Consider the following 285,111-nt stretch of genomic DNA (forward strand, 5'->3'; position numbering starts at 1 on the left):
CTTTGGTACTTATGTAGCTTAATTTAGAATTTGTTCCAAATGGACACTTTTCTTAATAGATTTGAAGTAAAAACAAATTACAAATCTTTTAATGAACAACATGCAAAAGTCATTATCCCTGAGAAACTCAACATTGACAGAAGTTAAAAGAAAGTGTTTAACTCTTAACTTTATTGATCCTCCACTAAGAGCATATAGAATCTTATTTGTTGTGTGGGAATAGCAGGCTTACCTAAAGTAATGAGTCTACAATTGATTGTAATTAAAGGTAGGTCAGATGCACATTGATTATTCAAGTTGAAGCTAAACTACAATAGCCATAATGTAGCCATATAGTCATTCAGTTTGTCAATTTTGTTTATTTTTTGACTTCATATATTCCCGATGTTTTCAACTGTTCACTGATCAGAACTGGATTATTCTTAACAAAACATTGTATTCTTTCTGTGCAATAAACAAGAAATTATTCCCTAGTTTTGAAATAATTCTAAAGTGGATTTTTAGATGAATTTTCCATCACTACAATTAACACTGCAATTTCATGAATGAAAATAACACCAGGTTTAGGAATTTGCAGTTATCAGTCTGGCAAGGAGCATGTCTCTAAATTCCTTTTGGCAGTTCTGTTCTTTTAGCATCTAACAAACCATGTTATTATTCTGGGAGCTATCAATAATCATTATTGATTATTTGGAGAACATTGGAGGAACAATACCTTATTTTCCATCTGAACACTCTTCAGCCAGATGGTCTTAACATCATCCCTTTTCACACTGACATCCCAGTAAATAGGCCATTCAGTTAAAGAAGATGTTTTTGCTGTTCATACTGGGCCACTTTTAACCTAGACACTGCCTGCTTTCACATTGACCACAAGTCATCTCTGGGGATAGTAGAGTCTACCTTCAACATTTTTGTCCTGCGATATAACTTGTCCTTTTCACACTGGATTAATCAGCATGACAGCGTCAACTGATGCCAGGAATGTGAAAAGGGGTTGAGGCCATTAATCCCTGATGTGATTTGACAATTGGTTCGCTTTCACACTGGACCCTTAACCAGTAAATTGGCTGTCAATTCCTGGGACAAGGTGCCAGTGTGAAAAGGGCTTCTCTATTTCTACTAAACTTGCTCACCTTCTTTCCCCTTCCCCTTTCCAGTCTTTCCAGTTCTCACCTCCCTTACCCTTTACTTACCCAGCCATCCCTCTTTCCCCCCCCGGATCACTGCTGTTCCCTCCCTCCCTTCGCCACCTATCATCTCCTGCCTTTACCACCCCTTTCCCCTTATCTTTTGTTTGGATGCCTGCCGGCATTCTCTCATACCTTGATGAAGGGTTCAAGCCTGAAATGTTGCTTATGCACTTTTATCTTTCCTCCATAAAGGACACTGATTGGTCTGCTGAGTTTCTCCAGAGTTTTGTGTTTTTACTATATGAACAGCAGTGTTCAGTTGACATAGGCAAATGTCTTTTCTCGTTTCTTAATCTTATTTGTTTTAACAGGTTTTGTTTTAAGGTGGAATTTCCCTTTGTGTGTTTCTCCTTCATTTTAAACAATAAATATGTAAATGTAGACTAGTTCTGCAAATCCTTGAAGTTCTGCACTTAGCAAAACTGCAAAGGCAACTGAATCTTATGTATTCACCAAGCCACATTCTGTCCTTCAATAACAGACTGAAATAATGAGTTTGGTCTAGAAATAATCTCAAGGCATTTATTTAGATACACATGCAATTAAAGCCCCACACTACATTAAAATTATTTGCTGGGAAGTAAATGAATAGAGCTGTCAAAATACAATGAGGACCCCTATTAACTAACCTTTCATTGGGAAACAGAAAGGTTCAGTATGACTACCCGTTGAAATTAATGAGGAGCCAAGCCAGAATAGGATATCAAAGAAGATGGTTGAACTGACCCTCTCATATTTGTGTCAAGCCATTTAGGATCAAATAACCCACAATGGTTCCACTCTGGGAACAAGACAACATTGCAGCACAAAAATAACCTCTTCAGCCTATCTAGTCCATGGCTCATTATTTTTCCACCTAATGCTATTGACTGGCACCCAGACCATAGTCCTCAATGACCCTCCCATCCATATATCTATCCAAATTTCTCTTAAATGTTGTAATCAAATCCACATGCATCACCTCCACACCCTCAAAACCTTCTGAAGAAGTTTCCCCACTATTCCCTTTCAACATTTCACATTTACCCTAAATTCATGTCCTCCAGTTCTTGTCCTACCTAATCTCTGTGGGAATAGCCTGCTTGCATTTATCCTATAATTTTTCACAACTCTATCCCCAGTGCGCCAGTGAATAAAGTTTGAACTGATTCAGCATTTCCCTCTGATTTAGATTTCAGATTTATTGTCAGAGTACATACATGACATCACATTCAACCCCGAGATTCTTTTTTACCTGCGGCGAGGCAGAATCTCCACTTAGTGGTAATGCAAAAAAAAAACTGTACACAATTATATGTAAAGAAATAAAGGAATGTAAATAAACTGTGCAATACATAGACAATTAAAATAAACATTAAAATTAAGAGTTCTTAAAATGAGTCCCTGATTGAGTTAATTGTTGCGGGTCTGGTTGTGGAGGGGTAGCAGCTATTTCTGAACCTGGTGATGCAAGTCATGTGGCATCTATACCTTCTCTCTTATGGTAGCAATGAGATCAAAGCGTCTGCTGGGTGGTGTGGATCCTTGATGATTGCTGATGCTCTCCAACAGCAGTATTCCCTGTAGATGTTCTCGATGGTGGGGAGGGTTTTGACTGTGATGTTCTGGGCTGTGTCCACTACCTTTTGCAGGGCTTTATGCTCAGAGGTATTGATATCCCCATACTAGACTGTGAATCAGCCAGTTAGCACACTTTCCCACACATATCTGTAGAAATTTGCCAGGGTTTCTAATGTCATACCAAACCTTCGCAAATTCCTGAGGAAGTAGAGGCGCTGATGTGCTTTCTTCACAATGTTATTGGTGTGTCGGCTCCAAAAAAGATCCTCCAAGATGGCGACTCCCAAGAACTTAAATTTGCTCACTCTCTCCACCTCTGATTCCCCCCAATGATCACTGGATTGCATATCTCCGGCTTTCCATTCCTGAAGTCAGCAATCAGCTCCTTAGTTTTGGTGGCATTGAGTGCAAGGTGTTGTTGGTGCACCATTCACCACTTAGCTCTAAACTTCAAATTTAATCAAACTTCCAAAGTGAAGCATGTGATTTCCTGTCATATTTTAATTCTACTTCAAGCAGACAAAATGCATCATGTCATTGAAAACTCATTGTCTTCATTCTCACTTGGACTTCTTTCCTGCTGATCTTGGTGCAGTCAGTGACGAACACGCTGGCCGACTATTTTTTCTCACTGACACGAGAGGTGTCAGATGCTGAGTACAAAAGTAAATCTGCAGCAAAGCATTTATAGGTCCAATGAATGAATACAATGTGTCGGTATCATTATGTGACTGAATATGCTAAAAATTTAATAAAGTTAATTTAATGTTTCTCCAACTTCCTAAGTGATACAGCAAATCTGAAATTATCTTTGTGTTCGGCTTGAAGTTGTCTATCATAATCCCATCCCCAAATTTTTTTCAGGAAGCAAACCTTTTTTAAAAAATTGTCCAGTCGTTTTGTCTGCCAACCTGTGCTCTTCCCCCTGCCCTTCTTCCCTCTTCCCCCTGCCCTTCTTCCCTCTTCCCCCAGCCTTTCTATTAAGGTACCTGGCTGCATTTTGGTCATAAGTAAAACACTGAAAGTCTGCTGACACTGTGGTCCAAGTAAAAAAACGCAATGCTTTAGAAACTCAGCAGGTCAAACAATGTCCTTTATATAGCAAAGATAAGAATACATAACCTTTGTTTCAGGATTGAGTCCTTCATCAAGGTATGGAAAAATGTCAGCAGGTGTCCGAACAAAAGGGTGGGGGAGGGCATGGTCACAATGGCAGGGAGGGCACTGCAGCAAGGGGAGGAAGGATGGCTGGGTGAATAGAGAGGGAAGGAGGTTGAGAGCTGACAGGAGAAAGGGAAGGGAAGGGAACTTTTTCTCTTATGTTGGTTATATATTTTTACCTCCTATGGACACTGGGAGACCAGTATTTTAACATTTATTAATGATAATATTATTTATGAAATACATAACATTGACAGGGTCATGAAAGGAGGTATTGGAAGAAATAGATAATGTTTCCAAAAAAGTGCATTTTAACATGGCTAAAAAAATGTCTTCTTGAGAAAAATTGTCTATGACATTTAACATCTTCAATCTAAAGAGGTTGGAACATCTCTGTAGTCCACATATACTGCTTCTTAGAACATCTGGTCTCTGCTGGATTAGCAAATGATGAACATGCGAGCAAGTCGGTGTCAGTTATTGCTTTTAATTTACTTTGTATATGCAATTATTCATAACGTTAACAGTGTCTAGTGAAGTAGTAGAGAACCATAGAATCATCTTATTAGATTTAGTGGAATTTAGGTCAAAGAGTTTGAGGCTTGCTGCTTCATGACTCTACAACATCAAAGTAGAATGGCTGTCATTCTCCATAAGTCTATTTTAGTTACTTCATATGATATAGATACTGATGGCAAGGGCAGTATTTATTAAACATTCATAGTTGCTTTTTAAGATGTGAGGAGCTGTTGTTTTGAACCATAGCGGTGCTTCTGTTGTGTTGCCAGATCTGGAATGCAAGGATTTAGTCCCAGCAATAATGAAGGAACAATTTTGGAGGAGAACACGTACAGTTCTTGACTTGTTTCCTTAGCGTTTTTGCCGGTAAGTGAGGTGCTGTCACAGTAGTGTGGGCAAGTAAGTGCTGTTCACTATTTGGATAACATGTAATGAAGAGATACAATTCTCATGAAAGAGAATCAAGTTGCTGATTTGTTCTGCATTGTGTGACGTTTCTTGAGCATTATTAGAACTGCCCTCATCCAAGAAACTATCCAGTATCAGAAGATGAGTCACTTGCCACAGGATATCCACCTCTGACTTGTTCTTGTAACCTCAGTTTCTAAATGGATGATCTTCCTGAATTTCGATCATCTCTGTGATGTCAAAGGTGGGGCATTTGTTGGTGGGATAAGAGACATGGCTTGATTTAGAGTGGATGTCTTCAGTTCTATAACCAGACAGTTGTCTAGCCTCACAGCCATTACTCTATTTAATGCTCTCAGCCCTGTCTTGATATCACATGGGTGGAATTAAATTGGTTTCCGAGATAATAGAAACATCACATGGAAGCTGAGATGGATCATCTGTTAGGCACTTCTGGCTGTGAAAGATTGTAAATGTTTCAATCATGTCTTATTTGAACAATACCATCAGCAACTGTATTTTAAACAATGGAAATGGCATTGAATGAAAAAAATGAGAAAGGGATGTGCTTAGGTTCTATCATTATCTTGTGTTTGTGCTGTGCAAACATTACTTGTCATTTATCAATCTATGCTTGAAAGTTAATTAAATCTTGTTAAAAAATGTTGCTTTGTTTTCTGAAGGGAATTAACCATTGTTTGACCATTAGCCAATATTCCCCCTTTTGAGTTTATGATGATCACAGATCAAGCAAATGTAGGGCTCAGAACACCACATAGAGGAACTCCTGTAGAGATGTTTTGGTTTGGGAATATTCATCCCTGACATCCACAACCATCTGCTATTGTTCCTTGATTGCTCACCATTGTCAACTGCTGGCTTAATGTCAAAGGTCATCACCAATGTTCAGCTATCTCATCTCCAATGTTCAGCTATCGTCAAGTAATCCTGGCAAAATAAAAAAGAAAAAATAATCTGAGCATTACTGTGCAGGTTATTGAAGAGTAAGTGCTGCTTGATGGCACTGTCAACAACTGCGGCATCACTTTGCCAGTGCATGAGAGTAGACTGATGGTGCAGTAATTAGGTGGATAGGACATAGCTGGAAGGTGTCAGTGTTGTAATTGTACTGAAACACCATGGAGAACAACTCTGCCAGTTTCAAGTCTTCAGTTCTACAACCAAGTGGTTGCCTAGTCCTGTAACTTTTGCTATATCCAATGCTGCCAGCAACTCTTGGAATCACATGCAATAAATCAAATTGGCAGAAAGAGTTTCAGAGATAGGAGAGGAGTTGAGTAAAAGCTGAGATGGATCATATACTCAGCATTCTAAATGAAGGCGATTATTTTAACCTCATCTTACTTGAATAGCACTGAGAGAGTAATAGGAGCCAGAGACAGGAAATCCTTTTTAACATATTTATCACAAGGAACATAAACACACTTTGAATGCATCTTAAATTGATGGGAATAAAATTGGTCAAGTGGAAGTGGGTTCTTGAATGTTGGTGTGGACCAGAGAGCCTCTTTCTTTGCTGTCTGATTCTAAGACTTTGATTTTATATCACTTTAGCATTTCTATGATTATATCAACATCGCACATCTTTTAACCTGCCAATAGCATTTTCTTAAATCTTTATCAATGTCCACAGAATTTCAAATATGAGCCATGTCTTGCCAAACCATCTTAGATTATAGAAATTTGATGACTTGAATTAGATTTCAGGTTTTGGATTTATTTCAGATTTCAAATTTATTGTCACAGAGTACATACATGGCATCACATTGCGAGGCAGATTTACCACTTACTGGCTGTGCAAAAAAAAACTGTACTTAACGTACATATGATGTAAAAAAAATGTAAACAATCTGACTGTGCAATAGAGAGAGAAAAGAACTCATGAAGTTCAAAAGTAAGTGACCTTAAATGAGTCCTTGATTGAGTTTGTTGTTGAGGAATCTGATGGTGGAGGGGAAGCAGTTGTTCCTGAACCTGGTGGTGCACAATATTAGAACATAATATAAATAATGTCTTCATTTTTTAATGCTAGCTACTTTAGTAATGTTAAGTCATGGGCACATGCCAATTACATATTTACATCATAAATTATATCAAATAGTAAGCTTTACTACTCAAAAAGCTGAATACAGAAATAAACCCCTGGTATCCAGCAACTATGGAGATTGGTAAATGCTGGGTAAGTGTGTTTTCAGGTTGCTTGACTCTTTCTATGTCTAACAAATACACCTGCATTGAGAATAAACAGTTCAAAACACAAAGGACAAAAATACTTACCAAGATTACTTCATTTGCATGAATTTATAAAACTTAAAGAGTATTACTTTATTTTCAGTCACTTTCTTTGAAAATATTTAACCATCATTGCATCTGTGGGTTCCTCCCCTCCACGGAGCTGCCCGAAAAACCAACAATGGCATTAATTAACACTTCCTTCCCCAAGTTTACAGATAAAGCCTCCGACTGGAGTGATTCTTACTAAGCAGGAATAAAGAGACACATTAAGAGAGTCACCCCAATGGCGAGCGGCATCAACCAGTTCTTCATCCTGGGAGATGCCATTACTGTTTCACACAACTTTATTCAAACAGCTGCTACAAACTAAGCATGACTAAAGCACTCTGCTAGCTGAATATCTGCTTCCATTTTCAGCAAATATTTGTGTTACTTCAGAGAACATTTACTTTTCCAATTTAAACTCACATATTTTACCTGTTAATTTATTCTTATATATTTTAATTTTTAAATTTGTTTTCCAGACTTTTTTTTGCTGGTTTTTGAGGCTGAAGGTTAGTTGACTTCCGGATACCAGTGCTTTTACTGTATTCAGAATACCTGATAGAGGATGAAAGAAATATTTAATTGGATTTACCTTGAAAGGTAAGATTTGGCAAGAGTGCTCAATAGACATTTTGAATCACCAATTAAGTGACCTTCCTAAATATCAGAAAAATCAAGGCTAATTTCAACCATTATAGAACAAGCTGATATTATTATTTTAATTAATTAATAATAATTTTTATTACACTGTGAAAATAAAGGTAGAATTCCTGCAGTGCAGTCAGCTCAATTAAATAATTCAAAAATATATGGGTAATTCCTAGTCTTATGGTTGCCCATTCAATGCTAAGTAATTGGAAGACATTTAATTGGACTCTTCCATTTAAATTGTCAAGAAAAACAACTTAAGTTCACCCATCATCTCACACTATCATGGCAACTCTTTCCACTAATATCTTCCTCTGGGCAAGGGCAGAAAGTTCCTTTCATTGGTCGCTATGACCATTCTCAATAATTGAAGTTTGTACAAAAGTCTGAATATGAAGGTCATGTAGCAACACTTTTACTCATGATGCCAACCTACTCACGAACATATTTAATTATCATTAACCAGAGAAAAAAACCACAATATTTCTAAATAAAGTAGTGTTGATTTTCACATGGTAAGCAGATGGCATTTTTCTGGACATTTCAACTATATTGAGAACATTGTTGCATGTATTTTTTCATATTAATGATTTCCACATGGTTACAAACATGTGGCCAGCTTTCAACACTAACATAAGGCATTGCTTAGCTATGAAGTAGAAACACATATTTACAGATTAAAAAGTGATTTGCCAGTTGGTGAGTATTTTCTGACCTGCCCTCCTTTCAACATTAATGCCCCTTGTCTCTTCCTATATTATGTCCATTAAAGATATCTATGTGATGTGTCACCTCAGAAAGGCAACCAACATCATAAATGGCCTTCATCACCCTGGTCACAATCTTTTCTTGTTGTTGTCTTCAGTCAGAAGGCACAGAAACAAAGTCCAATGTGTTCAACAATGTTCAAGAACATTTTTTTTCCAAATATTACCAGGTTATTTAACATCTCTGATCTACCCTATGTTATGAGCCCAAAGGACCCCAAAACCCAGCAGCAATAGACATTCACCAAGACAAGAAGTTACTTAAACAAAAATGGTTTTTATTTACCTTTAAACATGAAAACAGAATCAAACTAACTTATCTCTATTTACTTAACTAACCCAAATTAACCCCCTTCTAATTCTAAGTGCATGTGTATGATATGTGTGTAAATTTAAGAAAAGTGATTTGGTTCACAGTTCAATCTCACTTCTCCTTCTTCCAAGTTCACTGGTTGCAGGACATTCTTATACTGTGCACAAAATTTAACATGTATAAAGTTCACCAGGCTTTGGTGCTTGAAAGGTAAATGTTTACCGCTCAGTAAGGTTCTTGTAGGATTTCCAGAGAGAGATTTGTTGTTTCAGGATTTCCACAACTGATGTACCACCATTAGTCACCTCAATGTCTTGCTGGTGAAACTTCCCCCATCAGGGTTTTCCAGATGGTAACCTCTTTCTTTCAGGTTACGACAGAATTCCTTTCTGTTTCACTTATTCCAAGAGAAACATCAGACAGATAGCACTTCCAGCCATCCACTGCTCTGGAGCTTTCTGTTTTCAACAAGCTTCGTCTGCTTGTTTTAGCCGTCTTTCAGTGTCTCACACACACTGGCTGAGAGAGCTTGTTTCACCCCTCTCTCTCTCTCCAACTGAGTCCATGTGACTCTCTCACTTTCAAAAATCCCCACCTTCTGCAGCAAACCGCAGGAGTTATCCTTCTTGGTCAAGCTGTTGCCTTTAGGTAAACAAAACACAGGAGTAACCTTTCTGTGAGCACTTTGTAGAAAGGTCAGAAGCCTTGTAATCAGCCAAAGTGTCTCCAGTCCAAACAATAGTCTATTCATTTTATGACATCATTTCAATTAGTACCTACTTGTGAAATGTGCATAGCATTCTCCATAGTTTCTGTAAAGTCCACTGAATATGAATTCTTCAGTATTTCAAATAAGATCTGTTTTAAAATGTGTGTATGTATGTAACCTACCCTAATTTTACCAAATTCTCCCAATATTTATTACACCTAATATTTATTACACCTAACCCTAATATAAACTACCCCCCTGGTAAAAGATCTGTCTGCACTATTGATACATAACATTTTATTAAACTGTGACTGTATATGTATTTATACGTCTTATCATTTTTTCTGTGTCATGGTGGGTTCTGGTAATTTACTTTACACTATTGTTCATACATCTTATAGACCCATGAGGCTGCACCAGGTAAGAATTTGCTTGCACCCGAACACCATACTTACATTAATAACATAACATCCCATAACTTGCAACTCTTTACCACCTGCATTGGAATTCTATCTGATTGCTTGAATGGGTTCAGTTCCAACAACACTCAGACACTTAACACAATAGAGGACAAAGCAGTCTAGGCCATCAGTAACCTTAGTTATGGTTTATTTTTGTTTGTCTTCCATGTACCTGCTGGCTATGTTCTCTCTACAGAGAGAAATTTCTTCAGCCAGAGGGCGGTGAATCTGTGAAATTCATTGCCACAATGACTGTGAAGGCCAAGTCACTGGGTATATCTAGAGTGGAGGTTGAGAGATTCTCCATTAATATGTGTGTCAAAGGTTATGAGAAGAAGGCAGGAGAATAGGGATGAGAGGGAAAAAAAAACATTGGCCGTGATTGGCTTAGGCACATTCAAAGGCGTTATTTCCCTATCCAGTAGCATTACAGGAAAACTGCCACCATAAATAGTGCAGCAGTTTAAGAGAAAGGCCATTATCCCAAGGATAACCAGGGACTGGCAAAATGCTGGTGATGCTAGCGACTTGACTTAAAATTGGAAAATGCTGGCATTATTCAGCAACTTGGTGCCATACATGGAGAGAGAAAGTGATTTAACATTTCAGGTCAATATAAAAAAAATTGGGATTTTTCTCCCTCTGCAAATGCTGTCAGAAATATTTCTATATTTTCTACTTTTACTTCCAATGGGCAATAAATGTCGGTCTTGCCACATTATTTTACAGCAATTTACTTTGCAATTTGAGTCACTAAAGTGTTAACTTTGAAGTGCATTTTCATTAAGCCCAGTCACCTCAACTGAATGCAAGGTAAAAAGTAAAGCTGTTCGGTGGATATCTGAAGAAAGGTTCACGCATTTTTTTTTCTGTAAAGGTCAATATTTAGTGATAGGAAAAGGAGATGCTGGTTGATATTTTCCTACCAAACGCAGGGGCACTGAGCCAATTTACTAATCCCCACTGCCTGGTGAATGACACCAATAAATTCATTTTCCAGACAGGGAGTAAATGTGGTAGCCTGTGTGCTAGAGCAGTATCTCTCCAAGAAGTATTGTTCATTCACTCATTTGTGCATGTAGTGACTGGGGGATATTTAATTCAAAACTATTTTAAATAATCTGGACTGAGAGAACACTCTAATATCTCAATCCCAAAACGGCCTTCAAATGCCTTCCTGCCATTTTACGCGTTATGGTGCATTCTTGCTGGTTGGAAAGGTCTGCAATGAAATGGTTTGGGTTCTCCCCTGTGTCTGTCGGAAAGCATGTCAAACTTCCACAAGCGATAAACGGAGATTAGTTCCGTACTTTAACGTACATGAATGTGAATGAACGATGGGAAAGCACCAACCACAGGGGCCTTCATAATCTTACAGTGTGCACAACATTTCGGGAAATGAAGGATCATCTTTAACACAAATGGAGCACGGAGAAAAGCGTTGGGAAGGAAAGAGGAATGCCATCGAAACTGAGAGAAGCCGAAAGATTGGAAAGCTCCCGTGCTGAGTCTGATGTCAGTTCTGCAGTGGTTGACAGGCGCTGTCGATCTTCGTGCCTCTTCCCTGTCACATGAGCCTGGGCACGGCTGGACAGTACAGATCGGGGCCACTGTTGGTCCCAGCCTGCTAACGAGTGCCTCGTTGAGGGGAGCCGGTACTGTCTGTGGCCGTGCCCGACCCACAGACTCCAGGACCCGCCGCGCTGCCCCTTTGCGGGGTTTCAGCTGGTCTGCTCACAGAAATAAACAAGAGCATGCGGGGCAAAAGTCGTTAAATAAAGCAAAGAGTTCATTTAAGGGGCAAATAAAACAGTTTGTCCTCAGTTTACTGCACCATTTATCGTTGCTTTTAAAAAAAACTTAGTGAGTGAGGGTGCGACAACCGTGCCTTGAAGCGAGTGGATGGGGGTGGATGTTCATTCTCAGCCCAACTCCCACGCTTTGCTTTCGCTTTCCCCTTCGAGTCCCCCCCAACCCCGAACTTGCCTGAGTGTGCGAGAACGGTCATAGAATTCGAAAACTAAACTCCATGTGCGCGGATCTTTGAGAAGTATCCCCACACAGTGCTGTCCTCCGTCCGTTAGCGTGCACAGTAATACTTGAAGGGATAAAGGACGCGGAGCTACAATGTATGGCTGCTTGTGCAACATGTGTTGAGTAACACGGTGGGGTTGAATTGTACCCATTTTCTTTACTGAGGGTGTGTGCTAATTCTATTCAGTAATAAGGTGTCAAATGTTCACAGCACTTGCGGGTAAAAATGCCAACCGTGTGTCTGAACATGAAGTAAGTGTGTGTGGAAAGACACCAATTCGTCATTTTTGGGGGTAAGAAATACATTCTCATGCCTTGAAACGGAAAAGTACAAGTGAAGCTTTCAAAAATGCCTCCGCACGCCAGAAAATTAAAACAAAGGCGGGAAGGGTGTAACCTTCCCGACTGCTTTCTCCTTCAGAGTGTAGTTACCGGGACCGGTGCACCGGCGCTGGACGCCCGAGTCTGGCTGTGTCAGGGGCACCCTGCCCGTGTTCAATCTCTGAACTCTGAGAGCTTGCTGGACTGCCGGTCCCTGGGTGGATCTCCCAGATTCAGTGCGCTGGACGGCCGAATAGTCTTCAACACAAATGCTGCTGCGGGAACTAAACCTTCACTATTTTCTCAGCTGGGTCTGTTGGCGAAAGACGCAGGAGCTCTTTGAGTGATTTGCGCCGTCATCATTTGGAGCGATTCCCCACCCCTCTCCCTCCCTCTCTCTCTCTCTCACACACACACACACACACACACATCCTATGTACATTTCCAACCATGCTCCATCATACTGAAAGAGTTACGCCAACCTTCCTTCCCCTGTGAGAATACACTTAATAGTGAACCTCAGCCATCCAGAGTCAATTCATATCCATTTCTGAGAGTGGATGTGGAGAGTGAAGGAGCGCCGAATATCATAGAGACCCGAATGCAACCAACCTTGCTGAGGTTATTGAAATGTTACGCTTTATCTTTATCCAGTGTTGCATTATTTATACTTTTTTTTAATACGAGCGTGAACAAAATGTGGCTTTGCTGTCCCGGTCTTGAGGGGCAGTGGTTTAACTTGCACATTTGGCTCATCTCTCTTCTATAATTTAATGGAGATCTCTTAACTGTCTTATCTTTTCTTTCCCCCCGGCAGAGGCTCGTGGTGTGTCTGCGGCTTTGTGATCGCCTGTTGTCCGTGAGGAGTTTCCCTCTCCCTTTCTCTGTGGAGTCTGTGCGAAGCTGTTATTGGCTCGGGATTTTAGGAAATGGCAACGCCAGACATTGGAACAGGAACCGTGTTGTCCGTAAGCAGCGAGAGGAAATCGGAGCTAAATGATTAGGAAGCAAGTCACTCAGATCTCCCAAAGTAACCAATTCCGCTCAGCGCAGGACACCCTCCTGTCCTTTTCCTATCCCTCCTCTCCCTGCACGCAGTTTTTGTAGAACCTCCGGGTGACATGAGGAAGCACCGGGTCGTTCTCCTGCATTTGCTGGCCGCGTTCATCGGGCTGTCCAAGGCACACAGGAATGGTGAGTAACGCCCGTGTATTCTTTCTGCTCAGTGCGATGTCAGCAGGTGTGACTCCCTCCCTGGGACTTCAGTGAGACCCGAGCCATGATCCGGCCCATCGCCGAGGTCAGAGGAGATAGAGACCTTGCGACATGGTCTGAGATGAGTCTTTGAGGACAGCGAAAAACGGACAAACCCAGGAACACACTCACACTGGGCGTGAAGCGGGGGAGCATTAATGAAGTTGGCCATTCGTTGGTCGAGGATAATCAGGGCTGGAGTTCGTTCTGAAGTCTCGCTACAACTCACTAAGAATGGGTGAAACAAAAAAGTGAATCGGGGGCCCCTAAGAAACGTTTAATTTGTTCACAGATCAAACCACCAGCGCGGGGCGAACGCACCCCTTCGCGCTCCAGCCTCAAGGGCGACGGAGTTGCATTTCACCCCAGTATCTGTCTGTTTTGGGAAGACCCAGGGTATCACTCTGGCGGGGATTCGGGTCCACGCCAAGCGAGCTAGACCCTGTCTCCCCGTACTGTGTGTGGACGCGCTGGTCTCGGAGCCAGCCAGCCTTTCCCTATGCCACTAGTTGCTGCGGACGGCGGGGACACACCAGCGAGTGGTTCCTTAAACACGGCGTAAACGTTCTTCTCGGCAAAAGTGAGTGGGGGGCGGAGGGCTCCATAATGATGGGCAAAGCTGGTTTTACAACGGGAAGGGCGAAATCTGTATCCCCCCCCCCACCCCGGTATGTGATGCCTCTTTTGATCTTAGAAGGATAGATGTGAAGGTCCACTGCGGATGAAGACACGCTCCGTCTTATCTTCGCAGTAACCCAGACATTCTTGCCCTGGTCCATAAAAACAACTCGGCTCTACTTTTAAAGTCCTGCCGCCTAACATATTAACCCCGTCTGGAGGTCAACACCCTGTATCTCAGGCTGATTTTATTGATGAAGCTTAACTCGACCATTTGGAGGTGCCTTGGATTTCGCTCTCTCCCCAGCTCCTGACCGGGTTCGCTTGAGATCCGCTTCCTTCCCTGGCACTCCCGCATTGCTCTGATGTTATGAAAAGCCACTGGCATCTCCAGCCTTACCTGTCACTTCACCTCCCTGTCCTAAAAACAAAGGGGAAGGGGGTGGTAACAGCCTATACTGGTGAGAAGATGTAATAGTCGTGTCTTAAAACAATGGACGCGGGGAAGAGACTGTACAGCGATTATATAAATCACCAAATAGCAATTTGAAACTCCTCCCCCTCCCAAAATAAGTTTATTGCGAAGTATTCACTCTTGTACTAGTTTAATGCCAAGTCTAACTCGAGCGTGAGAAAGTAAGAACCTTTTAGAAATCGGTCACATTTATAGACAGGGCCTCGGTCATTTAAAAAAAGGAATCAGAAGACTGGAATATTAATGCAGGGAAAGGAAGTTCTGGCTTCAGGTGGGGCAAGTGGCGCTGCACAGGTCACCCAAAGGGTCGAGACGGGTCCGAAGGGGAAGAGCTCCTGGAAAGGGTTAATACAAGGCAAACTCGTTCAATCTGCGCTTCGTGCCCGAGTGATTGAACTTAATTTAGCAGGGAATTATTGGTCTCTTTTACCTGCCATGACCTCTGCTCTTAAAGATAAGTGAGCATGACCTACTCTCCTTTTGAAACTGGGGGGGGGGGGGGGGGTGGCTGGGGGAATGAGGAAAGATGACCTTACATCGAGCAGCGTTTGACGAGGGAGACCACTTTCCCAGTGCGGCTTGAACCTCCACAAGCCGAGCACGCAAGGGCCATGTAACAAAAGGCTAATTCGTGAAGGTAAAGTTCAGATTTATGGTCAGAGCACATACAGGACAGAATGGCCACACAGAATGGTCGTGCAAACAAACTGTACTCAAGAAGTTCTGTACACATATAAACAAACAAAGAAATGTAAACAGATGTTTTATTTAGCATCAAAAAGGGAGCGATGTTCAATAAATTCTGCCCAAGTCCTTCATAGAAGTAGAATTTGCACAACATTGGTTTTGTTTGGTTAAATATGATCTTCTTTTGTAGATCGATGTGGGGATATTATACAAATCAAAAGTCCCGGGTACTTGAATTCGCCTGGATATCCAAACTCTTACTATCCGCGAGAGAGTTGCTCCTGGTTGATCCAAGCGCCTGAAATTTATCAGAGGATAATGATTAATTTCAATCCCCACTTTGATCTGGAGGACAGAGACTGCAAGTAAGTCACATACTGTAGATTGGTTCAAATTTATGTACACTGACCTCTAGTGGTAACAAAATACTGACCGGAGCTTGCGAAGTTGGAGAAGTTGACTGTATGTAAAAAGGTCAATAGTCCACTTTACAAATACTAAGGTCACCTAGCTTCAACTCTATTTTTTTTTACCGTTCGCATTTACCTCAAATTTCTGTTAATAACAGCTATTGGAGTACCAGTGAAGAATGTTATCATTTTAGGAAGGGTTAAAAGCAATTGGACAATGAGGGGAAATGATTGCTTCCCAAGACAAATAGATATGAATATTGTGTCATTGTGCTTGTAACTCAAGTAATGAGACAATTCTGGTAAATCCTCTTGCAACAATCAATAGTCATACTCTTTGCATATTACCCATGCTATATCAAGTGAATAGTTTTTCTCGCTTTGAAATTTAGATACAGTTAAAAGCCATAAGCAAAAAATGCATATCATTAATATACATGATCATCTGTGAAAATTCAGAATCTATTTTCCGACACTTAAAATTAAAAAAAAGGAAAATGCCATTGCATCCTTTAACTGTGTTGCATTGTGAATAAGTGGCATTCAAGCAGTTATGAAATCTTGTCACGTACAGTTACCAGGTAATATGCAGTGCCAACTGAGGATCTCGTGAGTTGTGACTGGTGCTGCTTTATGTAGTACCTTGGTGCAGGTTATAAGTAGCATTTTGACAGCTTTAGCTTTTACATTTGAATACTATTTAATGCATTTTTTTTATTTTCAATCTATAGAGAAGCACTTCAAAGCAAGGAACATAGAGATGTGCTTTTTGTTTTACTGTCATTTTCTATCAAAATGATAGTTCAATGAGATGTTTTGAATGTAGTCATTTTGTTATTCATTCTTTATTTTGGTATTTTATTGCTTATTGATATAATCCACACTGTTATTTCCATAAACCTTTCTGCTCCCATTGAGGGTTGTGATTTGTGCTAAGTCCTACTGTATTTCAAAATACAGACTCATTAACTAAAATTTCTTCACCTCATAATTTTAATTAAATTCAAAGTTAAGGCTGTTAATTTTGTGTTGCAAAGACACATATTTACTGCAATATTTATTCTAAAACTAAATTTTTCTAAATTATTTGAATCAAACATCAAGATAAAACTGGACATCTGACTAATTCATATTATTTCCCACACGTCTATATCAATTTTCAATTTAACTAAAGAGCCTTAATTTTAACTTGCTTCGATTGATTTTTATACACTTGATTATGTAAATTATATTGCTGATAGAAAGAATTGTATTACCTTTCATAAAATATACTGCAAAGTTGCAAGGCAAATTGGAAAATTATTACTCGATTACTGTTCATAGCCAAAGGAACTGATAGGAATGAGAAATACTGGCTCTGATAAAGATTAAAGTGATATCCTGCTGTTGATGTTTTTTTACCTAATTAAAACCAGTGTAGTATTTAATTTGAGCATAGGCAGATTGCTAGAGTTGAAGCCACATGAAATTTCTTTGTTTCACTTAATTTGAAAGCAGTTGAGTCGATACCCATACTGTAATGACATTCATTGTGTGCTTGTTTATGGAAAATATCTTTACCATGTAAATGGCAGCAAAAAAAGGAACTGAAATTCATGGGGATGGGGAGTTAGTTCTTTATTTAATTTGCATTTGGTAAGTTTATCAAAATTTGAAAAAATACCTGTGGTGAATCTATTCTGAATATACCAACTGGAACATCAGCTGATGCATTGATATCGTGATTCATGTTTAAGAGTTTTAAAATGGTCCTAACCAGAAATGCATAAATATTGAACATCAATAAGGCTCAAAATGGTGGGAAGATTTTGCAACATGCGAAAAGTTAAGGTACAGGTTAGCACCAGTATGGGATGTGGAAGTCTTGAGTATGCTGATAAGCCTCATATGGAGCACTGATAAGCTTCCTGTTGCTTATCTAGCTACAGTTGTGCAGTCCATTAGGGCATTTATTTTGCCTCCTGGGAAATTAAGACAAATGAGAAAAATCTTCCACAACCCACCACTCCAGGGCCTTCTGCCCCTTGAAGTGCCAGAAATAATCTAAGATGACTGGTCAATTATCAGGTGTATTATAAATCTCTGTGACTCAGCTCTCTCTACTGGTATAGAACATTGACACCATTGCATTCCTTTGTCAGGCAGTAGGCAGTTTAATACAAAAGCTCCACAGGAAGATTCACTTCTGGTGGGCCATAAAACAATTAACAAGATGGGTTCCCAGCCTTGCTCTACTGAGAATATAGAAATTCAAGTTTTAACACCAAACCTTGTATGCAAAGCAAATGTCCTTTGGAGCATTTGTACCAACCACGAAATATGGAAAGATGTCATACCACATGTTAAATATACTGAGATCCTGCAGCAATTATTTGTGTTTTTGCAACCCAATTATGATAACCACTGAACTCTCTGTATCTTTTCATACCTAATATCCACCTTCCAGATATTTATCAATAGCGATTTTTTAAATCAAATATTTTATGTTGATGATGCAACAACTGCTTTCAGTACCACTAAAGATCATGAGCGAAATTGCTTCCCATGTGCCATCCATTCTTTTATGCCATCAATATACCAAACTTATTCAGCTTAACTGGAAACAGAGCTCCACTTATGAGTTTTTTCAAATGATGTTCTTACCTTGTGGCTGATCGTCTATCTAAATTGCTGAATGACAGGAAAATAAAGGGCACAGCCTTCAGTTTTCCTTCTTTGTGAATTGATCTTGAAACCCATAAATAGGCTAAAAATGTACTTAAACAACTTGGCTTAAATAATTAACCTAGGATATTTTGAAACTACAAGTGCACTGCTGGGCTGTTTTATCCATTTATTTGACCCCTTTGTCTCCAGTCTAGGATGTGCAGGCACTGTACTGAATTCACTTAAATTAATCTATTATCTTGACCGGATTATTATTCCATGAATTGACAACATTTTGGCAAAAGGAACCACTTAAAGAAAAGTAAAAGAAACCTCACAAATATTATCTAATGGCGAGTACTTAAATTAACTTTTTTTAAACTTTCTGTTGTCTTTCAATTCTGATAGAGTTTTGACAAAGCATTGGGTAACTTGAGCCATTGACATTGTTGCTGAATCTGCTTTGATTCATACACCATGGAATGAAATGTGATGCTTCAGATGTTCCATTAATTTTTGGACTTTGATGTGCAGTGTAAAGGTATATTTATAGATGTAATTTTTCAGTTTCTAGGAACTTTGTTCTATATTTAATAATTTGCTTTATGGATAGATATGGAAGCCAGTGGAGTACCTGTTTCAGAGATTCTGCTTAAAACTCTGTGTCAATGTCATAATACTGGGATCTTAAGCTTTGTTCATAAAGTAACACAGCATGGAAATAGGCCCTTTGGCCCACTGTGTGTGCTGCATGTTGAGCATGCATTTACACTTATTCTATTTTGTTTTCCCCATGTTCCCATCAACTCCAGTGAGTAGAGGCCTAAAGCCATCAAACTCTCCACATACATTAACCTTCTCATCCCCACAAACATTCTTATAAACCTCCTCAGGACCCTCTCCAACATTTTAAAGCCCCAGCATTACATCCTTGCTTTTATATTCTAGTCCTCTTGAAATGAATGCTTACATTGCATTAGCCTTCCTTACTATGGACTCGACCCGCAAGTTAACCTTTGGAGAAGCCCTCCTTATTCCTGTTCTTTGACCTGCCGGTATTCTATCCCTGCTAGTATTTTTCCTGAAATACCATGGGCTCCTATCATATTTAGCCGCATTATGTATGGCACTTTGTCAAAGGTCTTCTGAACATCCAAGCAAACAAAATCTACTGAATCCTTTTCAGCCAGATGGCGGTAAATCCGTGGAATTCACTGCCACGATAGCCAAGTCATTGGGCGTATTTGAAACAGAGGATGATAGGCTCAGAATTACTAGAGGAGTCAAGGGATTCAGGAAAAGCAGAGGAATATGGGATTGAGCAGGAAACGTACATCAGCCGTGATTTGAATGACAGCTAATTCAAAGGGCTGAATGGTATAATTCTGCTCTTGTGGTCTTGGTTTCACCAGGATTCTACCATCATCTACACACAAGGGACAACTTACAGTGGCCAATTCATGTATTGTAGTCCATGAAAATATGCCACGGCTGTCACTGACTTCATCAGGACCTATGCGGATCAACGTATGCCTCTGCATACCTACCGGGAGTACCCCAATCAAAACCCTTGGATAACCAAAGGATTCATAGTCTAGTGAGGACTAGATCGATGGTGGTTGAGACCAGTGATGTTGGTCTCTGCAAGAAGTCCGGGTACAACCTATGGAAGGCTATCTTAACTGCAAAGAAGTGATTCTGAGTGGTTAAAAAAACAGAATCAGATTTTCACTGGTCATGGCAGGGCTTGTAGGCCATTACATCATAAATAGCTATGATGCTTCCCCCCACCCTGATGAGCTGAACAAGGTTTACACTCACTTTCAAAAGGAGAATTCAGCTGTGCCAGTGAGAATCCCTACAGAAGCTGGCGACCATGTGATATCTGTTTCACAGGCCAACATCAGGACATCCTTCAAGAGGGTGAACCCTCGCAAGACGTCAGACCCTGATGCATACCTGGAAGGGTACTGATACTGTGCCAACCAAATAGCTGGAGTGTTCACAGATATTTTCAATCTCTCATTGCTGAGGTCAGAGGTTCGAACCTGCTTCAAAAGGGCATCAATCATACCTGTGTCCAAAGAAGAGCATTGTGTGCTGCCTCAATGTCTAGCACCCAGTAGCACTCACATCTACTGGAATCTGGAATGAAATGCGTTGAGTGGTTGGTCATGACCAGGATGAACTCATACCTAAGAAAAGACCTGGACCCTCTGCAATTTGCCTCTCGCTACAATCATTCCACAGCAGATGCAATCTCACTGGCTCTCCATTCAGCCCTGGATCACCTAGACAAACTAAGGAATTGATTGTGGACTTCAGGAAGGGAAACAAGGAGAACACAAACCTATCCTCATTGAGGGGGTCAATGAAGAGGCGAAAGGACATCAAATTCCTGAGTGTCTACATCTCTGAAGACCTATCCTTGGACCATTTTGTCAAAGCAGTTGACAAGAACATAAGGAATAGGAGCAGGAGTAGGCCATCGGCCCGTTGAGCCTGATCCGCCATTAAAAAAAAATTATAGTTGATCTGATCATTGACTCAACGTCACGTACCTGCTTTTTCCCCAAATCCCTTAATTCCTTTTTTATGTAAAATATATCTAACTGAACTTTAAATATGTTTAATGAAGTAGCCTCAACTGCTTCCCTGGGCAGAGAATCCCACAGATTCACTTCTCACTGGGAAAAACAATCTTTCCTCATCTCTTTCTTAAATCTACTTCCCTGTTCTGGTCTCACCTACCAGTGAAAACAATTTTTCTGCCTCTATCTTATCTATCCCTTTCATAATTTTATATGTTTCTATAAGATCTCCTCTTAGGCTTCTGAATTTGAGTGAGTATAATCCCAGACAATTTAGTCTCTCCTCATGGCTCAACCCCCTCATCTCCGGGATCAACCTAGTGGACCTCCTCTGGACCACCTCCAAGGCCACTTATATCCTTGCACACAGTACTCCAGGTGCGGCCTCACTAATACCTTGTATAGTTACAGCATGACCTCCCTCCTCTTGAATTCATTTTTCTAGTGATGAAGGCCAACATTCCATTTGCCTTCTTAATAACCTGCTGTACTTGCAACCCAACTTTTTGTGATTCATGCACCAGCTCTCCCAAATCCTTCTACACTACCGCATTCTGTAGTTTTTCACCATTTAAATAATAATCTGCTCTTCTATTTTCCCTACCAAAGTGGATGACCTCGCATGTTGTAGTCCATCTACCAGTACCTCGCCCACTCACCTAACAACTATATCCTTCTGCAGTCTCTCCTCATTTTCTGTACAATTTACTTTTCCACTCAATTTAGTATCATCTTAAAACTTGGCTACACTACACTCTGTCCCCTCTTCCATATCATCAACGTAACTGGTGAACAGCTGAGAGCCCAGCACCGACCCCTGCGGCACCCCACTTACCACTGTCTGCTAATCAGAAACACACCCATTTATCCCGACTCTCTGCCTTCTGTCAGTTAACCAATCCTCAATTCATGCCAATATACTTTCACCGACTTCAATCATCTGTATCTTATTGATAAGTCTCTTGTGTGGCACCTTATCAAATGCCTCCTGGAAATCCAAATATACATCAACCTGTTCCCCTCTATTTACCGCACCCATAATATACTCAAAGAACTCCAACAACTTGGTCAAACAAGACCTGTCCTTTCTGAATCCATGCTGTGTCTGCCTGATGGAACCCCTGCATTCAAAATGTCTCGTTATTTAATCCTTAATTACAGCTTCAAGAATTTTCACGACTGCTGATGTTAAACTAACTGGCCAATAGTTACCCGTCTTCTGTCTATATCCCATCTTAAAAAGTGGTGTGATACTTGCTGTCTTCCAATCTGCTGGAACCTACCCAGAATCCAGACTATAACTCTCACCATTTCCTTCAGTACCCTGGGATGCATCCCATCAAGACCAGGGGATTTGTCAGCTTTCAGTCCCCATTAGTTTGCTCATCACTACATCTTTTGTAACAATTATTTTATCGAGGCCCTCACCTCCCTTTGCATCCCTGACACCACTTTTTGGCCTTCTGGAGGTGTGAAGACTGACACAAAATATCTGTCAATGTCTTGGCCATTTCCTCATTACCAAATATCAATTTCCTTTTCTCATCTTCCAAGGGACCCACGTTGACTCCAGCCACCCTTTTCCATTTTATGTATTTATAATTTTTTTTGCTGTTTTTCTATTTTGTACTAATTTACCTTCATAATCCTTTTTCCCTTTTTTTTATTTCCCATTTAGTTGTCTTTTGTTGCCTTTTAAAGTTTTCCCAAACCTTCAGTTTCCCACTATCCTTGGCTACTTTGTACACATGAGCTTTTAACTTTATACTTTCCTTTATTTCCTTAGGTAACCAAGGCTGGCTCTTCCCTCTCTTACTGCCCTTATTTTTAATAGGAATATATTTTTGTTGTGCACTGTGAAAAATCTCTTTGAAAGTCTTCCACTGTTCCTCAACTGTTCTGCCAACTAGCCTGTGCTCCCAGTCCATGCTGACCAATTCCTCCCTCATCATGATGGAGTCTCCTCTGTTCAAGCATAATACGCCCTCCATCTGTATGAGAAATTCAATTATTCTATGTTCGCTTTTTCCAAGAAGGACCCTAACTGCTAGACTGTTAATTTTACCTATTTCATTGTACAATACTAGATCTAAAATAGCATTCTCCCTCGTTTGTTCCTCAACATGCTGCTCAAGAAAGCCATCACGGATGCATTCTATGAAGTCATCCTCCAGACTCCCTCGACCAACTTGATTTTCCCAATCTACGTGGAAGTTATAATCCTCCACGACAACTGCTGTTCCATTCTTACATGCCTCAGCTTTCTCTCAGTTAATTACCTGTCCCACTGTGCTATTGTTATTTGGTGGGTGATAGACAACTCCAACCAATGATATTTTTCCGTTTACTATTCCTAGTCTCTATCCAGATGGACTCAATATTTTGCTCCTTCAATCTTATATTGTCTCTCTCTACTGCCCTGATCTCATCCCAAATTAAGCGCGCCACCCACCACCTTTACCTTCCTGTCTATCTTTTCGTATTACCTGATACCCTTGAATATTTAATTCCTAATCATGCCCACCTTGCAACCATGTTTCTGTGATTGCCACTATATCATATGCCTGGGTACTGATTTGCACCTCAAGTTCACTAACCTTGTTTCTAATACTACGGGCATTCCGATAAAGTGCTCTTATGCTCAATTGTCCTGTTAGAATCTAGTGACCTCTGCACCTTTTCGTTTTGACTTTTCTGCCCTCTATTTTTCTTTATCTCTTTCCTAACTTTAGCTTTTTTCTCTGTACCACCTTCCTCATTCTTTCTTTGTAGGTTGCCATCCCCCGCCCGTTGTGTTTAAACCTTCCCCAACAGCACCAGCAAACAATCTCCCTAAGACATTGATCCTGGCCCTGCCCAGGTGTAGACTGTCCGGTTTGTACTTGTCCCACCTGCCCCAGAACTGGTTCCAATGCCCAAAGAAACTGAAACCCTGCCTCTTGCACCACCATTCAAGCCACATATTCATTCTAACTATTCACCTATTTCTACTCTGGCTTGCTCGTGGCACTGGCAATAATCCTGAGATTATTACTTTGGAGGTCTTACTCCTCAATTTATCTCCCATCTCCCTAAATTTAGCTTGTAGAACATCATCCCACTTTCTTCTTATATCATTGGTACCAATATGGACCATGACAATGAAGAATGCACACCAGTGGCTCTATTTCTTTGGGAGTTTGAGGAGATGTGATATGTCATCAAAGACTTACATCCCTGTCTGGCATGGAGGTGCCAATGCACAGGACATGCAAAGGCTATAGAGCATTGTAAACTCGGCCAGTGCCATCATGGACATTAGTCTTCCTCCATTAAGGACATTTTTAAGAGACAGTCCCTCAAGAAAGCAGCTTTATTAAGGACCCTCACCACTTTTTCTTTGCTACCATTGAGGAACAGGTAGAGGAATCTGAAGACGCGCACCCCATGTTACAAAGACAACTTCTTCCCCTCCGCCATCAAATTTCTGAATGGACAATGAACCAATGGACAGTACCTCGCTTTTCTCTTTTTTTGCACGAATTGTAATTTATAACGATTTTGCACCTGAAATGCATATACTGCTGCAGCAAAACAATAAATTTCATGACACATGTTCATGTCAATACACCTAATTCTGATTCTGAGAAGCAAGCCTGCAATGAGGGCACACATGGAATAATTTGTGGTTTTACAGACATTGGCCTGGAACCAATCTTCAGGCAATGTCAATTCAGATGTGTGGAGATATATTCCCCCTGCCTAAACTAAGACTCTCTTCCCCGATCCATTTGTTGAATCTTGAATTTCCAATGTTGGCTTCATTTCTGGTTCCCACTGATTAGTTCAAAACAAAAATCAGTTTTGATTTTAGGAAGTAGTGCATGTCATCCATTTGGTGATCACTAATGACACCACACCACAGAGCTTGGTTCAACCCACCCTCTCGCATTAAAAACACTGAGCATTGGACTTGCAGGGGTCTTGCCATTTTTTGCAATTCTCCCTTGACTTTGTAATGAATGCGTCTTGTGTCACATTGGTGGTGATTTGAGGCTGCACCACTTTAAGGGTTGCTTTCTGGGTTGCAAACCTGAGTAAGAAAATGTGCACTGATACTATCAGGGTCCCTTATATTTACTAACTTGCAGAAGGACTGTATTATTATTTTCTCAAATCTTGTAGAAAAATGAAGTCATAGTGTCAGAAATGCTGAAACTACAAAATGTATTCTCGGTGTGAATCTGAATATGAAATCCCAAGTGTGATCCCTGCCAATTGAGATAACACATGATTATAGGCCAGGAGGTATGAAACTGTGTGATTTAGTGAAATTGTACAGATGGAATAAGTAAAATCACCTAAGCCAGTGAAATTGCAGGCAAGTAATTTGTCTAAAGAGCAGAGGCAGTGGAGGGAAGAGTTTCTAGTATACGTGGAGCTGTATACAGCAGATAAATGAGAGCAGATTTTATTGTTTCTCATTGGATACAAAGGAAGAGAATTATACAGTGTCATAAAACCCCCAAATGAGACCCCAGAGAATGTAGTTAGCTGAATTACAAACACACTGTATGTGAAATTGTTGATGGTTAACAGTAAATAAATGTATTTTGTGCTTTCTTAAAGCAGAGGTTGATAGCTTCTTGATTATTAAGGGTCACAGGGAGAAGACAGGAGAATGGGGTTGAGAGAAAAACTATATCAGCCATGATTCAAATAGCAGAGCAGACTCAATGGGCCGAATGGTTTAATTCTGCTCCTATATCTTATGGTAAGTCTATAAGCTAACTTGTTAGTTTTCACTAATTTGAAGGGCATGTCCATCAAAGATTAAGATGCTTGTGGGATCTAGGAACCGAAGGGAATGACAGGGTTAACTGAAAAAATGTGTACACAGACATCCAAAACTTTGGTGCTGTCCAAAGTCAGGCTGGAATTGTTGAAAAGCCAACAGCAGGAAGTACATAAAGTGTGAAAAAAGAGAAAGTACTGCCAAGATCATTAAAGTGTTGCAAGCATTGTGAATGACAATATGACTAGCTGGAAAGAAAAGATTTTTTTTGTGTGTGGGATTAAATAGGTGTGATGTGGATTGGAAAATTGCTAAAATCACTCATGAGGCCATCAGGCATCCATGAAGTGGATGAGCTGAACGCTGTAGGGTCAGAGACAGGACAGATTTGAATGACCAGGAATCTGGTGTCACACTAGGTGAATGCAGTAGGAGGAACACCCACTAGATTAGGCCAAGCCAAGATCTTGGTGCCAGGGTAACCAGCAACATTTCAACCTGGAACATCCCCCTAAAAATATGCCCTCAATGTTGAGACAAAACAATGCTGACACTTCACCAGAATGTTTTCTGGGTAAGAGGATATTAACCATGAGGCGAGGTTGGGCAGAATCGAATTGTTTTCTCTGGAGTGTCGGAGCCTGGTGGTAATCTGATGGAAGTATATAAAATAATAAGAGGCCAAGATAGAATGGAAATGTCAAATATTAGGGAGTATAGGTTTAAGATGAGAAGGGGAAGTGTCTAGAATATGTGACAGAGAAAGTGATGGAAGCAGAAATAATAGCAACATTTAAGAAGTTTTTAGTCAAACAGTTGAACAGTCAATGGAGAGATATAGGATAGAGAGTGGGCAGATGTGCATTTTAAATTGGCATCCTTGTTGGTGCAGATGTTGTGGGCTGAAGGGCTGCTTCTTGAGCTATTCAAAGGATGCTTTGCCAAATGACATCCCTGTGGCGCTGATAAATGATAATAATCCTTGGTTCACAGTAGAAAACTTGCCGATGTTCTGAAAATTTGAAATCAAAGTTCAGATTTATTTTTAGAATCTATACATACAACCCTAAGATTATTTTTCCTGCAGGTAAGGCTGAATTATTGCTTAATGATAATGCAAAAAACTGTACTCAAGAAGATGTGTATACATGTAAACAATTAAAGAAATGTAAACAAACTATGCAATACAGGGAGAGAAAAAAATCAATGAAGTGCAAAAGGAAGAGTCCTTAAATGAGTCCCTGATTGAGTTTGTTGTTGAGGAGTCTGATGGTGGAGGGGTAGCAGCGGAACCTGGTGGTGCGAGTCTCTTTCCTGAAGGTAGCAGTGAAAACAGAGCGTGTGCTGGGTGGTGTGGATCCTTGATTGCTGCTGCTCTCTGACAGCAGTGTTCCCGCTCCCTGTAGATGTTCTTGATGGTGGGCAGGGTTTTGCCTATGATGTCCTGGGCTGTGTTCACTACCTTTTGCAGGGCTTTACACTCAGAGGTTTTGGTGACCCTGTATTGGACCATGATGCAGCCAGTCAGCACACCTTCCACCACACATCTGTAGAAGTTTGCCAGGGTTTCCGATGTCATGCCAAACCTCTGCCTGAGACTCCAATCGTCATAACCAACCTTTTGGGCTGAAGCCCGAAAGGTTGGTTATGTATCTTTATCTTTGTTACACTGCTTGACCAGCTGAGGTTCTCCAGCGTTGTGTTTTTTACCAGATTAGGAAAGCTGGTCTGTCATTTGCAAGTATCCAATCCACTTTCTGTCAAAGCACAGCACATAGAAATTGAACAGTGGATATTTGTGATTTTGTTTTGGTATTCTTTATTGAAGGAGTGATTATAATTTGTGTGTCCTATGTAATATTCAGTGTTAACAATCACATCCATCTATGACCTTTTGCCTGTTAGTTGGTGTTCCTGCAACTTCTTCCCTCCTCTCCCCTCTTCCTCCACCTTTTTATTCAGGTGCTTGCCTGCTTTTTGCTCATACATTGATGAAGTGCTCAGGCCTAATTTTTTAGATTTATTTAGATTTGGACATACTGCACCACCACAGGCCCTTTCAACCCATGAGCCCTGTGCTGCCCAATGACACCCAATTGACCTACACCCCAACCGCTGGTACGTTTTGAACAGTAGGAGGAAACTGAACCCCCTGGGAAAAACACATGCAGACATGGGGAGAACATACAAGCTCCTTGCTGAGAGAACAGGATTCAAACCTTGGTCATGATCGCTGGTGTTGTAACAGGATTGTGCTACGCTAACCGTGCTGCCCGTTGGTTATATCCCTTTGCTTCTGATAGACACTGCATAACCTGTTGAGTTTCTCCAGCACTTTTGCATGTTGCACTGAATGCTGAAAGCAATTTCATTTTGTGAATCGTATGGTATGAGTGGTTGCTCTTTTAGACAGTCAGGTGGGGAAATTTCCAGAATCTGTCTTTTTGTGGAAGAAAATACTGTTCTGACTCCAAGCTTATCTTGCATTTGATTACATTCCCTGTTGTTCACTTGAATTACCAATAAATTGCAAAGAAGTTACCATGCAGATGCTGCAAGTAGCTAGGGTTGGTGGTCGTGAAGAGGTGCCAGATGTTTAGGATATGGCTTTAGGATATGGCTTTAGAAATTAGCTCCATAGGAACAGAAAGCTATGATACTGGCGTGGTTCAGCCTGGTAAGTGTAATGGGGCAGGAGGGAATCAGTTTTAAATGAGCAGAACTTGTGGCAGGGAATAAAAGTGGTGGCTTCAAAATTTCAACTATTCAATGGGAATTTCTTTAGTTGATAGCACAGATTCTGCAATAGATCTGTGGAACTGGCAAGTTCGAGTCTAAATCTGGAGGGCAGTTTTACCTAAAGAGGTAGTGTTGCCCTGCTGGAGCTTGATTACTCTGTCAAGCATTGCTTTGTGAGTTCATGTGAACATGTGATGCTCCCTCGTGTTAATGCAGGATGTATTTTGGTATAACAGTATAAATTTGATTCTGCAACTTACAAATCACTTTTCTTTCAGTTACCAGAGAGTAATGTGATTTAGCCTCAATGTCAGAAGTACAAATAGAGCTACTAAAATTAATTTACTCGACTGACATTGGACTCAGTAGCAATAAAGTGCGAATCTAATGTAGATATAGAATACAACATGGGGTAATAGTTATTAATTAACCTATAATGTTTTACTTGAAAGTGAGTATGTTAAATCAGCTTCTTTGGTAGTAAGTTTTAGAGGATTCTCCATGCCAGTTCCTTCAACAATGTTAGTAATTACTCAATGCTATTCCAATGGGTATCTAAAATCAATTGTTCTTTACAAATAACACAACCTTGAAATTGTGCAATTTAATCTTGGCCCTCAATAATTATTTTGTTGGTCTCCTTGTGTTTCAAACTAAAGAGTGAAGATGGCCAATGAACTAAAAGCAACAAAAATTGTCTGCTAGCATCAAACAAAATGACTGATCAATAATGTCTATTTATTTTAAAGTTGGTTTGGTATTGTTGATATTTAAATAGTTGTGTTTTATTTCCCAAAATACGTCATGGTAATGAATCATTTCTTGCTGAATGTTTCTATAATATTTCATTCATCAGAATAACAATTGAATTTAAAACAAAAGCCTCTACAGAAATGAGTAAACATACGGGAGGGAGATCAATCAGCTCATTGAATGGTTTAACGACAACCATCTTGCGCTCAATGTCAGAAAAACCAAGGAGATGATTGTGGACTTTAGGAGAAAGTCAGGGGAGTACGACCCAGTCCTCATCGAGGGCTCAGTAGTGGAGATGGTCGAGAACTTCAAATTCCTGGGTGTCATCATCTCCGAGGATCTGTCCTGGAGCCTCCACATTGATGCAATCGCAAAGAAGGCTTGCCAGCAGCTATACTTTGTGAGGGGTCTGAGGCGGTTCAGTATGTCACCAAAGACTCTCGTAAACTTCTGCAGGTGTACCATGGAGAGCATTCTGCCTGGTTGCATCACTGCCTGGTATGGAGGCCTCAACTCTCAGGACAAGAATAAACTCCAGAGGGTTGTGAACTCAGCCTGTGACATCACAGGCACCAGACTTCACTCCATCAAGGACATCGACATGAGGTGGTGTCTTAAAAAAGAAGCCTCTATCCTCAAAGACCCCCACCACCCAGGTCATGCCCTCTTCATTCTGCTACCATCAGGGAAAAGGTACAGGAGCCTAAAGACGAGCTCTCAGCGGCACAAGGACAACTTCTTCCCCGCTGTCATCAGATTCCTGAATAATCAATGAACCAAAACACTGCCTTATTTTTCGAGCCCTCTTATTGTAATTTTTATTTTATTTTTATAGTAATGTCGTGAGATGCTTATAATAAGAACGTTTGCAGTATGATGCTCCACAAATTTCATGGCTTGTTCATGACAATAAATCCTGATTCTGATGTTACTATATGTACAATAACTCAAGTAAAACATTAATATATTGGCTATAAAGATTTTCTGAGGACTGGATTCTTTCAGCAACACCAAACCTAGCTTTATAGGTTTTGCTAATTGGGTTCAGCTCTAAATCATATCTAAGTGTTACAGTTAGCATTTTGCACGGTTTGTTGGGCAGGTTGGCCTCTTGAAAGCAACAAATACATGACATCCTTTCTTCAAGGGGATCGGCCTTGTACATGTGAATTTAACAAGTCTAGATATTCTATTTAGAAACTGACACTGTTAATTCCTGGAACAAAATTGGGCAAAACTAATGCTCAGAGCTGACTTTGAGGATCTATGAGATTCATTGGATAAGGTAAATAATGTTACTGTGTTAGTTTACCACATTGAATAAATAATAGAAGGTTACCTTGACAAAAATCTATTTAACCTTGACAAAAACTATTTAACCAAATGTATCTCCAAAGCAACTTTGAGGGTTCTCTTTTTAAAATTTAGACATACAGCATGGTAACAGATCATTTTGGCCCACAAGTCCATGCTGCCCAATTTACACTCAACTAACCTACACCCTGATGCATTTTGAATGGTGGGAGGAAACCGAAGTCCCGAGGGAAAACTCACACAGACACTGGGAAAACATACAAACTCCTTACGGACAGCATAGGATATGAACACTGGTGCCAATCACTGGGGCTGCACAGACATGGCACTAACCGCTATGTCAACCTCAAAAGTTACACTGATAATAGCTTTGCAAGTTACATCCTCCACTCCTTTTTTAATCATAATTGTCAATATGAAGGGATCCTTTAACGAAAAGTGCTGGAAATGCTCATGTCAGGCAGTATCTACAGGGAGCAACAGAGTTTGCACTTCATCACGAAGATCAGTTTTTGAATGAAAAGTCATCAAAGAGAAATATTACCACAGTTTCTCTCCCTCTCCTTCTCTCTCTCCCCCTCTCCCTTTCTCCCTCCCTCCCCCTATCCATCCCCATAAATACTGCTTGATTTGGTGAGTACTGCAGTATTTTAGTTATTAATTTAGATTTTCAGCACCCGCAGATTGTTCGGTTATTCATTCACATGGACATTTTCTTTATTCACTCCATTCTCTCAAAGCAAAGAAACCTGATACAGGATTTCAGCAAACTAAACAATTCAACAACATTGCAAGTTGAATTTCCATTTAGCTTTAACAAATTCAGGACAGACATCAATTTGCAGGTCTGTTATCAAAATGTATTATGAGCTATATTAGGCCACATTAAGGCAGAAGAAGTGGCTTAAATGAAAACAACACGTTTGCAGTTTTACAGAGTGAATTTCATCAAGTGGAAAATTAGCAACTGATGGTATAACCACCAATGTTAGAGTGATTTTTTAAAAGCAAAGAATAATGGAATAGGCAAATGGAATGTTGGATTGAATTGAAGAGCAGGGAGGATCTGCTGCAACTTTACAGAGTACTGGTGAGACCACATCTGGAGTACAATGCACAGTTCTGGACTCCTCACTTGAGAAAAGATGTACAGGCTTTGGAGAAAGTGAAGAAGAGGTTGATCAGGTTCATTTTGGAAATAATGAGGGTGGGAGCGATAGCCTGTGAGGAGAGATTCTGTTGCCTGCAACTGTACTAGTTGGAATTCAGAAGAATGAGAGCAGGTCTTATGGAAGCAACATTATGAATAGGATAGGTAAGGTAAGACAGAGATTGGAACAATGTTTCCACTGGTTGGATGGACTAGAACTAGGGGACATAGCCTCAAGATCTGGGGAATAGGTTAGGACAGAGATGAGGAGGAAATGGTTTCCCAGAGAGTGGGTGAATCTGTAGAATTATCTGCCCAAGGAAGTATTTAAAACAGATTTTTGAAAAGTTAGGGGTATTAATTGTTGTGGGGAAAAGCAGGAAGATGGAGCTGATCCTGGCCAGATCAGCCATCATCTTATTGAATGGCAGAACAGGCTCAACAGGGCGAAAGGCCTTCTCCTATTGTGTTCAAGGAGGCTGGAATAATGATGATGAGTTTGTCATATACATTATACATATGCACCAATATTCTTACTTGCTGTTGACAAGCACTTTTACTTTTAAAAAAAACCCACTATAATAGCATACATTAAATTTAAAAATAGTTAATATTTACAGTTATTACCAGTGCAATAAATAATAGTACAGATGGGCATTTTTTATGGTATCGAAGTAGTTAAGTGTTTTAAGGGGAAGTTCAAGAGCCTGATGGTTGTTGTAAGTCAATAGTTTTGAACTTAGAGGTGCTGGTATTCTGTGTTTTTGTATCTTCTGCCCAAAGGAGGCAGTGGGAAGAGGTTGGGACCAGGGTGGTGGGGGTTCTTTTATGATATTGTCTGCCTTCTTGAGGCAGGGCCTCGCATACCTGTCGATGTCTTCAGTGGATGGATAGTTGGAACCTGTGATGGAACTAGTTACCTTTGCTACTTTGGGAATTGATTATAGAAAATAATGAGGCAGTGCGGGGAAGCCGTGGAGGATTTTGAGAACAGAATGTTGGAATTGGGGAGTTGATCTGTAGATTAGAATCACAGGTCGATGTAAATTGGGCTATGCACTGTAGAGTTTTTAATTAGCTCAGGTTGAGGCATAGTTGAGAAATGTGCTTAGCAAGGGTATGGTTGTTGATATTTTGACTGATTTGAATGACTCTATTCAGAATTTATTCAACATTGAGGAAAAAGCAATGTACCAGATAACTAATGTTTATATTGCTTGAATTGTCAGAGAGATTAATGGAAATTACCATTTTAAGTAGATTACGTGGTCAAATTATAATTGGGGAAAATGCATTAATAAATCCTTCTCGAGTTGCAAATTAATTTAACCATTTGTAATAAGCCCAATGATTAGCCTCATGAGGTCGAAGCATCAAATTCTAGTGAAATGTGGAATTAATCGTAATACAAAAAAGATTATGGGATGGTGAGTAATGTGACAAGCTATTCACTTCCAAAGAAGCAGAGGTCTCACATAACAAAACACTGGAGGAGCTTGAACGACAAAACACTGGAGGAACTTGAACGAGAAAGATAATAAATAGCAGAGTTTTCTCTGGTTATTGAGCATGTCACTACAGATCATCGGATCAATCACTTCAGCAATCTTATCAAGGTGTGAGCTTCAAGGCCTTCCAGAGGCATTGTCCAATGCAGTGGAGAAACCCCGCATGAACAGAACAGCATAACTCTCACAAGAAATCAAAATATACATTATTTAAAAAGTAATTCAAGCCCTCCATTTGCAAATGGTCTTGCTAGCTATTTCTTAGTAAATCTTTTGAGTTTTGGTCCATTTTTTGTATTGGTTTCTTAATTTTAAAATGGCTAACAATATCAAATTATTGTGTGTCCTCTAAGTAAGTGTCCATACTGTTGGTCAACATATACAGCAGCTTTCGAGAATGTGTTCGATCTTTGTAGGAAAACGTTAGAAATGTAAAGCGCACTATCGGAGATACTCCCTTACATTGTAGAACATGGCACAATTGGAAGAAGAGGTCAATTTGCTTCATTATTATATATATATAATATAGATACACATATCGGAGTTTCTTGAACTTGAGCAACCAGTTATCAGCCATGTAACATTATCTGCTATATCATTATATTTCGACTCATTGATAATCTAATTTGAGAAAATATTCATGAAACCCTTGCCATTTGGGTGGTCCAGATGAGTAAATCGTTTATGCCACAATTCTGGGAAGACTAATGGAGGAGCACCTCTTACTAAACACCTGGAAGAGAGTGATTTTTGAATGGTCTCTTGAACTTCCTGTACTTAACTTGGCATTAAATTATAATTTTTTTAAAATTCAGGCATACACAACACTAACAGGCCCACAAGCCCATGCTACCCAAATGCATACAAGGCCCAAACATTTTTTTCTTGAAGGGCGGGAGAAAACCCACGCAGTCATAGAGAGAGCATACAGACAGTGCCATATACTAAACTGGGTCGCTGGCACTGTAATAGCATTACATTAACTGTTCAGCCCAAGGATATGTTAATACTTACAAAGATCTAATTGTTCAAAAGAGGTGATGGCTACTTGCTATCATTAATGTAGCAACGGTAGTTATACATTGGAGTTTATAATTTCAAAGTTCAGATTTATTGACAGAATGCATAAGAACATAAGAAATAGAAGCAGGAGGTAGGTCATCCGACCCATCGAGCCTGCTCCTCCATTCAATAAAATCATGGTTGATCTGACCATTGACACAACGCCACTTACCTGCTTTTTCCCTAAATCCCTTTTTTATGTAAAAATCCATCTAACTGAACATTAAATATGTTTAATGAAGTAGCCTCAACTGCTTCCCTGGGCAGAGAATTGCACAGATTCACTTCTCTCCGGGAAAAATAGTTTTTCCTTATCTCCGTCTTAAATCTACTTGCCTGAACCTTGAGGCTGTGTCCTCTAGTTCTGGTCTCACCAAATAGTGAATTTTTTTTTCCTGCCTCTATCTTGTCTACCTCTTTCATAATTTTATATGTTTCTATAAGATCTCTTATTCTTCTGAATTTGAGTGAGTATAATCCCAGACAATTTAGTCTCTCCTCATGGGTCAACCCCCTCATCTCCGGGATCAACCTGGTGAACCTCCTCTGGACTGCCTCCAAGGCCAGTATATCCTTCCTCAAGTTTGGAGACCAGAACTGCACACAGTACTCCAGATGTGGCCTCACCAGTACCTTGTATAGTTGCAGCACGATTTCCCTGCTCTTGAATTCATTTTCTCTAGTGATGAAGGCTAATTTTCTATTTGCCTTCTTAATAACCTGTTGTACCTGCAACCCAACTTTTTGTGATTCATGCACCAGCTCTCCCAAGTCCTTCTGCACTACAGCATGCTGCAGTTTTTCACCATTTAGATAATAATCTGCTCTTCTATTTTTCCTACTAAAGTGGATGACCTCGCATGTTGTACTCCATCTACCAGACCTTTGCCCACTCACCTAACTTAACTATATCCTTCTGCAGTCTCTCCACATCCTCTGTACAATATGCTTTTCCACTCAATTTAGTATCATCCCTAAACTTGGCTACACTGCTCTCTGTCCCCACTTCCAAATCATCAACGTAACTGGGGAACAGCTGCAAGCTCAGCTCCGATCCCTGCAGCACCCCACTTACCACTGTCTGCCAATAAGAAAAACACCCATTTATCCCAACTCTGCCTTCTGTCAGTTAACCAATCCTCAATTCATGCCAATAAACTTCATTCATCTGTATCTTATTGATAAACCTCTTGTGCAGCACATTATCAAATGCCTTCTGGAAATATAAATATACAACATCAACCTGTTCCCCTCTATCTACTGCACCCATAATATACTCAAAGCACTCCAACAACTTGGTCAAACAAGACCTGTCCTTTCTGAATTCATGCTGCATCTGCCTTATGAAACCCCTTCCTAGCAAATGTCTCACTATTTCATCCTTGATGACAGCTTCAAGCATTTTCCTGACTGCAGACATTAAACTAACTGGCCGATAGTTACCTGTCTTCTGCCTACATCCCTTCTTTAAAAGTGGCATAACATTTGCTGTCCTCCAATCTTCCGGGATTTGTCCAGAGTTCAGAGAATTTTGGTAAATGACTACCAATGCATCGACTATAACTCCTGCCATTTCATTCAGTTCCCTGGGATATATCCCATCAGGATCAGGAGATTTGTCCACTTTCAGTCCCATCAGTTTTTTCATCATTTTCTCTTTTGTAACAATTATTTTATCGAGGCCCTCACCTCCCTTCACATCCCTATCACCACTTTTTGGCCTTCTGGATGTTTCTTCCACTGTGAAGACTCACACAAAATATCTGTCAATGTCTTGGCCATTTCCTCATTACCCAATATCAATTTCCTTTCCTCATCTTCCAAGGGATCCATGTTGACTCCAGCCACCCTCTTCTGTTTTATATATTTATAAAATTTTTTGCTATCTGTTTTTCTATTTTGTACTAATTTACCTTCATAATCCTTCTTCTCTTTTTTTATTTCCCATTTAGTTGTCTTTTGTTGCCTTTTAAAGTTTTCCCAAACCTTCAGTTTCCCACTATCCTTGGCTACTTTGTACACATGAGCTTTTAACTTTATACTTTCCTTTATTTCCTTAGGTAACCAAGGCTGGCTCTTCCCTCTCTTACTGCCCTTATTTTTAATAGGAATATATTTTTGTTGTGCACTGTGAAAAATCTCTTTGAAAGTCTTCCACTGTTCCTCAACTGTTCTGCCAACTAGCCTGTGCTCCCAGTCCATGCTGACCAATTCCTCCCTCATCATGATGGAGTCTCCTCTGTTCAAGCATAATACGCCCTCCATCTGTATGAGAAATTCAATTATTCTATGTTCGCTTTTTCCAAGAAGGACCCTAACTGCTAGACTGTTAATTTTACCTATCTCATTGTACAATACTAGATCTAAAATAGCATTCTCCCTCATTTGTTCCTCAACATGCTGCTCAAGAAAGCCATCACGGATGCATTCTATGAAGTCATCCTCCAGACTCCCTCGACCAACTTGATTTTCCCAATCTACGTGGAAGTTATAATCCTCCACGACAACTGCTGTTCCATTCTTACATGCCTCAGCTTTCTCTCAGTTAATTACCTGTCCCACTGTGCTATTGTTATTTGGTGGGTGATAGACAACTCCAACCAATGATTTTTTTCCGTTTACTATTCCTAGTCTCTACCCAGATGGACTCAATATTTTGCTCCTTCAATTGTCTCTCTCTACTGCCCTGATCTCATCCCAAATTAAGCGCGCCACCCACCACCTTTACCTTCCTGTCTATCTTTTCGTATTACCTGATACCGTTGAATATTTAATTCCTAATCATGCCCACCTTGCAACCATGTTTCTGTGATTGCCACTATATCATATGCCTGGGTACTGATTTGCACCTCAAGTTCACTAACCTTGTTTCTAATACTACGGGCATTCCGATAAAGTGCTCTTATGCTCAATTGTCCTATTAGAATCTAGTGCTCTCTGCACCTTTTCGTTTTGACTTTTCTGCACTCTATTTTCTTTATCTCTTTCCTAACTTTAGCTTTGGTCTCTGTACCACCTTCCTCATTCTTTCTCTGTAGGTTCCCATCCCCCACCCCATTTTTTTTAAAACAGTGTTGCTCAACCTTTTTCTTTCCACTCACTCTCAGTAATCCCTATGCCATAAGTGCTCTGTGATTAGTAAGGGATTGCTTAAGGTGGTATGTGAATGGAAAAGGAAGGTTGAGAATCACTGCTCTTGACCCAATTGTTACTGAAATACTTTGCTTGAGAAAAATTGTCATTGGTCTATATCCTTTAGAGTTATGAAACTGTGCACATAATGAGTCAATTAGGTACGATTAAAACAGCGGTTTTAAAACTTTTTGTTCCATATCTTTTGGAGTTATGAAACTGTGCACATAATGAGTCAATTAGGTATGATTACAGCAGGGATTTTAAAACTTTTTTTTCCATGTGGTCGGGGTCGGGGCCAATGAGTTTGTTCTCGAGCATGCAGTCAAGTATGGCTAGCCGTGCTGTCCCGACGCACATTTATTCTTTTTATTCATGTATTTTTTCTGCCTGGAGGAAATTATGGAGGTTCACATCATGATCCTGTAGGTTATAGCTGCAGATAGTAATGCTATCTAGATTCGGGAAGGTGGCCTGTAGATCGTAGGTCTACCATGTGATCCATCTCCTGCTGGAAGTCAGAGACACCATTTGTGATTCCAAAAGGGACAAGAAGGAAGTGGTAGAGGTGGCCATCTGCCTCGAATGCCATATACCTGTGGTCCTCTGGGAAAATTGGGAGCTGGTGATACACCAACTTCAGGTTAATCATGGAGAATACCCAATATTGTGCATCTGTTTGACCATATCGGATATAACATAACATAACATAACATATAACATAACATAACAATTACAGCACGGAAACAGGCCATTAGGCCCTTCTAGTCCGCACCAAACCAAACACCCCTTTCTAGTCCCACCTCCCTGCACAATGCCCATAACCCTCCATCTTCTTCTCATCCATAGACCTGTCCAACCTTTTCTTAAATAATACAATTGACTCCGCCGCCACTATTTCTCCCGGAAGCTCATTCCACACGGCTACCACTCTCTGAGTAAAGAAGTTCCCCCTCATGTTACCTCTAAACCTCTGCCCCTTAATTCTTAACTCATGTCCTCTTGTTTTAATCTTTCCTCCTCTTAACGGAAATAGTCTATCCACATCCACTCTGTCTATCCCTTTCATAATCTTAAATACTTCTATCAAATCCCCTCTCAACCTTCTACGCTCCAAAGAATAAAGACCCAATCTGTCCAATCTCTCCCCATACTCCAGATGCTTAAACCCAGGCAACATTCTGGTAAACCTTCTCTGCACTCTGTCCACTCTGTTTATATCCTTCCTATAATTAGGCGACCAGAACTGCACACAGAACTCCAAATTAGGCCGCACCAACGTCTTATACAATCTCAACATCACCTCCCAACTCCTATATTCCATGCAATGATTGATAAAGGCCAGCATACTAAAAGCCTTCTTCACCACCCTATTCACGTGAGTTTCTACCTTCAGGGAACGATGTACCGTTACTCCTAAATCTTTCTGCTCTTCTGTATTCCTCAATGCCCTCCCATTTACCACATATGTCCTATTCTGATTCTTCTTACCAAAATGCGGTGAAGGGGGTAAGCATCGAGCTGTGTATACCGGTTGATGGTCTGGCTGTAGTCCATGACCATCCTATTCTTCAACACGACCACCTGGGCCCTCCATGTGCTATTACAGGCCTTGATGATGACCAACCCAATAAGTGTTGAACCTCTGCCTTAATTAAATCCCTGTCAGCCATACAATATTGTCTACTCCTGGTGGCCACCAGCTTGCAATCAGTGGTGAAGTTGGTGAACAGCAGAGGGAGGTTGTCTTTGAGGGTTGAGAGACTACACGACATCTGCAGGGGGCTCGTCTGTGAACTGTTCATTGCAGACAGTGAGGGTGAGGGAAACGAGCCCATCGAAGAGCAGAGTGACTTTCTGAAGTTGGCACTAGAAATCCAGTCCCAGAAGCAAGGGGGCACAGAGTTGTGGCATAACGAGCTATCTGAAGCGTTTGTACACTGCACCTCCAACAGTGAGGGTCACTACATAGGACCCCAGGGTGGCTGCCATGTATTATTTGAATGCAAGTGATATCCTGTGTTTGGAGGGTCGAACATTAAAAGACAGTCATTTTCTGGTAATGGGTTGGATAAATTTTTCTGCACTCTTGGTATCGAATAAACAGTTGTTATCACTCCCATTTACCTAGACGTCTGTCATGGACCTGGCAAGTTTGTGCAGTGTCTCCTGGCTCAGGGTGATGGAGGTCAGTATGGATTAATTGTCCAAGGCTGACAGGTGCTCCCATGGCCAAGATGGCTGGCCTCGACCCCTTATAGTATCGTATACCTGGGATGATGGCATTTGGTGCGCAGTCCAAAATGGTGGCCTGCATGATTTGCACATGGCATTGCTGGAGTGCAGGGAAGATGGCGCCAATCAAGCTGCCTGGAGTGGCAACTGTCCGCACGTGGCGCTGCTAAATTTCATGGTGGTTTGGGCAGGTAAACTTTAGTGTAGTGCTCCTTTTTCTGGCACTTGCAATGGTGGCTGAGCTCAGATCACTAGAGTAGTGGGATGATGTAGGGGACCAGTCACTCACGGGGCGTGACTATGCCCCAACCCAGGATAGTGATGTCCGCAGCGAGCAAACTGTTGAGTAGTCATCTGAGTTCTGGTGGGCCACCTGCAGTGGCTCTACAAGTTCAACTGCCCTTTGCAGATCGAGAACATTTTACTCCAATAACCATTGCCGTATGTACCCGGAGCAGATACCGGCCACGTACGCGTCTCTGATGAAGTACTCTGCATTCTAGGTGGCTGACATGGCCTTACAGTCTTATGCTCTACACAGGATCCGGAAGGCCTGCAGGTAACTCACCACTCGACTCACCCGGTTGCTGCTTTCTGGTGGCCAGGAGATGCCTGGTGTAGACTCATTAACCTTCCTGCGATACTGGGCCATGAGGATCTCCATAGCTGCTTTGTACGAGCTGGCATCTCTGATCAGAGGAAACACTTGGGACCCGATACGCGAGAGGAGTAGTATCAGTTGGTTAGCATCCATGGTAATGGCATCCGCGGCCTCTGCAAGGAAGTTCTTGAAGCAGCTTAGCCAAAGTTTGAACGTATTTTGGGCATCCAATGTCTGAGAGTCAATATGAAGCTTCTCAGGTTTCATGTTATTTTTGAAATTTTTAGTTAATAAGATTGATGTACCATCAATAATCACAAAAGACTGATGCTGTGAAACTATCAGGCTTTTATTAACTAAAGACAGGAACTACCATCAACCGCATTGATCAAAGCAAAGAGAAAGGGGAACATGCAAGGGGCTATGGGTAGGATTGGTTTCGGGAGGCATGTCCAGCTGGCAGCAGCCAATCATGGCATAACAGTAGTTTACTACAGAGTCCTTAACTGAGATTCTGAGTTTGTTCTTTAGACCTGTCTGCCTTGTTAATTCCCATGTGGTTGTAGGGGTATTTGGAAAGATGGCACTGTAGTCAACTCAAGTCAAGTTTATTGTCATCTGATTTCACAAGTACAACCCAACAAAAGAACGTTCTCCAGTCTTCGGTGCAAAACATGTAGATGCACAATCAGACATAACACACATTCAGACAAACAATGCATATGCAGGTCAAGTATTCATATGTACAAATAAATAAATATTGTTTCGTAAATATGAGAGTCTCAAGTGGTTAGTGTGAGCAGTTTCTTTGGTCATTCAGGATTCTCGCTGCCTGTGGGAAGAAGTTGTTCTTCAGCCTGGTGGTACTGACTCTGATACTACTGTGTCTCTTCCCCAATGGGAGTAGCTGAAAGATGCTATGTGTAGGATGGAAGGGGTCCTCAATGATTTTTGTGTGCCCTCTTCAGACAGTGATCTCAGTAGATCACATCGATGGGGTGGGGGAGGGAAGGAAGACTTCAGTGATCCTTTCTGCCACTCTTATGGTCCTGTGGATTGACCTCCTATCCATTTCTATGCAGCAACCAGGCCTGGGGATTGTGATGCAGCCGAGCAAGATGCTCTCAAGAGAGCTCCTGTTGAAGGATGACATAATGGTGGCCAGTAGCCTTGCCCACTTCAGTCTTCGCAGGAAGTGCAGAATCTGTGGTGCCTTCCTGACAAGAGAGATAATGTTGTGTTTCCACGACAGGTCACTAGTTAAAATGAACTTCAAAAAAACTAGAATATATGGGAACCATTGGTCTCATGACCAATGGAAACAGTGCTAATTACCTACTAATCACGTAATGCAAGACATTTTGAGCATTGGCCTCCTGTTCGAGGAACACACTGGTTCTCTCTGGTTTATATTTAATTTCTCCGCATGGATGGCAGTCTCTTCAATCTGAGGTGCCTGCAAGCTCACACCAAGACACAAGAGCAACTTGTCCGTGAACTACTCTCTGCAGACGATGCCGCTTTAGTTGCCCATTCAGAGCCAGCTCTTCAGTGCTTGACGTCCTGTTTTGCGGAAACTGCCAAAATGTTTGGCCTGGAAGTCAGCCTGAAGAAAACGGAGGTCCTCTATCAGCCAGCTCCCCACCATGACTACCAGCCCCCCCACATCTCCATCGGGCACACAAAACTCAAAACGGTCAACCAGTTTACCTATCTCGGCTGCACCATTTCATCGGATGCAAGGATCGACAACGAGATAGACAACAGACTCGCCAAGGCAAATAGCACCTTTGGAAGACTATACAAAAGAGTCTGGAAAAACAACCAACTGAAAAACCTCACAAAGATTAGCGTATACAGAGCCGTTGTCATATCCACACTCCTGTTCGGCTCCGAATCATGGGTCCTCTACCGGCACCACCTACGGCTCCTAGAACGCTTCCACCAGCGTTGTCTCCGCTCCATCCTCAACATCCATTGGAGCGCTTTCATCCCTAATGTCGAAGTACTCGAGATGGCAGAGGTCGACAGCATCGAGTCCACGCTGCTGAAGATCCAGCTGTGCTGGATGGGTCACGTCTCCAGAATGGAGGACCATCGCCTTCCCAAGATCGTGTTATATGGCGAGCTCTCCACTGGCCACCGTGACAGAGGTGCACCAAAGAAAAGGTACAAGGACTGCCTAAAGAAATCTCTTGGTGCCTGCCACATTGACCACCGCCAGTGGGCTGATATCGCCTCCAACCGTGTATCTTGGCGCCTCACAGTTTGGCAGATAGCAACCTCCTCTGAATAAGACCGCAGAGCCCACCTCACTGACAAAAGACAAAGGAGGAAAAACCCAACACCCAACCCCAACCCACCAATTTTCCCTTGCAACCGCTGCAACCGTGCCTGCCTGTCACGCATCGGACTTGTCAGTCACCAACGAGCCTGCAGCAGATGTGGACATACCCCTCCATAAATCTTCGTCCGGGAAGCCAAGCCAAAGAAGAAAAAAAAAATTTAATGTCTATGCAAATGGTAACCTTCAGTTATTTAGTGTTGCATTTTGAAACCTGTTTTCAATGTAGTTGATCGCACTTCAGTGAACATTTCAACAAACAAAAAACTTTTCTTGTAAATACTGGCATCAAGCTATCCTGTTCATTTATTTCCATTCTCAGTGCTGGAACTTGGCTGATTTTCAAAGTTCTCCAGACTTTAATGATCAGTTGGACTATCTCTTAATGATTATGTTGATAATCTGTACTGCAAGCTATCAACCTGCATAGCAAATGCAAACAGCTGGAAATTCGATCCAAACACTACCACACAAAAGAAAATTCAACGCTAAACATTTCCATGTTTTTGTGTAACAAAGTCTGTCAAAGTATTTGTCTGATTCTCCAGTTTCATTTCCTGCTTTAAGATTCTGGTGAAAAGCTTAATTATTGAAGAGAAGGGAAAAAGACTTCAGAGCCCAGAGATAGGTGGCTGTGGAAAGATTAAAGTAAATGAAGTTCATGAATGTTTGAAATTCACTGACTTTAGTGACTGTGTGCCAAACAATGTTTAAACTTGTCACTTGAAGCATGAGCAATTCCATGGTTTGTTTTTTTTTGTAAGAGGCAGGCATTCAATGGTGCTACCATGACTGGAATTCTCCACCACTAGCATCCTGCTTATGCAGTGACTAGTCTCTTAAATACCATGGCTTTGGCAGCAGGTCAGATCTTGGGCATGCTGCAGTAAGTGATTCATGTCTCAGCTGCCCAAAGACCGTGTGTAGGCTGTGACTGATCAGGATGGACAGTGTAGATGTAATACTTCGGTTTTGCCTGATTTGCTTTGTATTAATGGATTTCACAATTGTCTTTTCCACTACCTAAAAGGTAAAAGTGGTTTGCTGAAGTACTTTCCACTTGACTGCATGAATGCAGCGAAAACAGACACCAAGAAGCTCGCGGTCATTCCAGCCACAGAATCTGTTTGATGACCATTCCACCGCCACAATAAAGATTCTGCCCTTCTTCCATTGTGCACTGCAGCTGCAACGTGCAGTTTTATTGTCATACACTTCGTGAACTCACCAAACCTTCTTTAATAGCACCTCTCAAATTTACCAACTGTGGTGGTACACCGCCGGCCTACTGCAGGGGGAAACCTCTGTACCTGCAGGAGTGTACCGCCTGCCCATTGCAGGGGGCAACTTCTGTACCTGCAGGAGTGTAAGGGTACAGGACAACACCTGGCCAGCTGTCAATCAGTCGGCCTGAATGGATCAAGCCCCTCCCGGTTGGGTGTCAATCGCCCTCCAGGATCTAAGCCTGCGCCGGCCTCCCGAAGCCTCGCTCAGAGTTGCTGCAGCCACAGCCAGCCTGGCTCTGTGGAAGTCTTTGTGGATTAAAGCCTGCTGTACAGTCTTTATCTTTGTGTGTGTCTGATTCTGGCTAACAGCGCACCACACCAACCTAGTACAAAGTCAGCAAACCTGTCTGGCCATCAGCTTTACACTCGCCATATCTGATGCATCCAGCATAGCTTCATTCCTTTCAATAGAGTAATAAAAAGGTAAGCTAATATGAGATTCAATCCAACTGTCTTTAATTATAAATAAAATTAATTTAAACTTTTTAAAAAAGTTTTATTTAAATAGTTTCCAACTACCTGAAAGTTAAGAATGTTGAGGGGGGGGGGTTGCTCAGAAGTGAGAGTAGTCATATGCTTTCAGATGGCCAGAATACCCAAATGTAAAGCCACCTAAAATTCCCGAATGAGGCTGTTGGGAGGCCATCTGAAAGCGGAGAACCCTAACCCTAACCCTACCTAACCTCAGGTAGGTGTATTCTCTGCTTCCGAGCTCTCCCTCTAGGCACCTGAAAGCAGGTGGGACTACGACCACAGTCAACAGGAGCTAGCGTTTGCTCCGCAGTGCCTCTCCCTGCTGCGGACCTTTCAGGTGCCAGAACAGTGCCTTCAGCGCTGCCACCTGAATGTCGCTTCACACACACCTGCAGACAGCTCTGGAACCACGTTCTCCCAACTATTCCACCTGAAAGTGGCTTTTATCACTCAAGAGAAGGTGGGCTGAAGGTGGATCAGTCATCTGGACTGGATGGACAAAACAGAAAGACATACCTGAAGAGAATGTGAATACATGAGTAGTGATCTTTCATGAATCGCCAGTTAAGACTTGGTTCCAGAGGCCTGAAAAATTGTAAATGTCAATCCACTGTTTAAGGCAGAGAGAGGCAAAAGACAGGAAATTTACAGGCTGGTTAACTTCAGTGGTTGGCAAGATTCCAGAGTCCATTATTAAGGATGAGGTTTCAGAGTATTTGAAAATGCATGTTAAGAAAGGCTGAAGTCAGCATAATTTCCTTCAGGGGCGATCTTGCCTAACTAGTTCGGTTCTTTGAGAAAGTAACAAGCAGGATAGATGAAGGGGAGTCGGTGGATGTTGTTTACTTGAATTTTCAGAAGGCCTTTGACAAGGCACTGCACAGGAGGCTGCTAAACAAGATAGAAGGCCATGATTTAGAGGTGAGGTACCTCCATGGATAGAAGATTGACTACCTGGCAGAAGGACAAGAGAGGGAATCAAGAGGGCCTTTTCTGGTTGGCTACTGGTGAGTAATGGTGTACATATGCTTCAAGATACAGTATGGTTTCTGCCCTTCTGGCCCAATTACACCCATGTGACCAATTAACCTTCTAACCCATACATCTTTGGAATGTGGAAGGAAGCTAGAGCACCCAAGGGAATCTCATGCAGTCATGAGAATGTACAATGCTCTCTCAGACTCTAGTGGATTTAAACCCAGGTTACTGATGCTGCAGCTGTGATGTTACTGTGCCAACACCTGGTCTGCAGTGGTCAATTTTGGGTCTGTTACTTTTCACATTATATGTAAATGATTTAGAGGACATTATTAATGGCTTTGTGGTCAGGTTTTTGGATGATAAAAATATAAACAGAGCCGCGTGCATTGTTGAAGAAGCTGGGAATCTCCAGATGGACTTGGACAGGTTGGGAGAATGGGCAAAAAAAGTGGCAAATGTAATAGAGTAGGGAAGTGTGTGGTCATCTACTTTGGTCAAAGGAATTTTTAAAAATGGACTATTTTCTAAAGGCAGAGAGAGTTTAGAAAGTAGAGGTGCAAAGGGACCTGCGAGTCCTTTTGCAGGATTCCCCAAAGGTTAACTTGCACGTTGAGTTCACAGTAAGGAAAGTAAATTCTATGTCAGCATTCATTTCGAGAGGACTAAGATAAGATCAGAATCAGGATTTATGGTGATGAACAAGGCATGAAATTCGGTGTTTTGCTGCAGAATAATGGTGTAAACATACATATTAGAACCATCTTATGACATTATTGTAAAAAACAAAATAAAATAAAAAAATTTAAAAACAAAATAATAGTGCACGAAAAGTTCATTGATTATTCAAAAATCTGATGGCAGAAGGGAAGAAGCTCTCTTTAGTCTCCTGTACCATTTCCCTGATGATAGCAGAGTGAAGAGGGCATGGCCTGGGTTGTGGGGTCTTTGAGGATGAAGGCTGCTTTTTTAAGACACCGCCTCATGTAAACGTCCTCGATAGAGTGAAGTCTGGAGCCTGTGAAGTCATAGGCTGAGTTAACAATCTTCTGGAGTTTATTCTTGTCATGAGATTTGGTGCCTCCATACCAGGTAGTGATGCAACCAGGCAGAATGCTCTCCATGGTACACCTGTAGAAATTTACAAGAGTGTTCTCTGATATACTGAACCTCCCCAAACACTTCACAAAGTATAGCCATTGGCGAGCCTTCTTTGTGATTGCATCAAAGTGGAGGCTTCAGGACAAATCCTTGGAGATGTTGACACCAAGGAATTTGAAGTTTTTGACCCTCTCCATTACTGAGCCCTCAATGAAGACTGGATTGTGTTCCCCTGACTTCCTCCTGAAGTCCACAATCATCTCCTTGGTTTTGCTAACGTCAAGCACAAAGTTGTTGTCATTACACCACTCAAAGAGCAGATCTCTCTCCCTCCTGTATATTTCCTCATTGCCGTTTGAGATTCTGCCAACAACTATGGTGTCATTGGCAAACTTTTAGAAGGCATTGGAATTGTGCCTGGTCACACAGTCATGGGTGTATAATGAGTAGAGCAGTGGGCTAAGCACACATCCTTGGGGTGCGCCTGTGTTGATGATCAGTAAGAGGTAGACGTTGTTTCCAATTCGTACTGACTGGTCTTCCAATGAGAAAGGCAAAGTTGCAGTTGCAGAGTGGGGTACAGAGGCCAAGAGTTTGTAGCTTCTTGACCAGCACTGAGGGAATAATGGTGTTGAAGGCTGAGCTGTAGGCAATGAAGAGCAGAAATATGAATGAATTGTTGTTTTTGAGGCGATACAGAGCTGAGTGGAGAGCCAGGGATATTGCATCTGCTGTGAAGCAATTGTGACAATAGGTGAATTTCAGTGGGTCCAGATCTTTGCTTAGATAGATGTTAATTCTGGCCATGACCAGCCTCTCAAAGCACTGCATCACAGTAGATGTTTGTCCGACTGGGTGATAGTTATTGAGGCAGCTCACACTACTCTTCTTGGGTACCAGGATGATTGATGCCCTTTTGAATCTGGTGGGAACCTCTGACTGCCACAATGAGAGATTGAAAATGTCCGTGAACACTCTGGCTAGTTTGTTGGCACAGATTTTCTGTACCCTGCCAGGAATGTCGTCAGGGCCTGACACCTTGTGAGATGGGGGGGGGCTCACCCTCTTGAATGACATTCTGATGTTGCCCTCAGAGACAGATATCACAGGGTCCTCAGCCTTTTCAGGGATTCTAGTAAGCACTGTTTGGTTCTTCTTCTCAAAGCGGGTATAGAAAGTGTTCAGCTCATTGGGTAGTGAAGCATCAGAGCCATCAATAGTGTTCACCTTTGCTTTGTAGGCAGTAATGGCTGCATTCCCTACCATAGCTTCCTCCAGAATTGACCGTTTGCTTTGGAGATGGCCTTCTGCAGGTCGTACCTCGACTTCTTGTGAAGATCTCAATCCCCGGCCCTAAACGCCCTTGTTCTTGCCCTCAGCAGGTTGTGGATTCTCTGATTCATCCAGGGCTTCTGATTGGGGAACACCCAGTATTTGCATGTAGCCACGCACTCATCCATGCAGGTCTTGATTAAAGTCAGTGACGCCTGTTGCATATTAATTCAAATCTATGGATGAGTTCTTGAATATGTTCCAGTCCACCGATTCAATGCAGCCTCCAGACGCTCCTCTGCCTCCCTCGACCACGTTACACTAATCTTGCCGCAGAAGCAGAAGAGAGAGGCTGGAAAGTGAGGGTGCACTTGGCTGAAGTCAGTTGTAGAGGATTTGTTGCCAAATCCATGACCAAGCTTCTAAGGGAAGTATTAATCACAGGGCAGGCCCTGAGAAAGGCAATTATATCCCTCAGCGACTCAGCTGAACTGAGTGTCACTTGCTCTGCCTGTAAAGGAGGGATCCTATCTGGAGTCCAAATGACTTCTAGGAGAAACGGATATGGGACACACACCCAGGACTGATTAGCCTGTGGTAGGCCTGCCCTGGCAGAGGGGGTCTTGTGTTTAAAAAATTGAAACACCCAATGATACCAGAAAATACGCCTGAAGATGTGTCCGATACCGGTTAATATTCCCTATTGTAATTGATACAACCAACTGTATTAACTCTATGAGAGAGGATCATCTAACCAATACTGAAACATCACGGATTGTAACACCCAGTCCTATAAATCAACCAGAGCAGTTATTAAAAAAAAATCTTTTTGATGCTGACCCATATAAAATCCTGGCCCACCAACATCTTAAATGTAAAATTCTCTTCCTTTATGTTCTTATCACTCTACGACCAAATCCCTTCATGCTACCATACCTTTTTCTAACCCCACAATTTTCTAAGGACCCTTGACTTCCTTCAGTTTCTGATCTCTTGCATATGTCTAAGTATCTGTGCTAATAGCCATTTAGACCCTGATCTAAGAATGTTGTACCTAACAGACAATGTTTGATCATTATATCTCTGTACGTAGCTTGTTGACAAAATATTGCATGATAATGATAGGACATTGTATATATTAAAACTACTATATTAATTTAAATTGTTTTTGTTGATACCAAAAGTAACACACGTAAGTAAAGTGTAAGAAGTTCTATCATTCCCAGGTGAAGATGTATTTAAATTAGATGAACTTTGATGTTATGCATTGAAATGAATAATTGAATAAGAACTAAGAGCATTCAAAGCTGAGGTGTGAGCTCCAGTGGATCTGCTAAGCTCTGTGTGGCAAAGATAGGGTTGGAACAATGGGTCCTGCAGACAACAGCAGAGCAGGCAGGCCCTAGTGCTAAGCTTTTGCCTAATTCTCTTTAGGGTCTTTCAGGTGGCCAGAATACCCCAATGTAAAGCCACATATTCTACTCCTATATGGCTCTCGGGGTAGAGAGAAAGAGCAGGAGGTGCCTCTGAGGCGCACTTTCTAACCCTCCTCCGGGAGGGATAATCGCCAGGGCACTGAAGTCCCCCTAGGCACCTGAATGCAGCTGCCTGAAAGTGGCTGCTAAGGGGTGGGCTGATGATGTAGCAGTAACATCGTCAGCCCGAGATGCTTGGTGTGAATTTGGAAACACAGTGTGCAGGCAGGGTATCTTGTTCTGAACACTGAGAAAGGCTGAAACCATCAACAGTATTTCTCTTGCCTGCTCCGGGTCTGCCATAATCCCGTGTTCCTTCTGCTTCTCTTTCGTCGCACTTCAAATGACGTTCCATTAGTGCGCGGGGGTACAGCTACAGTGGTCAGGAGCTGGAGTGAGCTCCGAGGCACCTCCTGAGCAGCTGTCCCTTTCAGGTGGACAGCACAGTGCTTTCAGGGCTGCCAAATGAACAACAATTCCAAAGCTCTGCATCCGCTTCTGCAGGCGCAATCTTGTTGGAGAATGCACCTGAAAGCGGCTTTTGTTTTAATGAATTTCACAACCGCCTCTTTCACAAGGGCTGTTCATTAAATCTGTTCATCTATAACACAGTATAAGGTAGAGAAGTTTGTGCAAGTTTGCGCTTGGTCTGAAAAATGGAATGAGCTCCCAGGTTGACTGACCTTCTTTTCTAACAGTCTCATGCACTGACATAAAATAACATCTTTCAGCATTTTTAAAGCATACAGGGAGATATAATACTCTACAGGCACTTTTTATTACCTTATCAAAATTCATTAAAGCAGTAATTGATTAAGAGCCCAGGTCTTGGTCTATAACAACGATGGCTTTCTTACACGACCTAATTCTGTTGGGCCCCAGAAGTCTTTCATTTTTTTTTCCTAAAAGATAAAAGGTTTCTGATTATGTATATTCAGTTTTGTGTTTGTAACTTTGCGGCTGACATTTTGCATAAATAAATAATTCAAAGCAGCAGATTGTTGCAGATGTTGAAGAACTGAAATAAAAGATGAAATTTGAGAAACATGCAGGAGTTTAGGTGGGCATTATGGGAAGGGAAACAAAGGTAATGTTTTGGGTTGTTGCAAGGTGACTAATCTGAAGTGTTTGCTCTGTTCCCATCTCCGTAGATGCTGTCCTGCCCACTGAATATTTCCTACATTTTCTATTCTTAATTGAGAAAGAGCTTGTGTCCAGGTTAAATTGGAATGGATAAAGGTGTAGCTGATTAATTTTTATGTTTGCAATTGTTTTCTTTATATCTTTTGCACTTCAATAAACATCTATGAAAAATTATGTCTTCCCTTAGTCACATCTTAGACAATCAGTTGTTATAACTAACTTTCCATGGGCATCAATCTTGCACCAAGAAACGCATCTGCTTTTTTTAACTGTGATAATTGCGACTTATTATTGCTGTTACTTATTTAGTTGTCCCTATTTATATTACTGCTGAAGACTGGGAGGGATTCCTAACAGTGTTGTGTTATCTTGTGCTAATCTTAAGTTTTCATCATCAGGAATAATTAGATAATGTGAGACTGAATGATAATTCTTCCATGACTTTATTTTTTTTTAATTTGTGAAGTGCCTCTCCCATCACAGCTCTTCATTTGCATCCCCTCCCCCCAAGCTAATTAACGAGTTCATTCCAAATAAATGTTGGGAAGCTACAATTTATTTCACCGTTCATTGAACTAGTCCATCTGGGGCAGTGATTGTTGAATTCCAATATTGTTAAGTATTATGTTAAAAGTGGCTGTGAATTAGTCTGTTTCTTGGCTATTCAGTGGATAAAAAATATTTGGAAAAAAAATTGCACTAGAATGTTACTTCACTGATATAAACACGTCGGGGGAAAATAAATGGCCATTATGGGGCAGTGTCATTTCAATGCCATTATTTGCCATGGCTACACCTTAAATTATTGCCGGAATTAACTGTCTGGTTAGGGGTGCATTTTCAAATGGAGGATTTCCCTATTTTTGGTAACCATAGAAGTCTGTTGACTGCAGGATTTCAAGTCGAACACAGAAATATGTGGTGGCTTCACATAACATCCTAAAATACAAACAACTAAGTCGTCAGTTGCTTACAGTTCTAAACTGTCCACATGATTACTGCTGCTTTACAGTAATGTAACAGAAAGAAGTCCCCATTCGGTGCTCAGAGCCTTTGACTTCCTGGTCTGGCTTTGTGTGTTTGACTGGATCAATTATAGGAATTTCCCATACTCTTTGTATTTCCGTCAGCACCTGGGTCCCCTACTGATGCTTCATTTTAACGCCATTGTGAAAGTTTGAGAACTATTAGCGAGAATGTCTGACCTTTATCCTGCAGAGCAAGGCACCCTGCAGAGGAAAATAACGCAAACAAAAGTGAAAAATGCGATCAAAATGGTAGTAAAATGTCAAATGACTGAGCCACGTTTAAATTATTAAGTGAAACTTTCTGTTACTGTTTCAATAATAGCAGGATAAACCAATAAATGCTCCTTCTCTTCCTGTTTTTCTTTCAAGTTATTTTGAATTATTTGGTGATATTTACAACAATTCATTTACTTTACAATAATTATCGGCTTGTTTCAGTCAGGGCACAAACATTTTTTAGTGCCTGGAGAAGATGCTCAGTGAGAGGATATGGGTGCTGGCTCAGTTATAATAAAATTGAAGCTATTCTGAGTAACCTTATTGCTGGACATCTTTTAATAAATATTACTTGCAATCAGGTACTCTTGAATTAATGTAAGCTACCTGTGTATGCAGGTAGAACAAAAAAAAAAATCCAGAAGTCTCTGTCTTCTTTGGAATGGGGACATGGAGGGAGTTGGGATTGGAAGTATGTTAAAGCCTGCATCATAAATGTGGGAATCTGAAATAAAATCAGAAACAAGAGCAAAACAATATCTGTGAAAAGAGAAACAGAATAAATGTTTTGGGTCAAAGACCATCAGAACTGAAATCAGAACATTTTAGCTTAAAGTTACACAGTGAGTGAGGAAGGTCAAAGGGAATATCTCTGATGGGTTAACATTAGCATTGCCTAGGCCTTGCCTCATCCTGCATCCTTTCTGCACTTGAGGTCACTTCCACAGTTCTGATGAAGGGTCCATGACCTGCAACATTTACAATATTTATCCTTCCATGGATGCTGGTCACTAGCTGAATCTGATTATATTTTAGTCTTTTATTTCAATATTTAGTTCAGTGCAGATAGTTGGACAAAGATAATGGGAAGAGATAGTAGAAGAGGAACAAATAATTCAGCAGGAAGTGCTCAAGGGAGGAGCTCAGTGATGGAGGGAATGTGGATAGAGGAATGAAGAGGATAAACAGAGGAAGCCAGAGGGAAGGAACAGTAAGTGCAGTAGGAAGAGGTGGGGGCAGGTAGTAAGAGAGGTTGCATGATTGGATTTTTATAGAAGTTGGGGTAATTATCAGGAATGGGAGATGTTCTTGAAAGGTATCTCTGGGCCAAATTGAAGCTGTATTCTTAGGTGGAAAATTTAGTTAGGACTTTTGAACAGAAGTGACAGAAGTGAATCTAACAGTGATGAAAATATAAAAATAATAGTTGTTGAATATAAAAGTTCAAAAAGTGAAGATGATCTGGCCAGGAAGGTGGTATTAGAGTAGATTACCTGATTACTTAATGAAACCCTAATCAAGTTAATGCCACAATGTTATGCATCAATGGTATCTGTAAAAGCATTACATCAGAATGGTAATGATTGCTCATTACCTTTAATGTGTTATGCATGTATATTTCTATGCCTGATTTTAGTCCAGGGAAAGAACCTAATGAAATTTAATGAACATCTCCTGAACTAGGTTGAGAAATACCTTTTTTATTCAGATGATACAAGAATCTGTCTTGAAATGTTGGTAGCCAGGATAATTTTTTTTAAATCCAAGTGCCCTTGCTATTTCCCTCCGTGTTGTATGTGGGGCTATGAGTCCCTGCACCTGAGGCATTCAATCAGTATTATGTAGAAAAATCATAGCGAGCTGCAGAATAATGATTTTATTTTTAGAGTTACTGCATGGTAAAAGGCCCTTTTGGACAAGCCCACGCCACACAGGTGACCAATTAACCTGCTAAGCCTGTATATCTTTTGGAGGTTGGGAAGAACCTGATGGAAACCCACGCTGGTCACGGGGAGAATGCACAAACTCCTTTCAGTCTGTGCCAGATTCGAACTCTGGTCACGGGCACTGTAATAGCGTGGCTGCAATCTTCTGTTTTGATACAGTCCCATCAAGTTATTTTGAAGTTCCAATTGATGGGATGAGATAATTAATCCTATTTGTTATGCTACTTACTGGCAATAAAGAACAAATCTATTTTGGATCCTTTCCAAACAAATAACTTTTAAGATCAATTTCCATTTACAATGGACTTGTGTGAAAGAAGCATATAATATTTTAAACGATTGATTCAGAACTGTATGAAAGTGTTATTAGTAAAAACACAAAGCTGGAGAAACTCAGCAGGTCAGACAGTGTCCTTTATACAGCAAAGGTAAAAATACATAAGCGACGTTTCGGGCTTGAGCCCTTTATCAAGGTAGAGAAAAATGTTGGCAGGCATCCGAATAAAAGAGAAGAGGGGAGACGTGGTGGAGAAGGAAGGAGGAAACAGTAGCAAGCGATGGGAGTGTGACACAGAACTGAAATGGTTGGCTACTGGGAGGTCACTGTCACTGGTGGGGATGGAGCAAAGGTGCACAGAGACGTGATATCCAGATCTGTGCCCAGTCTTTCCATTTTAGACAAGGCCACAAAGAGGGCAACGGCTGCATGAAATCAGTCCTGCAGATACACATGTGGTGTTGCTTTACTTGAAAGACTGTGGAGCAAAGGTGCTCACTGATGTAGATGGAGCGAAAGTGCTCCATCTGTGACACCCTTTCCCTTCTCCTCTCCTACCCCTTTCCCTCTCTATTCACCCAGCCATCCCTCCGCCCCCCCTTTCCACCTGTTGCCTTTGCGACCACATCTCCCCATACTCTTTTATTCAGATGCCAGCCAACATTCATTCATACCCTGATGAAGGGCTCAAGCCCGAAACATCAGTTATGTATTTTTACCTTTAACTATATAAAGGACACTGTTGGACCTGGTACATTTCTCCAGCATTGTGTTTTTACTTCAACCATGGTATCTACAGATTTGCGTGTTTTACTCAAGACAGTGTTATTATTCTTTTTTTGTATAGATTGCCCAATTAAAAAAACATAATTCCCTATGGACTATTCCAGATGGGATGCCAAATCTTGAAGGCCTTTTCAGAATCAGAATTTATTGTCATGAACAACTCATGAACTTCACAGTATAAACATTCATATTATGACCATCTTACAACATTACTATAAATAAAAAAAAACAGTAGTGCATGAAAAGTAAGGCAGTTACTTTGGTTCATTGATTATTCAGGAATCTGATGCTGTCCTGGTACTGTTGAGTGCTCGACTTTAGGCTACTGAACCCTTTTCCCGATGGTAGCAGAATGAAGAGGGTGTGGCCTGGGTGGTTGTGAGGTCTTTGAGGTTAGAAGCTGCTTTTTTAAGACACCACCCCATATTGATGAAGTGAGGTCTGGTGCCTGTGATGTTGCAGGTTGAGTTAACAACCATCTGGAATTTATTCTTGTCCTGAGAGTTGATGCTTCTATACTAGGCAGTGATGCCTTCCACAGTACAACCGTAGAAGTTTTCAAGAGTTTCAATGACATACTAAATCTTCTCAGACACCTCACAAAGTTTTGCAGCTGGTGAGTCTTCTTTGTGATTGCAACAGCCTGGAGGCTCCAGAACAGATCCTAGGAGATGTTGACATCCAGCAATGTTTTTGACCATCTCCACTACTGAGCCCTCAATGAGGACTAGGTTATGTTCCCCTGACTTCTCTCTGAAGTCACAATCATCTCCTTAGTTTTGCTGATGTTGAGCACCAAGTTGTTGTCATTACACCATTCAACGAGCTGATCGATCTCCCTCCTGTACATTTCCTCATTGCTGTTTGTGATTCTGGTGACAACTGTGGTGTCGTTGGCAAACTTTTGGATGGCATTGGAATTGTGCCTGGTCACACAGTCATGGGTGTATAATGAGTAGAGCAGTGGGCTAAGCACACATCCTTGGGGATGCGCCTGTGTTGATGATCAGTGAAGATGGGATGTTGTTTCCAATTCGTACTGACTGTGGTCTTCCAACGAGAAAGTCAAAGTTGCCGAGTGGGGTACAGAGGCCAAGAGTTTGTAGCTTCTTGACCAGCACTGAGGAAATAATGGTATTGAAGACCATGTAGTCGATAAAAAGGAGCTGTATGCATGAACGACTGTTTTTGAAGTGATCCAGTGCCAGCAATATTTTATCTGCTGTGGAGTGATTATGACAATAGACAAATTTAAGTGGGTCCAGATCTTTGCTTAGGTATGTGTTAATTTTGGCCAAGACCAGCCTCTCATAGCATTTCATTAGAGTAGAAGTTAATGCTACTGGGCGGTAGTCGATGAAACAGCTTACACTACTCTCTTTGGGTACCATTTCTTAAGTACCATTCTTAAATATTAAAATTAAATTAAAAAATCCACACAATGTTTTTGTTTAGAATAAAATATAAGTATTTTTGGCTACTACTGTGACAGAGTATTTAGAGGTGGTTTGGGAGGAATTGTTAGAGCAGCTTGCACTCACACATTTTAAAACAGAATATTTGCAGGACTTTTGCAGAATGCTTTTTGCAGGAGGCAGCAAAGTATCGACAACAGCTTGCCTGGGAGAGCATGTGATCTTTGCAGGCAGAGGAGAACAGTTTTGCTCTCAGAGAGGGAAGGTGTGAAACAGAGAGAGAGAGAGGAGATAGAACTCAGTTCCAGAAGGACAAGCTGGCAAACTTTGGAAGACTGCCTGGTCAAAGGAGGAGGTTGGCGGTCTGAAAGGTGACCTGAAAAAAAAAGAGGATCATCTGGAGAACCCTGAAGGGGGAAGGTTTCGTCAGCAAGGCTGATTGAGAAGGAATCAGTTATGGATATCCTGGAAAAGGAATCTCTCTCTGAAAACCAGCAAGAACCCTCCTGAGTGGTAACCATTTGCCTGTTAAACACCAAAGACTGGTGAACTTTGTTAATGCTAACTTCTGTGTACAGTACAAGGATTGCCTGCAACATGTGAGATTGGTCTGTGATCCAAGGAACTTTTCTAATTTTAAATATACATTACACACACCTGCACTTAGTATTAGAAGGGGGATTAAGTTGTTAGGTAGGTTAAGTAATAAGTTAAAGTTTAATTCTGTTTTCTTGTTCTAATATAATTAAAACCAACTTTTGTTTAAGTAACCCTGTGTTGTGGTGCATATCTAATGCTGCTGGTTTTGTGTCCTCTGGACTCCGTAACACTATAAAGTTGATCCAGAAAATATTTCACAGTGGAAATCTTCATACAAAAAGTTATTGCACCCACAAACAAATCTCAGAAAAGAAAAAATATATATATTTACGCCAATGAGTAAATGAGATATTACAACCAATTGGCTGCCTGTGTAAAAATAGCTACCACAGGTAAATTGGACTGAATAGCCTCCTATGCGGTAAAGTTTTATGAAATTAATGTTTCACAATAATCCCTTTCTTCCCTATTAGTAAGGAAAGTCCTTCATAGCATGACGAGTAAAAACAGAAAATGCTCTAAGTACTCAGGTGGGTCAGGTAGAATCTGTAGAAAAAGAAGCAGGTAATATTTCAAGTCAAAGATAAGTCATCAGAACTAGGCCTTTGATTTAAAGCATGAACTCTTTCTCTTTTAACAGATGCCAACATAGTGTGCTATGTTTTGCCAGCATTTTCTGTTTTTATTGCAGATTTTCAACATCTGCTGATTTTCTTTTTCAACACAGCTTAAGATTAGGGGTTGATTGTTTATTCGTTGTTATGGATCTGTCTCCTTTTATTGCTGGCATTTTATGCTGGAGCACAACACTTTACACCTTTTGCTTTCTGTTACCCAGATTTTGATTTTTCACAATGAGATCTTGGTGAAAAATGGAACTATTCCCCATTGCAATTCAGCAGGATCTGATATCAAGCAGAATAAGGCCATAAATATTGTACGTTCATCAATTTTCAATGTGTTATTGACTTGAGAAACTGACCCTTCATTTGATGATGAATGTGCACTTTCTACCATAGATAGTATTGCCCTCATAATAAGCTGAACTGCTGAAACCAGAAATTGTGCACAGTCACCCCCTCTGTTACACAGATGATAATAGATGGCTGGCACTGAGTTGCAAGATAGTAATTCAGTCGAGCAGTTCCAATGATATCACAAACTATGACAGCAAAGCTCGAGCAATTTTATGAAGGTCAGCAAAAAGGTAAAAGTTGAATTACAAACTTAACCAGACCAGAAGCTACTTGTTATGAAATATAACGTATTATGAATCTTATTTAGTAATTAAACATCTTTTCATATGAAACTGAAATTAGTAACGAAAAATTGCTGCATTTTTCACTTAATGATATTGGTGCACTAGCCGGAGCAATTCTATTTCTTTTCCAATTTTATTTTCCACGTGTTAAAAAAACATTTTTATTCTTAAGGAATGGGAATGCTGACATGGCTTAACAGAGAATACGGCAGAGTAATACAGAAACGCATCCTACCCCAAACTGGTTCATTTGGACGGAACCATGAGCTATTGAATTAATGTCTACCTGAATATCATTTAAATAAGATATTTCATGTTCATACAGCATTCTCAGGAACACAAATATGATGTGGATGTTTAAATAAGTATCTGTCAGCAGGGCTATAGAAACAAGAATTGGCAACTTGTTTATGGAGATTAATAACAGATGTGCAATGCTGTAAATTGTCTGTTTTGCATTAGTTTGAAGTGACTATCACTGAAATCTGTGCAACCTATTTGTGGTATGTTTGTCCCATATCAATTGTGCTCTAAGGAAGAGGGCTGGAGACTTTGCATGTTAGTAAAACAGAGGACAAGGAAGATGGAAACCCCACAGAAGGTCAGTGTCAGATTTTTGAAAGGTGCAGGAAAGGGTTATAAGGCATTTGGAGTCAGAGATAGAGGCAATGCATAGGTAGGATTTTGAATAAAACTAAGAGGTTAAATTAGGGTACAGAGAGTAAGTCAAGAACTTAGTGATGAGGGTAACAGCAGAATAATGAACACCATCGCTCTCAACAATGCTGGGTCCCAATAAGGGAGTGCGAGGCACAGGTGGTGAATTGGGTAGACAATGTTATGTTCTCTTTTTTAGAGGAACCTATCATTGCCTACTGAATTCAGTTTACTTCATACGACATTACAGAATGGTGTCCGCACTAAATAAGTTTGGGGGTTCTGCCACTGCTTGTCCCACCATTTCAGGATTCAGACCTACACCACTCACTGGATGAAAAAAAACCCCACATTTCCTCATGTCCTCCCTCGACGTACCAATTATTTCAAACCTGTGGGCCTTTTGTTTTTGGCCCTACTGCTAATGGAGATGGCTTATTCCCATTTACTGTCTAGACCCATCTTAAATTTACGTTTCAATTAAGTTTCTCATATTCCAAAGTAAAGAACTCAAGGCTATCTCATTGTTCTTCATAAATAACATTTTGATGTTCAAGCAACATATATAAAACTCTCTGCTGCGCTCTTCAGTCCACTCAACTCATCTTCTGTAATATGGTAACCGGAACTGTTCCTGGTACATGAGCTAATCTCTAATTAGTAAACAATTGCAGTAAACCCTCCCTATTCCTATATTTTGTGTTTCGGCGAATGAAAAATTGCCATGAACTGAATACATCAAACTTGGAGAACTGTGTTCGGTTCTGGTCACCTCATTACAAGAATGATTTCGAGAGAGTGTGCAGAGGAGATTTAGTATGATGTTGCCTGGATTGGAAAACATGACATACGAAGGTTGACTAAGCTGGGACTTCTGCCTTTAGAGCAACAGAGGATGAGTGATGATCTAATAGAGGTGTATTAGATGTGAGGCATATGGTGGACAGTCAGCACCTTATCCCTTGGGTGGCAATGACCAACATCAGATCAGTGGAGGGAAGCTTAGGGGTGATATCAGAGTACGTTGTTTTTTTTAATTTAGAGAGTACCGGGTTCCTGAGATGGTTGAGGCTGGTAAAATAGGGGCATTTAAAGAGTAGCACATGGATGTAAGAAAAAAAACTTAAGGTTATGGGCTGTGAGGTTGGGAAGCGTTAGATTGATATGAAGTAGGTTTATAGAGGTCAGCATGACATCATGTGCTGAAGGGCCCATAGAAATTTCTGTGTGTAGTTTTCCATGGTTTCCATGTGCTATGAATGCTGACAATTTCCCCAATTCCTCTCCACTACTCACTATATCTGCATTTGTTGTACAGTTCCTTGTATTGTTCCATGTCCCCAAATGCATTATGTGACATGTTTCTGGGTTAAGTTCCATTTGTCATTTTTCTATCCCACTAACCCCAAATTATCTGCACCTTCTAACAGGGGAGGTTGAAATTGGAGGGACAGTTTTAAAGATGAGTGCTGCCACTGCAGTTGTAACAAAGACTGATCCCTTTTTTAATCATTATAAGCAATAAACATAACTTCCTTGTCCATTTTATTAGCTGGTTCAGGGCTCTGCATATATTCTGTGGAAGGTACAGTGCAGGTATAGGTTCTAAGGGGTCAATATTTTTTTTAAAAATTTAGAATATTGCTGTTCCATTGATGCCCCCATTGTTCCTTGCTGTTCAACAATCTTTCCTATGGCAGTTTACTTGATCTGAGCACCAGTTTAAACATATCATACATCCTGCAGTCGATTGGGTGTGACGGTTTTTCAAGAACGTGATTGATGAAGCAAACTTTAGCTTTCCTGCAAATATCAAGGGGGAATGATATTTGGCTGTGCCAGGAGCTAAATGTGGGTACTGACTTCAGTGCTTTGACAGTGTTACCCATGGGTAATTTGGATGTACTTCGTGTACCTGGATGGGTGGATGGATTGAACATGCAGCAGATAGGACTTTATGAGGGAATACCTCAAGGCCAAAGGAACCATGTGAGGTACTTTGTTTTCTCCTCCCATGTGGTTCCCACAAGTTCATGCAGAACATTTGGTAACATTTTTACCTTGTTCCTGGTCTTCAACAAGTGCGCAGGTAGTGATGCAATGATACTGGATCAATCCTGATCCCAGCTCCCACTCAGGTGAGTAGACACGTTCTCTCCATGACAAAACGGGGTTCAACTGGATCCTCCCATTTTCTCTAACATTTCACATTCCAACGTGTTGGTTAATTGGTTGCCACACATTATTCCTTAATCTAGCTCATTGGTGATAAAGAATCTAAAGAGACCTGAAGGGTGTTTATGAGGGAGAATAAGCTTCAGGAGTACAAGGAACTAAGCTTGTCAAAGGTTTTCTCAGCACCCAGAGCCATAGCGACACTTGGTTCAGCCTTAAACTTTGCTTAGTTGATGATATTGAAGAACCTACATAGATTGTTGGCTGACCGAGGTTTCGAAATAAAGCCACTCTGGTCTGGATTTATTAATTTCGGCAAGTATTGGTCAAGCCTGTTAGCCAGTGCCTTAGAAATCAATTTGTAATCTGAGTTTAATAATGAAATGGGTCGAAATGAGAAGCATTTCAATGGATTGTTGCATTCTCAATGAAGTACAAAGGAACCTGTAGTTGCACAGGTTTGGGACCCAAAGATGAGAGTGCCAGCAACTCAGCCATAGCTGGCACTCTTTATCTGCTACTAAAGCACCATTGTGTGATGAATAGCTTGCTAAGTGACATTCAGTGTGGCTCCTGCCAGAACTAGGCAGTAACAGACCCCTTAATAACTTTGAGCAGATATGGGTGCAAGTGCTGAATGCTCGAGATGGAAAGGGATAGCGAAGGGTCCAACCTAATATATTATAGAACATAGAACTTTACAGGACAGTACAAGCCATTCAGCCCACGATGTTGTACTGACCTTTACAAATATGCACACAAAAAAATGAAATCACCTGTACCTCATAACCCTCTATTTTTCTTTCATCCATATGTCAGCCTGAGACTTTTAAATATCCCTATTGTACCAGCCTTCACCACCACCCCTGCCAATGTATTCCAGGTACCCACTACTTTCTGTATATAAAAAGAACTTACCCCCGACATCTCACCTAAGCTTTCCTCCCCTCTCTTTGTACTGATGTCCTGTGGGTTTGCTACTATCTTCCTTGGAAAATGATGATGCTTCTCATAATCTTGCAGACCTCTGATTCACCTCTCATTTTTCTTCACTCCAAAGAGAAAAGTCATTGTTCTGGTAACCTTGCTTCATAAGACATGTTCTTCAATCAAGGCAACATCCTGATAAATCTCCTTTGCACTTTCTCCATAGCTTCCACATCTTTGATGTAAAAAAGTGACCAGAACTGAACACAATCTTCCAAGTGTGGTCTCATATGAAGGAATTGTGGCAAAGCTGTCACAAATGTGAACATTTAGGTTTTGCACACTGCATTAACAATGCATTTCAAGTTGTAAAATATTGGAATACCTTTTTACAGAATTGACAAAACATAGATAAGATTTTTCATGCTGAAAGACAATAGCATCAGCAGAGCGTAGCAATTTTGTGTTGGTGCGGTTGAGTGAATAATGATGATGAGTAGGACCTGGTGTTTTAAAGTCAGCCAAGATCACACCATCAGATATCGCTAGTGACTTCTAAGCTTAATTGTAGTCAGGAGAAATTGCTGTGTTTACTGTGTCACATTGTTCAAGTGGTAAGCTTGGCAATTTTATTCAGAAGAGATCCGATTATCCACTATGACAAATTCATAAGTTACCACAACAGAAGTACTTTGTTTTATTTTGTACCTTTCAACTAAAATTAATGAAGGATCCACATCCTTGTTAAGCCTCTACTCGGATAGAATTTAGGTATTTTTTTTGCCACATCTCATACATGTTCACTACCACTGTTCTAGTGTTTGCTCGACGTGTGGGAAGCAATGCCATGTGTTGTATTGAGAATTTCACTAATGAATCAACAAATTTATGTTTTTAGGTAGATATCTTAAAATAGATGGTTGTGCAAAGAAAAGGATGGAATTTTTTAAAAATTGTTAATTTTTCAGCTAATATCCATTTCCTCTGAGAGCAATGAAACACAACGCTGGTTGAAAAATATGATGGGCAAACAATGCAATATAGTATAGATTGAGTTCTTGGATAAGTGCATATTATTCCCTTGACAATCGCAGAGCATAAGCACTGGAAGATCAGTCATGGGTAGAGTATGAATGTATACAGGTATCTGTGTCAGACTGGGAAAATGGTAGGTCTCATGAACTTAAACATTCCAAAGCTTGGACAACCTCCCAGGCTGTCATCTCCAGTTATGTAAAAGTTTTCAGTACTGATGACCACAATCTGTTCTCAAGGCACCTATTGAAAGCGTTCTTAGGAAGATAACTACTTGAATGAACATTCATGCAAAGGGGTGGGGGGGTTTCCTTGTTTATTTCTTACTGGTGTAACAACACAACCTGTCAAATACTTCTCTAGCTGCAGCTGGAACAGAAGGGCAAGTACTTTATACTCGTACATAGAAATTTCTCTTCATATCTCGTGATGAATCTCTGGAATTCTCTACCCCAGGGGCTTGAGAAGGCTAAATCATCAGATGTGGTTAAGTACTTGAAGGAAATACATTTTTGCAAGATTATTTGGAACTAGCAAAGAAGGAGTCAGCGAAGATGAGCTCTGATCATGTTGAACGGCAGGACAAAATGTGAGGGGTAACCTGACCACTCATTCCTGTATTCTTGTTGAGAATTTTTGGATGCTTTAAGAATATTCACAAAATATGTGCCATAAAATACATTGATCAGCTCTTGGTATGCGTTTGATTTTGTGGCCCTCTGAAACATTTTGCCTTTTTTTTAAGATGTTTTGAGTGTCAGTGTCAATGTGTTAATGGTTAAAATAGCATATGTAATAGTCCCCAGTGATAGCATTCATGTAAACATGCTGACATTTCCAACCCTCTTCGTTAGCCACGTAAAACCTTAAATAGAACTGATAGTTATTTAAATTTAAAATTTAATTTTTTGTTCAAATTTAGACATACCGCATGGTAACAGGCCCTTTCAGCTTATGAGCCCATGCTGGCCAATTACACTCAATTGACCTTCAACCCCCAATAGATGTGGAACAGTGGGAAGAAACTGGAGAACTCAGAGGAAACCCATGCAGATATGGGGAGAATGTACAAACGCTTCACAGACAGTGCTGGAATTGAACCTGGTCGCTGGTGTTGTGACAGCATTGCACTAACCACTAAGCAAACTGTGCCTTCTTGCCAGTAATTTACATTACTGACTTTTTCACTTTCCTTAGTATAATTATTTGCCATATGATGTTTGGACCAGTTGCATGGAGCCTGGTGCTAAGAGCTGAGGAAGACATCTACACATATCTCTTGCCATCAGTGATTACAATAAGTGAGCACTCATCAGAAGGCTGATTCCTTCTACTTGCATTCTAACGTAAGGGTGGCACGGTTGGCGTAGTGGTTAGCGCAACATCGTTACAGCGCCAGCAATTGGGACCGGACCAGGATTTGAATCCCATACTGTCTATAGGGAGTTTATTCATTCGTGTCTGTGAGGGCTTTCTCTGGGGGCTCCCACAATAGGTTAATTCCGGTGTAATTAACAAGCAATGGGGTGTAAATTGCGCAGCATGGACTCATGGGCTGAAGTGGCCTGTATGTCTATTTTTTTTAAAAAAAAGCATTCCTTAACTGGACATATGCACTTGTATGTCCACAAAGAGAATTAACAAATGATTCAGTACCATTATTGCTGATGCATCCTGAGCACCCATTCACTTTTGCACCCTCCAGCAGGAAAAATAACCTTGCATGTTCCTACCAGATCACCAAATATGAACTCTCATTAATCAACACATAGTCAGGGCACTGAGTGAATTGACCCATGGAGTCCTTGTCAAACAATATCGCTCTGTTCAAGAAATTGCCTTCTGCAGCATACAAACTGATGTGTTTTTTTTGCATACATCTACAATTTTAATGGGTTAACACGTTTTTGATAAATATGTTCCTCCTGAATTAAGGCATGCAACTTGCAATCATATTTCTTTGAAATGCTTCATAAATCTTGCTGAGCATTATCTTCATTATTGGAATCGTTATTGCCATTTATTAGATGCCTTACATAAATATCTTGCATAAATGTACTTCTTCATTCCCAATCCCTCTGTGTACTTGTCCTTCAGGTCTCCTGCTGAGAAAGCATTCAGGCAGCTCCTTCCCGGGGTGGTATCATTCTTACTTCTGGAGCCAGTGACTTGGTTGCTTTATTCCTTTTTGATAGCTCTCATTTTACTCCACTTTTCCATTTTTGGTGGATAGAGTAATAGCACTGCACCCATGAGACACAGATCAGAAACTCAGATGGCAATAGTCAAAATCAGAATCAGATTTATTGTCATGAACAAGTCACAAAATTCAGTTGTTTTGTGGCGGCGTCATAATGCAAACATTCGTATTATGACAACAATAATATATCAAAAAATTAAAATAGTAATGCATGAAAAGCAAGGTAGTGTCTTTGGTTCACTGTCAAACCCTTTCTCATTCTGAGACCGTGAGAGTTCATTTCCACAGTAAATCCAGATAATATGTTGAACTGGCATGAGTTCTATTATTATTAATTAAATAAACATTTCCTTTGTCAGTTTTTCCCAATTAATATAGGTTTGAAATTATTTAAAACACATCAGAGCTGTGAAAGAGACCGGTGTCTGTAATGACAGCTTAAGGGTTGAACAGTCAAAGCTAGATCACATGACAAAAAGAAAATTTCAAAGAGTAACTTTGCATAAATATTCTTCTTGTTATTCTGTGCAGTGCAAAACTGCTGGAGAGACTCAGCAGGTCATGCAGCATTCATAGAAAGTAAGAGGCAGTGGATGCTTTGGGCCTGGGAACCCTTCTTCAGGACTGTTTGCCTCCAGTCATTCTCAACCTCCATAGCCTCTAAATTCAACATGCTCTTGGCTGACATCATTTGCCACTGAAACTTAGTGCTTTGGTTATGTATCTCTGACCTCTGCCACAATTATCTCCACTCGCCCAGTTCTGCAGCATCACAACCACCAAATTCCCTATGGCTCCTATCTCACACCAGTGAGTTTTTCTTTTCTTGTCTCCTGCCCCAGCTGATGCTGTGGAGTTTCCTCCACATGGCCTGCATCATATGCCGGGAATTATCATGACATTTGAGTAAAATACTGTCTCAGAAAACAGTACTGGGGATAGTTTACAAACTTATTTGGAATGGTTTCGATCATCTGTATATTAGGCTTACAGTATATATTTATGTACAGTAATAGTCGATACTGTGTAAAAGAAGACCCTCCCTCCAATTTTTGGCCCAAATATCTGGTATTTTCCATATATTGTGTGTAAAAGTCAACCCCCTTATTTTTGGCCCTGGGCACCCATCCATCCAAGCTCCCAATGCCCCAACTGATGTCTTTCATCCAGGCCCCAACCACCCACCCACCGGAGCTCTTGACGTCTCGACCGCAGACTCTTACCAAGCCCCTAGCTGCCTATCCATTCGACTTCTGACAGCCTGAATACAAACTTACTACCCGGTCCCGGCCGCCCACCTGTCTATGTGAACTTCTGACACCTCGACCGACACAGGTACTTGTGTATTATGCATGTAATAGTTGGCCCCCGAAATTTTACCTTAAAATTTGATCCAATAGTTATAATTATGAGAGCACTGTTTGTGTAGTATAAAGTGAGGAAGTGATGTAAGGTTGTGGTGGCAATTTGTCAAGAATCTGTCGGATGTTTGATTCCAACTACAGCCCTCCCTGAAAGACATGTGACAGAATTGCTGTCTCCCAAAGAGGAAATGACACAAAACGCTGCAGCTCTGCACCAACATGCCCTGCTTTAATATGCCTTCTGCATAGTATTTAACAATTGTAGATATTTTAAGCTTAGATAGATAGATCATTACAGCCATTACAAAAACAGTTTTTTTTAAGCTTTTTTTTAATAGCTTGGATAGATAGAACATCACAGCCAGTGGATGCCCTTTGGGTTAGGGATAAAGAAGAATTTCACTGTTGAAAAGTAGGTTTGCTTAAGTTGCCACAACATCCTGAGCCGAAGAGCCTATATTGAGCTGAAATCTTTAATGTTCTATTTATGCTCAAGCAACTTTCTTTTAGCCCTCCTGATTTCACTCTTTGGTGTTTTCTTATATTTGTCAAGCTCTTTGTTTGTTCCTTGCTGCCTATACCTGCTCTGCACCTCCTTCTTCCCCATCTCACACACCTAACCCTCTACTTTTCTTGCATCGATGTGCCTATCTAAAAATCTTTCAAATGTTTCTATTCTATCAACCACCCTTGGTATGCATTCCAGGCACTCACTATGTTCTGTGCTTTTTTTAAAAATTTGCCTCTGACTTCTCCCCTAAACATTCCTCCCCTCATGTTAAGAGGATGTTCTCTGTTATTTGCTATTTTTGCACCAAGAGAAAGGTGCTGGCTGTCCACCTTATCTAAATCCTTCATTATCTTGTATACCTCTATTAAGTCACCTCTTATCCTTTGTTATTCCAAAGAGAAAAGGCCTAGCTCACTCAACCTTGCTTCATAAAGCATGTTCTCCAATCCAGGCAGCATCCTGGTAAATCTCCTCTGCACCCTCTCTAAAGTATCTACATCCTTCCTGTAATGAGGTGAGCAGAACTGATTGTAATCCCCCAAGTGTGGTCTGACAAGAGTTGTACAGAGCTGCAACATTACCTCACAGCTCTTTAACTCAACCCCCAACTTCTGAAGGACTGCATACATAAACCCTTTTAACCACCCTTTCTATCCACAAACTTCTAATTCTTTACTAACTTGTTGTTTGAGACTGCTCCTCCATTTTACTGAGACTATCTTCACTTGTGTACAAAGACTTTTTCAATAGTTCAATCAGATCAGATAGCAATGAGTGACAGAGGTCAGGCTGCTACTTGGCTATATTTTTTCCTCTCTGATGTTGGGCATGTCACTCTGGTCTGTATTTATTGCGATTCCTTCCGGCAATACAGATGAGTAATTGCCAAGATCTCTTAGTACGTGACTGGAAAACATCAGTTTAGTATTTACACTCTATTTCTATCAAACTGCAAAAGTCACTTCCTTGATGTTTTTTTTAGTATACTTAGGGATTTGTTCCTGGCAAGCTGATCACCACCAGTAGTGCGTATCAGGAATGTCAGCACTCTTCTCATAACTTTCCTTTATGAACAGAGCAAGTTTTCTCAAATATATCACCAATACACTCACAGCAGGCAAACCTGAATTCTTAGACTTCAGTTTTGCAAGCAAACATATATATATATAAATAAGCAAGGAAGGAAATATTTTGTTTTACTATACTGGCAAATGCACACAGATACAGGCATATGCCTGCATACAAGTGTACATTACAAGAGTGACTCCACAATGCATGGTGAGTAACTGTTCAAAAAACACATTACTCAATAGGTCAAACAGCATCTATGAAGGGAAATGGAGTGTTGTCATTGCGGGATAAACCTCTTCATCTAGGCTTGATGTACATCAAACCTGACTCTCCATTCCCGACCTCAGTTGTTATCTGACCTGTTTAGTTTATCCAGTAACATTTTTTTGTTCCAGATTCCACCATCTGCAGTTTGTTACATTTCCTAATAATAGTCTGTCTGGTCTTGTAAAATATTGTTCCAATTATTTCATCTTTTTATTGGCATTGAAAAACATCCATAGAGATGTCCATGAAAACTGCTGGGCTAATGGCTATTAGTTTCACATAAAAACTTAGCACATCTGTGGGAAAGTAGCTCATAGATAATTACTTGGAGGGGTAGTGACTGTATTGTAGACATTGAAGTAGCCATTACTGTAATATCAGCTTATATTAACATTGTCCCATTAATCTATATTAAAATGAATAACCTGGCAATTGAAGGCAGGGGAATGATATAAAAGTACAAGAAATAGGAATAGCAGGAGGCTGACTGTCATTGCTGGAGGGATTATATTAAAGAGCAGGGAGGTTCATCTGCAACTGTACAGAATACTGGTGAAGCCACCCCTGGAGTATTGTATGCAATTCTGGTCTCTTTACTTGACAAAATGTATACAGGCTTTGCATCCAGTGCAGAGGATGTTCACAGAGCTAATTTTGGAGATGATGGGGCTATAAGAAGAGACTATACTCACTAGAATTCAGATGAATGAAAGGGAGTCCTCTAGAAACATACAAAATTTTAATAGAGATATTTAAAATAAAGGAAACGAAGTTGTTTCCACTGATAGAACCAGGAGACAGATCCTCAAGATTTAGGGTAGTAGATTTAGTATTGAGATGAGGAGTATCTGCTTTTCCCAGTAGTAGACTGCCTCATTAAATATATTTAAGACTGCATTAGATAGATTTTTGTATTGTGGGGGAATTGAGGATTATGGGGGAAAATATGCAATAGCTTATGCTCTGTAGACAGGACTATTCGTTCAGAAAACTATCTTTTTTAGTTTCAAATTGATTATACTGCTTGAATATGAGAGGTTTTTAGAGGGAATAGAGCCAAATAGAGTAGTTTAGGTGGATAATTTGGTTGATGTGGGCAAATTGGGCCAAAGCACTTGTTGATGTGCTATAAAAATCTGTGATTCGAGTTTATATTTGAACAGGTTTTGTTTGCAAAATCCCCTATGTATTTGTGCCACACTTTGTTTCTCATGTACTCCTAACCCAATAAAGACTAACCTTGCCTTTGCTGCCTTCCTCACCAACTGCACTTCTGTGTTCATGGGCAAGGAAAGGAAATTCCATATATCACAGCTCCATATATCCAAATACTGTCAAACTCATCATAGATGGAGGTTCGTCCTCGAAATGGTCTAGGCAGACATATCAACACATACAGCATTTTCCTTACTAAAATGTGTATTGAAGTGGATGGCCAAGTGAAGAATAGATTGGATTGAACTGCAGGAATATCCACAGAACTCAGTCAGAAGAAATTAAAGGGTTATGAATTTGGCATTCAGGGGTTAAATTTAGGAGCATGGGGGAATTAAAAAAAAAAGATAATTTCTCTTCATTTTCTTGATTTCCTTCAATCTCAGGAATGTGGAATCTAACACACCAGAGAGGTGGAGCCAAAATTAAAGAGAATAAAAGTTATTGAATATTTTAATAGCAAAAATCCTCAATTGAGTTTCCTGTATTTTTGCTCAGGTACGATTATGTGGAGGTACGAGATGGTGGTGACGAGAAAGCAGCATTGCTGGGAAAATTCTGTGGCAAAATTGCACCTTCGCCCCAGATCTCCACCGGGCCTCTGCTTTTCATAAAGTTTGTATCTGATTATGAAACACACGGTGCTGGCTTCTCCATTCGCTACGAAGTTTTCAAAACAGGTTGGTTGCACTGCCTTTATTGCATTATTCCAATGCTTTTCCGAAGTATCTCCATTGTCTCAAATAGCTGACAGAACCAAAGTTGTACATTATTAGTACATTGATAAATATCTAGGATAGTGTTGCATTTGCTGTCAATACACTGTTCTCCATATGACATTGACAAATGTATTTTGAAATATAACAAAATGAATTGGTGAAATTGTTTTAATATTGCAGTCCTTAGGCCCATCCTCCGTTTGTTCAGCTGTGAGGTAATGCCAGAGGAAGAATGAGAAGAAAATACTTTTAATAGACCCTTTGCAAGAGCCTTAGAAACACATCTTTTACTCATTCACCCCACAACATCTGTGATTGATCAGCAATTCCAGAGCAACATTTATGGCCACTCATGCGGCTAAACCTTTGCTTCTTGGCACAGATCCTTCTTATTTTTATGTTCACCTTGGAATGGCCTCTCTTCTCGTGTTCCTGTGGCATTAGTTTATTGGTACAGGGACTTTATTTAAAAGGTACTGAAAATGTATGTTCAAACATTTTCACCTGTCTTATTTTCATGAAGAACATTTATGTACAGTGTTCACCAACTAACATTAACCTGGCTTAATATCTTTTTAAGGAACTAATACTTGGAGTATAATTTCTGTCAGTATGTTCTCTTGACAATAAATCTGGATCTGAGAAATATTAATGATAGCTGTAAGAGTACAGAGTTGGGTCGCATTATAATCTCACTTGAAGTCAGAGTTGAGTAAAATGAAACCGAATCTTTCGACTTGACTTTAATAAGCACCGAGCCCTTTTGTATCGGCTCATTTTCTGTGCTGAAACCTTGTCCTCTGAACCTCAAGGTGAACAAAATGCAGTCTGCCTCCTGTGGAGAGTTTAAAGGCACTGTTTTCTGTACAAGTCTTGACCATTGAGAGCTGAAACCTCCCCAGTACTCAATTAACTTTAAGCTCCATGGATTTGTGTCCTGCAGTTTCTCATAAACAGATGTATAATCCAGATAAAAAAAATCCTGACTTGTTGCTATACATCTTTAATGAGTTCCTTCAAGTATGCAATTATACTTCCTGCATAAAACTCCTGCTGTCAGAGATGGGTTAATGACTTTAATTCTAAGACATTTATAAGACACCACTCTAAGAAGTGAATTGAGTACAGATATATTTTAATAGCTTGCCTAATAGTATCATTTGGATAAAAGCACTGTTTAGTTACCGTGGAGGTGGCCCATAAGAGGCCTGTACTCTACTGCTTGTAACAGTTCATTGAAAATGATGATGTAAAGACCATTTTTATTGCCTCATATAAATTACCTTGCCATTGCTTGAGCTAAACATACAAAACTTGGAGATGGGCTTCTGATGACAGAGTGTCCTTTCACATTTTTTTCCCTGGCTCAGAAGTCTGTAGTTTCTTACAAAAGTCAAAAGTGAATGATATTAGGATTATACTCATTTCTTGGACAGGAGGAGTTAAGAGCAGCCGGGTGCTGTAGTTGGTAGAGCTGTGGTCTGACAGCTCCGAGCAGCCATGGTTTAGTCCTGGCCCCGAGTGTTGCCTGTATGCAGCTTGCACCTTCTCCCTGTGACTGTGTCAGTTTCCACTGAGTGCTCTTGTTTCCTGCCACATCCCAAAGATGAGCAGAGTAAAAGGTTAATTGGTTGATGTAAATTGCACTTGTGTGAGTAGGTAAGCGGTAGAAGTTGAGGGGAGTTAATGAGTCTTTGGGGAGAATGCGTTCAGTGTTATAGTTTAATATGAAGATCTTAAGTCTTGAACTTTGAATATAATTTCCAACTTTAAAATATTTTCATGAAAGATTTATGAATGATAAAGAGACTCTGATGGGTCCAATTTCCAGGCATTAATGTGCCCATGTGTCAGGACTAAATGTTGAACCCAAAATATTCTGCATCAGATGCGAGAGCTCTGAACTGAATTGTTTCAAAAGCATCACATGGTAGTGATTAAGAATGGGAATCTTGCTGATTTGTGCAAGAATGCTGTCCGTTATTAGTTGTATCCCTCCACTACCTCACCAACTGAAATCAGCTCACTGAGCAAAGATTGAATCAACCCTTAGTCCACCTTGGTCTTCACAGTCTGTCGCACATTGTATACCAAGATCCAGCCGTTCTGGTACTACTTCTTGTGGCATGGCATTTTGAATGTTGCTGGTTGGGGAAATGGAGAATTCATCCCTTGAAGTGCTTTTACAAGTTGCTAACCATGCGTTCAAACCTTTAACTTTAGAGAGCCTGACCTTTAGCTTTCTCTTTACTGATTGTCAACCATAAAAGATTGCTCTTGTCTTGCTGCTTCTTGGACACCAACAAGGCCAGCTCCTGTACATCAAAATACTCGATGTGCACATGAAAATTGCATAATGACAAGGGCTATTTCCTGAAGAGTAGTTAACTGAGGTGGTCATTATTAAATGGGTTTTACGCTGTAAGTAGGATGGACGGTGGCAGCCTGCAGCTGGACGTGACTCTATTTAAAGGGCTTGTGGGTTAAGTGCAAACGAACGCAGGCACATTTCAGGAGTCACAGTGTGCGCACAGTTCACATACAGACAAGAGTTCTTTGTATACGGGTATTACAGTTCAAAGTGCAAGACTGACTGACAAGCTTTTGAAGGCTAAATGATAAAAGTACCCCTTAAGCGTGCTAAAAGTTAATCTTTAGACTTAATTTGATTTTCTGGCACCTGGAGATGTGATTAACATTGCATCACTAACAATGAAGAGAGAGTACTGTCAATGAATATTACATGTCAAGATTCATTTAGCCAGAGTACAAGTGGAAAGTTTAATTTTAATTCAATAGTAATACAAGCTTTCTCTTTGAGTATTGTCAATTAGAACAAATCACATTTGTTCTCTATGCAGCTAATCTCTATAATTTCTTCCTAATTATCTAGAATTACTGGTCAATAGTCCTGAATGCAATTTACTTGCTTTGAGAATTGTGGCACATACTTTGACAATCAAATTGTGCTCGTGTCACTTGGATGTACAAATGTCATTTTACAAGCATAATTATTGGCAATGTATTTTATTTGCATACATATGCAGGTGTCCCATATTCCATGTATCACCTTAATATACATGGACTACATTACCTTTCTTAAGCAAGAATAAGCTAGGTCTATACAGTATACTAACTTTGTATATACTAATGACCTCAACTTCACTTATTTCACACGCATAGTCTATAGATTCACTGCACTCACAAACATGGTTACATTATCTGCACTAATAAACATCAACCACATATACATAGGAAAAATATCAGTCAAGCATTAATTACATATGCAACCATTAATGCAGACAAATGAGCTTGGAAATATCATGCATGTGTCAGTATCAACATATATAACTGTCACATGTCAAAATAACGCTTTAAAAGTATTATTACTTTAATCCTGTAAATATAAAGCATGGCAGGCCCTTCTGCTTGTGCCTATAGGCTTGGCATTACAATCAAATTGGAACAGAAATTCAAAATATCCCAAAAATTTACAAAGGATGATCACAAGGGAACATTCTTCTATTATCTTTTATAACACAAAAGCTAGTGTGTTATTGAACAGTATGGGGCACACCGATCAGCCTACTTCCTTAACTGCCAGGCCAGTTTCACTTTAAGGTCAGGTCCCTTTGTCTACTCCCTTTTTCTTCTTTGAGGTCTCTCTACCACACATCATGCCTGACCAGAAAAGAAAGCAGACAAGTGGCTGGATGCCCCCACCCTGCCATTGTAGAGGCAATTTTACCTTTAGGGTCCAAGGTATCAGGGCCAGGTGAGCAACCTGCATGCATTGCTTTTCTCTGTTTGTTTTATCAGCTCAAATCACTGAGCAGAGACCAAGTAAAGTTTGAAACAAAAACACAAAATGCTAGAAAAACTCGGGTCAGGTCAAACAACATCTGGGAGAAAACATGCATTCAAAACAAAGAAGGTTTGTTGCTTCAATGGAAGATAAAGTGTCCTGATAATTAATCCCTAATTGGTTTCTTTGTTTTTCTAGGATGTAGGCTGCATGGTCAAAGTAGCATTCATTGTCCATTCCTTCTTGATCTGACAAGATAGTGGGCTCTCTCTTCTTTCCATTGGTGATCTTGTGGCTGTTGAACACTCACAATAGTGTTCAGTAGGTAATGTCCAAAGTATTGATTAGATCATGTTATGCTCCATGTCTTTGAAACTTACAGAGGAACTGATGACATTACTTTCTTGTCCATCTTATGGTCTCTTCTTCTGCTGGCTATGCATCCCTTAGGATGATGATGGTTTATTTCAGTCAGTTTGTGAGGTTTGATATGAGGATACCCCACTCCTCGGAAAGGAACAGTGGGCGTGTGAATGGATTTTAGGTGAATATGGGTTGGCACAGGTCCAGATCCATCCTCTCAACATCCCATCCTGGATGCAGCGGCATGGTGAGGTCCAAGATGGCTGGGGGAAGTTCTGCTGCAGTGAATAGTCAGACCAAACTTGAATGCAAGGGATGCCCTCTCCGCACCTCACGGCATGTGTTCGCTAAATGGCCGTTGACCCTACAAGAGGGCTTGTCCACCCTTTGACAGGTCTTGTTTTTCATCCTGCAGGGTGTTGAGCCACCCTCCACACCAGGCAAGCCTGGTTGGGGAGCTGATTTAATCGCTGACCACCCAACCATGCAACAGGTAGAATTGGGTTACATGGTACCTGTAGCATTCAGGTGAGTGACCTGACACGAATGGTAGAGGTTTTAATGTTGGAGCGATTTAGAGGTTTATATAACCTTGAAGAGTTATGGCTGTGTATCTTACAAATCATACCAGCAGAGCCAATGTTTGGAAATTGTTCCTTCTGAGAATAAGGACACAAGCACAGGAATGGATTATTTAGTTCCTTGCGGATATTCCACCATTCAGTTAGATCTTCATTTATTAAAATGCTCTCCCCCTCACAGCAGTTAATATCCATCAATCTAATACTGTATTTAAATTTATTAATTACTCTTTATATCAGCATTTCCTAATTATGTCACTCCAGATGGGATTATCTGAATTTGTAGTCAGTGGCCTAAACAGGGTAAAATTGAGAGGAAAGATGAGTAAATTAGGAAAATATTGCACAATATTTCAAAGGATAAGAGTTACTTCTTCTTGTCTGTCTCTCTTACTGATTATTGAGACTTAATTTGAATCAACCCTTAACTTTTCAAATTCCAGTATTTACTAAAGTAAATACACAATGCTGGAGAAACTCAGCAGGTCAAATAGTGTATTTTATATTAGGAAAGATAAAGATACATAACTAATGTATCAGGCTTGAGCCCCTCATCAAGGTATGGAAAAATGTCGGGAGCATCCAAACAAAATGGTGGGGTGAGGGGTAGGGGGAGGAGCACGGTCTCAAAGGCAGGAGGTAAGAGGTGGATAAGGGAGGGAGGGCACAGCAGCAAGCAGGGGGAAGAGGAATAGTTCAGTGAACAGAGAGAGAAAGGGGTGGAGAGCCAAGAGAAAAGGGAAGGGAGGGAGAATGGAGAGTAGGTTAGCAGAAACTGGAGAAGTCAGTGTTAATGCCATCTAGTTGGAGAGTTCCAAGATGTAAAATCAAGTGTTGTTTCTCCAATCTGCAGATGGTCTTGGTGGGACAGTACATGAGGCCATGGACAGACATGTGAGTATGGGAGTGGGATGCAGAACTGAAATGGTTGGGCACTGGGAGGACCCTGTTGCTGATTCAGTGAAGCAATTTCCCAGTCTGCGCCCAGTTTCTGTAATGTAGAGAAGGCATCTTCACAGCATTGGTATAATAATACTTACATTCTCCTAAATTTATGTACATCCTCTGTGCCATTGAGATGGGTGCTGGTCTTTACAAATATTTTCACTGTACAGTCACTATGATGACAGCAGACAGGCAGTCCATGATGTGAAGGTCTATCCATAATTTTTCGTCCCCCTTTAAACTTGGAAACTGTATTAATTATTCTGTTGTCTTTCTCATTGAAGAATGTGTTTTCCTTCAATAGCACAATCAAGACAGGTGGCCTTTGGGGAGGAGACATTAACTATCTTGTCTTTTTTAAGAAAACATTAAACATTAAAACATTACAGCTCTGTACAGGCTCTTCTGCCCTCCATGTTGTGCCAAACTATATAAAGGTGCTAAACCCTCCCTACCCTATAACCCTTTACTTTCTTTTCGTCCATGTGCCTATCTAATAGTCTTTAAAAGGCCCCTAATGTTTCAGCCTCTACCCTCACTCCTGGCAAGGCATTCTAGACCTCAACAACTCTCTGTGTAAAAAATTTACCCCTGATGTCTCTCCTATACTTCCCTCCCTTAATCTTATACATAAGTCCTCTAGTGGTTGTTATTCCCACCCTAGGAAACAGGTATTGGCTGTCCAACCTATCTAAGTCTCTCATAATTTTGTAGACCTCGATCAAGTCCCCTCTCATCCTTCTATGCTCCAAAAAGAAAAGTCCCAGCTTTGCCAACCTTACCTAATAAGATATGCCCTCTAATCCAGGCAACATCCTGGTAAATCTCCTCTGCACCCTTTCCCATAGCCTCCACATCTTTCCTATAATGAGATGACCAGAAATGGACACAATACTCCAAATGTGGTCTCACCAGAGACTTGTAAAGCTGCAACATGATTTCTCTACTCTTATACACAATCCCCCTATTAACTATCCTATCAACTTGAGCAACTACCTTGAGGGATGTATGGACATGAACTCCAAGATTCCTCTGTTCATCCATACTCTTAATTAACTGCCTATTAACCCTGCCTATTTGTTCTGCCAAAATGCATCACTGGATTGAACCCTATTTGCCATTTTTCTGCCCAACATTGCATCCTGTCTATGTCCTCTTGCATCCTCTGACAACCTTCAGCTCCATCTACAATTCCTCCAATCTTCATGTCATCCACAAACTTACTCATCCAACCTTCTGTATCATCATCTAGATCATTTATAAAAATCACGAGCAGCAAGGCGCCGAGAACTGATCCTTGTGGCCCTCCACTGGTCACTGTCCTCCATGCAGACTACCTCCCTTCCACCACTGCTCTCTGTCCTCTTCCTGCAAGCCAATTTTTTTATCCAGACAGCTAAGGTTCCACTGATCCCATGCCTCTTGACCTTAGGCCACCATGGAGCTTCCCCTTTTTAAACATTTTAGGTTTTCCTACATTGATGGATGATTTGCTGACGATGTCATTTATTCTGTAGGTGTTCTCACTCATTTCACAGCATTGGAATGATAATTAACTCCAGCAAGGTGAAAAATAATAACCAACTGCATTTGATTATCACTTTTTATGCATTTGTTTTCCATTGCATGATGCATCGAAAACATGATTTAAAAACAAACACATTTTAGCCAGGAATAGTGGATGAAACAGATTTGATGGTTGTGTTTAAGAAGTTTCAGGATGGACATGTGAATATGAAAGGGAATGCAGAGATATTTATCAGGTGAAAGGAGCAGACTTCAATTTGATTTACACATCATGTTCGGCAACAGATATGTGGGCTAAAGAGCCTATTCCTTACATTCTCTAATAGGTTATCAGACAAGTATGTTTTGCCACCTCAAGGAGGCAAATTTTCAGGTTTAATCCCAGTCTTTCAATTAAACTCAATGCCCTTAGGTCAAGGAGAGCAAAGAAGTCAGAAAATAATCCCTCCATGCTTCTGATTGCTACCCAGTGTTTTAAAAGTGCGACCAGAAACATGTGAGATTAGATGAGAACAAAATAATCTCTAACTGTAGAATTCCTCACTGCTTAAAGAGGCCATTGACATTGGGCCTTGTCCACGAAACATAATCTTTTGGGTCAGATTTTTGAGGTTAGCCAGTTACTCTTGAACTGCCCCTCTCTGAGATCCAATGTGTTCAGGAATGAAGGAAAGGTCTGGAGTTGTTCACATTCTCCCTGTGACTTTGCGGATTACTCTGGGTGTTCCAGGTTCCTACCAGATCCCAGTCATGTTGATTGACAGATTAATTGGCCAGTGTGCTTTGCCCCAATGTGTAGTTGAGAGGTAAAACCTAGGGGAGTTGAAAAGAGAGAATTTTAAAAATGGTGAATGTAGGATTAGTGTAAATGGTTGGTGGCTGGTTGGCTCCATCTCCATGACTCTATGAATCTGGGCAAAACTGAAAATACAAGTGGAATTCCATGCAACAGGGAAATGGCCATTCTCTGGTTAATGTGAAAGGCCAGTTGTGCTCTTTTATTTTAAGTCATAAAGAAACTTGGGTTATTTTATATTAAAAGATATTTTATTACCAACTCACAAATTTGTGATACAGCCATTTTTTTGTATCCACCCCGAGGTGCAGCATTCATCTCTGACTCCCTCTAGTGTTCAGGAGTATCACTAGCTCTCTATCACCACAACCCCTTTCCTTAAGATGTTCAATCTAGCAACATTACATAAATAATATAGTATTCATTTCAATTTAAGGTTAAACACCAACATAAACACAAATATCAGCAACATAAATTTTTAAGTGTGCAGTTCTTTTCCTTTTAGAGATTCAGCCTTTCAGGTGCCATGATAACATATGTGGATCTTCTCAATACAAGTGCATGTGTTGGCTCTGCTGGTCCACTACTGTCTAGCACTAGTGGCATTTCCCCTGTTGTTGTGCAGGCTGGGTCTTCTGCATTTGTCTGTTCTTGCAATGTCACTTTGTTTTTAACAAGCTCTTTCGAATCCTCCTCAGTATTTGACCATCCTGTGTTCTGACAGTGATCTTGTCCCACGTGTTGGAATCTCTGAGTCTCTCTGTGTCATGTTGTGCCTGTGGCCCTAAGCTTCTTGTTGTCTTGTCATTGTTTGCTTTTTGTCTCCTTTGCAGATGCTTTTGTTTCCACTTGATATCTCTGTTCTTGTTTAGGTTTGCAGAGTAAAGAAATATACATAGTCTATGTTTCATCAAGAGCTCAGCGGGTGACATGCCATGTTCAAGTGGTGAAGCTCAGTAACTCAATAGAGCGAGATAAGGATCTGAGCCACTACCTTGTGCTTTCTTCAGCAACTGTTTAACTATGTGAATTCCTTTCTCTGCTTTACCATTTGACTAGGGATGTAGAGGAATTGAAGTCACATATTGAAAATCATACTCTACTGCAAAGTTCTGGAATTCTCTACAACTGCAGCATAGTCCATTGTCACTGTAGATGATTTGAGGAATTCCATGTCTTACAAAGATCAATTTCATATATTTGATCACACAATCAGCAGACATGTCAGGAAGCCGTGCAATCTCCAGATAGTTCGATAGATAATCAATAATATGTTAGTAATTCTTTCCATCCAGGTGGAACAGATCAGTTCCAACTTTCTGCCATGGTTCCACTGGTAAGTCAGCTGTGATCATAGGTTCCTTTGGCTGCTTTGTGTGATCCAGGTCTCATAGTCAGTATTTATCCTTGGCCAATAAACAGCAGTTCTGGCCCTCATCTTGAATTTTTCCATTCCAAGGTGCCCCTCATGTACCCTTTTCAGCATCTCTTGACACAGTGATTGAGGGATGACAATTCTGCTCTGAGTGAAGCCCATTGACAACACTCAGCTCTGCTCTGATGTTGTAGTATGGCTGACCACCTTTAGGCCATCCTTCATTCAGATTCTTGATGACCTTCTGTGGAATTGTGTCCTTATCTGTTTCATCTGTGATCTCCTTGGATTTCATGTCAGATACAGGAAAAGTTTCAGTGATCAGATTCACATCTGTTTCTGTGGAAATCTCATCATGTGCTTCACCCTTTGTCATTGCCCTGGATAACACATCAGCCAACACAATAAGTTTCCTGGATAACACCAATTCAAAGTCATAATGCTGTAGCTTCATAATCAGTCTTTGGATTTATGGTGACATCTCACTGAGATTTTTCTTGATTTTGGTTATTAATGGCTTGTGGTCTGTCTCTGCCATGAATGTTGGTCGACCATACACAGAACTGTGGAATTTCTGGATCAGACCTAGGCAATTTTTCTCTTTGTGCATATCAACATTCAGATGTGGTCATCATCTTTGTCCTTGATCCTCCAAATATTCCTTATGGAATTTAAACTAGAGGTGGGGGAGGGTGAGTTTAAGGAGGAGATGTTTGAAGAAGAGCTGTCTTCAATGTAATTGGGTCGAGTTGTGTGAGGATGGTCAGTGAAGATTATTCCATGCTTTAATTGTATGGGGGAAGAATGAATCTGTCGTGGAAGATGGCACCACAAATTGGGTTGTTCGCCTTCGTCTGCTCTTGGCAGGCTTGGGTTCGGTGTAGGATGTTTAGTCTATATCATAAGCGACTTGCCTCTAATCTTTTGTATTCCATCTTTTGAAGCATCCGTAGATATTTCTGTCCTTCTGCATACATCAAAGAATGTCAAAAGCACTGGTTCTGCAGTTAGAATGGTCTGCAGCCATCCCCATTCTTCCTTGTGGTTGGCCATCCACTTGAATTCACATTTGTCATGTAACAACTTCATCAGGTACATTGTTTTGGAAGACAGGTTTGGAATGAATTTGCCAATGAAATTGATCATTCCCAGGACTCTCAATTTGCCCGTTTGTCAGTGGGTCTGGACATCTCTAGAATTGCTTTCACCTTGCTCTTGTCTGACTCCACACTTGCCTCTGACTGCTTATCTCCTAGAAAGGTAACTTTCTTCACACCAAACCGATATTTTCTCTGTTTAGCTTTAATCCATACTTCTAGATGCGTGTAGCACATTTTGATGAGCTAGCGTTGTGTTGGTCCTGTGTGATCCCCAAAGGATCATCTCATCTATGTGCACACATACCCCATTTATGCCCTTCTTTATGCTTGCTAAATTCCTTAATTGTCCCTGAGGAACATTCAAACGACATCAGAAAATTCAAACCGAATATCCTACATTCATAAAATTATATACAGTATTTACTTCATGCAATTTTAATTGCCGAAGCCCTGGAATGCAATCTAATTAGCCGTGAAACACTAATGCACTGCCATTCACTTGTAATTTCAATCACCTTATTCACCCTTTGAACTCATAATTTTCACACATTATACTGAGATACAAGTCTTTTGAGTCCATGCATTTCCGTGTAGGTTACCGTCTTCTTTTTGACATACACCATTGGAATTCACCCCATCTGTGGACTCCTCCACTTTCTTTATGATCCCGAGTGATGTCATTTGGTTGAGTTCCTGCTTGAGCTTTTCTTTTAGTGGTGCTGGAACCCATCTTAGGACATGCACTACGAGCTGAGTATCCTCCTTTAACTGAATCTTAAAGGTGAATGATAGAACTCCAAACCCCTTGAAGGTGTCTGGAAAGAGATTGGCACTGTTAATGCGATACATCCTCTTGACTAGGCTTACATTTTCACATGCTTTGTCACCAAGCAGTGATTCATGACCATCTGGGACTACTGAAAACACAAGGTGGTGCTCTTTATCTTTAACTTTCACCTTTAGTTAACATGTACCTTTTGTGTCGATGTGCTGTCCATTGTAGGCCTTGAGATGAACAGAATTTAGATGGATATATGGCTTTATCTTCATTGTCCTGAAGTTGTGCCCACAGGTCAAATTGGCCTTTTTCCCTGTGTCCAGCTTGAAAGAAATAACTGCTCTATTTGCATGCTCACAGACCACTTGTCCTGTTGAACTCTGTTCACACTTGGCTGTTCAGTGTCTGTTGGTTTGAAAACTTCCTGCACCACTATGCCCATGAAGAGTGCATCACTGAGGAAAGTTTCTTCTATATTGTGCACTCTTTCACTTCTGTTTTGTTTCCCTTTGGAAAAATTTGTTTTGCATAGTGATTCTGTCCTTTGCAATTATTGCAGATTTTTCCATAGGCAGAGCATTGTTTTGGTGCATGATGAGTGCCATAATATTTACAATTGAGTGTCTCCCATCTTTTTGTTGTTTCCTATGTCTTGTTCTCTGTTTATGTGTTTGCCCAGATGTTGAAGCTGCAGCTATGTCTTCATTCTCACTGAACTTTTATGCATGCTGCGGAGCTAGTTCACTAGTGTGGCTCCAGTTTAAGGTAAGCTCCTTATCTCATAGCAACCTCTCTCTTATTTTCTTATCAATAATTCCAAACACAGTTTGATCATGGATCATTGAATCTTATAGTGATCCAAAATTGCATGTTCTTGCTTTTAGTTTCAAGTCCATTAAGAAAGTCCTGAAACTTTCTGCCTGTAGCTGCACATGTGTAAAAAAAAGTACCTCTCAAACATTTCATTTTTTTTTAGGTGAAGAGTGTTCATCAAACATTTTTTTTTTTAATTTTTAAATTTTTCACACTATGAACCCTATTAACCAAAATACACACAAACATTTCCCTCTTGAATATACACAGTGTCATTTTCTCCCCTTTTCCCCCCTCCCTTCCCTCCCTCCTTCCCACCCCCCTCCCTACCCACTCAACATTCAACATATACAATACAATAAATCCATTAAACAAGGTCATCACACAATGAGAATAAACAAGAAAATTGTGTCATCTACTTTTACACACTGGGTCAGTTCATTTTGTCGTCTTCTCATTCTGTCGTTTTGGGGGAGGAGGTCCGCGGTAGGCCCTCTCTGTTGTGTTCCATGTACGGTTCCCAAAATTGTTCGAATACTGTGACATTATTTTTTAAATTATATGTTATTTTTTCCAATGGAATACATTTATTCATTTCTATGTACCATTGCTGTACTCTCAGGCTCTCTTCTGATTTCCAGGTTGACATTATACATTTTTTTGCTACAGCTTTCTTTTTTCTTTGGCTTGGCTTCGCGGACGAAGATTTATGGAGGGGGTAAAAAGTCCACGTCAGCTGCAGGCTCGTTTGTGGCTGACAAGTCCGATGCGGGACAGGCAGACACGATTGCAGCGGTTGCAGGGGAAAATTGGTGGGTTGGGGTTGGGTGTTGGGTTTTTCCTCCTTTGCCTTTTGTCAATGAGGTAGGCTCTGCGGTCTTCTTCAAAGGAGGTTGCTGCCCGCCAAACTGTGAGGCGCCAAGATGCACGGTTTGAGGCGATATCAGCCCACTGGCGGTGGTCAATGTGGCAGGCACCAAGAGATTTCTTTAGGCAGTCCTTGTACCTTTTCTTTGGTGCACCTCTGTCACGGTGGCCAGTGGAGAGCTCGCCATATAACACAATCTTGGGAAGGCGATGGTCCTCCATTCTGGAGACGTGACCCATCCAGCGCAGCTGGATCTTCAGCAGCGTGGACTCGATGCTGTCGACCTCTGCCATCTCGAGTACTTCGACGTTAGGGATGTAAGCGCTCCAATGGATGTTGAGGATGGAGCGGAGACAACGCTGGTGGAAGCGTTCTAGGAGCCGTAGGTGGTGCCGGTAGAGGACCCATGATTCGGAGCCGAACAGGAGTGTGGGTATGACAACGGCTCTGTATACGCTTATCTTTGTGAGGTTTTTCAGTTGGTTGTTTTTCCAGACTCTTTTGTGTAGTCTTCCAAAGGCGCTATTTGCCTTGGCGAGTCTGTTGTCTATCTCATTGTCGATCCTTGCATCTGTTGAAATGGTGCAGCCGAGATAGGTAAACTGGTTGACCGTTTTGAGTTTTGTGTGCCCGATGGAGATGTGGGGGGGCTGGTAATCATGGTGGGGAGCTGGCTGATGGAGGACCTCAGTTTTCTTCAGCTAAGGCTATCATTATAAATTCCAGCTACAGCTAAGGCTATCATTATAAATCTTTTTTGTGCTTCATCCAAATCGAGTCCAAGTTCTTTACTTCTTATATTACTTAGAAGAAAGATCTCTGGATTTTTTGGTATGTTGCTTTTTGTGATTTTATTTAATACCTGATTTATATCTTCCCAAAACTTTTCCACTTTCTCACATGCCCAAATTGCATGTACTGTTGTTCCTGTTTCCTTCTTACAGCAAAAACATCTATCTGATACTGTTGAGTCCCATTTATTTAACTTTTGGGGCATCGTATATAGCGCGACCAATTATATTGTATCATGTGTAACCTCATATTTATTGTATTTTTCATAATACCGGAGCATAGTTTTTCCCATTTTTCATTTTTAATCTTTATGTTTAGATCTTGTTCCCACTTTTGTTTGGGTTTACAGCTTATTTCATCGTTCTCTTTCTCTTGCAGCTTGATGTACATGTTTGTTATAAATATTTAATTATCATTGTGTCTGTAATCACATATTCAAAGCTGCTTCCTTCTGGTAACCTCAGCCTGCTTCCCAATTTGTCCTTCAAGTAGGTTTTCAGTTGGTGGTATGCAAACATTGAATCGTGAGTTATACCATATTCGTGCTTCATTTGTTCAAAAGATAATAACTTTTTTCCCAAAAAACAATTTTTTATTCTTTTGTTCCCTTTTCTTTACCATTCTCTAAAGGAAAGGTTATCTATTGTGAAAGGGATTAGTTGATTTTGCGTCACTAATAATTTTGGTGGTTGGTAATTTGTTTTTTTCCTTTCGACATGAATCTTCTTCCAAATGTTGAGCAGATGGTGCAGTACTGGTGAATTTCTATGTTGCACCAGTTTTTCATCCCACTTATAAAGTATATGTTCTGGTACCTTCTGGTCCAATCTGGTTTTTCCCCTTGTTTGATAAAAATCTGATAGATATCTTAATTGTGCTGCTCTATAATAATTTTTTAAATTTGGTAGCTGTAAGCCCCCTTGTTTGTACCATTCTGTTAATTTATCTAGCGCTATTCTTGGTTTCCTCCCTTTCCATAAGAATTTCCTTATTATTTTCTTTAGCTCATTGAAGAATTTCTCCGTTAAGGGAATTGGTAACGATTAAAATAGGTATTGTATCCTTGGGAAGATATTAATTTTCATGCAATTTACCCTTCCTATCAGTGTTAGTGGTAAATCTTTCCAATGTTCTAAGTCATCTTGTAATTTCTTCATTAATGGCTGATCATTTAATTTGCTAAGATGGCCTAAATTATTATCTAGTCTAATACCTAGTTATCAGATTGCTTGTGTTTGCCATTTAAATGGTGATTCTTTCTTAAACTTTATGAATCCGCATTATTCATTGGCATCACTTCACTTTTATTTGCGTTGAACTTGTACCCTGATACTTCTCCATATTCCTTCAATTTCTTATGTAATTCTTTTATTGATAATCTAAATAGGTCATATGCATTAAATGCACATCTAAATAGGTCATATGCATTAAATGGTAGGCTATTGAGATGTGCAGAGCAACAAAGGGATTTAGGAGTTGTGGTACATAGTACCCTCAGGGCTGATACTCAGGTAGATGGTGTGGTGAAGAAGGCATTTGGAATCTTGGCCTTCATAAATCGGAGTATTGAATTCAAGAGTAGGGAGGTTATGATGAAATTGTACAAGGCATTGGTGAGGCCAAATTTGGAGTACTGTGTACAGTTTTGGTCACCAAATTATAGGAAAGATATAAACAAAATAGAGAGAGTGCAGAGAAGGTTCACGAGAATGTTGACAGGATTTCAAGGTTTGAGTTATAGGGAAAGGTTGTGCAGACTGGGGCTTTTTTCTCTGGAGCGTAGAAGATTGAGAGGGGACTTGAAAGAGGTGTTTAAGATTTTAAAAGGGACAGACAGAGTAAACGTGGATAGGCTTTTTCAATTAAGAGTGGGGGAGATTCAAACTAGAGGGCATGGTTTAAGATTGAAGGGGGAAAATTATAAGGGGAACATGAGGGGAAATTTCTTTACGCAAAGGGTGGTGGGGATGTGGAATGAGCTTCCGACAGACGTGGTCGAGGCGGGTTCATTGGTTACATTTAAGGAAAGACTAGATAGTTACATGGATAGGAGAGGACTGGAGGGGTATGGACCGGGTGCTGGTCAGTGGGACTAGGAGGGTGGGGATTTGTTACGGCATGGACTAGTAGGGCCGAACTGGTCTGTTCTGTGCTGTAAGTGGTTATATGTTTATATGGTTATATTTCTGGTTCTGTTAAGTATACTGTGATGTCATCTGCAGATAAACTGATTTTATATTCCTTCTCTTCTATTTTTATCCTTTTTATTTTATTTTCTGTTCTTATCAGTTCTGCCAAGGGTTCTATAGCTAAAATGAACAGTGAGGGAGATAGTGGACATCCCTGCCTAGTTGACCTGCTTAATTTCAATTGGTTCGATATATATCCATTTACTGTCACCTTCGCCAATGGTCCCTTATATAATGCTTTAATCCAATTAATATATTTCTCTGGTAGGTTGATCCTCTGTAGTACTTTGAGTAAATAATTCCTTTCTACCCTGTCAAAGGCTTTCTCTGCATCTAAAGCAACAGCCACTGTTGGTATCTTATTTCCTTGTACTGCATGGATTAAGTTAATGAACTTACAGATATTGTCCGTTGTTTTTCTTTTCTTAATAAATCCAGTTTGATCTAGTTTTACTATTTTTGGTACACAGTCGGCCAATCTGTTTGGTAACAGTTTTGCTATTATCTTATAATCTGAGTTAAGTAGAGATATTGATCTATATGTAGAGCTCGTCGAAAGAATCAAAGACTTGTTGATCCAAACCAAGGCTTTTATTAGCAAAAGACAGGAGCTCTTCACAGGTGGCCGACCATTCCGGAATGATCCGACCTGGTACAGTCTAGATATTGTAACTACATACACTATATACATTGGTGATAGATCTGTACTATCACACTATATGATGCTGGTGTTAGTGGATCTTTCCCAGTGTTTGGTATTACTGTAATTATTGCTGTTTTACATGAATCTGGCATGTTTTGTGTTTCTTTAATCTGGTTCATTACTTCCAGGAGAGGAGGAATTAATAAGTCTTTAAATGTTTTATATAATTCTATTGGGAGTCCGTCCTCTCCAGGCATTTTATTGTTCGGTAGCTTTTTTAATATATCCTGTATTTCCTTTAAATGGTTTTATCAATTTGTTTTGCTCCTCTTCTTGCAATTTCGTTAGTTCAATTTTAGCTAGAAGCTCATCTATTTTGTCTTCTTTCCCTTCGTTCTCAGTTCGGTATAATTGATTGTAGAATTCCTTCAAGTTTTCATTGATCTCTGTTGGGTTATACGTAATTTGTTTCTCCTTTTTCCTTGATGCCAATACCGTCCTGTTAGCTTGTTCTGTTTTAGGCTGCCAGGCTAGTATTTTATGTGTTTTTTCTCATAGCTCGTAATACTTCTGCTTTGTCTTCATTATGTTCTTCTCCACCTTATACGTTTGTAGTGTTTCGTATTTTATGTTTTTGTCTGCCAATTCTCTTCTTTTTGTTGTATCTTCCCTTGTTGCTAGTTCTTTTTCTGTACTTACTATTTCCTTTTCCAGCTGTTCTAGTTCCCGATTGTAGTCCTTCTTCATCTTAGTTACATAACCTATCATCTGCCCTCTGATGAAGGCTTTCATTGCATCCCATAATATAAATTTATCTTTCACTGAATCCGTATTTATTTCAAAGTACATTTTAATTTGGCGCTCAATTAATTCTCTAAATTCCTGTCTTTTATGTAGCATGGAGTTTAATCTCCATCTTATACATTCTTGGTGGGATGTCCTCCAGCTCTATTGCTAATAACAGGGGTGAGTGATCTGATAACAATGTAGCTTTATATTCCATTTTCCTAACTCTCCCTTGGATATGGGCTGACAACAGGAACAGGTCAATTTTTGAGTATGTTTTATGTCTACTCGAATAATATGATATTCCTTCTCCTTTGGGTGTTGTCTCCTCCATATATCCAAAAGTTGCATTTCCTGCATTGATTTAACAATACATTTGGCTACTTTGTTCTTTCTGCTAGTCTTTTGTCCAGTTTTATCCATCTTTGAATCCAAATCAAGGTTAAAGTCCCCTCCTATCAATATATTCCCCTGCGTATCAACAATCTTCAAAAATATATCTTGCATAAACTTTTGATCCTCTTCATTAGGTGCATATATATTGAGCAAATTCCAAAATTTTGAATATATCTAACACTTTATCATTACATATCTCCCTGCTGGATCTATTATTTCCTCCTCTATTTGATTGGTACATTTTTATTGATTAATATAGCTACTCCTCTGGCTTTTGAATTATATGATGCTGCCGTTACGTGCCCTACCCAGTCTCTCTTTAATTTTTTGTGTTCCACTTCAGTTAGATGTGTTTCCTGCACGAACACTATATCAATTTTTTCTTTTTTCAGTAAATTTAATAGCCTCTTCCTTTTGATTTGGTTATGTATTCCGTTAATATTTATCGTCATATAGTTCAAAATGGCCATCTCATACTCTGTTTACATCTCATTTCCACTTCTTCACCACCACCTTTCCCCTTTTCCCCATTTCCATTTCTCAGTTTTCTTTTTTTGAACGGACTGTATGACAACACTTCTAAAACATAAGATATTTCAACCATTCCCAAATCTAAAATTTTCTTAACCCCAAGGGTCGTCCCCCCCTCTGAGTCACCCCTTGTCCCTTGCTGGGCAACCACAACTCCCCTCTCCATTTGGACTGCAAACCCGTTCACAAGTGTCAACTGATTCCGCAGTGACTGTTATTCTCTCCCACCCAACCCCCTCCAGAAAAGACTTTTATCTTCACATTACAACAAAGCTCTCCCTCATTTCTTCTCTTTTACTTTTTGTCTTATTTATTATTTATCTATCTATTTATTTATTCATTTTCTTAAACACCCCCCTCCTCTTTTCCCCCCTTCTCCCTTACTTCTCTCCTTTAGTTCTTACTTATTCATTATTTTTACTTCTTTATATGTAGTTTGACATTGTTCTTTGTTCTTGTTACATCTCTTCATCTCTCTTTCTGTTCTGCAGGCATTCTGCTAATTCTCATGCTTTCTCTGGATCTGAGAACAGTCTGTTTTGCTTCCCCGGGATAACTATTTTAAGCACCGCTGGATATCTTAACAAATTTATAGCCTTTCTTCAATAGGATCGATTTTGCTGCGTTAAACTCTTTCCTCTTCTTCAGGAGCTCAAAACTTATGTCTGGGTAGAAAAAAAAATGTTTAACCTTTGTATTCCAGTGGGTTTTTTCTTCTCTCATTTTATTAATTGCCTTCTCCAATATATTTTCTCTTGTCGTGTATCTCAGAAATTTTACTAAAATGGATCTTGGTTTTTGTGGTGACTGTGGTTTCGGGGCTAATGTTCTGTGTGCCCTTTCTATTTCCATTCCTTCCTGCATTTCTGGCATTCCCAGGAACTTTGGGATCCATTCTTTTATAAATTCTTTCATATTGCCTTCTTCATCTTCCCTAAGGCCCACTATCTTTATATTGTTTCGCCTACAATAATTTTCCATTATATCCATCTTCTGAGCTAACAACTCCTGTGTTTCTTTAACTTTTTTATCACTTTCTTCCAATTTTATTTTTAAGTCATTCACTTCCATTTCTACTGCCATTACACGTTCTACCACCATTACATGTTCTTCTGCATTTTCTAATCTTTTCCCTACATCTGTTATGACCAGCTCTATTCTACTCACTTTTTCTTCTGTATTTTTCATTTTTCTTTTCATTTCACAAAATTCTAGTGTCACTCATTCTCTTAATGCTTTCATATGTTCTTGAAATTTTTTTAATCTATGGACTGTTCATTCATTTTACCTCCTATTCCTCTGTGCAGAGCTTCTTCTTGTTCTGTGTCTGCTCTTGGGTTTGTGTCTTCTATTTTCCTTCCTTGTATCTGTGTCTCTTCTGACTTTCTTGTTGAACTGCTTGGCTCAGTTTGTTGGGTATTTTTTTTTCCATGGTGTCTTGATGTTGGTCCTCTTCTTCTGGGTTGGTTACCTGTTTTGTCTCTAGTTTCCTTTTTTCATTCTCACCCCTCCCGTTCCCTTTTTTTTTCTTTATCTTCCAGCTGGGAGCCCTGCTGTCGGGTCTCTCTCAGCTGTTCGTGCTGTGGAGTTTCACTCCGCAGCTGCCCCCACCCCCTCCCCCCCGTCGGTGTTGTCTTTGTCGTGCACATCGTGTATCTCTGTTTGGCGGCTCCATGAGCCATTTTTGCAGTCCTGCGGTTAGTGGGTCACGACCCTGCAGGGTCTCCACTAACCTCGGGTGTGGGCTCCTCTTTCCATGGTGGGTCCCTGCTTTTTCATGCAGGTAAGGCCTTCACTTTTCTCTTCTAGCGTCTTTCTTTCTTCTTTTCTTCCCGTTGTTTTTGGCTTTTCTTTCTTAGGTGCCATTTTCTCCACACCTTTCTTTTTTATTTGTTGTGATTTGTGTGTCTGAGGCTTTGTTTTTTCTTCACTTTTTTCCTTCTTTTCTGGAGAGGGCTGGTATTCTCCTACCAGCCACTACCCCATCACGTGACTCCTCTTGTTCATCAAACATCTTGATAACCTTGTTGGACTTGCCCTGGTCATTTGCCCACAGAAAGTAGCAGTACAATCTTCCATGTATCCAGTTTGCTATCAAGTCTAATGGCTTGCAGATGCATTGAGAATCATTGTTTGATTAACTGTCACTTGTGGTCAATATTGCCAGTCCAATTCACAACATCAGGGTCTTCACACTCGCCATGTTTTCTGTTGATACTAACTGATGCACACTCTTGTTACCATGTGATATTTCTTTAAATTAATGAAGAAACTTAGGTTATTTTATAATAATAATATTTTATTATAACTTAACACTTCATGGTGCAGCCATTTTTTGTATCTAACCTGAGGTGCAGCATCATCTCTGACTCCCTCTAGTGGTCAGGAGTGTCACTAGCCCTCTATCACCATACCCAGTAACCATTGAAACTACTGGTATTCAAGACCATCAAGGATCCACACCACCCAACACACACTCTGTCCTCACTGCTACCATCAGGAAAGTTGCCACAAGATTTGCACTACCTTGTCCACGAACAGCTGCTACTTCTCCACCTCAACAACAAACTCAGAGACTCGTTTAAGGACTCTTACACTTCTTTGATTTTTTTCTCTCTGTATTGCATAGTTTGTTTACAGTTCTTTATTTGTTTACATATATACATATCTTCTTGAGAACAGTTTTTTTGCATTTCTAAAAAGTGGTAATTCTGCCTTGCCAGCAGGAAAAGAATCTTAGGGTTTGTATTGTTTCTTATATTTCTTTTGTTCTTATATATACTTTGATGATAAATCTGAAATTTGAACTTTGATTACTTTATTGTCATGTGCACAAAATACATATTTGCTTTCCTGGTATGGGAACGCACAAAGGTTTCCTCATAGCATAGTTGCCTTGCTAGTTTTTACAAATGAAATTAAAATTGACTCAAAACTGTCTTTTTTTTGCATCTAAAAGTTCCACCTTGCAAGCTTCAAGTATTTGCTGATCATTTTGATAAAAGGAAAGAGACTCGGTCTTGTGAGATGGGAGTCTTTTTCTTTTCAATGTGGCTTAGAATAAAGAGGGAAACTTGCACTAACTACAGCCATGTCTCATTTCATTACAACCTTTTACAGCAACACCTGTGTCAACAGTGTTCAACCTGGATCCCAATGGTGGGCACATGCTGAATATATTAACTCCTCTACCTTGTGTTTCAGTGTATGATAGGTCGCATCTGGTGTGCCAGCAGAATCACTCCCTGTGGAAACATACACTGGGACTCCTCACCTCATAGAGACTTGTGGATCCCTCTGGTGTTAGTAAAATACTGCCATTTGCACATAAAGCCTTCTTTACATTTTAAATTAACAACAGGAAACGTGTAATTACTATTTCTCTAGCGGACAGCTGAAATTCTTGATCCATACACTGGGCAGTATCAGGAATGCCATTATAGTTAGTGCAAGAAATCACATGAAGCCATGCTATTAAACCTTAAAAAAAACAGGCTTTTATGTCAAAGGCCACAATTATTGTTAAATGAGATGACTGCCTTGGTCTCTGTTTGATCATTATATTCTCCAATTAATGATGGTTTGGCAGGATTATAAGGTGTAGACTACTGCAGTTACCCCACGTATTTTCAGTAATCCAGTTCTGGCAGCAATAGAGTCTCTTGTCTCACCTATTTTCATCCATACTACCCACTGATTAAGAGCTTCAGGTCATTGCTTGCTGCCTGTTTCCCAGCAGGGTTATTAATGATTACATGTGGCAACAGTTATGGGAATGAAAACCTGCTGATTGTTACCCTTTTAAAGGTGGGAGGAATTTGATGACATAAAACACCATTCAATGTACACGGCAAAAATATAATTGTGGCAAAGACCCACAAGGAAAGCCTAACACGTGGGTAACATATTCATAACTTTTGGGTTGGAAACCAGCTCAAAGTGGCACACACATTTACTTGACTAATGTTAGGGGTTAGAGAAAGGATTTACTGGCTTTGGAGATGGTGTACTGGAGGTTCACCAGGTTGATTCCAGAAATGAGGGGGTTAGCTTATGAGAAGAGATTGAGTCATCTGGGACTGTACTTGCTGGAATTTAGAAGAATGAGAGGGGATCTTATAGAAATATATAAAATTATTGAAGGCATAGATAAGATAGTGGTAGGTAAGTTGTTTCCATTAGTAGGGGAGACCAGAACTAGGGAAAATAGCTTCAAAATTCAGGGTCATAGAATTAGGATGGAGATGAGGAGGAACTGCTTTTCCCAGAGGGTGGTGAATCTTTAGAATTTGCTGCTCATTAAAGCAGTAGAGACTACCTCAATGAATATATTTAACGTAAGTCAAGGTTGGATATATTTTTATATAGTAAGGGAATTAAGGGATATAGGGAAAGGCAGGTAGGTGGAGGTGAGTCTATCATCAAATCAGTCATGGTGTCATTGAATGGCAGAGCAGGCTCAATGGGCCAGATGGCCTATTTCTGCCCCTATTTCTTTTTTTCTTATTTTCTTGTCACATTGATGCTTAGATTACAGGACAGGAAACCTGCCTCTCCTAAAGTATTCCCTTTGTATCTTCAGTGGAAAGCTGACAAAATTTGGTCCCAGCATTCAATGAAGTTTCTGTGAGGCCTTGAGAGTCAGTGAAATGGTCTCGATCATTTGTTTCTAAATATAGGATTTTGAAAGGCTGAGCCGAGGTTTTAATCGGAGAATTGAGGTTGATGAAGTACAGCTCCTCTTAAAAGCTACAAATATTGTTGTGATCTACTCTTTTTTTTAGGAAGGAGTAATGGATGTGGGAGTAGCCCCAAAAGAAATTAGATTTGCAGGGAGGTAATTTGGTGTAGAATTAATCTTAAGCAATAACATATCAATTACCTAAAATATGTCACACCTATCAACCACAATATAATTCTTAATCTTTTGTGTTTCAGGTCCAGAATGTTCCAAAAATTTCACTGAACCAAGTGCAGAGATCAAATCACCAGGATTTCCTGAAAAATATCCAAATAATTTGGAATGCACTTACATGATCTTTGCACCAGCCATGGCAGAGATTCTTTTGGAGTTTGAAAGCTTTGACTTAGAACCAGATAGCAATCCACGAGAAGGAATGTTATGCCGCTTTGACAGACTTGAGATCTGGGATGGTTTTCCAGGAGGTAGGAACAGTATTTTTGTGCAGATGTTCTAGTTTTAACAATTTTATTTGAAAACTGAAAGCCATTTATGCAACATTGATTTAGTCAATAAACTCAAGCATGAATGTCAATACATATTGCAAGTTGCAATTAGAAAGTTGTTGTTCAGAGAATATAGTCAGCTCAATATTATAGAAATTCATAATCTATTGGAACATCGGAACATCAGAATTGGAAAACACTGCAATTTAAAAGTTATAATTTTTATCCAACAAGTGCTAAAAGATTTAATTTATTTCTTAAAGCAAAATGATGGATAAGGATGATTGGAAAGTAGATCTTAGATCTTGAGGCCTGAGTAGTTCCATAAATAGATTGAAGGATGTGAGGAAAGGCAAGAGATGCCAAGTTTGAAAAATATTAAAAAGACAAAGGAGGTGATGATTCAGTGACGCCAAGCTTGATTTGATGACTTGAAGATGGAAGGATGGGAAAATTCAGAGGATTAAAGTGACTTCATAGTTTTGAGGTAGCAGGATTAAAATTGGTGAAGTAATGTCCTGAATTTTCTTTTGTCTGGGAATGTTTTAGCACATGTATGGAAAGTGCAGAGACCAATACACCTGAGTTTCTAATGTTCTACCCTCCCAAGTTGAGAGCGATTATCAAGAAAACTGACTAAAATCTACCCAATCATGTGTCATTCAGTTTTAATTTCATACAGTAGAGATATAAAGGTAGTGGGGGGAAGAAAGATTTTTTTAGGATGGTAATTTAAAGGTGGGAGATATTAATCATGTTAATACTGACACACTGGGTTTATTATGAGCAACATTAATTTTGAAATACTAGTTCTCCTTGGATTTCTGCTATAGTGATCTTATAAAACTATCTTTTCTCATCTGTTATTTTGCTGTCCTTCCCCTATTTCTTTCAACATGCTTTCTTTCCAATAATATATTCTATTGCTTTCTCAAAGATGTTAGAATTTTGGCCTCAATTGCCGCTGGACCATATTCTAATAACCAATGTTTTATAATTGCTTCTAACTTCAACTATTTACCTATACAAAACTATTTATTACTTTGCAGTTCAAGAGAAAAAAAATCCACAGTATTTTAAGTCTTTCTCATAGCTAGATTTTTAATTCCTGGGACTAACTTAGATGGCCAACTTGGGCTATGTGGACAAGTAGGCCTGAAGGGGTTGTTTCCAGTCAGTACAGCTCTGATTCAGTGACTCCATGGTGTTATTCTCATAGTCATAGACTTATACAGCATGGTTACAGGCCATTTGGACCAACTCATCTACATTGTTTGCGTTGCCTCTGAGCTATCCCACTCTCTTCATTTGATCCATATCCTTCTCAATAATTCCTATTCATGCACCTGCCTAAATGCCTTTAAAATGTAACTGTGCTCTCTACCATTTTCTCTGACGGCTTGTTTCAGGTACCCACCATCTTTTGTGGGTGGCCCTTCAACTCTTAAAACTATGCCCTCAGATTTTAGACACTCCTTCTCTGAGGAAAAAAAAGACTGTGACCTCTCATCTTATCTCTGACTCTCAAAATGTTGTAAGTCCCTATAAGTCCATTCCTCCTGCGAGGAAAATGCAGCCTAACTAGATTCTCCTTATAACTGGAGCACTCCAGTCCCAATAACATCCTTGGGAATGTTTCCTACATCATTTCCAGCTTAATTACATCATTCCTACAGCAAAGCGACCATAAATGCATACATCACCCCAGGTATTGCAGGCTCAAGTGAATCTTTACTATATTCTTTCCATAGATCTAATATCTTTGGCTACAATGGAATGGTGTGTATTACTTGCATGTGGTTTAATACGTTCTGCCTCTTCATCTTGATTTTCTATTTATGCCTTTGTGCATTAATTCCAAACTGCTCTTCCTTTTTTTAGGACATTGCTACCTCGATTTTCATGTTTAACGATTGATGCACCCCACTCCCAGATTTCTCTTTCTTTCATTTTGCACCTCCTTCACTTTCTTTCTTGAAATATACAAGATCCCAAGGATGTATGACAGGATGGACGTGAAGAAGTTTTAATTGGTGGGAGAATCTCAAATGAGTTACAAGATTGGGGAGTGGTCACTTAAAACAACAGGCATTGAATGTCTGAAATGGTGTATACTGAAAGCTTGTGGATGTCAAATCAGATTAGATGAGTGAGTTTATTGTCATATACACAAGTACACTGTACAGATGCAGTGAAATTCTTGCTTGCTGCAGCTACATTGGTATGGATAGCGCAATAACAAACAATAATATAAATTGAATGGACACATACTCCACAAGAGAGAAAAATAAAGATAATAAATATAAAAGGATAAATAGTTAAATATTCGCCATGGAGTATTTAAGAAATGTTGCTAATCCTAGAACTCCAAGTTTATTGCTTTCTATTCTACAACAGTATATGGAAATTTCAGGCAATTAATTAAGATCCAAAACTTTGGCAGACTTCAATAATAAAGTAGGTCAGAATTCATGGACACCATTGAAAATATTTTTATAGAACTCATTTGATGGACATTTCCAAGATTAGCATAATTACAATGAATGCATGGTCCATTGTGGGCAAAAGCAATGGATCAAACATTTTTCCAAAATTGCCTTTCTAAAAATAACCTTAAGATAATTTATTTAATTGCAACAATTACTTGCAGTAATTAATTTATGAAGATATTATAACTTATCTGAAAGTGCCAGAATCTATTGAAACTGCTGCAAAATTTATTTCTTATTCTGGTTAAGAAATAATAATTCAATAATCTTTTAAGCACAGTCTATACTTTGGCATGGTAATTAGCCTGTAAATTGTGGTGTAAAGGTAATTTGAACTGTGAAACAGAATGGTGTTTGATAACATTAGGTCTGGTTACCTACTGAATTGCCATACACTTGACTTTTACGTGGATTGGAATCAAAGGTAATCTGCCCAATGCTGGTACTCTAACAAGCCAGTCCTTCCCATCATCTCTAGCTGGCTTTTTAATGTGGATTCTAACATGGTTAATCTCAAACTGTGCCTTGTATTAAAGCCAAGGACAATCTGCAAAGAGAAAATAGCTATTTATTTGTGGAGTTGATCAGATTCCAATCATTGAAAAGTTATCGGAAAGATATTTTTTATTGGAATATTTGATTCATTCCTTAACAATATGCAAAGTGAGTATTGAAAGATGGGAAATTTATTCAGAAAATTTTACCTGTTTGGCATTCCAAAGCACAAATATCCGCACTTTGTTTTCTTCACAGGCTCTTGTATTACAAAAACTGGCACCACAACAGGTTTCAGACCTCAATCCTGAGGCACCAAACCATTTTTGTATGAGTGCCATTCAAAATAATTCTGCAAAATTGGCAATTTAGTGAGACCCAAAGTAAATATTCTTGATTAGCATTATTATGGTGTTAAGTGAACCAAGAGTTGAGAACGTATTAAAAGGATGGGGGAGATGGAGTAAGAATGTCAATGAATAGACACCTGGAGCAACTGGTCACATGGTGATTTCAAGGTTGCATATTCACATTGCACCTCACAGCATGGTAGTCACAAGGTAAACTGCATTTATTATACGTACTAACAGCTGGCTTGGATTATGGATTTGTACACATGTCACGCAATCTGTGTCGAGAGGAATTTTTAAACCACTGGAGCAATTTTCAGTTTATGAGGTAATTCAACCTGCTCAGTGGAACTTCAGTAAATATCTCTAAGTGAGCAATCATGGAAAGTAAAGAATATATTTTATATTTGGATTTTCTGTTGCAATAAAAATCAATTTTCAAAATCATAATGCCTGTATTTTCTGACACAATCACTGCAGAAACCATCAGAAATGTTTATTAAATAATAATTTCAGGAAGATGCAACTATTTCTATGCATATAAGAACATGGAAACATTGTCTGAAGAAATGTAACTTGCCTCTGTTTAATGCCAGATAATATAACATTCAAAGAATGTTGTATGATTCGATGCGTTTCTTTTTTGGAGTCAGGCAAAATCTGCAGTGTTTTCTTGGGAACTGAAATGGATTGGGTGGAATCCTTAAAGCCATGGAATTGGAGAGTTGAATCTCTCTCTCTCTCTCTCTCTCTTTCTCTCTCTCTCTTTCTCTCTCTCTCTCTCTCTCTTTCTCTCTCTCTCTCTCTCTCTCTCTCTTTCTCTCTCTCTCTCTCTCTCTTTCTCTCTCTCTCTCTCTCTCTCTTTCTCTCTCTCTCTTTCTCTCTCTCTCTCTCTTTCTTTCTCTCTCTCTCTCTCTCTCTCTCTCTTTCTCTCTCTCTCTCTCTCTCTCTCTCTTTCTCTCTCTCTCTCTCTCTCTCTCTTTGTGTGCATGTCTCTGTGATGGTATGTGTGTATGTCTCTCTCTCCTACCCCTCCCCTCCTCTTATCCAAGACTATCAATAGTGTTTTTTTGAACTGCAATGTTGGGAAAATTACTGAAAAAATTAACATAATTGCTGCCCATGTGGTCATTCACACTGGCCGCCTTTTTAGACTGCAAGTACCTAAGTACAACAGTCCCAGTGGTTGGACGTGTAGTAGAGTGGATGACCGACCATGAATTTTTCCAGTATTATTTACAATGCAGGCTTCCTACAAAAGGTTGTAGTGTTCTTGCAGGATAAATTGCGGTGCAGGAATTGATTCAAAATTCCTGCACATTCCTTTTTAGACTGCCCGTGAAGTGGCAAAATTCCTTAATTGTGCTGTTACATGTCTGCAGTCTGAAAAAAACCCTATTGTTAACTTTGTCACCAGGAGCTTTTAAGCTGCAGCACCTGGGTTGCCCTCCTGGGACCCAGGTGTGATTAATGTGGCAAAGGTGCCTCCAGCACCTTTTAAGCCGAGGGGGGATAGCCCCAGTAAATTGCCAACCTGGCGATTTAAGGGTGATCCTGCCCCTGCGATGATGCAGTAAGTGACACGTCACGCAAACTAGTCTCCCCCACCTCGCGGAAGCTGACCCCCCTGCCCTGCAGCATCTGACTGCAGCAACCTCCCCCAGCTCGCCTACGATGGCAATCCCCCCTGCCTGCTGATCGTGGGGACCCCTCTGCCCTGCTGGTGACCCCACTTACCCCTTCTGCCAGCGATTCCCTGTGATGCCAGTGGGCAAGTAACTGGGCTGGACATTTTCCCTTTCAAGCCACAGGAGGATGTGACCTAGATAAATTTTAATGGGTTCCCTGACTACCTCCAAGGTAGGGCAGGGAGCCGGTTGATTTCAAACATGCCTAACCCTTTCAAACTGTCCTGCTCAAACCCCTTTTACAGGGCAGTTTAAAAGTGTCTATTGACTCTATGGCACTTGGGTAAAGGTTCAGTCAATAATATAACTTGCAGTTAAAATTCATAGCATAACTGTAATCTTGGGAACCGATTAATTTCCAACTTTCTCTGGCAAATTTGAGTCAAGTTGCAAACACAGTTATTTTATAAACTCAGTAAAATTAGTCATGAAAACTAAATTATTTCACAGTTGCTTGAAATCTGCTTGACCAAAATTCTGGTGTAATTTGCTTGCTGTAAGTTGCTAATTAATTTCAGGTGAAGTGGAGTTGGGTGTGGAGAGTGGGTCGAATTTGACACTATTGGGTTGTTAGCTTCCTACACCTCCAGCTGATGACACATTTAGAACAGGAACCCTTCTCTGGGATTCTTGATTTGCATATCCTTTACATTTGAAAGTTACTGGTTTCCAGTTCAACAAATGGCATAGGTGATAGGGGAGACCGGCTTTGAGAAATCACAAACCAAAATTGTCTCACCCTTGCTCTGCATGCAAAAATTTAGGCTAATTACTTTATTTTGGATTCTAGTATCATGCTGTTTTTAAACAAATCAATCTTCTTCGCAATATTGGCTTTGTTAAAGATGTCACTGAGACGACAACATCAGTAAGACAAAGGAGATGATTATTGACTACAGAAAAGGGGACATAGTCTACACCCCTGTCCACATTAATGGAGCTGAAGTTAAAAATATAGATAGCTTCATGTTCTTAGCAATAAATACCTCCAATGACCTGACCTAGGTCAAGCTCGTTGACACAACCGCCAAGAAACAGCACAAGTGTCTCCTTTTTCTCAGAAGACTACAAAGCTCGTCATGTTTCCCTTGCCCTTCAACAACCTCTACAGGCGCATCATCGAAAGCATACTTGCTGGATGCATCACAGGTACACTACTCAAGATTGGAAGGAGGTAGTGAAGGCAGCTCTACATGCAAACATTTCTTCCCCTCCATGGATTCTGTCTACATCTCCTGCTGTGTAGGATAGTTAGGCAATATACTGAGAGATCCGCCACTTCCTCTGTGGGAAGAAGTCTTAAGAGAATGAAAGTACCCACTAAAAGACCTAAAAGCAGTATTTCCCTGCAACCATCAGGCTCCTAAATGAACCCCACCACCGTGCTATTATACTTTGGTGCTAATTGATCTTCCTTTTCATTGTAATCTTATACTTTGTAAAATATGTTCTTTACAAAGTTGTTTGAATGTTAGAGATAACCTAAAGTCGGTTTACAGAAGCATTGTACAAGGTATTTTGTTTTTTTTTTAAACTTTATTTATTTGAAAGTTTATTAGTAGTAATACAGAATACATTCCATAAAGAAAATTTTATATGAATATATATATATAAAAAAAAACAATTAAAAAAAACAGAGAGAGAAAAAAATAATAAAAAAACTAAAAAATTATCCCCACCCACCCTCCCACCCCATCAGCCAGCTCTCTTAAGGAGAGCCAAAAATATATAAACAGAAACTAAAAATATATAATAAATCAAAATATATCTAAATGCATATATTCCAAATATGGTAACCACTTATTAACAAAAAAAGAATAATTATCATGCAGATTATATGTAATTTTTTCCAAAACAATACAAGCTTTCAATTCATTATGCCAACACATTATATTAATCACTATGTTATCTACACATTTTCGAGCTACAGACAATGCTAAATATACAAATGCAATTTGAAATTTATCCAACCCTAATCCCTTTAAAGGAATCATATAAACCCATTAAAAAAATAAATGGATCTAATGGTAACTTAAAGTTATATAATTTCTCCAAAATTAACCTAATTTCTTCCCAGAATGGTTGTACATGCACACAAGACCAAACAGCATGTAAAAAGTTCCAGTACATACACCATATCTAAAACAAGAGTCCGAATTACTAAAACCATATTTTTTTCAGTTTCTCTGGGGTTAAATACAACTAATGTTAAAAGTTATAATTAACCATTCCATTCCACACATTCGTCAATTTAGTAACACTATCGTAACACGTATCTGCCCAATATTCTTCAGGAAAAACAAAAGCTAAATTATTTTCCCATTTAAGCTTAGACTTCTCCCATTCCGGTTTATCCATATTGTCTTGTAATACTTGGTAAATAACAGAGATATAACCCTTTTTGGTATAGAAGAAATCAAAAACTCAAATTCCATCAATATAGGTAAAATCATCTCTCTACCATACATAGTTTTCACCAAAGCTCGAAGTTGATAATAAACAAATAGAGAGTTTTCAGCAATATCAAAATGCTCTTTCAATTGATTAAAAGAAAGAAACTGTCCTTCTACAAAACAATCCTCTAGTGCTTTAATTACTGTAATCCCAAAAAAAGATAGAGACCCATTGACAGTGTCTTCATATAGACCTATTTCTTTATTGAATGTCAATTATAAAATTATAGCAAAAGTGTTAGCAAACAGTCTTTACCCAAATTGATACATATTGATCAAACAGGTTTTATTAAAAATAGAAATGCTTCAGATAATATTCTTTGATTGATTAGTTTGGTCAATGCATATCGACAGCAGCCCAACCATCCATTGGTGGTTGCGTTTGACATGGAAAAAGCCTTTGATAGGATTGAATGAGATTTTTTTATTTAAAGTATTGGAGAAGTTTAAATTTGGGCCTTTTTTTATTGGTTGGGTTAAAGCTTTAGATACGAACCTGATTGCTAGGGTGGTGACAAATGGTCAAGTTTTATCAATGTTTAAATTAACGCATTCAACTCTCCAAGGTTGTCCATTGTCATCAGCACTGTTTGCATTGGCTATTGAACCATTAGCTCAAACAATAAGGCAGAATGAACAGATAAGAGGGATGAGAGTTATGGATGAAGAGTACAAGATTAATTTATTTGCAGACGATGTTTTGATATATTTAACAAACCCAGAACAATCATTGCCACATTTGCGGGAATGTTTATTACAATATGGAACATTATCTGGATATAAAGTTAATTGGGACAAGAGTGAAATTTTGCCAGTCAGACAAGGAGACTATTCAGAATATAAAAACAATTTAAAACTGAAATGGTCTGATAAAATTAAATGTTTAGGAATAATTGTAAATACTGAGTATCAATCTTTATATAAGTTCAATTATGTTCCTTTATTAAAAAAGATTAAAGCAGATTTAATTAAGTGGAAAGATCTTCCATTAACTTTAATTGGTCGAGTTAATTGTATTAAGATGAATATTTCTCCTCGTATTCAATATTTATTTCAATCAATACCGTGTTCTCTTTCAAAGGGATTTTTTCAGGATTTAAATAAAGTCACAGGAGAATTTTTATGGAAAGGTAAATTACTGCGGGTAGCATTATATAAACTTATTTGAAAGTATGCATTAAGTGGGCTTCATTTACCTAATTTTCAAAATTATTATGAAGCAGCTCAGTTTAAATTTATTAGTAGACTGACGGATTTGGACCAATCCCCAAGTTGGGCTAAATTTGAGATGGATTGTATTTCTGAAGTTGAGGTGTATCAATTTATATTTCGATGGAATGTAAATTTGTTTTTTAATTTTTTTAAATTTTTCACACTATGAACCATATTAATCAAAATACACACAAACAATTCCCTCTTGAATATACACAGTGTCATTTTCTCCTCTTTTCCCCCCTCCCTTCCCTCCCTCCTTCCCATCCCCCTCCAAACCCATTAAATGTTCAACATATACAATACAATAAACCCATTAAACAATGTCATCACACAATGAAAATAAACAAGAAAATTGTGTCATCTACTTTTACACACTGGGTCAGTTCATTTCGTCTTCTTCTCATTCTATCATTTTAGGGGGTGGAGGTCCATGGTCGCCCCTCTCTGTTGTGTTCCATGTACGGTTCCCAAATTTGTTCAAATTATGTGACTTTATTTTTAAAATTATGTTATTTTTTCCAATGGAATACATTTATTCATTTCTATGTACCATTGCTGTACTCTCAGGATCTCTTCTGATTTCCAGGTTGACATTATACATTTTTTTGCTACAGCTAAGGCTATCATAATAAATCTTTTTTGTGCTTCATCCAAATCGAGTCCAAGTTCTTTACTTCTTATATTACTTAGAAGAAAGATCTCTGGATTTTTTGGTATGTTGCTTTTTGTGATTTTATTTAATACCTGATTTATATCTTCCCAAAATTTTTCCACTTTCTCACATGCCCAAATTGCATGTACTGTTGTTCCCGTTTCCTTCTTACAGTGAAAACATCTAACTGACAATGTTGGATCCCATTTATTTAACTTTTGGGCCATGATATATAGCCTGTGTAACCAATTATATTGTATCATGCGTAACCTCATATTTATTATATTTCTCATAGTTCTGGAGCATAACTTTTCTCATATTTCATTATTTATCTTTATGTTTAGATCTTTTTCCCACTTTTGTTTGCGTTTATAGCTTATTTCATCATTTTCTTTCTCGGACAGCTTGATGTACATGTTTGTTATAAATCTTTGTATTATCATTGAGTCTGTAATCGCATATTCAAACCTGCTTCCTTCTGGTAATCTCAGCCTGCTTCCCAATTTGTCCTTTAAGTAGGTTTTCATTTGCAAACATTGTACTATGAGTTATTCCATTTGTTCAAATGATAGTAATTTCCCAGAAAACAATATTCTATTCTTTTAATTCCTTTTATCTCCCATTCTCTAAGGGAAAGGTTATCTATTATGAAAGGGATTAGTTGATTTTGCGTCAATAATAATTTTAGTAAGTTGATAATTTGTTTTTTTTCCTTTCCAAGTGAATCTTCTTCCAAATGTTGAGTAAATGGTACAGTACTGGTGAACTTCTATATTGCAATAGTTTTTCATCCCACTTATAAAGTATATGTTCTGGTACCTTCTTCCCTATTTTATCTAACTCTATCTGGGTCCAATCTGGTTTTTCCCTTGTTTGATAAAAATCTGATAGATGTCTTAATTGTGCTGCTCTATAATAATTTTTAAAGTTTGGTAGCTGCAAACCACCTTGTTTGTACCATTCTGTTAATTTATCTAGCATTATCCTTGGTTTCTCCCCTTTCCATAAGAATTTCCTTATTATTCTCTTTAGTTCATTGAAGAATTTCTCTGTTAAGGGAATTGGTAATGATTGAAATAGGTATTGTATCCTTGGGAAGATATTCATTTTAATGCAATTTACCCTTCCTATCAGTGTTAGTGGTAAATCTTTCCAATGTTCTAAGTCATCTTGTAATTTATTCATTAATGGCTGAGAATTTAATTTGTATAGATGGTCTAAATTATTATCTAATCTGATACCTAGGTATCGGATTGCTTGTGTTTGCCATTTAAATGGTGACTCTTTTCTAAACTCTGTGTAATTCGCATTATTCATTGGCATCGCTTCACTTTTATTTGCGTTGATCTTGTACCCCGATATTTCTTCAATTTCTTATGAAATTCTTTTATTGATATTTCTGGTCCTGTTAAGTATACTATGATGTCATTTGCAAATAAACTGATTTTATATTCTTTCTCTTTTATTTTTATCTGTTTTATTTTATTTGCTGTTCTTATCAGTTCTGCCAAGGGTTCTATAGCTAAAGTGAACAGTGAGGGAGATAGTGGACATCCCTGCCTAGTTGACCTGCTTAATTTCAATTGGTTCGATATATATCCATTTACTCTCACCTTCACCAATGGACCCTTATATAATGCTTTAATCCAATTAATATATTTCTCTTGTAGGTTGATCCTCTGTAGTACTTTGAGTAAATAATTCCATTCTACCCTGTCAAAGGCTTTCTCTGCATCTAAAGCAACAGCCACTGTTGGTATCTTATTTCCTTGTACTGCATGGATTAAGTTAATGAAGTTACAGATATTGTCCGTTGTTTTTCTTTTCTTAATAAATCCAGTTTGATCTAGTTTTACTATTTTTGGTACACAGTCAGCCAATCTGTTTGCTAATAGTTTTGCTATTATCTTATAATCTGAGTTAAGTAGAGATATTGGTCTATATGATGCTGGTGTTAGTGGATCTTTCCCCGTCTTTGGTGTTACTGTAATTATTACTGTTTTACATGAATCTGGGAAGTTTTGTGTTTCTTCCATATGGTTCGTTACTTCCAGGAGAGGAGGAATTAATGTCTTTAATTGTTTTATAGAATTCTAATGGCAGTCCGTCCTCTCCAGATGTTTTATTGTTTGGTAGCTTTTTTAATATATCCTGTATTTCCTCTATTTCAAATGGTTTTATTAATTTATTTTGCTCCTCTTCTTGCAATTTCAGTAGTTCAATTTTAGCTAAAATCTCATCTATTTTGTCTTCTTTCCCTTTGTTCTCAGTTCGGTATAATTGCTCATCGAATTCCTTGAAGTTTTCATTGATCTCTGTTGGATTATATGTAATTTGTTTGTCCTTTTTCCTTGATGCCAATACCGTCCTGTTAGCTTGTTCTGTTTTAAGCTGCCCAGGCTAGTATTTTGTGCATTTTTTTTCCTACCTCATAATACTTCTGCTTTATTTTCATTATGTTCTTCTCCACCTTATACATTTGTAATGTTTCATATTTTATTTTTTTGTCTGTCAATTCTCTTCTTTTTGTTGTATCTTCCCTTGTTGCTAGTTCTTTTTCTGTACTTACTATTTTCCTTTCCAGCTGTTCTATTTCCCGATTGTAGTCCTTCTTCATCTTAGTTACATCACTTATTATCTGCCCTTTGATGAAGGCTTTCATTGCATCCCATAATATAAATTTTACTAATTCCATATTTATTTCAAAGTACATTTTAATTTATCGCTCAATAAATTCTCTAAATTCCTGTCTTTTAAGTAGCATGGAGTTTAATCTCCATCTATACATTCTTGGTGGGATATCCTCCAGTTCTATTGCTAATAACAGAGGTGAGTGATAAGATAACTGATCATATTCCATTTTCCTAACTCTCCCTTGGATATGGGCTGACAACATAAGCAGGTCAATCCTTGAGTATGTTTTATGTTTACTTGAATAATATGATATTCCTTCTCCTTTGGGTGTTGTCTCCTCCATATATCCAAAAGTTTCATTTCCTGCATTGATTTAACCATAAATTTGGCTACTTTGTTCTTTTTGCTAGCCTTTTGTCCATTTTTATCCATCTTTGAATCCACATTGTTAAAGTTCCCTCCTATCAATATATTCCCCTGCATATCTACAATCTTCAAAAAAAAATCTTGCATAAACTTTTGATCCTCTTCATTAGGTGCATATATATTGACCAAATTCCAGAGTTCTGAATATATCTGACACTTTATCATTACATACCTCCCTGCTGGATCTATTATTTCCTCCTCTATTTTGATTGGTACATTTTTATTGATTAATATAGCTACTCCTCCGGCTTTTGAATTATATGATGCTGCCGTTACGTGCCCTACCCAGTCTCTCCTTAATTTCTTGTGTTCCACTTCAGTTAGATGCATTTCCTGCACGAATACTATATCTATATTTTCTTTTTTCCATAAATTTAATAGCCTCTTCCTTTTGATTTGGTTATGTATTCCATTAATATTTATAGTCATATAGTTCAAAACAGCCATCTCATACTCTGTTTACATCTCATTTCCGCTTCCTTACCACTATCTTTCCCCTTTTCCCGATTTTCATTTCTCAGTTTTCCTTTTTTGAACTCAATGTATGACAACACTTCTAAAATATAAAATACTTCAACCACTTCCACATCTAAAATTCCCTTAACCCCAAGTGTACCCCCCTCTCTGAGTCGCCCTTTGTCCCTTGCTGGGCAATCACAACTCCCGTCTCCATTCGGAATTGTTAGGTCTGCTTTGTTCATGAATGAGTGAGACAAATACCAGGCTGAGTCGAAATCAGGGTTCTTTGTTCTTTATTACCGGATTGTAACACTTGCGACTAACCATGTTAGTCGGAGAATGCATTCTGCCGTTATCAGCAAATTGGTGATTTTTTATACCCTTGGATATGTGCTTAGAACATCATCATATCATTACTTGTCCAATGACTAAAACTGTTGCTATCCTTTCCCTGCTAGCTTCCTGCCTCTCAATCCATCAATGTCTCTCTTATCTTGTAAGTACAAGGATGCATTCACATCTTGTTACAGCCCTGCACATTCCCATCTCATGATGTTTTACCTAACAGGAGTACAAGGACACCTCCCCTTCTTGTTACAGCCCTGTACAGGGTAACTCCTTACACATTCCCATCTCATGATGTTTTACCTTACAGAATGCGAACCCGTTCGAAAGTGTCAACTGATTTCTCAGTGACTGTTATTCTCTCCCACCCAACCCCCTCCAGAAAATACTTTTATCTTCACATTAAAACAAAGCTCCTCCTCTTTTCTTCTTTTTCTTTTTTCACCTCCCTTCTCTTTTTCCCCCTTCTCCCTTACTTCCCTTTTCGTCCCTCCTTTAGTTTTTACTTATACATTATTTTTACATCTTTATATGTAGTTTGTCATCATTCTTCATTCTTGTTACATCTCTTCATCTCTCTTTCTGTTCTGCAGGCATTCTGCTAATTCTCATGCTTTCTCTGGATCTGAGAACAGTCTGTTTTGCTTCCCCGGGATAACTATTTTAAGCACCGCTGGATATCTTAACATAAATTTATAGCCTTTTTTCCATAAGATCGATTTGCTGTGTTAAACTCCTTCCTCTTCTTTAGGAGTTCAAAACTTATGTCTGGGTAGAAAATATTTTTTTGACCTTTATATTCCAGTGGTTTTTTGTCTTCTCTAATTTTATTAATTGCCTTCTCCAATATATTTTCTCTTGTCATGTATCTCAAAAATTTTACTAAAACGGATCTTGGTTTTTGTTGTGACTGTGGTTTCGGGCCTAGTGTTCTGTGTGCCCTTTCTATTTCCATTCCTCCTGCATTTCTGGCATTCCCAGGACTTTTGGGATCCATTCTTTTATAAATACTTTAATATCTTTGCCTTCTTCATCTTCCTTTAGCCCCACTATCTTTATATTGTTTTGCCTACTATAGTTTTCCATTATATCTATCTTCTGAGCTAACAACTCTTGTGTTTAACTTTTTTGTCACTTTCTTCCAATTTTCTTTTTAAGTCGTTCACTTCCATTTCTATCGCCATTACATGTTCTACCGCTATTACACGTTCTTCCACATTTTCTAATCCTTTCCCTACATCTGTTATGACCAGCTCTATTCTACTCACTTTTTCTTCTGTATTTTTCATTTTTCTTTTCATTTCACTAAATTTTAATGCCAACCATTCTTTTAATGCTTTCATTTGTTCTTGAATTTTTAAAAAATCTATGTAGTGTCCTTCTATTGCTCTGTGCAGAGCTTGGTCTTCTTCTTCTTCTTCTTCTTCTTCTTCTTCTTCTTCTTCTTCTTCTTCTTCTTCTTCTTCTGTGTCTGCTCTTGGGTTTGTGTCTTCTACTTCTCTTTATCTGTGTCTCTTCTGACTTTCTTGTTGAGCTGCTTGCCTCAGTTTGTTGTATATTTTTTAATGGCTTCTTGATGTTGGTCCTCTTCTTCTGGGCTAGTTATCTGTTGCGCCTCCTGCTGCTGTTTTTGTTTCTCATCCCTCCCTTTCCCGATGCTTTCCTTTTCTTCCAGCTGGGAGCCCAGTTGTCGCGCATCTCTCAGCTGTTCGTGTTGTGTAGATTCGCTCCACAGTTAGTTCCCCCTCCTGTCGGTGTTCTCCTTTTCCTTGTTATGCGCAGTTGCGTACCTCTGTTTGGCTCAGTGAGCCATTTTTGCAGTCCTGCGGTTAGGAGGTCACGACCCTGCGGGGTCTCCACTAACCTCGGGGAGCAGGCTCCTCTGTCCATGGCAGGTCCCTGCTTCTTCGTGCAGGTAAGGCCTTCTCTTTTCTCTTCCGGCGTCTTTCCTTTTTTTTCCCCCGTTGTTTTTGGTTTTTCTTTCTTAGGTGCCATTTTCTTTCTTTTCTCCACACCTTTATCTTTTATTTGTTGTGTTTTGTGAATCTTGAGCTTTGCATTTCCTTCACTTTTTTTCTTCTTTTCTGGAGAGGGCTGGTATTCTCCTACCGGCCACTACTCTATCACGTGAATCCTCCGGAATGTAAATTTGTTGACGGAAAATAATATGACAATATTAAAACATCTATTTAAGCTATGGACTAAAAAAAAGATTTTAGGATAAAAAGATAAATTAACAATTTTAACTCCATTATATAACAATTAGCTTATTTCTTTTTCAATGTTTAATAGTCATTTAAAGTGTTGGGATTCTAAGGGTACAAGGTATTTTGTGACAAATAAATTGAAACTTGGACATCCCACTTGTTCTGTGGCCTGTCCTAGCTTTTGTACCACCTTCAGGATGTGAATGCTCCATTTCCTCAAGTGCGAGCCAGCAGTGAGTGGCAGCTAAGCCTCAGGTGGCAAAACCTGAGGCTTTGCCCTGGTATTGCCAGCTGATGGTATGTGCTGGCATCTGCATGGAGTTTAGGGGAGATGCTGGGTTGGAACATGGTAAAAGGCAGCCTCCTTCACTGTGCCTATACCCTGTTGCCCTTGTCTTGACATGACCAAAGATGTACTATTTGAAGCTGGGGTTTTTTTTCATCTGAAAACCAGAACAAGGAACTATTGTGCAATGAAGACAGTGGAATCTCCATTTGTTTCCTTAATTTGGCATATATGCCAGAGCGCACTGCTTTGTGTTGAAAAGATCCATTATTGTAATTCAGATGAAATGTATCTATTCTTAAAAATGGCCTTTTGTCTTCTAATGTCTTGCTAAAGTATTCATCTGCAGTTTTTCCCTACTCCCAGAATCCTTCCTTCTCAAGCAGCCAATTAAGACCCATACTCCTCATCTGTTCGGTGATTGTTCCTTCTCTGCCTCCATTGTCTTTTGTGTGCCAGGTCAATGCAGGGAATGTTAATGTGTGCAGTTGGGATGGCTGTTATCTGAACCTGTGCTTTGGTAAATCAAACAATGCTCATGTTATACAGCTAGAGAGGGGAAGTTCTTTGAGAAATAATGAACAGGACCGTTGACAAGTGCTGCATGTGAGGCTGATAAACATGTCATAAACATGTCACAAAATTCAATGTTTTTTTTGTAGCAGCATCACAAACATTTATATAAACTTCCGTACAAAATAAATAAAAATAGTGCAAGAAAAAGAAAGGCAATGTCTATGGTTCATTGTTCATTCAGGAATCTGATGAAGAGGGCTTGGTCTGAGTGTTGAGGATCCTTGAGGATAGATGCTGTTTTCCTAACACCACCTTTTGTAAATGTCCTCGATGGAGTGAAAACTGGTGCCCATGATGTCACAGGCTAAGTTAACAACCATCTGGAGTTTTTTTCTTGTCTTGAGCATTAATATCTCCATACCAGATAGTGATGCAACCAGCCTGAATATTCTCCACAGTGCACCTGTTGAGGTTTTCAGGAACCTTCGGTGCCCTACTGAACATCCTCAAACCCATCACAAAGTATAGCCAATGGCGTGCCTTCTTGATTGCATCAACATGGAGGCTCCAGGACAGATTTTCAGAGATGTTGGCACCCAGGAATTTGAAGTTCTTGATCTTCTCCATTGGTAACCCCTCAATGAGGACTAGTTCATGTTCTCTTGATTTCCTCCTGATAGGAGACTGTAAGATTACAGAAAAGCTTTTAGAATGGGCAAAGAAGAGACAGGCAATGTAGGGAAATGTATGGCCATGCAATTTGGTGGGATAAAGGAATAGACAATTTTTAAATGGGGAGAGAATTCCAAAAGCAGAGGTTCAAAGAGACAGGAGTCCTCAAGCAGGATACCCAAAGGTTAACTTGCAAGTTGAGTCAGTAGTAAAGAAATCAAATGCAATCTTAGCATCCATTTTGAGAGGAATAAAATATAAAGACAATGAGTATTGTAAGTAGTTTTGGGCCCTATATCTAAAGAAGGATGTACCTGTGTTGGAAAGGGTCCAGTGGAGATTTGTGAGATTGATTCCAGGGATTAGAAGGTTAACATACAAGGAATGCATGGCCCTATACTTGCTAGAGTTTAGAAGGATGAGGGTGAGCTGATTGAAATATTTCAAATATTAATTTTTTTAATTGGACCTGCAGCAAGGTAACAGGTCCTCCTGGCCCATGAGTCTGAGCCTTACAAATACACCAATCAATTTACAACCATATGTTTTGAAGGGGGGAAGAAAATTAGAGCACCCGGGAAAATCCCATGCAAACACTGGGAGAGTGTACAACCTCCTTACAGTATCGGATTCGAACCCAAATCGCAGCTGCTGTAATAAAGTGGCGCTTACTGTGCCACCCGAATGGACGAGAGCGAGCATGGACATGGAGAAGACATTCCCATGAATAGGAGAGTCTAGGACCAGAGAGCACAGCCTCAGATTAAAAGAACAGAGACGGAGTGAAGTTTCTCTAGTGTGAATCTGTGGAATTCATTGGTAGAGATGGCTGTGGAGGCCAAATCATTGGCTATATTTACAGCAGAAGTTGATGTTCCTGATTAGTAAGGCTGCCAAGGTAATGGGAAAAATGCAATTGAAAAGAAAAATACACCAGCCATGATTTGAATGGTGGAGCAGACTTGATAACCTGAATGGCCTAATTATGCTCCAAAACCTTATGGTCTCGTGCTTTATCAAATCCCTTTTGGAATTGATTTATATTAAATAAGCTGCATTTCCATCGAAAACTCTCTCTGTTGTCGCCATAAGACTGAAACAAGGTAAAGCAAATTAACCTTGGGTCTATTGGTGTTAATTCTGGATCAACTCCTTACTGAATATCAGCCATCTTCCCATTGCATCTTTGAATGTTTCTTCAAGGCTTTTGGCATCCAGACATGTCTTGCAATAGCTCTTTGGCTGCCATTCATTTACCTTCTGTACAAGAAAATACCTCTTAAGTTGACCTTGACTCCCTTTTCCAGCCTTTTGCAAGTATGTCCAGAACAATTGGCAAATTGAAAGGTGGATGATACAACTGTACCCAACTCAAAGCACTAACTGCAGCACGTGAGCAAGCTGAGCTAAAGTACTCCTGCTTTTCGTATTTGCTTCTTTAAAAAAAATTATTTTAATGCTTTCATATCCCTCTGCGATAGGCTGAGCAATGAATTTCATAACATCGAGTGATCAGTCATTCACTGCTCCTATCGAAATTCTCACTACTGTGTTTGGAGGGACTTCAGCTTTCTAAGAAAAGGATGAACAGTAAAACTTTCCATATGTCACAGATGCACCAATCACCCAGGTGTTCATCACTGAAGCAGCCACTCGGAGATTATTTCAGTAAAAACGAGAGTACATTGTGGTCTTTACGGTTTAAAATCACAGAATAGCTGCGGAAAGCAATAAGAATAAATTGGCACGAGGCAAACCATTAAAAGTTGCTAAACCACATCACTTGCAATAATTAATTATGATCAAGCTGACACTGTCTTCTACATCTGCTGTTGTAAATTCACATTCCCTTTTAAAGTCAGGAGCAATGGTGCTGGTCTTGTGCTCTATTGTTTCCTAGCTCTGCTTGGAGAAGATGAGGGCCCCTGGAGTGAAGTATTTCAGGCAGCAAACCATAGCTTATAATGTAGTGGCAGGAACCCCTGTTGATATGTTATATTGAAGAGCATTGGTAATTGCTTGGTATTACAGACCAGTGGTTTAGGAGGATTGTTTTCTTTAAACCATCTCCCAATTGTTTCTGATGCACAGGAAAAAAAATAATTTGTAATAGCCTTCTTTCTGTGAGATTTTGATGCATTGAGGAAGGCACAAATGTAATATGTAGCCCTAGAAAACAAAGAATCCCAATGTAAACCTATTAACTTGGATGACTCAAATGATGTTCTTTTAATGTAATACTTTGGCAAATCATGTCCTGATTATTAAGGTGTAATGGAATCAACAGAGCAAATACTTTGGTCATCAGAATATCACTGTACTGTTTATAAGAAATGTCACTTTTCTGCCTGAGACAACATAATACATTGAATATTTCATGATATTCAGAGTGAGAATGAAACCCGTGGGGGGGAGGGGTGGGGGGGGGGGGGGCGATTGCTGTTGTTCCTGTGCGTCAGCACAGTTTCTGACTGAGAAGCAAATTTTCAAAACATCATCTGCTGATTGTTGCTGGAAATTCTCACTGGGGGTGAAATTCCTCTTTTTTTAACTGAAGAATGAAACTCCCTGTTTTTTTTTTCCTTCTCTTTTACTCTCTGGTATCATTGCGTTCTCAGAAATTGCTCCTTTCATGTTTTTACATTCATTGGTTGCCGAAGAAAAACAAACACACTACTAATTTTCTTCATTTGTGGACAACAGGAATTCCGAGCCTCCAGCCTCCCCCACTGTTTTTTATTTCTTGCTCTGAATATCATGAACTGCTTGCTACAGTTTTGAGCAGAAAGGCATCCTTTCTCACACAATGTACAGCAATATCCAAATGTTCAAAGTGCTTGCTCTACTTGTGCTATTGATTCCAATGCACGTGAACGGATTGAACATGCCTGAGCATGCCAAAACAAAATAGGGAAAAGAAAGAAAGATTACAGCCACCAAACTGATGGGACAAATATCAGTCCTGCAAAATTGCTGAGTGTCATTCATGAATATTCAAAAATGATGTTGTAGATTGGGTCACATGTGGTCCTTCTCTCTGCATGAAATAATGTCTGAAATAACTCACAGATGCCAATATGTCAGTGGAACAAAGTCAACGCCCATAAACCCCTCTTTTTGAAATCAAAGTTTAAATTAACAGCAGAAGTAGGTTTTATGGAACAGACAGGAGACTTCAGCTCAACCATAATTGATTAGTGCAAGTGAGGTAGGTTAGTATCTCCCAGAGCCTTGTCTCCACTAATACATTCTTATTGTTGTTTATTGCTTTTCATTTGCTTTTAACATGATCAGACTTAGTAGTCTGTACTCAGTAAAATTAATTAATTTCAGAAGAAATGGAAAGAAGTTTTATGTGAATGTATTCAGTAATTTTGTAGTGCGTGCTTTCTATTCATCAAAGAACATAGTCAAGGCTCTAGGTAAGACAGCTGGTTCATCTAATTCACTTATCTGAACATATTGTAGACTCTTAGGTATAAAAGAAACTGTGTGACATATGTGCCCCTCTGGATACACTTCATTTGGAGAAATGCTAACACTGTTCTACCCAATTAGTGTGCAATAATTTTAGGAACTACTCCTTACATTTTTCCCCATTTAATTCAAAGCATTAATGGTGATTGAGGTACAACTCCAGCTGTCCTCAGCACCCCTTGGATTCCAGAGAACAGGCAGATGATCGCATTTGTCCGGGCCTTGAACTTGTTGACCTGAGTATAATTAAACCAGCACTGAGATGAAACTACTGCAATTTGACTAATTTAAAGTCCAATCTGATGCAGGGCTCTGACCAAATCTCCACAATGGCCAGGAGAAAGCAATTGCCAACCTTACTTCTGATAAGCTTGTGAAAAGTACAAAGTGCAAAGATCCCTGTTTAGTGCAGGAGAACAAGATTTTTTTGGAACAAATTTTAAAACTGTTGGCTTGGCCCTGTGCTGTATTGCAACATGTGGTGTAGGCCCTTAATGAATGCTTGGCCTCAATATTCACCACAGAAAGGACTTTGGCAACTGTGAGGATGACTTAAAGTGGGCTGAAATGCTGAGCATGTTGCAGATGTGTTGGAACTTTTGAAAAGCATGAAGTTAGATAAGTTTGCCAGGGCCAGAGATTTACCCAAGGCTACTGTGGGAAGCGAGAGAGGAGATTCCTGAGAGAATGGCAATGATCTTAACATTGTTACTGGGGGCAGGAGGGTTGCAAATGTTGTTCCTTTGTTCAAGAAAATGAATAGAGATAACAGAGGATATTATAGACTAGTGGTGGGCAAACTGTTGGAGAAGATTCTGAAAGACAGAATTTATAGGCATTTAGAGAGGAATAATCTGATTATGGATAGGCAACAATCTCAGGAGAAGGACCTGTCGCACAAGCCTGATTTAATTCTTTGAGGTTGTATCCAGTGTATATGGATTTCGAAAATGCATTTGATAAGGTTCCCATGCAAGGCTCATTCAGAAAGCAAGGAGGCATGAAATCCAAGAAGGCCTTGCTTTGTGGTTACAGAATTGGCTTGCTGAGAGAAGTCAGGAGGTGGTTGTAGATGGTTTGTATTCCGCTTGGATGTCGGTGACCAGTGGTGTTCCATGGGGATCTGTCTGAGACTCCCTTCTCTTTGTGATTTTTATTGATGACCTGGATGAGGAACAGGAAGGGTGGGTTAGTAAGTTTGCAAATGACATGAAAGTGCATAGTGTTCTGGATAGTCTGGAGGGTTGCTAGAGGTTACAAAGGGACATTGATCAGATGCAGAGCAAGGCTGAGAAGTTGCAGATGGAATTTAACTCAGAATAGTAAGGTGGTTAATTTTGGGAGAACACATTTGAAAGCAGAATACACTCTGAGTACTCTGAGCAGTGTGGACGAAATGAGAGATCTTGGGATTCATGTCTGTAGACACTCCAAGCTGCTGCATTGGTTGATGGTGTTGTTAAGAAGGTGTATGGTGTGTTGGTCTACATTAACCATGGGATTGTGTTCACGAGCCATGAGGTAATATTACAGCTAGACTTTGACAGAAATTGTGACACCGAGTTCACATTAGTGAGAAGGTCTAACAGTGAAAAGACTTGGGTGAGAACCCACTTAGAACATTGTGTTCAGTTCTGTTAATATCATTACAGGAAAGAAGTGGATGCTATAGAGGCGGTGCAGAGAATATTTGGAATGCTGTTGTCTGTATAAGTGAGATTGCTTTGTGAGGATAGGTTGAGTGAACTTGGTCATTTCCACTTCTTTCAACAGACGATGAGTGGTAACTTGATATAGGTGTGCAAGATGATGAGGCATTGATTGTGTAGATTGCCATAAGCTTTTTCCCAGGGCTGATGTAAGAGGCAAGTTTTTCACACAAAGATTGGTGTGAATATGCTACCAGCAATAGTGGTGGAAGCGGTTACAATAGAATTTTTTAAAGAGACTGTCAGATTGATACATGGAACTGATTAAAAATGGATGGTCTTTCAATGGATAAATTCTAGCCAGTTGTTAGAGCAGGTTATTGGGCCAGTGCAATGTTGTGTGTGCCAAAGAGCTGTAGGTTTCTATGTTGTCATCTCTTGATTTAATAAATTGCATAATGTGTCATTAATACACAAACAGCTGCAGGTCAAATCATGAGGCGTGGGATCCATGAAACCTTGGTTGCATAGATGCAGAAAGCAGAGTGTAGTAGTGGATGGAAAGTATTCTGCCTGGAGGTCAGTGACTAGTGGAGATCCACAGGGATCTGTTCTGGAAACGCTGCTCTTTGTGACTTTTTATAAATGACCTGGATGAAAATGTAGGGGGATGGGTCAGCAAATTTTTGGATGATATGAAGGTTTGAGGTGTTGAAGTTTGTTACAACTAGATATGGACAGGATGCAGTGTTGGGTGAAAATGTGGCAGGTGGAGTTTAATCTGAAGAAGTATGAAGTGATGCAATTTGGTACATCAAACCTGAAGGCTGAGTCCCGGCTTAGTGGCAGTATTCTTAACAGGGCAGAAAAACAGAGGGATCTTGGGGCCCAAACAGATTAAGACTTTATACACTTGAGTGCAGAAGATTGAAGGGGTAGATGTAGTGGATGGAAAGTATTCTGGTGAGGTGAAATACAAACCAGAGGACATGGGTTAAGAGTGAAATGGGAAAAGTTTAAGAACATGAGAGGGGATATTCTTCACCCAGAGAATGGTCAGAGTGTGGAATGAGCTACTAGTGAGGTGGTGAATGCGGGCTCAATTTTAACATTTAAGAAGAATTTGGACTGGTGTTGCATTTTGGAAGGACAAGCCAAGAAATGGCATACATGGTGAATGGCAGGGCACTGAGAATGGGGTAGAACAGAGGGACCTGGGAATGCAGATACATAATTCCCTGAAAGTGGAGTATAGGAGCAGGGATGTTATGGTAAAGTTGTTTAAGACATTGGTGAGGCCAAATTTAGAGCATTGTGTGCAATGTTAGTCATCTAACTACAAGAAGATGATGGTCCTCCATTCTGGAGACGTTGCTGAAGACCCAACTGCGCTGGGTGGGTCATGTCTCCAGAATGGAGGACCATCGCCTTCCCAAGATCATGTTGTATGGTGAGCTCTCCACTGGCCACCGAGACAGAGGTGCACCAAAGAAGAGATACAAGGACTGGTTAAAGAAATCTCTTGGTGTCTGCCACATTCACCACCACCAGTGGGCTGATATCGCCTCCAACCGTGCATCTTGGCGCCTCACAGTTCGGCGGGCTGCAACCTCCTTTGAAGAAGACCGCAGAGCCCACCTCACTGACAAAAGACAAAGGAGGAAAAACCCAACACCCAACCCCAACCAACCAATTTTCCCTTGCAACCATTGCAACCGTGCCTGCCTGTCCCGCATCGGATTTGTCAGTCACCAACGAGCCTGCAGCAGACGTGGACATACCCCTCCATAAATCTTCATCCGCGAAGCCAAGCCAAAGAAGAAGAACTACAGGAAAGATATCAATAAGATGGAAAGAGTGCAGAGGAGATTTACTAGGATGTTGCTTGGAGGAACTGAGTTACAGGGAAAGGTTAGCAGGTTAGGACTTTATTCTCTGGAGTGTAGAAAAATGAGGGGAGATTTGATAGAGGTATTTAAAATTATGAGAGGGATAGACAGAGTAAATCTAGATAGGGTAGGTAAGATACAAACCAGAGGACATGGGTTAAAAGTGAAAGGGGAAAAGTTTAGGAAGAACGTGAGGGGATACTTCTTCACACAGAGAGTGGTAGGAGTGTGGAATAAGCTACCAGCTGGAATGGTGAATGCGAGCTCAATTTTAACATTTAAGAAGAATTTGGCCAAGAACATGGATGGGAGAGGTATGGAGAGCTATAGACTGGGTGCAGGTCAGTGGGACTAGGCAAAAAAGATAGATTGAGCACAGATGAGAAGAGTCAAAGGGGCCTGTTTCTATGCTGTAGTGCTCTACAGTTCTAAATCCATAGATCTCTCAAGATGGCCAAACAGGTTGATAGGATCGTTAAGAAAGACTATGGTATGCAGAGCTATATTAGTTTGGGGATTGAGTTCAGGAATTCTGAGGAGAAATTGTAGCTGTATAAGTTTCTGGTGAGACATTGCTTTGAATATTGTGTTCAGTTCTGGTCACCTAATTACATGAATGTTGTGGGAACTATGTAGAGGGTGCAGAGGAGGTTTACCATAATGTTGCCTAGATTGGAGAATGTGTCTTATTAGGCAGTGTTAGATATGGTAGACAGACATCTCCTTTTTCACAGGGAAGGAGTAGCAAATACCAGAGGACATCTGTACAAAGTGAAGGAAGGAAGTTTCAACTTCCTCTTTAAGGGAGACATCAGGGGTAAGGTTTTTTTACAAAGAGAATTGTGAGTGCCTGAAATGCATTGCCAGGAGGTGGTGGTGGAGGTTGAAACATTGGGGGCATTTAAGGGACTCTTAAACAGGCACATGGATGAAAGAAATGTAGAAGGTTATTAGGTAGGGAGGGTTTCGTTTTTTTTTAAAGCATAAATAGGTCAGCACAATGTTGTGGGCCAAAAAGCCTGCATTGTGCTGTAATGTTCTAAATCTAAATGTGTCAGTTATAAACAAACGTTCTGTAGCCTGCATTGTTGCATATGCACATTTTAACTGAGCAGGCAGAGAACATTTTGCTATCGTGAACAATTAACAATTTGGGATTATTTGATTGCTTCAGACATTCAATGTGTGTTGCTCCATGCTCGTTTCAACTTCCTCTTTAACTTTTTATTTCCAGGGCTGCACCAACAGGTTGCACCTTCTCATTGCAACAGCCTTTGAATAATTTTCAAGCAAGATATTACCACTCAAAGACCATGTTAAACAATAACATATTACGAAGCAGTTGCTCTGGACAGTGGGAACTCTACTTTTGTAGAACTGAACTTGGCTAATGAAACTAGGTTTGCTCTTTCATATTTTCAACAAAACGGGATGTTTGCTTTTTATTTTGGAGGAAAACTGAGATGGAGGAAAAAGTGGCTGATTTTGTGAAAGCAGGATTTTAATTTCTGCTTTAAAAAAAAACCAGTTTGATATTTTAAAGTTACTCAGATGACTTTACCTAAAAGGTAAAGGTCATTCATTTTGCAGGTTGCCTGCCAAAATAGTTATGGTGGAAGACTGTATTGCCATTATTGTACTGGTTGCCCCCCCCGCTCCAATATTGGAGGATTCCTAATAAAGGTGGTACCACCCAATCCCCTCCCTCAGTACTGCCTTGGAATCAGGCCCACAGCTGTAAGTTTATAGTGATTGAAGCCTATTAATCTCAACTTCACATCTGTCGGGTCTAAATGACAGCGCTATAATAGTCAAGGCAGAATCTGTTTGCAAGCACCAGATGCATTTTGACACGCCTTTCAACTGCGAGCATAATAACACATCCAGCATTGTTGAAGTGGTTTTCTTTGATATTCTTTGTAATGAGCTTATGTAGGAAGATGATATCACTCTGTCCCATGGTCAAGTAACGAGATGTGGCCAAACATGTGACATTGTTTTCCCGAAAATTGAAATAGACTGCAATAAAAATCTTGTTCTAGTTATCGCTAAAGTGATCCCAGTAGAAATACTCAGTCCATTTTGTATAGGCTCATTTAGCCAAGACACAACAGCTTCATAAACAATTTTGAAATGAAAGCAGCTGTTGGAATTAAAGAACCGAACCAGCCGCGGCAGTGGAGAGAGCTCTCAAAATATCAATAAACGTCAATTAATCTAAAACAGTAGAGGGGATTAGACATCATTTCAGGACAGAATCAAACATTTTTGATAATGTAAATTTATTATAGCTTCTCAAAAGTAGCTGCCAGTAAACATTAAGTAAATAGGACGCAAACAAGACTTGTTTCTCTTATTCGTACGAATTGATCAGATCACAAATCCTCTTTCACATCATTGCTAAGGAGGAAGTAAATTAATTTGGTGACTCAATAATTTTAAGCACAATTGAATTCTAATTCAAGGTTAATGTGTATTTTTTTGGTCAAGTCAAGAAAGGAAACAAACTGGTAGAGAGTTTCTCAGATTGAAGACATTGGAAAATGGGTTAACCTTACTTCCATAAAAAATAGGAAATGATGGTTACAATCAGTAAGCCAGGTGGCACCTTAGGATAAAAAAGCACATTGAGTTTTTGGATTGAAGACTTCAATGAACCATCGATGTGAAAAGTTAACCTATTTTCCATTTCTACAGATACTGCCTGACCTAGTGAGTTTCCACCATTTTCACTTTTTATTTCAAAATGATAGTATTTGCTGTAGCATGTAGCAGAATATTACAGCATGGTAGGACTTCAGTTCAGTAGTGAAGGAGAAATTTCTGTCAATTCCTTCTGAAGCATTTTGCAGAGTTCACCACTCAGTTTTCAGCCCCACAGTAAAGGGTTCTTTTACTCAGAATCATTTTCAACATGCAGTTGCATCCTGGTGCATTTTCTGGTGGAAAAAAATACCACCAGAAAAAAGTAAGGAAGGAAGAATACGGATTCAAAAAGCCACGAAATTTAGAAGGAGAAGTGAGGCGGAGTCTTTGTAAACACTTACATTTTCTCCCACTTTTTGTATTAATGAGTGTCAAACTGTTGTAGAAAATTAATTGCTCATGTGGTCACTGTTGACAATCACAGCAGACCATTTTCACTGAGCAAGATGAAGGGGAAAAGAAGAACTCAGAGATTTAAACTGGTAGCATCTATGCCCTTTTTGAAATTTGCTTTTCTCCAATCCAGAATCTCAACTTTAGGCCCTTCTTTGCTCTTCCCTAAAACTAATAGAGTTGTGATCACTATTTTACACCTACTTAAATAGGTAGACAAGGTTCATATTTTACTGATCTTAAAAATGGAACCTCCAGTCATGCATCAGCCATACTGATGTAGCGGCACTACAGCTCCCAGGAGTCTAGCGAACTGGCACGGGACATCATGACGTGGCACACGTGGTTCAGTGTTTTAAAAGAATGTGTGCATGCCTCAAGTAAACGAGTTCTGATTTACCTGCAACTGTGTGTGTCAATATCTCACATTCATCAGCTACAACAGGTGAACCCGACATGTCCCAAAAAAAGCTTTTGGACCATATGGATGCTGCAACTGTTGCTGGTAAGCTGCTGCCCTTCTGGACAGTGGAACCAGAGCTGTGGTTTCGACAGGCTTGGGCACTATTTCACCTCAGGAAGATCGAGGTGGACACGACTCATTATTATCACCTCATCAGTGCCTTGGACCAAGCCACTGCTAAGCAAGTCGATGATGTCCTGCGCGATCTACTGGAGCCTGGAAAGCACAAATATGACACTCTAAAAGCACTCCTGCTGTGAATTTACGACATGTCCTGCAGACAGAGGGCTGCCAGACTGTTATACATGGAGAAGTTGGGTAACTGCGCCCCATTTGTGAACAGCTCTTCCTGCAGAGGATGCCAGAAGACATTAGACTTATTATTGCACAGTTCTTTCGAAGCTGCTGAGGCAGACATCCTGTGGCTGGCATAAAAACACATCAAAAAAGGTCTTCAGACAATGTCCCACCAAATGGGCCAAGAAAATTGGAAGAACAAATTTGTAAGGAGATAACATATATGTGTAATAAATATAAGGTAGTGATCATGGGAGATTTTAACTTCCCTCACATTGATTGGGATACCCATACAGTAAGTGGGCTAGATGCGCTAGAGTTTGTCAAATGTGTACAAGATAGTTTTCTTAATCAATACGTAGAGGAACCAACTCGGTACGGTGTAATACTGGATCTGCTGTTAGGGAACGAGATAGGTCAGGTGTCTGAGGTTAATGTTGGAGAATAAATTGGGTCTAGTGATCACAACTCTATTAGTTTTAGGGAAGAGCAAAGAAGGGCCTAAGGTTGAGATTCTAGATTGGAGAAAAGCAAATTTCAAAGGAATAAGAATGGATTTGGGGAGTATTGAGTGGGACATGATTTTTTTCAGGAAAGGATGTAAATGAAAAATGGAGAATATTCAAAGAAGAAATTTTGAGAGTACAGAGTAGATATGTTCCAGTGAGGATCAAAGGAAAGGCTGGAAGTCATAGGGAGCCTTGGTTTTCGAGGAATATTAGAAATTTGGTTAGGAGAAAGAGGGAGGTGTACAAGAGGTATAAACAGCAGGGTGATGAGAAATTGAAAGAGGACTGCAAGGAGTGTAGAAAAAATCTTAAGAAAGAAATTAGAAAGGCCAAAAAGAGGCACGAAGAGGCTTTGGCAGGCAGAGTAAGAATAAATCCAAAGGGTTTCTATAGATACATTAAAAGTAAAAGATTAGTGAGGAATAGAATTGGACCCCTTGTAGATAGGGAGGGTAGGCTGAGTGAGAAGTCAGAGGAAATGGGGGAAATTTTAAATGATTTCTTTTCTCTAGGGAAAAAAAATATTGTACCAGTTGAAGTAAAGAAAAATAGTGGGGAGGTCATGAATCATATAAGGATAACAGAGGAGGTAGTGATGGCAGTGTTAAAATAGATAAAGGTGGACAAATCTCTGGTTCCGGACAAAGTATTCCCAAGGACATTCAGGGAGACTAGTGTACAGATAGTGGGGCCATTAACAGAGATATTTAGGATGTCACTGGTCATGGGGGTAGTGCCAGAGGATTGGAGGGTGGCTCATGTTGTTCCGCAGTTTAAAAAAAGGGTCCAAATGTAAGCCTGGAAATTATAGACCTGTGAGTCTGACGTCTATGGTGGGTAAGTTGATGGAAAGTGTTTTGAGGGATGGCATTTACAAATATTTGGAAGAACAGGGATTGATAGGTAGTAGTCAGTATGGTTTTGTCAGGGGTAGATCATGCTTAACAAACCTTATAGAGTTTTTCAAGTGGGTTACAAAAAAGATTGATGAAGGGAAGGCTGTGGATGTTGTCTATTTAGACTTTAGTAAAGCTTTTGACAAAGTTCCCCATAGGAGGTTAGGAAAAAAGGTGGAGGCATTAGGTATAAATAAGAAGGTAATGAAATGGTTTCAGCAATGGTTGGATGGGAGGTGTCAGAGAGTACTGGTAGAAAATTGTTTGTCAAATTGGAGGCTGGTGACGAGTGAAGTTCCTCAGGGATCGGTCCTGGGTCCACTATTGTTTTGTTATATATATATGTTAACAATCTGGAAGAAGGGGTGGTGAATTGGATAAGTAACTTTTCAGTTGATACAAAGATTGGTGGCATTGTGGACAGTGAGCAAGATTAGCGTATCTTAAAAAGTGATATAGGAAAGCTAGAGGAGTGGGCTGAGAAATGGCTGATGGAATTTAATATGGATAAGTGTTGAGTGTTGTATTTTGGAAAGGCAAATCTAAATAGGTCATATACATTGAATGGTAGACAATTGAGGAGTGCAGAGCAACAGAGGGATTTAGGAGTTATGGTAAATAGTACCCTCAAAGTTGATACTCAGGAAGATAGAGTGGTGAAGAAGGCATTTGGAATGTTGGCCTTCATAAATCGGAATATTGAATTCAAGAGTTGGGATGTTATGATGAAATTGTACAAAGCATTGGTGAGGCCAAATTTGGAGTACTGTGTACAGTTTTGGTCACCAAATTATAGGAAGGATATAAACAAAATAGAGAGAGTGCAGAGAAGGTTCACGAGAATGTTGACAGGATGTCAGGGTTTGAGTTACAGGGAAAGGTTGAGAAGCCTGGGGCTTTTTTCTCTGGAGTGTAGAAGATTGAGAGGGGATTTGATGGAGGTGTTCAAGATTTTAAAAGGGACAGAGAGAGTCAACATGGATATGCTTTTTCAATTAAGAGTGGGGGATATTCAAACCAGAGGCCTTGGTTTGAGATTGAAGGGGAAAAATTATAAGGGGAACATGAGGGGAAATTTCTTCACGCAAAGGGTGGTTGGGATGTGGAATAAGCTTTCGGCAGAGGTGGTTGAAGCAGGGACGTTATTTACATTTAAGGAAAGACTGGATAATTACATGGAGGGGAGAGAATTGGAGGGGTATGGACCAGGTGCTGGTCAGTGGGACTAGGAGGGTGGGGATTTCTTCCAGCATGGACTAGGGCCAAATTGGCCTGTTCTGTGCTGTATATGGTTATATATCACAGCTGACCACACCAGAACCTCCATGTTGACACTACTTCCCAAGCCAATGTTCTCAACACACTAGCTCCTATAGCAAGGTAATGTCTCAAGTGTCTGCCTGATGACACTTCCATCTGGTGTTTTTACCACTGGCATTGGGGAGTCAATGTATGTAAGTGCCTGCCACCCTGTGCATTCTTGGGAAATGTCCTCACCGACCGTCGTTAATGGTTGTGGCGGTTGGCCAAAAATCTATGAGCCTTCTATGTTTCGGATCAGCTATCACAACATAAATTTTTGGTGGACACAGGAATTGAGGTTAGTGTTTTTCCACCAATTAGTTTCAATACCACTAACCTCCAACTCACAGCAGTCAGTAGTTCCACTATACCCATATGGCACCGAAAAATGAATGTTCAGTTCGAGGGTAACATTTATACATGACAATGTGATGACCTCTACTTTGGGCTGATTTCCTTCAAGCTCATTCATTCATGGTGGATTTAAAAGGGCATCAGCTGGTGCATAGTACCACCTTTCAAACTATCTGCCTGGCAGAGTCACATTTACCTGTGCTATGCCTTCAAGCCCTGTGTAAGACTGTTGATAATTTTCCAGACTTATCGAAGAGTTTCCTGAAATTACAACTCTGCAGTTTTCGACCCCCACCATGATACATGGAGTAACTCATCATATTTCTACCACTCATGCAGTCATAAACTACCATAAACTGCAGTCAGCTGAACAAGAATTCCACAAAATGGAAGAACTAGGGATAATTAATAGATCTGACAGCCCATGGGCATCTCCAATTTACTTAGTCCAAAAATGCACCAGAGGGTGGAGACCTTATAGAGAATAGATGGTTAATTTACGCCATTACACCGAACTGCTACCCTATTCCCCATAGTCAAGATTTTTCAATGAATCTTCAAAAGTGGACAGTGCATGGATATTACCTGGTGCCAGTGGAACCAGATGACATCCCGAAAATGGCAATAATTACCCCTTTTGGATTGTTAAAATTTTTATGTATGCCTTTTGGGTTAAAAATGCAGGTCAGACCTTTCAGCGAGTTATGGACGCAATAGGGCATAGCATGGCCAACATTTTCATTTATCTGGAGAATATAATAGTCACCAATAAAACTAAATAAGAGCTCATGGAACATCTGTGTAGACTTTATAATCGACTGCGAAAATTTGGACTGACCATCAATTCAGATAAATGTGTTTTCAGACAACGGTTCATAGAATTCCTGGATATACAATCACCACTGCCTTCCAAGATCGACACCATTACTGAATATTCCAGACCAACCACTATCAAAGGTCTGCAAGAGTTCTTGGGCATGGTTAATTCACATTATGAAGCCCCCATTCAATCTGCTGTCTGGTAATCCCAACTCTATTCAGTGGACAGATGAAAGTCAAAATGCTTTCATAAACACAAAGGAACTATTAGCTCAAGCAACCATGCTCAGTTATCCGGTCCTAAACACAGCCACTGCCCTTTCAACATCTGAAGTGGCCATAGGGGCCCTCTGCAGCAGTATGTCAAGGGGCAATGGAAGCCATTGGCATTCTTTAGCTGCCACCTTCGTGTGGCTGAGGAAAAGATACAGCAACTTTGATAAAGAGCTCCTAGCCATATATTTGTCCATCTGTCACTTCCATTACTTTTTGGAAGGCAGACACTTCACCATGTTCATAAACCCCTGACCTTGGCATTTTCAAAAGTGTCAGAGCCATGGTCAGTTCATCAAATGCAGCAGTTATCCTTCATTTCAGAATTCTCTACCAGAAATGCACATTTCTAGAAAAGACAATATAGTGGCCGATGCATTTTCCCACTCAGTTGTGCTCAAGTTAGCTATGGATTACAATATTGATTACGTAGCTCTCATCATTGCCCAAGCACATCGGTGAGATGGAGTCATATCACACCTCGATAAACAACCAACAATGGAAAGATGTGCAAATCGATGCCAATGGCAACCTGCTCTTTCGCGACGTGTCAACAAGACTTCCGGGGCCAGTGGTTCCAGCTTCATAGAGATCTACATTTTTGATTATGTCCATGGTTTTTCTCATCCATTCATCAGATTGGCTGATCATCTGATTTGTTTGGCACAGTCTGAAGAAAGAAGTCACACAAATGGCCAGATCTTATGTAGCTTGTCAAAAAATAAAAATCCATCAGCATACAAAGGACTGCTACAACCCTTTCCACTGGTAATTTGCTGTTTTGACCATGACCATGTGGACATTGTGGGACCAATTTCAGTTTTACAAGGCAACTGCTATCTCTTCACAGTGATCGATAGGTTTATGAGATGGCCTGAGGAAATCCCCATGGCGGATGCTTCTACAGACTCTTCGTGCATGAGCGCTCCTTAATTCCTGGATGGTTCACATCACCTGACAGAGGATCTCAATTTATATTATTGTTATGGATGGCCTTATCTTGGCTGCTCAGCTCTAGGCTTCATTGTACAAGTGCCTATCACCCTCAGTCAAACAGGATGGTTGAACAATTCCATTGTCACCTTAAATCAGCCTTAATGGCCCATTTGGTCGGCCTCAACTGGGCAGACAAATTACCATGGGTGTTGCTTGGCATTAGAAAAACTCCAAAAGAGGATCTTCAAACTTCGTCTGCGAAGCTTGCATAGGGCATGCCTTTGGTGGTCCCAGAAGAATTTGTTCCACACAAACTGAAGGACTGTGAATATGTGTTCATACATAGAGGAACAAGGGACAGCCCTTGCAGGCGCCATACAAGGGACCATACAGGATGATAAGATGAACGAGATCAACCTGCATTTTGGACATTGTCAGACAGCCTCTGTCTTTCACAATTGGCAGGTTCAACCTGCCCATGTTGACAAAACTGCCCCTATTCAACAGCCAGAAGTCCAACACAGGGGTTGACCTCCAAAAGAACTACCAGGTGATAGTGCCGGTTCTGGGGGTGGGGGTGGGAGTGGGGCATGTAGTTAGTGGTGCTATAGATAGACCTCAACTCTCAGAAGTATAGCGAACCAGCACGGGACATCATGACATGACGCGTATGGTTCAGTGCTTTAAAAGAATATGCATGTGACTCAAGTAAACGAGTTCTGATTTACCTGCAACTGTGCGTGTTATTTCGTGTTTATCAGCCACCACTGTGTTTTCAGTGGCTACATTAATTCTCTGAGTTAGGTGAAGGACATGTTTTTTTTCCTCAAAAATCAACTTTATTCACAATAAATTATTTACAAAAAAGAAAACTATTTGAAGTCTCTTTGCACCTGCCAAACTGACACACAACTGGGATTTCCAGGTATTTTTGTGTCCAGTTGCATTAATTCAATTCCAGTCACTACACATTTGTATACCCTATTTTTTAGCATGCCTAATATCTTATATTTGTCAGTATTCAATTGTGTTAGTCATATTTCTGACCAAGTACTTCATCTGACAATCAATAAATCTCACCTAAGATTGAACCTATATGGGAATACTAATCGTTTAATACAAAAGGGCCTTGTTAAGGTTTTATAGTGTGACAGTTAGTGTGGTTTTAGAAGGTATAGATTTTGTCTCACTGATGTGGGAGCTTTTATTTTTGAAAATGTGACAAGCCCTCCTGACTTGGGGGGGGGGGTGGGGGGGAGGGAGAGATATTTCATATACCATAACTTAACTTCTGAAAGGTCTTTGATAAATGTCTGCATGGGAGACTATCAAGGGTAGGACACGAGCATGAATTCATAACTGGGTAATGGGAAAAGAAGTGGAGAAGTCCCAAGGGCTGATGCTCGATTCTCTTCTATTACTGGTATATAGAATATGATTTGTAAAGTAATTAATTTCATGTGCCATGCATTTGGGAGTGGGTTGAGATGGTGAGCAGGCAAGGCAGTGGGAATAAAGGAGGCAACTGAGAGTGTACAAGGAGCGATTGACAAAATTGCTGATCATTCATGAATAAAGTTTAATATGCAAATTGCAAAGCACTGCATTTTGGAAGTAAGAATAGGTTGATGAGTTTGTTTTGTGTGGCATTGAAGTCACCCTCTATTTGCTGCTTGGTTGCCCCCATAGTCTGATTTCAATGCCATTGGTTTTTGCCTGTAGTTATTTGTCTTCCAGACTCACTTGAGAGCCTTGTACATTAATATTATCCAGTGATAGTACGATGCAATGGCAATGTAAGTGAAGTCAGAGCAAAGTAGCTGGCAATTGCCAGGATAAATCAGTTCGACAGCTAATGAAAGGGCAAAGATCTCTTCAGGTAAGTGGGAAATTTTTCTCTACAGGGGCACGAAGAACTGTGCTCCTCATAAGTCCTCTAGTGCTGTAGACTGCATTCAACATGCTTTAATTATTCCCATCTTGCTGCAAGATTTACCCCAGGATAGTAACTTGAAAGCCAACCTCTCTAAAGGCGGTTAACTGTCTCTCATTATAGTGTGTAATGTTCAAAAAGACATTAAACCATTAAAACTCTATTCATATAGTCGGAATGAAAGACCAAAGGTTTGTAGGAGATAAAGTCCTTTGCAAATATTTCAAGGTTAAATGTTTCAACTGACTTGAAGGTTAGCAAAATGTAAAGTAGAGAAACTTTCGTTATTAGACACATGCAAGGAACCAGAGATTGCAGTCTGTAACTCATCAGCAATCATTTCTTCATTATAATTACACTCTATAGTCATTAATAATTACAGCTTTTCCTATTGATATGAAAAGTTTGAAGAGATAGAATACATTATATCTTTTTGCTCAGTCTTCTTGTCCATCTTCCTTTTTAAGATTAGCTACTTTAATAAATCCATAAATAAAATCTAGTCCTACTTTGTTTAAATGTTTTGAATTCCTGTATCTTTTTCTTGCATGTTTTCTACTTGTACTTTGCATTGACATTTAACAAGAATTTCAGATTTATTTAATGGAAGGAAAAATTGGCAACCAGGATATGGTTTCCTCTCAATTCACTAAAAGTTAAATTGACACTTTTTTAGGAACTGAAATACAAAAATATGTTTTATCTATTCATGGGGTGTGGGTGTGGTGGGCATTTATTGTCCATCTTAAGTTGAAAATGAGGAGTGAGTTTGCAATCCGATTGGTGCACCTGGTGTCACATATAGATCAGAGCAGGAGAGGATGTCAGAGTTTCTTCCCTGGAGGTTAGAACGGATTGGCTTTTTATAACAATCAAAACCCTGGATCCAAAGTATTAACTGTTTCACTTTCCACAGATGCTGCCTGGCCTACTGAGTGTTGGCAAAATTTCTGTTTTTTTCCCCCCGGTTGACAGGACCTGCAGCATTTTTTAAAATTTTGAATTACGGACACTTCTCTTCTAGGAATTCCAACCTTACCTTTATGTTCTCTTTTGCCAGTGGTTCTGCCAGTCATTTTGCCTGGATTGCCTTCAGGCAGGAATTTTAGACCTTCAAGTTCTCTTTCCACAGATGCTGCTTGACTAATTGAACATTTCCAATATTTTCCATTTTAATTTACAGCAGTCAGTAATTCTGGGCATATGTTTAGAGAGATTAACTTATTTTGAAAATTGCTGGTTTAATCAACACCACGCATTCACCTTCCCCAGCTGTCCAGATGGAATTCAAACTCCTTTCTGTGAGTTTGTGGGTCCAAACAAGCTCCCTATAACCAACCATTTTAACTCCTCAGCCATTCCTACAGTAATATGTCGGTACTTGGCCTCGTCCATTGAAAGGTTCAGGGCCAAACGTAAAGAACAACTTAAATTTTAAATTAAAATTTAAACATACAGCATAGTAACAGGCCCTTTCAGCCCATGAATCTGTGCCACGCAATTGGCCTACAACCCCTGGTACATTTCTGAATGGTGGGAGGAAACGAGAGCTCCCAGGGAAAACCCATGCAGACATGCATACAAACTCCTTCCAAACAGTGCAGGATTCTAATCCCAAATCCAATTGTTGGTGCTGTAAAAGTGTTGCACTAACTGCCACACTAACAGTGTTTTCGAACAACTTAAATCTAATGGCGCAAAGACTGATTTTTTTTTTCTAATTTTAGTTTATCCAGACCCCATCTGATTCCACTATATCCATCTCTACCTTTTCTTCTTCTTCTTTGGCTTGGCTTCGCGGACGAAGATTTATGGAGGGGGTAAAAGTCCACGTCAGCTGCAGGCTCGTTTGTGGCTGACAAGTCCGATGCGGGACAGGCAGACACGGTTGCAGCGGCTGCAGGGGAAAATTGGTTGGTTGGGGTTGGGTGTTGGGTTTTTCCTCCTTTGCCTTTTGTCAGTGAGGTGGGCTCTGCGGTCTTCTTCAAAGGAGGTTGCTGCCCGCCAAACTGTGAGGCGCCAAGATGCACGGTTTGAGGCGTTATCAGCCCACTGGCAGTGGTCAATGTGGCAGGCACCAAGAGATTTCTTTAGGCAGTCCTTGTACCTTTTCTTTGGTGCACCTCTGTCACGGTGGCCAGTGGAGAGCTCGCCATATAACACGATCTTGGGAATGCGATGGTCCTCCATTCTGGAGACGTGACCCATCCAGCACAGCTGGATCTTCAGCAGCGTGGACTCGATGCTGTCGACCTCTGCCATCTCGAGTACTTCGACATTAGGGATGAAAGCGCTCCAATGGATGTTGAGGATGGAGCGGAGACAACGCTGGTGGAAGCGTTCTAGGAGCCGTAGGTGGTGCCGGTAGAGGACCCATGATTCGGAGCCGAACAGGAGTGTGGGTATGACAACAGCTCTGTATACGCTTATCTTTATGAGGTTTTTCAGTTGGTTGTTTTTCCAGACTCTTTTGTGTAGTCTTCCAAAGGCGCTATTTGCCTTGGCGAGTCTGTTGTCTATCTCATTGTCGATCCTTGCATCTGATGAAATGGTGCAGCCGAGATAGGTAAACTGGTTGACCGTTTTGAGTTTTGTGTGCCCGATGGAGATGTGGGGGGGCTGGTAGTCATGGTGGGGAGCTGGCTGATGGAGGACCTCAGTTTTCTTCAGGCTGACTTCCAGGCCAAACATTTTGGCAGTTTCCGCAAAGCAGGACGTCAAGCGCTGAAGAGCTGGCTCTGAATGGGCAACTAAAGCGGCATCGTCTGCAAAGAGTAGTTCACGGACAAGTTTCTCTTGTGTCTTGGTGTGAGCTTGCAGGCACCTCCGTGCGGTACCGGATGTAAACAGCGTCTTCATTGTTGGGGTCTTTCATGGCTTGGTTCAGCATCATGCTGAAGAAGATTGAAAAGAGGGTTGGTGCGAGAACACAGCCTTGCTTCACGCAATTGTTAATGGAGAAGGGTTCAGAGAGCTCATTGCTGTATCTGACTCGACCTTGTTGGTTTTCGTGCAGTTGGATAATCATGTTGAGGAACTTTGGGGGACATCCGATGCGCTCTAGTATTTGCCAAAGCCCTTTCCTGCTCACGGTGTCGAAGGCTTTGGTGAGGTCAACAAAGGTGATGTAGAGTCCTTTGTTTTGTTCTCTGCACTTTTCTTGGAGCTGTCTGAGGGCAAAGACCATGTCAGTAGTTCCTCTGTTTGCGCGAAAGCCGCACTGTGATTCTGGGAGAATATTCTCAGCGACACTAGGTATTATTCTATTTAGTAGAATCCTAGCGAAGATTTTGCCTGCAATGGAGAGCAACGTGATTCCCCTGTAGTTTGAGCAGTCTGATTTCTCGCCTTTGTTTTTGTACAGGGTACCTACCACTATACATATTTTCTCTCTTTTTCTAACTTCCCCCACCTCCCTTCATAATGGTTTCTCCTTCTATCAGTCTCTCCACCTCCCACCTCTATCACCTCTGGTACCCTCCCCCAGCTTAATACCCTCTTTATATATGGGGATCCTTTTTATCCTTTTTCTCAGTTTCGATAAAGGGTTCAGACTCAAAATGATGACGTAATGGCAGCTACTCTGCTCCTGCAATAACACACACAATCACATGGGTTGAGCTCAGTGAGCAGACTAGTTTATTGCAGGCTGCTGGGCTGCACTTATACTCTCAACCCGAACCTGGCTGAGAACCGCGCTGGAGGGCACTGACGTAACCTGGGAATCACATAGTCCCCAAGCGCGGGTTTCTGGGCCCCGAGCTGGAAGGCAGGGAAACCCCCGACGGCGCCATTTTGGCCATGTGCCCCGCCATGTGGCTTACAAGCAGGGCCAGTTCACCTGCCTTGTGGTGAGCCACCATGCAGCCACACTCCCCCAGAACCGGCGCCAATGTCCTTTTTTGCCGGGCGGCCTCACATCTTGGGCTGGGCAATGACCACAGGCTCAGTGGGATCGAGGTGGGCTGGCTTCAGCCTGTCCATGGTAAACAGCTCATGCCTGCCGCCCAAGTCCAGCATGAATGTCGAGCCAGAACACTGTATAACCCTGTACAGCCCCTCGTACGGTCACTGCAGAGGTGCCACGGTCGGGCCCCGCTGAATGAAAACGAACTCTGCAGAAAGCAGCTCGCTTGGAACATGAGACTTGAGACTTCAAAGGAGTCCAAGTGTGCCCTGAGGTGAGGAAGTAGTTCGTGCGGCAACCGCTGGGGATTGTGAGGTGCGTTGACGAACTCACCAGGTAGCGCCAACGGTGCACCGTAGACCAGCCCAGCTGAAGACGCCTGCAGATCTTCCTTGGGAGTGGAGTGGATGCCCAGGAGCACCCAAGGCAGTTCGTCCGTCCAGTCGGGACCAGTGAGGCGGGCCATGAGCGCTGACTTAAGGTGGCAGTGCAGACGTTCGACCAGTCCATTGGCCTGCAGGTGGTAGTCCATGCTGCGGTGTAGCTGGATCTCCAACCTGTTGGCAAGTTGTGCCCAGAGCGCAGATATGAACTGGTGAGGTGAGCCGGGACGCCGAACTGGGCGACCAACCATGCAACAGGGCTCAGGAGCAGGAGTCGGTGAAGGCGTCTGGCATTGGGATCGCCTCGGGCCAGCGAGTGGTGCGGTCCACCACTGTAAACAGATAACGGTTGCCCCGGGAGACGGGTAAGGGCCCAACGATGTCCACTTGAATGTGGCTGATCCGTTCCTGGACATGCTCGAACTGCTATACAGGCACCTTGGTGTGCCTGTGCACCTCGGACATCTGGCAATGGGTGCATAACCATATAACCATATAACCATTTACAGAGCGGAAACAGGCCATGTTGGCCTTTTGAGTCTGCACCGGTTCACTGATTTGTTCTGGCCCAGCCTGCAATCTGCTTCCACAGCCCATCCCATACAAACCGTTCTGCCACCATCTGGACTGTGGACCTGATGGACGGATGTGAAAGGTCGTGGATGTGACAAAAGACCTGCCTGCGCCACTGCTGCGGAATGATTGGCCGCGGGGTGCTCAAGGAGATATCACACAGGATGGTGCCTTTGCCGCTCTGAGTTGGGAGATCTTGGAACCGCAGGCCCATGATGGCAGTCTTGAAGGCCCTCGTCTCCTCATCAGCTTCCTGGTCCTGGGCGAGCTGGTCAAAGTTGAAGCCGGGCGTCAGCGCACAGATGGCCGATTGCAAGAGTGCATCGGCAACCACATTGTCTTTCTCCGCCTTGTGTTGAATGTCGGTGGTAAACTCCGACATGAAGGAGAGGTGACGCTGCTGGCGGGCCAACCAGCAATCCTTTGCCATCGCGAGCACTTGGGTGAGAGGTTTGTGTTCGGTGAAGATAGTAAAAGTCCTCTCCTCCAAAAAATAGCGGAAATGCAGCACCATCAGGTACATGCCCAGTAACTTGCGGTCGAAGGCACTATACTTGCGTTCGGGCGGGCGGAGCAGGCAGCTGAAGAATGTCAGCGGCTTCCAATGCCCATTCACCTGCTGCTCCAGGACAACACCAATGGCTGTGGCAGAGGAATTGACAGAGAGTGCCACATGCAGGTTGGTGTGCGGGTGGGCGAGCATGGCGGCCTTCACGAGGGCATCCTTGGTGGTCTCTAATGCGGTGCAGGCTTCTGGGCTCCAAGCGATCATCTTGTGCTTGGCTGCGGTGAGGGCGAACAGCGGCTGCATGTTGCACGCAGGTCCCGGGATGAAGCAGTTGTAATAGTTGACCATACCTACGAACTCTTGCAGCCCTTTGAGGCTGTCCAGGCGTGGGAACTCCCTGATAGTGGCAACCTTCGCAGTGGTGGGCGTGGCTCCTTCGGCCGTGATGGTATGGCCCAGGAACTGCATGGACTTTTTCCCGAACTGGCACTTGGCCGGGTTGATGGTAAGGCCGAAGTCGGCCAGCCAGGAGAAAAGGGCATGTAGGTGGGCCTTGTGTTGCGTCCGGTCCTTGCTGGCGATGAGGATGTCGTCCAAATAAATAAAGATGAAATCCAAGTCCCTGCCCATAGTGTCCATGAGGCACTGGAAGGTCTGAGTGGCATTCTTGAGCCCGAACGGCATGTGCAGGAATTCGTACAGGCCAAAGGGGGTGATGATGGCCGTCTTGGGTATGTCCTCAGGGTGCACCGGGATCTGGTGATATCCGTGCACCAGGTCAACCTTGGAGAAGACCCTTGTACCATGTAGCTTGACCGTAAAGTCCTGGATGTGATGGATGGGGTAACAGTTAGGAACGGTTGCCTCATTGAGCCGTCGATAGTCTCCGCAGAGACGCCAGCCGCCGGAGGCTTTCGGGACCAGGTGGAGCGGTGAGGCCCACGGGCTGTCAGACCGGTGAATGATCCCCAGCTCCAACAGGTGTGAAAACTCCTCCTTTGCTAACTGGAGCTTGTCAGGTGGGAGCCGGTGTTCCTTGGCGTGAACCGACGGGTCCTGGGTGGGGATGTGGTGGAACACCCCGTGGTGTGGCGAGGCAGTGGAGAACTGTGGCTTGAGGTATGTCGGGAACTCATCCAGGATTTGCTGGATCTTATTTCTTGGCATGCTGATCATGGCCATCTGCTCCAAGCAGGAGGCGTCGAGGTGAACGTCCTGGAAGGTATGGGCATCCACCAGGCACCTACCTCGAATGTCCACAAGAAGCCCATGTGCGAGGAGGAAGTCTGGACCCAGGATGGCAGTCGGGAGGGATGAGACGGTGAATCTCCACGAGAACTTCCGCTGGCCGATCTAGAAGTGGACAGTCTTATCTCCATACATCCGATTGCCATTGCGTTGGCTGCACGGATGGGAGGTCCACGAGGTTGGTTCCTGGATTCGATGGCCATGGCCAGGATGACGCTGATCTAGGCTCCAGTGTCAACGAGGAACCGCCGGCTGCTGACTGAGTTCTGCAGGTAGAGAAGGCTGTGTCCTTGGCCAGCTGCTGCAGCCATTAACAGCGGCTGGCCCGGTCATTTCCCTGGAACGAGCAGGGCTGACAACACTTCCAAGCCTTGGCTCCCCAACGCTGGTGGTTGAAGCAAAGGCCTGAAGCAGATGCTGTGGCCTTAGTTATGCTCTTGGGGGCCCCTGCAGGAGCCGGGTGCTCTACCTCAGCACTAGGGCGGCTTGGCGTGGTCATGCCCATGCCTCGTGACCTGCTGGACAACTGAGCCTTCCAAGAATCATGCAAGCCATAGCTCTTGGGCCTTCTGGGCGACTTTCCTCGGGTCAGTGAAGCTCTCCTGTACCAGCAGCGGCCAGATGTCCCCGGGCATATGTTCGAGGAAGATGTGCTTGAAGAGTCGGTAGTTAGTGTGCTCACCCATGAGCGCGAGCATTTCGTCCATCAGTTCCATCAGGGACCTGTCCCCCAGGGTATCGAGGAGCAGTATCCGAGTGGCACTCTGGTGTCTGGAGAGTCCAAGGGACCCGGTAAGCACTCGCTTGATGGTCTCGAACTTGTCCTCGGTGGGTGGGTGCTGAACAAGGTGCAGCACACATCTGGCGGTGACCTGGTTCAGGGCAGCGACCACATGGTAGAACTTGGTTGTTTTGGATGAAATCTGGCGGAGGTGAAACTGGGCCTCCGCATGGTCGAACCAGATTTCCTGCTCCTGAACCCAGAATTCAGGCAGTCTTACGGCTATAGCGCTAATCCCAGCCTTGCTCATGATGGGTTCAAAGATGTTTGAACCAGTCGGGGTCACCCATTGTAGCGGCAGCTACCCTGCTCCTGCAATAACACACACAACCAGATGGGTTGAGCTCAGTGAGCAGACTAGTTTATTGCCGGCTGCTGGGCTGCACTTATACTCTCAGCCCAAACCTGGCTGAGAACCGCGCTGGAGGGCGCTGATGTCACCCGGGTGTCACATGGTCCCCAAGCGCGAGTTTCTGAGCCCCGAGCTGGAAGGAAGGGAAACCCCTGACGGCGCCATTTTGGCCGGCTCTCCCGCCGCGTGGCTTACAAGCAGGGCCGGTTCGCCTGCCTTGGGCTGAGTTGCCACAGAATGTCCATTTCTACCCATGATGCTGTCTGACCTGTTGAGTACCTCCAGCAATTCTCTGTGAATGCCATTCCAGTACCTTGACCATAGACACAGAATCCTCTCTTCCTGACACATCATTAGGATTGGACACTGAGTTGTAACAGGCTCATTGAGTTTCCACATCTGTTCTTTTGTGAACTGATTCCCTGGATAACTGTTTTTCTTGCACATGAAATGTGTTAAGTTCTGTTCAGCACGCGACTAACCATATGTAAGATCCTAATCTCTAATCGACCTGCACTAATCAAGCTGCACCAATGGAAACATCTCTCTCATCCACCCCGAGGTTATCTTGTGTTGTTCAAATTAACCAACTGAAGAAACATTGATTAGTGGATGTTTCCTTAGGAATTACTATCCTTGTCAATTAAAATGGCACCAAGGCTTATAACTAGGAGGGGAGTGATGTAAAGTTTTTATAAGGCAGTGGTCAGACCGCACTTGGAATATTATGAGCAGTTTTGGGCTCCATAATCTAAGGAAGGATGTGTTCGCATTGAAGAAGATCCAGAGGAGGTTTACAAGGATGATCCCAGAAATGAAAAGGTTTTCATATGAAGGTTCTAGGATTGTACTCACTGGAGTTTAGATGTATGAGGGGGAATATCATTGAAACTTATTGGATACTGATGCAGATTTGGTGTTTCCTATGGTGGGTAGTCTGTGATCAGAATGAAAAAACGTTCCTTTAGAACAGAGATGAGGAACAATTTCTTTACCCAGAGGATGGTGAATTTGTGGAATTCATTGCCTCAGACAGCTGTGTGGAGGCCATCATTGGGATATTTAAGGTGAAGGTAGATGCTTTTTTTTTAATCAGGAAGGGAATCAAGGATTACAGGGAGAAGGCAGGAGAATGGATTTGAAAAGGATAGAAAAAGGATGCACTGAGGACTGGAGAAATGTTGTTTTGTCAGGTGTACAATTGGATGATAATAAACTTCAACTTAAATCAGCCATGATTGAATTTCAGACCTGACTTGATGGGCTTACAGCCTAATTCCCCTCCTACATCTATGATCTGAAGAAAACACACAAATGCTGGAGAAACTCAGCAGGTCAAGCAGAGCCTTTATGTAGCTTGAGCCTGAAACATTGGTGATGTATCTTCACCTTTGCTACATAAAGGCACTGTTTGACCTGTTGAGTTTCTCCAGCATTCGTTAAGTTTTCACTTAACCACGGTGTCAACAGAATGCTGTGTTTTACCTATATCTATGATCTTGTAGCCCCAAGCTAAATATTATTTCTCATTCCTAAAATTATTAAAGAATGGTGGAGGTGGGGGTGGGGTTAGTAAATTATGATTATTCTTCTTTCAGTTCAAACCTGAAACAAAAATCCTAGGATTATGTATGTCTTCCTCCAACCTTCACAAAATTTAAAAGCACCTACTTTTTAGTTGGAACAGGGAGAGGCTTTCCATTTACAAGTTAAAGAGAATGAAAGAATTATTCACAGTTCTCTTCATTGTCATGTGGTCTGTGGTACAGTTAAAAAAATGTATGATTAGTGTGCTATCCAGCAAGTCTTTCCAAACATTAAGTACAATGGAATAACACAGACAGTAGGGTAACAGTGAGAGATCAGTACGAACAAGGTAAGGGCAATTTTTTTTTATAGCATGAGCTTTGTTCAGGAATAACAGGGAAAAAAGCAGTCCTTGAATCTGCTAGTGAATTTTCTTCCTGAAGAAGGGAATGTGGCTGGGGCTGGAGTGGGATGAGTCCAAAAGCAGGTTGGCTGTGTTTCCGAGGCAGCATGGAAGGAAGGGCAGTTAGATAATAACAGCTATCAGTGAGTATCAAGTAAATTATGACTTCATGCCTGGATACTCCACCATAAGGGGACATGGTTATACTTGAGGGACAGGGACCTGAAAACTATCTCTGAAAACAGTCTGAGAAATCTTTGTTTTGTTTACCTGTGTGGTTTTCCTGTTGTGCCATCTACAGGAGGGAAAGGTACTACAGAAGCTCTTAATTCATTCTTCACCGATAACTATGCATTTCACAGAACATTTTAAAGACAACTGTATGATGTACAACTTGAGGTGAGGGTAAAGTCAGTATTCAGGTTGAGCTGGGAATGGGAGAACTGAACCCAAGTGAAGGTGGAGCCACGATTGGCAGTGGAAAGGAGACAAGGGGAAGCAGATGGAGATGTGTATAGACAGTGGAAGAGATTCCTTCCCACTTTTTGTTATCTCCACATGGGAATATTAAAATTGTAATTCTCAAAATCTTAAGGAATTGGGTCACCTCCTCTACCTTCATTTTTCAAAGGAAGGATCCTCAGCATGTTCGCACTTTCTCAGGTCGTTTTATCAGTTAAAAATGTTGCAACACAGGAGCCATTTGACCTTTAATATCTGAGATGGCTGGAAAAGCGTATTCAGCCCAATCCCTCCATCCAGCACCAGGTCCACAGCACTGCATGTCATGGCTTTTCATTTGTGTAAATCTTATTTATATCTTCATAGAAATAGGTCCATTATCTACAGAATCAAAGTCTGGAAACTCAATGGGCAGTTTGGGCAACATAAATCAGACTCTTTTTACACAAAAGATTAATGTTACTGCCAGCTTTTATTTTCCCCATTCAGAAACATTCTTATCCATCTTGTTCCTGTGCATATTTTAGGGTACTTAATTTTATTTAAAAGGAGTTTTTTTTGTCTGGCATGAGCCTTGGCCTGAATAACCTTAAGATTTGACAAGGATTAGAAGGTGGCTTTGTAGTAAATGTGTTTTAGATTGGATGAGATAGGAATCATGTGAAAAAAGTTGGCAATAAGTCTTGAATAAATACATACATCAGACTTGCCAAATCTCGAGAAAAACGGTTCAACAATCACATCTAACAACTAATGTCTGCACATGGATTTGATTAGAAAATATAAACAAGTAAGCAATAACTTTCACATGAATGGAATTACCAAAGTCTTCCCCCACCCCCACCCCCACCCCTGCATTTGAACAGGTAATTGTTGAGTTTAAAGTGTCCAGTAAAATACTTGGCCTCCCACCTGTACCCAGAACATAACTTTAGCAGCAGAGCAGCTGACACTGTGTTGAATAGCTTCTGAATGGTGCATGGACTGTGTTCTATGCCAATCCCAATCTAAAGACATTTTGCCTGGTAGGTTCTTGTAGGTCCAAAATTCTTTAAGTATGAAGGGACAAGACAGGAAGGAGATTGGAGTGGAACTTAAACCTGTGTAGTTCCTTCTGTGAAACCTCAAAAGTTCAACAGGTGGATCAGGAGACAAGCAGCTGATCTGTAAATGGAAATTTCACCCGGAAAACCATGTTCATTCTAAGCCGATTCAAGTAAACTCAAATCCCATATGGGATTCAAAATGCTCCAAATCCATAATGTTTGGAAAAACCAAATAACCTTGAATAAAATCTGGAATGTGCATTTTAATCACGTGAATTATTTGATTACAAATTTAAAACTGTGGAGCTCTGGGGCAAATAAAGGGGAAAAAAAAGTGCCTTTCTCCCAAACATTATGGAGGACACTGTACTTAAAAACGGATAAATTGATTACCTCTAATTTAAATACAATTTTTACTTTGGAAAATGTTGTCAGGTCCTTTTTTAGTCTGGCAAAAGCACCTTGCTCCACCTGCTTCTTGCTAGTCACGATCTGACTGAATCGTGGAAATACTACAGTTGGTAAATTGCCTCACTCATTGGATATAATGGCCCATTTCCATTGGACTCGCAACAGAATCAGAGGCTGGATTCCCTGCACAAGGAGCCATTTTGAGTTGTGAATACTTCAAGAGCCAACAAGTTTACACGGGCCTTTAAGGGATGGATTTATGTAGCTGTCCGTCATGTTGGTGTTAAAGAGGAGGTGGAACAAACACTCTTATTGCCTCCTCTTGCCATATTCTCCTTTTCCAAATACAGCTTCCTGGGTTATAAAAGCCTAGATGTATCTTTTATGGCTGTTCCTGGTGTTTCTGGGATTTGCACCATTACATTTGTCTAATTGTGCTGACACTTATTGCAGTGGATAGTTTCCTCAGTAATACTATCAGATCCATGTCTTTTAGAGTTGATTTCTAATTTGTAGCTCTTGGGACTGCTTTATGGGACCCCTGAGGAGTTCCTGAGACATACGAGCTTCCAGGCATGGCGGTGTCTTGGATTGACACCATGCACTGGCTGACTGGGTTAAGGCTGTCACTCCTAATTGCCATTGCTTAACTTGATAATGCAGGGCATATTATTCAACACATAGAAGAATTAAAGCCAGACCTTCTGCATAGACTGGTGCCCAAGGCATGCTGGTGACATATAATCAGCTCAGAGGTTGTTGTGGCCGTGACTGAACGTTCACTTCCCTGTTTTCTCCCTTCTCTCTTGACCCACTTTAGTGGGATGCCACAGGCCTCATCAGGCCTGATTCAGTGCCTAAGTTGAAGTCTCTCTGCTTGGAAACAATCATCATGACAGGTTATCATAGGTGTTGTGGTGCACAGAGTTCATTCCTGCAAGGGTTATTGAAACAACCTCGAGAAAGCTTTCCCTTTCTTCTGGATTATTTTATTTTTAAAAGAAAGGATTAATTGACCTCTCAAAATCAAACAGAAGACCCCCCCCCCCCCCCCCAACCCCCAAGCTTCACAGCCAGAGCTCATGTTTTATCTGCTTTCCTTTCGGAATTATTCAGGAAGAGAACCAGAGGGCTTGAAATACTTTGCCCCTGACACATTTCTCCTGGCTTTAGTCATTTGGTCATTTGCCATTCAGTAACATCCTATAAAACACGCATCATTTATTTCACCCTGTCTGTTCATTACCTTGAAAGGCTACTTAAAGAAGCTTGTTGAAATTAATTTGTTTTTCAGTTGTGCAAGGATAAGGACAAGAAACATTCTGTGTGCTTCATGGTCACTCACAATGAGATTATAAAATTGCAAAATTCTTACCAAGTCTGGGGATGTGACAATAAATTGGCACACATCATAATTTTAATAGGTTATGTATGTGTATGAGAATATATTGGTCAAGGAGAAATTAAAGAGAAATATCACAAATACTGAAAATAAGCTGAATCATCCCAAAACAACAAAATGTCAAAGACCAGCAAGCGAGGCAGTTATTTTAATATGGAATCCTACCTTATTATAATTTCTCCTGCCCAGTGCATACACAGACTCCCATTAAAAAAAAATGCAGACAATCATTGTTACAGATTGCCTGAAGAAATTTTGTCTGATGTTGCCCATGAGCGCAATAAAACCAAATAGTTATGACTTGTATTCTGCTGGCTGTGCCCTGGGATTTCCCTGGAGGCTCCTGCAATCACCTCAAATGTACAATAATGACCAGACTAGCTGGTGACTGGTTAGTCTAGCAGTGTGGCTGACAGTATTATCACAGCATTGCTTTTAGAACTGCTGCTTTTCAAAGGTTAGTGGTGGTTCATATTACATGATGTGAACTCAGATGATGAAAGCAAGATAGTATTTTTTTAAATGTAAGAAATTAGGTCATGTAAGCATGTTTTGGGGTATATTGTGATTTAGTTATAAAGAAAAAACAAAGGAAATTTTGGAATATACTCCAGGTTTCATAAACTGCTCATTTACTTTCAGATTCGCCATTAATCCAACACATGAAGGCACTGAAATCCCAGTCTAATATTGTGCTGTGCACATCTGAAAGCCACTTGGTCAATTTAAGTGTGGCTTATAGCTAGTTCAGGCCCCTGATGGAGAAGGAGTCTTTCATGTAATTTCAGGCCAGCTACATCATTGCAAAGGGGTAGGTCCCAACGACTCCAACCATTGCTGGCAAATGTCCTTGAGTAGATCTTCTTTAAGAAGTATACATTTTGCAAGGCTCCCTTTGGGCCTTTTGATCTCGAGTTCCATCATTTACTCTTCACCCATCAATCTCTTGACCTGGCCATCTCTCTGACACTTAGGCCCAATTCACTCTCTGGGGTCTGATGAACACAAACCTGCATCCCCCTTCATCATTCGTTCTCCTCAACTTTGCAGATTCCAAATTCTACACAAACACACACACACACACACACACACACACACACACACACACACACACACACACACACACACACACACACACACACACACACACACACACACACACACACACACACACAGAGTCAAAATCCACCACCACCAACTGTATCCCTCACAGTGGATTTAATTAGACTTTTTAAACAGTGAATGACTTTGCCAAACCACTAAGCAATGAATTGTCATAGGAATATCTTTTAAGAACATATTTAGCAATTATGTGCTGATTTGTGCGTACAGCAATTTCCATGGTTCACTGTATCTGCTGTGGAATAGCTCATCTGCTTTAAATGCACAAAGTCGATTCAGGATAGCAACGTGTGTATGATCGTAAGCAATATCACACTTCATTATTGTTCTGCTTTCCATCAGTAATTCAGCACATGCTTTAAGAATAAAAATATTATTGATCTTGTCCTACTGTGTTTGCTTGATAATTTCAAATCCCAAGCAGCATTCACTTAAATTGAGCACTACTAAAGAACCTTTAACCTAAGCCTTCTAACTGCAATAAAGAGACAGAGGATTAGAATTCAAAGGGACTGTGAAGTATTTTAATAAACTTTCAGGCAGTAGTTTTGAAGCAGAACAGGACGTGACCAGAACTATCAGTGTTTGTTTTTCTGCAGTCATGAATCTCCAAGGCAACTCTGCTCTTTGGAGCTTATCCTTGGCATCATTCAGCCTGCTCCCCTGATGTGACATTAGCTCTCTTGAGTCTTGAGAGTTGCCCACAACATGAGTATTCATGTTGCCCTTTTCAACAATATTTCGCTTGCATTCTTGCAGGCCAGGTAAAATCCTTCAAAACCTCATAAGCTTTCAGGTAACCTTTTTTTCTTTTTGCAACAAGAGAGCAGAACTTCTTCACTGTAGATGAAACCAAAAGAGCAGTTTAGTTACATCTGTTCGCCTGACCGGAAAATTATCCTTGCTGAAAAAGCATTGCATTACTTTGTTGTTTATATGAGACCTTCAAGGATTTATTGATTTTTAAGAAAATGCTTTTTTAAAAAAAAAATCCCTGGGGCATTTCTGTGCCCTCTGCAATGCAAGAAGTTTGAGGATGTTAACTGTCATGACTTCCTCCTTTACTTCCTCTTTCAGTTTTGGTTGATTTTGTATGAAATCCCTGTCCCTAAAGGAGTGGGGGGGGGGAGGGGAGAGGTGAGGTGTGTGATTATTTTTAGTCTTCTGCCAGTGTATTAGAATCACAGAGGCATACTGTTTGTCCCATTACATTTGTGTTGTCCTTCTGGAAAATTCTCCAGAGGTGAGCATTAGCAAGTGATCCCAGATGATGCACAGCTTTATTTTCCTTCCTTATCTATGGAGTTGCACCTGAGCTCAACAGCAATGCCTCACTGATGATCAAAGAGCTTGTTGTCCAAAAGTATTCTGAACCTTAATTAAACTTGGTTGTTCTCCTGTTAATCAATACCATACCTCCCTTGCCTCTCTCCCCCCCCCCCCCCCCACACCGCCACCACAGCCCATCCCCACCACAACCTCTTGCATTTCATCGGCAATTTCAGTTTGTAGAAATTAAGGTTTTCCTATTTGACTGACCTTGCTGGAAATGTATATTAAGCACAACATCAAACTAACTATTATAGCTCACCAGGCAATTTAGTCTTTAATTTATTTTCAAAGAAACTTGAGAACTGTGCAAGTCCTTGCACTGATTGATTTTCCTCCTGAATCCGATGCCTCCGAAAGAGCAAGTTCAATATTAACTAGGCAATACTTGACACCTCTTAGCCCAGATATTGGATCCCATCATATTTTTTACACAGCAATACTATTGTACAAGTAGGTAGTTGGCAGCTGCAAAATCTCTTGCGTGTTTAATGCTACACTGGAAATCTGGGCGATATGGGTGGAACATGGTATTTCAGGCATGAACTCACTGGACTGGGCAGGGTGGCCCGCCTTCTGTCCCTGTAACTCCTCTCCATAAGATCCCTCATAAAAGCTGAGAGCCCTAGTCTCCTCCCTCCATATGTGCCTTGGACGTGAGCCAGCAGCATGTCGCGTCATACCGAGATTTTCTGGTTAATAAAGCCTTTGACTACTTGCTTCATGTCTGCGGGTGGTCATTGATCGTGCCACAACCAGATGTTTCCACTCTTTCTTATCCTTGTGTCAATCACATAATCAACATGCTTCATTGGCATTTGAGTCATCAAGTGAACAGCATGGGAACAGGTCCATTGTCCCACCATGGTGTTGGGAACCTTTTTGTTCATCAACATTCAACTCATTGCCTGCACTGGATTTGTCAATTTTATGTTCATTAGTCACATTATACCTAGTACAGTGAGAAAGGTTGTTCTACAAGCAGTCTGACAGGCTATCTCTACCTTTCAAAGAGCTGTGTAAAGAGCACAATTTGCAGGGAAGAGGTGTACAATGAAAAGGAAGATCAATGAGCACCAAAGTAGGGCAGCATGAGAGCACTGAGGATTTATTCAGGAGCCTAATGGGTGCGGGGAAGAAACTGCCTTGTTGAGGTGTACTTTCACAGTCATAACCCTCGCTCCAGTGGGAGAATTGGGAAGAGAGTGCGCCTAAGGTATGAAGGGTCCTTCCTTGTGTTGGCTGAGCCTTTCCTAGATATAATTAAGTGCCTGTGTAAAATCTCTCAAATGTAGTGACTGTGTCTGACTCCTCCACCTTCTCTGCCATTGAGATCCTTGAAACAGAGGTGGTGGTGGAGACAGATAACAATGCATTTTAAAAAAAACTTTACTCTCAGATACCCTTTAGAAAAAAAACCCTCTTATTTTAAACTGTGCCCTACCATGGGAAAATGATTTCGACTGACTGTTCCCTGTGCCTGGAGTCTCCACCCACACTTTGTCTTTAAGATGTCAACCCCCCCCACCCCCAACCCCTGAACCCTATTTATTAAAGAATAAATAGGATATTGCGGATGGTGTCATGACATAAAAAGTCATAGACCCATTGCGTTACCTTCTTTAAATGCTATTTTAGCAAAATACTCCAATGTCTAGTACATATATTGTTAACCCATAAAACCTTCTCAAATAATTCTCAAATAACCTTCTTAAAACTTTCTCAAATAATTCCAGCTATTTATTTTCACATTCTGTAAAGGCCACAAGACTTTATTTATTTGTCTTTGAGGGAGAAAACTGTCTGGCACTATTTGGAAGTGTAATGATCAAGAGATGACTTGCATTGCTTGAAGTTCTTGAAAGAGTTTGATACATTGGATGTGAAGTTTTCATGTGCGAAGGATGGGCCATAATGATAATTACCAGTAAAGCTATCTTCAAGATTCAGGAGAAACTTCCTTACCTCGAGGAGTGATTGGCACTTGCTCTATCACCGAATGGATAAGATAAACATGGATCAATTCTAGGAAATGACTGCACAAGGGTGAAAAGAGCAGAAGATTTGTTGATTGGGCCGAATGATGCAGTGGGAAGAGACAGATGTGAAGTATAGACTTAGCCATTTTGGGCTGAATAGTTTGTTTCTTTTTGGTGCTTGGTAATCATAAGGTAAGAAAGGTGATTTCCAAAAGTTGAATCGAGCATTTGGCGGATGAACTCTCCCAGTCGTCCTGCAGGCAGAGCTCACAGGGGATGGTTATAATCTGAACTCTGGTTTACTCTGATCTTTTCTCTCTTTCAGTTGGGCTTCATATAGGACGCTATTGTGGCCAAGTTGCACCCGAAAGTATTCAGTCCATCACGGGCATCCTGTCATTAACACTGCACACGGACACTGCAATCGCCAGGGATGGCTTCTCTGCAAACTATTCCATTGTCCACAAGAATTTATCAGAAAGTAAGTAGAAGCTGATCGATTCTGATGATTTGGTTTAGATGGGTTTTGTTGATCATAAAGAGCAGAATTATATGGATCACACTGGCCTAATGCTTATTCACAAAAATATGCATCTACTCATGTTCTACACAATTCTTTACAGATCCAACCAAGCCATGTATTGCTGGCAGCAAAATTACATCATGCTTTGCTGTGTTTAGCAAGAAAGTGATCATCTGAACTTTGATAGAGACATTGAAGGAGATGATAGTAACTAGAACAAAATGTAAAAGGCATAGATGGTACAGTATACCTAAACGGCAGTTGAGAAAACTCCTTCAGCAATAATGAACCAAATATAACAAAAATAAAGAAGACAATTTGGAACTTAGTTCAAGTGAATGGGGTGAAACACGAAAGCCTGCAGATGCTGTGATTACAGTCAAAACACAGAAATGCTGGAAGAACTCAGCAGGTCTGACAGCGTCCGCAGGAGGTAAAGACATCTTTCTTTGGCTTGGCTTCGCGGACGAAGATTTATGGAGGGGTAAATGTCCACGTCAGCTGCAGGCTCGTTTGTGGCTGACAAGTCCGATGTGGGACAGGCAGACGCGGTTGCAGCGGTTGCAGGGGAAAATTGGTCGGTTGGGGTTGGGTGTTGGGTTTTATCTTTTGAGGGGGAGGATGTGGAGGGGGAGGACGTGGACCTGTCCTCGGGCCTGCGCAAAGGAGCTTTTAGGTGGAGTGCAGTGCGCGCAGTACTGGCCCCACCCTTTACACCCATGGTTCATGTGCCATGGCCAAGCAAGCTGGGACGTGGCAGTGAGGTCCTTGGGTCGTAGGTTTTATAACGGAGTGGCCTTCTCCTATGCAGGTTTTTTACCCAGGCTGGAGGGGCCTGCCTCCCCTCCTAGGTCGGACCATACTGCCCGGACCGGGGCCTCCGCCTGCTTCGCTCTGCCGAGGCCGGGGCCGCCGCCTCCCCTTCGTTCTTGCCCGGATCGGGGCCTCCGCCGCCTACCCTCTGCCCGGACCGGAGCCGGGGCCGCCGCTGCTTTCCCTGTGCCCAGACCGGGGCAGCCGCCTCCTTATAAAGATATATTACTGAGTTAAAAACACAAAATGTTAGAGAAACTCAGCAGGTCAAACAGTGTCCTTTATGTAACAAAGGCAAAGATACATAATTGACGTTTGGGGCTAAAGCCCATCATCAAAGCATGAAAAAATGCTGGCAAGCGTCCGAACAAAAGGATAGGTGGCAAGGTAAGAGATGATAGGTGGAGAAAGGAAGGAGTGGCAGCAGCAATGGTTGGGGGGGGGGGGGCGGGAATGGTAGGGCTGTATGGGTGAAAGAACCAGAAAGACAGAAAAGGGAAGGGGAAAGAAAAGGCAAGAAGATTTAATGGAAAGTCAATGTCCATGTGGCTGGAGGGTGCTCAGCTAGAAAATAAGGTGTCATTCATTCAATCTGCGGGTGGTCAGGGTGGGCCATGGACCGATGTGAGCATGGGTGTGTGATGCAGAACTGAAATGGTCACTGTGGTTGCAAAGGAACAGAAGTGCTGAGCAAAGCAATCCCCCGGACTGTGACCGGTCTCTCGATTAGAGAATGCCACAAAGAGTGCATCGGATGCAGTAAATAAGTCCTCTGGATGTACAAGTGAAAGGCCTGTTTGGGGCCCCTGAAGCGTGGTGATGAAGGAGGTATGGGCGCAAGTGTTGCACCTCCTGTGCTGGGTGGGCGATGGATGGGGAGGGATGAGTGCACAAGGAAATCGCTGAGGGAGCAGTCCCTGCGGAAGGTCAGGAGAGGAGAAGAGGCAAAAATGTATCTGGTGGTGGGATCCTGTAGTAGGTGCCAGAAATTCGGGCGGATGATGTGTTGGATGCGAAGGCTGGTGGGATCGTAGGTGAGGATGAGGGGGATTCTGTTTATTGTGTCTGGGGCAGAGGGGGCCAGGGCAGATGAATGGGAAATGGAGGAGATGTGGGACAGGGCTGAGTTGATAGTGTTGGAGAGGAAGCCACATTGTGGAAGAAGGAAGACATTTCAGAAGCTCTGGACTGGAAGACCTCATCTTAGGAACAGATGCAGCAGAGATGGAGAAATTGAGAGAAGGGGATAGAATCCTTGCAGGGGATAGGGTGTGAGGAAGTGTAGTCCAGGTAGTTGTGAGAGTAGAAGGGTTTGTAATATATGTCGTTGGAAAGCTTGTATTCCGAGATGGAGGCAAAGAGATCCAGGAAGGGGAGAGTGTTGTTGGAGATGGTCCAGGTGAGTTTGAGATCAGGGTGGAAGTTGGACACGAAGTGGATGATGCTGACAAGCTCATCACGGGTGCATGAGGCAGCCCTGATGTAGTTGTCTATATACCGGTGGAAGAGTTGGGGGGCCTTGCCTGTGTAGGCTTGCAGTATGGATTGCTCCACAATGGCTACAAACAGGCAGGCATAGCTATGACCAATGCGGGTACCCATGGCTACTTTTTATTTATTTAGAGGAAATGAGACAAGTTAAAGAAGAAGTTGTTTAAAATGAGGACATTCTGTCTGCCAGGTGGAGGAGGGTGGTGGTAGAAGGTAACTAGTTGGGTTCTTGGTGCAGGAAGAAGGAAAGTGCTTTCAGACCTTCTGTGTGGGGGAATAGAGATATAAAAGGATTGGACATCCATTGCGAAGGTGAGGCAGTCCAATTCAGGGAATCTGAAGTCCTTGAAGAGATGGAGGGTATGTGAGGTGTCACGGATGCAGGTGGTGAGGGATTGAACCAGTGGAGAAAGGATAGAATCAAGGTAAGATGAAACTAGTTCAGTGGCGGAAGGACCAGTCAGAAGCAATGTCTCGAGCAACAGAATGGGGCCAGGCTAGTGCAAGGAGTATCTTTTGTGGTTGAGATCATGATGCAATTAGTCAGGGGAAAAGACAAAGACAAAGGCAAAACAGGGGAAAAAAAAAATATATTTTAAAGCCAGTTTTATTGGATTGAAGCAATTTTAGCAAAATCCAACTGGATACAGCAACTTGTGGATAAGTCAATCTGAGAGCAATAGGAAGCATCAAGAAGGGGATTCCAAGGATTTGGAGTGATTCTGTTTGCATACAAGGGGCAGCAATGAATTTCCACTCTTGCCATCTCCTACCTGTTTCTGGAAGATAAGATAAAAAAGAACATTTAATGCAGAAGAAACGCTGGAAAAAGATAAAATATTGGACTAAACCAAATAAGGGAAATTAGGAAAGCAAAGAGACAGTATAAAAATAATAGCAATGAAATTTTTGAAGTTCGAGAATTTATTTTTGAAGATGTGAAAATGAAGAGAGTCAGACCTTTGAGGAAACAGAAAGATGACTTGTATATAGCTACAGGTAATGTGGATAATATTATGAATTAATATTTCATGATAATCTAGGTATAATGCCAATCGTGTAACCATTAAGAAATATTAGATCCGATAAATGGACTAACACAGGAAGCATTAAGGGGGTTTATCTAAGTAAGATAAAATTGCAGAGGCTTTGACTACAAATAATTTATTCTCCATTGAGAGCATTCAGACAGAGAGAGGATGGTGTTAGGGATGTTGGTGAATTGGGGCAATGAGTTGGTTGAGGCATGGTGTGTTGAGATGATCAGGAGAATTATTTGGGGGACTATTTGGTATAAGAACTGACAACAAATGATACATGATTGTTAATGAAACAATAGGTACTAAAAGCAGAACCTATGTGGAAGATGCTTCCAGGCCATTAATCCCACCCGCCCCTCCACCCACCCCCCCCCCCCCCACACACACACACACACACACACACACACACACACACACACACACACACACACACACACATTGAAGTAAAAGGAAAGTGCGTCCAGTAAAGTGTGTGGATGATTTTTAATTTAATATTGAGACACAGCACAGTAACAGGCTCTTCCAGCCCCTGAGTCCACACCTCCCAAGTACACCCATGTGACCAATTAGCCTACAAACCCTGTACGTCTTTGGAATGTGGGAGGAAATCAGAACACCCAGAGGAAACCCATGCAGATACAAAGAGAGCATACAAACTTCTTACAGGCAGCGTTGGATTCAACCCTGGGTTGCTGACGCTCAAATAGCATTGTGCTAACCACTACACTAACCATGCTGCCCTTACACTGACCCTGCTGCCCTTACACTGACCCTGCTGCCCTACACTGACCATTTTGCCCTACACTGACCGTGCTTGCCTTACACTGACCCTGCTGCCCTACACTGACCATTCTGCCCTATACTGACCCTGCTGCCCTACACTGACCATTCTGCCCTACACTGACCCTGCTGCCTTACACTGACCATTCTGCCCTACACTGACCATTCTGCCCTACACTGACCCTGCTGCCCTACACTGACCATTCTGCCCTATACTGACCCTGCTGCCCTACACTGACCATTCTGCCCAATACTGACCCTGCTGTCGAGAATAATTGGCTGAGACTCCCTTCCTAATAGTCAAATAACCTCACTCCTTGGTGATTTTGAAGCTGGAAAGAAGCAGAAGAAGAAAATAGAAAGGGAGAATAACTAAAATGATAAATTATTGTTTGATTAAACTTGACCTGTGTCAATGGCAATATGCTGGAGGCAATGCTCATTTTTGAAATGTAAGTTTTTAATTTTTTTATCATTTGTTTTTGAGTTTAAGCACCTTTTATGATTTTCTGTACTACTGGGAATGCAAAATAAATTTATTGAGGTGATGTGTTTTATTACTGGTTTCTTAACTCAATTTAGGTTTGGATGGGGAAAAAAAATTGAATGTTGTATTGTTCAAAAGGTGAGCACATTAAATCCATCACTGTGTGATAGGCAGCTGTATTCCACAATGGGCCTGGAGCAACCTTTCCTTCTGCTTGGTGTGTGTGTATAAGTGCCCCGAACAGCAAGCTCTCATTTTCTATTACATCTTAGTTTATCCGAAAATGGAGAAAGAGAGTCAGATGCAACAAATTAATATTTTAAGGAAGTATCGCGTCATTGTTAGAAAGTAGGGCAGTTAATTAACAGGAAGCAAGCTTTCACTCTGAGTGAAAGTGATGAATGGGTAGTTATTCTGCTTTAGGTGATATACGTTGAGAGAGAAACAGTGGTTTGCGTTTGTTTCCTGCAATTAATTTTTTTTTACATCTATCTGAACAGGCCTTGTTTAATGTCTCATGAAAGATTCTAAATTTTCCAGTGTAGCACTGTCTTGTTGAACACAGGATATGTTGAATTTGTATTCGTGCTTTAAATGCAAAATTTTAATTGATTTTAATGCAAGTGTTCAATAGGAACCTTATTTGAACATTCGTGTAAGTGTCCATTTTGCCTTCATTTGTATTAATAGGGAGGATATACTAAAAGCATCTTTAATGCAGGCCAGATCCAACTATGAATGAAATACAAAGAGGATTTTTTGGGGGCAGAATATATAAAGGTTCAGATTCTGGTAGTGTTAATTATGACTTTAACTGAACAAAAAATTAAAGTGAAAACCAGAACCAAGAGAGTCTGCTTTTCTTCTGACCGCCAGCCACACAATGGATGATGTTGAGGTGACAGAAGTGGTACAAAGAGCCATTCTGACATCTAAATGCCTGACAAGCAGCTTTTGAAATTATGTATGGTTAAATGTGACAGCTTAACTAGGTACCTGAGGCTGTCTCATTCTCTGCTGTGAGAAGGTTTATATTGCAACACCATGTGAAGGATTTTAACATGTATCCTTTAATTCGTATCTTCTGATAAGAACAAAGAGCATTACTGATCATTATGCCAAATGAGGCTACTGAGCACTGTGAGTGCCATCTACTTCTGCCATTTAATCATCCACCAGAATGATGCTTGTAAAAATGTTTGACCATTGAGAGCAAACCAATAAACATTAACAGTTAAAAGATTGGAAAATGAAAACTTTGCTGGCAACCTGGTGTGTGTGAGGTTCACATTTTAAAGCCTTTCTGAGAAGATGTTGTCATTTGCAGAAATAATCTCAGAAATGCCAAAAAAAAACCTCTGAACAAAGATAGATTTATGATTTGTACAAAGGAAGGAGCATTTCTTTTAAATACATTGTGGAGTTTGAGGCAGAATGACTTGAAGTCCAACTCCAGGGAATATGTTGACTGACATCAACTGGGTCAATAGTAGCTGTAGAATTATTGAAACATTTAAAAAAAAATTAGAGTATACTGTTCAGACCATTGTATCCGAAGCAGAAGAAGGTTTACTGTCAATTTTTGTCAGTAAACTTGTATCAAAACATGTATCTGTATGATATTTTAAATGTTGAAAGGTTTCCTAACTTCATTTCACCCAACATGTTTAAGATTTGCGACACCCTATCAACGAGAAACAAGACTCCTCAGCTCCCAGCTAAACTTTCTATAATTTCTTTCAAAATCTACGTTTTCCTGTTTATAGAGCTTTCTGTTACAGGAAATAAATGTTTCCAATTCAGCCTCACTCTCTCAATTAAATCTTTCCTCAATCTCCTGTGTCAATAAGTATCCATCAGCCCTTCAGAGACCAAACTCTTCAGTCTTGCCAAAACCCTTACAAAACCCCTTTGGTCGAAACATCCTTCCACTAAGTTAAACAAGTAAACCTGCAGATGCTAGGGTCGAGTGCAGTACACAAACATGGTGAAGAAACTCCGTAAGTAACGCAACATGCATCCAAAGAAGGTAAAGGGTAACCAAGGTTTGGAGCCTGTGCCCTTCATCAGGTATAAGAAAAGAAAAACAGGTAGATGGGGGTGTGGGGAGGACCAAAGATTAACAGCTGAGAGGTAATAGGTGGAGACAAGTAGGAGAGTAGAAGCGGATAAAAAGCTGAGGTGAAGGGGGAAGAGGGTAGAGGGCTATAAAGGGATAGTGGTCTTTTTGGAGAAGTAAGGGAAATGGGTGGGGAGCTGAAGAAAAGGAGACAGAGGGCTAGCATTTAGACAGTGCTGCGAACATAAAACATTCACTCCACACATGCTTGAGACAAATCACTGGAGGAGATATTAGAAGAGATGGGGGTAAATTATAAAGAAAAGCCAAACAGAAAAGAGGCACAAAAATTGTAAGAAGGTAAACTGGGACTAAGAATTGAGACAGCCGAAGGCATGTCTACCAACCTCAGGCCAAAGAAATGAGGGATTCACAACACCAAGATGATGAAATTTATTGCAGTCGAATGGGGAAAACTCTTCCTTCCTGGTAATGTTGTTTGCAAATTAGTCCCCCCATAAACAAACAATCAACGTACACATATTCAGCAGGAATTTTTCTTAGAATTGCTCCCATTCTTTTGGCATTTACTTTGCTGAAGTGAGTTAAGCATGATAAATTCTTACCTCCTCCCTTATCATTTCCAGTTAACACCTTTTGTTGGTCTGTATTCCTCCCCCAGCCAGCACTCACTGAATTCTGAGACTTTCTGAGATTTTCTGCTTCTGGCTTATTCCTTGAAGAAGGGCTTCGGCCTCAAACGTTGGCTATTTATTTTTTAGTTTTTATATAGCACATTTAAAACAACTCACATTGACCAAAGTGCTGTACAGATCATAAATTACATCTCAACATTAGCAACTATTTAGAGTGCAGTATAAAGTGAGTACCTGAGGTTCAGAATTGAACAAACAACATAGTAACAATCACCTCAAAACACTTGCGAGTATAAATACAAATTCAGTCTGATTTAATGGAGTTAAAGGAAGGGGCTGATTTGACAGAGGGAGGAATGTTGTTCCACAGATTGGCGCGATCTCCCATGAGTTTGCGATTTGAGCGCAGAACAACCAAGTGTCCTAAATTGGTTAGGAGATCAGTGATGTAGGAGGGGGCTAGTCTATTAAAGGCTTTGTAAACAAACTAGAGATCTTTAAAATCTATTCTGAGCTGTACTGGCAGCCAGTGGAGGGAGGCCAGAATTGGGGTGATGTGGTCCCTCTTCTTGGCTCCTGTCTGGAGCCTTGTTGCCACATCTTGAACCATTTGCAGACAGGATAATGACGATTGACTAATTCCCGTATATGGAGAGTCTAAACTGGAGAAAATGAGGGCGTGTTTAGCTTTCTCAAGGTCTTTCAGTGACAGGAATGATTTGATTTTGGCAATAATGTGGACCTGGAAAAAGCTAGCTTTTCCTACTACATTGACTTGTTTGTCAAACTTGAAGGTGGAATTGAATATCACACCATGGGATTTGACGTGTGGTTTAATGAAATTACCAAGGATATTGGAGATAATTTTGGTGCTGGTGGTGTGGGAGCCAAATAGGATGATCTCAGATTTGTCATTGTTTAGCTGCAGGAAGTTTTGAGCCATCCAGCACTTTATGTCCTCCAGACAGTCAATGAGGCTGTCTCCTATAGATGTTGAAAAGACTGGCTGAGTTCCTCCAGCATTTTGGCATGTGGTTTTTACTTTGCTGAACCCTTCCATGAGGTTGCCAATATACTTCCCAGCGAAATGACCCCATCAGAATGGGAGCAGCCTCAGGAGTTTTGCTGGTCATTAACCAGTGTCGCAGAAGAACAAACTGACAGAACTGCATTGCGCATTGAAGAGGAGAAAGAAAAATAAGGAAGGTTGAAATGATAACGAAATTCAAACCATATTTCAGAAATTTTACAGCAAATTTGAACTGCAAAAATAGGAAAATTCTGTTTCAGAGGTGTTATTGTTCAAAGCATCTGCTTCCTTTATTAGTCACAGCAGCAAAGGGAACTTCTATTTATGTTTTGTTTTTATCTCCAGATTTTCATTGTAATGAATCACTCGGCATGGAATCTGGCAAGATTCTCACAGATCAAATTTTGAGTTCCAGCAATTACAATTTATTCTGGTCCTCAGAAAGATCAAGACTAAATTACCCAGAAAATGCATGGACGCCAGCTGAAGACTCTAACAAAGAATGGATACAGGTAAACACAGTCACATGATTTTCTTTGACATGCAGTATCATTAGTTCATGAAAGTGTCTATCAAACGGTGTCACTCGAGAAGTTTGCAACAGAAGAGAATTGAACTGCAAGGGAAAATATCCCTAATCCAAACATCACACAAGATTCCGAGCATGTAATTTGCTACAAGATTTCTGAGCACATAATTTTCTGCAATTACAGTCACAAAAATGAGACCACTGGAAAATGCTGTATATCTCATGCCCTCATGAGTTCGATGCTTTCTTTTGTCTGTTTTAATCAGCATCATTTGTGACTAACACGCTGAGAAGTGTCAATGCTGGAAATTAGCAGCAAACTTTCCTCCCTTGACTACTAGGACAGAGGGAGCATCTGCACCCATTCTGCCCCAACTCTGACATTTTCACTTGGGAGGAGTTGCTCTGATTTCCAGGGGTAGGAGTGAAGCAGAAATGTCTTCATTCAGAATCAGATTGAATAGGGGGATGGATAATGAACAAGAGAGGGAGATGAAAGGAAACTGGTAGCTAGGATTTATTAATGTGGATGATAAACTCGAAAAAAATTCATTGTGCAGAGTGAGTTTGTTACTTGGTGAAAGGTTACACTGGATATAGGATTATATTAATTTGATTCATTGGATAATTGGAGAAATTAGCATCAATACACATAGAGAGAGCGAAAAAAAGTGTTTTGCTGAGCAACCTTTGAGTGATGCAACACAGTAAACAGTTGCAACAATGAAGACCCGAGGTGAGACAGAGAGAATTTATTGCTGAGATTGGAGGGTTATTATCAATAACAGAAGTTTCTGTAATAACATGAAAGATTAAGAGTTAGTGATTTTCCAAAGTAATTTGTGTAATTGAAGAGATGAAAGAATATTACATGCCTTTGGAAAAGAAGATTATTTCCATTGGGAATTTGCAGACAGAAAAAGATTTGTGAATGTGCTACTCTGCTCTGCTGTGCTACACTATGAATGTACTTTTCCTCCTTATCACATCCAATTAACGCCTTTTGACTTTTGGTCTGGACTCCTATTCTTCCTCCTTTGTCTCTCCAGACGCCTTCCTGTTTTTTGCTTTTACATTGAAGAAGGCCTCAGACCTGAAACATTGATTATATATCTTTCTTTGGCTTGGCTTCGCGGACGAAGATTTATGGAGGGGGTAAAAAAGTCCACGTCAGCTGCAGGCTCGTTTGTGGCTGACAAGTCCGATGTGGGACAGGCAGACACGGTTGCAGCGGTTGCAGGGGAAAATTGGTGGGTTGGGGTTGGGTGTTGGGTTTTTCCTCCTTTGCCTTTTGTCAGTGAGGTGGGCTCTGCGGTCTTCTTCAAAGGAGGCTGCTGCCCGCCAAACTGTGAGGCGCCAAGATGCACGGTTTGAGGCGATACCACAAGACCGACTGAGTTCCCCCAACATTTCTGTGGTTTCTTTGTACAATCACAGAGTCTTCAGACTTTCTTGTGTCACTCTGAGCTTCTGTGAAGTCTGGCAGTGTCCATAATCCTTGCTATTTAAACATCGGCTACTTCAAAGCACAGAATGAGGAATATTCCAGCTGGCTCAATCCTATCCACGACCAACTGGGACACAGAGTCACAGAGACCCCTGAAGGGTGTCTATTTATCACACATCTCAACCAGTGAGCTGGGAGAGAAGGTTTGGAAATTATTCCAAAAAATCTCTGAGCACCTCTGTTGACAGAGGTAATAGAATACAATCATCACATTACTGTCCTTGGCATGGTCTTAGAAAATAACCATTTAAAACTGTAAATGTTGTCAGAACTGTTGATATTTCCTGTTGATTGCTGAATTCACTCTAATTCCCAAAGTGGCGGGATTCGGGACCAGGCAGCTGTTGGCTGATCCCAGGATTTAGCCTGGTCAGAATCTTCCCACTGGAGAGACAACAGGCCTTTAAATCATCTTGCTTTGGAACCATAAAGACTACAATTACAAAATGTGCAGGCTAGTTTATAAATGCAAGTCAACTAGTTTCACAGGACAAAATAAATGGACATCCATCTCTAAGAACAAAGAACCATAATACTTTTCATGTCACAGCAGGCCTAATCCCCAGAACCAATCAGCTGTCAGGGTGAGAGGTCCCACATCTGTTTTTAGTCTGAGGTCTAATTCTGCTTTTTGTATTGACTTTTATAATTTAAGGCTCCATTATTATTAATCTTATAGTGGAGGCCCACAGAAGGATAGACGTGAAATTTATTACTGAATTATTCTCTATTGATTCTGATTTAAGGTCATTCTTGAAATGCCAGAGGATTCGTATTTCTTTTTTTGTCAGCTGTTTACATTGCATCTTGTAAAACACACTCTTTAATTGGTTATGTCCTGCTCAACATATTCAAAGCATACAGCTGTGGACCTTCATTTTTTCATCTGCACCCAAATTGATCTGAAGAAAAATCATCTCTGAGGGGAAAAAATGTGTGTGCTAAACACTAGAATAAAAAAAATACCCGGAAATAATTTGAATGTACATGGCTACCCATTTCCATGAACTTAACAAGATGGTCTCCTTCTCAATGAGCCATGCACTGAAAAGACTCCATGCCATTAGTTTTACCAAGTAACCATGCAACATGAAATGTCTCTTTTGATATTTTCCCTCACTCATTCGCAACATGCTTCCTCACAAATAAAGTGTGCCATAACATTAAAGAGATGGGATAGTGCTTGGTAGTATTGTAATTCAGAAACTGGTCTAGCAGTCAGAGTTCTTGACTATTGATCGGGAGATGTGAATGAGAATCCCCTCATGGCAACTGAAAAATTTAGAGTTTAATCATTACACAAATGTGGATATCTTTGAAAGTGAGTTACCATAACTGTAGCCATCAATGAATAAAAATAACTGATTCACTGAATTCCTACAGGAAGCATTCAGTGATCTGATCACAGTTCAGTGTGTATATGAGTCAGACCTAGTTGATTCTTAACTGCTTCCTCATTCAGTTCAGGGCATATTAGAAATGAATATTAAATATTGGCATTTCCAGTTACACCCATATTGCATGTTTGTGTTTTTTATTTAGATACATGTATGTATTTATACATATATATGCATACATGTCTATATGTATGTCTGCATATCTGTGTATATATTGTCATAAAATAAAACAGAAAATGTAATATTGCATGAAATTTCCATTAATTTAGAAGCAATTAGTATTGCCTGAAACCCCTTGCATAAGAGAAAGAGAAGCAAAAGAGAATGCATTCAGAGACACTGAGTGTTCGTGGATTCCCCTCCAGCCCTTCTTCAGCCTCTATAGCCATACAGACCCTTATTCTATTCATTGACAACAGCTGTTGAGCCCCCCCTTTTGGTCCACGTGTGTGTGTGTGTGTGTGTGTGTGTGTGTGTGTGTGTGTGTGTGTGTGTGTGTGTGTGTGTGTGTGTATATGTGTGTGTGTATATATGTGTTTGTGTGTATATGTGTGTGTGTATATATGTGTGTGTGTATAATATATATAATATATTATATATGTGTGTGTGTATATATGTGTTTGTGTGTATATGTGTGTGTGTATATATGTGTTTGTGTGTATGTGTGTGTGTGTATATGTGTGTGTGTATAATATATATAATATATATATTATATATATGTGTATGTATATGTGTGTGCATACATATGTATATATGTATGTATATATGTATGTATATGCATTCATTCATATACCTATACATATACACACACACACACACACACACATATACAAACACATACATACATTTATATTTGCATTTCCACACACGTGCAAATACAAATCATCTCCTTTCATTGGTCTGCCTGTATATTGCTGAGTGAAAACAGATGAAATCCCCATTTCAGGTATCAGGTATCATTTATTTTGTCGCAATTAGCATCATACAGCATTAAATACAAGATAATGTTCTCCTGACCCAGTACATAACTGCCTAACAATACAATGCAACATACAATCAACTTTCAGAAACTAGACAATGGTACAAGGAGACAGGTTACATCTAGATATTATAAAATCTCCACCAGTTATGGATGATAAAGAACACTCCCCGAGCCTCAGAGGCTGCTGCAGGGTCTGTTCGCACAGCCTTCAACAGGTTGTGTTACCAACCCCTCCATAGATGTTAAGTTCACCAGCAATAGGGAAACCAACTACCACCCAGTCATAAGTTCAAGTGGCCCAAGCTCTCTAGTGCTGTCCTTCCCATGAGGTCCAGACATACAGCCTCCAGTCCTCCATTTGTCCATGAGGCCAAGGCACACCTCTCCCAACCTCAGAGCCCGGCACGGCTCCGCAACAGTCGTCGCGTCGGAAGCTGTTTCCAACTCCACACTCGTCCCGTCCACTCAACCCAACAGCAGACACCTCCGACAATGTTTCCAAAGAACCACTGGTCTCCACTGACACTGCAGCTCTGCTTCCACCTCTTGGCCACGTCTGAAACTCCATACCTCCATCAGGTGAGCTCCCCAACTCTGCAGCATCTGCTCAGACCCATTCCTGATCGGCATGTTCCACTGGCAACATACAACTCCCTGTAGTCCAATGTCTCCTTCCCTCCGATTAAAAGTTGTTCATGGTTCTATCTAATTTCTTGCAGCAACTGTGGTCAGGGGTTGCCGCTGCAGGCACCGTCAGTTTCATTTCATTCTGGGTCTATCATTACCATCTTGATGTTTTGCTTAGAAATGTATCAGTGTTGCTCAGTTTCCAAGGGTGGTTGTTGTTGCTAGGTGAGGGATGCTGATTGTACATTGATCAGAAGGAACATGATCTTTGCTAATAGGGTGGGCGGCACTGTGGATCAAAGTGATGTGAACTATCCCCGCAATAATCTCCAATTTGATTTTCAATTCAGATGTCTCTTCACATACAATCTGTGCTTTATCTAAAATTCTTCTTTTTTAAACATCCATACTTTTCATGAGCTGTGTAGGAACTACAACAATATTTTTTCCAGAGGGCTAAACCTGCCATCTGCTGAATTTTCTATAAACTAGTTTGCAGAAGCATCTTCAATTAATATAAGACAAGGACCTGACCATTGTTTTATGTTCAGAAATGTCTGCAAACCTCCTCCGCAGTCGCTGACCAGGTGAGGAAGGTTGTGCGCCAAATTTAGACCATTTTTATTTATGTTGTTTAATATGGGTTCCTTTGAACTGTTTTGAGTATCACTGAGACTCATTTAATCACTTAGCTACGGCACATCCATTAATCCCAATTGTCATAGAAAATTTACAGCTCAGGTGAATACAATTTCACTCATCATGCCTAAGTTGATCAAAAAATAACTCACACTCCAGAATTGCTCTACTGCTTACTGTTCTGCAATACACTTTCAATGACCTTTTATACATAATGAAGGTTTTGATACTTGCACACAATGTTCTCAGTCCTGTCTTCTTTAACCTTCTGTAATCTGTAGCCTTCTAGGCCCTTCATAATTTATACACTTCAATTCAATCTCTGTTCAACTTTCTCTATTCTAGCCGATCCAAGTGTTTCAGTCCTGACAACATCCTCATAAAGAAGGAAGTCTGCAGGTTCTGGGGTTGAGTGCAATACACAAATGAGCTGGAGGAACTCAGCAGGTCATACAGCATTCATAGGAAATAGGGTGTAGCCAACATCTCGGGCCTGGCCCCTTCGTCAGATATAAGAAAAAAACAGGCAGAAAATAGATACGGGTAGAGGGGGACTAGGAGAAGAGAGGGGGGAGTAAGTGGGAGGTTAACAGGTAAGAGGTAATAGGTGGATACAGGTGAGAGGGTAGAAGAGATAGAAGCTGAGAAGTGATAAGGGGAGAGGGGACCTCTCTGATCGGAGAAGGGGAGCAGGAGAAAAGGAGATAGAAGGATGAGGAAAGAGAGACACAGGAGAGGGGCAGCATATTGTTTGTTGCTCCAGATTCCAGCATTTACATTCTCCTGTGTGTCTCTTATTATTGTTTCCATTGGTGCCAATTTGTTTATTTCTGCCATATCTCCTTGAGTTCCATTTTAGTGTGTGTGATATCATTTTTGAAAACTATCCTTTGTTTCCCCATGCCTTTGCAAATGACCATCTACATGTTGGGACTTCCATACTTCCAAATCTATTCACCAGAATTGTGAGTTATTCCAAACAGGCCTAAATGAATGTGGCACTTTCACCCTCAATCTCTCACAAAGACAAGGAGCATAAAGTAAAACACACTGGTAGGCAGTCTAAAATCCCTACCCATAACCCCTGACACAGCTGGAAAATCAACTTTCTTAGCATAGTAGAGCAATAAACACTTTCAAGCAGGGAAAACACCCGTGTATAAATGCAGAGGTTCTTCGCCCTTATGCCTAAAGACTTACTTCTCTGAATGTTCCATGGCCGGCTCAGAGGTGCTGATTCCAACCCTTCTCGGGGAAGGATAATCGGCGGAGCGCTGCACTCCACTGCCTGACCTGAATGTACAGCTGCTTCAAGCAGATGGTTAGGGGCTACAACCCATCTCCCCACTCACCCGTCAAAAGGGTGTCATAGAGAGAGAGACACCCTCAAGGCAGGGGCAGTGGGTGGGAGCTGTTTGGGCAGCAGGGGTCGGCGGGGCAGTGGGGGCCAGCAGGGCAGCGGGGTCCATCGAAGCCAGCAGTTTCCATCGGGGGTGGCTGGTGCGGGTTGTGACAGCCTTTCTGGGTCGCTTCAGCTTTCGGGGCTGCTCTCTGTGGCCCAAAACGTGGAAGAGCAATGGCCATCTTCCCTACCCATAATCCCCGACACAGCTGGAACTATTCTGGGAACCATAGAGCGGTATGCCGCGTATTTGACGGATGGCACTACGGCACCAGTTGCCCCGCCTCCATCGGCCCCGTAGGGCGCGACAAGGCACTTCTCAATATGAATGGAACGCTGGAGCAGCCTTTTAGGACTGCTGTCTGAAAGATAAGTTTTAGATCCACTCTTGTAGCCGTCCTCCAGGCGGTGGTCTGACATAAAATGGCCTAATGTTTCATTGATTAATCATATGACATGGTCACTCAGATCAGAACAAACCCACCTTCTCTGAATTAACAGTACTCTCGTGGTCAGCACAATTCTGAAATTTTGCAAATTCCCTATTTTTAAGTCTGTAATTGCAAACCAATTCAATATTCCTGTGAAGGGCACATTTTCAGAACAATTGCTTCCTTTCCAAAGATAAAGTTATTTAAGCGTCTTCAAACATCAATGCAAGCTCACTTGACAAATAGAACAATAACACTAATATCAGAGTTTGTTATGTGATAGTTCCTACTTCTACATTGCTCTAAAGGGATTTATGTCTTTAAAAGAGGTGTAAGACAAGCTAAGGACTTTGCATGAATTTCATACAGCTGTAAAAAGCTTTCCAAAGAGTGGGATTCTGAAAGTTTGAGAAAATCCCATGTTGATTTATTCTGTCATCCAGATGAATCTTTTTTTTGCACCAAAATAGTTCACATTTAGATGGAATGGATTTTTCCTGCCAACCTTTTTCTCTCCACTGAATTACCCAAGCAGTTTTACTCCCACGTTGACTCTGGCAGACACTCACGAATTGAATCCTGAGAGGGTTAATTCCAAGAAGTCGGACACCCTGCTATCATTCCTTCCATCTCTCCTGGGTCTCCAAACATTGTTTTCACTGAGCAAGGACCCACAATCACTTCCCTTGAATGCAGTGAGCTAATTTCAATTGCTTGCGAGAATATGCCCAAAAAACAGGCTTGTTGGCAAACTCACAGATTTTAGGTTTTTTTTAAAAGAACCAAATGCCTGGCTTCAAATTGAAAGCTTTAAGCATCCTGTGGGACCAAGATCTGGGCTTGACAGAGAATTTGTGGAATAATATGATATTTTGGTGAAATTTACACACAGCCAGGTTGTGACGAAATTTAGAACATACGAATCATCCGAAAAAATTGAATGGTTTTAGTTCCAACATAGATCCCAATATGCTGGAACGTTTGGGATCGCTTTTTTATTATTTAAAAAAATATGAATATCAATGCAAAAATGGTTTTGATGGCTTGTGATTCAGTAATTATAGAAGTAAATATTCAATAGTCTGTTCTGATCCCAGATAGATAAACTTGATGCCAGTGAAACGCGAAAGCCTGCAGGTGCTGAGATTGTCGTAAAAACACTAAAATGCTGGAGGAACTAAGCTGGTCTTTTCAGCATCTATAGGAGACAAAGATCTATGGCTGATGTTTCAGGCCTGAGCCCTTCTTCAAGGAAAAATCAGAAAAGGCAGAATCAGGATATATCAGCAAGTCTCAGAATTCAAACAATGGGGGAGGAATCCAGACCAACAAAAGTTGTTAATTGGATGTGATACGGGACATGGAAGAATTTATCATGTCTGTGCAAAAGGAGACAGAATGGAGAGACAACTGGCAGGGGATGGGGGTGGGTGGAAAGCAAGGGATGGGGTTTTAATGAAAACCATAGAAGTCAATATTAATGTGATCTGGTTGGAGGGTGCCCAGTCAGAAGATGAGGTGGTGTTCCTCCAACTTACAGGTGGTCTCAGTCTGGCAGTGCATGAGAATAGTCTCATGTCGGCAAGGGAATGGGATGGAGAATTGAAATGGGTGGCCACTGGGAGATCCATGCTACTGTGGCAGAAAGAGGCAAGATGCTCAACGAAGCGATCTCCCAGCCTGTGTCCAGTCTCTCCAATGTAGAAGAGACCACAGCAGGAACGCTGGATGCAGTAGATAATCCTTGCAGATTCACAAGTGAAATGTTGCTTCACTTGGAAGGACTGTTTGGGGCCCTGAATGGTGGTGAGGGTGGAGGTGTGGGCTCAAGTGGAGCAACTCCTGCAGACACAGGGCTAGGTCCAAAGGGGATGATTGGTGAGGAGGGAGGAGTGGACAAGGGAGTCGTGGAGGGAGCAGTCCCTGCGGAAAGTAGAGAGGGGAGGAGAGGGGAATATGTGTCTGGTGGTGGAATCACGTAGTAGGTGGCTGAAATGGCGGAGGAGGATGTGTTGGATGCGGAGGCTGGTGGGATGGTAGGTGAGGACAAGAAGAATCCTGTCCTTGTTGCATGTGGGGACAGAGGGGGCCAGGGAAGATGTGCAGATAATGGAGGATATGTGCGTGAGTGTCAAGTTGATGGTGGTAGAGGGAAAACCATCTTATTTGAAGAAGTAGGACATCTCTGATGATCTGGCATGAAGTTCTCATCTTGGGTGCAGTTACAATGGAAATAGAGGAATTGAGAGAATGGAATGAAATCATTACAGGGGACAGGATGGGAAGAGTGTGTAGTCGAGGTAGTTGTTGGAGTTGGTGGCTTTGTAGAAGATGTCTGTCGAGAGTTTGTCTCCCAAGATGGAGACAGAAAAATTGAGGAAAGGTAGAGCGTTGCTAGAAATGGACCAAGTGAAATAGGATGGAAGTTGGCAGCAAGGTGGATGAAGTCAACGAGGTCATCATGGGTACATGAAACAGCACCAAAGTAGTTATGGATGTAGCAGAGGAAGATTTGAGGGGCTTTGTCTGTGTAGACTTGTAGCATGGATTGCTCCATGTAGCCAACAAAAAGGCAGGCATAGATGGGGCCCATGAAGGTACCCATGGCTACTCCTTTAACCTGGAGAAAGTACGATGAGTCAAAGGAGAAATTGTTGAGGGTGAGGACAAGTTCTTCCAGCAGGATGTGGTGGTGGTGGAGGAGGACTGGTTGGTTCTATTGTCCAGAAAGAAATTAAGGACTTTGAGGCCTTCAGTATGGCGAATGAAGATGTAAAGAATTGGATATTCATGGTAAATATGAGGCAATCAAGTTCATGGAACTGGAGATCGATGAAGTGATGGAAGGCATGTGAAGTGCCCTGGATGTACGTGGGGAGGGACTGGACTGGAGTGGAGGGGAACAAAACAGAGTCAGGGTAAGCAGAGACTAATTTGATGGGGCAAGAGCACACAGCCACAATGGGTCTGCCAGGATAATTGGGTTTGTGGATCATGATAGGAGGTAGAAACAGATGGTGTGGAATTGGGAAACAATAAAGTTGGAGGCTGTGCCAGGGAGGTGACCGGAAGTGAGTTCAGAGATGGTGTGTGACACACTGGTTTGATGAGTTTTGGTGGGATCCTGTTGGAGGAATAGGTAAGAGGAGGTGTCTGAAAGTTGTCATCTGGTTTCAGCCAGTTAGAGGACCATGCACCAGACACAATGGCATGACCCTTGTTTGTAGATTTGATGGTGAGGTTCAGATTGGAGCAGAGAGAGTGGAGAGCCAGGCATTATGAGGGGGTGAGATTGAAATTAGTGAAGTCAATAGGGTTATGTCACAGCGGCAGTTGGAAATATAAAGGTCCAGAGCAAGTAGAAGTCTGGAAGGAGGAAGATGTTTTAAAGCGGGAGAATGGATCTGTAGTGGGGGTGGAGAATCATAGTTGTGGAAGTAAGCATGGAGACGGAGCCAATGGAAGAAAGGTTCAGCAGCAAGGGATGCAATTAACTCATTAACGTGTATTCAAAGGAGGATAAAGGTGAGGCCTCTACTGAGTTTATTCAGTATCCAAGAGGGGAAGGCCGGAGGAGAAGGCCGGAGGGGATGGTGAAGACCGGACAGGGTCAAATAAAAAAGAAATATGACTTGACAAGTAGAACCTCCCACTGCTTTCTTCAATTTAAGGTTCTTCTTGTGGGAAAATGGGGCACCACACTTTCAAGTAATGAAGTAGAAGGGATGCTTAGGCTGGGAAATACATATAAATTTATAACTAGGATGTATTTTATCTCCAAGGCGAAAGTGCTAAGCTGGGCCTACAAAGGTCGAGGGAAGGTGGAAGTCGGAGCTGGGGGTTACAATACCAGAGCAGTGTTGGCCTGATTGGTCATTGATGTCATACCATCCAAACATCAATGTGAGATATGGACTGGTTCAATGCAATTTTTTACATCAACCATATCTCATACCACAAAAACTGCATAAATCAAAATCTAAAATATCTGAATGTGCTTCAGATGTGATGTTGAGATTGGAACCTTTTTACATTTTACCTGATTGTGTGTAAAAGTAAGACCATTCTGATAGGATATCATTGAGACACTAACAAGAATAACATGAGTGTCTTTCCCATATGACCCAGAGCTGTACCTTCTGGGCAACCTTATGGCTATGAGCAATAAACTGACTAAATTTCAAATTCACTTTGTTAAAGTAGCTCTGGCTGTGGCCAAGAAGTGTATAGCAATCATCTGGAAATCCGACTCACCCCTTCTTATTGCTCAATGGGCCTCAGAGTTATGTGGTTGTATACCCATGGAGAAAATTATTTACAATTCAAAGAATAAATATGACTCATTCATTAAGATATGGCAACTGTACTTAGATTATGTAGGTGTCCACTAATAAATTTGACCCTTTAATGTATGTAATGATGTGGTATCCTCATAAAATAATTATGAAAAAGCAAGACTTCTGATGGTGCATGAGGCTATATTTTTGTATCTATGGGGGGAGGGGAGAAGGGAGGGTGAATTTTGCAGATATTTAATATGTATGATGTGTATAAAAGTTTAAAGATTTTATTAATGTATTTATGAAAAATAAAAAATAAAATATTCAAAAAAAAAGACCAGGCAGATATTAGGGGGAGATTCAATGGGGTGTCAGGGAGGGGAGGAGGATGGGGAGGATCAGGAGGTGAAGGATTGGAAGGGCCCAAGGGAGGATGGGGAGGGTTGGAAATGTCAGAGGGTGCAGGGAAAGAGGCACTCCCAGAGCCAGGGTGGGAGTTCATGTCGGAGGCTCACTCCTGTAGGTCATGGGCCGAAATGGAGACCCGTGTGTGAAGCCTGGTCCTGTTGGCCGGCAGGTTCAGGATTAAAGTTCATGACGGAGGCTTGATCCTGTAGGTCACCAAAGCTAAGGTGGAGACCCATGTCAGGAGCTCAATCCTGTAAACCACCAGGGCCAAAATGGAGACCCAGGTGGAGGAAGGTGGGGGGCAGTCCCGATGTGGTAGTCTCCAGTGAAGTCAGGTCATCTTGATGTCAGGTCGAAATGCAAACATTCAAATGGGACTAGCTTGGAGAGTCAACTTGGACAAGTTTGGCCAAAGGGCCTGTTTCTGTATTGTGAAACTCTCTGATTTATTTGGCTTCCTTTGGCTCCATAGAAGATAGAATATTACAGCGCAACACAGGAATTTCAGTCCTTGATGTTGTGGCAACCTATATATTCCTACCAAAAAAAAACTAAACCCTTCCTACCTTGTAACCCTCTCTATTTTTCTTTCATGTGCCTATCTAAGAGTCTCCTAAATGCTTCCAATGTTTCAGCCTCCACCACCATCCATGGCAAGGCATTCCAAGCACCTTCAACTCACTATGTAAAAAAAAACAACTTGCCCTGATGTCTCCCCTGAACTTTCCTCTCTTCTCTTTGTAAAGATATCCCCTGATGTTTCCTATTCCTGCCTAATGAACACTGAATTTCATGACTTGTTCATGACAAAAAATTCTGATTTTGATTCTGGAAAAAGGGACTAGTTTTCCACTTATCTATGTCTCTCAGAACCTACAGTTTAACTGCTTGATGGACAATAGTAGCACAATAGCTAGTTATGTATCTTTGTCTTTGCTACATAAAGGACACTATTCGCACTGTGTGTAGTTTATTTTTTACACTACCAATTAATGGTAATTCTGCCATGCCTGCGGGATTGTATGTGAATGTCATGTATATACTCTTGATAATAAATCTGAAATTTGATTATGTGGACTCACAGAAATTTGAAGTTACTGATGCACTATCAATAACTCCAAAGACTAGAAGTTACCTGACTGATAGGCTTTTATTACCATAAACAGAAGGCACATCTCATGTTACTGACCTGAGACCCGAGTTTGTTCTGGGGGAGAAGTTATGGCATTGCCGCCGTTATTAGGGGAATCAAGGGGGAGGAGACATGGCTAGAATCAGCAAGGGTGGGCCAGCCATACACATGCACCATGGGTACTAATTCTCTCCACTGCCATGCCATCAATGAAAACAGGTACACGGTTCTGCAGTCTCACCTTTATAGTCCACAATAAACTAATATTTTATTAATTTCCCTTTGAAACATTATTACTGAAACCTCTTCTTCAATTCTTTAAGTCAGTATATTTCAAACCAGAATTACTTGCTGTTTAAAGAAAATGTTCTACAATTACTCCATCATTTCTTTTGTGGAACAGTAAACTTTAATTACCTGCACAAATGTTAAGTTTGGGACTACAGTTCTACTGTTACAAACATGATGGAATTCCATTTATACTGTAAAACCTGCTGATAGGTTTTTCAGAGGTCCTCTCATATTTAACAATGCTTTTTGAATGCTTCTGAATGTGGTGGGTTATTAGGCCACCATCCTGAAATATTGGTTGGCCAGAGTGCAGGGAATTCCTCACTTAACATGGCAATATTATTTACACAAGGACATCCAAATTCACCATCTACCACCACCTTCCTTGGATATTTATATGCCAGTCATTAAGTGCACTTATGTTGGCAATATTCATACCCTAAGTGCAAAATTATTATGTCTTTTATTTAACGTTGAGAAGGGGATTTCAGGCCATATTGTGAAAATGGTATAGAAATGACCCCAGCAATATGAATAAGGTTGCCATGTCTCAAATCTATGATGTGATAAGTCCCCTTTAACACTCTAATCCACACAATGGATTTTAGGTTGTTCTTTATTATACGGTCATTAATGGAGGAGACTTGAGGACAAAGTGCTCCATGTTAAACACGGTTCTTACAGCATTTTGGACTGCCAAAGAGAGGTCGGGAGCTGAATGGGTTTCTGTGACCTACACATCCACACACCCAGCTGAAAAAATAATACATATGTTCATTTGGCTGAGGTTGTTCAGAGTTAACAATACTGAAAGGTAATATGGACAAAACAAAAAGAGGCGTTTGCTTCAATTGATCTCGGTCTTGTATGTGGAGTTTTCTTTTTTTAAAATTTTTGAACATAGCTTTGAAAACAAATTCAGAAAGCAGAAATTCACCAAACTAATTGAGTTCAACACATTCCACCAAAGCAAATTGCTGTGCATAGTCATCAGTTTAAGGCTCCGTACCCACTGTGTGAAAGTGACAATTATCCATCTGTCCTAACCACAAATAGATGTATCAGCTCCAGTTACAGTAGACTTAAAATTGAGTTTTCCTGTTATACTAAAGTTGGTCCAAAGAAAACATTTTTTAAACTTGTTGACTGGCCTGAGTGCACTCATAAGGTCCAGTTAGTTAACAAAATGTTACATCGTGAACCCAGCAAAGGGAAAAGAATAAGTCGCATTTACGTTTGATTTCCCTTGCATGTGAATCTAAATCATGTCCAGATGTGTAACTTGCGAAGCCCTCCAGCAGTAAGTCTCCTACTTAGCTTCTTCGAAGGGCAAATTTCAATGGCACTTTCTCATGACTATTTTAATTTCACATCAAATCATACATTCAGAATTTCTCCAACACAAGTGAACCACTGAATATTTGAGGAGGTGGTGAATGAAAAGAAACAATTATTGGACAATGATCTTCCATCAAAATATCGCTATAACAGATTTTGTTTGATTAGCCTTCTAGAAAGCAAATGAGCTGTTAACTGTTGAACTTGTGGTATTGTGATGCAATGTGGCATCTATTGGCAAAGTTATGTGTTTAATGTTTCCTGTTCCTTTACATGACTACATTTCTCCAGATTCCTCTTCCTCTAATCTTGTGCTAATCTAACATTTGTTATCATCTGTTTTCTTTTATCTGCTTAAAAGAGAAAGATCTGAAGTTTGGTAACTCTAGCTGTGGCTATCTGTCCAACCTTTTGTAATGTGTCTTTCTTTTTGAGTTCATGAACTGTTGCAACTTTACTTGAACCAGACAACTATTCAATCTCCAGCTGCAATTCCTCAGTGACCTCTTTGCACAAGTAATCTCGGAAGATTTAATCCGTGGCACATTGGTGTCAGCTACAGAATAAAGGCTTGAAGCACCCACTTAACTGACAGTGAAGCTAACAGTGAAGTTGCAAATAAATTAATGCAGGGCTTCCAGTGAATGAATCGTTTCATTACAAAAGCACAAATACTGCACCAGAGCTTACTTTAGGCCAGGTAATAACATAGATGAATAAGAAATATAAACCCTCCATCAGCAGGCAATTTTGTTTTAAATTTAATGTTACCATTTGGAAACATTGATAAGAGTTGGTGTCATACTTTTCACACTAGGTAAATGATATTAGGGCATGACATTATAAATTATAACTATTCCTGTCAACCTCTGGGTGTTTTAACCCTACAGGTAGATTTGGGGTTCCTGCAGTTCGTCTCTGCTATAGCAACACAGGGAGCTATCTCCAAAGAAACTCAGCGGGTGTATTTTCTCCGAACATATAAGGTTGATGTGAGTTCTAATGGTGAAGATTGGATCACTGTGAAAGAAAAAAATAAGCAAAAGGTAAGTGGTTAAAAAAAATGTCTCTCACATTAGTTCTTTTACCTTCCGTCCCTGGATGTTGCTGAATTGTTCCCACGTATTTACTTCAATTTCCCTTTTATTTCAAATGTGATCATAAAATTGTTGATTGGATAAAGAATATCTGGTAAAATGTGGCAATGGTTGTCTTTGGGATTTAAGTGCATTGGCTGCATGGTGGTGAAGCAGTTAGTGCTGCCACATCACATCGCCTCTCATTTGATTCCGGCCTTGGCTACGGACAGATTGCATGAGGTTTGTATCTTCTCTGAGTGGATTTCTCCTGGGCACACTGATTACTTCCCACATTGCAAAGACCTGCTGGTAGGCTAATTGTTGATTGTAATCACTCCCATTGTGGGTGAGTGGGAAATCAGTCATGGGGAAGTTGATAGGTAGATGAGGAGAATAACATGCAGGATAGAGGTAAATAAGGAGAGAAGGATATGGACTGATTGGATGGATCTACCGTGACAGCTAAATGTTCTTCCATGTGGTGATAAGTAAGTGATGGGTGCTGAAGAAAAGTGTGCACTCAGATATTATTAAACCAAACCAAATCAAATTGGATGCCAATAGAATTCCACATTGCAACAATGACTTCTATTTGCAAAACTCTCTAAAATAGTAAACATGTCTCAGGGTGCTATACAGAGCAAATGTCAATCAAAGAAATTGATGGTTAGTCACATAAGGAGACATGAGGGAAAATGACTAAAGGTTTGGATAGAGGAATGGCATCTCAGGCGCATTTTAAAGAGAGATAAGAAGGCAAAGATGTGACAAGATTTGGAAGGGATTTCCAGAGTTTAGATATTAGGTAAGTGAAGCATGCTGTGTAAGGTTACCTACTGAAGAACAAACTGAAGCTCTTTGTAGGCAGAGCAAAGGCTTTCTGAGATGGCCCACAGTCTATGGACCAGGCCCCATGCAACACACTGTCAAATATGTCACAGGTGTTAGGGGTAGCACTGATGCTTCAGAAGAGTGTGTATTGTATCCTTGGTACAATGAATATAGAGAGAGAGATATTTACTGTGTATAAATTATGAATATATTTTGAAATGAAATGTTTGGGAATTTCATGGCTAGAATAGCCATGTGAAGTGTTGCATTTTGGAAAGGCAAATCTAAATAAGTCATATACATTGAATGGTAGACAATTGAGGAATGCAGAGGTACAAAGGGATTTAGGAGTTATGGTAAACAGTACCCTCAAAGTTGATACTCAGGTAGATAGAGTGGTGAAGAAGGCATTTGGAATGTTGGCCTTCATAAATCGGAGTATTGAATTCAAGAGTTGGGATGTTATGATGAAATTGTACAAAGCATTGGTGAGGCCAAATGTGGAATACTGTGTGCAGTTTTGGTCACCAAATTATAGGAAGGATATAAACAAAATAGAGAGAGTGCAGAGAAGGTTCACGAGAATGTTGACAGGATGTCAGGGTTTGAGTTACAGAGAAAGGTTGAGCAGCCTGGGGCTTTTTTCTCTAGAGTGTAGAAGATTGAGGGGGGATTTGATGGAGATGTTCAAGATTTTAAAAGGGACAGAGAGAGTCAACGTGGATAGGCTTTTTCAATTAAGAGTGGGGGATATTCAAACCAGAGGCCATGGTTTGAGATTGAAGGGGGAAAATTATAAGGGGAACATGAGGGGAAATTCCTTCACGCAAAGGGTGGTTGGGATGTGGAATAAGCAGGGACACTATTTACATTTAAGGAAAGACTGGATAATTACATGGAGGGGAGAGGATTGGAGGGGTATGGACCAGGTGCCAGTCAGTGGGACTAGGAGGGTGGGGATTTGTTCCAGCATGGACTAGTAGGGCCAAACTGGCCTGTTCTGTGCTGTATATGCTTATATGGTTATGGTTATAAAGGAAAGGATACATGAAGACATGGAGCTGGGGAGATTACAGAGTGGGGGAGAAGGGGAGGCTGTGGAAGGATTGGATAACAAGGATGAGTGTCTAGAAATTGTCAGAAAGCATGCAAGCTGTAGAATTCTCTCCCAAAACCACTGCTTCTTTATCCCTCTTTCCTTTTTTTAAAAAAAATAGTAATTAAGTCTTGTCTCTTTGACTCAGTGATTGGTTTGGTTTTCAATAATTAGATTTGTGACAAAATATGTTGGATAATTATATCCATGGGTGATTTCACAAAGGGAGATTGGAGAACTGGCTTGTTTTTCCTGATGCAGAGGATGCTGAGGGTGGCCCTGATGGGGGTTTTTAAAACATTATGAGACAATGTAGATATTAGCAAACTTTCCTCATAGCAGGTGTATCTAAAAAGTAGAGGTACTTGTTTAAAGGAAAGGTAAGAGAGATTTAGAAGCACGCTCAGGAAAAAATCCTTCTCACCCAGATAATAGTTAGAATCTGGAATGCACTGCCTGAGTCGATGGTGGGGGCTGGTAGTCCCACAGCATTTGATAAATATCGAGACAATTACTTGAATTACTAATGCAGAGAAGGCCAAAGAGTAACTGCAGATAGATTGGATTGGTGTAGATAGGCTGGCAAGGTCATGATGGCCCAAAGGGCCTGTTTCTGTGCTGTGTGACATATGGGATTTGCTGAACTGATGGCATAGTTGGTAGTATACACGCCTCTAATAGAAGGTTCAAGACTTACTCCAACAACCTGAATTTTAAAAAAAACCACATAAATGCAATGTAGCACCCTTGAGGGAATAATATACAAAATGAAGGTAATGCAATGTTCAGACAAGTAAAAGGTTGCATGGACTGCTGGAACTTATTCCTAATGTTCTGGCCAATAATTATCTCTCAGTTGACATTGCAGAAATGGTGAAATGTGGAAACCTGCATTTCACAAACCGACTAACGCATTTCCTACATTATGACAGTGACCAAACACTCTTTGGCTGAAAACCTCCATGAATTATCAATCCAAATTCTTTCCACCAAATACCTTGCCATTTACAGTGTGTGTTGTCAGAGGATGACAGCACATTGAGAGTTGAGACCAAGGTCCTTTACTTAAGGCATCATGCCAATACACATCATGTATAAGTCTAACCACCACAGTAGGACAGCTGATATCTGAGCCAAGGCATGCCTTCTGAATCAGCCAATGAGTTCCATATCAAGGCAGTACTAGTTGTTTCTGAATTTGCAGATGTGCCTTCAATAAAATGGCCTTGCAATCAATTTGCTGTTTTAATAGTCAATACAAAAACTAGTTCTTTTTGTGTCACACTAACATGGCACCAACCTACCTTTCCTTCCAATCTTCACCTCAAAGCCCTCCAGCCTTAATCCCAAACACCAAATGGTGCTGGAGAAACTCAGCAGGTCATGCAGCATCCCTAGAAAGCAAAGGGGAACTAATGTTTTCTGCCTGAGCCTCTGACAGCTGGATGAAGGACCAGAGATGTCAGGTATTCAGGAAAGAACTTCACCAGTTTAAACATTTATTTCAGAAAAGGTTGGTGTATTTATTCTTGAGATAAGCATATGGATGTATCATAAATTTACACTAAAATATATCATTTGTCAGTATCTTATTATCTTATTTTCTTTTAAAAGTGTGCATGTAAATAGATTGCCTCATTGGTAGGCACTGAAAGATTTTATTACTTTGAGTGGAAGTCAACAATTTTAGAATCAAAATTTATTGTTATGAACATGTCATGAAATTTGTTGTTTTGCGACAGCTTCACAGAGCAAACATTTCTAAAAACATTTCGAAATCAATAACAGTGCAAGAAAAAGTAAAAGACGAAGTGAGGTAGTGTCTGTGGTTCATTGATCATTCAGGAATCTGATGGCAGAGGGGAAGAAGCTGTCCTTGTGCCACTGAGAGCTTGTCTTCCGGCTCCTGGACCTTTGTCCTGGTGGTAGCAGAGTGAAGAGGGTGTGACTTGGACGGTGGGGGTCCTTGAGGATGGAGGCTGCTTTCTTAAGTCACACAATTATGGTTTGCAGCACAGAATTGTATCAATTTAATGTATAGAGGTCATTCACTCTTCCTTGCCACAGTCCAGGATCCATCAGATTACTATAAATAAGCAGATAACTATATTAACAGCGAACATTTGTTCAAGAACATGCTGATTGAAAACCTGATTACATCTCTCAATGTGTACCTGGATTTGACAGTTGTGGATGTTATTTTAGATGTACCTAATGCATTGGTATGACCTCCTCCTCTGCTTGCTGTTTCAACAGATGCTTTAACACATTTAAAATCATTTCCAATTCTGAATAGATAACCTGCTCATTCTTTAACCTCCTTGAATGAATAAATCTATGCCACCTGTAATCTTTTAAATAAAAGTAAATGAACAGTGATCTCAACTGAAATCTTCTATCAAGTAATGATTGAATGATGAGTAGAATGAATCAAAAAAGAATTTAAAAAGTCTTGTTGTGTGCTCTCAGGTATTAATAGCTTTCATAAAAAGCTTAAAATTACTTCTTGAGTGAGAAGACTCAGTGGAACCTATTTAATCAATTTAAATTATTTTCAAACATGTCAACATTAAATAGTAATTGTTTCAAACAATTCCACAGTGTAGTAGTTCACTGTGAAGTATAAATGCTTTTTTTGCACATGGAGTTACTGTATTTCTGTTATTTTGAGAAAGTGTTATATAGCTTGAAAGCTTGAACTCTCTGTTCCTCTCCGAAAAGTCTGTTCGAAGCCCTTTACATTAGCGCCAGACCGTTGGTCCCTGTGGAGCAACACTGTGTCTCCACTCCCTGCTCTCCTGGGTCCACACAAGTGGCAGTCAGCCCTTACAGCAGCTCTGCCAGTGCTGCCATAGTTTTTTGTAGGTAGTGCCCATCTCGGGTACATGGTTGAGGGCACAGTGAAGTGAGGGTAGCAGGTTTCAGTTCCAGAAGAACATTTGTGTACTGATTGGGCTCTTGCCACCGTCCAGCAGTTTGTGGTATATTATATTTTTAATAGTTCTTTCTTACAATCAAGTTCTCTGATTCACTGGTTCAGGACTCTAGATAACTGTTAATCCTATCGCAAAACTATCTACTGTACCTCAAAAATGGAGTCACCTTTCAGTTCAATGTTGTAAAGTCTAATATAGCAAAAGTCGCCATCTCATTTTCTTTGAAGAACAACATCATTGTATTTGAACAGACTCCATTCCATAGTCTTGTAGTTGGCAGAAAAGTTATTTATAGACTAAGGTTACTCATTCATTAATGTTTTTTGGACCCAGAAGTATCTAAAACTTGCATCACTCATTGAAAGGAAGGGACTGTGCCTCAAGACAGAGATGGATTTTTTTAAAAATCATACAGCACAGTAATGGGCCCTTCCGGCCAAGATACCCCAATTAACCTACAACCCCATGGGTTTTTTGAAAGGTGGGGGGAAATCAGAGCACCCAGAGGTAACCCAATTAGACACAAGAAGAGAGTCCCTTTGAGGATTTTTTCTCTCAGAGGGTCATGAGCCTTTGGAAGTCTCTTAGTCAAAAAAAAATTGTAGTAACAGATTTTTGATGCTAGGTACTTGCTCACTGAGGGGTGAAGGTTATCAGTGGTAAGACCATGCTACCCTTATCTTCTTATCAAGCAGACATCAATAAATTTATGTTTAAATTCCTAATTTTACATATATATATATATATATATAAATACTTCAGAGGGTGGTGAATCTGTGGAATTCATTGCCACAGAGGGCAGTAGAGGCAGGTTCATTAAATATATTTAAGAGGGAATTAGATATATTTCTTCAGTATAAGGGTATTAAAGGTTACGGAGAGAAGGTGGGGACGGGGTACTGAACTTTAAGATCAGCCATGATCTCATTGAATGGCGGAGCAGGCTCGAAGGGTCGAATGACCTACTCCTGCTCCTATCTTCTATGTTTCTATAATAAACTTTATCCACTTCATTCACGGAAGTATTTCCCTGTGAATAAGGGCAGTAATTAACTGGTTTAATATATAGGAATAAAGACGTGCACATTTGCAAATGTGATTGGTTCTGTTTTATTGCCGCATCATTTACAGCTGGACATTGCTGTAGAATTTACTGTAAGTAGCTGGAGTTAACTACATCTCCAAAGGAATACTATTAAATAGAAATAGAAATCTTTATCCAACTTGGGATTTAAGTTCACCACAGCTGACAGCAGACAATATATCTTAAAGTAATCACACTTCAGTAACATTCTAAAGATATGAAAGATGGTGAAAATCTTCTATGCTGATTGTACAAAGAAACTATTTTAGTCCTAAACACCTTTCTCTCCTCTGGGGACAAAAATTCAAATTAAGCCTTACTGGTGACTGATAACATTCTAATTTTTTTTATCATTGACTCTTAAGGATTCTGTGAAGAAAAATGTTAGCCTCAAGGTAGACTTCAATTGATTTTAGTCCAGAAGGCAAAACTGAGTTAGACAAGATACATTTAAAGTAAAAGCTTGAGATTATCAAAAGTTATATGGTGCATTGAATGGGCATTTTTCTTCTTTGTGGCTAGAGGCTTTTATAATCTCAGAGCTGCATTGGAATAGTCTGTCATTGGACTCAGGAAATCTAACGGAATGGTCATAAGGGTTTAATGATATATCGTTGTTGATTTATTGGCCCAGTAACCAAAAACTGGCTGTTTGATTTGGACCCATGAATTCAAATTCTACCATGGTAGCTGGGGAATGTAAGCTTAAGTAATAATATAAATCAGTAATAAAAATCTAGTGTTTTGTAATGGTGACTGAGAAACTAGAGTGCCCTTGTTTAAAAACACATCTGGTTTCACTTTGACTCTCATGTCCTTCAGGGAAGAAAATCTGTTATCTCTGTCTGCTCTGGCCTGCAGGTGACAGGACCCACAGTGATTGGCCCTAACTTCCACTCGGGTAAAGCCACTCGGGTAAATTGGGATGAGCTATAAATGCGGATGATGCTAATCCTTTGAATGAATGAATAAATAAAGTTAGTACCAACATCAAATGAAAATCAAATTAACCTTCTTAATTCACAAGGGTCCTTTCAGTGTTTGTATAGCATGTCCTAACTGAAGTCCTTGAACCTGGATGAATGTGGCTTAAGGATCGTGTCAGTGCAGATGTCTGCTACAGTCACAGGACTGTTATAACAGCATGTGAAAGTCCCTACCCACCCCCCAGCCTCTTTTGTGGTCAAAGCTGTCCCTGTCATTGGGTTTATTATCCCAGCCCTTTTGAGCCATTAAGAAATATCATTGTTATGTTTAACACAAAAAAAAATACACTCACAAACACACCCCTTCAGTACCTTTATATTGCTCATGTGCCTGCAGTAAATATTAATGTTCAAGTTTATTATCATCTGATTGTACATGTACAATCTGATGAAACAGTGTTCTCTAGTCCTCAGTGCAAAAACCTGCAGATACACAACCGGGCATAACACACATTCAGACATACAATACACGTGCTGTTCAAATATACATAAATAAATATTCTTTAGTAAATGGTGGCGTCGCGGATGGCTTGCGTAAGCAGTTCCTTTAGTTATTCAGCCTTCTCACAGCCCGTGGGAAGAAGCTGTTCCTAAGCCTGGTGGTGCTGGCTCTGATCCTCCTGTATCTCTTTCCTGACAGGAGCAGCTGAAAGATGCTTTGTGTGGGATGGTAGGGGTCCTCAGTGATTTTGTGTGCCCTCTTTGGATAACGATCCTGGTAGATGACATAGATGGGGGGGGGGGGGGGGGGAGGGTGGTGAACACCAAAATAAGATGTGATTTTATTGTAAAACCATGACCAGTGTGGGTTGAACTAATAATACCATTAGTTAAATGAGTATGATTGCTGAATCGAGTGAAACATGAAAGTCTGTAGACAGTGTGATTGCAGTAAAAACACACTGAAATGCTGGAGTCTGGACTGAACAGACGAAGACAATCCCACATTCCATATTGCTCCCTGTTCTGTTATCAGATGTTTGCAAGGCTAAGGTATGGAAATTACAATATAGCTTTTTCATGTTTTGGAGTAGAAAGTAACATGCGCAGATAGGATTCAGATTTCAGACTACATACATGACATCACATACAACCTTGAGATGCCTTTTTCCTGTGGGTGAGGCGGAATCTTCACTTATTAATAGTGCAAAAAATAAACTGCACACAGTGTAAACTTGTAAACAAATAAAAGAAACTGAAAGCAGATAACAAATGAAAACAAACTGACTATGCAATACCGAGAGAACAAAAAAAATTAATAAAGTCCTTAACTGAGTCCCTGATTGAGTTTGTCGTTGAGGAGTCTGGTGGTGGAGGGGAAGCAGTGATCCCAAACCTGGTGGTGGTGAGTCTTATGGCTTCTTCCTACTCCTTTTTCATGAATTAGGGAAGTTTGGGTGGCGAGTGAGAATAGTCTCAGCTTTAACATGTCCCAACCATACATCGTCATCCATTCTCGAGCACTGTCAAGACCTGGACCCATAGTTTCATATAATCCGTGTAAAATAGCATCACAAGAAGCAGGCTCCTAACATGAAGTTTACCTTTTGATAATATTTGTGATTTTGTCCAAGGCTGATTGTGGTCTTTATATTTGCAGCTATTTCAAGGCAACAGCAACCCCAATGATACAGTTATAAGACAGTTTCCTCAGACAATCCTGACACGATATGTTCGGATAAGACCACAGTCATGGGAGAATGGTGTTGCACTTCGCTTCGAACTATATGGATGCAAACTTTCTGGTAAAGAAATAGCTGTTAAAACTTTTGTGCACTTCAATAAAACCAAAAACACTACTAAGGAACAGTTGGCTGTTTATAAGAGTTATCTTTTCTGCAAATAAAAGCATTGACTGTTTAAGTCTCTCCAATATGAGCTTCTAGGAAATCTGCTGATGTGAAATTTCTGCTTGCCGAATGAATATTTATGTTTTCTCCTGATGTATATGTTTCCTTCTTATTTGATTGAAAAGTTTCAATCCAGGTTAGCAAAGTCAAGGATTCGAGACATCCTTGTGTTTAAATGATACCACTGGATTTATCAAACTAAAAATGCCACATAGAACATTGAGAAACATCCAACTTCTTTATTTCCACCTCCTCCCCTAGCCCTCAGACCCCCCACATCTCCCCATTTCCCCTCTAAGCTCCCCTTCCCATCCTCCTAGCCGTCAGACACCCTCACCCCCCCCCCCAACACCCATCTAAGCTCCCGTTTTCTTCTCATCCCCAGCCCTCGGACCCCCCTCATCTCTGCCCAACTCCTCTCTGAGCTCCAATTCCCCCTCACCCCCCCTCTCCCCCCAACTCCACTCTAAGCTCCCCTTTCTTCCCATTCCCCTCTGACCTCCCTTAGCTGACACCTCCCCTCTCTGACTTCCCGAACCCTTCATTCCACACCCCTCCCTCTCCATTCAGAGCTATCCCCTCCCACTATCACCTCGTGACCTCCCACCCCTATACACGTATCATCTCTTGCCTGTGGCCTTGGTGCTCCTACTGCTGCCCTTCCCCCCACAACTTTATTCAGACACCTGCCTGTTTTTAGCTTATACCTTGATGACAGCCTCAAGCCCAAAACATTGAACATGTATCTTTATCTTTGCTACATAAAGAACACTGCATGACTTGTTGGGTTTCTCCAGCATTTTTGTGTAAACTGCTTGTCTAGCCTGGATCAACCTGGAAGTTTGAAAGGTTACTTGAAGATGACTGGAAAAAAAAATCTCATCCTGCAATTGTGTTGTTAAATATTTTCAGAACAACTTTAAAAAAATCTTTTTCTAATACTTGAGAAAATTGTTAACTTTGATTTTGTATTTGCCTGGAGTGACCGCGAAAATGCAACTTTTAATGCTCATAAAATTGACTCCCAGCATCTGACTGATATTTGTAACTGAATCTGAGAGCTGTTAGGAGCTGCAGCTTCTGTAGAATTAGAAAACATGATATGGATGATGCAATGGCTTAGTTCCAATGGTTACCCATTGTACTCCTGACAGAAGATTGAGTGACAGAGGAGTGGTCGTGTCATCTGGGTTTTAAATTCATTGCAGTACCAAGGGAGTGCTACCATAGCAGACATACCATGTTTTGGGTATGTAGTCTATACATGCTTTATCTAACCTCTTCCACGTTCAAGATTGATGTTTAATTCTCATTGCTTTGGTTAGAACATTGAATTGCAGTATGTTTCCCCACATCCAAAAACCTTGGGACCGGATGTTTTTCGGTTAACTAAATAATGGCTTTAAGCAGCCCAGCAGTAGAATACGTATCGGTTACTGGAAGAAAACGGAAGATCTCCCATCGCCAAGCCCCGACACCTCCACACTGTTGTCGCTGCTCTTCTGCCTGGAGCCCGAGGTCCACGTTCCTGCCCGGGAGGCCGAATTCCCCTCTCCTACCGGAAGCCTGAAATCCCCGCTCCTGCCTGGGAGGCCGCTCTCCTTGATGATGCCAGGATAGCGGAGAACCAAATACAGAGGATGGTAAAGAAGAAATGGAAAAAGAGAGGGAAGGGAGTTACCTAAAACTAGGGCAATCTCCCCATCGCTGCCTGACCCATTGACTTCCTCCAGATGCTCATTGATGGCTCAAGATCCCAATTTGCTTCTCTGAGCCGACATGCAGCCATCCAGTATCTGCCTTCCCGCTGGTTCTGAGCTCTGCTCTTATCAAACTGGTACTTACAGGGTGCCAGAGCCCCACATGAGCACGTTGGGTGAAAAAAATTCAACTTGTGATATCATGTTGCCACCAAAAAAAGTTTGGATAATTGACATTTTCGGTTAACTGAACTTCTGATATGGGGAAACCTACTGTACTAAATCAATCACCACATCCCCTACAACAGCAGGACTGCCCTTCTGTGGCTGTGAAGCATTTGGACATTTTTTTTTCTTCCTTTCTCTGATTCAAATCCAGCCTGGTCCCAATGGGACCAACATCTTCCCTGTCTACCTGCTATTGATTTTGGAGGCATAACATCAAATTACATTTAGGCATTCAAGAAACAATGAATAAATCTGGAATTAAAAAAATTATTAACTGTAAAGATGACAAGTCAAAGAAATACACTAGAAGTCTATAGACACACAGAACAAATTCACATAGTTTCCAAAAAAGCTTACACAATCAAACTAAAAGTTATGAACTAAAAAAAATCTGTAACTCAAAATTAATGCAGAATATAAAATATAATGATTTTTCTTTCTGATTTATTCATTCCCACTGTATTGGGATGATTGGCCAGGCTAGTATTTATGGTTCTTCCCCTTTATCTCTCCCCAAGGCTGTCCAACCCCATTTCCAAAGGTGGTTAGGAACCAACCTGCTCAGTCCATCTAGAGTTGGATATTGGCTTACATGTATAAAATTGGGTTTACTTCTGAATAACATCTGTGAAAATATTTAGTATTTGTGACAGTCCAGTGGCTTAATTGTCAACTTTACTGTTCCTATTTAGATGTATTTACTAGAATGGCACAGTTAATGTACCAGTTAGCATAATGCTGTACAGACCCAGCAACTGGGACCGTATTTGGAATTCCATGCTGGTTGAAAGGAGTTTGCATGTTCTCCCCATGTTGTGTGTGGCTTTTCTCCAGGTGCTCTGGTTTCCTCCCACTATTCAAAATGTATTGATGTTGGTCATTTGGGTGTAATTGGGCTCGTGGGCTGAATGGGCTTGTTACCATGCTGTACACCTAAATTTAAATTTTAACATTTTTTAAATTCTTGACTTTAAATCTCCCAAATGCCATATAGCAATTACAGCACAGAAACAGGTCAACTTAGCCCTTCTAGTCCATGCTGAACACTTTCTCCCACCTAACCCCACTGACCTACACTCAACCCGTAACCCTCCATTCCTTTCCCGTCCATATACATATGCAACTTCTCCTTAAATACTAATATCGAGCCTGCCTCCGCCACTTCGTCTGGAAGCTCATTCCACACACCCACCACTCTCTGAGTAAAGAAGTCCCTACTCATGAATTTTTGTTCCCTAACTCTCAACTCATGTCCTCTCGTTTTTATCTCCCCCTTTCTTAAAGGGAATAAACCTCTCCACATTCACTCTATCTATATCCCTAATAATTTTAAATACCTCAATCAAATCCCCTCTCAACCTTCTACATTCCCAAGAATAAAGATCTAAATTATTTAACCTTTTCCTATAACATAGACCCTGTAACCCCAGCATCATTCTAGTAAATCTTCTCCACACTCTCCAATTTGTTGATATCTTTCCTATACTTTGATGACCAAAACTTTACACAATACTTCAAGTTTGGCCTTGTACAATTTTAACATAACATCCCAGCTCCTCTACTCAATGCTCTGATTTATAAAGGCCAACATATCATAAGCTTTCTTCACCACCCCCTCCACATGTGACTTCACCTTCAGGGAACTATGTACTATATTTCTTGGATCTCTCTGTTCTACTGCACTTTTCAATGCCTTACAATTCACCATGTATGCACTATTTTGATGAGCCCTACCAAAATGTAACACCTCATGTTTATCTCCATTTGCAATTTCTCAGCTCATTCTTCTAACTGCTCTAAATCCCTCTGCAGGCTTCTTCACTATCCATACCTCCGCCTATCTTAGTATCATCCGCACACTTGCAAATCTAATTTACCACCCCATCATCCTGATCATTAATGTATATGACAAATAGTAATGGACCCAATACTGAACCCTGAGAGGCACTGACTTCCAATCTGATAAACAGTTATCTACCACTACTCTTTGGCATCTCCCATTTAACCATTGTTGAATCCATTTTACTACTTCAATATTAATATCCAACGGTTGAACCTTACTAATTAACCTTCCCTGAGGAACTTTATCAAAGGCCTTATTGAAATCCATATATATATATATATATATATACCAGCATCTATTACCATACCCTCATCGACTTTCCTCGTAACCTCCTCAAAAAATTCAATAAGGTTTGTCAAACATGATCTTCCACTGCCAAATCCATGTTGACCATTCCTAATCAAACCTTGCCTCTCCAAATAATTATATATACCATCTCTAAGAATAATTTTCATTAACTTACCCACCACTAACATCAAACTTACAGGCCTATAGTTAGTAAATTTACTCCTAGCACCTTTTTAAACAATGGAACTACATGAGCTACCCTCCAATCCTCTGGCACCATTCCCGTTACTAATGGTTCTCTTGCACTTTGTTGATTACTAATGGTGCATATAACTTTTCAGTCTTCAATTTCATCCTTTCCCCCCCCCACATCTATTCTTTCACTCTGGTTCCCCTCCCCCTTCACATCTAGTTTAACCCACCATAGCCACACTAGCAAACCTACCTGCAAGAGTTATTTGTCCCTTTCCAGTTAAGATGTAAACTGTCCTGCCGGAATAGATCCCACCTTCCCTGGAATGTTGCCCAATTATCTACAAATCTAAAAGCCTCCCTCCTGCACCATGTTTTCAGCCACATGTATAGCTACATTATCTTTCTATTTCTTACCTCACCTGCGCGTGGCACTGGTAGCAATCCTGAGATTACTATTCTGGAGGTCCTGTCCTTTATCCTAGCTCCTTAAACTTACCCTGCAGGACCTCCACACCCTTCCTCCCCACATCATTGGTCCCCACATGGACCACGACATCTGACTGTTCTCCCTCCCGCCTCAGTATACCATGGACTCAATCTGTAATATCACATACCTTTGGACCAGGGAGGCAACGCACCATATGAGATATCCAATCACCTCCACAGAACATTCTATCTGTGCCTCTAATTATAGAATCTCCGATCACAATCCCAAGATGCCAAGATGAGATTTTATCTTGTGCCTCCAAATCAATGACCCAGTCTGATTTTTTAGTTTTATTTACCACATTATACCTGATACAGAGAGAAGAGTTCTCCAGCAAGCAGGCTAATTGGTCAACTCTGATGTACTCATAGTCATATAAAGTAGAGAGGAAAAAGGACAATTATAGAAAGTATAGAGCTACAACTGAACAACAATACTTTCCAACCACCTGGAGTCATGCACATACTCATAAAAGAATTCTTTGCAATCCTGATGAAAGAAAAGGATGAAATGTGAACATCTACACAGGTTTGGGCTCATCGGCCATACAATATTCCAATGGCAGAAGATCCACAAAATTCATGGCAGGTGACTTACCTCGTGAAATACAAATCCATGGCTGATGTTGGTTGTTCACGTGAGATGTAAAGTGTTACCAATTTTGGGCTCTAAGAAGACTTGGGCACACTGCTGTTGGGTGTAAGGGCACAGAATGAAACTACTAGCAATTGGGGGGAGGGGGTTTCTAGCAGGAGCCTAGATGTCATTAGGCCATCCCTCCGATGTGGGACAAGAGGGCACTCTTTTTATTGTGTTGAGCTTGACGCACGCTACTGATGGGGGAGGGAGTGCGGGGGTCTGACGGTCAGGGATGGCAGTGACCGTATGGGGGGGGCACAGCACCTCCTTTGGGGGAGACAATGCCTGCGAATGCCCCCCTTGGTTCTGACCCTGGATTGAAATAGGACCATTAAGAGATAGACAAGATAATACCACAGGTCATGAGAAGGAGACAAGTGAAATAAATCATTATTTCACTTCCACATGTGCTCAGGGTAAATTTCAGGTGGAAATAACATCAGACGAAGACCTGAGCAATGAAAGAGGTGCATTCAAAACAGCAAAAGAGCAAAGTCAATAAATAAACTTAAAGTGAATGAAATCAGATGGATTATATCAATGCGTTTTCAAAGAGTTTAAGGAAAAGATGCCAGATGCATTGCTCCACACTTTTGATAATTCATTAGAAAAAGGTGTCGCGCCCAGACGAGTAACAGATAGCAAATGTAGTATCTTTATTTTTCTGAGAATAGAAAGAAAACATGTCTAAGGAATTATCAAAGGCTTAACATCAACAGTTGGCAAAATATTCAATTTTCTACCAAAGAAGATAAGGCAAGGAAATCTAGGCTAAAAAGATAATAATTAATGGATAGTCGGTATGAATTTCAGAAGGAAAATCTTGCTCAACTAACCCAATGTCTTGAGGTGTTAACAAAGGGAGAAGCTGATAAAATTAGGTAAATATATTGCATCTAGATGATCAAAAAGCCTTAAAGAAAAGGGACCTCATAATAAACTACTGAATAAGGCCAGACAGTCATCAGGCGAAAGTGGCTAACTGGCATGAGGAGAATATAAGCAGAGAAGATGAATAAAAAGTAGCTATTGGTAATGGAAGAAGGTAGATCATGATGTTCCACAAAGCTCAGTGGTGGGACTATTGCTCCACAATATTTACATTAAAATTTTTGACTCTAGAATTAAAAAACACAATTTCAAACTTTCAGTTTGGTGGTGGTGGGGGGGGGGGCTCAATACTGAGGAGGAGTGTGACAGGAAAAATAGTTGGTACATGATGTTAAATACAGATTAATGTAATCTATTACATTTGTTCAGAAGAAAAGAGAGATTATACATTTCTATGAAGGTACAAGTCTAGATGGGTCAAGAATATAAATACGGCCGTCATTCAAAGTTACTCTGATTAACGAGACCCAAAATGTGTGGCCAGCGCTAGGTTTTATTATTGGTGAGATATAATTGAAAAGGAAGGATAATGCAAAAACCTGCATAAAATCTTACATTGAGCATTCAGACCCTGTTGCATGCATTTTTAGATTTAGAAATATATCAGATATAAAGCAGGTGTAGAGATTATATCAGAACTCTTAGGCTTTTGGGAAAGGTTAAAGAGAAGTCGCTTTTCTCTTGAGAGAAGAAAGTCGAAGGGTAACTAAATAAAGCTCTTTATGAAATCGTGATGGAGTGAAAGCAGAAAGAAGAGAAAATAGGGAAAGAGAAGAGGCCATCATTTTAAGTTAGTCACCAAGTTATTAACATATAAAGACAATATGGCACACAATGTGGGTGATCGTTGAATCAGATAATATAGATGCATTTAGATGGAGGTAAGACAGGAACATGGCAGAGAAGGGAATAAAGAGCAAAACTAATAGAAAGCCCAGCACAATACAAGCCCTTCAGCCCACAAATTTGTGCTGAATACATCCCCATCTTGGAAATTACCAGAACTAGGCTTTCCCATAGCCCTCTATTTTTCTAATCTCCATGTACTTATCCTTAAATGAGCCAATCCTATCCATCTCCACTGCTGTTACTGTCAGACCATTCCATATACCCACCACTCTCTGCTTAAAAAAAATTGTAGCCCTGACATCTCTTCTGTACCTACTCCCCAGCACCTTAAGCCCATGTCCTCTTGTGGCAACCATTTCAGCCCTGGGAAAAAAAGCCTCTGTCTACACAATTAATACCTCTCATTAATAGCTGTTATATAGAAGAGCACAATACAAACCCTTCAGCACAGATGGTTGTGCTAATGTATAGAAACTCATACTAGCATCAATCTAACCCTTTTCAACTTCACAGTCCATAATCCTCCATTTTCTTACATCCATGTGTCTACCTCAGAGTCTTTTAAATGTCCCCATTGTTACCAGCCTACACCACTCACCACAAGTTGATTAATTAGTCACATGGGTGTACTTGGGCAGCATAAGGCTCATGGGCCGGAATGGGCTGTTGCTCTCCTGTATCTCTAAATTAACCTAACAGCCACAAGTAACAGATGTGGTGTGAGTGGGCTGATGCCTGAGATAGTGAAGGGTGTAATGACTAACCACTGCCAGCTCCATGGAGTCACCGGCCTGTACGGGAACCCTTTTTGCAAAGCTTTTTTTGCTGATGCCTTCTGGCTCAGTCTTGGATTAGATATTTATTTGATTTTGCATTCTATGCTCTAATTTATGGCCAGCTGCCTAATCAGAATCTTAGGATTTAATTTTGCTCACAATGAAATGTATACTTTCTAGATATGAAAATTATCAGGCCATCAACCTAGTCAAGCAAGTGTACTTGGTTCATGTAATTCTCAGCCACACGCGCAGTATTGTGTGTGAACACAAAGTTTGACTGTTAATGGGGAAAAACAGAAATGGCAGCTTTGAATCTCGGAGCAATGGAGGGACTTGATGAGTCAGGTAGCCTGACCTGAAAATGTGACTGACCTTTTCCGCCTGTAGATGCTACCTGATCCATTTGGCCCTTCAGTTTCTCCCTGTTTGCTTGATCATTAACACTCAGTCTTCAAGGAAGTGATTGGGAAAGAATACTGGTCCACAGAATTGAAGAGTAGAATGTGTCATCCATTTATTTACCATTAGATCTCTGCCTTGCTTTAATTCAACAGTGTTGTTTTTCCTTTGTTCAGATTTTTCATTCCACAGTGCAGCCTATCGATTGTTCTAATCATTATAAGTACATCTTCATAAAAAAGCATTACCTCATTCCTCACTAATGGCCATTAACTTGTTGACCTGTAGATTACCCCTGTTCTGGAATGCTAGGAATGGTATCTGGACTCATCTCTGATAACCAGATCACAGCTTCATCCACCATGGACCGTTATTGGGGTCCTGAACATGCTCGTCTTCTCACCAGTCGTCAAGGCTGGGCATTACAACCAGTCCATCGGCCTTACAATAATGAATGGATACAGATAGACCTGGGAATGGAGAAGGAGGTGCGGAGCCTGATCATTCAGGGTGTGAAGCAGAGGGATAATAAAGTATATATGCGGAAGTTCAAACTTGGGTACAGCACAAATGGATCAGACTGGAAGTTGGTAACAAATCCCAGCAGCTCTAAATCGAAGGCAAGTAGACTGTGATCACAGCTTTAGACGTGAATATTTCTTTTTAAAATGGAAGCAGGACCTCTGAGTTCAGCTTATGTGTCACTAAAATTAATCTCTCGAGTGCTACAGCACAAAGAACCCAAGCACATATGAAGCACATATCCAAGTCTCTTGTCACATTTGGCATATTTGTAACATGAAACTATATGACTATTTCCACATTAAAAAAAATTCTATTCTTTCCTCCCAGTCAGAAAGTATTAGTTTGAGATTTCCTTGTAGCTGCTCATTGCGACCACATAGAACCAGCATTTTGTTTTTGTGAAGTCCACTTAAAATGCAAATGTGCTTGTGAGAAACAGGAAAACTCAAAATCAATTAAAATCCAAATATCGTCTGCATGGATGAATATTAGGAGAATTTTTGACAAACAGATAGGTTCCAAAACATTCCCATCATTGTTGAATTATGCAGTTAGCACAGAATGTAACAGTTAAATACAATTTGTGCTACTGGACTGTGAGGAAGTAAGAGGTTTGCTAAAAACATTTTCATATCAAGGCAGAGTCCTGGTGGCTGATTTTGAGTGATAAGATGCTTTTTAATTTGGATGATATATGGGGAGTAGGTCATACGCTTTTTGTTAAATCTGTGCTGTTAGTTTATCTTATTATGCTGCTGAGCTCATGGACCTACCTTCAATCATTTCCTGTGGACAAATCTAATATTGTTAGTGGTCAGAGAAAGCCTGTGAAAGTAACACAGAGCTGAAGAAGAATGATTGCAGGGCAAACATAGAAACTTCATTTCAACATTCTTAAAACCTTCTCTTGTGTGAAGAGTTAAACACTTGAGTCTCTTCAAACAAAATTTAAATCTTTTTTGGCCTATAGTTAGTGTGATTCCATTTCTTTGGTGATTTAGAAACACGCCTTTGTGGAAATTCATTATCAGTCTGCAGTGCTAAATACTGTAGTCAAATAGTATCATTACTTGATTTAAATAGAATGCATTTTGGAGCCAGAATATAATATACTGACATGACTATTGTGTTTGTTTCAGTTGATTGGAGATGAATTTCTTGTGGTGAAAAAAATTGTGAGAGTTTCTTAAATCAGAATAAGTTTCCATAAATTCAGGAGGAAATTGGTCTGCTTTGCACCCATTGTGAAATTGGCACAAAGTTTTGAAAATTGAACAGGAGCTGCATGGCTCCAAAGCTGAATTGTCAAAATGTGAATTACTAAAGAGAAAAGCTATGATTGCATTACTTGTCTAATCATGGTGAAACACGTTTTTTTTTTAGCTTACTTTTGAGTTTTAATTTGTCATTAGTGGAAAAACTGCATTGCAAGTTTCAAAAGATCCTTGAATTAATATGCATTCTTACATTTCATGTATGTAATTCTGCAATTGGGTTTCTACTGTCAACTTTTGCATTTTGAGTGCAATTTTACAATTACAAATACCATTGGGCTATGGAAATATATATTATGTTTGCAACTCATTAAATTTAGTTTGAGAAATTAGCATATTTTGAATGTGGTATTCATTCCTGTTAATGAATTTATCCAAAGTCTGAATATTTTTGCCTAGATATTTGAAGGAAACACCAATTATGATACACCAGAAATTCGGAAATTTGAACCACTATTGACAAGGTACATTCGTGTCTACCCTGAGCGAGCATCACCTGCTGGATTGGGACTACGCATGGAATTGCTTGGATGTGATATTGAAGGTACTGTATTTGGTGTACTTATCATCAGTAATAGACTGGGACGTGAGATCGAAGATTGAAAGAAACCCCTCAAATCAAAACTTTCTCTTGCTGTTAAATCTTCATTTACTGCTCCTTGAGTCTCAATAAGGATTGAAGATTAACTATCTGCTTTCATCATTCACCAGTGCAAATGTTCCTTTTGTTTGTCCAGAGGCCATGTATTTCAGTAGATTTATTTTAATGGTTAAGATATTGCTTTATGACCAACCATATAAACCTTATAAATAGATTAAAGTGTATTTGAAAACCAACGTATGACCTGGATATAAAACATTTGTGACTATAATAATTTACAACAGTGAGAGACGAATAGCGCAGAATCTACTTTGCACCAATATAAAAATACCTAATAACCGAAAGCAAATGAATATTTTACTACTAGTTATTTTGTGTGTGATGTCACAGATGGGAAAACATTTTATTAAACATAAAATAGCATGACATTTTTAAAACAATATTTTAACAATAATGGGTTATCTCGAAAGTGTTTTCCCAGCTAAAGATTACAAGTAAAATAGCAAACATGTATCAATATTTATTTAGAACATAGAACATTACAGTAGAGTACAGGCCCTCCAGCTCCCAATGTGCCAACCTACTCCACAATAATCTATCTCACATCTGTGATGCTCTATTTTTCTTACATCCATATGCCTATCTAAGAGTCTTTTGAAACGTTCCTATTGTGCCAGCATCTACTACCATCCCCTGCAATGCATTCCAGGCAACCACCCTCCTCTGTGTTTTTTTTTAAAAAGCAAACTTACCTCTGGCATTTCCCTTAAACTTTACTCCATTCACTTTAAACAGATATCCTCTAGTATTTGCTATTGTCGTCCCGGGAAAAAGGTACACCCTATCACTGCATCTCATAATCATATATACCTCCATTAAGTCATCACTCATCCTTCCTTCCTCCAAAGAGGAAATCCCTAGCTCTCTCAACCTTGCATCATAAGATATGTTCTTCAATCCAGGCAACATCCTGGTGATTCTCCTTTGCACTCTCTCCAAAGCATTTACATCCTTTATGTAATGAACCAAATAGAACTGAACAATTTGATTACTCTCTTTCTTGTGGTTGAATGATGATCTCCATCAAATTCTCCAGATCCATCATCAGTTGCTGTGATTTAAAAAGGTTGGCATGGATGAGGAGGCCCAAAGGGCCCATTTCTGTACTGCATGACTTTATATCGGGCCCCTTCTTCATTCTTCGTAGCAGCATGTCATGACCCCACCAGCAGTTCTCATCCAATGTTCCAAAAAGAGATTTTGTGCTTATGGACATGTTCACACCAGTTACCACGTAAAACTGGCAAAACACCTCCTTACCCCTCCAAGGATGATAAAATTTGTCACATAAATATTATGATCTTGGTCTCTTTGCTCCATTTTACCCTCAAAGCTTTTCTTAATTTGAAAAATTTTCTTTAACCTTCCCCAAATATTTGTAATCTAGCATTTATGACCTTTCTAATCATGTTAATCTTAGTTTAGCAAGCACTGACTCAGCTCTGAAGGCAGCCTCATGTTGGGTGAAATTACAGTGCAGTGGTGTCTTAGAGTCATCCAGCAGAGAACAGGCCCTTTAACCCAACTCGCCCATGTTGACGAGGCTGACATGGTGGGCTAATCCCATCCGCATGCATTCAGTCCAAATCCTTCTAAACCTTTCCTAATCATGCATCTGTCCAAATAACTGAAGCACTGTGGGACAACCGACAGACCAGGTTTAAACAAAACTTTTGTCCTCCCTCTTGGGTATCAAAAGATTCCATTGTACTATTGGGTTAGTGGGACATCGAGGGCAAGGTGATGGTGGTGGGGGGTGGGAATGGTAGCTGCAGGGTTGGGTTTGAGTCGTTCTTCCAGTCGAATTTCACTGTACCATCACATTGATAATATTGTATCTAAATAAGATGCCTCGAACTACATGCCTCTATTAGCAAGACTAAATGACCAAATCATGCGGAATAGATTGCAAGTTCAAAATGTAAGTAACAATAGAACTGCAAAACATATATAACTCAAACCACCATTAAAGCAGTGTGAGACATAGGTAAAGGAAGAAGAGATTTTCATTTTCTTCATTATTTTTCATTTATAGAGCATGAACTCTGTCCTTTTGCTAAATGATTTTGAAAAATATCGTGGAGAAAGAAGTGCCTTCCTCACTCCCTCAATCTAAGCGGGTGAATGCTCTGGTCATTGTCTCAGGGTTTAACTCTTGTCCGCGGTGCTCTTTGTTGTCACTTAGCAACTGAAAACAGAATCTTATACAGGTCTGTTCTGTGTGGAATCAGGCTGCTTCTTGAGACTGAAATAGTTGCCCAAATATTTACCAGTTCATTTAATATTGAGATTTTATAATGCACAGACAATATCTGATCAATTTTGGTACAGGGTGGGGTAGGAGGGAGGAGGAGAACTGAGACTTTTTTGCCCTGGTGACATTCAGTTATCCCATTTCCCTCACTGATCTATTTGGAAATAGCATGCAAGCCATGTTAATGTTTGGTGACATTGAGAAGTTCAACTCCCAATTTAAATCTTAAAATCAGCTTCAATCAGACCAAAATTACATGGGGATCCCCAAGTCTTCAAATTACATCTCCAGCTCATAGTAACTGAGAGAGGGAAAAAAGCTGTTATTCTAGTTGTCAATAATTCCTGCCATACTATTTTAAAACAATAAAATAGGTCATCAGCTGAGCGTCCTGCATCCTTTCTCTGTGTTTTGATAGACCTGTGCAGCCACCGTGACTTACGTCTCAACACAATTATCATAGCTGTTAAACTTACAGATTTTTGTTAACCAATATTTTCCATATTATCAATCAAAGCCGATATCAGAACACACTCTTACGTGAGCTGGGTCCTTAGTACCACTGGTCACATCACTGAGCTTTGCAGCACTGGAATAATTGGGTAATTTAAATCGCTGGATGATCCTTTTCTTTGGAGACCTACTCGAGCGAGACTACGTCAGAGAGTTTTAGTTGCAGCATGTTCTGTTGGGGAAGTAGTGTGACTGTGGCTCAGGCACACTTCGTTGGCCTATTTAATGAGCACATTAACACTGGCAATTATGAGCAGATTAAACAGTAAAGTAGCAAATGTTAATGCAGAACATTCATTCTAACTCTCAACCAGAGGGTTTGTTCCACCAAAATCTTTTTTAAAAATCTACAAAATTATGCTGGCATAATTTTGACAATTGACAGGTACACATTTACTCCCAGCAATCAAAACTGCCTGCTGGGGTGAACTCTCTTTTAGATCAATACACTGTTAAAGCTTGAATTGTTTCCAATGCTGCTTTCTTGATCCTGATCATTGATACCCTGGCCAGTTTATATTCATGACAGTAACTAGTGTCTCAGTCCAAAAGGATTTCAAAATTGAAAATAAATGTGCATCGAGAGGAATTACCAATGACTTGAATTCGGTCTGAACATCATCCCTCATGAATAAAAGTAATTGGAAGGCTCCACTGATGCTGAATGAGATATCCAGTGACCCATGCAGATCAGGAAGATTTTAGAAGTTAAGCAGAATCTGATGGAGGAACTCAGTGGGTTGAGCAGTTGGAGAAAAAGGACCATTGGCATTATCAAGATTTATTGAGCCGGAAGCAGTCCATTCCTCCCACTGATGCTGCTAGACCCGCTGAGTTCCTACAGAAAATTCTATTTAGCTTCAGATCTCGGCATCTGCAGTCTCCGATGGGTACCCTGATGATTTTAGATTTGGTTCCGAATCTAGTAGGTTAACTTTCCAAAAGTGCGATGCTTTATAGAATCGCAGAATGAGATATGAACTCTTCAATTTGTTGATCCTGAACTTGTGGAGTAGGTTAATGTAGGTTGGCCCAACATTGTGGGCTGGAGGGTATGTACGGTACTGCAATATTCCATCTGAGTCTATCAACTCCCATTAGAATCTGAATCTATGTCCATATCTGCCCCTGAAAGTGCATTCCGGACTCTAACCACTTACCGCATGAAATCTCTGACATTTTTGGATCTTGATCAGTTGTGATGGCAGCCTTGGTGTTCCATGTCACTGAAAGAGACCAACACCCAGCACGTGGCCTTCTTTTAAAGCCACACCAGAATGCCAGCCAAAGTTTTGTGCGCAAGTTTTGATCTCACAGCTGGTTTATGGGACCACGAAGGTCACTTCTCCTGCAATGTCACAGTACTTGTTCCCATTTGGTTGCAACGATCCTTGATACAGAAGGCATTTACAAAGACTAGACCAGGTATGATGATGCCCAACTGCTCGTTTGGCTCATTTCACCCTGAAGGCTCACATGTGGATAATATTCACTTAGACAAGGTGAATCAGTTGGAGGGAAGAGGGCCAAAGGCCTAATGTAGCCTATGCTTTTTAATTACATGTGCTCCAAAAAGCACATGGAAGTTTTGTAGATCCTTAACATGTTGATCTTTCAATTGTAGTTCCAACGGCTACTCCAACAGTAGAAACAGATGAATGCGATGAAGAGTTTGGAAACTGCCACAGTGGAACAGGTGATGGCTTCGACTTTACAGGTGCATAAATCACCCTACTAACACCATCACTAACTTTCCTCATTCCATTTCCTATATTGTTTTGAGGCAAAAATTGCTAAAAACAAATTAATTTATCATCTAACTAATAGACAGCTTATCCTTTCAAATCTGATACCATCGGTGTCTTCCTTCAGTCAACTGGGACTAATTTATTGGTGTTCATTCTTCCTTATTGGAAACAGCAACACTGCTTTGGAAGGTTAAGTATCAATGTTAAACTGAAAGTGAGTCATTTGGTAGAGTTTAACAGCAGCACACTGTTTAGACTAATATCCTTGTGCAGTTGATGCATGCAGTAAAACACTGTGATAAGAGTCAAAACAGAGAAATGCTGGAGGAACTCAGCAGGTCCTGCAGTGTCCATAAGATATATAACGGATGTTTCGGGCCTGAGCAAAGGTGTGAGCAAAAAGCAGGCAAGGGGCCTATACTTAAAGGCTGGTGAAAAGGGTAGATGCATGCAATCCAATTGAGCCTAAAATGACACAAGAGAAATGCGTCTTTGATCACTGGTGTGTAAGTGCATTGGCCTGCTGCCTCAGTAACTGACAATTTGGACAGAGACCAGTGAACTTTTTGTGATCTTGAGCTCCAAGAACATTAATGCGTGGCTGAGTAAGATCAACTGTTGATATTCTTACTTGTGTTTAGCATTAATCACTGGGGTGAAAGGTGTCTTTTAAAGTGTTAGGAAAGGGTGGGGTTTGGATTAACAAAGGAACCCTGATTCGTTCCGTTTGTTCTCCTCCAGTTGTAGTTCTGGATTGTTCCCCGAGCTATAGATAAATTAACAATTGCATGCTTGTTTTTCAGTTTCTCTGCTGTGAATTAGGAATCCCTCTTCATCTGTGAAATTTGGAATGGCAGAGATTTAGTTTCTAGTCCTATGGTTTTGAAGATATCACTTTGCTAGTGGGTTTGTTGGCAGTTGACAGCAATATTCCCCAGCAGCCGGAACAGCTTAAAATGGAATTGCTTCAGCTTTACACAGTCCCGGTCCTTTTTTTAATTTAAAAAGACACCCATGTGACCAATTAACCTACTAATGCATATGTCTTTGGATCGTGGGAGGAAACCGGAGGACCCGAAGAAACCCATGCAGTCACGAGGAGAACGTACAGAATGCATCAGATTCAAACCCATTGTACTCACCGGTATGCTCTCCGTGCCACCCCAGTCACAGGAATTTTAGCAAGTTGGCAAAAGAAGGGTCAGTGTAAACCTGTTACCAACCTTTACACCCTAAGGGACAACTACAAAAATGTTAAAATAGATCATTGACAATTCAAAGGGACTGTGAAGTCTCAGAAAAAAAATCTGTCCCTTTGCATCATGTCCCAATAGCCCAGAGATATTTTTGAAATGCAGACTGTTTTACCAGGAGTTACATTATACTCATGCACATTTGTGAATGGAAATATTGTTCCTTTCATCTATGCACCAAATTAATCAGGAAAGTAAACCAAAGGGAAGAATTTTAAAGGTGCCCCTTTTTTGTTATTTTTTTTCTCTCTAATTTAGGGTGTTAATTAATGCTGGTAAGTTTACTGCAGTGTGTAGTTTTAATTTGTGAAAGATCTTCACTCCCACTCTTCCAGATAATTGCTTCCTTTCCCTGCCATTAACCCCACTTTGTGTTTTTTGTGTAACAAAATCAAATGCTGAGATTGAATTATCCACTCATCATAAAACGCATTGCACATCAACACAGAATTGAATCCATGATTATTGTTAACATCTACTAACAGAATAACCTTCAACCCCTCTCTATTGTGATTATGGCGACTTAAGAATCAGATGGAAAGGAAATCACTAGATGGTTTGATAACCAGCATTGGCCCCAGAACCGTTTGCATTCTTTTAATTTACTCGCTATCTGGTAACTGTTTTGTAGGTGGCAACGCTGCTGCAGGAACAGAAGAACCAACATCACCAGAATTACCAGAGTTCCCAGGTATGTAGCATTTTCCAGTGAAGTTAATTGGGCTGGTCTGAGATACACAAATGTGCAGGCTGATGATAGGAAAATATGAAATAACAGACCCCCCCCCAGAAATATATTCAAGATTAAAGGACATTTTGTTAGACGTTGCATGACCTTACCATTAACTGTCTATGGAGATAAGGTCCCCAGAGTTGGGCAGGTGCAAAGTTTTGGAGCTTCCGCTCACACCATTGTTGCTTTTTAAACTGACTTTTGGTGGATGCCCATTTCAAGAGATTGAATGAAGTGCCTTCTGATCTTTGGCAAACATTAACGCCTGAATTTTTCCTGGAAAAAAATTGCACCTGGTTCGAGTGTGGAATCAACTCATTCAATTAGGGACATTCCCTTTTAGTATGAAGGACTGGCAGGTTGCATGCAGTAGTGGCCAAAAGATGAGGAATGTTTGCCTTCTCTATCTGGACAGTTAAATTAATGTTGACCTCACAAGAGCAATTCCTACCTGTCTAGGTTGTTGCCTCTATTTCATATAACTATATATATAATTATAGGAAGGAGTATTCTGTGGTGGAGAAATGACAATCATGTTACCATGGAGTGAAACATAAAAGTCTGCAAATGCTGTGATTGTAGTAAAAACAAAGAAATGCTGAAGGAACTCGATAGGTCTTGCAGTGTCCATAGGAGGTAAAGATATATCATTAACGTTTTCGGCCTGAGCCCTTCTTCAAGATAAGAAGAAGCAAGCAGGTGTCTGAATAACTATGTTACCATGGTTACAGATCCAGCTCTTATTGGAGACTCAAACGAACCAATAAAATATTATGTGACTTTCATTCGTTTATAATCCAATTTCTAGCAGGGAAACTTTGGATAACTAAATATTTTCTTATTTCATGGAAGATGATCTTCTCTATCAAATTGTAGAACAACAGAGTGTCAGCAAACTGACAACTAACATTTAATCCAAGTGGTGTGTGGACTGTGAGTTCTGCTGGCTCTATCAAATGACACTTCACAAGAAAAGGGAAATGCATGAAAATAACATTAATTAAATGATTTTTCACGCAAAATCAAAGTATCGATACTCTTGTTCTTTGTAAATTTGTCATATATAAAGATAAAGCCTACCTCCAGAAATGAGTCTGCTTTATCCTTGAATCTTTAGCCCCTTTCACACTTGCATCCCACCAACTTGGCTGTTCAATGTTCCAGGATAGGAATGGGGGTTTGGCTTTTCACATTTGACCACTCCTAAATGGGACACTGAACGCTTTCACACTTTCAAGGAGCCATCCCAGGGTTAGGACGCATCGAGTGATGATGAACCTGCCCTAAATCCTGATCAATGTATTATGATCTTATATTTGAATGAAATTAATCATGCCTAATTACAACATAATTAAGCTTTATATACAGCAGAGTATGTGCCCTTCAGCTCCTGATGTTGATGCTGACCTATGTAAATCTTTATAAGGGACCGTGGGAAAGTGCAAGCAATAAATAGCAATAGCAGACAATTTTTAAACAGCTTGGGAAAGTTGGTCGCACTATTGCATATAATTTATAAATACCGTGGGGGAAAGAATGATGGTGGACCAGCCCTCCCAAAATTTCATGCGGCAGAGAAAGGGCTGTATGACCGGCTGGAGCAACAGACCATTTATGGAGGCGTTTCTCTGCCGCACGACATTCTGGAAAGTGAGGTCTGCCACTGCTTCTTCCCACGGTCTTTAGAAATTGTGTGCTACAGAGCTACCAACTTTCCCACGCTATTTAAAAATTGTCTGCTATTGCTATTTATTTCCTCTCTCTCTCTCTCTCTCTCTTCCCCGCTGCAACTTTCCCATAGCAAAGTTTATACCTTCATTTTAATCTTTTCTTCCTTCACTTCCTGCACTCACGCAAAAATTTGCATCATTTCAATCCCACAATGCAATTACCCATTTCACACATGCCTGATTGCAATGTCGGCACGTGCAGACGCCGGGGATTGTACTAGGAGTCGAGGCAGTCAATCCCTGGCATGAGATGACCTCGTCTGCTGCCGGCGTTGAGCTGATTTTGCTTTCACACTTGGCACTTTAAAGGCCGATTGGCAGTTAATTCCTGGGATCACTTGCGAGTGTGAAAGTGTGTAAGATCATAAGTAACCTTTGGTCTTATTTCCTGATTGGAGCAAAGTAGGGCAAGAGGATGAGAGAACAGAGAAAAATAAACAAAGAATTACTTGCATTTTACAGAAGCTGGGGTTACAAATTAATTATGAATTTCAATGCTTTTATTTAGGTGCACATAAGCAACTCTTAAATGCAGTGTAGAGTTGCATGCAGTGAATTGTTTCTCCATCAGAACCTACATCTACAACTTTAATTCAATTAATTTAAATAAGATTGGGGTCCATTAGTTGCCTCCATGCTGTGCTTAGCATTGCTGGTTACCAGCACACAGATCTGCTTTCTTTCATCTCCTGGACAGAGAACACTGCTGACAAAGCCAGCATTCATTGGCCTTCTCCAATTACTCTTTAAGATGGTGGTGATGAGCCTCCACCTTGAACTGTTGTAATCCATGTGACACAGCCAGCCCACGCCGGAATGAAACTCATTGCATTAGCAACTGTTCATGCCAGTAATTTTTTTTAAAATAACATACAACATTTTTTGTAACGATCAGGCCTTTAGATCATTTTGACAGGGAAGATCACAACAATTGGTGGTGTGTTCCTCAGCCTGAAGGAACAACTGGTCCACGAAGGTCAGCAGACAGTTCAGTGGGACAGTGTTTCTCTGGTAGCCCGCCATCAGGGAACCAAGTGAGTATGCCTGGAGGTGAACTGAGGTGGGAGGCTAAGAATATCACCTCCTACTCGTGTGGCTATTACATCAATTTCATTGATGGGGAACCCCCAGGAGATTTTAGGGCAGTACATTAACAGATCTCCTTGAGCATGGATAGGAGCTCCAGTGACTTAAAGTGATAAGACAGCTTCTCCTCTCACAACTGAAGGGAAAGGAATGTTCTTTTTTTAACAACTTGGTGAAAGACAAATGAGCAAGTCTATACTCATCCTTATCTATCACTTAATACGTTGGGTCAGTGGTAATATAATCCCCTGGAGTCTTTCGGACAAATAGCACTGATTAAAGAGAAAACAGGACCGAAGTCATTGTTTCTGATCAACGCCAGAAATACTGCAGGCAGTTGCAGTTTAGTGATGGAAAACCATTATTTCTGATGTCCATTTCCAGCTACTAACTCCACTTTTCTCCACATTATTTTGTAAATCATTTCACCAAACCTGGACTATTTCTGATCAACTTTAAGACCTGGGTCCCAAACTCAGTCCTGAACAAGCTCAAAAATCAGTCATACCTCCATATCCCTGGTTATATCACCTATACAGTGGCTGCTGGTGTATGATAATAATAATAAGTTTATCGTCAAGCACATTGTACGATGTACATCTGCACTAAAATTCTCACTTGCTGCAGCCGAATAGGTACCTGTAAAGAAAAACTACAATAGTAAACAAATAAAATTAAATGAAAGGGGACAGTAAGTGTGTAAGATAGATAATGAAGCATCCTACGTAATTGTTAAGCCATTCCCTGCTTGAATGTACCTTGGTAGGTGAGGAATTCAAGCCCAAGGTACATCTTACTGTTGGCAGTGTTGCCTTCTATTGTCTTGAGTATGCCTGCATTTCCTTCCTGTGTTTTGTATGATTTACACAAGCCCCTCTTTCAGCACCTTCCACAGTGCCGCTCACGTTTGTAACCCGCACAGTGGAATGCAGCCAGTAATTTGATCCAGCCCTGTTGGAACATTTTTTTTCAAAGGTCTGGCAAGGGCACCATAGGTGAGCATGGGGGTGAAAAGTAAACGTTGACATAGTAACAGTGGAAGGCTCGGAGGAATGCACCTCACAATGATCTGCTGCCCCTGTCTGCCTCAAAAGGAGTGCGTGTCACAAATCTTGTCTCTGTTCTGTGGGCCCAGTCTTGCTCCTACATATTGTAACTTCTTGAATGCTAACTGCAGCAACAGCCATTCATCAATTCTGAGAAAGCCAACTTAATGAATACCCTATCTGCTTTACTTAGAATGAAAATAGTAAAGACCCTCCACTACCTTCATGTAAAGGTATTCAGATCAATTCGATATACTGCACTAGTTTTCCATATGTTTCTAAATATTAAATCCACTCCGACTGGCTTGACTGATTCAAATGTACTTCCTTTAACAATGTCTTCTCCAACAATGATGTGAGATTATTATGCAAGCTGTGAATCTTGTCAGCAGTATTCTATTCATTTAGAACTGTGTGATACCTCAATCTTATTTTATTAGACAGTGTTCCTCTGCTGGAAACCTGCTATTGTGTTCCTCTAAGCAAATTGGTTTTTGTTGTCAGCACAGTTCACAATTGTACTGATTGGCTGGAACCCACCAATTGGTCGGGAGGGGGCCTCCAGTCACTGCAGTTTAATTCTCACCATGGCAAGCACCACATTTTTTATTTTCCGCCGAGAATTTTCCAGACATCTGCAAATTGTAAAGCGCCACGTACGCAGTTCAAATCCAGCGCCCTTTCTGTACATGGCAATCAGTCTTCCCAGACACCCACTGAACATTGAATTACGATTTATTGTTATGAACATGTCACAAAATTCATTGATTTGCGGTAGCATTACGGTGCAAACGTTTACAGTATATAAACCACTTTATAAAATGAATAAAAATAGTGCCAGAGAAATAAAAAGTCAAAGTAAGGCAATCAATGCCTTTGGTTCATTGATCATTCAGGAATCTGATGGCAGCGGGAAGAAGCCGTCCTGAGTGCCTGTCTTCAGACGCCTGTACCTTTTTTCTGATGGTGACAGAGTGAAGAGGGCATGGCCTTGGTGATGTGGGTCCTTGAGGGTAGAGGCTGCTTTCTCATGTAAGTGTCCTCGATGGAGAGAAGACTCCATGAGGTCGCAGGCTGAGTTAACAACCCTCTGGAGATTTTTTTGTCCTGAGTGTTGCCACCTCCATACCAAACAGTGATGCAACCAGCCAGAATGCTCTCCACGATACACCTGTAGGAGCTTTTGAGTCTTCGGCGACATATCGAATCTTCTCAAACTCCTCACAAAGTATAGCTGCTGGCGAGCCTTCTTCGCGACTGCATCGACATGGACGCTCCAGGACAGATCCTCTGAAATGTTGACACCCAGGAACTTGAAGTTCCACTGCTGACCCCTCGATAAAGACTGGTTCATGTTCATCTGATTTACCTTTGAAGTCCAGAATCATCTCTTTGGCTTTGCTAACATTGAGTGCAATGTTAATGATGTTACACCACACAATGAGCTGATCTAGCTTCCTCCTGTACACTTCCTCAGTGTCGTCTGAGATTCTGCTGACAACCGTGGTATCATTGGCAAACTTGTAGAGAGCATTTGAATTGTGCCTGGCCACACAGTCATGGTGTAGAGTGAGTAGAGCAGTGGGCTAGGCATGCATCCTGGAAGAGCGTTTCTATTAATTGTCAGTGAAGAGGAGGTGTTGTTTCCAGTTTGTACTGACTGTGGTCTTCCAAAGAGAAAATCAAGGATCCAGCTGCCGAATGGCGTGCAGAGGCCCAGGGTTTGGAGCTTGTTGACCAACAGTGAGGGAATAATGCTGATCAAATCAAATTAATTTAGATATTATTTCATTTTTGATCCCTCTCCTGCCCTTTTCAACTTGAACTTTTCTTTGGCAATTCTTTCACCAATTGAATTTGTATGTTTTAAGGGATGTTGAAAAAGATGTGCCATTACCCCAAATTGATATCCAAAACTTTCCTTTTGCAGGCCCCAAAGTAATCTTCCTCCTGATTCTATTTACATAATTGATAAAAGTCTTTTTTTTCTTGTGATTGTAATATATCAACCTTCATGTCTTCCAAGGAAAATAGTTCCATCTTCTTCAGGGGTCCATCACCTGTCAAATCCTCATGTTTATTGCTATCTGATTGCACAAGTACAACCCGACAAAACAGCATTCTTCGGTCCTCGGTGCAAAACACACAGACAAGCAACCAGACATAAACACATACAGACAAACAATATGTATGCAGGACAAGTATTCACATAGACAAATAAATAAATATTGTTTCATGAATAATTCAAGTAAATATTTTCAGTACCCATTCCATGGCCTTCATATGGCCTTAAAATGTGTCACCAGAACCTGACACTATAGTCCATTTGTGGCTGAACCAGTGTTTTACATATACTCATCCTAACTTGCTTGCCCTTGCATTCTGTCCCTCAATCTAAAAAGCTCAGGACCCTGTTTGCAGTTTTACCAACTTACTCAATCTTAATTTGTACTTGCAGTAATTCACACATATTGTAATCCCACATCTCCGTACCTCTTCTGACCATACCAAAACGTGTCACCTTGCATGTTTCTGCGTCAGTTTTCTTTGGCCACTTCTCCTTCAGTTCCACCAGCCTGTTATACATTCATTTGTTCTCCTCTTCATGGTGCATAACATTTCCTGGTTTTGCTGAATGATAGGTTCCTACTTAGTAGTATCACAGAGTAATACAGCACAGAAACAGGCCTTTTGCCCTATGGCAGCCAAGTTGCTTATCTAAACTAGTGCCATTCTGCATTGGCACACTTATCCCTCTAAACCTTTCTTTTCCTTGTTTTTTTTCAATGCTGATATCCAAATGTCACAAAGGATTTTTTAATTAATTGAAAAATTAATTAATATTATATTATCTTCATGCTGCAAGATACCTGAAACTTCAGATAATGTGTGGAAGAATATTTGTTTGCTTATCATTAGATTAGTTAGTCAATTTTCTGGATGTGACTTGAACAACTGACTCCAGTGTAACCGCACATTTTCTTGAGTTTTTGGTCGCATAGTTAGGGTGGTGGTTAGCACACCGCTCTTACAGAACCAGTGACTTGGGTTTGAATCCTGCGCAGTCTGTAAGAAATTTTTTACATTTCCCACCCCCCACACCCCCCCCCCCCCCCCCAGTGTCTGCGTACTTTTCCTCTGGGCGTTCTGGTTTCAAATTGAATTTTAGACATGCATCATGGTATCTGGCCCTTCTGGCCCATGAGCTGCCCAGATACACCCCATTAACCTACAACCCCCCATATGATTTGAAGAGTGGGAGGAAAATTTCACTCACCAAGAATGACATAGAATATAAAATCAAAGCGTGTTAAAACTTCAACATCACTGGTTAAGCTGTATTAAAATAACATGAATAATTATAATGACCAGAAAGGATTAATAGGTGCTTCCAAGACAATTAGCGATTTTTGAGATCATTTTATGGAGAGATAGTACGCAATCTCAATATTCAAAAAAGAATGTTTTAAACACAATGAAGTAACTTTTCTGGAGGGCAGCTGACTTTTTGTTTCATCCCTCATGGGATCTACTAACACTTTTCTTTTGGAAAAGAGGTACAAGATGATCCCATGAGAAGGTTTTAAAAATGCTCGGAAAATGGGAAAAAGCTGATCAATCTTCAGGATTAGGCACCAAGTAACTCTGCTTTTCTTAAGACACGGCACAGGAATGACTGGCCAAATGGTTCCTTTTAATCCTGCACGTTTTTCTGAAGGAGGCAACAAAGAATAATGACGAATTTTCACCTTAAAAACAATTGAAAATGCACAATATACAAATGCATTTTGGAAACAAGACCCAAATTATTTCTCTCAGCAGAGAATTTCATCCTTGAAATGAGTTCCACAGAGTTGCATTAAAATGCTTTGCTCATTATATGTTTACAGGCATTTCAGGTTAGTGTTTATGCTACAACATTTATTTCCAAGATCGCTGACCAATTCAATCCCATTTAATAAGTAATACCCTTCTGGTTATTTGGAAAGTGTAATAAACTCAGTTGTTGCATTTTGTTCTGCAAGGTTTGAGCTGATTAAGGGGCTGAAGAAGATCAAGGTACAGACTGGGCTGATAGTTAGACTTTTGAAATCTCCCATCCAGCTAATGAGAAAAGCTTAATAAAGGATGAATGTAGTAGACTGTAACACACATCAGATAAGATTACACTGTGAAACATTCATAATAAAGACCTTTGAATAAATTAATGTTTTCAGACATAGAAATTTTAAATCAGGACATTTTATTGTTACAGTTGTCATGTAACATGAACATGGTGTCAGAGAGTTTGCCCATCTGAACCCCAGCGGTCAGCCCTGTGGAATGTAAAGGCTCATTAATTCCTATAAACTAATAAAAGTGAGAATGTGCTTGATAGCTGGTGAACCGCCTCCAGCCCTAATTGCGCCTAACTATTTAAAGGGACATCAGTGTACCTTGACGGGGTTTCAGCTTTGCTCCTGGAGTAAATGCCCATCATGTCGAATATCAAAAGAGTTCCTGCTACTGTTTGTGTGAAGTCTGCTGCCTAGACCCTGCCCAGATCTTATATTTTACACCAGCTACATTTTTTAATGCAGCCACCATTCTGTGCATGTGCACGTCCATAAAATAGTAATGAAGTTCTTGTAAACTGTTCTGAAATAACATTTCAAAATCAGATACTGGAGCAAACTGGTTAAATGTTGATTCCAGTGGATTACAGAAAAGGAAATATTTCCCTTTCTGTAGCCCCTATTTGTCAAGTTCAGGATATTCCAATGGCTCAAAGGCTCTGCAGACAATGGTGTATTTACAAGGCAGGGCTACTGCAGCTGGTATAATGGCAACGTTACCATTCGTGTGGACCCAGGAACAGCGAGGGAGGGGAGACATGGTCTTTCAGCACTCCTCTGCTGGGTCCCACAGCTGGCCATCCCACCCAAGACCCCATCCCGGTTTAGACTGCCTGTAGAATAGGGCCAACAGTTTGTGATTTGGGTTTTTATAAAATAGGAATATCCATAGGTACCTAAGAGAGCAGCATCCTAGCTGGTCAGGCCAGAACACAAGAGTTGTAGGATCCAGGGGAGCATTGAGGCAACATGGGGTACCAGAAATGGGAGAACATCCTCTCCCTGCCAAGAGGGAGAAGCCAGAGAAAAGACCCTATTGAGGAGAAAAGCCATGGGAGTTGACGAGCACAGAGCTTGGTGGACAAAGCATCATTTTCGCCCATGGCCTGCTGGTAACCAGCCTGTGAGAACTAGGTACCGGGACTAGGATGAGGGAGGCAATAGCGATTGGCACTGACAGCTTCCTAGTTACTGATGGTTCAGAACCAAGGGCCCAGGGGGTGTTTTGGATGCCACTGCTAGAACAGGACAGAAGACCGTGTGTGACCCCGGAGGTTAAGGGAATACAGGAAGTGGCAGGATCCACACTCTATGTCAATGAAGAGGCTTCCCTTTCTTGTCCTGATAGGGGTGCCTCTTGGTGCACCTTTACAGGCCAAACAAAGGGAAATCCTTTTTGTGCATTTTGTGTACAAGATAAGAAATGAAATCTTAAAGGTGTAGTGAAACACAGCCCTCAACAAGATTTTAAAAAAACAATTTAGTTTAGTTTATTTAAAACAACTCATGTTGACCAAAGTGCTATAATTACATCACAACTTAAACAACTATTTAAAGTGCAGTGTAAAACGGGTACCCAAGGTTCAGAATTGTACATTCAACACAGTAACAATCAACAATCACTTCAAAAACTTGAGTAAAAATACAACTTCAGCCTGGATTTAAAGGAATTAAAGGAAGGGGCTGATTTGATGGAGGGAGGAATATTGTTTTACAGTTTGAGGACTGCAATAGCAAAGGTGTAATCTTCTTTGTGTTTGCAATTTGAGCACGGAACAGTCAAGTGCCCCAAGTTGGCCAATCTGAGGAGTCTTGAAGTGGAGTAGGGTGTTAGGAGATCGGCAATATAGGAGGGGAATAGTCCATTAAGGACTTTGAAAACAAACTGGAGAACTTTAAAATCTATTCTGAGCTGTACCGGTAGCCAGTGGAGGGAGGCCAGAATAAGGTTGATATGGTCCCTCTTCTTGGCTCTTTCTGGAGTCTTTCTGCCGCATTCTGAACCAGTTTCAGATGGGATAATGACGACTGACTAATTCCTGTATAAAGAGAGTTAGAGTGGTCTAAATGAGGGCATGGATGACTTTCTCAAGGTCTTTCAGGGACAGAAATTATTTGATTTTTGAAATAGTTTGAATTGAGGGATCAATATTGACCAGATTGCCCTTGAACTCCTTTGTTCTTTGAAGGATCGACTCAATTCTCCTGGATCTCCTGATATTTGTGCAGCACCTTAACAAAACAACACCCTTCTGATGCTTGAGGTAGACTTCTTTGCTTGAGTGTCTGACACAGGTCCTGAACTCTGACTCCGAACACCAGAAGCTCCAGCAAATGAGCCATGGCCATTTTCGTTTATGCCATTTTTGCAAGGGGCAATCTGACCCTCCTCCCTCTATTTTCAAAGAAAGACGAAGGGAACAGCAGATTTTCCTTCAACCTACAAATCAAGGGCTCTCAAAACCATTTGATTCAACACCCAGGGGTGTAGCCAGGTTCTAAAGTTAGGGGGAGCATGCACACAAAAAAAGACGCCATGACACATTCCAGATGGTGAGTCAGTGGTCGCGTCGAATGGTGGGCTGAACTGACTTTTCAGCAGCGTCAGACCAGGGTGGAGAGGGGGCTGCTGGGGTGGAGGTAGAGCCATGGACCAAGGAAGGGGACAGCGGCAACAGTGTCGGACCAGGATGGGGGGAATGCAGAGTGGTCGCTCCCCCTGCACCCCCCTCCCCCTGAACTCCCTCCTAGTTACACCACTAAGTACAGCACAGGTATGGCACATAATGTTTCCACCGAACATGGTGCCCAAATTAAACGGAAATTCTGCTGCTTGCCCATGATTCACATCCCTCTATCCCTCCATAGTTCAGTTCAGTTAATTCTCTATGCCATGAAATAGTCTTTAATTTTGTTTTATCTTTGCTACTTGTCAGACATGTGCCAGAAGCATCAGCTGTGTGGTTGGTAAGATTAAAGCATTGCTCCAGGCCCATTCAAATTTTAATAAGGAATACTCACCAGTAATGTAAAATACTCTCTCCCATATATCTAGCTTCTTGTTCCAGTTTGGGAAGCAACTGCTTGTTTTAAAATGCATGCACAGCTTCTGGTCAACCCAGCTGGAAACCATGTAGCTGTGGCTGGAGTTCAGCTCTTCACTGCCCCCTAGTGAAGGAGATGAGACAGGCTGACACATTTTTCCTGAAGGACATGCATGAGAGATCCTGCTAATTCAGAAATTTATAACAAGATACATCCAATTCTCAGCATATTAGAGGAAGAAAAAGCCTTCACCTGATAGTTACAGTACATAATGTTCATTCAAATATCCTTCAATGTGTTGTTGACAATTGTAATTAAGGGTGTCAAAAATATTCTTTGCAGCAGGAATACACATTTAGAAATTATCATCTCTGATAACCAGCAAATACACATTAAACAGATTTGCTGTCCTCTCTCTGCACTATTTATGAGATAGGTGGTAAATTTTTTAATGGTTTTTTTTCCCCCACCAATAACAAATCGTATGAAACACTTGCCAGTAAAATTTTAATTTAGAAGGTTAAAATTCTTGCGGAGTTAGGGCAGCTGTTAGCACAACACTGTTACAGCACCAATGATGGGGACCAGGGTTTGAATCCCACACTGTCTGTAAGGAGTTGATAGTCCCCCTGTGTCTGCGTGGGTTTTCCCTGGGGGCTCCAGTTTCCTCCCACAGTTCAAAATGTGCCGGGGGGGGGGGCTGCTGTTGTAGCTTAATTGGGTGTAATTGGGCAGCATGGGTTCGTGGGCCGAAATGGCCTGTTACTGTGCTGTACATACCATTTTTTTTTAAAGTCTACCCTATATGCAGGTTGCAAGTTAAAAATGGAAAACAGCAAGATTCTACATTCCTTCATTCATTGTTATGTACACAAATGCACACGATTTGTTTTCCTTTGCCCTGTGAAGACACACAAAGAGGTGACATAAATGTTTTTTAGACTGCAATGTCAGGAAAATTGCTGAAAAAATTAACATAATCACTGCCCATGTGGTTGTTCACACTGGGTGACGTTTTTAGACTGCAAGCACCTAAGTGCAGCAGTCCTGGTGACTGGATGTGCAGTGGCTGATTGACAAACAAATTTTTTCCAGTATAGTTTACACTGCAGGCTTCCTCCAAAAAGTTGAAGAGGTCCTGCAGGATAAATCGCAGGGCAGGAATTGACTCAAACTTCCTGCACATTCCTTTTTAGACGCCCGTGTAGTGGCAAAATTCTTTGATTGTGTCGTTACAGGCCTGCAGTCTAAAAACCATAATAGTACAGCCCCATTATCAAAGTGACAGAGAAGCAAAAGAAAGGCCCCTCAGAGACATCGAGTGACTGTGGATCCCATCACCATCTTCATTGCCACTGCCTCCTGAGGTTTTGTAATCTCCGTAGCTACATGGCCTTCTGTTTGGTCCAGCATTGAACTCAAGTTTCAGGCTTCCAAGTCATTCTCGCGACCCCTGATTAAGATTGGCGTAGTGGTTAGCGCAACGTCTTTACAGCGCGCGAATCCCACACTGTAAGGAGTTTCTACGTTCTCGACGTGTCTGCCTGAGTTTTCCCTGGGAGCTCCGGTTTCCTCCCACATTTGAAACATACAGGGGATGTAGGTTAATTGGGTGTAACTTGGGCAGCAAGGACTCATGGGCCGAAATGACCTGTTACTGTGCTGTATATCTAAATTTAAATTTAAACCTGTTGCCTCCAAAGGCCCTTCAGGGGCCCCACTCACCATGATGATTCCTGGTCCCAATAACTGATTCCCAATCTCCAGCAGCCTTCAGCATGGTGTGAGCCCTTCTGCTTTTTTTCCTACCCAGTGGGGTCTCCTCCCAGGGATATTCTCCCACTCTGGTGTTCTGTGCTTCCCTAGAGCCCACAATCCTCATAGTCTAGGCAACCACCTTGGGCAGGGACATATGTGGGTTCTTCGCATCATTGCTATCCTTTGGAAGTAAGGCAGCAGAATGAGGGGAGATTGATTGGAGGGCATCGATAGCTTAAATACAAGCAGGCCTTTCTCACTGAGGTTGGGTGAGACACGGATGAGAGGACATGGGTTAAGGATGAAAGATGAAATGTTTCAAACGAACATTCACCCTGAGCATGTGGAATGAGCTGCCAGCTGAAGTGGTGAATGCAGGCATAATTTTGGCATTTAAGAAAAATTTGAATAGGTACGTGGATGGGTGGGCCATGGAAAGCTATGGTCTGGTCAATGGGACAAGGCAGAATAACAGTTCAGTCCAGACTTGATGGGGCAAGGGGCCTTTTTCTGTGGTGCAGTGTGATGTATTTACTGTGGAGAAGGACATGAAAACAAATGAGCTCTTAAGTCAGAGGAGCCGAAGTAGGCTATTCAGCCCATTGAGTCCACTCCTCCAGTTCAGGGAAGAAAATAATGTCATCAGTGACTTGTGAAGGAAGAGGTGTTGGAGACCTTGAAAACTAGAATGGTGGATAAATCCATGTGCCTTCCAAGTCTATCCTTGGACTTGGTTAGGCTGCGGGGATTTGTGGGAAGCAAGGAAGAGATCACTCAGGGCCTTGGAAGAGAGTTTGCATCTTTGTTTGTACCAGGAAACTGGACGATGTTGAACCTTTATTTAAGAAAGGCAGCAGGGATAAATCAAGGAACTGCAGGCCAGTGAGCTTTACATCAGCACTGGGAAAGTTATCGGAAGCTCAACAAGAAAATCTGCAGATGCTGCGGTCAAATACAAGACCCAAATGTGATCGGTAAACTGAGAAAGTCAGAAGTAAAAGGTAACCAATGTTTCAGACCAGAGTCCTTCGTCAAGAATGCCCAGGACCAAAATATTGGTTACCCTTTTACTTCCTACAGATGCTACCTGATTTGCTGAGTTTCTTCATCATGTCGGCTCTGCACAAGTTATTGGAAGTAATTCTCTATGATGGGATTCATTTACCTTTGGTATGGCACCGACTAATTAGGGTTAGTTAGCATGGGAAGCCAAGTCTCGCAAACTTGGTTATGTTTTTTGACATGTCACCAAGGGGGATTAACAGGTCAAGGCAGTGGACATTCTTTATATGGACTCCAGCATAAAAGGCTGGTCTGGAAGAGCAAAATACATCGTATCTGTGGTGGGCTGGCCAACTGGATACAGAATTGGCCTGGTGGTGGGATTCAGAATGTGGTAGTCGGGGGTTGTTTTTCAAATTGCTGGCCTGTGATCAGGGATCAGTGCTGGGTCCACTGTTGTTTCTCATCTAAATTAATATTATTACTCATGCGGGATGGTTAGTAAAATTGCAGATGACACAAAATTGGTGGTGTTGTGAGCAGTGAAGAAGGTTGCCTAAGGGTATGGATCAAATGGGAAACCAGGCTGGAAATGCCACATGGTATTTAACCATATAACCATATAACCACTTACAGCACAGAACAGGCTAGTTCGGCCCTACTAGTCCATGCCGTAACAAATCCCCACCCTCCTAGTCCCACTGACTAGTGCCCGATCCATACCCCTCCAGTCCTCTCCTATCCATGTAACTATCTAGTCTTTCCTTAGATGTAACCAATGATCCTGCCTTGACCACATCTATCGGAAGCTCATTCCACATCCCCACCACCCTTTGCGTAAAGAAATTTCCCCTCATGTTCCCCTTATAATTTTCCCCCTTCAATCTTAAACCATGCCCACTAGTTTGAATCTCCCCCACTCTTAATTGAAAAAGCCTATCCACGTTTACTCTGTCTGTCCCTTTTAAAATCTTAAACACCTCTATCAAGTCCCCTCTCAATCTTCTACGCTCCAGAGAAAAAAGTCCCAGTCTGCACAACCTTTCCCTGTAACTCAAACCTTGAAATCCTGTCAACATTCTCGTGAACCTTCTCTGCACTCTCTCTAGTTTGTTTATATCTTTCCTCTAATTTGGTGACCAAAACTGTACACAATACTCCAAATTTGGCCTCACCAATGCCTTGTACAATTTCATCATAACCGCCCTACTCTTGAATTCAATACTCCGATTTATGAAGGCCAACATTCCAAATGCCTTCTTCACCACACCATCTACCTGAGTATCAGCCCTGAGGGTACTATTTACAACAACTCCTAAATCCCTTTGTTGCTCTGCACATCTCAATAGCCTACCATTTAATGCATATGACCTATTTAGATTTGCCTTTCCAAAATGTAACACCTCACACTTATCTGTATTAAATTCCATCAGCCATTTCTCAGCCCACACCTCCATTCTTCCTAAATCACCTTTTAATCTACGGTAATCTTCCTCACTGTCCACAACACCACCAATCTTTGTATCATCCGCAAACTTGCTTATCCAATTCTCGACCCCTACTTCCAGATTGTTAATAAATATAACAAACAATAGTGGACCCAGGACCGATCCCTGAGGAACTCCACTAGTCACTGGCCTCCAATTGGACAAACAATTTTCTACCACTACTCTCTGACACCTCCCATCCAACCATTGCTGAATCCATTTCACTACCTCCTCATTTATACCTAATGCCTCCTCCTTTTTTCCTAACCTCCTGTGGGGAACTTTGTCAAAAGCTTTACTAAAGTCTAAATAGACAACATCCACAGCTTTCCCTTCATCAACCTTTTTTGTAACCCCCTCGAAAAACTCAATCAGGTTTGTCAAGCATGATCTACCCCTGACAAAACCATGCTGATTACTCCCTACAATCCCTGTACCTCCAAATAATTGTAAATACCATCCCTCAGAACACTTTCCATCAACTTGCCCACCACAGACGTCAGACTCACGGGCCTTTCATTCCCAGGTTTACATTTAGACCCGTTCTTAAACAGCAGAACCACATGCGCCACCTTCCAATCCTTTGGCACTACCCCCGTGGCCAGTGACATCCTAAATATCTCTGTTAATGGCTCCACTATCTGTCCACTAGCCTCCCTGAGTGTCCTCAGGAATATTTTGTCCGGTCCCGGAGATTTATCCACCTTTATCTTTTTCAACACAGCCATCACTACCTCCTTGATTATCCTTATATGCTTCATTACCTCCGCACTATTTTTCTTTACCTCAACTGGTTCAATATTTTTTTCCCTAGTGAAATCCGAGGCAAAGAAATCATTCAAAATTTCCCCCATTTCCTCTGACTTCTCACTCAGCCTACCCTCACTATCTACAAGGGGTCCAATTTTATCCCTCACTAATCTTTTACTTTTAATGTACTTATAGAAACCCTTTGGATTTATTTTTACTCTGTCTGCCAAAGCCTCTTCGTGCCTTTTTTTGGCCTTTCTAATTTCTTTCTTAAGATTCCTTCTACACTCCTTGTAGTCCTCCTTCAAATTGTCAGCTCTCTGTTCTTTATACCTCTTGTACACCTCCCTTTTTCTCCTAACCAAATTTCCAATATTCCTCGAAAACCAAGCCTCCCTATGACTTCCAGCCTTTCCTTTGATCCTCACTGGGACATAACTACTCTGTACCCTCAAAATTTATTTTTTGAATATCCTCCATTTCTCATTTACACCCTCACCTGAAAATATCCTGTCCCACTCAATACTCCCCAAATCCCTTCTTATTCCTTCGAAATTTGCTCTTCTCCAATCCAGAACCTCAACTTTAGGCCCCTCCTTGCTCCTCCCTAAAACTACCTTAAAACTAACAGAATTATGATCACTAGACCCAATTGAATCTCCAACATTAATGTCTGATACCTGACCTAGCTCATTCCCTAACAGGAGATCCAGTATTACACTGTCCCGAGTCGGTTCTTCTACTAATTGATTCAGAAAACAATTTTGAACACATTTAACGAACTCTAACCCATCCAGCCCTCTAACTATATGGGTATCCCAATCAATGTGAGGGAAGTTAAAATCTCCCATGATCACTACCTTATGATTCTCACACATATACATTATCTCTCTACACATTTGTTCCTCTAGTTTTCTTGACCCATTTGGTGGTCTGTAATACACCCCTATTAGCACCCTCATGTCTCCTTCACCTCTCAATTCCACCCAAACAGCCTCACTGGACAATCCCTCCAGACCATCTTGCCACCTCACGGCAGTAATGTCCTCCTTAACAAGCAGAGCAACTCCTCCCCCTTTCTTACCCCCTGATCTATCACATCTAAAACAAATGTATCCTGGAACGTTAAGTTGCCAGTCCTGCCCCTCTTGTAGCCAGGTCTCACTAATTGCCACAATATCGTGACCCCAAGTATCTGTCCATGCTCTAAGCTCGTCTACCTTGTTCACTATGCTTCTTGCATTAAATATATGCAATTCAGAGAATGACCCTCACATACATTCTCTTTTCTACCTTCTACCCTAATCTCCATCCTACCTTTGTTATCGTTTTTATTCTTATCTAGGTGGCCATGCTCCCTTGACTCTGCTCTCACACTCTGTTCCCCACCCCCCTGCCAAACTAGTTTAAACCTTCCCCCACAGCTCTAGCAAATCTGCTTGCCAGCACATTGGTCCCCCACCAGTTCAAGTGGAATCCGTCCCTTTTGTACAGGTCTGACCTTCCCCAGAAGAGATCCCAATGATCCAGAAATCATCTCTTTAGCCACGCATTCATCCTCCACATCCTCCTATTTCTACCCTCACTAGCGCGTGGCACCGGCAGCAATCCAGAGATTACTACCTTGGAGGTCCTGTTTTTTAACTGAGACAAGTACAAAGTGATGGATTTGGGAAGTTAAACCAGGGCAGGATGTATACAGTAGTAGGGCCTTTGGCAGGGTTGTTGGACAGAGAGACCTTGAGATACAAAGGTGGCACGGTTGGGGCAATGCCTTTACAGCACCAGTGATCTGGACCAAGTGTTTGAATCCTGTGCTGACTGTAAGGAGTTTGTATGTTCTCCCTGTGTCTGCATGGGTTTTCCCCAGGAGCTTTGGTTTCCACCCACCTTTCAAAAGATCTGGGGATGTAGGTGAATTGGGTGTAAATTGGGAGGCACAGACTCATGGCCAAAATGGCCTGTTATCATGCTGTATGTCTAAATTTAAATTTTAAAAATAATTTAAATTTACACATTTTGCCAGAAAGGTGTCACACAGGTAAAAGCAGTGATGTGGAAGGTGAATAACACTCTCATCTTTGTCATTTCAGGTGTGAGCATATGAGTTGAGAGGTCATGTTATTGCTGTACAAAACAGTTGGTTAGACTGCTCGTGAAGTACTGTTGCAGTTCTGGTCACTACACTGCAGGAAGGACCTGTTTAAGTTGGAGAAGGAACAGAAAAGACTCACAATGATGTTACCTGGATCCAAGGGCTTAAATTATAAGGAAAGATTGGATAGATTGGGTCTGTTTTACCGAATGCAAAGAAGGTAGAGAGGTGACATAATAGAGGTATATATAATGACAGAGGTATAGATAGCCTGTTTTTCATGATAGGGGTGTTGAAAATGAGAGGGCATAGCTGAGAAGGAGGAGGTTTAATAGAGACTGGAAGGGTACATTTTTCACATAGTGCAGAGGAGATCATGGAGGCAGGAACAGGAACAATGTGCAAGAGGCATCTGGGCACATACTTGAATGCGCAGTGCTTGGAGAGATATGGAATTACCACAGTTATGTCAGATTAGTATAGGTAGGCATGATAGTCATAGTGGGCTGAAGGGCTGTGTTTATGCTGTACAACTCTAACATTCTATTTTGGTCCCAGCCAAATTTCATATTATAACATGAGTGAATTCAGTTCAATTTCAAGTTTTTTTTTACCATCCAATTGTACCAATACTATCTGACAAAACAGCATTCTTCTGTCCACTGTACAAAACAATGCAAAAATATATACATACATAACACACATGCAGACAAGTACAGTATCTGTATACATTTATTTTGAAGTCAATATTATTAATAAATAGTGGAGGATCCAAGAGTTGTTTTTAGCAGTTCATTGGTCATTCAGCATTCTCACTGCCCATGGGAAGAAGCTGCTCCTCAGCCTGGTGGTTCTGGATCTAATAGTTCTGTATCTCTTTCCCAAAGGGAGTAGCTGGAAGTTGCTATGCATGGGTGGTAAGGTCTTCACTGATCACTGTTTAAACAATGATCGCTATAATTGATGGCCAGGAGCGATACCCCAGCCCATCCTCTCTGCTGCTTTTATGATCCTATAGATTGACCTCCCATTCAATTTTCTATACTAAGCATGATGCAGCTGGCCTGCACACTCTTGGTAGAGCTCCTGTAGAAAGTTGACAGAATGTTGGCTGATAGCTTTTCCCACCTCAGCCTTCCAAGGAAGTGCAGCTGCTGTTACACCTTCCTAACAAGTGAGGAAATGTTGAGTGTCCAGGTTAGGTCACATCCTAAGTAGATTCTGAGGAAATTGAAGCTTTCTATTCTCTCCACTACTGAGCTATTCATGTGAAATGAAGGTTGATCATCCCTGCTCTTCCTGAAGTCCATGATCATCTCCATCTTGTCCCTGTTGAGACCGGGATGTTATTCTAGCTCCATTTCCTGAGATTCTCCACCTTTTCTCTGTATTGTGATTCATTGGTGTTGCTGATGAGGTCAACTATTGTCATGTCATCTGCAAACATGATGACTCTGTTGAAGCTGGATTTGGCATTGCAGTCATGGGTCAGTAGTGCGAACAGGATCGGGCTGACATGAGCTCAACAATCTGCTCCTGACCCGAACAGACTGTTAGGAAGTCCAAAATCCAGTTACAAAGAGGGCTGTTGAGTCCCAATGAACACAGTTTCCCCATGAGTCTCTGGGGTATGATTGTATTAAGTGCCAAGCTGAAGTCAATGAATAGCAGTCTGGCGTATGTGGCATCGTTATCCAGGTGGGTCAGGATTGAGTGGAAGGACAAGACTATAGGATTGTCAGTAGACTGGTTCTGTTTGTAGATGAATCAAAATGGGTGCAGTGCCTCTGGGAGGTGAAAAGTCCCATCATGAGATGCTCAAAGCATTTCATAATGGTGGAGATCAGAGCCACTGGGCAGTAGTTGTTAAGGACAGTTACTGTCACCCCCTTTGGAACCAGGATGATGGTGGCTGTCTTGAAACCAACGTGGATGATGGACTTCTGTAATGACGTAATTGATCACTCTTTCAGTGAAGAATCTATTTGGATTAGGTTAGTGGATCTTTGTTTTCATTACTCTGAAGGTAAGAGTAAATGGATACTGTAGCATCTCCAAAATAAAAGTACTGTATACATTTATAGAGATTACAATAAATTCTGTGTTATCATCCATAGATTGAAATAAATTAAATCGTCTGAGACAAAGAAAGAGGTGGTGTGATTGGCAGGGGCATAGGAGGTCAAAGGGAAGGTAGCTACATCATTACTAAGTATCAATCTCTCCCTGTTTTCCAACACCTCCTACCCTGTCATTGGTTTTATAATTGGCAGAGATTCATTGACACATTTGCATTGCGGTTCCTTTGCTTTTTGATGTAGCTTTGTGTACATCTGCTCAAATCAGGCCATTAGCTAAGAAGCAGAACTAAACAAATTACATGTAGGGGAGCAGGAAGTGTCTGAAGATAAGAAAAATTGGCCAGCTTATGCCCTTGGCTTTTCCCTCTTGACCCTCCAGTATAGCACCTGCTCCCCTCCACAACTAATTCCCCTTCTCAGCATTCACCTCTGCTCGGATCATCCATTGTTGCTCTGGTATGATCCAAGAGGAGATTCATTATTGGCAGGTTGCACATTGAAGCTGTTTAAATGAAGCCCAAACTTGATCATGGCCCAGGCGAATATATGTTTAATTGGCCGTCGACACAAAAGCTGAAGTGCCTCCACGCACTATAAGCCGTTGGATTTTTCAGCTCTGGCAGAGCACAATTTAGTGTTAATTTCACTACATTACTGGAGGCCCCCATATAAGATATTGGTGAGGTTAAATTTGGAATATTGTGTGCGGTTTCAGCTACCTACATGAAAGATATCAATAAAATTGAAAGAATGCAGAAAAAGTTTACAAGGATGTTGCCAGGACTTGAGGAGCTGAGTTGAATAGGTTAGGGTTTTATTTCCAGGAGAGCAACAGGGGAGATTTGATAGATGTTTATATAAGATTATGAGGGGTAATCGATAGAGTAAATGCACTCAATGTCTTTCCACTGAAGTTGTGTGAGGCAAGAACTTCACTGGAAGTCAAGGGTGAAAGGTGAAGGAGGAACATCAAGGGGAGCTTCTTCACCCAGAGGGTGGTAAGAGTGTGGAATGAGCTGCCAGCAGATGTGGCAGATGGGGATTTAAGAGAAGATTGGATAAGTTCATGTTTGGGAGCAGAAATAATAGTTCAGCGTGGATAGATGAGCTGAAATACCTGTTTCAGTGCTGTAATGTTCTATGGTTCTATGAATCATTTTCTCTGTCCTCCTCCAATATATTCATTGGACAACAGCGAAATCAGCCCGGAAGGCTTGGTGTGAGTTCGTATCTAAGCCTCACCTTTTTCTCAATTGGAGTTGCTGCTGTGAAGTCGCTGGAAACAAAGCCAGTGAAGCCAGTAGCAGTGGTGATCTCCAACATCTGCCTATTGACCATGTATATATGAGCTCACCAGCTCCCTTCCCCCAGAGGCAAAACTACAACATAATTGACTCAATAAACCTGTAAGCAGATATTTTTACAAATGCTTCTTTATCTGAGGCAGATCCATACAAACCCAAATGACTTATAGGATTGGGGTGACAATTCTTTGATTCTTTACCGATTCATTACCGAGTCATGAAGCAAAACCACACAGAAACATGTCCTTCAGTGCAGAGGATCTGTGCTGAGCATGAAGCCTCATCCACATAGATCTTATTCTAATCTCACTTTGTTCTCTCCATATTCTCATCAACTGTCCACGGATTCTACCAGTCCTTGACATATTAGGGCTAATTTACTTAACCCAATGACCTGCACACCTTTGGAGTGTGGGGAAAACCAAACAAACCCTGGGCAGTCACATAGAGAGGATCGAACTCCACAGAGGTCAGGTTTGAACCAGGCTGTTGGAGTGATGAGGCTCTGCCTGCTGCCCCATTGTATTTATTTGTGTGTATTTAATTGTAAGCATTTACAATTTCAGGAGGAACAACTAACTGAGCAAACCTTCATGTTCTTATTTAACCCCTAAGCAATAGAATTTTTCCCTACAGTCATCTGGTAGCACAAATGACTCAATCAGAAATCCTGGGTTAATGACCCAGAATTTTAGTCGGCCGTACTGGCAGACTGTTGAATAATGAAATAAAAACACAAAAATGCTGGAGGAACTCGGCATCTATAGGGGGGTAAACATATATAACCAATGTTTAGGGACAGTGCCCTTCTTCAAGGTATGAGTCAAACTACTTTACTGCAATCACAGTGTCTGGGGTCTTTCGTGTTTCACTTCATTGAACAATGAAACCTTCGTTGACATGCTCCTGGTGCTGTTCTACATTGTGACCAAGGGAATTTGCATTCCTTTCTCCATATGGCCAGTTTTCCTGGTGGTCCATTAGCAAATTGGCTTAGATTTATGAGCGTACACAACAGGAAAGTACTGCGCTATCCTCCCTCTGCGATTGACAGGCCAGAGAGGCTCCTAGAAGCTGTAATCACCAAAGGAGTGAAGGTCAAGGAAGATCTAATTAGGTTACAAACAGAAAAAAGTGAAAGGTATTTTCCCCACTGATCAGTAAAATCAGCAAAGGGTGAGTGGAATTCCATAAATCAGAATCACTTCTAAAAGCATTGAAGGGCAGGTTAGTGGATATTTTTGTTCCACACAAGCAATTATTCAAAGCTGGAATGAATTAACATTAGTGACCATCAAAGCCAAGATATCTCACTGCTTAGGAGGAGATTAAATAAACAGCTGATGTAGAAAATTGAGTGGACTGGTTTTACTTCTGCTTTTTTAAATTATTATGATCTACGATGCTTAGCTACAAAATATTTAGTTTTAGTGTATGTATACAAAAATGTACTTTTAAACAGCTGTAAGTTGAATTCTGGCTTCTTATCACTATAATCCAATATAGCATTAAGCTGAACTCCAGCAGAATACAGCGAATAAAATATACTGTGCCTGCCTTGGCCTTGTTTGTACCTAATAGTAGTTACTGAGTGAAATAGTAAAAATAACCTTGTGTGTCAAAGGAATATGGGCATTGATGCAAGGAAAAGCCAAGTTTAAACCTCCAATGAAAATCAATGAAAATCTTTAACGCTGAGTTTGTGCCATAGATCCATTTGTGGTTACCATGGTAACATTTGATATTAATGTCATACAACCTCCATTTTTGTGAGTTGACTGAAATTCTCACACCTTGATTGAGCAGTGTTTACAAAATGAAATCAATAGTTCTCGAGGCCTGGGAAAGGCTCGCAGTTTTCCCCACTGGGCCCCCATCAAATAGAATGCATCCACTTCTCATCATAGTCCTGAGTTTGTCCCAGGGATCAGGATGCTTTGAAATGCTGTAACTATCTGCTTCTTTCAATCATATGAACTACAAAGTCCTGACTGTCTTGCAGACCGTTTCTCTCCCTTCAACGAGGTACCTGGTTTCAGCTGCAGGTTTGGGAGCACTCCCCGCCAGAGTTACTGTGACTGGCAACATGATGAATCTGCAGACTTTAAGTGGGAAGTCCACATGGGAAAAGGAGAACCCACCAACAGAGGACCAGATGTAAATTATACCATGGGTAAGAAATGACATTTAAAATAATAAATATTTGCTATTATCATTGAGCAAGTAAAAAAAACGTGGTGTTGCAGTTGGGCAAATATTCTTTTTTGAGGTGTCAGATCAGTCCATAATTAGTGTACTGCACTCAATGTGGAGCCACATTATCGGCCAAACTGGGTAATAATGCCAGACATCCAATGCTGAAGGATACTTGAGAATCAGATTTTCTTAATGATGACCAGTTTCTGATCATCACTATTGATGAGAGCTTTTTATTCCAGATTTATTTAGTTAGATGAACTTCTCCAGCTCCCTCATAGGGATCTGAAAACCATGTCTCTGGGTTTAGGAAATAGAAGCAGGAGAAGGCCATTCAGCCCTTCGAGCTTTCTCCATTATCCAATGAGATCATGGCTGATCTGATGGTAGGCTCTTCTCCACCTTTTCCCATATCCCTTAATTCCCCATCTCTGTAAAAATCTATGTAACCTTTTCAGTAATACTGTATATTTAACTGAGGTCACCTCCACTGCTTCAATGGGCAGCAAATTTCATAGATTCACCACACTCAGGGAAAAGCAGTTCCTCCTCATCTCCATCCTAAATCTACTACCACAAATCCTTCTATCCTCCCTCACCAATAGAAACAACTTACCTACCTCTATCTTAATTTTATACATTTCTATAAGATCCCCTCTCATTCTTCTAAATTCCATTGAGTACAGACCCAGACATCTCAACCTCACCTCACAGGCTAACCTCCTCATCTCTGGAACCAACCTGGTGAACCTTCTCTGCACTGCTTCCAAAGCCAATGCATCCTTCCTCAAGTAAGGAGACCAGAACTGCACTCAATACTCCAGATGCGGCCTCACCAGTACCTTGAAAAGTTGCTGCAGAACCTCACTGATCCTAAATTCAATCCCTCTGATCATTACCAAGCTGCTGTATCTCCTGTCACCCTACGGCAATCAGGAAAAATTGGTCATAACTTTACTCAAGCTCATAATGTTCTATTTCACATTTCTGACACCTGAATTGTGAAGATTACAGGTTTTCAAACAGATCGTTGCTGTTGGCAACCGGCTGAAAAGATCTTATTTTACATTATTTTTTAAAATCAGTATTGAACTGAAAGAATTGTTATTTTGAGAAATATCTGCTGGATAAGAAATAGACTTCTTCCCATTGATGTCAGGTTCAATCGTTGCCTCTGCCAATCTTATCAGATATGGTGGAAGCAATGCTCAGTGTGCCCAATTCAGGAGGGCAATAAATCTTTCTTAGATTTCTTTTTTGACCAAAATCTTTTGAACAATTATCCACCAAATTCAAAATACCTAGACATCACTTTTTTTTTCATTATTTACTGGTTAGAATCTTGAATTCTTTAATTTTGAGGCTCGCTCAATATCTGGAACCTTCTATGATAGGGGAGATTTATCATTTTAAAATGGTGTTATCATATTATCAGACCTTTAAGATCAAGGGATGGTTTCCTGGACAGAATTAAAAAGCTATGGAAACAAGGTTTTCAACAGTTAATTTCTGAAACTACATGGAATTCTATTTTGAAGCGAGTGCATTCATCCTCTCTTTGTTCTAGACACTCATTAATACAGTTTAAGGTAGTACATTGGGCCCAATTTTCCAAAATCCAATCCGTGGTTCTCAACCTTTTTCTTTCCACTCGCATATGACTTTAAGTATTCTCTGTGCCACAGGTGCTCTGTGATTAGTAAGGGATTGCTTAAGGTGGGATATGGTGGAAAGAAAAAGGTTGAAAACCACTGTTTCACTTGTACCCAATTGACTCGTCATGTGCAGTTTCATAACTCCAAAGGAAATGGGCTAATGACAAATTTTCTCAAGCAAAATATTTCAGTAACAATTGGTTCTAGAGCAGTGGTTCTCAACCTTCCCTTCCCACTCACAGACCACCTTAAGCAATCCCTTACTAATCACAGAGCACTGATGGCATAGGGATTACTGAAAGTGGTATGTGAGTGGAAAAAAAAGGTTGAGAACCACTGAGCTAAATTCTATTCTAATCTTTCTTCTAAATGTGATAAATGTATAACTGAAGAAGGTACATATGTTTTGGTTATGTCCCTCACTTTCCAGTTTTTTGTAAGATGTATTTCATACAAATCCTTTTCCTGCTTGTTTCCTTGGTTGTCTGATATGATGGCACATCTGTCTTTAGAAAAAATTAGATGTTCCACTACTGAATTTTTTTTACCTTATGCAAAATTATTTTCAAAATTTTTAAGATTAGTTTATTTTTAAATTTTTTTTTACCCCATTGATTACTTTTTGAACTGTTTAGGGTTTAGCCAGTAGCCTCTGAAGGGAGGCGGTTGATAATTCATAAAGTGTTTTTTTTGGATTTTTGTTATTTCATTTCAATGTGACGTAGATCTTAACACCATTTTTATTATTGTGAGATTTGTTAATACTTTACCTAATTATCATGTACTTATGTAACATTTACTTGATGAAACCAATAAAAATATTAGAAAAGGAGGGCAGTAAATGCCTGAGGGAGTGAGGAAGGGTCAGCCCTCACTGGCAGGACCCTTTCCCACAAGCTTGACACATCCCCCAGTGAACACAGAAGCTCACTTCTCACAAAATGATGACTCGGGAGAGGTTTCCAGAAAGTGCTTAAGAACATAAGAAATAGGAGCAGGAGCAGGCCATCCAGCCCATCAAGCCTGCTAACTATGGTAGCCTCCACAGTTTTGTTGGGCAGCAAATTCCACAAATTCACCACCCTCATCTCCATCCTAAATCTACTACCCCGAGGCTATGACCACTTGTGACCAGTGGGACCTTCACTCAGGAAGGAATAACCTTCGGAGACAGGGAGGAAGGAAAATATCAGTGAGCAAAATAAACTACAAAATAACTCAACAATCCCCTGAGGCAATGCTTGGGGGAAGGAGAGTAGAAGGAAGGAGAGGAAAGCTACCCTCTGCTTTTAAACATGAATTTGTTTGAAAAATTAATTAGGTTAAGATTAGGGCTGTACTTTTTAAGAGAATATGTGCTCACACAACTGCATAGTCCTTTGGCTGTGAATGCAGAGTGTGGTTCTGGTTTCCCAGAACTGCATTCTGGGAAAAGTTCAGCAGCCATACTAAAAAGGTTATCATCTTGCCCAAGCGGCTGGCTCACATCAAAGAAAAGCCAGCCTTTTCACCTTTTCACCTATAGAGTCACCTGATAGTTAAGGCATGGACCTTCAGAGTTCCAAATATCATATCAATCAGGAAGAACATTACATGCCTTCTATTAATAGCATAATTAATGACATGCAGTGATTGAAGAGCTAGCTGGTACAGTGATTAGCAATAATATTAGTGTTAGGTCACAGATTTTTTTCTCACAATCTGTAGTTCTATTTATCTATCATAACTGAAGGAATTAATTCTTGTTCTTGATCCATGTAGGCAAAGACCATTTTATTTACACTGAAAAAATTGGAGAAAAAGAAGAGCAGGTTGCGCGATTATGGAGCCCTTCCTTGCCATTCACAAGTTATGGGCATTGTATGGTTTTTTGGTACCAAATCCGTGGAACTCATGGCAGCAGTTTGAATGTGATTCAAAGGAAACTGACAGGTGGCTTCCCTACCAGAGTCCTCTGGACCTTGCGTGGACCTCAAGGTAACCACTGGCAGGAAGGGCAAGTACTCCTCCCGCGATCATCACATGTCTATCAGGTAACATCAGGAATTCTTTAATGACTTGAAATCTGCATATTGTTTAAATATCTTTGAATTGCACAACCAAGCATAACATCGTCCAGATATCTGTCTGTTAAAATGTCAGAACTCTTCAATTACGTCAAGGTGATCAGAGAGACCTCTGGAGAGATGCTCTGAAATACCGAGATGGAATAAAATGAGAAGTCAAAACCAGACACATTGATGCAATCTGCAGGAGGATTTTGGCAAGTTAAACAGCATCAGGGGAGAAAATGAATGGTCAACATTTCAGGCCAACACCCTTTATCAAGATTTAAGAAACCCCTTTATCAAGAGGATTTTGCCTCAAAACATCGACCATTCTTTTTCTCCCACTGTTGCTGCTCGACCCACTGAGCTCCTCAAGCAGACTGTGTCTAGCGTCAGATTCCAGTATCTGCAGTCTCCTATTTGTCTTCAGCAGAAATTTAAATGGCAGGAGGTCTTACTTAGAGCAGCACTGTTAGCATATAGGTTAGCACAACGCTATGACATGGCCAGGGACTTGGGTTCAAATCCAGCACTGAACAAGGATAGTTTTGCCCATCACTAATTGGATTGCTTGGCTATGTCAGAAGCAACTGGAGTCCAATGAAAGCCTGTCAAGTTAAAGATGGCAGATGTCCTTTTTCGATGAACTTTAGTGAACTAGATGGGGTCCTGCACTGACCTCATAACTTCATGGTTACCGCTTTTGGTGGTACACCACCGGCCTACTGCAGGGGGCAACCTCTGTACCTGCAGGAGTGTACCACCGGCCTACTGCAGGGGGCAACCTCTGTACTTGCAGGAGTGTATCACCAGCCTACTGCAGGGGGCAACCTCTGTACTTGCAGAGTGTACCACTGGCCTACTGCAGGGGGCAACCTCTGTACCTGCAGGAGTGTACCACCAGCCTACTGCAGGGGGCAACCTCTGTACTTGCAGGAGTGTACCACCGGCCTACTGCAGGGGGCAACCTCTGTACTTGCAGGAGGGTACCACCAGCCACTGCAGGGGGCAACCTCTGTAGCTGCAGGAGTGTAAGGGGACAGGACAACATCTGGCCGGCTGTCAATCAGTCGGCCTGAATGGATCAAGCCTCAACTGGTCGGGTGTCAATCACCCTCCAGGATATAAGCCTGCGCCGGCCTCCCGAGGCCTCATACAGAGTCTTTGTGAATTAAAGCCTGTTGTACAGTCTTTAACTTGTGTGTGTCTGATGCTGTCTAACAGCGCACCACACCGCTACCATTTCTGACCTTTTTTTCCCCAGCTTTCTTTCATTACTTGAATTTAAATTCTGGCAGTTGAAATCAGACCTGTGTTTCTGGATTAATAGTCCAGATTCACATATAACAAATGACCCATCCTATCACCAGACTGTGCGTATTAAAAGGGGAAATAAATGTATTTGAATAAATTATTATTTTGTATGGACAAGTGTAAAAAAAAGGCGATATCACACTAATTAATTTTAAAACGTAGGCTAAGAATTGAAGGGAGAAGTGAAGGCAAAGTATCTTCATTTGTCAGCCCAGTGGAGTGCAACCAGTTCTGTTTTGAGTAACTTAAGATGGAATATTGTGCTGGTTTCTTAAATTAGATTCAGGAATTAGGATGAAAGCCTACCAGAATCTTCCATCAACATGTGGAAAACATTTTGAATTTGACCATTTGATTTTTAGATGAAAACATCAGTTTGGCATTCTGACATAAACTTTGTTCAAGCCTTTAAAACCTTTTATCCCTAAAGGTGGGGCTGGAAGTAATTGTTGGAAAGGGGAAGCGTGGAGAAGTGGCAGTGCACGATGTGGATGTCGTCAGCAACCGGAATCCGAGCGAATGCATGGGTGAGTTTTCTTCCAAGTTGGTCACTCGAGTTTCTACCCTTTACAGAGCTTTGAGGTGAAATTCTATGATAGTTAGCCAACTGCCAGGATCTTGAGCCAAGCAAGGAGTCCTTCTGGGAAGCAAAGATTAAACTTCCCATTGACTAAATTCCTTTTGTTTACTTGCCAGGTTGCAGTCACTGAGGTGGCCAGCATTTAATTGCACTTTGTTAACTGCCCTTCAGGGGGTGGTAGTGAGCAGCCTTCTTGCATTGCGGCAGTCTGGTAGTACTGAAATGGTGGGCTGTGCACCTAGTGTTTTCCAAAAGCTGTCCACTGTACCTGTCGCAGAGCCACAGTCTGTGCTAGACTCTATTTTCGCCTTGGTTAAGTGTAAACTTGCACACTTCTTGAGATAGCAATGAACTTCAGTGCCATATCCACAGATCAAAAGGCAGAATTTCATGTTAACTCTTTTCTTCACTCCTCAATCTAAAATGTGCAGAAAGCATTCAGATCATGCATAGCTAACCGTGTTCTTCATTCACTTTGCTCTATGAGGCCACCTCTTGCTATCTAAAAGGACAGCAAATGTCAAAATTTTTAAACATGACAATATTTCTTTCATAATTTATGTGAAGTGGGCATTACTTGCAGGGTCACTATCAACTGCCCTTGAGAAAGTGGTGTAGAGTCACCAACTAGAGTGACTGCAGTCCCTGTGATGATCGTAAACCCCTGGAGCTTTCACTTGCAGAGTTCCAATACCCAGCAGTGATGAATTAACAACAATATTTAAATCAAAATGGTGTGTAACTTGAAAAAGAACTTGCTGGTGGGAGTGTCCCTATGCTTGATGTCCTTCTTGGAAATGTTAGCCCTTAAGAGCTAAACCTTTGAGGGAAAGATGTTGCTATTGGTTCCTGAAAATCAATGCACAGGCTTCATTTGAATTGACTCCCAGCAAATGAGGGTAAAGTTGCTGAATGATTTCCTCCAAATATCATGCAAGTATCTAAGTGCAAAACTAACTAGTCCTCCATAATAAGGTCAAAACTTGTTAATCCATGGAAGAGGAGGCCCGAGCAGAAAGCCATGGCCGTGAGGCCAAATGAATTTTAACTGTGAACCTTTGTGGATCAGGAAGTATTCAAGTAGAATGTAAAATCAATGGTGAGGCAATTGTGTTAAGTGAATTATAATTTAAGTTCAAGTTTATTTTCATCTGATTGTACATATAGAACCCAATGTAACAGTGTCTATCCAGGCCATGGTGCATATTTTTAAAAAATTACTATGCCTAATGAGTACACAAATAATCAAAATGAATATAGATAAATATTTGGAATGGTTTACATGGTTACAGAATATCTTTCATCAGGAAAGAAGCTATTACCCACCCTGGAGGTCCTGATTTTGATGCTCCTATACTTCCTTCTTGATGGAAGTGGGTTAAAGATACTGTGTGCTGGATGGAAAGGATCTTCTATAATTCCATAAGCCCTGTTTAGGCAATACCCTATGTAAATGTCATCAAAAGAAGAAAGAGAGAGACTCCAGTGATCTTCTTGGCTGTTTTAATTATCCTCTGTTCAGCACAGAGAGCCTGTTTTTATCAGTTGTGATGCCCTATGGTTCTATTTCCGGACTGATGCTTTGCAGCTACCATTCCACACAATGATGCAGCCAGATAAGACACTCTCCGCTGTGCTCCTGTAAAAGATGGAGGCCAGTTGCTTTGCCCCCCCTCTGCCTCCTTAGAAAGTGTTGGCACTTCTGTGTTTTCCTAACTATTGAGGAGATTTTGTGAGTCCAGGAAAGGTTGTCCTTCCTATGCATGCCCAGGAACTTTGTGCTGTCCATGAGAGAACTGTTGATGTGCAGTGGAGAATAGTCAACCTTTGTCCTCCTGAAGTCCACAATTATCTTCTTTGTCTGGTCCATGTTAAGACTCACGTTGTTGTTCTCACACCATTTTACAAGCCTTTCAACCTTCTCTCTGAAATGTGATTAATCGTTGTTGCGGATGAGCCCAACGACTGTTGTATCATCCACAAATTTAATGATCCTGTAAGAAATGACTTTGCAATGGTGAGACAGCAGCATGAACAATAGCAGGCTGAGCATTCCGCTTTGAAGTGCGCCAGTGATCAGTGTGATGGGGCTTGAGGGTCTTCTGCCAACCCAGACAGATTGTGGTCTTCCCGTCAGGATGTCCAGAATCCAGTTGCAGAGAGGGGTACTGAGTCCCAATGAGTACAGTTTATCCACTAGCCTCTGAGGCATGATCGTGTTGAAGTCATTGAGCAACAGTCTGGCATACAGGTATCGTTCTGTTGGTGGGTCAGGGCGAAGTGGAGGGTCAAGGCTATTCCGTCATCTGTGGACCCATTCGGATGGTAGGCAAACTGGAACATGAGACATTTATAAAAATATTGCCATGTGAAGCCTTCACCAGCATTGCTAGTTGCTGAATCAATTACTCACTTGTAGACCTGTTTTGGATAGAGGTATATTGTGAAAAAAATGTATATGTCTACGTATACTGAGATATTGTAAATGTATATGTCTAAAAATATGTTGTGGTTTTGCAGAAATGAAATTTTGGAAAACAAGTTTTCACAAAACCCTTCTTGTGCTGATTAGTGCTTTAACTTTTTACAGCTCCAAGGGATGCTCTTCCAGATTCAGATGGTGTTCCATCAATTTTTCCCACTGGTGAGTCGCTTTGGTAGTTGCTTCAGCAAATGAACCAGAACATTAGTGTATTTATTATCGCAAGGCACAGTCAGAACCCGATGAAGATTTGCACTGATGGTGCTGAGAGAATGGTTTTAGATAGTCCTCAGTTACGTTTTCTCTAGCTTGCCAACCTTAACATTAGCTACAGGAAATTAAGTCTAAAATCAATTCTAAAATATGTCTCAGGCCTAGGGGCATGGTAGTCAGTAGGGAAGGGAAACACTGCAATAAGCATTACAGCAGTGGTGAAAACTATCTTGCGGAGAAGGCCAAATTTATAATCAAAACCATTTCTACTTATTAGAAGCATGTGTTATTTTAACCACATGCATCCAAACATTTGTTGGTCTGCTCTTCACATCCCTGGTGTTTATTTCCAACAGTATTGTTCCCAGTCTTTTGCAGTGGCACATCTGTAACCACCAATGCTTTAGAACATAGCACAGAACTGCACAGGAACAGGCATTTTGCCCCACATGCCTGTGCCAAACATGATGCTCAATTTGAACTAAAACTTTGTTGTTAGTATATTTTACTATCCCTCTATTTCCTGCATATTCATGAAGCACTTAAATGCTATTAGAGTATCTGCCTTCACCACTACTCCTGGAAGCCTGTTCTTGACACCTACCACCCGATGTGTAAAAATAAACTTGTTCCGCACATCTTCTTTAAACTTCCCCCCACCCCACCTCATCCTCCACAATGAACACATGTCCTCTGGTGTGTGATAGTTTCACCAGGGGAAAAAGGTTCTGATTGTCTACCCCATCAACACCTCTCGTGATTTTATAAACATCTATCAGGTCCTCCCTCATCCTCCAATGGTCCAGAGGAAACAACCCGAGTTTGTGCAGCCCCTCCTTATTATTCACACCCTCACATCCAGGGAGCATCTTGGTAAACTTCTGTAGCCCTTCGGAAGCTTCTGATCATTCCTGTCATGGGATGACCCGAATTGCATACAATATTCCAAGAGTGGCCTAACCAATGTAGCTGCCACATGACTTATTTTTATATTCAATGCTCTGCCAATGAAGGAAAGCAGGCCACATTTCTTCAATGCCACCAAATCAATTTGTTTTGCCTCTTACAATCCCTCTATTTCCTGCATAAACCTATAAACCTGAACCCCAACCCATCCCCCCCCCCCCCCTTATGCTATTGCACATTAATGCTTTTAAGAATCCTGCTATGGTTGCGTTACATTTGAACTCCCAACATGCAACACCTCACACTTGTCTACACATTCCTAACTGATTTATACCTTGTGTATTATTTAATAGCTCTCTACGCTGTCCACAGCTCCACCAACCTTTGTGTCAACCACAAACGTACTTCCCACTCTCCTAATTTTTCATCCAGGTCACTATAAATCAATAAAAGTCCAAACACCAATCCCTGAGGACTGCCACTGGTTATGGCCCTCCAACCTAAATAACAATGTTCCACCACTAGCCTCTGTCTACTATGACCCACCCAGTTCTGAATTCAAGCTATCAATTCCCCATGGATCCTATGCATCTATATCTTCTAATTCAGCTGACCAAGAGGGATCTTATAATATGATTTACTGAGGACTGTGTAGATCAATTGTCTTGCCCTTATCAACCACCTTATCCTTATCCTAATCACATCATATCTGCAATAACTCAATCAAATTTGTAAGACCTGATCTACTCAACACAAAGCTATGTTGACTGTTCATAATCTGACTATGTCCTATCCCTAAGTATCCCTTTCCAATAGTTTCCCCATTGTTGATGTGAAGCTTGCCGGCCAATAATTTCCCAGATTATTCCTACTTCCCTTCTTGACAAAGGTACAACATCTCCAGCCCTCCAGGACTTCATCTGTTCCAAGTGAGGATGCAAAGATCTCCATCAAGGCCCCTGAGGGCATAGTTTTAAGGTGATTGGGAGTAAGTATAGGGGGGGTGATGTAAGAACTCTGTTCTTCACACAGAGAGTGGGGTGGGTGTGCATGGAATGTGCTGTTGGCAATGGTGATGGAGGCAGGTACAATAGGCTTTCAAGAGGCCATGCCATAGGTGCAAAGAACAGAAAGAAAATGGAGGGTTATACAGCAGGGGAATTCTAGGCAGTAGGTAGAGTAGGTTACTTTATCTGTACAACATTGTGGGCGGAAGGGCCTGTACTGTTTTGTAGGTTTTTATGTTTTATATTATTTTATCATGACTAATCCATAGCAACAGATGAAACATTTAGGTTTAGAGTTACTTATGAATCTATATCTGTGTCTCAAAGGTAAAACAAGGCCTGATGTGTGCTGTTGATCCCCTGGGAACCACATCCCTGAATCTCAGATCTGAGGAAGTCCGTGCTGAGACCTCAGCTATTTACAGTCTATATAAATGACTTGGTGAAGGGACTTAGTAATTGGAGCCATATTTACTGCTGAAGATATATAAATAAATGAGAAAACAAGTAACAAAAGCACAAAGAGGCAGCAAAAAAAAATAACAAAAACAAAGAGTGTTGAAAATACTCAGCAGATCAGGCAACGTCCTTGCAGTGAGAAAAAGAGTCAATATTTTAGGTCACTAACTTCTCTTTAGACCAGCATGGCCTATTATTGGGAGATCATCAGGCGTTCATTTCAATGCATCTGTCTTCTCCTTCTGACATTTTATATTGCACTTTAGATCTTAGAAATGAGATAAGAGTTAAGTTGCAGAGAAATAGAGGAGGAGCAGAATGAATGGGGTAGTATGGTTATCTTAGCAATTAGCACAATGCTATTATAACTCCAGCAACTCAGGTTCGAATCTGGCACTGTCTGTAAAGGGTTTGTATGTTCACCTCGTGACCTGCTTGGGGATTCTCTGGGTGCTCTCGTTTTCTCCCAATCCCTAAAAACATACAGGGTCGGTAGGTCAATTGGATATAATTGGGTGGCACGGGGTTCAATGGCCAGAATTGGTTTCCACTGTGTTGTTTTTTTATTTTTTTTAATATTAAGTCTATGAAAGGATGGAAATTAGAAAGCACTAAATTGTTTAAAATAAATGAAGAGCAACATGGGAATCTGCAGAAAAATATAGCTGATCACCCAAGATCTTATGGTCCAGTGGGTTGTCCATTTCCCAGGACTGCTGTCCATTCGCCGCAATCAATGTACAAGAGCAATCTTCATTCCCCACCCCTAATTCTTGAGAAGCTGGAAATATTTCTGCTCAATCCTCACTCGTCTCTGGAAATTTGAACATAAAGCACTTAATAATAGTCCTTTCACTGCCCTAACTGTATATTGCTAATGTAGAAATATGAAAATACTCTAATCCAAAAGAGTAGGCTTTTAAAAGGTTATTGGTGTGCTTGTTACAGCTGGGGACCCTGAGGATTCCACTGACAAAGCCTTCTATGAGAACTCTGGAGGTCCTGGAAACATGCTGAAGACCCTCGACCCTATTCTTATTACGATTATAGCTATGAGTGCCCTGGGAGTCATTCTGGGGGCCATCTGTGGGGTTGTTCTGTACTGTGCCTGCTGGCACAGTGCACTGGCTGACAGGAATCTATCTGCTCTTGAGAGTTATAATTTTGAACTTGTGGATGGAGTGAAACTGAAAAAGGATAAGCTGAACTCACAGAACTCCTACTCAGAGGCATGAAGAAAAGAAGCACTCAAGAGGGTTGAAATGGCCGAGGAAGGTTGCCTGAAACTGTGGAAATGATTTTGTTTTTGTAATTGTTTGCCTTTGGAAAGACAAGAAGAGCTCTGGATAATGCTGGTCTGTGACTGAGCCAAGCTTTCCTCAGGAGCAACTGTTAAAGCAATCAAACGAGATGCTATGTAAAAAGAAAATAATTATGTACAGTCTGCTTTTTAATTTTTAAATTAAAGTTTTAAATGAACAAATGCTGGTGTTGAGACCAAGTGAGATCATTTTACAAGTATTTATCATTTTCTGTAAAGAGTTATAAATTTGTATCATTCTATTTGTATAATGACTTAGCTTCACAGAATATGTTTCCAAAGGGCTTTAAATACCTGTGTTTTTGTATATTAGTCCAGATTTTATACTTTGAGTATGCAGTATTTTCATTTTTCTCCCACCCTGTCCCATTTTGAAAACAATTAGCATTAAGCCTCACTGGACATTGGGGGGGGGGGGGAGGGGGGAAAGGGGTCATATCCTTTATAACAAGGGTAAATACATTGACTTGTTGACATGCTACACAGGGCAACTGCCTGTACGCTGATAACATTGTGATTGGCTCCAGGCCAGAGGCTTGGATTAACAATTGCTTGCACTGAAATATGCGCTACAAGGTTGATTTTTCCTCTTGTGTTCTTTAGATGAGCGTGTTGTAAGAACAGTATTGGAGAGATTTGATTCTATTTCTGTTTATCAGTTTAAGTAAAAAGGAAAAAAGTATTAAAAAAATTAAAGATATCTATAATGATACAGTTGATAAATGTTTCTTGTATTGTTTCATGTTTTGTATTGCTGTAAGAGTTTCTCTGAATTTTTTTCCTAAACTTTTTTAATGGCATTATTGCTTGTGTAATGTGTTGCTTTAAAAATGAACAGAAAAAAGCCTTAACTCAAAATATTTGTACTCCTGACACACAGAAAGCCTAGACAATTCATACTGTTGTGTTGTATCTTGTACTCAAATTTATGACTACTGCCTTCCAAAGATTCAATTAAATTTAAACTTTTCCTACAGTACTTTTTTGTGGTTTCTTATAATGGGACCTATAAGTACAATACAGTGAGCTGCAGTGTCCTATAATTCCCAGAATTAACCATTAAGGCTTAGAAGAAAACCACAGCAGCCTTGAGCAATTCCTGATTATTCTGCATTTCCTGCCTAGTCAGCAAGGTCAGAATTCATTGTGTGTGATAATAGCACAGCCATTCAATCAAAATAAATGAGGAATGGAAGCAATTGCAGGAGCAATTAATTCATAAACAGCAAACTGCTGTGATCCCACAAATCACTGGTTAAATCTGTTAAATATGTAAATAATAAATTAGCCAATGAATCTTAAAAGAACCAGTACCACAGTGTTTTTTTAACCAATAATTATGAAGCACTGCAGACAGATAAAAATCTATTGGTGTGTTTTATGTGCATACAGACACTATTTCTGGATGAACTCTTCAGGTCCATGTAATCTAACAGTGAAATTCCTGGTATATTTATTTGGAAGGTTCATAGCATTATAAACCACTCATTTCATTAGGTCAAGGGCAAGAATCAGATGTGAAGAAATGTTCTTTTCTTCTTTGGCTTGGCTTCACGGACGAAGATTTATGGAGGGGGTAAATGTAGAGTGTGGAGAAATGTATTTTCAACTTAAGGCAATATCAAAATAGTATTCTGTAGGATTCACAGTAGAACTTCAATAGTGTTCTCCTTTCCTGCAGCTACATTGAATATGGAAGATTGGAGCATTCAGATGTCCATCCCCACCATTATTTGGCTTAAGTAATGGGCGAATGTCGAAAGAGCTGAGTTCAATATTGTTCTCTCTTTCCTGTCATCTCCCCTCCCCTGTGCCTCTCATCATCCTAATACCGTAGCCAGCACTTTGCAACGAGTGAAAGCAAAGTAATGCATTAGGACTACCCAGTCTCCATAATATAATTGATGTGCTCTCTCTGGGAAAGTAATCAACTTTGATCTTATATTTCTCTGCCATCTGAGAGTTAACAAGGAGAAGCAAGGAAGAAGTTTCTGTCACATGACTTTATGGTGCAAAACTAGTCATTTAGCAAAATCCTGCTTGAGATGTTGCCTTCAGCAGAAAGCTGGAAGGGTACATAGAGTTAATGGGAAATGCCACTGTGGAAAGAGAATGGCTTGAAGAATTTTCATTGACCTTGCAATACTAGAGGTCCAATTATTTGTTAAAGCAACTTCGGCATGATCATACGTGTCTGAAGCGGAAAAGAACCTAGAGTGAGTTCATACTTGTTGGAAACATAAGACCATAGCCCTTCTATATCTTAATATGATGTTCTGACAATGAGTTTGGAGTGATAACATAATAGTGAAAATGCTGTTCTCCCACTAAAATCCTAACCTACCCAGTTTTGAATAAAATTGTCTGGGAAGTTTCCAGGGATATTGGTGGAGACTCCTGAGAAAATTTGGATGTAAAACTTTTGAAACTATCTTTGGAAAAAAGGTTGAATGTTCTTTCTTTCTTTGTAATTTTCATATTTGTTTGTATTTTATCAAAGGAATATCTGCTATATGTATATATTTCTATGCTGTGCATTAAACAAGGGTTTTCACTATAATTTCCCTGCATTTATTTATTTATTTATTTAACTGTGTGATACGTTTATTTCCTGGAATATTAAAATGTTATTGTCAGATGACAATTGTTGCTTTATCAGATTAACAAACTGGAGCATAGTACTGTACTGACTAATGCTGAAATGCTTCCATTGCCCGTGTTGTGAATACATCCCCACAATATTGTCAGTGGAGATTTCTGGTTGTTGGGCATTTTATCTAATGCAGGGCCTTGTCAATGAATCAGATGTGGGCTGAACATATTTACATCCAGTGAATGAAGATTCCTCACTGGGCTGCAAGCCAGGAAGGAAAAAGTTGAAATGTTAACATTGTTTAAACCATTCTTAGAGGTAGAAAAAAAAAATTGGCTCTGGCAATGCCACTCAAATTGGTTGGATGGTGGATAATGAGAAAGATTATCTAAGGTTACAAAAGGACCTTGATCAGATAAGTCAATGGTCTGAGGAATAGCAGATGGAATTTAATTCAGATACAAGTGCTGAGCAGTCGGTAAATCAAAACAAAGAAGAACTTGCACAGGAAATAGTAGGATCCTGAAGAGAAAGATCTAGGGTACAGGAATATAGTTCCCTGAAAGTGTCAACACATGTCAACAGGGTGTGAAGAAAATGCATGGCACAGTTGCTTTCACCTTCAGCACAGCAAGTACAACATTTGGTACATCATTTAACATACATAACATTGGTGAGGACATGTTTGGAGTACTGTTTGCAGTTATGTTCACCCTGCTATGGGAAGGTGCCTGCCATCAAGTCAGAGAAGATATTACAGGGACTGGAATGTTTATAAGGAGAGACTGCATAGCCTAGGAATTTTATCCCTGGAGTTTATGGGATTAAGAAATGAACTTACAAAATTGTGAGGACTGTAAATAAGGTGAACACTCACCGTCTTTTCCCCAGGGGGAAAGGTCTAAAACTAGAAGTGATAGGTTTAAGATGAGAGGGAGTGTGTGTGTGTGTGTGTCCGGGGGGGGGGGGGGGGTTGGGGATTGAAAATGAACCTGGGGGCCAACATTTTCCACACAAAGTTGTATGTATGGATGGAGCTGCCAGAGAAGTGGGGGGGTGGGGGTGAAATTGAATTACAATATTTGAAATACATTTTAACAGGTATATAGGTAGGAAAGGTTCAGAAGGACATGGGCCAAGCATAGCCTAGTGGGACTAGCTCAGATGGATAACTTGGTCAGCATGGACAGATTGGGCTGAAGAACCTGCTTCCATGCAGTATAGATGTTAAACTTGATGACTGACTCACATGGGAGTAGTCAAGCAACCAAAATATGTAAAAGGTGAAAGGTATCGAAGTTTTGTTTTCAACATTGTTCCTCTGTGGGAATAAAGTACCAGCATTTACAACATTAACTTGGTTTTAACCATTCAGCAAGCTGCTCAGCAGTGATTATTGTTACCAACATCATTGAAATACTTCAAGTTCAAAATCCAAGCTGTTACCCATTGCACTGGTCCTAAGCTTTTTGTTGACCTTTAATGCAAGCTGAGCAGTTATTCACAGTGGTGCAACTAATAGAGCTGCTGCCTTGCCCTTCCAGCGACCTGGGTTTGATCCTGATCCTTGCACATTCTCCCTGTGAGCACATTGGTTTTCCCTGGGTGCTCTGGTTTCCTTTCACACCAAAAGACTGGTAGGTTAGTAGATTACTTGTCGACCACTATATATTGCCCCGGTGAGGAATGATCAGGGAATGACTTGACTGGAATGTGGGAAAATAAAATGGGATCAGTGAAGGATAAATGTGTGTGGTTGTTTGATGGACAGCATGAATCTAGTGGTTTGAAGAGTCTATTTCTGTGCTCTATGGTCCCATGACTCTTCTGTTTTTAATATCCTTTTATTTGTGGTTTACAAAGATTTTCTTCCAGATTCTACAAGCAATGAGTGCCCATGTGAACAAGAGCAGAATATTACTGACAGCAGTGACCATGTTTCCCACATGCAGATGCAAGGATTTGTTGTCAGTTTTACCTTGCACTAATAACAAGTCCTGACAGCTTCACTATTATTCCTACAGCAAAATCCAAGCTAATGTATCATTAACTGGATCTGTCCCATCACAAACTAGCAGTGTATTTTGATGCACCGCTCATCCCTGCCAAGCAAATTGGTGCCTGTTTGAAAATGAGCTCCCAATGAATTGGTACAAGAGAAATCTGACAGCAGGATTGTTATAAAACCAGCAGTCACTTAAAGTAGCACTCCCCTCAATCATTAACTCGCTTGTTGATCTCCGTAATAGGAGGAACATGGTGTGTTGTCAGAGGAAACCTTTCCCGCTGTGGCTGAATTTTGATTGCAATGTGCCCACTGTGCTTTGAAAGTAGAATGAATTCCTAGCTAAATACAATAAGGAAGGAAATTCTGCTTATGCCATAGCTTACATCTTGGAAGAGGTTATTAAATTTATATGGAAACCTTGACATAAAAGATGGATGGAGAATTTGGTATTCAGCACCAATGTTGAGGGAATAATGGCGTTGCATTTGGCATTTGACGCCATCATCCCCTCAAAATTGATCAGCAAACTCCAAAACCTCAACACCCCACTGTGTAATTGGATCCTGGATTTCCTCACTTCCAGACCACAATCAGTAAGGATTGGTAAGAACATCTCCTCCACAATATCCATCAGTACTGGAGAACCACAGGGCTGTGTTCTTAGCCCCTGCATTACTCGTTATACACCTATGACTGTGTGGCTCAGGACAACAACACATTCTCAAAATTCGCTTACATTACCATGTAGTTAGTTGTATAAAAAGGGACGATGAGTCGGCACCCAGGAGGGAGATTGACAACTTAGCTGAATGGTGCACCAACAACAATCTCACACTCAATGTCACCAAAACCAAGGAAATGATTGTTGATTTCAGGAAGGGAAAATCAGAGATGTATGATCCAGTGATTATTGAGGGAACAGAAGTGGAGAGGGTGAGCAAATTTAAGTTCTTAAGAGTCACTATCTCGGAGGTTCTTTCCTGGACCCAGCACACTAACGGCATCATGAAGAAAATACTTCCGCTCCTCTACTTACTCTGGAGTTTGCGGAGGTTTGGTATGACATTGGAAACCCTGTCAAATTTCTACAGATGTGTGATGGAAAGTGTGGTGACCAGCTACAAAATGTTCTGATATGGAGACACAAAATTCCCTGAAGTAGAAAGCCCTGCAAAAGGAAGTGGATACAGTCCAGGAAATCGCAGGCAAAACCCTCCCCACCATTAAGAACATCTACGGGGAATACTGCCATCAGAGAGTAGCAGCAATCATCAAGGATCCACACTGTAATGCAACTGATTGCACTCAGAGACTTGTGAGTAGTACAAATACACTTTTAATAGCTTATAATCAATGGCCAGTAGATACAATAGTCCTCAGATGAATCTGAGGTAAAAGATGGGGTAGGTGAGGGTGGAGCCAAGGGAGGAGCCAGCCATCTGAACAACACACAGACAGTGAATTCCAGTACACTGCATTCACCCCTTCCTTCAGAAGAGAACCTACGAGTGTAAACAGATCCCGTACATTAAAAAGAAAATAATAGTTTACAAATATTTACGTTGAGTCTGTCAGAAGGTCTAGTTATTCTGGGTGAGCACCTCAGTACTAGAGGACTTTGGGCTTCCTCAATTTCCTGACTCCCCTGTGGTACAGGGTTACTGGGTCTCGAGGGCTCCGGCTCTGGTTGCGGAGTGGATTGGACCACTTGACAAGCAGTGTCGTCCGGAAACCTGGGTGGGGTACTTGGTGGATCCTGACTCGTTTGAGGCATTGGATCCTCAGTTCCGGCAGGTACCAGGTCTCTGATCGAGACGGAGTCCTCTCTGCTGTCAGGGTTGGGTTGGAATGCAGTAGATGCACCTTCCCGATCAGGGGGTCTGTCTTGCTCCTCCTCACATGCTTTTTCAGCAGAACTGACCCCAGTGCCCTTAGCCAAGCTGGGAGAATAGTCCCAGACATGGATTTCCTCTGGAAAATGAGCATAAGCTCGTGAGGAGTTGACGTGCAGAGGAGCGACCTTATGGATTGGAGCGCCTTATGAACTTCTTGCCAGCATAAGTCTGGAAGGCCTTTGGACGAAAGAGCCAATTTCATGGCTTTCCATACCATCACATTCTCTTTTTCAATTTGCCCGTTCCCCTTGGGATTGTAGCTAGTCATCCTGCTCAACGCAATGCCTCTTACGAGCAGATACTGGCATAGCTCTTAGCTCATAAATTATGTGCCTTGGTCACTATGGATATAGCTGGGATACCCAAACAGGGGGCACACTCGATAGGGGTCAGGACCAATGATACCACTCTCCATGACATTGCGCAGAATCACCAGGCGTTTAGTGCAGAACATGCACTTACTGGAATTGTACGTGAGATTCAGGCCTTTGGCCGTGTGGAGAAACTTCTGGTGTCGTGGTCTTCTAGAGTGTCCACAAATGGTGACACTATCAAGATAAGGGGAGGTGGCCCTCAACCTGTATTCGTCGACCATTTTGTCCATCTGTCTCTGGAAGATTGAGGCCCCATGAGTAATAACAAAAGGGACCCTCTTGAACTGATAAAACCATCGTCTGCCTCAAATGCTGTGTAGGGGTGGTCCTGGGAATGGATCTGTAACTGAGGGTATGCAACTTTCAGGTAGATGATCGAATACACTCGATACTGCACAATTTCATTTACCATGTCCGAAATTTGAGGGAGGGGGTACACGTCCAGGAGTGTGAAACAATTAATTGTTTGGCTATAGTCTGGACCTTTCTTCCCCTCTCACGACTACCACCTGGGCTCTCCATGGGCTGTTGCTAGGCTCAATTATATATTTTTTGAGCCGCCACTGCATCTCGGCTCTGATAAATTCTTGATTTCCCCGCACTCTATCACCTACTCTTTGTGGCTATTGGTTTGCAATCAGGAGTCAGGTTCAGAAACAGTGGGAGGAACCAATATTTAGGGTGGAAAGAACGCATGTGGCATCCAGCTTTTGGGACCCTCCGTTCTGCACCGTAATTGGAGGAAGTGGGCCAGAGTACTCCATGGTCATGCTTTTAAGATGACACAGGAAGTCCAGGCCCAGCAACGCACTACATCCTCCAGTACATACAATTGGAACTTACAAAATTCCCTCCCTTTTACAGTTAGATGTACTGGACAATATCCCTGGATAGTCGCAGAGTACGAGTGCGATTCTAGATAAACACATTTAAGTTGTACCATAGAGCAGTCACAGAGTTTATAAAGCTCTAGGTGGAGCCAGTGTCTACTAAGCAATCAGTCAAATGTTTGTTTACCCTCACCTCCATCGTTAAGTTATTCAATTGGTGAGGTGTTGCCTGATCCAGGACAACTAATCCCAGTGCTCCGAAACCCCGTTGCTTGCCAGGCTGATGTCGGCTCTCTCCTCTTGGCCCGTGGGCAGACAAGATGGCGTCGACCACAAGATGGCTGCTATTGCTTCCCGTGATGCTTTACTTCTAGTAGCAGCAAGATGCTGGCGGCAAGCAGCACAGAGAGGCTGAGGCTGGCACTTTGGGATTTTGGCATGGGTTGATCACCAATTTGGATTCCTCTTAGCCCTGCAGATGTTCACCCAATGCCCTTGCTTGCCACATCCTGAGCATAAGGCGTCCTTTGCGGGTCATTGGACGTGGGAGTGCTATGCCTGTCCACAGAAGTAACCATTTTGGTCACACACAGTCACAGCAGTTGGCGCTGAGGCTGTAGGGGTCACTGGCACCCCAATGCCTTGATCCTCTAGAAAGGTGCTGCTTTCACTGCTTCCAGTTGGGCCTGTTTGAGTGCTTTCGCCTGCTCCAGGTTGCTGGCCAAGTCTTTCTTTCACAAATCCTGCAGTCGCTGCCTCATGTACTTTGACCTCACTTCTGCCACGAGGATGTCCTGGATTTCTTCCTCCTCTCTCACCTGGACTGTGGCCATTTTGTAGTAGCATTTTCTTGTTGGGGCCCATAGTTCAAGGACATAATTGTCCAGTGACTCACCTGAACATTGCCGATGTTGAGAGAGCCAGTGTCTCACTAGCATGTCATTCTGAGGCCTCATGCAACTGAGGCCTACAAGCCTTCAGTGGCAGAATCGTGTTGCACAGTCCCTGATGACAGCAAATCCTTTGGGGCTGACTCAAGAGAAAAGTGAAGATCTCCGGAGACTATTGAAATTGAAAACATCTTGTGTGACCGTCAGGTAGGACTGAAAGCACTCCAGCCAGTAGGCGAATTCCTCCGGGGCCTCTGGGGACAGAGGGTCGACCTGGTGCATGCCTGGCTTCAACAGGCTTCATCCTGCTTCAAAGTTAAGCTATTAAAATTGTTACATGACTGACTACCCTCAGAGACTTATGAGAAGTACAAATATACTTTTAATAGCTTACAATAAATGGCCAGTAGATACAATAGTCCTCAGGTGAATCTGAGGTAAAAGGCAGGAAAAGCAGGGTTTATATTGCGGTAGGTGAGGGTGGAGCCAAGGGAGGAGCCAGCATCTGATCAACACACAGACAGTGAATTCTAGTTCACTGCACACACCACAAGGCACACATTGTGTTCTCACTGCTTCCATCAGGAAAGAGGTATAGGTGCTACCAGACCTGCACCATCAGGTTCTGGAACAGCTGCTAACTCTCCACCATCAGAGTCGTTAACAATAAATTCAATCAGAGACTTATTTAAGGACTCTTACTTTTGTACTTTATTGATCTTTTTTCTCTCTGTATTGCACAGTCAGGTTGTTTACATTTCTTTATTTGTTTACATGGATATGTAACTTTTTAAGTACAGTATTTTTCCACTACCAATAAGCCTTGCCTATCTGAGAAAGAATCTCAGGGTTGTGTGTGATGTCATGAATGTACTCTGACAATAAATCTGAACTTGAGAATTAGATGTTGATTCAGGAAGGGGGACATGATAGTTGAGGTCGGGCTTGATAGAGGGAAGTTCTGTTGCGAAAATATGGTAGTAGTAATTGAAATACATAAACTAGAATCCAACTTTGAAACATTTGATGAACAAATGATTCCAGTTTCAAATTTCATACAATTCCTAGGGTATGAAGTTTACCAGTTCAAGCCAGTGCCACCCCATTCCTATTTACACAACCTATTCTGATCGATGTAGCAAGTTATAGAACAGGCATTTTAGCCCACCTTGCCAATGCTGACCATTAAGTATCCAACTATAATAGTTCCAGCTTATGACCTTCTATGCTTTGGTATTTCAAGTGTTCAGTCCATAATTTTAAATGCTTGCCTCCACCATCCTTTTCAACAGTGTATTCCAGATTCCATCCAACCTCTCATGAAAAAGATTACCACACACAATTAACACTTCTAGCTCAGACTGATTAAAGGAGAAAAACAGGTTAATTTTCAGTAGCAAAGAAAGAGGGAGGGGGCGGAGATGGTTAGAGGAAACAGAATAAATCTGATAGGTTATAATAAATAGGTTAATGGGGATAGTTATCAGTGCATTAAGCTTTTCTCAATCTTGCAATTTTCTGTAAATAACAAAGATGTGAGCCATGCCCAATAGGCTAGACGGTATAAATGGGATAAGAAAAGTTGAGCCATGAATGGTACTAATGGCCAGCTCTGATAATAAAAGAGCAAGCTGCCTAAATTTGGAGGATTTGATACTGTCCAGAGGCTTCAGCTAGGTTCTGAATTATGTATCCAAAGACATCAGGATGCAAACTCCACAACTGAGCCGCAACTAGAGTGAGTTGGAAAAAAGAAGGGTGCCAGAAGATTCAAGTGCAGCTCTTAAGACGAAGAACGTGGAGGTAGTATGGATTGTGACAAACTCCATCACCTTGTCCACAACAGTAAAACCAGAAGGTCCAACATCTGTTTGAAGAGGGTGGTGGGGGAGGTTAATTCAGAACTAATTTGCGTAAGTATTATTTCAGTAAGCAAATGGTCAATGCATGGTAACAGGCTCCCTTAGGAGATGATGGAAGCCGTTAGTATTGATTCATTCAAATGCAAATTACATTCATTTCTTTCAGAAAGTAACATTTGAGGATGGAGTACATGAGTAATTTGAGAAAGGACATATGGTTAAGCACACTTGGAATTAAAAAAAAGGTTCTCAAAACTCTCCACCAATGGGGTTATCCTTATCTCATTTCCAGGTCAGATGTAGACTAATTGATGAATATTGATTGTTGAGATTCATCAGAATCTCCATTATCATATTATTCGACTTCCGGATAGTGGAAAATGAACAAAACGGACTAAGGAATTGCTCCTTTCAGCAGTCTCTATGATGCACTCAGAAGCCACCATGTACATTGCCCACAGATCCTGCAACACAGACAGTTAAGTGTTGAACTTTGCATGATTTCTCCTGGGATATGATGCCATAGTGAATCACATAACCTGTTAATATATCCGTGCAGAAGATGATTTAAACTCTATCGGTGCTGATCCATATTAAACAATGGTTTTTGACTTTGTTACAGATGACAGCAGGTGCTATTTACAAAGACAGCTTTTGTTATTGACTCTGTATCAATGACAATTGACTTTCAAATATATTTTTGGTAATTTCTTATTTTAAAATCAGGTAAAGGCGTAAGTTGCCATCTGAACAAAACAAGACTACATGCACATTGTCAAAATTGGAACAGCAAAAGTAAAATATGTTTATGTGATACCTGATTGTTTAATGGAAACATAGCATTAGGTTGTTGAAATTGGGACTGTTTGATTCACCTTGGAATTATGTAACAAATCCTGTCTGATATCCAATGCACATCACTGTCCCCATCCCCAAACTAACCTGTTACAGCCTCTAAGGTCTGGTGAGGTTGCAACTCCAAAAATGAGAGACCTCTTACCAAGCAAAGTGGTTCTGTTACATGCTTTGAGCCTACACCCCATGATGTCCTGATAGTTTTTTGGCAAAACCCACTCACAGCAATACTAGATCATGATGGTTTGTTCTCCAGCTATGTGTTTTAAGGATGATCTCTAAGAGAAGAAACCTTTAAATTACTGAGTTAATAGTTCTCCTTCTAGACTAGCAAACAACCACAATACTGACTCCTACCTCCCCCAAGGTCACGACCCTTGCTTGAAAATCACCCAAGATTTATCCAAATGAATGCCTTACCATTGAACGTAGATCCTCCCCTAATGAATGTTAAACAGTGTAGAAGAAACTAATAACAATTTAGAATATATTAAAGTTCTAGAAATGTTGTAAAAAATGAAGATAAAATGAAGAAAGTTAAATAAGCTACTTACCTGAACATATCTTTATGCTCAGGAGATTTACCAGTTAAATGCCAGGATGAGAGGATTTCCAATCAAGAGGCCATTTGGATCTGTGCTCCTTGAAATTCTGATGAGTGACCTTATTCAAACTTATAACTATAGGGGCTTGGCAGGGTAGATGTTGCAATGTTTTTACTTGCAGGAGAGGCACAGGAAAGGGAACATAGCTGAAAATAAGGGGCTCGGCAAATGTCTTTTCTCAGAGGGTGAGGAACCTGTGGAATTCTCCGTCCCTGGGGGAAGCCAGGTAATTAGATATATTTAAATATTTGAAAGATGGAGAAATGGAAGGTTATGGGAGTGGATGTGGAAGAGGAGCTGAGGCTAGCAAACAGGATGATTATGTTAAACCGCACGGCAGGTTTGAGGACCCTGATGAGCCCCAGCTGTGCCTGTCTTTTCATTGTCTATGTGAACCAATCCATGTAACAAATGTTACCTGTCACCTGCAAGCCTGCGCTCCTCCCCACTCCTACCATCCTCCCCCACCTTCTCATCAGCCATTAGTTCGGATTTTGGCATTCCTGAGCAAGGGCTGAGGCTCGAATCATCATCCATCTCCTGCTTTCCACGGACACTGCATGACCTGCTGCATATTTTTGTTATGTTGTACTGCTCCTACACTTTTACATTCTTGTGTTATTGACTCCACTTAAATAAATAACGTGACATGACTCAAACTATCCCTGAAGTGCAGCCAAGAAGATAGATATGGCAGTCACAAACAAGTTAGACGGTGAGGGGCAGTTCACTGTAGATTCGATAATACAGCCATAAGGCAAAATTAGAACATAAGACATAAGAGAAGGATGGAGCCTTCTCTGCCAAAACCAGTTATTCTTTAATTCCTAATGTGTTTTAACTTGAAACGCCAACCATTCTTTTTCACCCACTGATCCTTCTTGGCCCTGATCCTCCAGCAGATTGTGTCCAGCTTCAAATTCCAGCAACTAAAGTCTCCTGTGTGTCTCTTATTCTTTAACTCTGTTTAATTCCACATGTGTTTGTAAACACTCCAACAAAAAAGCATTCTTTGAAAATGGAATTGAATCACAACTTTTTAAAGCTGCAAATGGATGATGTGTTAAATTAATAAGGAATAACTTGATTGTTCACAGTAAGTTTGTATTTTATGCTCTTGGCTTAAATGTATAAATACAATAAAGCAGTCATTAAATTTGTATCTGATTACAAATGTTACATAGTACAAGATTTTTTTGTTTCCGTTCAGAAGACTTTTCGAAAGTAATTTCACAAAGCTTCAAGTGCACATATTGCTTGTAACAAAGTGGAGTGCCAAGCCAAATGTTATTTTGATATACTCAGTAATTAATTATGTTCCTGGCTTGATTCATACTGTCAGACAATTCGGCAAACTATTTGCACTCAAAAAAACAGAATGAAAATTCCTTACAATATTTTCATTTTACAAGAGAATTGCTGGCAACTGGAAGACTACATTCATGAAGAGTCTCCCATTCTTTTCCAATTTTGAAAAAGGCTGCCTGAATTCAGACAGAGCATAGCTGGCTAGGAACAAATCGTTTCATTACTGCTAATGAGAGGGGAATTGGTTGGCCTGACGTTCCTGTCTCTTGTGTGCGCAACCTCCATGGGCCCGACTAACCTCAAAATGAACACTAAAGTGCAAAAAGCAGCCAACTCGAATTTTCCATTCCTAATCTCTACAAGTCAATTCTAATTCTGATAGAGTGTAGATTCTTACTTCCTGCTTTAATAGACAAATCCCCAGATGTAGTCGCATTGATCTATTGGTTTATTTATTTTCAGCTTGAAGATGTTCCACATTGCCCTGTAATTTCATCAATATCTTAAAAGCAATTTATCTTCATAAAGACCACTTTGTTCCAGTGATATTGAATGATTGAGGGCACATGCACGAGTGTTTGCACTTGAATTCCTGTGAGTGCATCAGATTTTTTATGCAGCAGGGAGTGGAAACGTGGTCTTGGGTCGGTCACCTAACTACCTTTTTGTTCCATACATAGTGGAATCTAGCTGATTTGATTTAATTGATTCCATAAAATATGAACAAGAATTGGCCCAGCTAATATGAATACAATTTGAATTGTGTCAACAAGATTGCAGTGTTGATCAATTCCATGTATGCTGCAAACGGAAGAAACTAACGACAAGTCCATCCTTTGGGATGACCCAGAACAATCCACTGACAATTGTTCGAGGACTGTCATCACATTTGCTATTAAGCTAATGTTGCAGCTAACTTATGCAGAATGAAAATATTACTTACCTTAATGTCCTTTTTTTTTACGTTGTTCTGATTGAGAAAGTAAAATTATGCCTACGGTATTGCCTCTTTTGCTGTTACCACAGGGCCTCTCAGTGCATACCTGACAAAGAAATGGGGCAGTGGTTTCATTTCTCAACTGAAATTCAGATCTTCTAATAATGAAGTATTTCCTTCTATGAATTTAAACTATGAATTGCCACCTGGGAATATGTTTTTAGCATCCTTAGAGTAGAATTAGAACTGAAGGATGTTTAATTCTGTAAAAATTCAACCACTGAGCTAGTGTAAGTGGAAAGATTTTATTTGAAAGTATTTGATACTGTATATGATAGAACATTGGACGGGATGATGGGAACTTTCTTTTCCGTGGTGCTATGACATGTTTAACCTGCTTGGGTTTATGTTGACATTGTGAACATGAGAATTAAAAAGTATTTAATTTCTTAAGCATTACCTCTGCATGCATACTCATTTAAACTAGAATGCTGATAGTATTTTTTAAAAGTTGGGCCCTTGCTAAAGCAAAACTGTAAATGCTGAAGTCTAAAATCAAGGCGGAAAATTTTGGCCTCACTAAGCAGCTGCAGTGCCTAAAAGTAAAAGATTGTCTAACATTTGATTTGGGTCACAAGGTCACAAGACATTGGGGCTGATGTAGGCCTATCGGCCTATTGAGTCTGCTCCACCATTCTAATCATGAGCTTATCCATCCACCCACTCCCCAGCTTTCTCCCCGAAACCCTTGATGCCCTGATTAATCAAATACCTCTTAATCTCAGCCTTAAATACACCCAATGACTTCGCTTCCTCAGACTGACTGGCAACAAGTTCACAGACTCATGACCCTCTGAGAAAAAACAATTCTGCATCTCTGTTTGAAATTGACGCCCTTTAATCCTGAACTTATGTTGTCTCCGCTCCATCCTCAACATCCATTGGAGCGCTTACATCCCCAACGTCGAAGTACTCGAGATGGCAGAGGTCGACAGCATCGAGTCCACGCTGCTGAAGATCCAGCTGCGCTGGATGGGTCACGTCTCCAGAATGGAGGACCATCGCCTTCCCAAGATCATGTTATATGGCGAGCTCTCCACTGGCCACCGTGACAGAGGTGCACCAAAGAAAAGGTACAAGGACTGCCTAAAGAAATCTCTTGGTGCCTGCCACACTGACCACCGCCAGTGGGCTGATATCGCCTCAAACCGTGCATCTTGGCGCCTCACAGTTTGGCGGGCAGCAACCTCCTTTGAAGAAGACCGCAGAGCCCACCTCACTGACAAAAGGCAAAGGAGGAAAAACCCAACACCCAACCCCAACCAACCAATTTACCCCTGCAACCGCTGCAATCATGTCTGCCTGTCCCGCATCAGACTTGTCAGCCACAAACGAGCCTGCAGCTGACGTGGACTTTTTACCCTCTACATAAATCTTCGTCCGCGAAGCCAAGCCAAAGAAGATGTCCTATTGTCCTAGATTCCCCTACCATGGTAAATATGGTAGGGAAATCAAGGATAAAAGGCTCAAGATGGCGGCAAGTTCACATCACAGGGCTGTATCTGACAGGAAATTGTAAGATAGTGTTGAAAGAAATTTATCTTCATAGAGTCCACTTTGTTCTAGTGATATTGAATGATTGAGGGCACATGCACGAGTGTCAGATTAAACAGAGTGTATTAAAGTTACAGTAGACAGATACTTTTGGAAGTCTACCACTGCTGCAGTGATGTATGTCTGGTTTACTCATGGAACTCATTTAGTTTTGATCAAATCCTCCCCCTCCCCCCAGAGCTGGAAAGGACACCGTGGGCATGCATTCGACTCACCCTGACCTGTAGGTTTCAGCGGCGTTGACAAGACTGTGAACAATGTCGGGGAAAGCGGGGAGGCCAAGTACTTCCCTTGTAAATGCTCGGTTTCTGGTGAACAAAATGGATGAGTTGAAGACCTGGCTCACACAGGAGAGGCTCACAAACTGTAATGCGATGATTTTTTACGGAGACGTGGCTCAATAGCAGAATACCAAATAATGTGATGGAGTTGGAAGGTCGAATGCTTTTCAGGGCTGACAAAATAGCAGCTGCAACAAGAAAAAGTAAGGGAGGAGGGTTGTGCATTTATGTAAACCAACTATGGTGCACTTTGGCTTAGCTTCGCGGATGAAGATTTATGGAGGGGTAAATGTCCACGTCAGCTGCAGGCTCGTTTGTGGCTGACAAGTCCGATGAGGGACAGGCAGACACGGTTGCAGCGGTTGCAGGGGAAAATTTGTTGGTTGGGGTTGGGTGTTGGATTTTTCCTCCTTTGTCTTTTGTCAGTGAGGCGGGCTCTGCAGTCTTCTTCAAAGGAGGTTGCTGCCCGCCGAACTGTGAGGCGCCAAGATGCACGGTTTGAGGCGATATCAGCCCACTGGCGGTGGTCAATGTGGCAGGCACCAAGAGATTTCTTTAGGCAGTCCTTGTACCTCTTCTTTGGTGCACCTCTGACATGATGGCCAGTGGAGAGCTCGCCATATAACACGATCTTGGGAAGGCGATGGTCCTCCATTCTGGAGACGTGACCTACCCAGCGCAGTTGGATCTTCAACAGCGTGGATTCGATGCTGTCGGCCTCTGCCATCTCGAGTACTTCGATGTTAGGGATGAAGTCGCTCCAATAAATGTTGAGGATGGAGCGGAGACAACACTGGTGGAAGTGTTCTAGGAGCTGTAGATGATGCCGGTAGAGGACCCATGATTCGGAGCTGAACAGGAGTGTGGGTATGACAACGGCTCTGTATACGCTTATCTTTGTGAGGTTTTTCAGTTGGTTGTTTTTCCAGACTCTTTTGTGTAGTCTTCCAAAGGTGCTATTTGCCTTGGCGATTCTGTTGTCTATCTCGTTGTCGATCCTTGCATCTGATGAAATGGTGCAGCCGAGATACTGACATTCATTGTTCTGCCAATCTGGAGTATCTGATTATCGAATGTTGACCTTTTTACCTACCAAGTGAATTTACTTATTCCGTTGCTGCAGCATTTTATACTCCTCCAAATGCAAATGCTAAAGCCACCTTGAAAATTCTTAAGGCTGCTATTGACAAGTTGCAGATATTATATCCAGATGATGCCTTTATTGTGTATGGAGACTTTAATCACTGTAATTTACATTCTGTGCTCCCAGGATTTCATCTAAATTGACATGTAATACGTGAAGAGACAAAACCCTGGATCAGGTTCACTCAACTGTGGCTGACGCACACAGAATCACTGTGGGTCAGTCTGACCATCTTTCACTGTTTATGATTCCCAAGAACAGACCACTCATTAAGTGGGTAGAACCCGTAATCAAGATTCTTAAGATCTGGCAGGGTGGGGCGTGAGGGGGTGGGTGGAGTTCTTCAGCAGCATTTTCAAAATGTAGACTGAGGTGTTTTCTGATAATGCCACAGTAGTTTCTCAGATCAATGTTGATGTACACACCAACTTTGTTATTGAGTAAATAAGTAGATGTGTGGATGGAGTTAAATCACAGAAGAAAATTAAAATGTTTGCGAACCAAAAACTGTGGATGAACAGTGAGGTTCATCGTTTGATCAAAGACAGAGATTCAGCCTTCAAATGTGGAGACCTAGAGTTATATGGATTGGCCAGGTTCAACTTAAAGAGGGGAATCTCTCAGGCTAAATATATATACAAACAGAAGATTGAGGAGCACTTTGTATCCTTGGACTCACAGTGCACGTGGCAGGGTATACAGGTAATTACAGATTATAAATCTTTTGGTATAGCACTTGTTTCTAGCTGTGATACTTAAGATTCTCTGAGGATCTGAATTACTTTTATGCTTGTTTTGATCGAGAAAATAAGGATTAAGTTGGATCTTTTACCGAATGAATCACCTCTCTCGTTTTCTATTATGGATGTATGGGCCATCCTTAGTAGGGTGAATGTACAGAAGGTAGCTGGACTGGATTGAGTGTTTAGAGCTTGCACAGGTCAATTGGTTGAAGTTTTTACAGATATTTTTAATCTGTCCTTGGCCAAGGCTGTTGTTCCAACAAGTTTTAAGACAGCTCTAATCATGCCTATGCCAAAGCGCTCGACCGCCATGCGTCTGAATGACGACCGCCCTGTTGCACTTACTCCCATCATCACCCAAGTGCATTGAGGGGTTGGTTTTATTTCACTTGAAATCTTGTTTGCCTGCCACTATGGATCAACATCAATTCGCCTATCATGCTAATAGGTTGACAGAGGATGCCATTTCAACAGCACTACACTCTGACTCACCTGGATAGACCAAACTCTTATGTAAGATTACTATTTATTGATTATAGTTTGGCTTTCAACACTGTTAATCCATCAAAGTTGATAATCAAACTTTGTTCATATAGTATCAGCTCATCCCTTTGTTATTAGATTTTGGATTTCCTTACTATCAGACCCCAGTCTATTAAGTTGGGCACTATTTTTTCCTCCAGTATCACCTTGAATACCGGAATGCCCCATGGTTGCGCGCTGAGCCCCCTTTTATATTTCATCTTTACCTTCGACTGTATTCGTATCTACAACTCAAACTTAATTATTAAGTTCACAGATGACCCCACGGTGGTCAGCCTGATCACAGGGGACGATGAAACAGCCTATAGGCGATGGTCCTCCATTCTGGAGACGTGACCTACCCAGCGCAGTTGGATCTTCAACAGCGTGGATTCGATGCTGTCGGCCTCTGCCATCTCGAGTACTTCGATGTTAGGGATGAAGTCGCTCCAATAAATGAGTTTCAGCACCTAGCTTTGTGGTGTGCTGAGAACAATCTGTTACTCAATACCAGAGGACAAAAGAGATCATTGTGGATTTTAGATGGGCACGCACGTTCTGATTTGCATCAATGGAGCACCGGTGGAGCGGATACAGACCTTCAAATTCATGAGGGTCCTTATCTCTGGTGATCTCATGTGATCTTTCAATCATCAATGTTGATCAAAAAATATAACAACACCTTTATCTTTTGAGATGTTTGAGGAAGTTACACCTCCGCCCTAGAATATTGGATTTCTATAGATGTACTATTGAGAGAGTGCTGACTTACAGTATTGCATTATGGTACAGGCATTGTTCTGCATGAGGTAGGAAGGTACTCCAGTGGGTAGTGTAAGGTAAAAACATCATGAGATGGGACCGGAGAAGGAGTCACCCAGTACTAAGGAGTAACAGGATGCAGGTGTGACCTTGTACGCTCAAGATAAGTTTGGCACTAACAAGCTGATGAGCAGCAAACTAACAGTGAAGGGTAGCAGCAGCTTATTCATTGGACAGTGTAATGGCATGATAATTTACTAAGTGTGTGTCCTGAGGTATAAAATAAACACCACTTGCTGATATCGTTAGAATGTGCCTTCTCCAACTAACACTGTTAGTTGCAAGTGTTACAATCCGGTAATAAAGAACCTTGATTTCGACTCAGTCTGGTGTCTGACTCACTCATTCTCGAACAAAGCAGACCTAACAATTTGGTTACCCCGACGTGATGGGTGAGTGGACACTAGACGACGGTTTCTGTTTTTCTTGACAATCATCTCAGCCGGCTGACAAAAAGGTCCAGAGAAGCCTGTTTTAACAAAATTCTCTCTCTTAAAATCTTTATGATTTTCAGTAAGAACTGGAGATCGGACAAATTAGACGATCATAATTGAAGGTCGTCACCTGCCAGGATTGTAACACGTAAGTGTTTACAGACAAAACTATAAAAGTCCTTAAGGTGTTTTAGTGACATTTGATAAGTGCTTCGCCGACAAACTACTAGAGATTAAAAAGTCTTTATTGTGACGTTGCAAAGTCAAATAGAGTGAGAAGGTGGTCTAAGAACAATTGGGGACCTGAGTTTTCTGCCCTAAACCGGTTATTAAGAGGAGAAATCTCCCACGTGAAGGTTGGGCTTTGAAAGAAAACGAAGGTTCAGGCTTATTGGTCTCCATTGTATAAGACTCGCTTATAAATGTCCGGTAGGTATGATAATGTCTGTACACTTGAAAACTTAAGAATTTATTTCCCAAATTCGCCGTGGAGGAATACCACAGCGGACATTAGAGACCTTGAGACGACAAAAAGAGTACTCAGAGATGCCTGCCTGGTGAACAAGCGCGACGACCAAAGACTGCAAAAGCTGTGTCCGGATCAGGTAGGAGATATCAATGAAAAAGTTGACAGAATCTTAAGAGACACACGGTTTATTCGAAATATTTTTGACAAGTTAAATGAAGGTATTCCCAGCATCACCAAGGAGATAAAGTTACGTAAATTCATAGATTGGTACAGGGAAACTGGACAAAAATATAGCCCAAAAACTTGGTTTCCTAGTTGTAACCTAACTTTCAGACCTCTTTGGGAAAACAGAGAGTGGAAGACGAGCAATCAGAGTATACAGGACAGTCTGAGGTCCACCGGAGCACCAGACTTGGAGACTGTTTCACTAAAAAACTTTTGTCATCCGGCCTGCAAGGAGACATTTTTAAAGGCGATTTTTGTTAACATAGATCCTCTAAACGGACAAGAACCTAAATTAAGAGAGGCATTAGGAAGCGACCCCGCAGTAATGGCTGCACAGTTGCCTGCTAAGACCTTTGACCAAGTTATTAGGGAAATTAATCAGGAATTAGAGAAGCCAAATACCAGTAAAGAGGCATTGGAGAAACAAAGAATTCTCCGAAAATGTGTAGATCACTGGAGGAAGATGGGGTGGTTACCCGGGAGTGCCGAGATGTTCCTGACAGGTGAGGGAAACAAAATTCTAAAGCGTAGGGTCTTAGATAAGCTGGAAGAAACAAAACACAGAAGGGAAAGGAAAAGTGCCTGTTTCCGGTTTCCAGCCACGAAGTGTTCGGGTTTGCTCTCTCCCCCCTCTCTCTTCTCTCCCCCTCTCTCTCTTCTTCCCCCCCCCTCCTCTCTCACCCACTCCCCCTCCCAATCCCAATCTGTGGCAGTGCTGCCCTGAAATCCCCAGGTGGGGCAGGGCAGAGAAATACAATTTGGATTTAATTTTGTGCCCACAATTCCAGCTCCTGTTTTATCCTCTCTCCCTCCCTCTTTCCCGCACCCCCACCATTGTGGGATCAGGGCAGACGTTGTGGGCTGACGTGTAGCTCACTCGAGGTGGGAGGGAAAGAAGGAGTGGTGGTTCCCAGTGGTGGGAGACCCAATCTGATCCAGACTAGTGATCACAGGATGAGAACCTTTTAAAGGTGTAACCATGAAACGGAAGTGTTAATCTGAAAACTTTTCTCCCAGTGGGGCCAGTGCAAGGCATTTTCTCTCTCTATCTCTCGTGCTCTGTGTATCTGCCTCTCTATCTCTTTCTTTCGCTACTCTCTCTCTCTCTCCCTCTCTCTCTCTCTCTCTCTCTCTCTCTCTCTCTCTCTCTCTCTCTCTCTCTCTCTCTCACTCTCTCTCACAGTCTCTGGATGTATGTGATGTCATGTATGTACTCTGACAATAAATCTCTCCGACATGATCTGGTTTTACGGAGACTTGTCAGGGCAGTCATGCTTCCCCGGGCTCTAAGCCTAATTCAGGTGGCAGGCCATTCCCTACAAAACACAAAGGAAGGGAAAGGAAACACGGGGGCTGATAGAGCAGCCAAACAGGTTACTGGATATCAAGAACCTCTACAGGGGATGATTCTGAGGTCCCATGGCAAAAAAGAGGAATTAGAGTGAAGAGAAAATAGTAGCAAGTTGAGTGACCAAGAAGAGAAGGAGGGAGAGGGACCCCCACCAAATATTGAACACCTGATAGAAATACAGGAAAAAGCTAGCCCAAGTGAGAAAGAGGATTGGATAAAATGCGGTGCTACACGACAGGAGATCATCTATGACAATCGGACAGTACATGTCTGGCGCTCCCCAATAGGTACGATAGTTGCCCCCCGCCAATTACTTCCGCTATTATTTGAAGAAGCACATGGGCCGACTCACATTAGCGCCACCAAAACTTATAATACGCTTAAACAACATTGGTGGAATCCCCACTTATGCGAGCACATTGACAACTTTAGAGCTGAATATACTATCTGCAATGGGCATAACCAAAGGATTACCTTACCCCACCCGCTTTTACGATTTCCAGTACCGACAGCCCCATGGAAAGAGATCTATATTGACTATACAGATATGGGTACTGACCTTAGGACAAAGGAAGGATACCAATATCTCTTAGTGGCAGTAGATAGGTTCTCACGGTGGGTGGAGGCTGTCCCAACGAAGAGGGAGGATGCGGATAGTGTAATAGGCTGGCTGACACGAGAGTTGATACCCCGCTACGGGGTCCCCAGCAGAATATGCTCTGATAATGGGTCCCACTTTAAGAATGAGCTGATCCGACAGGTTGAAGAATACTTAGGGATCAAACACCGTTTCGGTAGTGTCTATAGGCCAGAGAGCCAGGGGGCTAGTAGAAAGGGCAAACAGGATGATAAAATCCAAATTAGGAAAGGTTTTGGGTGGGACCAGGTTGAATTGGGTCGAGGCATTGCCATTAGTACTGATGTCTATGCGACAAGAGAAGGCCAAAGATACCTTCCTGTCACCACACGAGATTCTAACGGGTCGACCCATGCCCGGTCCAAAGACTGATCCAGCCTGGGTAAAGATTTGGGAAGAAAGGGAAGTGGAACTGGACCATTATATGCAGATGCTGGGTAATATGGTTGCTTTAGTTTCACAACAGGTGGCGAATGCAAATAAGGAGAACCCGGACACTGAAGGAGTTCCAGTGAAGGAGGGAGACCTGGTATATATCTGTAAACCAGGGAAGGTACATTGGACTGAAATTAGATGGACTGGACCATACACTGTTACTGTCGTGACAGATAGGTTGGTAAGAATTGACAAACCAGGAGATAATAATTGGCATCATTTTGCCTTTTGCTCCAAGGCAAAACAAGTAGCGAGTATTGGAAAATATGATGAAACTCATGTGGACAATGCCAAGGGCCCTATGGGCATTCCTACTGATGGGTTGCCAAACAAGCCAACAGAGTAGTTCGGATCCATGCGGGGCCAAAGTTATTCTGAAGATACATAAAGACAAGGATAGCACCTTCCTGTTCGATCTATGCTGCACTTCTATCTCTAATAATGCAGGGCCAGATGGGTCACTCACTAAGGGGCTGACAAAACCTAAGGCATTGGCGAAGGAATTAAAAGCCCAATCTGGAGTCTCTAACCCTGTTTTGTCCTGGTTACATGGAGTGTTTGGGAAATGGGGCACAATGTTGGGACAACTTTTCCTAGGATTGTTCATTTCTGTATCCATTTTTATCACTTGTGGCTGATGTTGTATTCCATACATTCGAACGCTGGTCACGAGGACCATTGAGAGAGCCTTTGCCAACCGCGATGAGCTGCCTTGCAAAATATCAAGCTCTACAAGCTACGGAGCCGGACTTTCTCACGTCACAGGAGGAGTCAAAAAATGCTGAGATCGATCCAGAGTCTGATGGAGAATGCGACAGGGAGGAGGGATTATAAAATAGATTGTAGAACAAATATTATAAATAGCACAAATGTTAACTTTTATCTTAACTAATTACTAATGCTTAGAAGGGATAGCTAGTTATTTGCTTGGGGGAAAACGGGGAGAAAACTTGTAAACGGGCAATGGGATCGGGGAAACGGATGGGGGTATACGTTAAGAGGGTTGGGGGGAGCCCTCACCCACCAGCCAAAAAACCCCGTGAATAGAACCCGTATAGAGCTTGGCAATAATAGGCGAACTAATGTAACGTGGTGGTAGCATAGTCAGGGCAAGATTGTCCTCTAAAGAGGACAAAGGAGGGATTGTAAGGTAAAAACATCATGAGATGAGACCGGAGAAGGAGTCACCCAGTACTAAGGAGTAACAGGATGCAGGTGTGACCTTGTACGCTCAAGATAAGTGTGGCAATAACAAGCTGATGAGCAGCAGACTAACAGTGAAGGGTAGCAACAGCTTATTCATTGGACAATGTAATGATATGATAATTTACTAAGTGTGTGTCCTGAGGTATTAAAAAAACACCACTTGCTGATATCAGGAGAATGCGCCTTCTCTAACTAACACTGTTAGTTGCAAGTGTTACAATCCAGTAATAAAGAACCTTGATTTCGACTCAGTCTTGTGTCTGACTCACTCATTCTCGAACAAAGCAGACCTAACAGTAATGAAAACTACCTGATGGATTGTTGAAATGCAATTGCCTGCCATCGAATCTATCTACAGGGGATGATGCTTGGACAGGCCACGCATCCTGACCATGAACTATTTACTCTCCTATCATCGGGCAGATGTTATAGGAGCCTTTGCTTGAGAACTACTAGACTTAAAAAGAGTTTTTTTTTCCAATTCTTTTTTTTTTATTTTTAATTTTTCACACTATGAACCATACTGACCAAAATACACACAGACATTTCCCTCTTGAATATACACAGTGTCATTTTCTCCCCTTTTACCCCCCCTCCCCATTCACTCAACATTCAATCTATATGATACATTAAACCCGTTAAACAATGTCGTCACACAATGAAAATAAAGAAGAAATTTGTGTCTTCTATTTTTACATACTGGGTCAGTTCATTTCGTCGTCTTCACTTTCTGTCATTTCAGGTGGTGGAGGTCCGCAGTAGGATTTCTCTATTATGTTCCATGTATGGTTCCCAAATTTGTTCGAAAACTGTGATGTTATTTCTTAAATTATGTGTTATTTTTTCCATTGGAATACATTTATTCATTTCTATGTACCATTGCTGTATTCTCAGGCTATCTTCTAATTTACAGGTTGACATAATACATTTTTTTGCTACAGCTAAGGCTATCATAATAAATCTTTTTGTGCTTCATCCAAATCGAGTCCAAGTTCTTTATGTCTTATATTACTTAGAAGAAAGATCTCTGGATTTTTTGGTATGTTGCTTTTTGTGATTTTATTTAATACCTGGTTTAGATCTTCCCAAAACTTTTCCACTTTCTCACATGTCCAAATTGCATGTATTGTTGTTCCTGTTTCCTTCTTACAGCGAAAACATCTGTCTGATACTGTTGGGTCCCATTTATTTAACTTTTGGGGTGTGATGCATAACCTGTGTAACCAATTATATTGTATCATGCGTAATCTCGTGTTTATTGTATTTCTCATAGTTCCAGAGAGTTTTTTCATGAAGCCGTGATAATGTTAAATATCAATTCACAGCATTGAGCGGAGCTGCGCTTATATTTTAGAATCAGCCGTTTTTTAAACAATTTATTTTAAAATAAAGTGGTTTTAATTGTACATGGTTCATTGCATGTTTTTCTTATTGTATGGATTTATTGTAATGTATGTAACTCTATTTTACACTCTGGTCGATGGTGGTTATGTTTCATTGGCCAGTATACCAGCATAACGACGATAAAGTGTTTCACGCCACGTCACATCACATCACATCCTTGCCACATCTAATCTGTCCAGGCCTTTCAGTTTACGAAATGCCTTTATGAGGTCCCCCTCATTTTTCTGTACTCCAACGAGTACTGTCCAAAACCCAACAAATGTTCCTTTTATGCTAACCCTTTCATTCCTGGCTTCATTCTAGTAAATCTCCTCTGAACCCTCTTCAAAGCCAGCATGTCTTTTCTCAATTAGAGTGCAGTTTTCTCAAATAACAGTACTCCAAGTGGTCTCACCAGTGCTTTATAGAGTCTCAACATTATTTCCTTTTGTCTTTTGGTGAAGTCATGTATTTTATAATTTGTGCTTATTATATTGTTTTCTTTGAAATAGAAAGGCTTTATCTTAATGCATCTTTAAAACTACAGCAAAGAGAGATACAGCATGGAAACAGGCCCTTTGGCCCACGGACTCTGTTTTGACCACTTTCTTACACTCACCCTGTTTTAATCCCTTTTCTAAATCCTCCTCACTTTCTCATCATTTCCTCTCCAGATTCTCCCACTAACCTACACGGAACAATTACAGTGGTCAATTGGCCAACCTACCCTCACCTCTTTGGGAAGTGGATGGATTTACAGCACCTCAAAGGAACTCACACGGTCAAAGTACAAAGTCTACACAGACAGCATCCGAGGTCAGAAATGAATCTGGGACTCTGGAGCTGTGAGACATTGGCCCTATGAGCCCTCCCCTTAAAACAAAACCAAATCTATGTTTTATCCCAGTCACAGGAGAAATTTTGAAGGCCAGGGGTTTAAGACCACTTCTAAAATGTAAGCTCGTTACTTGGGGATTCAGAACAACTAGTCATGGTAGGGTATCCCAGCATGGTGTATGCATGCTCAATGGCTTGCTTAGTGTTATGAAAGGTAAATCATTTTGTTAAAGGTTTTGCTTCAGATGTTAAGCTCTTTTCAAGTGCTTATAAAAGATCACATGGGACTAGTTCAAGAAAGATATTGTGACAGGACGAATAATCTGTGGCTTATGTAACAAACGTCAAGTTTAAGTTACAAAGAGCAATCAGTTAGAATGGAGCAAGGGCAATATTATTTTAGGAGGTCCATTGAGGAGTCTGATAACACCAGATAAGAAACTGTCCTTGAATCAGGAGATATGCAATCACACACTCATGAATCTTTGGAGTATCTGCAAAGAATGACAGAACTAAAGAGATTGTGTCATTCAATACATTTGAATTGTAAGGCCAGACAGAAGTTAATGACTGAGTAGTATAATTTGGATATCCACCTTCTGAGTGTTCTTATTTTATTTATTATCTTTTCTCTGCCTCGGCATATTGTGTTAATTTAAGTTATACAGTTGTAATTGTTTTAGCTTTTATTACAAGCTCCCATTTTAGAAAATGGGATTATCACTGTAAGGGATAGTATAGACAGGAGGAACTGAATGGTCACAGTTAACAGTTAACATTTCACACAAGTACCATCACAGCACAAGTCACAGTCCAGCGACAATTCAATACATTGGAAGAACTGAAGGAAGGCTTGTCACAGTCTGTTCCAGATTCGATACATTTGCAAAAGACATTGTAATTTTGCAAGACAGAACCATTCTGGCTGCTGAAGAGAAAACAGCTTGTTGAAGCAGCTCTTGTGGTCAGCCATTCTGTGGAATTCTGTGAATAACTGGGCCTTTTTGGTGGATTAACCTGAGCCAGGAGGATCTTTTGGGAAATAAAGTTCTTCATTCTGATTGTGACTAACAGTGAAGGTCACTTGGAGAGACCAGTGCCAGGGTCTTGGAAGCTTCGTGGAGGACGCCCAGTTTGAGTCTTGCCTACAAAAGGACCAGGAGTGCTCACGTGGATGAACATTTCTTCAAAGGCAAAACAAGAAGAATTCATGAATCTGTCGCAGCCACAACTCCAGTTTTCCCAGCAGTTCATCATTAATGTTGGGCAAAAAATTTAAAAGGCCTACACTTCAAAACTGAATGTTAAAGACTGAAGTAACTTTCTAGATTGGCCTGGACTGTAATGGTTTGGGTATATATCACACACACACACACACACACACACACACACACACACACACACACACACACACACACACACACACACACACACACACACACACACACACACACACACACACACACACACACACACACACACACACACACACACTAGTAAGCCTGCGCATAGTTGGGGATAGATTTAGTGTTAAGGATAATTTAAGAGTTGAGACTATAGTTTAAGAGTTAGAAATAAAATTAGACTTTTAAAATTAAACACTGTCTGGTTCATTGTTTATTGCTGCTCGTTTCACACAGCTCATAACACTTTATATACGAGTGTGGCTGTAGCAAGTAGGAATTTCAGAGCATTGGTACATTATACTATGTATCTGACAATAAACTCTCATCATCATCAACTTCTTTTTGCCTGAAGTTCCTATCACATTAAAGCATAATGAACATTTTAACAAAAATAAGAAATTGGAATACAGGAAGGAGGTTGAGAGTCCAGTGGACTATTTCCAAGATAACAATATAATTCTTAATGTCAGTAGGACTTCAAGAGGAGGGGTACAGCTGAAACCCATGACCACGTCAATGACATATAAGAGGAGACAACAGATAACTTAAGATGCTTGGGAGCAAACATATCCAGCGACCTGACCTGGGCCAACCACGTCAGCACAATGATCAAGAAAGCACAATAATGTGCCTACTTCCCAGAAGACTGAGGAAGTTCGGGATGTTCCCCCATGTCCCATACCAATATCCACAGGCACACCTTTGAAGGCTGAATACATCGCAGTGTGAACGTGGTACGGGAGCTGCTCCACCCACATTCAGAAGAAACTGCTGAAGGTGTTCAATGCAGCTAAGCACATGACATAAATCTCCTTCCCCTCCATCAAGTACATCGACATCTCCTGCTGCCTTGGAAAGACCGCCAACATACTGAAGTACCCATCCCACCCCAGACTTACCTCCTCCCCGTCCCATCAGAGGGAAGATTCAAGAGTGTGATCTAAATCAGGTATTAAATAAAATCACGAAAAACAACATACCAAAAAATCCAGAGATCTTTCTTCTAAGTAATATAAGAAGTAAAGAACTAAGCCTCGATTTGGATGAAGCACAAAAAAGATTTATTATGATAGCCTTAGCTGTAGCAAAAAAAATGTATAATGTCAACCTGGAAATCAGAAGAGAGCCTGAGAGTACAGCAATGGTACATAGAAATGAATAAATGTATTCCATTGGAAAAAATAACACATAATTTAAGAAATAATGTCACAGTATTCGAACAGATTTGGGAACCGTACATGGAACACAACAGAGAAGTCCTACTGCAGACCTCCACACCCTAAAATGACAGAATGAGAAGACTACGAAATGAACTGACCCAGTAGATGACACAATTTTCTTGTTTATTTTCATTGTGTGATGACATTGTTTAATGGGTTTAATGTATTGTAGATGTTGAACGTTTAGTGGGTGAGGAGGGGGTGGGAAGGAGGGAGGGAAGGGAGGGGGGGAGGGGAGAAAATGACACTGTGTATATTCAAGAGGGAAATGTTTGTGTGCATTTTGGTTAATATGGTTCATAGTGTGAAAAATGTTTAAAAATTTTTAAAAAGAGCGTGAAATCACACATCAGCAAGTTCAAAGTCACAGAGTTCCTGAATAAAAACCAGAATAAGTGCTCTCATGCTAACCTTGCTATGCTCTAATGAATCTTTTCACTGTAACACTACGTACTGTCATGTCCCTCCCCTTGCTCTTCTACTTTGTACTGCTCTGTGCATGATAGAGTTGATTTGCTGGACTGCTGGAGAATAAACCCTTCTCTCTGTTCCAGTTATAATGTGTCAATGAACTCGAACTTGAATAAAACCTTTATACTACATGATTTAAAGCGTAACCTTCTGTCAAATTATTTATTAATATAGCAAAAATATATGCAGCATGGACTAGACTGGCCAGAACAATTTTATGGTTCACAGGGTTGGGAGAGAATGGAAACGGAGCCTTCAGCCTTCAAGATCTGTGCCAACCATCAAGCATCATATTCACAAATCCTCCGCTAATCTATAATCCATTCTATTCGTCCCTATATCAAATCCTACCCCCCACCCCGCCAGGTTCTACCACTCATCTACAAACCATAGCAATTTGTAACAGCCAATGAGCCTACCAATTGTCATGGATGTGGGAGTCAAACAGGGCCCTTAAAGGAAACAGACATATATCAGGGAGCTCCACCCAGACAGCGCTGGAGGTAGCAGTGAACCTAGATGGCAGCTCTAATAATTGCATCACTATCCCAAAATGAATATATCCCAAAATGAATGTATAGGAATGCCTAACCTGAAGAAGCTCTTTCAAGATCTCTTCGACCTGAAACTTTTTCTCTTCCAAAAGCCTCACCTGCTGAGTATTTCCAACATCTTCTATTTTGTACCATATATACTCATATAATGGTGGAGATTTTTACACCAATATTTTGGGTCAAATTTGGAGGGGGGTCGACTTTTACACGGGTCCTACTCTTGACCGTGGTAAGTACCTGCATCATTCAAGGCATCACGAACTTAGATGGCTAGAACCAGGTTAACTCCATGTATGGGGTTACAAGAGCTCAGATGAGTGGGCAGCCGGAGCCTAGGAGGAAGTCTGTGGCCGGGGCGTCGGAAACTCTTGTGGGCGGGTGGCTGGATCCTTGTAGAGAGTCTGTGGCTGAGGCATCTGGAGCTCTCGTAGGCAGGCAGCCAGGGCAAGAGTCTGTGGTCAGGGCTCAGATGGGTGGGCAGTCTAAGCCAAAAATAGCGGGAATTGACTTTTATATGGGATCTACTATTACACGAGTATAAATGGCAGGTTCCCAGCACCTGTAGTTTTCTTTTTTTTCATCTGCAAACTATTTTTTTTCCTTAAGTGTTCAAACCAAGAAGATGTTTCTAATGCATTTAAGGTTGTTTTAAATTTATGCCATAATTCATATGTTATAGCAGTTTAGCATGTTCCAGATAATTGCCAACATCTAAAATATTTGCAGATTATAATTGATCTACTTATACTGTAAAAAGATGCAGTAAACAGCTTTAAATTCCTTGGAATAAACCTCTCCAGTGACCTGTCCTACTTCACCCATATTAGTGCAATGGCCAAGACAGCTCACCGGTTCCTCCACTTCCTCGCAAGCCTGAGGAAATTTGTCATCTCATCAGCGCCCCTCAACAACTTTTCAGATACACGATTCAAACTCAATCTGCTCCTTGCAGGATGACTTGTAATCATGCAGTTCCCTTGCATAGCCCTTGTAAAATTTATTTTGGGGAACACTCATGTAATCATAGAGTCATACAGTATGGAAACAGGTCTTTTGGCCCAACTCGCCCACACCATCCAAAATACCCCGCCCGCACTCATCCCACCTGCCTCCATTGGCTTCATTTATTCACAAAGCCAGAAAATATATGTTAACTATTTAATTAGAGTTTTCAATCTGGTTTTTTCCAAAGACTTTCTAGAGGTGATAATTAACCATTGCATCTATTACATTTCTCCACCTTTCGGTGAGCAGATTATTTATTCTTTGGTCTTTCAGGTTTCCCATCCTGAGTTCACTGTCCAAGATTTTAAAAAGACCATTTACTAAATCACTGCAATATCACAATCATTTTTCCATTTTGACATCCTTCCCTGATGCTTATTTTTTTCAAATCAATATTTTAGCTACTTGGTCAACCTTGAAGTCAAGCCAGCTACTTCTTTTTAAACTCTGTACATAATTTAGCTGTCTTTTTTTATGGAAGGATGCTTGAAAGCTGTAAGTCAGATATTGTGAGACTCTTCCACTGATTCAAAAGTTTCTCCAAATACAGCTCAGCACATAACTGGTGTTGAATCATGGAGCTTTACAGCTCAGAAAGAGGACACCAGGCCAACTTGTCCATGCTGACCAAGCTAATCCGTTTGCATGCAGTTGGCCCTTATGCCTCTAAAACTTACCTATCCATATGCCTGTCTAAGTGTCTTTTAATAATCATAATTGTACCTGCCTCTACCCTTTCCTCTGGCTGCTCACTCCACACACGTGTATTGGTTGTCAATTACATCCATGACACTTTAAACATATGCCCTCTAATTTTGGGCTCCTCTACCTAGGAATGCAAATATTTATCTAATCTGTGCCCCTTATGATTTTATAAACCTCTATAAGGTCACTCTTCAGCCTCTTACACTCTAGGGAGAAAAGTCCAAGCCTATCCAGCCCCCTCTTATAACTCAAGTCCTCCAATTCTGGTATCTTGCCTGTAGATGGATGGAGAGAATTGTATGCAGTTATGGTAACAGTAACAGAGTAGATTTTTGACTAGTTTTTTTTTCCTGTCTCTGTCTCTGTTCCCCCCCCCCCCCCCACCCCATATAGTTCTTTCCTCTCCTTTACCTCATGTTGTGGCATATTTGTTTCCAGCCACGGTCTCTGTATCATTGGTCCCATCAGTAAACCTTCACTGTAGTACCCTCTCCTCATGATATGGTCATACCCTTTCTCTATTCTTAAACTTGATAAACATCCAGTTTCCTTCTAATAAATGTATCAAAATCAGGATTTATTGTCATAAACAAGTCATAAAATTTGGTGTTTAGCGGCAGCATCACAGTAAAAACATTCATCTTACAACATTACTAGAAATAAAAAAATAAAAAGAGTAGAGCACAAAAAGTAACGCTGTGTCTTTGGTTCATTGATTATTCAGGAATCTGATGGCAGCGGGGAAGAAGCTGTCTGTGTGCCACTGATTGCTTGTCTCTAGGCTCCTGTACCTTTTTCCCAATGGTAGCAGAGTGAAGAAGGCCTGGCCTGGGTGGTGAGGGTCTTTCTTAAGACACCGCCTGATGTAAATGTCCTCGATGGAGTGAAGTCTGGTGTCTGTGATGTCGCAGGCTGAGTTAACAATCCCCTGGAGTTAATTCTTGCCCTGAGAGTTGGCACCTCTATACCAAGCAGTGATGCAACCAGCCAGAATGTTCATCACGGTACACTTAAAGAAGTTTTCAGAGTTTTCAGTGACATACCAAATCTCCTCAGACACCTCACAAAGTATAACTGTTGACGGTCCTTCTTTATGATTGCATCAACATGAAGGCTCCAGGCCAGATCCTCGGAGATGTTGACACCCAGGAATTTTGAAGTTCTTGGCCCTCTCTACTACTGAGCCCTCCAGAGGACTGGGTCATATTCCTGATATCCTTCTGAAGTTCACAATCATCTCTTTGGTTTTGTTAACGTTGATCACAAGGTTGTTGTCATTACATTATTCAGCGAGCTGATCTTTCTCCCTCCTGTTTACTTCTTCATTGCCGTTTGTGATTCTGCCGACAACTGTGGTGTCATCGGCAAATTTGTAGATAGCATTGGAATTGTGCCTGGCCTCACAGTCATGGGTGTATAATGAGTAGAGCAGTGGACTAAGCACGTACCCTTGGGCTGTACCTGTGTTGATAATCAGTGAAGAGGAGATGTTGTTTCCAATTCGTACTGACTGTGGTCTTCCGATGAGAAAGTCAATGCATTGTTCTGAATGTAAAGTAGCCAGTAGTGAGCTTAAAGCTTTGCATGGGAATGGGGTTTGCTCTTCCAGCCTATGACATAATCAGAATCATAATCACTTGATCAAATTACATCTTTACCGGCAGTTCTTTATTGTCCAGTGTTTCCAGTAATTCTGTCTGACAACCTCTCAGTCTGATTGCTTTCTGTAGACAGAATACACTAATTGGTTAATTTTTGTCATTAATAATCATAAAAAATCCTGCAGTCTCTTTAATAAAATGTCAAAGAGATAAATCTAGCATGATGCCAAAACATTAACGGCAGTTGTTTTACTTCAGTTTGCATCCCAATTTTCTGCCTGTCTTTTCAATGTGGCAATATCTGTTGATTGCCTTGGACTCCACTAATGCAAAGTGGCGACATTTTTAACATTTTACATGATCTAAGTAGTTTGTTGATTAAGTCATTTTGGGAAGAGTGATGCGAATGGTAATACGCAATACAACAAAGTAGAGGGAGAGGATTTGCTCCATAAAATGTGTGTGAAAAATTCCATATATTTATTCTTCGAGTGTGCTGCCAGGAGTTTGTTACAGTTGGTTTCCAGGAGAAGGCTTCTCCTTTATTTTGCCAAGAAAGTTTATTTTACGACCTGGTTCACTCTGGAACCTCTCACTGGAAGTTTACTTTTTCATACTTCAAGCAGCTGAAGTCTTTAAAATAACATTGTCAGAGTCCAAAGTAGTGTTAAGATAAGAAGCAGGAGTTAATGTGTCATTTGATTGACCTCTGCAGTTCAGTTAGATCATGACAGGTCCGATCTTGCTGAAACTCCACTTTCTTGCTTGTTTCCCATAACCTTTGACTTCCCTTAGGTCCAAAGATCTGTTCAGTCCAGCCAAGAGTATATTCAATGATTTGGCCTCTGCTCTTCTCTGGGACAGAGGATTGCAAAGATTCATGACCCTCAAAGAAAAGAAATTCCTCCTCATTTTAGATTTAAATAGGCAATCCCTCCTGAGATTATGACTCTTCGTTCTAATTTCCATGTGGTGAGAAACATCTTCTCAGCGTTTATTTTGTCAATGCCCCTCAGAATCTTGTACATTTCAATTAGACCTTTCTTCTTAACTTCAATGAGTATAAGCCCAACTTGCTCTGTCACAATGCCAACAAGCTGTGTTTGAATCTCCAGACAGTAAGGATTTTGTACATTCTCCCCATGACCACGTGGGTTTCCTCCAGGTGCTCTCGTTTCCTCCCTTGTTCCAAAGATATATAGGGTTAGCAGGTTAATTGGTCATAGGGGTGCATTTAGGTGACATGGGCCAGAAGAGCCTGCTATAATGCTGTATCTCCAAATTAAATTAATTTAAATTGATGTGCATTACTCCAGTTGTAGCCTCACAATGCACTAGAGCAGTGGTTCCCAACCTTTTTCTTCCAACTCACAGACCACTTTAAGTATTCTCTATGCCATAGGTACTTTGTGAGGGATTGCTTAAGGTGGTCTGTGAGTGGGAAGGTTGAGATCCACTGTTCTAGACCCAATTGTTACCAAAATATTTTGCTTGAGAAAAATTGTCATTGGCCCATTTCCTTTGGAGTTATGAAACCGTGCACATCACAAGTCAATTAGGCATGATTAAAACAGTGGTTTTCAAATTTATTTCTTTCCACCCACATCCCACCTTAAGCAATCCCTTACTAATCACAAAGCACCTATGGCATAGGGAATACTTTTAGTGATATCTGAGTTGGAAGAAAAAGGTTGGAAACCACTGCACTAGAGAGACAGTTATAGAAAAGCCTTCCTTTTTATTCCATCCTTCTTATAATAAAGGCAAATATTCCATTCTCCTTACTAATTACTTGTTGTTCCTATGTGCTAATTATTGTATTCCATGTATTTGTATGGTATACCCTTACCTCTGCAAAGCAGTAGCAGTATTCTTCTAGATGCTTTCCATTGAAATAATAGTCTTCTATTCTATTCCTTCTACCAAAATGGATATCCATGTATTTCCCTACATTTTTATCCACCTGCCAAATGTTTGCCACTCACTTAACTTATCTACCGTATTATTTTGGCACACAAGGAGACCGTCAGATAAGACGAGACCAATTTCAGTCTGTATTTCATGGTTTTAGCTCATATCGGTGGTATAAAACGACCCCCAAACATACTGGTACTCTACATGTGTTGACCGAGCTGGTGGGTGTGGCCAGTAGGTGAGTGAAGCACCGTCACAAAGCGATTCATAGTTCAGTCTGTTGGTAGTTTCTGTCTTAGCCAATTTAAAAATCTTCGAATAAATGCAGTGGCAACGGATGGTATGGAGGATAATTTATCGTGAGACACTAACAATGAAGCCAAAACCAACTCAGCAGATTCAGACTGGGCCCCATATGATGACTGTGTAAATAGTGAGATTCCAGATTCCGGATGTGTTAGTGATTTTCAAGGATTTTAAATGTGTGGGGTGTTTTTTTTTCCCAATTCTTTTATTAGTTTAACACCACATTGGTCATGGATTTTAGTGCAAAATAAAAACTGTATACACTGCAGCAATTTTTTAAATATACCAGTATCTTTAAAATTTGTTATAGGGTGGGGGTCGGGATGGGTTATGGAACCAATCAAGTGGTATTTTGAGTAGAATTTTAAGGTCACTATTTTTGTATCAGGCCTGTAGGACAATCCCTTTTTTGGGGGTCTTTTTTTGGGGGTGCTTCCAGTGTCTTATCTGCCTAAATATACAGTTTGTCTTTTGGCAAACTCTCATTTTGTTTGCAACTTGCTTTCCTGCCTTTTAATCAGGCTGATTATTTTCAAAATGGGGAGAAAATTGAAAATACTCAGATGCAAAGGGACCTGGGAGTCCTCGTGTAGGATTGCCTGAAGGTAAACTTTCATGTTGAGTTGGCGGTGAAGAAGGAAAATGCAATGCTGTCATTGATTTCAAGAGGAATAGAATATAAGAGCAGGGATGTGATGCTAAGGCTTATTAAGGCACTGGCGAGACCCCACTTGGAGTAATGAGAGCAGTTTTTGGCTCCTAATTTAAGAAAGGATGTGCTGACATTGGAGACGGTTCAGAGGTGGTTCACAAGGATGATTCCAGGAATTAAAGAGTTATAATGTGAGGAGCATTTGACAGCTCTTAGCCTGCACTCATTGGAACTTAGGAGAATGATGGGGGTGGGGTGGCAGGGAATATCAGTGAAACATTTTGAATGTTGCAAGGCATGGACAAAGTAAACGTAGAAAGGTTGTTTTCCATGGTGAGAGACGCTAGAACAAGAGGGTTTGAAGGCCGTTCACTTAGAACAGAGATATGGAGGAATTTCTTTAGCCAGAGGGTAGTAAATCTGTGAAATTTGTTGTCACAGGTGGTAGTAGATGGTGTATTTAAGGCAGATTCTTGATTAGCTAGATCATCAAAGCTAATGGGGAGAAGGCTGGGCAGTGAGATCAGCCCATGATTAAATAGCAGAGCAGATTCAATGGGCTGAATAGCCTATTTCTGCTCCTACGGCCTTTGGTCTTCCTTTACATCATCAGCAAGTTTGGATCCTTCTGCAAATCCAAATATATTGCATCTAGAGTTTCACTTTATACATTCTGCTCTTTACCTTCTCAACGAGCACTGATATGTTTTTCAAATATAATTCACAATTCATAAGATCAAGTGGAACCCTCTTTACCCAATGAATTGTGCAATGATTTTTTTTTACTACCACTTCTTACAGTGGATTTCAGTATTTATTTGCAATGACAGATGTTAAATTCAGTGCAAACTATGTTTGCCTCTATCCTTTCTTGAAAATTGGTGTTACATTTGTCATTTTCTAATCGAGAAACATGGGAATATTTGGAGATCACAACGTGCACATCCACTATGTCTGCCAGCTGGCAGGTCAAGGTGACTTGTCAGCTTTCAGCACCATTATTTTTCTATATTGATCATATTCATTAGAAGCTCCTTCCAGATACCCTTTTGCCCACTGATCTTCTGTGACTGAAATGCTTTATGTCTCCTACCCTGAAGACAAATCCAAACTATTTGTCAATCTCTGCTGTTGACTTATTTCTCATTATTGATTAATGTTTACTTTAGTTACCTTCATTCTTTTGCTGTCTACTATCTTTGCTAGTTTCTAAAATTATTCCAATCTTCTGGCCTACCACTAAATCTGCATGTCAAATGTCTTTTCTTTCAATGTGATGCCAAAGTTAACTTCCTTAGTGGAGTCTGTTTTCCCTCAGTGGAATATGTCCTTTTCATGGCTGTGTGGAGGATCTAAAGAGCAGCATATTCAAAACAAAGCTTGATTTATTAGGAAAAGACATTTGGGAAGAAGGATTAAGGTACAAAAAAAAGAAACTTGGAGTCTGACACCAAGCTTCAGCTCAGGGTGTGGGGGAAAATGGTGACATTTCGAGGAAACAGGAAGGCTTTTATGCTCTTACCTTCACTTGCTCCTGCTGTTTCCCCATCTAAGGCCTGGAGAGGTCGACTATTGCTCTTTACTGTATTCATTCAAGATTCCTTTACTGTCATCTAATAAAGACAGTGTGGCGGTGCACATCTCTCGTGGTGAACCAGTCCCCACTTGTATCACTGCGCCAGCGGGGCAGCTGCGGGAAGATGCCTCATGGCTCAAGCTACAGCACGCGCCTTGGGAAAATGTGATGAAGTCACCGCCCATGTGGGGCGGAGCTCACGCAGCCCTTAAAGAGCACGTGCGAAGTTCAAATAAATCAGTTCAACTGAAACCCCTCAGCGTCAAGGCCTCGGTGTGCATGGTGGTGGAATGTTTCATGTGGCATGGCCTCAAAAACCAAGTGCCCTAGATGGTGAGGAACTGCATACAGTGCCGAACCTCAAAGGTCCAGCGCCATATTAAGGCTCCGGTGCAGCAATTCAACCCCCCCCAACCAAGAGGTTCGAGCACATTCACATTGACATCAGGGCCCCCTACCGGTGTCCAGGGACACCTGCTACTTATTGACTGTGGTCAACCGCATGACAAGGTGGCTGGAAGCCATCCCACTAAAAGACACTTCCACTGAATCCTGCACCAGAACTCTGCTCACCCGCTGGATCGCTAGGTTCGGCGTCCCAGTGCACATGACAATCGACAGGGGTGCTAGTTCGCATCCACCCTCTGGTCACAGCTGGCGAACGTCCTGGGGATTAAGCTTCACCGTACTACCGCTTACCATCCCCAGGCCAACGGACTCATAGACCGCTTCAAGTGGGCCCTCATGGCACACCTCATTGGCCCCCAACTGGACAGACAAATTGCCCTGGGTCCTGCTCAGCATCAGAATGGCCTCAAAGGAAGACCTAGAGATATCATCCACAGAGATGGTCTACAGTGCATCGTTATCTCTGCCTGGGAAGTTCTTTGGCCCAAGCACGGGTGAGAGGACTGAGAACCAGACCGTCCTGGCAGACTTCAAGCTCACCTCACTTGAACCCCACCACCGACCCATCATGGGAGCCACCCATCTTGCACCCCCAGAGAGCTGGCTACAACAGACCTTGTTTTCATCCAGCAAGGCCCACACCCTGCACCCCTGCAACACCCTTACAAGGGCCCCTATAAAGTCCTGAAACGCTCAGGCAAGACATTCACTTTGGACATTGGGGACAGGGAGGAGATATTTATGGTCGATAGACTCAAGGCAGCACACTTGGACCTTAGCCAGCCAGTGCTAACGGCCCAACCCAAATGACAGGGTCAGCCGCCCAAGCGGTGAGATGTGTAAGCCGGTTTGGGGAGGGTGGTTGTGTAGCAGCGCACATCTCTCGTGGCAAACTGGCTCCCGCTTGTATCACAGCGCCAGTGGGGCAGCTGCGGGAAGATGGCACCGTCGGGGGTATCTCAGTGCCTTGTGGTCCAGGCCACAGTGCGCGCTTCGGGCAAATGTGATGATGTCATCACCTGCGCGGGGCGTAGCTCATGCTGCCCTTAAAGGGCACGCGCAAAGTTCAAATCAATCAGTCAACTGAAACCCCTCAGCATCCTGTTGCATGTTTCAGAGTAGGTAGCTACCGCAACAACAGTGTAATATTATCCAGAAAAGCAGACAGATTCATCATCAGGCAGAAATTGCTGGGTGACCCTTACAGTCAGAGAAAGAGAAGCGAAAGAATCCTCCTGTAGTCAAGTGTCTGTAGATTCATCTCGCAGCCTCTGCAGCCATACAGATTCTAGTCCAAACCATCAAAAACCTGAGCTCCAGGTGTGATTAGGAACCCTTCAACGCCCTCTGCACCCTCTTGCATCCCAGTTCCAATAGTTAGTACCCCTTCAGCCCGGCTCAAACCAGTCTCCAGCCTGGTGTGAATCATTTGACTACAGCCCACGGTTCACGTGCTTCGAGTCACTGCCTGTGTGTTCCTCAGCCGCAGAGCCCCTCGCTGCTATGGTCACTGTGCCATGGGTTGTCTCCTCTGCTCTTTCTCAAAGCGGGGGGTGGGGGGGGGTGTTGTGCTCCCCATTTTCTGGTGCCCTGTGTCAGTCCCCTACTTCCCAGAGTCTGCAAACCCTTGAGGCTGCTGCAGATCATAGGCACCGCCATCTTGGGTTCAGACCCCACAGTCGCAGGATTCACCTGGCAGGTTGTAGGTACGCGATATCAGAAATAGAAGGCATTATTCTTGGGCTTTTTTTGAGGAGAGGAGGAAGAATGGAATGTGTGCGTTCCTCCTCCATGGAAGTCAGAATAGGCCCACTGTCAATCCTTGGTTTGCTGCCTTCTGTTACATTTAATGCTCTGACTAGTATCTCTGTCAATCAATACTCAAACATATTGCACCATATCTTCTTTCTTCTTCTTTTTTCTTTGGCTTGGCTTCGCGGACGAAGATTTATGGAGGGGTATGTCCACGTCTGCTGCAGGCTTGTTGGTGACTGACAAGTCCGATGTGGGACAGGCAAGCACGGTTGCAGCGGTTGCAAGGGAAAATTGTTTGGTTGGGTTTGGGTGTTGGGTTTTTCCTCCTTTGTTTTTTGTCAGTGAGGTGGGCTCTGCGGTCTTCTTCAGTGCACCATATACACTGACAAGATGTGTACAACCAGACACCGCAGGAAGTGAAAGGAATGGTCATATTATGAGTAATGAGGTGTTTATTATTATATGACAAAATTTTAGATGGGCCAAAGCTCTTATTTACTGGAGCCAAACAGGTAAGTAAGATACACCAATAGAATGCATTAAATTACCACAAAATGCTGACAGAAAAAGAGATAATAAATACCAAAGGATAGATGGATAAATATTTACTGCTACAGTTTGTAAAGAAAAAAAGAAGTGACGTTTCAATAATCCAGAGGGATTTTTAGCTGGTCCCAGGGTAGTTTATGGCCACGGTTAAGGTACTACTGGGAGGTTTAAAAGCCTAATAGGTATTGGATAAAAACTATTCTTGAACCTGGGGGCCTTCTGCCTGATAGTAGCAGCAAGAAGAGGTTGTGACCAGGGTGATAGGTTGGTTCCTTTATGATGTTGGCTGCCTTCTTGAGGCAGTCCCTCACATAAGTGCCCGGGATGGGCTTTTGTAGATTTGTATCATCGTTAGCAATGGGGGAGGAGCCAGAGGGCTGGAAGGTGGTTTACGATGTTTTTGTTCAAGAAAGGCTTTAAGGAAAAGCTTGGGAACCTCATCCAGTGAGCCTCACATCAGTTAGTTCATAGAGGGGATTCTGAGAGGAGGTGGTAATGTGCAGGGACTGATCAGGCAGAGCAAGCCTGGCTTTGTGCCTTGAAAGTCATGTCATATGAATTTGATGGAATTTTTGAAGAGGTGACCAAGACTAAAAACACAATATTGGAGAAACTCAGCAGGTCGAACAGTATACTATATACAGCAAAGATACATAACCAACGTTTTGGGATTGAGCCCTTCATCAAGGTGCAGTGAACTGGGATTCACTGGTAGGGTGTGGTGCTGATGGCTGGCCCTGCCTCCTGGATCCGCCCCGATCTGCTCACTTATAGCCCTGGGTTTCAAAAAAATCGTTGTAAAATATATATTTATTGACAAATTTACAGATTTAAGTGGTCTGGGAATCTGAAGATCCTGGTGGAGCTCCATAGGACCGGGGGCCTTGGACTCCTTGGGTCTCCTGGTCCCCTTGTGAGGGACAAGAGACAGACTGGGTTTCCAGCTCAATGGTGGAAGGGGATGCACTTTCCTCCTGAACCGGAATCCCCAAGGTCCTGACTGGGGTTGGAGAGAATGACCTCCATGGCTTGCAGTGCACCTGAGGCAACGGACCTTCTGTTCCAGCAGGTGCCAGGTCCCTGATGGAGATAGTGTCCTCCCTTCCATCCAGGTACACCACATAGGTGTATGTGGGATTGGCGTGGAGCAGTTTCACCCTTTCCACCAGCAGTTGGTCTTGCTTCTCCTCACGCGTTTCCTGAGAAGGACTGAACCAAGAGTGGTGAGCCAGATTGGGAGTGTAGTTCCCAATGTGAACCTTCTTTTGAAAATGAATAGGAGGTCATGAGGAGTAGCGTTGGTTGTGGTACATAGATGGAATGGAGCATCATAGGGAGGATTTTCTGTCAGCGTGAGTCTGGAAGGCCTTTTGACTTCAGGGCCAGTTTGACAGCTTTCCAGACTGTGGCATTCTCCTTTTCAACCTGCCCGTTCCCCCGGGGGTTGTAGCTAGCAGTCCTGCTGGATGCAATGCCCTTCCCACCCGGTACTGGTGTAGCTCATCACTCATAAAGGCTGAGCCTTGGTCACTATGAATTTAGCTGGGATACCTGAACAGGGCAAAAATGGAGTCTTGGGCTTTTATGACTGATGAAGTGGATGTGTCTAGACACGGAATGGTGAGCGGGAAGACAGAATACTCATCATTGATAGAAAGGAAGAAGGTGTTCCTGTTCGTGGAGTGGAGAGATCCCCTAAAATTGACACTGAGCCATTCAAAGGGCCTGTATGACTTAATCAGGTGCTCCTTCATGGGGCAGTAGAAGTGTGGATTGCACGCTGTGCAGACCTGGCAAGATCTGGTCATTTCCCAGACGTCTTCCATGGAGTAGGGCAAAATGAGCCATGCATGTGACCCCTGGATGGCGGAGTTCATTATTCAGAGACCGCAGCTGGTCAGTGTGTGCAGAGGCACAGCTTCCTCTGGATAAGGCATCTGGAGGGTCATTAAGAGCTCCTGGCTGATTGGCAATATCATAATTGTAGGTGGAGAACTTGATCCTCCACCTAGCAATCTTGTCATTCTTGATTTTGCACCTCTTGACATTATTGAACATGAATGCGACCGAGCGCTGGTCAGTGAGGAGTGTAAATCTTCTACCAGCCAGGTAGTGTCTCCAGTGCCTTACAACATCTACAATGGCTTGACCCTCCTTTTCCACCGATGGGTTCCGGAGCTTGTGGCCTTGTAATGTCCACAAAAAAAAAATGCAACCAGCCTGCCCACCTGGTTGAGGGTAGCGGCCAGGGCCACATCCTAAGCTTTGCTTTCCACTTGGAAAGGTACGTTCTCGTCCACCTAGTGCATGGCGGCTTTCGCAATGTGGTTCCAGAGGTAGTTAAAAGCCATTTGGGCTTCAGCTGAGAGGAGGAAAGTAGTTGCTTTTAAGAGAGGATGAACCTTATTAGCGTATTGAGGGATCCACTGGACTTAATATGAGAAAAACTCCAGGCATCTCCTGGGGATGGGGAGCTCTAGCGGGGCGCATCCTATTGGGATCAAGGGCAATGATGACATTCACAAGATCACAAGATCACAAGATAAAGGAACAGAAGCAGGCCACTAGGCCCATCGGGTATGTTCCAGGGCTATGCACTAAGCTAAACTAAACTCACCCCTAGTTCCAATTACCAGACTTTTCCCCATATCCCTTGATACCCTTACTAATGAGGACCTATCCATTTCCTGTTTAAATACCCCCAGTGATGCAGTCTCTCCACACTGAATATCGACTAGCTTCGAGGTCATCATTCTTAAGCTTGGCCTGTTCCAGTGATTTGGCCAGTTCAACATGGCTAGCCAGGGCCTTCTTTCCTGACTAGTACAGTCGCTGCCTCATGTACCACAAGCGAACCCCCGCGACTAGAGTGTCCTGAATCATTCCTCATGAACGTGGCCAGTAGTTGCTTCATACCTGATCTGCATCCACAGATCAGGCAGGTAGGCGTCGATGGTCTCTCCTGGCCGCTAACAACATAGAGCAGTCTGTGCCTCACTAGGACCTCGTTCTGCAACTTCAGGTACCGAGCCTTCGATGCCTCGATAGCAGCTTCATATGGAGAACAGTCCCTGATGACTGCATATCTTTTCGTTCCTACCCTTGAAACGTGCGGACCTCCTGAGTTCATTGGTGTGGAAGATGTCTCTGGTTGCATTCAGGTAGGCCTGGAAGCAGTCTAGCCAGTACGTGAACTCCTCGGCCGCGTCGGGGGACAGAGGGTCTATCAGCAGCGTACCAGGCTTGAGTAGCACTTCCATCGTTAGGGAATAAGCTAATAAAATTGTAGCGCGAATAAAAGCTCTCAAGACTGGAGGGAGAACAAACACTTTTATTAGCTTACAACCAAGGGTAGGGTCTCACAGTATCTTTAGAAGGGTTCTGCGTTTAGGCGGGAAACCCGGAGTTATATCTGAGCAGATGGGGGCGGAGCTGGGAGGTGGGGCCAGCCATCAGCACAACACACTACCAGTGAATCTCAGTTCACTGCACAAGGTATGAGCAAACTTTAGGCAGGTGCCCGAACACAATGATGGGGGTAAGGGCAGGGGGAGGAGCACAGTTCCACAGCCAGGAGGTGATAGGTGGATAAGGGAGGGAGGGCACACCAGCAAACAAGAGCTCAAGGTATGAGCAAAATGTAGACAGCCAAAATTCGAAGGAGAGGTTGGGGGTGGAAGGAGGGATAGGAGGAGAGCCAGGCACCCAAACACAATGGTGGGGCAGGGAGAAGCAGGGGAAGGCCAAATTATTTATCTTTATTTTTGATATATAAATACACTTCAATCACGGTATCTGTAGACTTTCATGTTTAACGCCAGTGTTTTACTCCTGGTTGTTCTGGATCTGATACTCCTGTATCTCATTCTCAAAAGATATAGCTGGAAGATGCTGCATGCAAGGTAGAAGGGGTCCTCCAAGATCTTGCGAGCCCTCATTAGACAATGATCCTGGGAGATCATGTCGATGGTGGGGTGGGGGGCTGAGACCCCAATGATCCTCTTTGCCACTCTTATACTCCTGTGGATTGACCTCCAATCCAGTTCTCTTCTGCCACCATACCACACTGTGAGGGCCAGGACACTCTTGATAGAGGTCCTGTAGAAAGTTGACAGGATGGTGGATGGTAGTCTTTTCCACCTCAGTCTTCTCAGGAAGTGCAGTTGCTGTTGCGCCTCCCTGACAAGTGAGGAGATGTTGTGTGCCCAGGATAGATCACTTCTTAAGCAGATTCCAAGGAATTTGGTGCTCTCTCTACACTACTGAACTATTAATGTGTAGTGGAGGGTGGTCATCCTTGGTCTCCTAAAGTCTACAATCATTTCTTTCATCTTATCCACGTTGAGACTCAGGTGATTATTCTTACACCATTGCTTGAGATTCTCCACCTCTTCTCTGTAGTGCCACTCATCATTGTTGCTGATAAGGCCAACTACTGTCACGTCATCTGCAAGCTGGATGACACTATTGGAGCTGGATCTAGCATTGCAGACATAGGAGCAGAATTAGTCCGTTTAGCCCATCGATTCTGCTCCACCAATCCATCAGGACTGTAATAAAAACATTCCATTAGGTCTCTGCAATTACTCGATATATTTCTGTACAAGCCATCTGTGAATTATGCATTAGATCTGACAAAATCAAAAATTTCACATTTTCCCCTCTTTCCTTACTTTCCTATCTACTAACTCCTGACATGTTGGTCAGCAGAGGCTTGTTGGGATGAAGGGCCTGGTCTACAACTCAGACATAAAGATCAGTGAGAATAGCAGGCACAGAGAAGGTAACTGTCGCCAGGGATGGCTGAACATTGATTGAATGACTCAACGAGATGTCGTTGTATGGCCCCATTGCACTGCAGTTCTGAAAAAACGCTGTGCTAAATCCCCAAAGCTGAACACAAGAGAGGAGTAATAAGGGGTCATGTTGACAGCGAGTTGATTGTACATGCAGCATCTAGCATTCAGAGCTTTCAATGTTCACTTTCATAGGGGGACAGTTCACTATACAACCCCTGAAACCATTGTGTTCCTGTAACATCCAACACAACATTGAAACATTCCATAATACGTCCGTCAGCCTTTGCGATGATAATAATAGCAGATCAATGACGGACGTGGATTGAGGGGCATGAAGGTAAAACATCATGCAGCCACAAGGCAACAGACACTACACTATGGGTCAGAATCATTTTTTTCCTGAGTACGATTGGCCACTCCTGTCGCATATTCTCACACAGACTGAACAATGCAATGGATGTGGGCAATAAGCATATACGTGCAGACTATCATTATCTGCATCTATAAGCTTAATGCCCTGAGGGATTAGCCATTAGCTCAGAAACATGCTGGTATGAAATTGTGAAGAACAAGGATAAATTGTGCAGGTTGAAGCACCAGATTTGCTTTTAATCTTCTGACGTAGAGATTCACATCTGAAATAAATGTACATATTATTTTATACTTTATGTTTGCAAATCAATTAGCTTTAAATATATACAATAAATCTGCTATTGTAATGCATTCTGCAGAGCTGTAATCAAAATTCAAGCCCTGAAGAGATCTCTCAACCAGTGTAGCTCTAGAGGGCCAATTCCTCATTCAGAAACACCCCCAAATTCTGGACCAAACTGCTGAGGAAATACTTGTCTGGTCCCTCGACACTCCCAGCTGTGGAGAGAAGGCTCTGGAGAAGCCTCCTCATCAATCCAGCTGCACCCAATGAAGTAAACAAGCTCCTTTGGGAAGAGAAGAGAAGATAATGATGCAGAATCATCTTCCTTCCTGATAGTTATGGAAAGCCTTTTTCACATTCCTCAGTGTCTCTTACAGCAGCTCATGGGATGTAGAAAATAGAATTGTCAAGAATGCTGGGAACTTCCCATCACAGAAAATATGTAAAAACTCACATTGCTGCATGCTTGTACAAAGCGTGTTAAAGCTGAAGGATGACTCCAGGAATGGAAGGGTTATCATACAAGGAGCATTTGACAGCTTTCGGCCTCTACTCTTTGAAATTTAAGAGAAAGAGAGAGAATTGCATTGAAACATTTTGAATGTTGAAAGGCATGGATAGAGTAGATCTGGAAAAGTTGTTTCCCAAGGTGGGAGAGTCTAGGACAGAGGGCACAACTTCAGGATTGAAGGGCGTCATCTTAAAACAGAGATCCGGAAGAATTTCTTCAGCCAGGGGGTGGTAAATCTGTGGAATTTTTTGCCACAGGCCATTATGGAGGCCAGGTCATTGTGTGTATTTAAGGCAGAGATTGATAGGTTCTTGTTTAGCCAGACTTTGGGGAGAAGGCTGGGCAGTGGGGCTGAGTAGGAAAATGGATCATCTCATTGTGGGGCAGACTCGAAGGGCTGAATAACCTATTTCTGCTCTTATGGTCTCAACTTTGTTCTTTCTTCATGGATGTTATCTGATCAGCATTTTCCAATCTATTTCAAACTTCTTTCATCTGCTGCACTTTTATTTTAGTAATGCATAGGTACCCCAAGGAGGTGGATAAGGAGCACGAGGAAAAGAAATACAAATAAGCCTTAGGGCCTCTCAACCTTTCTCCGCCACTTAGTATCACGACTCATCCTGTCCTCAGTTCAGGTACACACATTTATACATTGCACTGAATAGCAGCATCTGCAGACTTTCTTGTTTAACTCAGTAGTGGTCTGTTCCTTATTGCCTGATCTCCCAACTGCATCCGAATATATCTCCATCTCAGTTTTGAATGTTTGCCTTCCTTTTTTCCTGTTCTCCATGTTTATTCTCTGCAAATTCACCAGCATTTCCTGGTTTGTATGTGGAACCCACTGCTGGCCTCTGTACATGGGAATTTGCTGAATTCTGTGTGGAACCCACTGCTGGCCTCTGTACATGGGAATTTGCTGGATTCTGTGTGGAACCCACTGCTGGCCTCTGTACATGGGAATTTGCTGGATTCTGTGTGGAACCCACTGCTGGCATCTGTACATGGGAATTTGCTGGATTCTGTGTGGAACCCACTGCTGTTATAATTCAACATCCCCACATATGTATTTGCCAATAATTCTTTTGCAGCATCAAGAGCATTAACCCTCTCGAAATTGGTCTTCCCTTGAGAAACTGCACCTAGCGATGATTAGGAAACCAAAAAATAACCGAATGTTCAATCAGGAAGGTACAAAAGTGCTGGAGAAACTCAGCAGGTCCCTCAGCATCCAGCCGTTTACATGTTTTCTCTGATTCATTATAAAGGGCTCATATTGATTACCTTTTACTTCCTATGGGTGCTGCTTGACCTGCTGAGTTTCTCCAGCACTTTTGACTCGCCCCCAATATCAACAGATTTTCTTGTTTCACTGAAAGATGAAGCTCAAGCCTTTTTCTTTTTTTTTGCCTAAGCCATTTACCACAAACCCTTTCCCCAAAGTCTTTCCAGACGACCATGGTAGTAATGCTGAAATCCAGCTGTCATTGAGGACAGGAAGCATCTTCAGCTGAGAAATTATCCCATGCAACATCAGACGTGGCAACAGTTTTACTATTCCCCTCGAGGTTAGAAGAAGAATGTAAGAGATGGTACAGCTGCACATAATGTTAAATCTGCTAAATCTAAGGCTTCACACAAAACATTTATGGGCTCTTCCAATAGTACCCTCTGAGAATTTTGCTCCTTTTAATAGAATGAAATATCAGTCACCAGTTACTTGATTGTAAGTGAATGTGATGGACTGTGGGAAATGTATGAGTCACCCTCTAGTGCCCTTGCACAACCTTTTAAATGCTCTCTGCATTTATCGTGCTAATCACCAGAGTTGAACACATGTTGAGTGATTTGGCTGTTAAGACATTACAGATGCTAAAATAGAAGTAGAGGGGAACTCCATTCTGTCCACTAGACTGACCCAAAAATTCCACTTGCTTTTCACTAGAACTCTCCATCTCACAGTCGCACTAACCTTTCTAAGGAAGATGAAGCACGACATAAGCTCAAGGCACATCACGCCATCTTCTGACCAGGCATATACAGTCTTCCCAACTCAACATTAAATGTAACAATTTCATTTTATCACACTTTATAGCTGTTGCAATTCACATTTTTGGCTTTAATTGCTCTCTTCTGTTTTGGTTATTTCAAATAATCATTCACTTTCTTCTCAAAAACCTCCTCTAAGTTTACTTTTTTTTGTTTTTCACCCCTCATGATTGCCCCTTCTGTTATTTCTGTTTTTTAGACATACAATATATGTGAAGGTCATTCTCTGAGATGCATATATTTTAATGCAAGAAGCATAGTGAACAAGGTAGATGAGCTGAGAGCATGGATAGATACTTGGGGTCACGATATTGTGGCAATTAGTGAGACCTGGCTACAGGAGGGGCAGGACTGGCAACTTAATATTCCAGGATACATTTGTTTTAGATGTGATAGATCAGGGGGTAAAAAAGGAAGAGGAGTTGCTCTGCTTGTTAAGGAGGACATTACTGCCTGAGGTGTGTAAGGTAAAAACATCATGAGTTAGGACCGGAGAAGGAGTCACCCAGTACTAAGGAGTAACAGGATGCAGGTGTGACCTTGTACGCTCAAGATAAGTGTGGCAATAACAAGAATGATGTGCAGCAGACTAACAGAGAAGGGTAGCAACAGCTTATTCATTGGACAATGTAATGGTATGATAATTTACTAAGTGCGTGTCCTGGGGTATAAAAAAAACACCACTTGCTAATATCGTTAGAATGCGCCTTCTCCAACTAACACTGTTAGTTGCAAGTGTTACAATCCGGTAATAAAGAACCTTGATTTCGACTCAGTCTGGTGTCTGACTCACTCATTCTCGAACAAAGCAGACCTAACAATTTGGTTACCCCGACGTGATGGGTGAGTGGACACTAGACGACGGTTTCTGTTTTTCTTGGCAATCATCTCAGCCGGCTGACAAAAAGGTCCAGAGAAGCCTGTTTTAACAAAATTCTCTCTCTTAAAATCTTTATGATTGTCAGTAAGAACTGGAGATCGGACAAATTAGACAATCATAATTGAAGGTTGTCACCTGCCAGGATTGTAACACGTAAGTGTTTACAGACAAAACTATAAAAGTCCTTAAGGTGTTTTAGTGACATTTGATAAGTGCTTCGCCGACAAACTACTAGAGTTTAAAAAGTCTTTATTGTGACATTGCAAAGTCAAATAGAGTGAGAAGGTGGTCTAAGAACAATTGGGGACCTGAGTTTTCTGCCCTAAACTGGTTATTAAGAGGAGAAATCTCCCAAGTGAAGGTTGGGCTTTGAAAGAAAACGAAGGTTCAGGCTTATTGGTCTCCATTGTATAAGACTCGCTTATAAATGTCCGGTAGGTATGATAATGTCTGTACACTTGAAAACTTAAGAATTTATTTCCCAAATTTGCCGTGGAGGAATACCACAGCGGACATTAGAGACCTTGAGACGACAAAAAGAGTACTCAGAGATGCCTGCCTGGTGAACAAGCGCGACGACCAAAGACTGCAAAAGCTGTGTCCGGATCAGGTAGGAGATATCAATGAAAAAGTTGACAGAATCTTAAGAGACACACGGTTTATTCGAAATATTTTTGACAAGTTAAATGAAGGTATTCCCAGCATCACCAAGGAGATAAAGTTACGTAAATTCATAGATTGGTACAGGGAAACTGGACAAAAATATAGCCCAAAAACTTGGTTTCCTAGTTGTAACCTAACTTTCAGACCTCTTTGGGAAAACAGAGAGTGGAAGACGAGCAATCAGAGTATACAGGACAGTCTGAGGTCCACCGGAGCACCAGACTTGGAGACTGTTTCACTAAAAAACTTTTGTCATCCGGCCTGCAAGGAGACATTTTTAAAGGCGATTTTTGTTAACATAGATCCTCTAAACGGACAAGAACCTAAATTAAGAGAGGCATTAGGAAGCGACCCCACAGCAATGGCTGCACAGTTGCCTGCTAAGACCTTTGACCAAGTTATTAGGGAAATTAATCAGGAATTAGAGAAGCAAAATACCAGTAAAGAGGCATTGGAGAAACAAAGAATTCTCCGAAAATGTTTAGATCGCTGGAGAAAGATGGGGTGGTTACCCGGGAGCGCCAAGATGTTCCTGACAGGTGAGGGAAACAAAATTCTAAATCGTAGGGTCTTAGATAAGCTGGAAGAAACAAAACACAGAAGGGAAAGGAAAAGTGCCTGTTTCCGGTTTCCAGCCACGAAGTGTTCGGGTTTGCTCTCTCCCCCCTCTCTCTTCTCTCCCCCTCTCTTTCTTCTTGCCCCCCTCCCCTCCTCTCTCACCCACTCCCCCTCCCAATCCCAATCTGTGGCGGTGCTGCCCTGAAATCCCCAGGTGGGGCAGGGCAGAGAAATACAATTTGGTTTTAATTTTGTGCCCACAATTCCAGCTCCTGTTTTATCCTCTCTCCCTCCCTCTTTCCCGCACCCCCACCATTGTGGGATCAGGGCAGACGTTGTGGGCTGACGTGTAGCTCACTCGAGGTGGGAGGGAAAGAAGGAGTGGTGGTTCCCAGTGGTGGGAGACCCAATCTGATCCAGACTAGTGATCACAGGATGAGAACCTTTTAAAGGTGTAACCATGAAACGGAAGTGTTAATCTGAAGACTTTTCTCCCAGTGGGGCCAGTGCAAGGCATTTTCTCTCTCTATCTCTCGTGCTCTGTGTATCTGCCTCTCTATCTCTTTCTCTCGCTATGCTCTCTCTCTCTCTCTCTCTCTCTCTCTCTCTCTCTCTCTCTCTCTCTCTCTCTCTCTCTCTCTCGCTCTCTCTCTCTCTCTCTCACAGTCTCTGGATGTATGTGATGTCATGTATGTACTCTGACAATAAATCTCTCCGACATGATCTGGTTTTACGGAGACTTGTCAGGGCAGTCATGCTTCCCCGGGCTCTAAGCCTAATTAAGGTGGCAGGCCATTCCCTACAAAACACAAAGGAAGGGAAAGGAAACACAGGGGCTGACAGAGCAGCCAAACAGGTTACTGAATATCAAGAACCTATACAGGGGATGATTCTGAGGACTCATGGCAAAAAAGAGGAATTAGAGAGAAGAGAAAATAGTAGCAAGTTGAGTGACCAAAAGGAGAAGGAGGGAGAGGGACCCCCACCAAATATTGAACACCTGATAGAAATACAGGAAAAAGCTAGCCCAAGTGAGAAAGAGGAATGGATGAAACGCGGTGCTACACGACAGGAGATCATCTATGACAATCGGATAGTACATGTCTAGCACTCCCCGATAGGTACGATAGTTTCCCCCCGCCAATTACTTCCGCTATTATTTGAAGAAGCACTTGGGCCGACTCACATTAGCGCCACCAAAACTTATAATACGCTTAAACAACATTGGTGGAATCCCCACTTACGCGAGCACATTGAAAATTTTAGAGCTGAAGGTACTATCTGCAATGGGCATAACCAAAGGATTACCTTACCCCACCCGCTTTTACGATTTCCAGTACCGACAGCCCTATGGAAAGAGATCTATATTGACTATACAGATATGGGTACTGACCTTAGGACAAAGGAAGGATACCGATATCTCTTAGTGGCAGTAGATAGGTTCTCACGGTGGGTGGAGGCTGTCCCAACGAAGAGGGAGGATGCGGATAGTGTAATAGGCTGGCTGACGCGAGAGTTGATACCCCGCTACGGGGTCTCCAGCAGAATATGCTCTGATAATGGGTCCCACTTTAAGAATGAGCTGCTCCAACAGGATGAAGAATACTTAGGGATCAAACACCGTTTTGGTGGTGTCTATAGGCCTGAGAGCCAGGGGCTAGTAGAAAGGGCAAACAGGACGATAAAAAATCCAAATTAGGAAAGGTTTTGGGTGGGACCAGGTTGAATTGGGTCGAGGCATTGCCATTAGTACTGATGTCTATGCGACAAGAGAAGGCCAAAGATACCTTCCTGACACCACACGAGATACTAACGGGTCGACCCATGCCCGGTCCAAAGACTGATCCAGCCTGGGTAAAGAATTGGGAAGAAAGGGAAGTGGAACTTGACCATTATATGCAGATGCTGGGTAATATGGTTGCTTTAGTTTCACAACAGGTGGCGAATGCAAATGAGGAGAACCCGGACACTGAACGAGTTTCAGTGAAGGAGGGAGACCTGGTGTATATCCGTAAACCAGGGAAGGTACATTGGACTGAAATTAGATGGACTGGACCGCCGTGACAGATAGGTCGGTAAGAATTGACAAACCAGGGGATAATAATTGGCATCATTTTGCCTTTTGCTCCAAGGCAAAACAACAAGTAGCGAGTATTGTAAAGTATGATGAGAGTCATGTGGACAATGCCGAGGGCCCTATGGGCATTCCTGCTGATGGGTTGCCAAACAAGCCAACAGAGTAGTTCGGATCCATGCGGGGCCAAAGTTATTCTGAAGATAGATAAAGACAAGGATAGCACCTTCCAGTTCGATCAATGCTGCACTTCTATCTCTAATAATACAGGGCCAGATGGGTCACTCACTAAGGGGCTGACAAAACTTAAGGCATTGGCGAAGGAAGTAAAA

At 41.2% G+C, this 285,111-nt stretch overlaps 1 protein-coding gene and 1 long non-coding RNA gene across 7 annotated transcripts; one reads left to right on the forward strand and one right to left on the reverse strand.

Moving 5' to 3' along the window:
• Nucleotides 1-3,742: 3,742 nt before the first annotated feature.
• LOC138751742 (uncharacterized) lies at nt 3,743-12,733 on the reverse strand. Of its 3 annotated transcripts, XR_011350144.1 has the most exons (4): nt 12,507-12,733; nt 9,093-9,512; nt 6,766-6,836; nt 3,743-5,789 (listed from the first exon to the last, which is right to left on the reverse strand). It is a non-coding gene; the product is annotated as an uncharacterized lncRNA (long non-coding RNA). The 3 variants fall into 3 exon arrangements; XR_011350143.1 differs by lacking the exon at nt 9,093-9,512 and having other exon boundaries at nt 12,507-12,732; XR_011350142.1 differs by lacking the exon at nt 12,507-12,733 and having other exon boundaries at nt 9,093-11,952.
• Nucleotides 12,734-12,807: 74 nt separating this feature from the next.
• On the forward strand, nt 12,808-234,765 carry nrp1a (neuropilin 1a). 4 transcript variants are annotated; one of them, XM_069914440.1, is made up of 18 exons: nt 12,814-13,016; nt 13,213-13,589; nt 15,620-15,794; nt 69,651-69,832; nt 93,098-93,325; nt 145,888-146,043; nt 154,787-154,953; nt 170,295-170,450; nt 179,017-179,161; nt 187,853-188,184; nt 189,763-189,907; nt 194,416-194,508; nt 196,424-196,483; nt 220,027-220,197; nt 223,637-223,908; nt 225,668-225,764; nt 228,408-228,461; nt 231,833-234,765. In XM_069914440.1, exons 2-18 carry the CDS (start codon nt 13,517-13,519, stop codon nt 232,117-232,119), a joined length of 2,793 nt encoding a protein of 930 aa, XP_069770541.1. In that variant the 5' UTR covers nt 12,814-13,016; nt 13,213-13,516; the 3' UTR covers nt 232,120-234,765. The 4 variants fall into 4 exon arrangements, with proteins under 4 accessions (XP_069770543.1, XP_069770544.1, XP_069770541.1 ...); XM_069914441.1 differs by having other exon boundaries at nt 194,416-194,487; XM_069914442.1 differs by lacking the exons at nt 220,027-220,197; nt 223,637-223,908; nt 225,668-225,764; nt 228,408-228,461; nt 231,833-234,765 and adding an exon at nt 197,378-197,509 and having other exon boundaries at nt 12,808-13,016.
• Nucleotides 234,766-285,111: the final 50,346 nt, after the last annotated feature.

This window comes from Narcine bancroftii, chromosome 1 (genome assembly GCF_036971445.1).
Source record: "Narcine bancroftii isolate sNarBan1 chromosome 1, sNarBan1.hap1, whole genome shotgun sequence".
NCBI lineage: Eukaryota > Metazoa > Chordata > Chondrichthyes > Torpediniformes > Narcinidae > Narcine > Narcine bancroftii.

Coding starts and splice junctions, on each gene's coding strand:
- nrp1a (XM_069914440.1), top strand. CDS start 13,517: ATGAGGAAGCACCGGGTCGTTCTCCTGCATTTGCTGGCCGCGTTCATC. Junction 170,451..179,016: donor AAGAAAAAAATAAGCAAAAG/GTAAGTGGTTAA, acceptor TTATATTTGCAG/CTATTTCAAGGCAACAGCAA. Junction 189,908..194,415: donor GCTTGGATGTGATATTGAAG/GTACTGTATTTG, acceptor TTTCAATTGTAG/TTCCAACGGCTACTCCAACA.